General features: G+C 34.2%; 1 protein-coding gene, 2 long non-coding RNA genes and 1 pseudogene across 5 annotated transcripts; 2 read left to right on the top strand and 2 right to left on the bottom strand.

Annotated features, from left to right (window-relative positions):
• The first annotated feature begins 15,127 nt into the window (after positions 1-15,127).
• On the top strand, positions 15,128-17,182 carry LOC140603559 (large ribosomal subunit protein eL13 pseudogene; annotated as a pseudogene).
• Positions 17,183-27,063: 9,881 nt separating this feature from the next.
• Positions 27,064-94,458, bottom strand: LOC140604141 (uncharacterized). 2 transcript variants are annotated; one of them, XR_012007170.1, is made up of 4 exons: positions 94,355-94,458; positions 43,645-43,700; positions 31,694-32,016; positions 27,064-29,641 (listed from the first exon to the last, which is right to left on the bottom strand). It is a non-coding gene; the product is annotated as an uncharacterized lncRNA (long non-coding RNA). The 2 variants fall into 2 exon arrangements; XR_012007169.1 differs by lacking the exon at positions 27,064-29,641 and having other exon boundaries at positions 30,225-32,016.
• Positions 46,647-48,636, bottom strand: LOC140604142 (uncharacterized). Its single transcript, XR_012007171.1, has 2 exons — positions 47,365-48,636; positions 46,647-47,152 (listed from the first exon to the last, which is right to left on the bottom strand). It is a non-coding gene; the product is annotated as an uncharacterized lncRNA (long non-coding RNA).
• Positions 94,459-112,603: 18,145 nt separating the features above from the next.
• Positions 112,604-227,904, top strand: TECRL (trans-2,3-enoyl-CoA reductase like). 2 transcript variants are annotated; one of them, XM_072775216.1, is made up of 12 exons: positions 112,604-113,106; positions 135,777-135,828; positions 170,656-170,700; positions 172,533-172,636; positions 180,275-180,390; positions 185,684-185,789; positions 187,399-187,471; positions 191,070-191,113; positions 201,583-201,640; positions 208,449-208,534; positions 209,050-209,095; positions 226,909-227,904. In XM_072775216.1, the coding sequence occupies exons 1-12, from the start codon at positions 112,873-112,875 to the stop codon at positions 226,974-226,976; spliced, it is 1,032 nt and encodes a 343-aa protein (XP_072631317.1). In that variant the 5' UTR covers positions 112,604-112,872; the 3' UTR covers positions 226,977-227,904. The 2 variants fall into 2 exon arrangements, with proteins under 2 accessions (XP_072631317.1, XP_072631316.1); XM_072775215.1 differs by lacking the exon at positions 226,909-227,904 and adding an exon at positions 209,962-211,126.
• The last annotated feature ends 60,454 nt before the right edge of the window (positions 227,905-288,358 follow it).

The raw sequence follows: 288,358 nt of genomic DNA, 5'->3' as shown, positions 1-288,358 counted from the left end.
AGATCATGCCTAGTGGTCTTTTTTTTTTTTTTTTTTTTTGCCTAGTGGTCTTATAACAGTAAAAAGGTATGGTTAAATGGAACTTGTGTGTCTATTATCTTCATTCATATATTCTCAGGGTCTAAGATAGGAAATAAAAAGAAATACTTCTTATTTGTTTAAGTACATACTGTGTGTTAAGAAATATGCCAGATGTCTGGTGACTATATCCTTTCTACAAATTGACATTGACTAGGGAAAATGTTTACATGTGTGGGTATCTTATTTGGTGGTACTTCTAAAGGATAAAGTGAAATCCAGAGTTCACCTAAAGATAAGGTTGTTGGTGATGATTTAATATTGTCCAATTTTATTTATGCTACTTTAAGTATTTGTCCCTAGTGTAATTTGTGATGAGACCCTAGAGAAAAAGTAATGGGTCTCTTTGTTTTCACATGGCTGGATTATAGAAATGTATAATGTATATAATATACAATCAAACTCATACATTAAATTAAAGTAGAAATCATACTATAAGAATAACAATAATAATTAAAAGCTCAGATGGCTGTAGTAGGCACTGTTCTAAGTTGTTTATGTATTAGCTGATTTAATTTTTACAATAATCTTTTAAAAAGATTTTATTTATTGATTCATAAGAGACACAGAAAGAGAGGCAGAGACACAGACAGAGGGAGAAGCATGCTCCCTGCAAGGAGCCTGATGTGGGACTTGATCCCAGGACCCCGAGATCACAGCCTGACTCAAAGGCAGATGCTCAACCACTGAGCCACCCAGGCATCCCTAAAATAATCTTCTAAAGTGAATAACATTTCCAACATTTTTGAGATCAGAAAACTGAATTATAGGAAGGTTAAGTAATTTGCCCAGGGTCATACAGCAAGAAGCTGGTAGAACCATGATTTTAGCATAAGCCAGCTGGAAGCAAATCCTCTACTCTCAATTTACTTGCTGTACTACCAGAGGGATGGGTGGGAGGAATAAAGGGATAATGCCCATCTAGTCTTTTACCAGGGATAGTGCAGGATTATGGTACTTTATACTCATGATGTGCTCTATAGAAACATCAGCGAATTGCCTGAGGATAACCTCCTATGGGATTATAGACTAACCACAGGAAAAAAATTAGCCATTCAGTTTTCAATTTCAAATGAAGAAAATTCAGACTAATGAGTATTTCCAGAAGAAAAATAACCAATACAGAGGATTTTCAAACTATACACAAGGAATATCCACTGTTAGGTTTCAAGTATTATCTGCTATTATTATGTGGTATCTATGAGATTTACTATGGGTCACCTGGAGACTAAAAAGGAGTGATTGCTTAGCTTTGCAATACGTATAAATGAGATGAAGATTTTAGCTGTATGGATTGAAACATTTTAACTCTTTAAGCAATAATTATTTATTCTATTTCTCCATTTGAGCCCTTGAAGAAATACTCAAAATAAGGATAATTTAAGAACCAGAGGGGTAACATAAATGTATGCCAATAATTCATACCTGGGACACAAACATCTTTTTGTTGTTGTTGTTGTTGTTGCATCTAAGGTCAAGATGACAAATGTGAATAATGAGACAATACAATATTTTGATTTTTTTTCTGTGTTTTCTACTTATTAGCTCAAACTTTATTCATTTTACAAATAAATATTCATTAAGTATTTTAAGTGTAAAGTATTTTGTGGGAAATTGCTACTAAATTGGATCTTGCTATATAGATTAAAATTCATATGTTGAAGTTCTAATCCCCAATATGATGTTTTTAGAGGTTTGGCTTTTAGAAGGTAATCAAATAATGAGAGTGAAGCCATCATGAATGGGGTTGGTGAATTTATAAGAAGAGAGGCAAGTGAGATGATCTCTTCCACTTGGCCATGTAAGGATATAGCAAGAAGGCCACCACCTGCAATCCAGCAAGAGGGCTCTTACCAGACACTCTGGAGTGCTGACACTTGATCATGGACCAGCCAAGCTCCAGAACTGTGGGAAATAAATGTCTGTTGTTTTAAGTAGAGATTCCTTTACTAACTTATTTTAATTTAGTAATTTCAGAGATGCTTAAAAGAGCTAATAATTGAAGTTGTACTTCAGCATAGGGTTCATTAACTCAAACAAGAAGTGATAAAGGCAAATGTACTTCCTGTATCTGTTTTTTATCACTAAAACAGTTCAATCTGATTCTTAATTTTTGGAGGTAATGCTTAATGCAGTACATTATTTCTGATAAAAGTTCATTGATTTTTATGATGAAATCATAGCAATTAGACATATCGGATGAGGATCTGCAAGACTGGATAAGACGAAGGCAAATTAAGAAAAGGACACAAAGAGAAAGAAGAATGATTCTAAAAAGAGCAAAACAAGTTTAAAGCATTATAGAAAATTACAAAATGGAACAAAGAAACAAAAGTAAATGTGAACAAGGAAGAAAAAGAAAATTGAATAGAAGCAACGACAAAAGAGACAAGGAAATTAGCTTGTGGAATTTTTTCTTTCAACTCTCAAGATTCAGGTTTTTAAAAAGTAAGCTCTAATTACCTATCTTTAACAATTTCAGAACCTTCACTCTTCATTTTACCTAGGATTAAACACACACAACACACAGACAGTAGAACAGAATGCTATGTAGCACAGAGGATTCATTAGGATTTTTATTTATGGGCAGAAATACTTAAGATACCTCATTCATGTAGCAAAATTAATTTTTAGACAAAATAATGAACATCTAATTTTATTTACTTTTGACCTTGAATACTCCATTAATGTGGGATTTAAATACCAAATATTTTAAATTCTCTCTCTTTCTAGAGAATTTCTCTTGAGTATGAATTAATTTTATGGCAAATGAATTACAATTATTTGTTCTTGTCAATCTTTAAATATATAAATTTTTACATTCATCCAAGAATTGCTTCCACTGTAAAATAAGGGTGAAAAATGATATGCACAAAGAAAATGCTAAAACCTGCACAATACTTTATTATTATTTAGCATAAATATGCATTCATTTTTAAAGCAGGATATCTGATATTTCCAAAGGAATAGAAAAGACAATATTTAGAGCTCAACAAGCCAAGAGCAGTTCCTTTTTTGATCAGCAAGTATGAAAAACCTCATAATTTATGATTCATAGGACATTTAGTAGAATTCCCAGAAGTATTCTGATTCTGTATTGGGGAAATTCTAATCCCAGATTAACCACTTCTCTGTATTCTAATAACAAAAGTTAAAGAAAATATCCAAAAGAATTTTAAATGGGTCTGCAAATGAAGCTTACTAATATTTTTTTAGAATACAAAAATGTCCAGTGCCCATTAGGGAGTAATTGAAAATAGCTGGTATCCTAGTAAAAATTTTCAGTTATACAAAAAAAGCAGAAAAATTTGACCCACTATTAACCAATTGAAACCAACCCAGAAATAATAGGGGTCATAGAAATAGTGATAGAAGCATTAAAAGGATTATTACAACTGTATTTCATATGCTTAAGAAACTAAATAATAGTAAGTAGAGAAATGGAAGATATAAAAAGAATCTGAATAGAAGTATTTCAAATTAAAACTGTAATGTCTGAATATACATGGGATTGAGTTAATAGCAAATTAGAAATTGCTAAAGAATAGTTGAGTAAATTTGTGAATACGAGCCTGAAACATACATTAACAAGAGAAACTTGCAAAATAAACAGACAAAAGGATGGGGGGAAATGAGTAGAGCATTCATGAGCTCTGGGAAAGTTTCAAGTGTCCTAATGTATTTGTAGTTGGAGAATTAAAAAGAAGGAAGAAAAGAAGCAATAGAAAGCATACTTGAGGGGCACCTGGGTGGTTCAGTGGTTGAGCATCTGCCTTTGGCTCAGGTTGTCATCTTGGCGTCCTGGGATCGAGTCCCACATCGGGCTCCCTGCAGGGAGCCTGCTTCTCCCTCTTCCTATGTCTCTGCTTCTGTCTCTCTGTGCTTCTCATGAATAAATAAATAAAATCTTAAAAAAAAAAAGAAATGGCTATTAATGTAAAGTTCTGATATTTGAAAAATGTTTCCCTGATAATTCTGAAGTAATTTTTTTTTTCAGATAGTAGCGACAATTGTAAGTCCTAGTGCTGATTTATAAAAATGCAAATGGATTAGCAAAGCAAGCGACTTTAAATCCATTTATTCACTCCTTCAATTATTACTATTTGGCAATTATATGTCTCTTGCTTATGTGATTAATGTAGTGAAGAATAGGGAAATAAAGTTCTATTTTTATAAAAATTGTATTCCAATGAATGAGATAGAGAATAGAAAGAAAATAAATGATGATGATAGATAGATGATACATAGCAATAGATAGGTAGGTGTGTACGATAGAGTGAGTGCAGGCATGGTTAGGGAAGGGGAAGCTAATATTTCAGGTAGCGCTGTCAAGCAAAAACCTCTTTAAGAACATGAATTATTAAAAAGTCATGGAGCAAGTCACTGAGAAATTCCCTCCTCCTTTTGAGAACATTCATACTATAGTATGGATCTTTACCTAAAATCTTGAGACTATATGTGTTCTTGAATTCAGAATTTTTAAAAACATTTCTTTTTTGGAAATAACAGGTTCAGTGTTGCTATAAGCAGTACTTAAGCTATAGCAGTACCTCATGCTAGTGAATTAAGTGAAACCTCTAAATAGCTTTATGTCAGCTCAGGTCAGATTTTAATGCCGTGTAATTTGGGTCAGGACAGGCTTTTCACCAAAAATCATAGAAAAACTTGTAGCTGTATGAGCTTACTGAATATAGCTTGGAAACACCAGCCTTTCTATCTTTCTCAGCTAGTTGCTGATGCAGATATAATGTAGCATTGCCACTTTGGGACTGAAAAGAAAAGGATGTGTGTAAGTGATAGAGGAAAATAAAATATACAGTCAATTGATTCTACCTAGACCATAAAATAAGTGTGATAGTTAACTGTTAAGGGTCTGAAACAAGAAACACTATGTTTTAAATTGGCTTCAACATTAATCAGTCATAAGACCTTGAACAATTGATCTAAATTATCTATAATTCAGTTTAAGTACTTGAAAATGGGCATAATAATACCATTAAGAAAGGCTGTCAAAACTTGGAAACAGATGAGGAACCTGGGTGGCTCAGTGGGTTAAACTGCTGCCTTTGGCTCAGGTCACAATCCCAGGGTCCTGGGAAGGAGTCCCACATCAGGCTCCCTACTCAGTGAGGAGTCTGTTTCTCCCACTTCTCCCCCTTTGCCCACTTGAGTGCTCTCTTTCTCAAACAAATAAAGAAAATCTTAAAAAAAAAACAAAAACAAAACAAAAAAACAAAACAAAACAAACAAACAAAACAACTTGGAAATAAAACTAAAAGGTAAGTGTCCGGACGCCTGGGTGGCTCAGCAGTTGAGTGTCTTCCTTCATCTCACGGCTGATCCCAGGGTCCCAGGCTCGAGTCCGATATCAGGCTCCTTGCAGGGAGCTTGTTTGTCCTGTCTCAGCCTCTCTCTCTGCCTTTCTCTATGTCTGTCATGAATAAGTAAACAAAAACTTAAAAAAAAAAAAAAAAAAACGATTAAAAAATAAATAAAAGGTAAGAGGTTATGTAGGACCACAGGCCTAAGGACTAATTATTTAGGAAATGTACTTTGTTCATTCCCTGCTCACTATTATTAAAAGTCCCAGAACTAGCGAAATTACATGTCACTTGTAGACTTTTACCTAGTAGATAGGAATGTTGTGCCCAAGATTATGTATCCGAGAAACCACCGATGAGCCGACACCGATGCATACACATGAAGGTTTATTTACAAGCTCGAGCTTGGGTCCAAATGTACCCCACACAGCAGAGCAGGGACTTGGGCCCTGAGGTGGGTTCCAGCTTAGTTTCATGGGCTGGTCTAGGGGACCTCCAGAAGGGGGGTTGGAATTTCTCAAGTTCTGTTTACATTCTGATATGGGGCTTTCAAGGGCTTTGAGCTCTGTTCTCATTCTGATATGGGGCTTCCTACCACTAGCTTGGGCTCTGTTCTCATTCTAATAGGGGCTTTCTAGGGTGTTAAGCTGTAAGCTGTTTTTTTTTTTTTTTTTTTCCTGTAACTGAAATAATGTAAATTTCAGCTCTTAGTCACAGGGGCCTGGGATGGCTGTACTTGTGCTAGCGTTGAACTTAAAGTGGAATGGCCTTAATTTTCTCATCCTCCACATGTGAATTATTTCTGTCCAGTAAAAAAATATAACCTCAAAATTTATGGATCATTATCTTAATAAAATAATAATCACCATAATCAGTTTTATATCTAGTCTATCAATCTTATTCTAATATTTTGTTAAAATGACTGTAAATGCCTAGATCTTCAAATGTATCTTGAACTTGCCTTGCCATATTATCCCAGTATAAATTCTAGGATGATTACAGTATGAATGAGTTGATTGAAATATTTTATACATAGAAAACTTTATTTGTATAAGGGTTCTATTTTTAACATTTTGAAAATTACAGTATTAGCAGTATTAACATTGTAAGGCTGGTTCAAGAATTAAATGATATAATCTAGGCAAATGATAAGTACTCTGTAACTTTATGTTAGTTTCTTTCATTATCTTTATTGTTTTATTTTCTTTAGAAATGCTCTCATGCATTTGGTGTACAAAAATGTAATTGCTGCCCAGATGCATCTGTGAAGTATGTTATTGAAGGATATTACCATTCATAAAACCTCTATATCTCAGCACAAATGCTCCAAGTGCTCTATTTAGCCTTTGGGGTGGGGAGGAGTCATAGAAAAGGGTTGAGAAGAAAGGAATTTTCTTCAAAGAAAGGAACTCAGAAACTATGTCTAATTTTGGCCATTTAGAAATCTCATAGCTTCCACCGTGAAGAATGCTGTCAAATTTCATTAATTTCTAGGAAACATTTTGTAATCCTTTTTATATCCAGACAACTCAACTCTTAGAACAGGAAGCAGAAAAAAAACATTGATGTTTTACCATAACCCCTTTCATCCATATAGCAACTCTCTATGAAAGTTAATATGGTCTCCATTTTAGGGGTGAAGATACTGAGGCTCAAAGAGTTTTAATTATTTTCTCAATATCATAAAACCCATTTGTTAAAGAACCTGAATGTTAATTATTTGCCAGTCTCCAAAGCATTTTTTCTTTCATTGATATTTTACAACCTTTAAGAATGCAGAGAAACACTCAAAGACTTTCTTTATTTCTTTGGCTGTAATTGCTGCTTTTGAAAATTAGAGAATTATACTTTACTTGTACTGGTATGAAAATTTTCTTGCATCAAGGCAGTAGTTTTTTTTTTCTCCTTTGATATAGTATCATTTTTTTTTCCCCATCAGATCAGCATTTCACACCTCATGCACATAAGTGCTAACTACAATATGCATGATCTATTTCATCTCCATACACAACGCATTCTTTTTCTTTTTACTGATTTTGACTACGTTTAACTTAAAAATCCAGAAAATGCCTGTAGATTGTTACATGGATAGTTTTGTGGCTTTCCTAGTTATCCTACTAAATATTAGGATTTCAGATTACATATATATAATCCATAAATATTCCCACAGGAACTAATATTTGTTCTGAAATTGTTACTCTGGGAATTATGATTGTTATGTACTTGGAATGTTCTCATTAATTGAATGCATAAAACACCATAAACATTCAGGAATGCAAAATAACTAACAATTAAGTTAAAAACATTTTTTTGAGCTCTTATTGAACTTGTATTCAAGTAAAATAGAAACTTTTAAGGCTTCAAGGCCCATGTCCCATTTACACTGCTATCTCATTTCAGTCACTTTTGGTCATCTTGTGGATGTCTTTTTTAGGGCATCAAAGCAGCTCAAGGGTTGAAAAGTATCTAGCTTTGACAAAGAAGGTAGCCCTCAGAGGGAGACAGAGTCCTGTCTTATGTATATTGCTTACCAGCTATCTGACCTTAGTTTTGTCATTGTTTGTTAAATTTTCTTATTTTACAAGTCAAAATTCCTTTTTCCAGAAAACAGAGATAACAGTCCAGTGAGTAGTTGTGAGCATTAAAGTAAATTCTGCATATATGACACTTTAAGAACGCTCAAAACTGAATGAAAATTAATTCAATTAATAGCCATTTCATACACATTCAGTGATCTTTTTCTGATTCCTGTTAGTACTCATGGATAATATGAGCTGGGGCTGCTGGTTGTCAGATTAAAGCACATTTTCATTCCCGTCAGGTTTGTACTCAGAGAACACGTTTATGAATTGCGTAATTCAAACCCCAAATGGTAAATCATTTGATTTATAGAATGGCCGTACTTCATACAGCAACATCTCTATCTTTTCTTTTCTAGACAAGAGCACATGCAAGACACCTCCAGAGTACCACTCAATTCTTTTGTTTTCTAAGCCACTGTGTGACTGAAGACCTGAGTCAGCGGCTTTGTTATCATGAGATAATCCTGCAGTTGCATTTGAATTACCGCACACTATTGTAGTTAGTAATTGCCACTATGTAAATACAGATAATGCTTAGCTGCTTTTAAAGATAGCCTTGTATTTAAGCCTACCAGAGCTCTGCAAATGAGCAATTCTCAAATGGGGGCCATAATCATAAACTCATAGTTTGCACATGCAATTTTAGAAAGCTTATTTTAAATTATCACTGCTTTGTTTTTGTTGTAGACTGCCAAATGAGTGAATGTTTTGGTTTTAGTCCTATTATTTAATTTTTAATTTCAAATAATGCTAGCGTGGGAAATAAAACTTCCATGGGTTTATGATAAACCATAGCGCATAATACCTAAAAGTCTGAGTTCACAGTTGGACTATTTGGCTCAAATCTCATATTTTCTTCATATTGGCTCTATGACCTTGGGCAAACTAACTAAACTTTTAGAGAGCCTCAACCTATAAAATGGGAATAATAAAACTAGCTACTTCATAAGTTAGGTTTTGTGAGTTAAAACATTGTAATTATATTGAACAATGCCTTAAAAGAATAAGTGCATAATAAATATTATTTTATTAATCAAAAGAGGTTACAGATTTTTTAAAAAATGAGATATACTGTAAAAGCCTAATAACAGAAGCTGATAATCTAGATTCTAGTCTTGACCTTGATTTTGTATAAGATACTCAGGTTTTTTAAACCTCTCTATACTTGTTGACTTTATTTTTTTCCTTTGTAGAGTGTAGTGTATTCTAAATAATAACCCCTAATCTAGTCCAGTTTTACTAATTATCTTTTATTAATATTATTATTTTAATTTGAGTATAGTTAACACAAAATGCTACATTAGTTTCAGGTATGCAACAGAATAGAGAACTCAGAAATAAATCCACAATTATATAGTCAATTAACCTATGGCAAAGAAATTAAGAACATACAATGGGAAAAAAAGCAGTCTCTTCAATAAATGTTGCTGGAAAAGCTGGACAGCTACATATACAAAATAAAACTGGACCACTTTCTAATACCATACATAAAAATAAACTCAAAATGGATTAAAGACCTAAATGTGAGATCTGACACCATAAAAATCCTAGAAGAGTACACAGAAGTCATTTCTTTGATATTGGCTGTAGTATTATTTTTCTCGATATGTCTCCTAAGGCAAGGGAAACAAAAGTGAGGATGGACTATTGGTACTACATCAAAATAAATAGCTTTTTTCACAGTGAAAGGAACCATCAACAAAACAAACAGCAATCTACTGAATGGGAGAAGATATTTGGAAATGATGTATCCAATAAGGAGTTAATATTCAAAAGATATGAGGAACTTACACAATTCAACACCAAAAAACCCCAAATAAATCCAATTAAAAAATAGGCAGAGGGCCTGAGTAGACTTTTTTTCCAATGAAGACATATAAATGATCAACATACAAATGAAAGATGCTCAATACCACTAATTATCAGGGAAGTGCAAATCAAAACCACAATGAGATATCACCTGACACCTCTCACAATGGCTAAAATAAAAAATAAATATAAGAAATAACAAGTATTAACAAGGATGTATAGTCAAGAGAACTCTTATTAACTTGGTGAAAATGCAAATTGATATAGCCACTGTGGAAAACAGTATGGAGGTTCCTCAAAAATTAAAACAAGAATACAATACGATCCAATAATTCCACTAATGATATTTTCCCAAAGAAAATGAAAATACTAATTCAAAAAGATATACACACTCCATGTTTATTGCCAGATTAGTTATAATAATCAAGATATTAAAACAACCTAAGTGCCCATCAATAGGCAGACGGATAAGGGATGTGTAGTGTAAATACAGAATGAAATATTACACAGCCATGAAAAAGATGAAATTGTGCCATTTGAGACTATTGGAAAGTAATAAGCTGAGAGAAATAACTCAGACTGAGAAAGACCAAAAAACATAAGGCTTCACTCATAAGTGGAATTTAATAATATTTATACTCATTGACTTTAAAAGCATGTTAAGGGCAGCCCGGGTAACCTAGCAGTTCAGCGCCGCCTTCAGCCCAGGGCCTGATCCTGGAGACCCGGGATCGAGTCCCACGTCAGGTTCCCTGCATGGAGCTGCCTTCTCCCACTGCCTGTGTCTCTGCCTCTCTCTCTCTCTCTCTCTCTCTCTGTGTCTCTCATAAATAAATAAAATCTTAAAAAAAATAAAAGCATGTTAATATGTACCCTGCTTATCTCATGAGTTGGTTAAGATAGAGTGATATAACAAACATGAAACCTGTTAAAATTCTGAAAGTGTTATTATCTTCTATAATATTAAACAAGTGAAATAATGGAACTATCTTCGATGCTATATTTTAAAAATATATTTGAATGCATTTTCTAGTATAAAAAGTAAAATCATACTCAGGGAAATTTAAATAATAATGTTCTCCAACTTTAGTTGTGCATATAGTATATTCCAGACATTATACTATATACTTAACAATGTATTTTTCACATTTAATCTATAACATCAAGATACAATGTTGATGTTATAATATTGATAATGTAGAGTTTTTCTCATTTAATTTATAACATTATTGGTCTGCTATTTACATTTTACCAATGAGGAAACTGGGGCCTAGAAGATTTAAGTAATTACCAAGCTGGTAATGGATGAAATCTGAAACTCCAATTCAGTTGTGTTTTATGCCAGGGCTTAAGCTTTTACCACAGTGATGTGCTGTTTCTCCACTCCAGCTATACACTTCCTGCAGTGTTCTTCATTAAACTAGAGAAATATTCACAGAAACATAACAAACATTGTATTGTTTTTCACATCATCCCCTGAAATGACAAGAGCTGCTTTAAAGACTACTTGACAGTGGGTCAGGATGAGAATCTTTAGTCTCAAGAGGAACAAACACACCAGAAGTGTATCAGAATGGGGAAAACTAGTCTGACAAACATATGACTTGGATTTCTTAGTGGGGAGTTAAACAATAGGAGACAGAAAGCAGATGTAAATACCTGATTGAAAGCTATAGGAGCACAGTCATGTTAGGAAATACTGGTCCAAGACTCGGGAAGTGAAAGGTGCCTGACTCAAATGGGAATAGTAGAAAAAATAAATGAATGATGTGTGAGAAGACTAGTGAGTGTTTGTTATTCAACACAGAATCAGAAGCTCTGTGGATAATGAGTTTACCAAGCACGTTTCAAAGTTCCTGTAGACTTACTTTGTGATTCATCTAGTTTAAGCTCTGTGAGAGGCAAAGTAAAGCCTTGGTCCTTTTTACAATTATAATCCACTATTAACATTTTCTTATATTATTGTTAGAATTCATTTTGTTGTAAGTACAGTTCATTACCACTGTTAATACTGCAAAATGTGGAGTATTAACTCCACTCACTGTGCCAGTGATAGAGAGTAAAGGAGGGGACAGTTAATCCTTTTAAACACCTAATATCTGATAACCACTGGGAATATGGTAGTGAAGTGAATTTTCAGGGCACTTTCTTTAAGGAGGTTGTGTTTTAAGAGTAGGAATACTTAAAAATACTTAAATCGTAAATAAGTAAATGAAATAGGTTTAAGTGTTGATAAGATGATATAATAGGGAATGATTTGCTGTTTCCATTTGGGCAGAGAAATAAGGAAATAAACTTGGTGAATATTTGTGGGAAAATAGGATAATCAGATGGAATAACATATTGAAAGGCCAAATTGAGAATGAGACTGATTACTACTACAGACCGAATATTGTGCTACCTCCCCCCAAATTCTTAAATTAAATCCTAATCCCCAAAATGACGATATTAGGAAATGGGGCCTTTTGGAGGTGATTTATTCAGGAAGATAGAGCACTCTGGAATGGGATTAGTGCCCTCATGAGAAAGACTTTTTAGAGCTCCCATTCTCCTACAGCCATGTGGGGACATGGTAGGAAGACAGCCATCTCTGACCTGGGAAGCAGGCAGGCTTTTTACCAGGCACAGAATCTGCTGATGCTTTGAACTTGGACTTCCCAGCCTTCAAAACTATGGGAAATAAATTGCTGTTTAAGCTATTCATTCTATTGTTTTGTTATAGCAGTCTGAACAGACTAAGCTCATACCCAAAGGACATTGAGGAGACTGTTTGGAATGGATTGTGATGAATAAAGGAGAGTTGACAAGATACAAGTTCAAAAAAGGAGGTAGGTTAGATCATGTTGACCTTACCTGCTAGAATAAGAAATCTGGATATTATTCTAGTGAATGGCCAAATATTGATATGTGTCCTATGATTTATGCATAAGCATAGCCATGACATTTGGGTGAGTTGTTTGGACTAAAGGAAGAAAATGTGTAGGTAAAAAGAAGAGTTAGGAGTTTGGTACAGAAGTCTGGTCAAGAGCTGATGACAACTTGGAGAAAGCTTATGAAGGTGAGCTTAGAGATAAAAATAATAAAAGATTTGGTGTTGGAATGCTTGAGGAGCTTAGAAGAAAATAGAATTTTGGCCTCGGCAACAGAATGAATGATGAATCCATTTATTAAACAGATAAAGTTTGAAATTAGCATATTTTGGAAGGAAGATATGAAAAATTGAGTTTTGGAAGTACTAAGTTTGATGTACTTAATGGAATGGTGCATACTGATTGGAGACACTCAGATCTAGGCTAGAAAAAAAAAATAAAATGAGAACCATAGGTCATGATATGATGTGAAAGTGTCATAATAGATATGTGGCCAATTTATTTAACATGCCTGGCTAGTTCAAGAACGGTTTTACAAATAAAGTTACTTTGAAACAAGTTTTTCAAGGAATAAAAGTATTTAGTATATTTATAGAGCATTTATTTTTTGACAAGCCCTTTACATATAGTATTTCTGGTTCAGCAATCTAAACATTATGAGGAAATTGAGACATGATGATAATACATTATTTACCAAAAGCCATTAATAGTAAGAACTAGGGTTGGAACTTGCTTTTGTTTTGAGTTGACACCAATGCCGCTTCCCTCTCTACCATAGAAATCCTGGGTTTTGCCCAACACATAGAAAAATGCCAAGCACAGAGAAAACAATAGGACAAATGTACAGAAGGAAATGGAGCACAATTTGACTGAAGAACAGAGCTTTCTATGGGTCGAATTGTGCTATGTATAGTATTGGAGTGTTTCAGGAGGTTGGGGAGAAGTAAGGGCCAGGTGATACAAGTCCTCACATAAGGTTTGTCAAAGACCTCAACCTTAGTCCTATACAAAGAGGCCATTCAAGACTCTCAGATGGGGAGTGGAACCAACCAGCTGGGGTTTCATGAAGATCTAGTGTGTTGGTAGAATGGAGAGGTAGCAATCCATTTTTCTTTTCATTTAAATAACTATATACTATAATAAAAGAGATGGATGATATAAATAGCCAAAATTCACAATTAATTGCTGATACCAAATAACATTAGAAATTCCCCAGTAGTTTACCCTTAAAATTTCTTAGAATGTGGTTTCTTTAGTTTTTAGGTCTATTTATAACAAAACAGGTAAGATTCAAAATATTGTTATAAAATTTGTTATAAAGGTACCTGGGTGGCTCAGCATTAAGTGTCTGCCTTTGGCTCAGGTCATGATCCCAGGGTCCAGGGATGGAGTCCTGCATCAGGCTCCCCAGAGTGAGCCTGCTTCTCCCTCTGCCTATATCTCTGCCTCTCTCTGTGTGTCTCTCATGAATAAACAAATAAAATCTTTAAAACGATTTATTATATTCTATAAGAATTGTGGTGTTTTATTATCATGTCATTATAACATATAATTAAATAACATCATGAGATTATGTAGTTGACATAAGACAAATTTCCAGAAATCCGATATTTGTAAAGGAATGAAAATACGTTGTCTTTGGCAATCCTCTATACATATCACACTAATACAGATAACTTCATATAATTTATGTATGCTTAAAATGTACAGATATTGTGATATTTTACAATTTTACAAAGCCTCTAAAGAGCACTAATCTCAAACATGCATATATCAACGGTGCATACCAATAATTTGCCGAACAGCTTACTGCTTTCCAGTTCTAGGCACTGGAAATATAGAAAAAGAAACCATTTCTGTTTATACCAGAGAATCTGGCTTCACACTTGCATATTCATTTTCAAACTCTGGAAGAAACATCTTTTTTCTTCAACAAAACTGCCTTTAGAAGGAAGCTAGGGAGGTTTAATGATTAAGATGACCGAAGGGGTCTTCCATTTTCTATGTTGAACTTAACTGGTTGAGGGTCTCTTTTTTTTTTTTTTTTTTTGGTTGAGGGTCTTAAACTGATTGCACTCCTGACAGAGATAGAAAAGACCAAGAGTAAAATAAAAGTATTCTAGTCTTATATATCTATTATTTGAAATATTTGTTACCTGACAAACTGAGTTGAATCTCTACTGTCTCAATGAGTACACATAATTCTCACATCCCTACTTGTTTTGCTTGCAAATGCACACGTGCGCACACACACACACACACACACACATCGCAAAGAAGACAGGCCATCTAATACGTTAAGGTACATCAGTGATGTAACTTTTTAATTATTATCCTAATTATTTTCTCATAGATTATAGCAGCTGAGGATCTATAAAAATGGAACAGCCACACATTTGATCAGTGTTGCTGTTCTTCCACTAGGTGTCAGCATTACTCTAGCACTTTGGGATGGTCCAGCGGCAAAATGCCATCCACCTCTGTTCTACTTAACCTGCTTCACAACGGAAATTTACGGGGTAAATTGGTAAAAATAATTATAAAAATGTATGGTTATCTAATGGCAATAGAAACATTATAAATTGGAGAGAGGGTATTAAAAATAAAATTTTGCAAACTGATTTACAAAGACAATGTCTTCAAGTAATACTCTAATATTCAGTTCTATTTGTTACAATGTATTGTATAAAATTTCACATATTTTCTGCGTATGATCACCCAAAGCTTGAAAAATATCACTATTTTTAAAATGAACCATGTATCCCCATCTTTTCATGAGCAGAAGAGGGTAGCTTTAGGGATTCTCCATCTTTGTGGTCAGCAAAGTACTAAGGAAAGCCCATCAGTACAATCCAAAACATTGTCCCATTGCATTTTGCCCTTTATTGGTTTTACAGTATTCAGAACAATTATAAGCTTCTTTCAAACAAAAGTTATGGGAAGCTGTGGAGACAGCTTGCAAAGGGTTTACTATTTGTCATTAGTTACTTACTGGCTTCGAGAAAGAACTGAAATGTCTGAAGTGACATTTCAGTAATGGTGATTTTTTTTTTTTTTTTTTTTTTTGCCAGGATAGAGAGGAGCATGATGCATAACCAAAATAAGTCTGAAATATTCCAGAAAATGCTTCACGATGCTCAAGTTTATTTCGCAGTTGAAAAAGAAATACACCTAAGGGATAAGAGGAAGAGACAGAGATAGGAACAGTATGGGAGGTCAGTATGACAGCTATTTGGAATGGGGTTTACACTAATTTTGGCCAAAAGAGTAATTTTTCTACTTAGATTTTCCATTTTTTTCTAAAATGGTTTGTTCTAAGTGGTATAGATGTGAAAAAAAAAAGCACCTTTGTAACTGGAGAGTCAAACATATAGGGATTAAAAAAATTTTCTTTACAGTAGTAAAAATGCTTATAGGGCTGTCTTTTATATATTGCCTTCTTTTTGTTTCCATCATGAACAGTTTTACTCTTTTCCTAACAAAGTGTTCTTTCCTTTATTTTTAGTTTCTACCTCTTTTCCTTCTCTAATCCTCCCGCGCTCCTAGCCCCCCTTTTTTTCTTTCTTGGTTTCTCCACACATGATAAATTATTTTCATTTAATTTAGATGAATATATTTACTAATTTTGTGGTTTGTGTAATATTTTACTTATTTTTGCACGAGAGATACACACAGAGAGAGGCAGAGACACAGGCAGAGGGAGAAGCAGGCTCCCCTCAGGGAGCCGGTTGCTGGACTCCATCTCAGGACCCTGGGATCAGACCTGAGCCAAATGCAGAGGATGCTCAACCACTGAGCCACCCAGGTGATCTTATTTTTGTTTTTTAAATAAAGAGTCACTGTCCCTTGGGGCCCACCCATAGGCAGCAGCAGAGGTAGAATGGTGTGATCCTGAACCCAGTTTACAGAAGGACTGGCGGCCTTTGTGGCCACTTGGTTCAACCAGCCCCCTTGCACGTGCAGATGCAAGGACAGGCAAGCCAAGGCAAGCCACATGGCCCTGCATCCCTTGTCCAGACCCATCCAGACCCTTCCAGCTCATCGTAAGGCGCCCTATGGTGAGGTATCACACCGATGTGCCACCTGGCATGGACTTCAGCTTGGAAGAGTTACAAGTGGCTGGCATCTACAAGAAGGTGGCATGGATCATTGGGATCTCAGTGGATCCAAGACGGCAGAACAAGTCTACAGAATCCCTGGAGGCTGACGTGGAGGGGCTGAAGAAGTACCTATACAGGTTCATCCTCTTCCTCTGAAGCCCTTGGCCCCTGAAAAGGGAGACATCTCTGCTGAAGAACTCAAGTTGGCTACCCAGCTGGCAGAACAGGTCATGCCCATACAGAATGTCTATAAGAAGGAGAGAGTCAGAATCATTCCAGGGGAGAGCTTCCAGGGATTTGCCAGTCTTTGCATGGCCCATACCAACACTCAGCCTTTTGGAATCCGAGCAAAAAGGGTCATGGAAGCTGTGGAATAGGGTATTGAAAAGAAAAAAAAAAAAAGTGGCTTTGGCAACCTGTGAAAATAGATTAATTAATTAATCAATTAATTAAAGAACTATATAAGGAAGAAATACTATTTACATATATTAGACCAAAGATTGAGCATTCATTAGCTTACTTATTTGTTTTATTATTATTTTTTAATGAATAAATAATTTTCTGGGAGAAACCATGCCTTGACAAACTACCACAGATTTCAGCCTATTTAGGCAAATTCAGTGTTCCAAGCAATGATTTAGTTCAAAATACACAAAAATATTTTTGTTATAGGTAAAACTAAAATTTTGCCTTCAAGTACAAAGCATTTAAGTGTTAAGTTGACAATTGTTATCCTGCAACACCTATGTTTCTGGTCTGATGTTATTCTTTTAATTATTTCCTGCTTGCCCAGGATTCCTATAGCAGGAATTTTTGTATAATGATGCAAAATTTAATATATGTTTTACAGCATAGATTGAAATGATACAAATCTCAGAACACAATAGACAAATGAGTCTTAATTCTTTTATTGATAGTATTTTGTGCATGATATTCTACAGCAGTTAAGTGCTATATACAAACACACACACACACATTTCCCCCCTTCTGGTGTCAATCAATTGTAATCTATTGGTTTCCCATTATTGTACAGTGTTTCTCATGAGATTATTAAAAGGGCATTTCATTTCTCTAGACTTGAAAATTTCTGAAGTGTCCAAATTTCCCTGTGGCTACAAGATTTGTACTTGTTAGGGATGTTAAATTTTTTTAGAGTTTAAATAGCATTTGTTATGAAGCACTCTTAGCAAGACTAACAAGGAAGGTAACTTGGTTTACTAATTCACTTTGAATTCTGACATACTGCTTTCTCTCTCTAGGCATATATGTACAGGAGATCAATTTTTCTTTATGGATTTGGGAGTGTTAAGAGGTGGTACAGTGGGGTAGTTGCTTATAGGATAATAACAAGACATAATGACTGGAACAAGGAAAGCATCTTATCTTATAGGTCCAGAAAACCACATATGTGTGTATATTCTACAGTCAGAGTATAGTTGAATCATTTTGAGGAAAAAGGTGCATGCAAACAACAAATGAAAAAATAACAAAATTAGGCTGACCAATACCAGATATAGTCATGGAAAAAATATAATATTAGTAATGGCCTGATATGAAAAAGCTAATGGCCCTGATTCTGTGAAATTCTACAGATTATTTCTATAAATGAGAGATTATCAGTAATGCCATGTAGGAATGAGTAGATATGTAGATCCTTGAAGAATGTGCCTTATCCATGCTTGTAGACATACAGTAGGCACTCAAACTTGTTTGTATCATAAACCCACACACTTCTGTATCAGACCTTTTCTACTGGAAGTCTATAACTTTAACATACACTCCTGCAGACAGTATAAACTTGTCTTTATCCTTCCTAATGCACTTATTTTTTCTCCTACAAAATATATTTTTCTTATCTTAACTGGACAATGAATGGCAATTTTACCAATTCTGAATTCACAAACATGAAGTTTCAGTGATATTCACTCATTCATTCTCTCACTCTACTATACATTCAATAGATATTAAGGACCCTAGGTCGAGAAGAGTTCTAAGCCATCAGGGTCTAGACAGAAACAGAGAGACCTGGTTCTTGTTCTTCCCATTTCAGTGAGAGGAGGCAGACAATATATGTAGGCTAGTAAATTAAAAAAAATATATGGAAAACACCATATAAATAAGATAGAAACTCTGATAGATTTCCTATAGAGACCAAATCACAAGTAACTCTGTAATACCATACACTCCACATGAGCAGAAATTTTGCTTCACTCTCCCCCCAGAGCCTAACTAAGAGGCTTAATTTTTGGAAGGTAGAGAATATATGAAGAGCAAAGAGATAATTGAAAAGTAATTGTGAATAGTTGATGGTGCATTTGAGTGATTGCATGGAAATGAATACTAAATTAAGGATTTACTATATTCTACATACATTCTCAAAATAATTAAATCAGATGTCATATTTGGCTAGATTAAAAGATCCAGTAGGGCAACTTCCAGACAGAAATTTAAAATAAACGGACGAAATTTATTGTTCCTCTCCCTATTTGAGATTACCTAATCTCATCTTTTATCAAATGTGACTACACAATCTTTTGGTTTTAGAAAAGGTACAATATCCTCATGGATGTTTTCCCTAACCCCAGGTGAGATTAACCTTCCTAAAGTAGGTAAAGACCTATTTTGCCAGGATCCCTATCATCATACTTTTAAGTTACCCCCTTATTATTTTTCTTCCCCACAGTTTACAAGCTGTGTAACACCAAAGGCTTTATTATTTTATACATAATAGTGTGCCCAGTATTTGGAAGAATTACCGGCAGGTGATAGATATTTAATGCGTATTTCTTGGATAAATGACTGAATGATGGTTGCAAAATAGACAACACTGATTAAATCCAGTTCTTCAACTACTCCACATTGACTTCCATGCAACCTGAGTTCGCTAAAGAAAAATATAGAAAGCTGAAGATTTTTCTCAACTTAAATTAATTAATACTGACACGTGGCATTCTTTTAGTCCTTTCACTCTTCCACTGTTTTAGAACATTCTTTTTTGTCCTCCCTCTTCCAGTTCCCAACACTTTCTCCCCAGTCTCCACCGTTCACTATAAGCCTTGGTTCCTGCTTCAGAGAGAAAATTGACTATATTAGAGGCAAATTTCTAGAAACTGCTCTAGTCTGCATCTTTGGCCACACTTTCTGCCATTTTTTATTCATATTCTCTATGCTTTACTAAATTGACTTTTTACGTAAGCACCTAACTCCTCTTTTCTACTCAAGGATAAAGTTCCAATGGTTCTCCTCCTAAATCAGAGATTTTTGTTCTGAATTTGATATTTTTCTAAATTTTATCTTTCCCAAACACTGTTAATATTCCCTTCAAAAAGAAAAAAGAAAAAGAAGAAAAGGAAAACACATCTTCCCTAGAGTTTTCATCTTCCAGATACCACTTAATTTCCCTTTATAGCAAGATTCTCAATATAGAGTTGCTGCCAGAGGACTGTGGCTAGAGTTCAGGAGGTTAATCTACATGGATAAGAAAGAAAAGAAATTGATCTTTATTTTAACTGGCTAAAGCATAATGTCCTTCAATTTTTCATTTTTCATCCACCACATAGCATTTGCTCCAAAGAAATACTTTTTATCATGTTAGATTACTGTAATATCACGAGATATCTTTTATATTCATCATCACTTTGAAATTAGAACACTAGCCTCTTCCTATATATGAACTATTTAAAGAATAAGAACTTGTGCTTTAGAGTCGTACTCTGAATATTTTGTTCATGTTCACTTTTTTAAATTGCTTTCTGTCTTACCCCTTCAAACCTTTTCCAACCAGGCTTTTGCCCATACTGCTCTATAAAAATAGCTTTGTCAGAATCACTGATAACATGACTTTGGTAAATCCAGTAATCAAATCTGAGTCATCTTGAAAAAGTATTTGTCACATTTTGCTGTCTTATCTTTGAAGCACTGCCTTCTGTTCCAAGGCTACATTCCCCTGTCTTCCTCTTACCTCACTGTTCATTTAATTTTGAGTTTCCTTTGCAGGCTCATCTTCTTACACAGGACCTGTTAATGTTGGAGTACTAGAGTTATCAGTCCTCAAACTTTTTTTCTTTTTCTTTAGTTGATCCTCTCCTGTGTGATACCAGCAGGTGCATGAAATGAGATAGACTATGAATGATTCCTGAATGTAGAACTTTCTTGGCCCTCTCACCTGAACAAAAGATTGCTATTTCCAACTACCCCTTCAACATCTATCTTAAATGTCTAATAGATATCTCAACATTGAATATTGAATCTAGATCTCTCTCCTACCCCAACTCCAACCTCTAGAACCTCCTCCCACAGCCTGATTCATCTCAGTTTCAGTGACTCTGTCTTTTTAGTTGCTTGGCCAAAAATCTCACTCATTCTTCATTCTTTATCATATTTCACAACTGATGGATTAGCAAATCCTGGCAGTTCTACATTGAAAGTATATTCCGTATCTAACCACTTCTGATTTTTTCGACACCTTTCATGCTGGTCCAAGTACACTTCTGTAGCCTAAATTATTGTAAGAGCTCCTAATAATCTCTCTATTTTCACCCATGCTTCCCTTCAATATGTTCTAAAGGCAGAAGTCTAAGTAACTTTGTAAAGTAGAAAGTCAATTCATTTTAAAAAATATTTTATTTATTTATTCATGAGAGACACAGGGAGAGAGAGAGGCAGAGACATAAGCAGAGAGAGAAGGCTCCCTGTGGGGAGCCTGATGTGGGACTTGATTCTAGGACCCCAGTCACAACCTGAGCCAAAAGCAAATGCTCAACCACCGAGACACCCAAGTGTCCCAAAAGTCAATTCATTTCACTGCTCTCCTCTGAACTCTCCAATATTTTATCATGTCACTTGGGATCAAAGCACAAGACCAGTACATATGTTGGTTATCTGTTTGCATCTTTGACATCTATTAGCTTCCCCCTGCCTTACTCTACACAAGCCACCTTAAACTTCTCTCCTGAACATGAAGCTATATTCTCCTTCTCAAGGTGTTCGTACTTTCTGTCTCTTCTCCCTGGAATGCCATAATTCTATATCTAAGTGACTTGCATACTCACCTTCAATATGTAGTAAATGTCATTTCTCAGTAAGGTCTTCCTTTCTCCATTTTTTATGTTTTGACAACTGTCACCATCCCCATTTCTATTTTTATCTATTTATTTGTCTCTGTGAAAATCATTGCCATATAACATATATTTTACTGATTGTGCTTATTGTCTGCCCCTTCCCTTGCCTCCAGAATTTAAGTTCAGTGACTGAAATGACTCTCTATATCCACCCTCCCAGGGCCTAGAATGTTGTTTGGAAAGTAATAGTCATGCAACTGTTTTTTGTTGTTGTTAATGAATGAAATAATAAGTGAATGAATGAAATGAAATTTTACCAAATATTTCTTCATTTCTCTGTTTTATTTATCTACTTTCAGAGGATATAATGGCAAATTACAATAGCCCAATAAACACATGATGATGAATGAAGTAATGCTACATACTGTTTACCTCACAAATTATAGTTTTACTTTTTAAAAGATTACCATATACATTTGGACTTAGTCTCTATTCAGTGCGGGCATGGACATGTCATATCTCCCTTTATCTATAGTTTTAAAACCAATTAAGAGTGTAACTTGTAATCAGAGTGCAGAAATGAAACAAAATATTTTCTACGTATTAATCAAAACACATTTTCACATATTAAATCTTATTTCAAAACCATCCTCTCATAGCTTTTGTGAGTTGTACCTCATTAATATTGTTTGATTACCTGAAGGTACAATTAAAATTATTCATTCAAGAAAGTAAACTACAAGCCAATATCTCTGATGAACACAGATGCAAAAATCCTCAACAAAATATTAGCAAACCTAATTCATCAATACATTTTAAAAATCATTTAAAAATAAACAAATTATTCATTCCTCATTGATTTTTATTTTATTAAAGATATTATTTAATCCTACTTTGACAAATTTATTAGAATTTATAGAAACTATGTAAATAAAAATATCTTAACAACTAATCAATAAAAAAGTTCTTTTTTTTTAAAGATCTTATTTATTTATTCATAGAGATACACAGAGAGAGAGAGGGGCAGAGACACAGGCAGAGGGAGAAGCAGGCTCCATGCAGGGAGCCCAATGTGGGACTCAATTCTGGGTCTCCAGAATCACGCCCTGGGCTGAAGGTGGCGCTAAACCGCTGAGCAACCAGGGCTGCCTGAATAAAAAAGTTCTTAAAAATCCAGATGACAATGATTGATTAGTCTAGGAAACATTATACTCTATCAGACTATTGATAAATAGTATAAATAAATTAATAACTCTCCAATCTAGCATTTACCTGAGCAGGCTTTAAAACTATAATTTCAGTTTAGATGATTTTAAACTACTTTCAAGGACTATGCAAATATTTTCCTTTATCATTTATTGAGTAATTGTTTTTCCTCCTAAAATAGCCTCTTTTTGAAAGCAGATAATGTTCTGTTTCTCATTACAACACTGATGAAATGAACATATTAACCACAGACTGATTTTGACCTTTTATATCATTTTATAGTATAATTCTTTAGAAAAATATTAAACAACATCTAGCTAATTTTCTTTCTATTTAATTGGACAGATAGAAAATGTCACTATCTGTTTCCAGTAGTCAACATGAAATTATAATAATTCTATTTGGGATTTTTCTTATTATCAAGTTTGAGCTGAATCAGATAAACTTTTAAATATTTAAAATATCTTAAAATCTTTACTTTTAATAATAAGTAACACATTTTTGAAGTTTATTATATGACATTGCCCTATCCAATTGTATGGATTTGGAAACATCTCAAGGGATATACATCACATATAAACCAAAACCAGCTTCACACATAGATTAGATTTGTACAGGGAGATATGGATTGTGGCATAAAACCTAAATATTAAAATGTCCCAATTCCATTAAACCAGATTTTTAGTGATTTCCCTTCTCACCTTAAACTTTCTTTTAAATACAGATGTTCCCAAAATACTAATACAATAGGTCATGGATACTTTATTGTAAATCATATGTTAATTATTTCCTCTATTTCAAGAAAAAAAGTCAAGAAATACACTAATTATGTTAGTATAAGAAGTTGATGAAGGGGGAGATAATAAAGACACTATAAAATGCAGGCACTGGCTTGCAAAATATTGCTGAAACTTTCAACTCTGTCTAGGAAAAGCTTAAAAGTAAGTTTCATTCCCATGTTATTAAGTGGCTACTGGGGAAAAATATCTTTTCCCAAAAAATGAAGAGGAGGAAATTCATTTCACAAGGCCAACATTACCCTGATACCAAAGCCAGATAGGGAGACTACAAGAGAATTGCAGGCCAATATTCCTGATGAATATACATGCAAAAATTCTTGACGGTATTCTAGCAAATGAATTAAATAGCACATTGGAGGGATCATACACAATGATCAAGTAGGATTTATCCCTGGGTAAAGATGGGAGAACATATGCAAATCAATAACTATGATATACCACACAAAGGACAAAAATAAGATAAAAATCCTATCATAGTGATGTAGGGTCACAATTGAATGGTCAAGAAAGAACTATTGAGACATTTTTCATGCAAAAGGTGCTTTTATTATAGCAAAAGGACAGGGCCTGTGGGCAGAAAGAGCCATACTTTGGCTGTTTGAAGCCAGTGGTTATATGGTTACTGCTCATGGGAGAGGGGATGAGCAGCAGGTATTAGGACTATCAAAAAGCTCAATATTAACTATCAGTGAGATGTACAGGCAGTCACTAAGACCCTTTACAAACAAAACAACTAGATTGTATTTAATCCTTATTGAAAATATACAGGCTACAGGTCAGCCTTCTGGACTAAAGGTGAACATTTTCCAGCTGCCCCTCATCCATAGGATAAAAATTATATGATAATCTCAATTGATACAAAAAAAGCATTTGACGAAATTCAACATCATTTTATGACTAAAAAACCTTTCAGCATTCTTATAACTAAAAATGCTATAACTATAAGGTAGACTGATTTTTATGATTTCTCTTTATGTAACAGAATATTAGGGAATGTTTCTTTGAAGAAACCTTTGGGTAAGATATCCCAGTTGTGAGGGAGTCCCACATAGTCTCACTAATGTAACAACACTGAATCCAGTGCTCTTCTCAGTTGTGTGAACTTCCCATCCTGTAAGGCTTAAAATCTCCTTGGAAAAGATTATACTCACAAAAATTCGTCAACAAAATTAATTAAAACTTGAAAAAAATATACTTTTGAATGATTTTTTTATAAAAGGCAGTCATAAAAAATGATGACAAATATATAAAACATGAGAACAGGAGTATTTAGAAAGAGAGCAAATTCTGTAAGGATCACATATTCTCAGTGAGCTTTGTTAATGAGATAGAATGGGAAGATGGCCTTGAATATATACTGTGAAGTTGAAAATAGCAACAAGTGGGTTGTAGTTAACTGGTGGGAAGATGATGCAATCTGTCTACTTTTAGTCTATAGTAATATACAGAAGAAAAGTTGTAAAAGAAGAGCAACAAGTATGAACTGTCACACTGAAGGCAAATTATGATGAACCTGCTTCTCCCTCTGCCTGTCTCTGCATTTCTCTCTGTGTCTCTCTTGAATAAATTAATAAATTTATTTATTTAAATTTATTTTATTTTATTAATAAAAAAATAAAAAATATTATTTTAAAGCCAGTGTAATTAACATACAGTGCTACAACAGTTTCAGATGTACAATATAGTGATTCAACAATTCTACACCACATTACTCAGTGCTCAACAAGATAAGTGTACTCTTAATCCCCTTCACCTATTTCAGCCATCCCCACTCTCCTTCCCTCTGGTAACCCACACTTTGTTTTCTATCGTTAAGAATCTGTTTTGTGGTTGGTATCTCTTATTTTGTTCATTTGTTTCTTAAATCCACAGGTGAATGAAGTCATATGGTGTTTGTTTTTCTCTGACTTATTTTGCTTCGTGTTGTACTCTCTAGATCTATGTTGTTGCAAATAGCAAGATTTCATTCTTTGTGATGAGTAATATTCCATTGTATATATATGCCACATCTTTATCCATTCACCTATCAATGGACATTTAGGTTACTTCCATAACTGGCTATTGTAAATAATATTGCAATAAACACTGGATGTGGGGATCCTGGGTGGCTCAGTGGTTTAGCACCTGCCTTTGGCCCAGGGTATGACTCTTGAGTCCCAGAATCAAGTCCCACATCAGGCTCCCTGCATGGAGTCTGCTTCTCCCTCTGCCTGTGTCTCTGCCTCTCTCTTACTCTGTGTCTCTCATGAATAAATAATAAAATCTTAAAAGAAAACATGGGGTGTGTCTGTCTTTTTCATTAGTGTTTGTATATTCTTTGTGTAAGTACCCAGTAGTGGAATTACTGGATCATATTTATTACTGGATAATACTATATTAGTAAGGTCCATTTTCACTTATTCTGTGCAAGAAACATAAACTAGATATAATGAACACCATCATTCCTCTGGAGATCAGAGATTTGTATCACTAAATAACTAAATATTTTTAAAACCATACAGCTGGAATGGCTAAGTACTAAACTCAGAATTTTATTTCTCCAGAATTCATGCTTTCTTCATGTTATGCAATTCTAAGATTTACTTTATAAAATTAAGCATGTAGGAAAATAACAGCCACCACATTCTAACAGGAATCATGGAATGCTATTAGCATTATTATCCCATGTTGTACATACATATACCTAAACTATTTTAGGAACTGTCGACATGCCAGGAACTGTTCTCATCTCTTTATGGATGCTATTATTATCTTCATTATAAAGATCATATGCAAATAAATTAAGAAACATTAAATGGAAGCAGTTTCATCAGGGAAGCATCATTTATAGAATTCAAACACATGCAACTGAAGCCCAACCAAAAACTTCTGTCCTAAAAGAAGGGTGAGAAAATCTATCTTTTGGAGCTTCTTATTTTTAGTTCCTACAAATTTGAGATTAGAAAAAAGATATCTGAGTCTATTTTTTTAATAAAAAGGAGGTATTAGTTATTATTCAACATTTTTTTAATAATAAATTTATTTTTTAATGGTGTTCAATTTGCCAACGTACAGAATAACACCCAGTGCTCATCCCGTCAAGTGCCCCCCTCAGTGCCCGTCACCCATTCACCCCCACTCCCCCGCCCTCCTTTCCTCCCATCACCCATAGTTCGTTTCCCAGAGTTAGGAGTCTTTATGTTCTGTCTCCCTTTCTGATATTTCCTACCCATTTCCTCTCCCTTCCCTTCAATTCCCTTTCACTATTATCTATATTCCCCAAATGAATGAGAACATATAATGTTTGTCCTTCTCTGATTGACTTATTTCACTCAGCGTAATACCCTCCAGTTCCATCCACGTTGAAGCAAATGGCGGGTATTAGTCGTTTCTAATGGCTGAGGAATATTCCATTGTATACATAAACCACATCTTCTTTATCCAATGATCTTTCGATGGACACCGAGGCTCCTTCCACAGTTTGGCTATTGTGGACATTGCTGCTAGAAACATCGGGGTGCAGGTGTGCTGCCGTTTCACTTCATCTGTATCTTTGGGGTAAATCCCCAACAGTGCAATTGCTGGGTCCTAGAGCAGGTCTATTTTCAACTGGTTGAGGAACCTCCACACAGTTTTCCAGAGTGGCTGCACCAGTTCACATTCCCACCAACAGTGCAAGAGGGTTCCCTTTTCTCCGCATCCTCTCCAACATTTGTGGTTTCCTGCCTTGTTAATTTTCCCCATTCTCACTGGGGTGAGGTGGGATCTCATTGTGGTTTTGATTTGTATTTCCCTGATGGCAAGTGATGCAGAGCATTTTCTCATGTGCGTGTTGGCCATGTCCATGTCTTCCTCTGTGAGATTTCTCTTCATGTCTTTTGCCCATTTCATGATTGGATTGTTTGTTTCTTTGCTGTTGAGTTTAATAAGTTCTTTATAGATCTTGGAAACTAGCCCTTTAACTGATAGGTCATTTGCAAATATCTTCTCCCATTCTGTAGGTTGTCTGAGTTTTGTTGACTGTATCCTTTGCTGTGCAAAAGCTTCTTATCTTGATGAAGTCCCAATAGTTCATTTTTGCTTTTGTTTCTTTTGCCTTCGTGGATGTATCTTGCAAGAAGTTACTGTGGCCGAGTTCAAAAAGGGTGTTGCCTGTGTTCTCCTCTAGGATTTTGATGGAATCTTGTCTCACATTTAGATCTTTCATCCATTTTGAGTTTATCTTTGTGTGTGGTGCAAGAGAGTGGTCTAGTTTCATTCTTCTGCATGTGGCTGTCCAATTTTCCCAGCACCATGTATTGAAGAGACTGTCTTTCTTCCAATGGATAGTCTTTCCTCCTTTATCGAATATTAGTTGACCATAAAGTTGAGGGTCCACTTCTGGATTCTCTATTCTGTTCCATTGATCTATGTGTCTGTTTTTGTGCCAGTACCACATACAAAACAATTTAGAGGACTTATTGAGGTAGTACAGTGTACTTAAATGCATATATTTAAGTATGAGAAAATCCAACTAAAAACAGTCGTCATGACTCATATTAGGAGCAATACATGTTTACTATATGCAATGCATTGTGGTAGCTACTTATATACATTTACTTACACATTTTTTAAAGAAAATCCCTTGAAACTTTTTTTTTTTCATATTCCCTATGAGAAAATTTTGTCTCAGGGAAGTTCACTACTTTGCTCAAGATGGCAGAGCTAGAAATTGGCAGATTGTGGATTTGAACACAGGAGTTTTGGGTTGTAAATTCAAAATCAATATTTTTGGAAGTCAGTGATATAAAAATAGTGCTTATGTCACATTGAAATAAAATTATATTTTAATTTTGTACTTACACTTTCATATGTAATTGCTACCATTGTATATATAGTGAAAGACACTAAAGTGTAAAGCCATGTTTAGCATGTTTATATCAGTGTCTGTTTATGGGCATTTCCATAAACATAAATTTTATGAATTATTAGTAACATCTTAGTTAAAAATGAACAAAAATATTCTTCATGATCAGAAAATAGGACATAATCATGGCGTATAGAGTAAACTTTCTCTCTTTTTAGATGAAGATCCTTCATTTAAATTTTGGAGTGGAAAATTAATTCTGAACAAAAGATTTAAAACTTTTGTACGCATTTCATTGCAACTGTGTGTCACTGCTTCCTCTAGTTTCCAGTTCCTGCAGCAGCCTGAATTCTACTCTATCTTACAGCTTCAGGGTCTGTAAACCAAGTGCTACCACTGCGGTATTGACACATACATTTGTTGCAGTTGTTTAATGTTGGTCTGATTTACAAGTCCGCTCTAGTAGTTGTAGTTTTATAAAGAGTTCATTTAAAGTTTACTTTTGTATAAATACCTTTAATGCACTTTTTATGTGCCTAACATTTTTCTTCCAAGACCGTTTTTCTTAGAAACAGGTTGTACTTTGTGGGTGAAATCAATTTCAGGACATTCATACATTTTCCAAGTGCAAATTGTCTTTCATATATTACTGAAACTTTATTTCTCTTAATGACATAGATTTATCCCAACCACAGCACAGAACTTTTTACATTTGATTCAGATTTCTGTAAAGCATCTCAAATATAGGCTTTTAAAAATAAATTCAGAAGGTAATTGTTCTTAGACCCCATTCTGATTCCAGGTAATTAAATAGCAAGAAACAGAGGGCATGAGTCACTAGCTTTTCTATTTAAGGAGTAGCAGTTAGCTGGGTGGTTAAAGAAACAGGCTGAGTGTCCATCCTTAGCGTCAATGCTTGCTTCTACACATGAATGATGCTATATGTTTTTTTACAAAGTCACTTAAGCTCTCTGCCTCTGGGTCACCCATCTGTAAAAGAAAATACAGTTATCTTCCACTTTTCAAAAAAGCTGTAGAGTGCAGTTAATTAGTATAGTCCACCAGATTTAGAAACTTCAAATGAAGTGTAGGTCTGAAAAATATTGTTGCCTTTGCCTAATTTCTTTAGGTATCTTGAACACTACAGAAGCAAAATAGTTTTTTCTAAGTGAATTAAATCATCTCACACTTTAAGAGATACATGAAATTTAACAATATTTACTATCTAATAATAAAAATGACTAATACTTGCAAGGAAGGGTTCTAAGTTGGTCCATTTTTCCTTCCTTCCTTCCTTCCTTCCTTCCTTCCTTCCTTCCTTCCTTCCTTCCTTCCTTCTTTTTCTTTCTCTTTCTTTCTTTCTTTTTTCTTTTTTCTTTCTTCTTTCTTTCTTTCTTTCTTTCTTTCTTTCTTTCTTTCTTTCTTTCTTCTTTCTCTTTCTTTCTTTCTTTCTTTCTTTTCTTTCTTTCTTTCTTTCTTTCTCTCTTTCTCTCTCTCTTTCTTTCTTTCTTTCTTTCTTTTTCTTTCTTTCTTCTTTCTTTTTCTTGTATCTCTTCTTTCCTTCCCTCCTTCCTTCTCCCCTTCCTTCTTTCCTTCCTTCCTTCCTTCCTTCCTTCCTTCCTTCCTTCCTTCCTTCCTTTCTCCCTTCTTTCTCTTGTTTTGCAATCTATGCTCCTGAAGCACTCAACTTCTATGAGTTTTCTTCATATTGCCAGTAGCCAGCACTTTGGGTACTGCATATTTGTTATTCTAATTGCTCTAGTAACAGTATAGCAGCTCTAGTAATGACCTATGTATCAGAAACTCCAGTTTCTCTTTTTTTGCAGAAACTATCTTTACCCTATTTTATTACTTTTGTCAAGTGGGAGCTGAGATCTTCCTATATGATTCATTTTCTCCACATCCTATAATGTGGTATAATTTGTAGGAACATGATCCAAGGAAATCCAATCTTGATATTGCAATCATTTGCCATCCAGATTGGTCTAAGGGCTGCAAACAAGCTGGGTGAATTAAAATCCTATTTCAGGATTGTTTTGAAGTAGAGCTGAGAGAAATAACTTCTTCAGTTTTAATAATTAAATAGTGGGATTGTAGTAGTTAAATTTCCCATAGCTATATGTGCTCCTCTCACCCTTGTTACATTTTCATCTCATTTTTCCTTATGATCATAGATCAAACTATAATAGAAGTGAATAGAACCAATGTATAGAAAGAAACAAGGTCAGAAGATAGAATCCTGATGGTATTCAAGTTTTTGAATATCAGGCAACTGCCTTTCCTGCAATTTATTTAGGTGAACCACTAAGCCCCAGTCACACAGTCTAGCCTCAAACACACAGATTATATATTTTTTTTTGGCTTAAGGTATTTACTGCCTAGCTTCCATGGCTTAGGATAAAAAAGTACTGGCCAATAAACTATACTTCTGGGGATCAAACTTGTAAAATAAACTGGACATAAAAACATGTATGAAGGAAAACAGAACTAACTTTCTATTTTCCTATTTTTTCATCTTTTTTTTTTTAAATACTTGAATAACTGTTTTTGAACAAGTGGCCTGATAACAATTCAGTTCAACTCTGGTCAACCCAGAAATAAGACCTGGGATGTCTATAGTATTCATAATGGGTAAAAGTATCTGAGGAAGAATAAAGAACTATCATGATATATCAAGCAGATTGCTTAATGGCAATTTAGGTAAATTCAGTCATTTAATCAAACCACATGGGTAGGGTAGGATTAGAATACGATGCCAGAATACTTGAACCAAATCTCATGTATAATTCCCCTCTTTTATTCTGAATATTCCATACTCTATTTATGATCCACCTGTTTCAGGATTAGATCTAAATATTATATTTAATCAACTCCCCCCCCCCCATTCAGACTATGGGGATTTGCTCTACTTCTCACAGATTTGATAGGAAAATAATAAACAATCTTGAGGAACCTAACTAATTTTAATAAAAGGATACTTGTTAAAATGGTCACACTTTCTACACATCAGCAAACGCATGCTCCAGTTTAGGGCAGATTTACCAGATGCAGTACAAATGTTGCACAACCTGCTTCCTATCATTAAATGACGTTTTAAGTATTTGTCACCAGGAATATATCCAAGAAAAAAGAGTTCAGTGGCTGGTGTGATGATAAAGTAGTCAAGGTTCCAGAGTTCTTTTTTCCAGTGATTGCAGCAATCATTGTAGAATATTTCTGACACTTTGACATGATAAAATTTCTCTTCTAGTCACGAGCAAGCAAGGAGAATGATGAAAATCAAGTAAACGTAGGTTCTCCTGAGGTTAGCTACTTCAGGACATCTGGGACAATCTGAACTTGGTTGTTGATATTTGTTAGATTAGCTGTTGTCAAAGAAAAGAAGGGTTAAGGGACATCAGTACATCCTTGTCCTTAGTCTTTCATTGTGCTATTTCTCCAGTAGTAGTCTTGATAGAAAACCAGTCAAGGTACCTTAACATCTAGTGATTACAGAAATAGAATCTACACATCAACCTGGCTGCTGACTAATTCTTAATTATTATTTATGCAAGCATTTACACAGTCTTGCTGAATATCTCATGTTCTAAGGTAAAATCATCTTTACTTTCTTGGGTAAACTATAGTTGGTTGGAGGCATAAAAGAACAGCAAAGTCAAAATTTCTCCAAGATTCCAGACTAGAATCTGTGTTTTTGAGATTTTATATATTTATTTGACAGAGAGAGAGGGAAAGAAAGCGGTGAGCAAGGGGAGGGGCAGAGACAGAGGAAGAAACAAACGCCCCTCTGAGCAGGGTGCCTGATGTGGGGCTGGATCCCAGAACCCTGGGATCATGACCTGAGCTGAAGGCAGACCTGTAACTGACTGAGCCACCCAGTGCCCAGCCTAGAATATTTTTACCTAGACTGTATATCCCTAGGCTTCCAATTGGAATTCCTGTTGGGCTTTTTATTGAAAGATTGTGTCAAAAAAATGTTTCATAGAAGAAAATCACTTTCCTTACTATTTATCAACAATAATGATCTTTCTTTTCCTGATTAAGTAAATAGCACGAGTAGGGATTCACCCAGATTAAAAAATATATTTTTTATAAAGATAGAAGTTTTATAAGCCATAAAAATTGAAATCAACTAGAAAGAATTCTGCCATTTTCTTCACTATTCTCATAATCTCCTCATCAGCCAGTCCAACAATGCCATTAGCTCTATTTCCAAAATAGCTTCCAAATCTGTCCACACTGTTACATCACAGTGATCACCACCAGAGTTCAAGGCAACATCTTCTCTCCTGACTGCTATATAATCTCCTACACAACCTCTATGCTTCTACTTTTGTCTTCCCATTACCATTTACCACATACATGATCTTATTACAAAGAAAATTAAATCTTTTGCTCTCCTGTTTAAAATCTTTTAATAGTTTCTCATGACATTTAGAAGAAAATCTAAATTTCTAACCATAGCACACAAGGTGCTATGTGGTCTTCTACCACCATTTTTTAAAACTTCTTTTTAAAAGATTTTATTTATCTATTCATGAGAGACACAGAAAGATAGGTAGAGACACAGGTAGAGGGAGAAGCGGACTCCGTGAGGGAACCTGAAGAATGATTCAATACCAGGACCCCGGGATCATGTCCTGAGCCAAAGACACATGCCCAGACACTGAGCCACCCAGACATCCCTAACTTCTTTACTTCCCGCTAAACTCCAGCTACATTGGCCTTCTTATTTTTCTTCCCAAACTCGCAACCATTTTGTTGTCCTGATGTCTTTTCTTACTGTTGCCATTGCCTACAATCATCTCTGTTGGCTCCTTTGAAGGCTGCTATTTTAAGGTCCTAGGCCTGTGCCATTTCATCAGAAAAAGTTTCCCTGCTCACTCAGATATTCCTTTTCATGACAACTTTTTTGTTTGTTTATTTCTAGGTGCTTATCAGTAACAGATGAGATACCAATAATTGATTTCCTTATTTGTCTACAGTATAAGATCTGCAAGGCAAATTACAACTGTCAGCTGAGTGCCTATATCAATATCTCGGAACTAGAAGGTAGTCCATAAATGTTGAAAAAATTAATTCCTATCCACATTTATTTGTCAAATATGTAGTAGTTACTTTACTTTTTCTTCACAGATGATTTCTTACTTCACTTCCATTATTAGTACCAAACTTGTTCCTCCCAACACCAATTAAAATTGTTAGTGAGGAGGATACTACAAATCAACAATTAAAACACAGATAACCCAATTTAAAAATGAGCAAATGTTTTCAATAGACATTTTCTCCAAAGGAGATATATGAAAGATCAATAAGCACATGAAAAGATGTTCAGCTTCATTACTTATTAGATGAATGCAAATGAAAACCACAATGAGATACCATTTTATATACACTTGGAAAGCTGTAACCAAAAAGACATATAGTAATAAATGTTGGCAAGAATGTTGAGAAATTGGAATCCTTGTAAACTGCTGCTGGTAAAGTAAGCTGTAGCCACAGTGGAAAACTATCCTTCCTCACAATGTTAAACATAGTTAACATGAGACTCAGCAATTCCACTCTTAGGTATAGATCAAAGAGAAGTGAAAACATAGGTCAACACTTGTACATGAATATTCAGAGCAGCACTAGTCATAGTGTCCAAAAATAAGACAAAACAAATGACTATGGAATGATGAATGGGTAAACAATAAATAAACAAAGAAAAGTCATGCAAAAGAATATTATTGAGCAATAAAAAAGAATGAGGTACTGATGCATGTTATAATATTGGATGAGCTTTTAAGCCATTGTGCTAAGTGAAAGAAGCTAGTCATGAAAGACCACATTTTATGATTCCACTTATGTGACAAGTCCAGAATATGCAAAACCATAAAAACAGAAAGTAGACTAGTGGTTTCCAGGGGTGAAGGGAGAGTAAAATGGGCAGTGACTACTAACTGGTATGAAGTTTCTTTTTGTGATGATAATAATCTTTAAAAATTAGATATTAGTGATATTTACACAACTGTGAATATACTAAAATCTGAGTTGTACTTTAAAAGAGTAGATTATATGTCAATAATGCCATAAATAATAAAGTATTTTTTAAAAGTAAAAGGGTGTAAAATCTATTTTGTTGTTTCGTTTTAAGCATAGCTAAAGCAATTTCATAATTCAAACAAAACTAAAAATTAACTTGTAAGACAAAATAAGCTAAGATTTTGACTTAATTATATAGTGATAGAAAAGTTAAAATAAGGAAAATGTGAAAATTTTGCAAACATTCCATTTATAAAGATTTTGATACTATCGTAACTAACCTGATTTTAAGGTCTATGGCATTCCCTTTTTAATCTCATGAATTAACCTTATGGTAGATCCAAAAGTCTGCTACAACTTCATTTGGATCCCTTAGGTCATTGGATCTAGATAAATTTTTCTTCACTCCCCAGAAACACTTATCTTCTGAACACTTTGGCTCTTCTAGGACAATCAAAAACAAAGCAAAACAAGACAATTCTAATTCTTCCAAGGATCCTCCTACAAATTTCTCTTTCTTATCTAAGAGAATAAAGGCAAATTTGTGATTTATAAACAGTACTGTGTAGGCAAATGAAGATCTCACCATAAAGACAAATTCTAGGGCAACCCCGGTGGCCCAGCAGTTTGGTGCCGCCTTCAGCCCAGAGTGTGATCCTGGAGACCAGGGATCGAGTCCCACGTCGGGCTCCCTGCATGGAGCCTGCTTCTCTCTCTCTGCCTATCTCTCTGCCTGTGTCTCTGCCTCTCTCTCTCTCTCTCTCTATCTCTCCCTGTGTGTGTGTCTGTCATAAATAAATCAATCAATAAATAAAATCTTAAAAAAAAGACAAATTTTACTCTGTAATTATGATAAATAGTTAACAATATACCACAGTATCTGCTGCATGCTTATTTTGAACTTTGGAATAGTTTTAAGAGTCTACTTATATTATTTCAGTTAATCTTCAAAAGAACTCATTGAATTAGGCATTGCTGTAATCTCTATCTTAGAAATTGAGTAGCAGGCATGAAAAAGATAAATTATCCATTTGGGGAATATAAAAAATAGTGAAAGGGAATAAAAGGGAAAGGAGAAAAAATAAGTGGGAAATATCAGAAAGGGAGACAGAACATAAAGACTCCTAACTCTGGGAAACGAACTAGGGGTTGTGGAAGGGGAGGAGGGCGGGGGGGGAGGGTGACTGGGTGGTGGGCACTGAAGTGGGCACTTGACGAGATGAGCACTGGGTGTTATTCTGTATTTTGACAAATTGAACACCAATAAAAAATAAATTTATTAAAAAAAAGAACTCAGTGAATTAGGCATTGCTGTAATCTCTATTTTAGAAATTGAGTAGCAGGCACGAAAAAGATAAATTATCCAAGACTACACAACTACTAATGGCGGAGCAAGAGCGTTAACTCAAGACATCTGACTGCCTTATGCTGTAATCCTTCCCTTGTACATACAAGCAATAATTTTCCATGGAATAAATGTTAACAGTCATTCAGTGAGAATTATACACAAATACACATTGATTAGATGTGGGATATGGTCTTCAGTGGTCTGATAGGCCTGGATGTTTCACTTTTGTTGACCAAAATGTGTTTTTTGTTTTACTGACTTCAATGTCTCTACAAGACTAGGAGAACTAAAAATGGGCATTAGGTTTAGAGTAATTATTTTTTAAATAGTATGCTTTTTTGTAAGTCATTCTTCACATAGAATGACCCAGACTCTTGCCAAAAGGTTACCAAAAGTAGATCAGCATGAATGACCAAAAAACACAGAAAGGTGCTTCCATGGACATAACCTTTGTATAACTACTATAAATGATATTGGTGATAAATGAAAAACCTGAGTACAACACTTATGAATTTTTGAGGGAGGGTTTGCAATTGGGGAAAAAAAGGCCATCATGCTTGATTAATTTTTTAAATGTTTTTTTCAATTTCCATTTCTTGAAGGACACTATTTTTTACACTAATTGAGAGTCCAACTTGCTTGCTTAAAGTATTGCTTTACTTTAGTACTAGTACAAAAAAGTTGTACTTTACTGTTTTACCAGCTCCAATAACTGTAGCTTTTCCATTCTGACACCCCTCCCTTTCTGATATCTAGTAGAGGATAGAAATCTCTTTTGCTTTTTGTAGTGCCCAACATGGGACTTGAACTCATGACCCTGAGATCAAGACCTGAGCTGAGATCAAGATTTGCATGCTCAGTTGACTGAGACATCCAGGCAACCCTCCCCGCCCCCCAATCTATAAATTTTATATGGGAAATACAATAGCCCTTGTAGAGATCAGAGGATTAAGTATTGTTTCTTGGTTTTAAGGATGTATGTAAATTAACTCATAAATCATATTCTGGAACTGGGATGACTTTAAAAATCACACTATCAGGAGCACCTGGGTGGCTCAATAGTTGAGCTTCTGCCTTTGGTTCAAGTTGCAATCCTGGTGGTCCTGGGATCAAGTCCCACACGGGCTGCTTCTCCCTCTACCTATGTCTCTGCCGCTCTCTGTGTGTCTCTCATGAGTAAATAAACAAAATCTTTAAAAAAATAATCATTCTATCAATATAATCTGATAAGTTAGAGCACAAATTTAATTTCTAATAAACTACTTTTGAGTGTTTCATTAATGGTTGTATTTATCACATTAAATCATAAAATATATAGTTCCTCTTTTATATCAGATAAAAAGCTCAATTTATGACTTATGATAAAACTAAAATGGGCTAAACTTGATGACATTTTATATAAACCTTAATTTGTTATTCAATGGATTAGAGAAAAAATTAACTTTATGGTTTTAATCAGTAAATTAGATATCCTTATAAAAATTCCTGAAAAATAAATATAATTTAGGGTGGTTTATGATAGGAATCAAAATTAAAACTAAAAAATAAAGTAGGCAACATATTATAGAGTTGATTGAGCCATTTAGTGAACTTCCATTTTGTATAATAAATTATTTAACAATAAATTTTTTGTTCTTTATATCAGAGAAATTTATTTCAAAGACAAATCCAGACTCACTAGAATTCACTTTCTTTTTTCTTTTTTTTTTAAAGTAATGTCTACACTCAATATGGGGCTTGAACTAATGACCCCAAGATCAAGTCACATGATCTGCCAACCAAGCCAGCCAGGCATCCCTACAATTTACTTTCTTACTATCTTTCTGACTGTTAAAGAAAGGCTCTTATAGTGTGTGCTCAGTTATTTTCAAGCATTTGACTCCTTCTCAATTATAAAGGGAAATACTTTTTATGGAATACTAGCACTATGATCTGAGAGTATTTTCTCCTCTTCAGAGTTTCTTGTGTACTGTTCTTTTACTAACACTTTGTGGCAGGTTTTTATCTGCTAAATAAACTCCTCGATGTGGAAAGAAAACATAAGGAATCTGTTGAGAGACACCTTGTCTCAATGTCAGTGTAGTGCACACCATTAATTTGATAGGGAAGGTGTTTTGCCCTATTTTACTCTGATAAGTTTCAGAGTGTCAGTGACATACATCATGGTTTTCCATTAGGGAGATCAAAAGAAGGAAAGGCTACAGATTAGAAGTTTAGAGTTTAAAAAAAAAAAAAAAAAAAAAAAAGAGGTTTAGAGTTTTATCCCATAGATTGTCAAAAGTGCTTGAAAGTCCTTAAAATGAATGTCTTCATTTAAGAGAAGCTGAATTAGAATTAACAAAGGAATTTATAACCTTCGTTATAAGCTGAGAAAGTAGCAGCAAATCAATAACAACAATAAGAATGCAGGACAATTTTAATGAAAACATTAATTATTTTACAATGATTAACACTGTTTCACAAAAATATGTTATGTAATGTTTAATAACAGAATATTATATTACAAAAGTTATAAGTAAGCAAATGCATTACCTATACCATTACCTGTTTTAAGTATTCATTGCAATAAAAAAAACAGTTACATATGTATTTAATTTTTTCCACCAAATTGAGTAATCTTTATGAACTGCAACTCTTTCTCATTTTCAGCTTAGGCCTCAGCTGATTAGTCTATGTTTCACTAGAGTGCAGTTCTTTCAAAAGTCAATCAATGGACATATAATTGTTGACCACTTTTGTAGATTCCACCTTCTTTATCTCTTTTTCCTACTCATAAATCTTGGAGTTTCCTAGGGTCCTTGCTTTATATCTGGTAAGCTTTACTGCTTGAATTGTCTTTGAAAAAAAAAAATCTCTTTACTCTTAGTTTCTATTGCATGAAAAATGTCAGAAAAAAAATTAAAGTTACCCCAAAGTACTCAGCAATCGAATAACTCCATTTGACTTTATCAGATGCCTTTATTTTGTTACATATTTCACTGTTGTTAATTTAGAAGACATAAACTGGGCAGCCCGGGTTGCTCAGTGGTTAAGCACCTGCCTTCAGTCCAGGGCGTGATCCTGGAGTCCCGGGATCAAGTCCCACATGGAGCTCCCTGCATGGAGCCTGCTTCTCCCTCTGCCTGTGTCTCTGCCTCTCTCTGTGTGTCTCTCATGAATAAATAAATAAAATCTTAAAAAAATAAGCTTTAAATAATAGAAGACATAAATTAAAAAAAATCAAACCCATGTATAATCATCTCATAGTGAAAACCAACGTTAAGAATAATCTGATGTATAATCATCCAGTGTTAATGCAATAATAATGCCTTTCTAGGTTTATTTATCATATTGGATTTTAATTTTTAAACAATTGTTATTGTAATAGTAGAGATGAGATTCTACATGTTGGGGATTCGGTTTCTTGTATTTTTTAATCTTTTGTATCATGTATCATACCTGGAACTCAACGCTAAGTATATATTTGATGAATAAATAAATGAAAAAAGAGTAAGTAGATTTCATCCATTTTTCAGGCTTTCACTAATATATAAATAAAAAATATTATATATATGGCCATGGCAAACTACTCACCTTGTCTTCAAAGTGAGAAATCTGAAAATGTATTTCTAATTCCATCATTTTTCATTCAGTCTTCTAAGATAATAATTATCCTTCGATGATATTTCTGATACCTGGTATTTACTCTCCATATTTCAACTTTATTTCTTTTTTTATCTAGATATGTATAATGGCACAAACAGATGTCATTTCTAGTTTCTTCCATCTTAAATCTCTCCTTTGCAATGCTCTCCTGTTTAAAATACTCAGATTTTAAAGTATATTTTCCCTTACTTTTATGTAACAGAAACCTATGATACCTATTCACCAAGCGGTTTTTCCTTTTCTCTTGGAAATACCTAAACACTATATTCCCCACACTCTTGCTAAATATTTTTATGTGAAGAATTCTATTCAATGAGATATTAAAGGAAATGGTGTGCTCCAATCCTTAAGCTAGACTCTGAAAGACTCCATATAATCTATTTCTTCTCTCTCTATCTTATTCATAATTCTGGAAGAGAAGAAATGCAAGATCACAGAAAGACCATAATGAGGTACTCAGATCTGCTTGTCATCAATTTCAGAAGGGATGTTTGAAGTGGGAGTGGAGAGCAAATGACTGTTATTTGGACAGTGCCATGAGTGAGTAATAAACTTTAGTAGCCAACACACAGTACTTAAAATTTCTATTTTCTAACTCTTCTCTTAGAGCTGTCAGGCAAGCAAGCACATTTTTCTGTCTCTGAAATTATTGTAGATGACAGTTTCAGCAAATGTTTTGCCATTGTATAACACGGATCATAAAGTTTCTAGCCTCTGGTATTTATTTCTTAGGCACCCACTGCCGAAATGCTAAACTAATGCTAAGTGTTTTAGGCTTTAGTAAAAACAGCACCCTTAGCCTGATAGCTATTTCTGTATTAGCCAGGATACTCCTGGATATGTTGACATAATAGATAAACTCACAATTCTTAACGACTTAACTCAATAAAATTTATTATTCACTCATGACACTGCATGTCATTGCAAATGGCATGATTTCATTGATTTCATTCTCTGTTTCTTTCTCTGTCTCTCTGTCTCTCTCTCTGTCTCTATATGTAGAAAGAGACAGACAGAGAGAGAGAAACTCAGCCGTATATACATATATCTTCTTCATCCATTCATCAGTTAATGGATACTTAGGATCTTTCCATAATTTGGCTATTGTCGATAATGCTGCTATAAACATTCAGATGTATGTAACTCCTCAAATCAGGATTTATGTTTCCTTCGGGTAAACACCTATCAGTACAATTGTTGGATCATAAGATAGTTCTATTTTTAAGTTTTTGAGGAAACTCCATACTGCTTTCCAGAGTGGCTGCGCCAGTTTGCATTCCCACCAACACTGCAAGAGGGTTCCCTTTTCCCCCACATACTCATGAATATCTGTTATTTGCTGTGTTGTTAATTTCAGCCATTCTGATAGGTGTGAGGTGGTATCTCATTGTAGTTTTAAAATTAGATTAATTTGAAATAATTTTAATTTCTAAGTAGCATTCTCCAATAAATAGAATCATGATTCCTAGAGAAAGTGGTAATTCCAGGGCTATGGCAGAAAAAGTCCATACATACATTTAGATTTTCTTTTTATGGCCAAAAGTCAGGATGCACTAAAAAAAATATATAAGAATGTGTCAAAAATTCAAGGAAGCTAGCTTAAATGGGTTTACATCTACTAACAGAATAATTTGGGAATGAACCCAAATAATTTGGAAATCAACATTATTGTAATGGATTACGATCCATCAAATATTCCTTGAGTCCTCCATACCAAATTAAAAAAAAAAACATAGGAATGAAGGGAAATATCTTCCCTACAGTAAAATATTAACAAAGGTAAAGGGAATAATCATCACTATGCAACACCCAAAACAATGAATTATGGAAGAATGGATGTTAAAACTAAAGGATGAGATTTTGATGCTGAACAAGATATTCACTTTGTCTTAAAGTAGAACTTCATTCCTATTTCTTACTTGTTACACAATTAACAATAGAGTGATCTGAAGGTTACTACTTAAACAAATGATCAAATTTTACATCACTAATATGGGACAAACTGATATCTGCCTCTTGATATGTTGCACTAAAGAAGGAGAACTTAGATAATATCATTGTCCAAAATGCATGTTCTAAACTAAATGATAAAGACTAAAGGACATTAAGCAAATAAATGGCCTATGGTCTTCAAAATATCAAAGTTTTGAAAGACAAAAACTTACAGATGAATTAGCCCAGATTAAAGCAAACAAAAGAGACATGAAAAGAAAATGAGATGTGTGATCTTGGACCAGAAAAATTCTAAGAGGAAACTCTTGGGGAGATTTGGCAAAATATGAGTAAAGTTGTAGGTTGGATAATAGCATTGCAGCAATGTCAAATTTCCTGTTTTTATCATAGGATATATATTGACATATTTAAACAAAAAGTGTCCTGATGTTTGCAAGTTATTATCAAGTGGTTCTGAAAATAATGGTAAAATTTACATATGTATCTATACGTACACATATGTGCATGGGCACATAATATGGGAGAAGAGAAAGAGCGATAGATTGAGAATAATTCACAGCAAAGTATTTACAAGTAAATCTTGAAAAGTATTCAGGAATTCTTTGTCCTATGCTTGCTACTACTTTTCTCTAAGTTAAAACTAATTTAAAATTATTTTGAAAGTTAAAAACTTCAGGGCACCTGGATGGCTCAGTAGTTGAGCATCTGACTTTAGCATGGGTCCTGATCCCAGTGTCCTGGGTTTGAGTCCCACATCAGGTTCCCCACACGGAGCCTGCTTTTCCCTCTGCCTATGTCTCTGCCTCTGTCTGTGTCTCAAATAAATAAATAAATAAATAAATAAATAAAATCTTTTAAAGAAGTTAAAAACCTCATTAATTATTTCTCTCTTTAGTTCCAAGGTGTTATAATTTTGAGACTCAATTAGTGCAGTTTGATAATGACAGAAGAAATGCAAGGAATTTATGAGTTCAACAACAATAATAAAAACAGCAACTACAAAAGAGGAATAACACTTTAAGCAAACAACTGGTAGAATAATTTAAGATAAATACTATTGATTGTTAAGCCACATTTATTACTGGAATGTTTTACTCATTTCTGATGTCTATGAAGAGTGAAAAGGAATTAAAAAATAACAATAAGGTTTCATATAGTACAGAAGTGGAATTCAGTGAGATGAAGGATGTGTCTTTCAGGATTCCCAAAACCCTTTTACTGTTGTGCAGCTTGCCTAGAGGAAATTGCATCACACTAAAATTCATTAGGATGTCATTAATGAGGTCTGTGCACATTTCAGTCCAAATGAACTTTGACATCTGTCTACAGGCCCCAAAACTGGTTCTCTGATACTTTCATTAGAGGGGAACACTGTCTCCATGCACATGAAAATGAAACAAGCGAATTGCAAATATTAAGACTGTAGGAAAGAAAGAAATATAAAGACTGTTACAATTAAATAACAATTTCTAATATTATTTCAAAACCTCCCAGACTTCTAGTGTAAAAATAGATTTGATTAATTTAACAGTCTCTAAAACTAACTATAATTCAACCACAAATACCCATGTTTTGAATGTGCACTAGCAATTCCTAGGAATTGGAAATTAGTGTTATCATAGTCTTACTAATTATAAAAATATTAATTTCTCTGTCATAGTTACATACATTTGTCAATCATCTAATCTGCACACTTAAGTGGTAGTCTCTTTAGACTTGTAAACAATAATATTTACATACTAAGTATAGATGTATTGATTGCAAGTGCTTTTAAATAACGAAAAGATTTATAATTAATGTCAAGTAGTAGTGTATTAAATATTGACTAAAATGTGAATAAAGTTCAGTTACAAAATGAATGCTTTTTTTTTTCCACTGAAATGTTACATACTACCTTTTTTCCATATGTGATTCAAATTATATCACCACATCTGGCATAAAAAAGGTTCTATTTTTTCTAAGTTTTGACAATATATGACAATCCATGACAGCTTCTTATCTATCTATAAAAAACTCAACTTACAAGGCCGTCAATTGTTTTTATCTTTTTTTGTGCTTGAAAACTGCATTAAGGGTAACCTGCAGAAAGAAAAGAAAAAAAACATAATACACCGCATTTTTTTTGTTTTAAATTTACTTTATAAACAACATTCGTATCTGTTATAGATCTGATTTCATTCTATTCTAGGTAAAAATACCTAACAGTCCTTAAAATATTTTTTTTCCTAAAATATTCTCTGCATTCTGACATCTGTTAGAAATAAAGGAAGAAAATTAATCAGTGAATATAATATTAAAACTCAAGGAAAGTGTAAAAAAATGATTATCAATTTTAGTAAAAATGGTATTACATATCAACAACTCTCTTTTTTATACATGTTTTCATTTTCATGATTCAGAAATTAGTGTTCATAGAGTCATCATTGCCACATAAAGTAACAAACTGTGGTGAAAAATTGACAATCATCATGCTAATTAAATCAATTAAATTGGATATCTCAATATTATATCCTCATTCATATTAAATAGTGGCTGAATTATTCGATTGGTTGTCAACATTAGTCAAGTCATTGAAGAAAGCTTGATTCTGACAATCTAACTCAAAGTATCCCATCTGTGATGTGGACATACACTATTTTATTCCATGAAAACACCCTCTTCTATTTTCTGATACAGTGTTAGATACAGAACCTGATCAGCATGTGCTTGAGCATTGCAAAGTTAAGCTCACAATATTTTTTGTCATATGAATGATGGATAATGCCTAACACCAGCTGTCTTTTCAGCTGTGACTTGCCATCTAGCCTGTCAAATAGCTCAATCAAAAAATCAGTATGATATGCTACTCCTTTTACTGAGAGAAATGCCTCAAGTCATAAAGTTTCACAATACCCTTTGGTGATTTACATAAAACTGTTTTCTTTTTTTTTCTTTTTCTTTTTTTTTAAATTTTATTTATTTATGATAGGCACACAGTGAGAGAGAGAGAGAGAGAGAGAGAGGCAGAGACACAGGCAGAGGGAGAAGCAGGCTCCATGCACCGGGAGCCCGATGTGGGATTCGATCCCGGGTCTCCAGGATCACGCCCTGGGCCAAAGGCAGGCGCTAAACTGCTGCGCCACCCAGGGATCCCTAAAACTGTTTTCATTCCAAATTTCCTCTTCTCTTACTGATATTAGATAATGGGAGATTTATATAAGGCTAATTTTGATCATAATTAGATGCTTTTCACATTTTTCTTTTACCTATTTATTAGTAGACCCATTATACTATCTTATGGAAGGCACTAAATTATCAAAGAGCCCTAATGACTATTGAGTTTAGATTTTTTGACAGATCTGTTTAGCTTTTGTATTCAAGTCTAAGAGATATGCAAAACAAATCAAAGCACTTTGTTTTCTTATTAATTCCAACTCCTGAGACAACTCTGTAAATATAAATGTAGAAGTCTCAAAATGGGGGTAATGAGATCCTTAACTCTCTGTGTAGTTAAGATGACCATTCTATAGTCATTTACTGTGTAAATAACTTACTTTCCAGGAACTTCATAAACAGGAATGATCTTCCTCTGGCACTTATTTTTTTTACTTCATCTTTTTTAGGCAGTCCATTGGTACTGTGAGAAAAAATTAATGAGTGCCATACTTTATTGATGTACATGCTAAATTTTATGGACTATGAAGTATAGTTTTACTTCTGTTCCTTTAACATAAACAGAGACATCATGGGACATCTGGGTGGCACAGTTGGTTGACTGTCCAACTTCTGATCTCAGGGTGGTAAGATTGAGCCCCACCTCAGTCTGGCTCTATGCTCAGCATGGAATCTGCTTGGGATTCTCACTCCCTCTGTCCTCCTGCTGGTGCTCTCTCTCTCTCTCTCTCTCTCTGTATCTCTCTCTCTCTCTCTAAATGGGTAAATAAATCTTAAAAAAAAATAGGGACATTGAGAAGTAGAATTGGACTAAAAGTCAGCATTTTTGAAAGTGTTACCTCATAAGTTATACATGTGATCAATTGATCACATTTTTAAGAAATATTACTGATTCAGTTCACTCTTGAAATTTTTCAATTTTTTCTTATGACACATGATCATAATGGAAATTTGATAACTTGAAATTTGAAAACCACTTGCACTTAGGTTCTCCTATAAAAATATTAGAGATCTCAGTTGAAGTATCAGGTCAGATCTCTTTATTCACTTAACTCAATAAAATTCAATAAAATTCAAAATGTTCACTTTTGTTTTAGTTTCAGTTTTTCAAATGAGTCCAATGCTCTCTTAATGCTTTTTTTCAGACCATATTTCAGTTTATATTTTTAAAGACTATTCTTGTTTTAGAGCAGTTTTAGGTTTTCATCAAAATCGAGAGGAAGGTACAGAGATTTCCCAAATATCCCGTACCTTATACATGCATGACCTACCCCATTATCAGCTAGAATGGTAAGTGTTTTTTTGCGATGAATGAACCTACACCGACATACTAAAGTCACCTGAAGTCCATAGTTTACCTTAGAGTTCACTTTCGATGTTGTACATTCTAAGGGTTTGGACAAATGCAAAATGGCATTCTGATATTATACAGAGTATTTTCATTGCCTTAAAAATCCAATGGGCTCTGTCTATTCATCACTCCTTATCATTTCAGCCCTGGTAGTCAGTGACCTTTTTGTTGTCTGCATAGTTTTGCCTTTTCCAGATAAAACGTAGTTGAAATCATGTAGTATGTAGTTTTTTTCAAATTGGCTTTTTTTTACTCAGTCATATACATTAAAGATTTCTATATGTTTTTTCATGGCTTGATAGCTCATCTCTTTTCAGTACTGAGTAATATTCTATGGTCTGGAGGTACCACAGTTTATCCATCCAACTGCTGAAGAACAACGAGGATGCTTCCAACTTTGGACAATTGTGAACAAAACTACTGTAAACATCTATGTGCAAGGTTTTGGGTGGTCATCTCACCTCCTTTGGCTTAAAACCAATAAATGTGATTATCAGATCATATGGCAAGAGTATATTTAGTTTTTTTTTTTTTTTTACTTTTAGATTTTATTTATTTATTTATGAGAGACACAGAGAGAGAGGCAGAGACACAGGCAGAGGGAGAAGCAGGCTCCATGCAGGGAGTCCGACATGGGATTTGATCCTGAGTCTCCAGGACCATGCCCTGGGCTGAAGGCAGCGCTAAACCACTGAGCTACCTGGGCTGCCCTATATTTAGGTTTATAAGAAACTGCCAAACTATGACTGTAATATTTTGCATTTCCACCAGCAGTGAATTCTTGTTGCTCCACATCCTGGCTAGAATTCAAAGCTGTCAGTTTATAGATTCTGGCCAATCTAATAAGTGTATAGCGATACCTCATTGTTGTTTTGTTTGTTTTATTTTGTATTTCCTTAATAACATACAATATGAAGTGTCTTTTCGTGTTTATTTGCCTCCTATATTTCTTCTTTGGTGAGGTGTCTGTAGGAAGGTCTTTGGTCCATTTTTTAATCGGTTGTTTGATTTTTATTATTGGGGATCCCTGGGTGGCGCAGCGGTTGGGCGCCTGCCTTTGGCCCAGGGCGCGATCCTGGAGACTCGGGATCGAATCCCACGTCGGGCTCCCGGTGCATGGAGCCTGCTTCTCCCTCTGCCTGTGTCTCTGCCTCTCTCTCTCTCTCTCTCTGTGTGACTATCATAAATAAAAAAAAAAAAGAAAAAAAAAGAAACCCATATGATTTTTATTATTGATACTTAAGAGTTCTTTGTATATTCTGCAAACAGCCTCCATCTGATGTGTCTTTTGCAAATATTTTCTCCCAGCCTGTGGCGTACCTTTCATTCTCTTGATACTGTCTTTGGCAGAGCAAAAGTTTTTAATTTTAATAAAGTCTGCTTATCAATTATTTCTTTCATGTGTTGTATCTTTGATGTTTCATCTAAAAAGATATCATCAATTTCTTAACTTTTTAATGTTCCTATCAATGTAAGTAGAATGCAGGTTAAAATATATCCCTTTCTTAATATGTGCAGTCATTAAATCATGCACTGACTTTCCTCATTCAATCAACATTCAACATGCTGTTTAAAGCACTAGGTATTGATAAATCTTGCTATTATCTATGTGGATAGAATAAGAAATAGAAAAATTCACACGTCAAAGTTTCTTTGGTTTAGGCTTTAGATTTAGAAGTGAATTAAGGGGCTCTCTCAAATTTGTTCTAAAATACCATACCAGTTAAGATCTAATGGTCTAGAGCAATTAGACATTTTTGCATTTTTAAAGAAAGATTTTACTTATTTATTTGAGTGTGAGAGACAGCATGAGCAGGGGGATATGCAGAGGGAGAAGCAGACTCCCCACTGAGCAGGGAGCTGAACATAGGGCTCCCTAGATCTCAGGACCCTGGGATCCTACCCTGAGCTGAAGGCAGCCACTTAGCCAATTGAGCCACCCAGGCCCACCGTTTTTGCACTTTATTTAAAACCAATGATTTAGTGGAATGGCCTAAACAAAGTGTCTTTTTTTTTTCCTTTTTAGTTGTTCTCATTTCATTCTTACTGAATGACAGACATTTTAGTGGCTTGAAGGAGAAAATCGAATTCCCTCAGTCTTCTGTATTTCCACTAGCAAATTTGCTCTTCTACAGTTAGGAAAATATTGACCAGATTTATTATAATTATCCTGGAAAAAATTAAACTTTTTAAGAGTCCTAAAGAAAAGTAGCAAAGGTAGTCGGGAATTAAATATTGGTCTTAGCCAATTTGTAGAGTTTTTAGAATAGACTGGAATGAGCCAGAAATGATTGCTCTCTGAATATACGTAGAGAGAATTCCACATGCTATGTGGCATTTCCTACCTCGGATCATTTGTTTTTCGACATCTGATAAAAGTGTACCAGAGAGAAAGGAAATTTTTGATGAACAGTTCTCCTACATTAGTCCATCTGGTCCTCTTAGTTTCTATCTTTCGGTTACATCAGATCACCGTAAAGCCACATGCTTGAATAGTATTATATGGTTTCCAAAGTATAGGACTTAACCAAACTCTTTTATTGTATATAGCCATCATTTTAATAAGTAATGAGTACACAGAATTTCTCAGTTTCTTTTTCCTCTACCTGCCCAGTACAAGAATATAAACACTTTGAGCTGTTCTTCTGCTTTCCCAGGGTAATTGACTAGTTCAGTGATTACCATTGAGGCGGCTGAGCTGATGCTGCCCTACATTTATTTAAGGCACTACTAAAGCTTCATTTTATTCCCAAGGGACATCCAATTTTGGGACACCAATATGAATGTTTGTTTTATACTAAAGATTCTGTAGGGAGGTAAGGAGATACATTCGTTCATTTGCCAATACTTACTGAAACTCCTTCAGGTGTTAGGATAGAAGAGTTGACAAAACAGGCTATATGCTTTCATGGAGATGACAGACATTTTTATGGGGGAAGAAAGAGTAACAATAAACAAACAAATGAACAAATAAATATTATATTGCAAAAAGTGATAATAAGTATGAAAAAGTAAAGTGAGAGAGAGCACAGAGGGTGGTGAAATTTCATATAGGACTATCAACGTGGTTTACAGTGTGGTTAAGAGCAATATAAACCATTGCAGAGGATGGTGGGAGATGAGATCAGAAAGAAAGTTAGGGATAAAGGAGAGACAGAACAGGGACTGGACACGGGTCCCCACAATCCTGACTGTGAAAGCTAGCATTCCTTGATAGCTGAAACACCACACCTCCTGAGTAGCATGCCCTGCAAGAATGGAAGCAGGATGCTTACCAAAGGAGGGACTGATGAAGATTGTCATGAGCATGCTGTGAAGGCCCATGAACCCGTTGTGCCTTTCCACAATGTCAGCTCTATTCAATCATAAAGCGAAGTTGTAAAGCAGGTTCAGGATTCCAAACTCAATGACAATTCACCATGTGATTAAACTTGGTTTCTTATACAGCACACAAAGCAGGACAGAAGACAAGCCACCCAACATACAGGATTACAGGAAGGTGCAGGAAGTCAGTCTGTGGTCCCACAGTTGAGATAAGGCCTTGGTCTGAAGTCCTGGTCAGCTCTCAGCACATACTGTTTCTTATGTTCAAGCAGTGAAGGATCTCAGTTCTGTTCCAGGATCATTCTGGCAGGGCTTTTAGTGATAGTTGCCTTTTTTAGGTGGTCTGACATAAAGAAGTCAGGTCTGAGGAGTCTGACAGTTTGCTTCCAAACTCCTTCCCTTTTTAAAGGGATACTTGTCCACAGTGCCTGTGAACCCAACTTTCTGTGTCTCTCCCCACACTACATGCTTAGATGTCACTCCTTTCCTGCCTTAGCCTCTTTAAAAGTTTTCCTTGACTTTTGTTCACAGAGTCAGCCTGAAGGATAATCTCCTTTGTTGCTGCCTCTCTGTGCTTGAGCATAAACGCCAATAAAATTCTTGCCTAGAATATTTCCTTGGCCCCAGTGTATTTCCATTGCTTGGAAGGCCCAGGAATCCAAGTTGGTAACAAAGTCATTTACAGAAGTCTGCCCCCCTTACCTGTGGTTTTACTTTCCAAAGTTTCAGTGCCCTGCTGTCATCCTTCACCCAGAAGCAGATGATCCTCCTTCTGACAATTGCCAGAAGGTCATTAGTAGCCTAACGCTGTGCTCCATCCTGTCACAATGCATACCTCATCCACTTCATTTCATCCCATCGTGGAGCATTTTATCTTCTCAAGTCACCACAAGATGAAGAGTGATATAGTACAGTAAGATATTTTGAGAGTGAGAAACCATATTCATATAACTTTTATTGCAATATACTGTTATAATCGTTCTATTTATTATTAGTTATTACTGTTAATCCCTGTGATTTATAGGAAACATATATTTGGTCATTCAGATGACCAAATATATATTTCTCATATGTATTTGGTCTTTTGTCTACCATTTCTGACTCACAGCTCTCAAAATCTATGGAATTTCCTAAGTGTTGGGCAATAAAGGTGTTTTCGTTATGTCAATGAAGGTTACTCTGACCACTGGGGAGGGGTTGGAGGTTGAAGCGGACAATGACCAATGACTGTGTTAATCATGACTGTACAATGAAGTCTCTGTAAAAACACAAAAGGACAGGATTTAGAATTTCCAGGTTGGTGAACACATCAACCCTGGGGAGATTGGAAGAGTGGTATGCGTGGAGAGGGCCTCCCCCCAACTCCTCAATGGAAACTCCATGCCCTTCCCCTCAGTTTGTCCTATGTGTAGCTCTTCATCTGGCTATTGATTTGCCGCTTTTATCATATCTCTTACGAAATTAGTAATCGAACATAGTGTTTCCCTGAGTTCTGTGAGTTCCATGAGCCACTCTAGCAAATTAAAACAACCTAAGGATGAGGCCTTGTAAACCTATAATCTCTAGCTGCTTGGTAGAAGTAAATAGCCTGGGACTGGCCTTTGAAGTAGAAATAGAGGGGTGATCTTCCAGATCTGAATCCTTAACCTATGGAATCTCATGCTCTCTCCAAATAGATAGTATCAGAATGGAGTTGAATTCTCAGACACTGTGCTGGTGTCCAAGAATTACTTGTTGTTTATGGGGGACCCCTATGTTGGAATTGGGTCCAGGAACCTTAAAAGAATCACTTACTGTGGCTAATTTACAAGTTAAACTTTATCATAAGTATGCAAATACAGGAAAAATATAATATATATATATATATTATATATTTATATACATAATATGGCTCAGTACTAGCCAAACTACTAGTTTTTAGGCACCTACTGGGGAACTCAGAACTTATTCCCAACAGATAAGGGAGGTTATTGTATTAGCTTTTAGGATTTTAAGTATCTCAAATATCATTCAGTGTAAGAGGGATAACTATTTGAGATTTTAGTTTGAGTAGTGTAATAAAATTCCCTATAAGAGAGCTCTCATTTTTTCATTACATATATATACATATATGTATATATATATATATACATATATATATTATTCTCAATGTTCTCCATTTTTTCTCTAGATCTTATTTCATTGAACAAATCCTCCCTACAAATCCTCTCTACTGTCCAAAACATTCTATGCTGTTTTAGCTAAAATTTCCCATAAGCACAATGAAAGATTAAAACTAAGATCATAGAAATTATATGGTTTTTCAAGATTAGCTTTTGATTGTTTCCCTAAATCTCCTTTGTATTTCCAAATATTGCATCATGTCATTTACTTTCCAAAACTGAGATATAAAACAAAACAAACAAATCAGTTAAAACTGGTATGTTTCTGTGAGGGGAGAGCATTTTTTGGTGCACAGAATAAGATTTTTTTCTGTATTCTTATGCTCCTCCTCTCTGCCCCACTTTCTTAGAAAACTTAACTTTCTGGTAATTTAATGTCTTTACAGGGCTTATGTGTTTTTGTTCTTAGCCATTTGATAACTTTGGGGGAAGCAAATGAAATGATTACTAGCTTGCAGTTCTTAACATTTTAGTTTGGTGACTGACAAAAATATTAAATGGTCAAAGTTTTAATTAAGCTTTACTGATTCCATTGATCTTAATCTACATCAAACACAGATAGAATTGACCCGTGAAAGCACTCCGTCACTTCTATGTCGTATTTTCTAGGTCTAAATTACATAGTAGAAGTGAATGGATGTATATTTTTGTTTACCTTCTAAAATATCATCACCTGTCAAAATATTTGTTTAATAATAAAATGCTAGAATAACATTCTTTGAAATTTTGAAAGACAAGGTTTCATGAATAAATAGCAGCTAGTGTATTTACCTTGTCTGGAAGAGAAGTAACAGAAGCGCTTTGTGTCAATCAATATGAAAATGTAATTTAATCCAATGAGACAAAAATCAATTTTTCCTTTTCAAAGTTTCAAAGTAGTTAAATATCACCTCTTCTGCTTAATTAGTTTTTGATATTTGTACAAACTCACCTTTAAACTTCATAACAATACAGCTTTTGTTTGAGCTTCAGATTTCTTTTCTCTCTCCTAATTGCATTCTGTTTTAGCTGGTTATAGAGAGGAAGAGAAAACCTTTTTTTGCAGAGAAAGCATGTTGTTTTCATGGTGGTGCATAGGCCTTTCAGGCTCCAATGATCAGAACAGCCTACTGCTGCAATCTCAACTGCTGTAGTTAGTAAATGAAGCTTTGCTTGAAAATCACAATTTACCACAAACCCACCATGCATTTTCAAAAAGGTTAAGAGGATATTTGGAGGTTGGATTGTTGCTAGAGTTTATGAAAGCAGAGGGGAAAGAGGAACTTCTACAACCAGCTATTGCCATATTTGAGTAATTCAAGAAACAAGATCTGATTTGAAATGGCCGGACCAAATGCCTAATATATAATTAATTAAGTAGGGAAAGGAGACATAGGTTTGAGTGGATATACCCAAATGTGTACCACATTGTATGATCTGGTACTTCTAGGTCACAATCAACTCCAACTTAGGAAGAAGAACGCTAAGGCCCACTGTTATTGTCAAAGTTAGTTTGTATGACTCAGTAGAGAAATAGATGTGTGGATATGGAGAAGTACAACTCCAATTCCTCTTGAAGGAAGAATGTATTATCTAAGCTTCCCACAACCTTCAGCTATCAGAACTTTCAGGATGGTCTCAACTGCAGAGGGCAACCTTGTTTAAGGTCATGTTCTTTCTGGAGTGACCAGAGTAATGATTGGTAGAAATTGAGGACACAGGAGTGAGAGGAAGAAGGATGTCCGAGCTTCATAATTCTCCGTTCAATTCAGGACAGCTTAGATAGACCATTGAACTCTAGAGTTTCTCAGAAGTTGGCTGAGGTCATTGGACCTGCCCTATCTGGCTTTGCTTGTTTTCTTTTTTCTTTTTTCCATAGGTGTTGACCGCAAGGATTTTGTTTCTGAGAAACATCCTGACCCTAAATTCTGATTCACATTTGGCTTCTCTCAGAATATGACCTATCACAGCACTGTTGTCATAGACCACAGAAAATCACTGATTCTTAACATATATATGCATCACTTATAGTGATTTTTTGTGTTGTCAGTCAAAAGTTTTATATTTGGTCACAGAACATAGTAAAACAAAGTGACAATAATAGGTAGACTCCATGAAGATGTATTGCCATCTCTCTGGGACTATACTTTTTTTGCCTTTAAATTAATAAAAACCTATCTTAGAGAGACTTGGTTAGGGTTACAGAATTAAATAAAACTATATGGACACTAATTAAATAAGTAGATACTTTTAGAGAGAGAAAGAAAACAAAAGCATAGTTGCTAAGAAAATGGAATTTTGTGTTAGTCTGATTCTGTTTAAGAAACACCTGGCCCCTTGATGATAATGGGTCCTTGACAATTTGTTAACCTCAATTACCTCTTCCACAAAATTAGGATAATACGAAACCAAAAATATCAATGATTTGTGGAAATGAGTAAAACTGAATAATGTATATGAACTTTTCATATGATATTTGAGTCATAGTATGTACTTAATACAGTAGTAGGTATTTTTTTTAAATAAAAAAGAAGGGAATGCGATGTATAAGCCTTTTTAATATATTAACCCTACATGCTTAAAATGTGGAGTTTGTGACATATAAAAACCATGTTGATCAACAATTAGATAGCAGAAGTCTAAGGAATATGAAAGAGCATTTCTTTTCCATGACGAAAAATACATGTGTTGGAGAGAGGAATTCACCTCATTCTACAGGCTGATGTTTGTTGCTCCTGTCCCTTCCAAATTACCATCAAAGTGACTTCATCAAAAATACAAAATTTGGGAGAGAAATCTGTAGATAGACCAGAAACCAGCAAGGGTGCTCTACTAGTTATTCTCCATTTGGCCTGTGCGCTCATTCTCTGACTTTCTTTGCCTTGCTCTGCATGTAAGAGATTATATCCCAAGGACAGCATGAAAAGGATTTCCTGACCAGTTCAGGCAGTGGGGAGTTACTTACAGGTTATAGAAGACACAGAGGAGAGAGGTTTTTATTAATTTTTTTCTCTCTTCCCATTTCTTTATAGCACCTCCAGCAATAGCTGTGTCATTCCCATACTGCAGCCCTTCCTCCACAGAGCTCGTTCTCAATGATCTCCAGTGATCCGAGGTCTGCCCTGGGTCCATTCAGCCATTTGCTGCTGCTGCTGCTGCTGCTTATTGTTTACCTTACAATCTGCTGCTTGCTTCTTTAAGCCCGCCTCTACCTATAAGAGGGATCCCTCTTGTAATCCTTTTGTTTGCACTATCTGGGGTGAATTCTGGTTCAGATCAAACCATTTCCTGTTTATTTATATATGAATATTTGTTGCCATTTTGGGGTTGTACTATAGCACTTCAGATATGGTAATTAAACTAACATTGTTTTTCCTATCATTCTTTGAACCTACAATGACATTTATACATAACATTCAATAAATGACTATATCCTGATAGATATATTCTCTCTTATTACATGTTAGTGTAATATCTTTTTCATATAAGAATAGTACAAAAAGGTACACTGTGAGTTTTTAGCTCTCTACTATATGTCTATAGTCTTTGATTCTCTCAAACTGAATCTCGTCTCTAAGAAAATTATATTTAGGTTTCATTTAAGTTAAAACATTTCATACAACAACAAATTGATTTCCAAAAATAATAATCAAATATTCCATCAACTCAAAGCTAAAAAATAACAGAATTTATCCCTTCTTTCAAAGTGTTCTTTTATTTGACTGAGAAATCTTGAGTGATAGTAGTTTTAATATTTTGGATATAAATGGAATTGGCTAGTTACCATAATCCTTATTTTTTCATTAAAGAATTCTAACCTGCTTCAATTTCTCAAATCTAAACAAATTGTAAAATTGGGCCTCCACACTTTTAAAATGATAAAAGAGTGGTTAATGACTTGTTCATCATTCTTACAGAAAATGTTTATAACATTATTACTAAGTAAAGATTCAAGAAAAAAAATTACTATGGTGACTCATGCTGGAAAGCAAAGATTCTAGATGCTAAAAATATATAATTTATTACAGCATTTAAAATTAAAAGTACACCAAAGAAAACCATTTGCAGAGTCTCACATTCTTAGTGGGTTCAATATTGTTTTCCAGCTTGAGTTCACTATTGGAAGGCCTTAAAATCCAACTCAGTGAAAGACAGTCACAAAATTAGATATTTACTGACTAGAAATCATGTAGTACCTCATTCATAATAAATAGAATCCTAAGAGTATTTATTTATTTATCTATCACATTTTCTGTTTAAATAATATTTTAAACAATGAGAACATTTAAAAACATGAATGAGTACAACTTCTAGGCAGTTTTCATATTAGAGGTCACACATAATAACAAAATAATGTCACAAATTCATAGCTCTGACTGTAAAATGATGCCAAATTGTTCTTTTAATAAATTTATTTATACAAAGAATACAAAATAATTGATTATTGATTAAATAATTGATATTGATTAAAATATATTATATTACATTTCCTAGATAGTTTATCTGTATAAATTCATGAATTCTATGAAAGCCTCATGAGTCTCTGTAACTAATTATGACTGATCATGAAAGATTGCTTGGTCTTTCGGTTTCATAAAGATTAGAAGTATCAATTTGAGTTTGTCTCTAATTGAGAACAGGAGAGGACATCTTTACCTTGAGGGAGCAAGAGATCAGAGAAGTGAGCTGAGGGTGAGTGTTGACAGGTATCTTGGGATAGCAGAGGCCATGGAAGAGGTGAAATGGCAAAAATAGAAGCAATTGAGGCCAGAGATTACTCCAGTCAGAAACCAAGTTTGCTTTCTGAGGTCATCGTAAACTGTCTCTGGGGATTCCCAGTTATACATTGGGGAATTCTCCATGGAGGTTAATGTTGAAGCTCAGATATCATTTGATGTTAAGTTTACCCACACAATGATGAGAAATTTGGTTATTTTCAATATTGATATATTTCATTAAATCTCATTATTATCTTGTTGCCTAGAATACAAAAATTACAATATGGGCTTTTGTATCTTTTTTTGATAAAGTCAAAAATTTTCTTTAAGTACGGTAGAGAAATTTTGTGAATGTCAGTCTTGATGGAACTTTGTAAGACATGTAGAGACACAAGATGGGGTCCTATTTTTTTTTTTTAATGAAATGGGCTCCTATTTCATTAGTAACTTTCTATGACGTATATTAGGTATTTCACATAAAGTAAGTACTCAGTTAATAATAGATATTTCCTTCTTGTAATAGAAACTCTCCTCTCACTTTTAAATGTATGATAGTCACTTCATCATTTGCAAATAAAAATAACTACAGTAAATGTTATAGGTAACATACAAAATAAAGGGTAAGTAGCTATGACCTATATGACTTAGAGAAAATTATGAATTTAGGAAATTATACAATTTTAGAATTTCTTTTACAGATCATTTAAAATATGCATAATAAAGCTTCTGCTACTTTATGCATAACTTTTCAGTCTTTTTTAAATTTCAATTTGGTCTTTGTACCAGAAAAAAAAAAAAAAGATAGTTTTCTTTACCTTCTCCCTCCAATCAATGAAAACTGTGGTTTCATTTCTTCTCATGCTTATCTAAACATTATAGAAATCATCTTTACCTAATAAATATTAGTAAAGTTCTATTCAATGATAATCTCAGTTAAAAATGGTCATCCTTACGTACTGCCTAGAGTAATGGCAACAAAATATGTTACTGCATACATCTCCTATTGGAAACAAAATAGAAACTTATGAGCACTAATGACAGTAGATGATTTGGGGATTAAAATTCAGGGACTGAAAAGTAGAATCAGAGATTTTATTGACCGTGGTGGCTTTATAATGTCTCACTTTCATTGTGTTGAGCAGCATTTCCCAAATTTCCTCTCTGAATGTTTCCACTTAAGACTGGCCACATAAGAGGCCTCTGTGCAAGATCTGGAGGGCTGAGATGGAGCAGCAGTTAATGTTATAGTATACACATGTGGTCACCAATCTACAGACTCATCTCCTTATCATGAGGCTACAGATAGGACTGCAGTTGGTCTACCATTCTTGGATTATTCTTCAGCTTTTTCAGCTTTTGGGCCACTTAGCTCCCTGGAGAAGGTACCAGGTTCTTCTGCAGGATACTTATACCAATAGCATCAGAAGTGGCAAAAACTGGCATGCATTTCAGTGCATCCTGACAGGGTCCTGCTTGACTTACTTATCCTGCATTATACATATGCATCCTCTTCCCTAACTAACTTGCCTTGTAGACTCCAGGCTCCAGTACCATACATGGACACAGTAACCTTACAGAGAATGCCTGAATAGCTCCCACAGTTGTGTAAGATCAAAACCCTTAACAAATCCCATATTATATCCATAAATACCTTCTAATGGTTTAGCTCCTCTTATAGAACCCTGATATACTAGCTCTTAATATAAGCCCCTAAAGTGTTTATATGCCCTAAAGGTGCAGTGATAAAACATTTGTTATCTCTGAATAATTTCAATTATTTGAAATGGTTTAATTTCAATTAAATATACTAAAATACATTTACTCGACAATGCTTTAGAATATATAGTTGAGTTAATGTTAAAATCCACTATAAATCTGTGTCATTTGTAAAACTGCATGGAAATAGCTTTCCCTTTAGGTTACCTTGCTTCTGGGCCTGTTCACAATATCCAATTTTAACATGAAATGTGTAATTTGTTTTTGCATTATGTGGAGATAAGCTATAAAATTATATTTTCTTTATTTAAAGGGCTTTTTAAAGTCCTTTGAATTACAAATACATTTTCTTCATTGAGAGCTTTGAGAACATAATTAGACTCAGCTAAAGCACAGAAGACACATGGATTTGTTTTAAAGAATACGTATTGTACAAATTAGCGCAATAGGCATAGTCACTCATATGAATAACATTGGTAAAGTCTTATTTTGATTTCCTTATAAAGTATTAAATCTACAGAAATTTCATGCAGTTGTCAAAGGAAACCTAAAGCAAATCAGATAGCTCTTTTTCACATGGTTTAAAGATTGTAGATTATCTATAACAGTAGGTGGATCTGAAAATCCATCAGCCTGGTAGGAACACTTAAGAGAACAAAATAGTTAAAGAAACAATTATCATAAACTAAAAGGTTCATTTATCTTTTTGCTCTAGTTGAAACTTCAGGTTTTAAATGATAATTACAAATGTGGGAGGAAAATGTTCTTGTTATAGGTTATGATAAATTGGAATTTCAGAGAAGTGAAATAATTTTGCTTGTATTTGGAATATGTGTTAAAATCATAGACTAGCAACACAATTGTACTGCAAAATCAGAAGAAAAATTGGGACTAAATTCAGTAATATCAATATAAATACAGCATCTGTAACCTGAATGTCTTTCCTTGGTATGTTTGGACAGACCTAGCTTCAATTTTCCTTCAATGTGGTTAACTTTGAAATCTACCCATTTATCTGGCTCTCAGACAACTTGTTATATTATCCATCCCTTATGAAAAAGTATAAAGAATATTCCATTAGTCACCTTCTTTGATTTATCCATTATTTCAACTCTCTTCTTTCCCTTGCTAAGACTGAGGGCACAGACACAGTTTTATGTGATGAATTAAAAAAGATCAAAATCACACCAAATCAATACATTACTAATCATACTTTTGTTAACAAATTCTTGTCCTTAGTGAATTGTCAGTAAAAGACTTTTCAATTTGTGAAAGGCTTTTTCAGACACTGAAGGGGTCCTGCTTAGAGCCTCTGAAGTTCTGATCCATACACACAAAACCATCTGCATACTGGAATTTTGTGGAAAGAACATGCATATGAGTAATAGCTTTGAAAAGTAAGTTAAACAAAATGACATAAAGGGAAGGAATTGGATTATTGCAAAGAGAATATTTTGACATAAAATATAAACTTACATACTTATTTAAATGAAATACACAAGAAGAAAAGCCTGTTAAATGTTTAAACATCATAGAGAAGCAATCTATTTTAAGTAACTCATCCATCTTTAGTTTGGGGCAATATTTACAGTCTGAAAATGATAAGAAGGCCTAACACACTGCCAATGCCTACCTTAACATTAAATCATTCCATTTTATATTCTTTTTCATCACCTGGTGACGACTTTGTCATGGTACAGCAACTCAGAGAGTTATCTCCTGGCACTTAGAACAAAATGTATTATTAGTGCTTAACTAATTTTATTATATCCTCAATCTTGTTTTGTTATGGACTGTAATTTGTTTCTATCCCACTCTGTGTCCAGTGAGTGACTAGATTACTCTGAGAAACGTATATTATCTCAAGAAGTATTTCAAAATTTAATCAAATATTATTGAACGGAAAGACAAATGTTAGTAGGATTTAATGTAGCCAGAGTTTTGGCAGATTTGTTTTAAGTACACACATGTAACAGCAAGAGTGACATTTCCATATAGATGTAGATTTGCTTCAGTGAATCATAACAACCACCTCTTTAATCCCTGCATGCTGTTTTAAGATTAATTACAATAAATACAACCACTAAAAGATCTTATCCACAGATGCATCTGAAAGCATGTCCTCATTTAATGTAGTGCTATTCATTTTTCTGTTTTATGTATCTTCTTTAAACTCTTTGAGAAAAGATACGAACCTCCAGGTGATCCCCATTTCTGTCTTAAGAGACAGGACATAATTGCTTTTCACGTTTCCCTTCTATCACCTCTTATTTTAGCATTTAATCCTTCACTCATTAAAATAACTGCTTGAAGATGGCATTTCTTGTTGGAAAGTTGTAGACATGCTAAGTGGAGTGTGACAAATGAATTCTATAATTTGAAAACCTACTAGCTATCAGGTAGTAAGCAATGACTCTTGCCAGTTTTATTGACTATTAAAGAGACATGATATAGCACATGCTGTTATAGATACTCTATTTCCAAGTTAAAGCTTGTTATGCTAAATTCTATATTGGGCCCTTTGATACTGTCATTCTGAAGCCAAGTCTTACATAGGGGGATAAAAGTCCTACTCTGAGAATTTTAGAAATGCCAATCTTTGTAGAATTTTTTTAAACTAGAGAACATAAACATAAATATCTGGTAAAGCTTATTTTCACAACTTGGTAAGATTTTATTTTTATTTATTCTGTAAGCAATGATGTACTCTCCCTCCAATTTATCTGATGATTTTCTCTTTAAAGCAGTTCTCATATTGCAATACAGTCCTTTACATGGAAATATGTGGAGCCTTTTATCAGGTCTTAACAAATGCCATAACTGGAGGGTATGTAGTATATGATAGAGAGGTTGGGATTGGGACTATAAGACTTTTTTGTTTACTAATTTTATATCCATTCCTCTGAAAGTCTCATGTTTCTCACAAGTATGTTGTACAGTTATGGTGAAGGTCACCTTACATAAAATACATCACATACATTTCTGTAGTGTTTTTTGTTGTTGTTGTTGTTGTTGTTGTTGTTGTTGTTATTGTTTTAGAGAGAAAGAGATAGAAAGAGTAGAGGGAAGGGCAGAGGGAGAAGGGGAGAGAGAATCTTAAGCAGTCTCCATGCTCAAGCCAGGAACTCAAGGTGGGGCTCGATCTTACGACCCTGAAATCATGGCTTGAGCCAAAATCAAGAGTCTGAGGCTTAACCCACTGAGCCATCCAGGCATCCTGAAATACATCATGTATTTTGAATGGTGGTTGACAAATAATAGTCCCTTAATAAATTTAAATCACTCTTCACAAGTACTTCTATATCCAGATCTCAACCATGCTTATAAATGTTTCATGAAAGAAATAAGTATATATTTTTAATTCAAATCTCTCCCTCTTATAATCATTCCAGATCTGTGCTTGCTCACAACATTTACACAAAATTATAAGCTGGCTGATTTAAATAGAATAAATCCTAAAATTATTTTTAAAGAATTATTGGTAAATGATTCCTTTATAGAAGACACTACTAGCATTAGTGTGAAATTTAATTATGTTCATCCGTTCTCAAGATTACAAACACAAACTATTTTTCCCTTTTCCAATTAAAATATGACACTTATTTTCAGGTTATTATCTTTTTATTGCAATTAAGGTGAATTGCAGCTCCAATTACATGACATTCTTTTTTGAGGCATAAATAATCAATATTTTGAAAATCATATTTGCAATTTCTGGATAAAATTATAGTCACTATAATAAAGTCAAGTGGATTCAACTATATTTATATTTAAAACAAAAGTCTGTCAACGGCATTAATGTATGCTAATTTTATAAAGTTTACGGTAATGATCAACAATCATTTCATTAGAGACTTTTGCCATGTAGACTCTTCTAAGAAAATGAATTATTTAAAAGTTTATTGTCAGCAAATGGAATTTTCTCTAAAACCCATGAAACTCCTATGAGCACAATCAGTAAATGTGGTAAAAAGGGAATGTGGGAGTAAGAGAGAAAATGTGATGTGAATATAAAAGTAAAAAGACTATTTTTATCACTTTAAAAAACTAGGTTGAAAAAGTAACATTTCCGTAAAAGTATTTCCTTTTAAAAAAATTTTATAGCATGGTAAGAATTTTTTTTTTTTAATATTTTTTTTAAATTGTTATTTATTTATGATAGTCACAGAGAGAGAGAGAGGCGCGCAGAGACACAGGCAGAGGGAGAAGCAGGCTCCATGCACCGGGAGCCCGACGTGGGATTCGATCCCGGGTCTCCAGGATCGCGCCCTGGGCCAAAGGCAGGCGCCAAACCGCTGCGCCACCCAGGGATCCCTAGCATGGTAAGAATTAGGCAGAATTATGTTATTTCAAAGTGATCTTAGTTTAATCTATCTTTATTTTTTAAAAAAATATTCAAACATTGTAAATTCATTAATAACCTATGGGAAAAGGCTTTTTTTACATTAAAAAAAGGCCAACTATAAAATGACATTAACATTTTTTGCAGATTTTTTTTTGTTTTCCACTTCATAGCATATACACAATCATTTCAAATATATATATCTATGAAGTTATTGTTCTTTTCAATGAATTTTGTTTATTCTAGGCCTCAAAAATTAAACTCCATTGCTTAAAATAATTTGTTAAATATACACTTAACTATGTTAAATAGCAATTTTAGAATCTACAAATATTTTAGTTATATTTTAAAAGTATAATTTTATTAAACTACTTGGTTCCTTGAAAAGAAATATACTTCCAGTGAGACTTTCTTTCTTTAGTGAAATAGGTGAAGCTCATAATGACTTAATTGTAATTAATATACTCATTTTCATGTCATTTTGACAATTACTTCCAGCTGAATTACAAAGACACTGAATTTTTCCTTTTAGACATGCAATCAATTCTTTTAAACCAATTCAAGTAAAATAATGCAAAATAAGAGGCTGTTTATGAAATATAATATGTATAAAATACTTTCAGCCACTCTGAAAAAGTTCCAACCCTTGGCTTGGAAGTTGCCTTTAAATTTCCGTAATATGGGATCCCTGGGTGGCGCAGCGGTTGGGCGCCTGCCTTTGGCCCAGGGCGCGATCCTGGAGACCCGGGATCGAATCCCACGTCGGGCTCCCGGTGCATGGAGCCTGCTTCTCCCTCTGCCTGTGTCTCTGCCTCTCTCTCTCTCTCTCTGTGACTATCATAAATAAATAAAAATTAAAAAATAAAAAATAAAAAAATAAATTTCCGTAATAATATCTGTTGAAGCACTACCAAATTTCTAAGGTCTTTACATGTGTCAGATGTCAAATACATCCAAACTGCTTTCTAGAAATATAAAAGTTGATGATAAAAGCTGTAACAAAAATATTCCATGGAGTCAGAGAATTAATTGTGAAGCATTATACACAGATATAACATGTTTCAAATAAGTCATCTCAGAAAGAATATATAACCATATATTTACTATCATCCCATATTATTTCAGCTTTATTGGTACATATAGCTTAAATCTTTTATTTTGTTCAGAAACTTGCTACACTAAATTTAAGTACTGAGATTAAAATAAAAGTAAAATAAATAAGTTTATAAACACAACATTAGGAATTGACTCCAAAAGAAGCATCCCTAACACTTTTTTAAAGATTTTATTCATTTATTTGAGGGAGAGAGAATGAGAACACCAGCAAGGGAGAGGATTTTGAGCTGGCGAGAAGACCATGAGAGGGTGAGAGGGACAGAGGGAGAAGCAAGGCTCTCTGCTGAGCAGGGTGCCCACTGAGGGCTTCCATCCCAGGACTCTGGGATCATGACCTAAGACAAAGACAGACACTTAACTGATTGAGCCACCCAGGGGCCCCCTTAACTTTTAATTTTAAAGGGTCATCTATGTGGGAATGACATCCCTTATCTACTTTCCATATTTTAATATTTTTACATTTTTGTTAAATTTTTCCAAACAGCATTTTTATTCTTATTTTTCCCCTAATTTGCTCAATTTACATTAATATTACTAGGAATCAAGATTTACAATTATATATACATTTATAACCCATATTGATAATAGTGACAATGATATTTTATACTTACTGAGACAATACTATGGTCTGGGCACCATGCACCATTTATAACTTTGCGTGCATTTGTATTTTAATCCCCACTGCTCTTATTGTCTAGATTCTGTTATTACTTCGAATTTATAGATTAAGTAACAACTGTGGGGATTTTAATAACTCAGCCAGGTCAGATATTTACTAATCCTAACCATTTGACACCTACGTCCAAGTTCTTAAAGTCATTTTGGTATATTTTATTAAACAAGTTTATTATTCTCTGCTATTTAGCAAGATTGTATGACTTTAATTTTTAAACTTTATAAACTATTTTAAGTATACAAAAGTATACATGGAATAAATAATGAACACTCACATACCTATCAATAAGACTAAATCCTTATGGTAAAAATAAAAGTCACTGCTTCTACTACCCATGATATCACCCCTTTCCTCCTCATTCAAGAAGTATTTATTTATATGTACATATTCCTAAAAAAATACATACAATTTTGTTTTGAGTATTAAAACAACAGATCTCATAAGGGAAAGACAGACTCTGAAGGAAAGACAGTATCTCGAAGATATGGTCTATCAATATATATTAGACATTTAAGAAATGTCTTACCCTATTGCCTCTCTTTATTCCTAAAGGGCAAATATTTTTCAGTTCTTTATATGACTTTTAATTATAAATTTGTAAAATATCTGTGATATTTTCTCCAGAAATTTCAGAGAAGGAAGGAAATAAGTATGTGTTCAAATTGTCATCCTGACCAGATTTTTCAATTATGGGAAGAAATAAATGTCATCATTTTTTTCTTTACTTCCAGCCTAGAGTTAAGTGTTGGTGTTGTCACTCTGCAACTGAATGAAATCTATCTAATGTCTAATTAGAAGGTCTTATATTTAGAATCTCAGGACAGTGGTCCTTCTTGACACACTGCTATTCCAGCATGGCAGGTGGCAAGTGCTTCCTTTTGGCAGCGTCTGCTTACATATTGGTGTTATCCAGGTCTTTTTTGAGCATGCTGTGGCAACTGTCTGTTACTACTTCTGTCTCCTAGAGCTAGCATTCTTCTCACAGTGCTATCACGCAGAGATTAATGCAAGAATGTAATTAGTCTACTCCATTTTATCAGTAGGAAATGAAAATAAAAAAGTGAGACAGCCTCCATGAAAGCAAATTCACTTATTTATTTATTTTTTTTTTGCTAAGTAAGTTGAGCTCTTGAAACATTTTCCATTTGTGTTTCTATAAACTGGAAAGTGGTCATGATAAAATAAAACATAATGTGTAATTACGGGGCGATTGAGAGAAGCCCTAAGATCTGTTTCTTCCCTCGATGGCAAGGTTCTCCTTGAGAATGAGTTTGCACATGACTTGTGCTTATGCTGTCATTGGTAATGTCATTGCTGATGCAGGTAGCATTGCCCCATCTGTTATTAATCACAAATTCAAAAAGCAATATAAAAATTACTTCATAATATTTCTAAATGACTCAAGGGAGAAAAGATAAACTCAAAACTCTAACAGATCATGCAGAAACTTGCTGGGAATTTCAGAGGCTGATTTACCCTCTAAACCAAACTATGAAAAAATAAATAAATACATTATGTATCTTAGGGACTATCAGCTGGATTGATGGAAAACAGAAAAATTTCCATGTGGTTCAACCATTCTGAGTACCTTAAATCATTCTAATTGGTTGAGAACTATGCTGAGACCTGTGTCTTTCTGGTTTTGTGGTGTGATTTTGGTTTTTCCGTGGTATTAGCATCTCTCAGCAGGTCTGGCATTTCTATGCCCAGGGTAACCACAGGGATGGGCCTATAGCCTGCTATTGTGTCAAGTGTCAAAAATCCATAAATAGCAAAATTAAGACCACAAGATAGATAAAATAGTATGTAGTAAGAGTATTCAGTATATTGTGTGTATATTGATATTTCATAAATTGGAAGCTCAAGCCAACGGTGGAATGAGGCTCAGAGGTGCATTGTTATAGGACAGCTTACACGGTGAAAAGGCAGAGGCCATTTTTCATTACAGTAATTAGTTATAGCACAAGAATTTTCCAAGCCATGCTGCTATGGGAAAAAAGTGGTCACCTCATGCCAATTTGGGCTTAAGTTTTATTCATGATTTTCAGAGAAAAAGCAACTACCTAGGTTCAGTTTCACGTATGTTCATGAAATAAGATAGATTTAGTTTTGCTTACATGATTTATAGGGTTTTGTCCACTTAGGAAATTTACAAGTTTGGTCTTCATTTTGTGTTTAATTTTAGCAATGCAGTATGCTTGTCTCACTTATTTTTAAAGATTTTATTTATTTATTCATGAGAGACACGGAGAGAGAGGCAGAGAGGAGACATAGGCAGAGGGAGAAGCAGGCTCCCTGAGGGTAGCCTGATGTGGGACTCGATCCCAGGACCCCAGGATCATGACCTGAGCCAAAGGCAGATGCTCAACCACTGAGCCACCCAGACTTCCTGATTGTCTCACTTTTCTGATTTATGTTTTACTTTTCTTTGGTAACAGAACCTTACTGTGAAACTTTGCTTTCTTTCTTTGATCCTGGAAGCTTGCCTGGCTTCTTGATTTCCTTTCCCTTATGCCTTATTGTCCCAAACTACTTTAATTTTAGGTGGGGTCATAATCATAAATGTATTTTTCAGGCCACCACTACTAGGTGTATTGCTACCTGTCTTATTTTTAGTATTGCCTCCCAGACAAACATGTTATTCTCTACTGTATTAAACCTATTGGGTATAAGTCAAACAGACACACACACACACATGCATGAACATACACACACACATAAAATCAAAAAAGTACAAAATCAAAAGGTGACAAAATGGAATTAAGGTTTTTACAGCTTCAAGGCCTGACTAGGAACTGGTACAGTTCCTAAAAATCTCAATTCTTGCTATTTCTGAATGAGAATCCCAGAATGCTTCTTAGGCAAGTAATGGGTTAGATCTCTTTTTGGTTATACTTATATTTAAGAATTTTAATTCCAGAGTCCCTACCCACAGTCCTAATATTCCCTTCAAAGTTTGTCCAATATGTGACACAACATTTTCACATTATTTATTTTTATATTTTTACATAGCCTACCTGGATGAGAATATATTTATGGTAAATCTGTTGCATATATCAACTTCAAAGTGTTAATTTCTTTTTCTTTTTCTTTTTTTTTTTTTTTTTTATTGGTGTTCAATTTACTAACATACAGAATAACACCCAGTGCCCGTCACCCATTCACTCCCACCCCCCGCCCTCCTCCCCTTCTACCACCCCTAGTTCGTTTCCCAGAGTTAGCAGTCTTTATGTTCTGTCTCCCTTTCTGATATTTCCCACACATTTCTTCTCCCTTCCCTTATTTTCCCTTTCACTATTATTTATATTCCCCAAATGAATGAGAACATATAATGTTTGTCCTTCTCCGACTGACTTACTTCACTCAGCATAATACCCTCCAGTTCCATCCACGTTGAAGCAAATGGTGGGTATTTGTCATTTCTAATAGCTGAGTAATATTCCATTGTATACATAAACCACATCTTCTTTATCCATTCATCTTTCGTTGGACACCGAGGCTCCTTCCACAGTTTGGCTATCGTGGCCATTGCTGCTAGAAACATCGGGGTGCAGGTGTCCCAGCGTTTCATTGCATTTGTATCTTTGGGGTAAATCCCCAACAGTGCAATTGCTGGGTCGTAGGGCAGGTATATTTTTAACTGTTTGAGGAACCTCCACACAGTTTTCCACAGTGGCTGCACCAGTTCACATTCCCACCAACAGTGTAAGAGGGTTCCCTTTTCTCCACATCCTCTCCAACATTTGTTGTTTCCTGCCTTGTTAATTTTTCCCATTCTCACTGGTGTGAGGTGGTATCTCATTGTGGTTTTGATTTGTATTTCCCTGATGGCAAGTGATGCAGAGCATTTTCTCATGTGCATGTTGGCCATGTCTATGTCTTCTTCTGTGAGATTTCTGTTCATGTCTTTTGCCCATTTCATGATTGGATTGTTTGTTTCTTTGGTGTTGAGTTTAAAAAGTTCTTTATAGATCTTGGAAACTAGCCCTTTATCTGATATGTCATTTGCAAATATCTTCTCCCATTCTGTAGGTTGTCTTTGAGTTTTGTTGACTGTATCCTTTGCTGTGCAAAAGCTTCTTATCTTGATGAAGTCCCAATAGTTCATTTTTGCTTTTGTTTCTTTTGCCTTCGTGGATGTATCTTGCAAGAAGTTACTATGGCCGAGTTCAAAAAGGGTGTTGCCTGTGTTCTTCTCTAGGATTTTGATGGAATCTTGTCTCACATTTAGATCTTTCATCCATTTTGAGTTTATCTTTGTGTATGGTGAAAGAGAGTGGTCTAGTTTCATTCTTCTGCATGTGGATGTCCAATTTTCCCAGCACCATTTATTGAAGAGACTGTCTTTCTTCCAATGGATAGTCTTTCCTCCTTTATCGAATATTAGTTGCCCATAAAGTTCAGGGTCCACTTCTGGATTCTCTATTCTGTTCCACTGATCTATGTGTCTGTTTTTGTGCCAGTACCACACTGTCTTGATGACCACAGCTTTGTAATACAACCTGAAATCTGGCATTGTGATGCCCCCAGATATGGTTTTCTTTTTTAAAATTCCCCTGGCTATTCGGGGTCTTTTCTGATTCCACACAAATCTTAAAATAATTTGTTCTAACTCTCTGAAGAAAGTCCATGGTATTTTGATAGGGATTGCATTAAACGTGTATATTGCCCTGGGTAACATTGACATTTTCACAATATTAATTCTGCCAATCCATGAGCATGGAATATTTTTCCATCTCTTTGTGTCTTCCTCAATTTCTTTCAGAAGTGTTCTATAGTTTTGAGGGTATAGATCCTTTACATCTTTGGTGAGGTTTATTCCTAGGTATCTTATGCTTTTGGGTGCAATTGTAAATGGGATTGACTCCTTAATTTCTCTTTCTTCAGTCTCATTGTTAGTGTATAGAAATGCCACTGACTTCTGGGCATTGATTTTGTATCCTGCCACGCTACCGAATTGCTGTATGAGTTCTAGCAATCTTGGGGTGGAGACTTTTGGGTTTTCTATGTAGAGTATCATGTCATCGGCGAAGAGGGAGAGTTTGACTTCTTCTTTGCCAATTTGAATGCCTTTAATGTCTTTTTGTTGTCTGATTGCTGAGGCTAGGACTTCCAGTACTATGTTGAATAGCAGTGGTGAGAGTGGACATCCCTGTCTTGTTCCTGATCTTAGGGGAAAGGCTCCCAGTGCTTCCCCATTGAGAATGATATTTGCTGTGGGCTTTTCATAGATGGCTTTTAAGATGTCGAGGAATGTTCCCTCTATCCCTACACTCTGAAGAGTTTTGATCAGGAATGGATGCTGTATTTTGTCAAATGCTTTCTCTGCATCCAATGAGAGGATCATATGGTTCTTGGTTTTTCTCTTGCTGATATGATGAATCACATTGATTGTTTTACGGGTGTTGAACCAGCCTTGTGTCCCAGGGATAAATCCTACTTGGTCATGGTGAATAATTTTCTTAATGTACTGTTGGATCCTATTGGCCAGTATCTTGTTGAGAATTTTTGCATCCATGTTCATCAGGGATATTGGTCTGTAATTCTCCTTTTTGGCGGGGTCTTTGTCTGGCTTTGGAATTAAGGTGATGCTGGCTTCATAGAACGAATTTGGAAGTACTCCATCTCTTTCTATCTTTCCAAACAGCTTTAGGAGAATAGGTATGATTTCTTCTTTAAACGTTTGATAAAATTCTCCTGGGAAGCCATCTGGCCCTGGACTCTTGTGTCTTGGGAGGTTTTTGATGACTGCTTCAATTTCCTCCCTGGTTATTGGCCTGTTCAGGTTTTCTATTTCTTCCTGTTCCAGTTTTGGTAGTTTGTGGCTTTCCAGGAATGCGTCCATTTCTTCTAGATTGCCTAATTTATTGGCGTATAGCTGTTCATAATATGTTTTTAAAATCGTTTGTATTTCCTTGGTGTTGGTAGTGATCTCTCCTTTCTCATTCATGATTTTATTAATTTGAGTCTTCTCTCTCTTCTTTTTAATAAGGCTGGCTAATGGTTTATCTATCTTATTAATTCTTTCAAAGAACCAACTCCTGGTTCTGTTGATCTGTTCCACAGTTCTTCTGGTCTCGATTTCGTTGAGTTCTGCTCGAATCTTTATTAGCTCCCTTCTTCTCTTGGGTGTAGGATCTATTTGCTGTTTTTTCTCTAGCTCCTTTATGTGTAAGGTTAGCTTTTGTATTTGAGTTCTTTCCAGTTTTTGAATGGATGCTTGTATTGCGATGTATTTCCCCCTTAGGACTGCTTTTGCTGCATCCCAAAGATTTTGAACGGTTGTATCTTCATTCTCATTAGTTTCCATGAATCTTTTTAATTCTTCCTTAATTTCCTGGTTGACCCTTTTATCTTTTAGCAGGATGGTCCTTAACCTCCATGTGTTTGAGGTCCTTCCAAACTTCTTGTTGTGATTTAGTTCTAATTTCAAGGCATTATGGTCCGAGAATATGCAGGGGACAATCCCAATCTTTTGGTATCGGTTCAGACCCGATTTGTGACCCAATATGTGGTCTATTCTGGAGAAAGTTCCATGTGCGCTTGAGAAGAATGTGTATTCAGTTGAGTTTGGATGTAAAGTTCTGTAGATATCTGTGAAATCCATCTGGTCCAGTGTATCATTTAAAGCTCTCGTTTCTTTGGAGATGTTTTGCTTAGAAGACCTATCAAGTATAGAAAGAGCTAGATTGAAGTCACCAAGTATAAGTGTATTATTATCTAAGTATTTCTTCACTTTGGTTAATAATTGATTTATATATTTGGCAGCTCCCACATTCGGAGCATATATATTGAGGATTGTTAAGTCCTCTTGTTGAATAGATCCTTTAAGTATGATATAGTGTCCCTCTTCATCTCTCACTACAGTCTTTGGGGTAAATTTTAGTTTATCTGATATAAGGATGGCTACCCCTGCTTTCTTTTGAGGACCATTCGAATGGTAAATGGTTCTCCAACCTTTTATTTTCAGGCTGTAGGTGTCCTTCTGTCTAAAATGAGTCTCTTGTAGACAGCAAATAGATGGGTCCTGCTTTTTTATCCAGTCTGAAACCCTGCGCCTTTTGATGGGGTCATTAAGCCCGTTCACATTCAGAGTTACTATTGAGAGATATGAGTTTAGTGTCATCATGATATCTATTCAGTCTTTGTTTTTGTGGACTGTTCCACTGAACTTCTTCTTAAAGGGGAATTTTAAGAGGCCCCCTTAAAATTTCTTGCAGAGCTGGTTTGGAGGTCACATATTCTTTTAGTTGCTGCCTGTCTTGGAAGCTCTTTATCTCTCCTTCCATTTTGAATGAGAGCCTTGCTGGATAAAGGATTCTTGGTTGCATGTTCTTTTCATTTAGGACCCTGAATATATCCTGCCAGCCCTTTCTGGCCTGCCAGGTCTCTGTGGAGAGGTCTGCTGTTACCCTAATACTCCTCCCCATAAAAGTCAGGGATTTCTTGTCTCTTGCTGCTTTAAGGATCTTCTCCTTATCTTTGGAATTTGCAAGCTTCACAATTAAATGTCGAGGTGTTGAACGGTTTTTATTGATTTTAGGGGGGGATCTCTCTATTTCCTGGATCTGAATGCCTGTTTCCCTTCCCAGATTAGGAAAGTTTTCAGCTAGAATTTGTTCAAATACATATTCTGGCCCTCTGTCCCTTTCGGCGCCCTCGGGAACCCCAATTAAACGTAGGTTTTTCTTCCTCAGGCTGTCGTTTATTTCCCTTAATCTATCTTCATGGTCTTTTAATTGTTTGTCTCTTTTTTCCTCAGTTTCCCTCTTTGCTGTCAACTTGTCTTCTAGGTCACTCACTCGTTCTTCCACCTCGTTAACCCTCGTCGTTAGGACTTCTAGTTTGGATTGCATCTCATTCAATTGGTTTTTAATTTCTGCCTGATTAGCTCTAAATTCTGCAGTCATGAAGTCTCTTGAGTCCTTTATACTTTTTTCTAGAGCCACCAGTAGCTGTATAATAGTGCTTCTGAATTGGCTTTCTGACATTGAATTGTAATCCAGATTTTGTAACTCTGTGGGAGAGAGGACTGTTTCTGATTCTTTCTTTTGAGGTGAGGTTTTCCTTCTAGTCATTTTGCTCAGTGCAGAGTGGCCAAAAGCAAGTTGTATTGGGAAAAAGAGAAAAAGAGAGGAGAGAAAGAAGGAAAGAAAAGAGAAAGAGAAAAAAAAAGGGAAGAAAAAGAAAAAAAAACGAAAAAAAAAAAAAAAAAAGAAGAAAAAGAGAAAGAAAAAGAAAGGAGAAAAAAAGGGGGTGGGGGAAGGAAACAAATCAAAAAGCAAAACAAAACAAAAACAAAAACAAAAACAAGAACAAAAACAAACAAATAAAAAAAGAACCACCGGGGAGTATCTTCTGATTCTGTGTACTTTAAGTCCCTTGGCTTCTCCTGGAAGTTGTCAGTCTAGCTGGTCTTCTAGGGGAAGGGCCTGCTGTGCTGATTTTCAGGTGTTAGCAGTTGGGGGAGCTGCTGTGCCCCTGCCTGGTGCAGGGCTCGGTGGGGGTTGTTTACCCCGTGAGGCCGCAGGAGGAACAGCCCCAGTGGCGGGGCAGCTCTGGAAACCTGGATTCAGCTCCGGCAGGAACTCCGTCTGCAGGGCATGGAGGCTCCGGGGCGGGGCCGCTGATCTGCTCAGCTGGGGCAGGAGCGTCCTTGCGGTCCTGGGCCCTCCCAGCCTCTGCCTGTCCCCGGGGAGGCCGGATCCTGGGCTGTGTCCCGGCGCCCTGTGCTCCGGAGCCTGCGCTGGTGGATTCGCGCTCCCGGGCCGCGCAACCCCCTCCGCGGAGCTGCCGCCCGAGCCCCTCCGAGCTGCTCCTGGAACCGCGCAGCCCCCTCCGCACGGAGCCTCTTCTTCTGCCCGAGCCCCTCCGAGCTGCTCCCGGGGCCCCGCAGCCCCCTCCGCGGAGCCGCCGCCCGAGCCCCTTCAGCTGCTCCGTGTCCCGCCGGGTCCCGCCGTGCGCGCTGCAGCCCTTAGGGAGCTCGGCGCACTCTCCTGGGCGCGCAGTTGCTGTTACTGTCCCCGGGAGCCCGAGGGCATCCCCGCCCTCCTGGGTCCTGCTCCAACTCCCCGCGAGCCCCTTTCCGCCCGGGAAGGTCGGTGCAGCTCCTGCTCCTCCGGGACGGGGCTCTCCTGTCCTGGGGACACTCGCCCCGGCCTCAGCCCGGCTCCTCGCGGGGCCCCTCCCCCTTGGAGGCCTTTGTTCCTTTATTTCTTTTTCCCCGTCTTCCTACCTTGATAGATGCGCGAACTCTTCTCACTGTAGCATTCCAGCTGGTCTCTCTTTGAATCTCAGGCCGAATTCATAGATTTTCAGGATAATTTGAAGGTTTTCTAGGTAGTTTGGTGGAGACAGGTGATTTGGAGACCCTACTCCTCCGCCATCTTGCTCCTCCCCCCCTTCTTTTTCTTTTTAACGAATAATTCACACTTTGTTTTAATGAATAAGGCAAATGGTTTGTAGATAGAATCTAATCTCCAACATTTATAAATGTATCCTATATATATTCTATTTGGTCTCAACTATTAACAGAAGAAAAGAGGGTAGGAATAAAATGCAATGATTTTGAAATTTTATTTTACATTGAGAGATGAGAAAAATAAGTTTGTAAGCTGTCATTTATTCATTTATGCATGCTTTTGAAATATTTATTTAGGATCTATTATTTGTAAATCAGAAGTAAAATAAATCCAGAGGCCCAGCTTTCCAATTTTTAATCTAGCACTCTGATCAGAAAAGATCAGCTACTGTATTTACAGCCATTATTGGTTCTGATCTATTGGCAAAGGATTGTATTATGAATAGTTTTGGTTGCTAATAAGTATTCATCGTTCTGCAGCTTCATCTTTCTAAATTTGGCCCAAACTTGCTTTATAATTTCTACACACATCACTGTGTAAATATCATATAACCTGGAAAATATTAAAAATAAAAAACATATTTGATTTATTCTCAAAAATATCAACCATTATCAGTTTTTGTTTCATCTGTTGGGCACATTTAACTAACAGAAATATTTATTATAAATATATTTTAACTGTTAATAATTCAAAAACAGAAAAAGTTCTTAAAGTTTCCATTTAAAGGCTAACCTTAGCTTTGGCAGGTGATTTTAAACTCTGTCTAACCAATTAACCCTAGATACTGATAATTCAGTATAACATGGGATATATATCTATGACTTATAGATATTATTTTTCTATATTTTTAATGTGAAAAAGCAACAATAGTATTTACAATGAAACATGTGAATGAATAGGCTCGATATATTTTAATGGAAAATGATTGAATTAACTATTAGAAATGACTAGATTGTAGCTAATTACCTTTTTAAATTTTTTTTTTTTTTTTTTTTTAGAGAGAGAAAGAGAGAAACAAAGAGAGATAAAGAATGTGAAAGCAGGGGAGGGTTAGAGGGAGTTAGAGAGAGAAAATCCTCAAGCTGACCCCAGACTCTCCCTGCTGGGTGCCGAGCCCCGGAGCTCAATCCTAGAACCCTTAGATCATGACCTGAGCCCGAATCTGAATCCAGAGTCAGAAACTCAACTGATTGATTCACCCAGGCACGTCTAATTAATTTTCTATCAAACCTCAACAAGTATTTTTAGGAAGTGTCCTCTTTTAATTGTATCAGTATATATATATATATTGTATATTGTAACAGCAACTTTCTAAAAACATCTCATCAAAAAAGTTTTCAGGAAAATATTTTAGATTAAAATTCTCTATTAGTCTATTCAATGAAAGATAATAGAACATTTCTGTGTTATAGCATTTCTAAATTAACCTAAGTAAGCAAATTTTATTGTTCTATTCTTAGGTCTTTGTATGACAATGAGGAATATATAATATCACCTTTATTTTCTCTAAATTGTTAAGTTAAAGTGTTTCTCATGCACACCAGAAACTCTAAATCTCTTTTGTTATAAAATCTGTTTTATAGTAGCATGAGGGAGGCTACTTTCATTTACACCTTAATTGAAAAACAATAGCGAAAAAACGTTAGCAAGATGATAAAAAGAAGCCTATTTATTTCACCTAAACTTAGGTGTCACTTGTTCATTCCTGAAAGATAGGAAAATAACAAGACTATCCAATTAATTACTCACGTAGATTGAAATTTTGCAGCCATCTCCTGGCAAAAATGAAAAATCTATTAATCAATGAAAATGAAATGAATCATAAGCTCCCCTGCCCCCATACACAATTTTTAATTTTTGTCTGCTGTGGACTGGGATGTTTGCATAGATTTGAAGATGAATATGCTCATTTATTTAGTCAGATTTCATTCATTAAGTTGTTCCTTGTGTCTATGCTGTTATGATATCAAACTACTTGAAATAAAATCTTATTCAATGCTTAAGACAGGAGGCTTATTATCCCTAAAAGATGGCCTGAGTGTTGGAAGCCAATATATGATGTGTTTATAATTCCTTTCTTTTCAGTATAATTGAGAAACTACTATTTATAATGCAGAGGGATTGTACTACTGCATATTCTTAATCATGTTGAAAAATTTCTGGTGAAATTATAGAGATGTTTCCCATCAAATAAACTTTGTATGTGTGGGTAAAATAGTCTAGCTGCTTTGCTAAATAAAACTACCTATTAATTTCCTTCTAGTAGGAAAATATAATATTTGTCAGGCCACACTTATTGTAGATTGTCTTCTAAACTCCTGAATACTTTTTTTTTTCTTTATCTTTGGGATAACCTGATCAAGTGTCTTTTATTCAGATCTGTAGAGAATTTTGTGCCTTAGTGTTACCATAACTTCAATATTGTGTTTAAAATAACTATAGCTATATAATTCTAAATTCATTATGGAAATCATTGCGATTTAGGATGGAGAAAAACAGGAAAATAGCAGATCCTTCAATAGTATTGAGGTAATATTATTGACCTAAGCAAACTGTATCAAAAGCCAAGTTGAGAAGATCATGGATAAATATTAGTTTTCATGAGATAAAAATTAACTAGGAGTATTAAATTGCTACTCTGTGATTTTATAAAATCTGTTAACATTGAGTAAATCCACAAGTGTATTTTGGAGGTTTCCATCATATAAATCAGAAACTTTCCTTTCAGTCAAGCCTCTTAACAAAATGTGAAATTTAACAATAAGAAATGAAAATATGTAAAGCCAGTTGCTAGCCATTTCACTATATATCCTGGATAAATTGTTTTTATTGTGATAAACACAAAGGGCAAGGTGTTCAGCTCTACTTAATACTATCAACAACTGAAGAGAGGCTCTGAGCAAGTCATCATCTCTTATGTCCTCCACTACTTCACCTCCATTATGTGCCCAGGCAGATCTCAGTGGGATTCCTCTTATCATCATTCTTCTGATCACTTCATGTCCACCAACTCTCTTTGATATTCCCATCTTATCCTTATGGTTAAAACAATTTTTCTTCTGTTCCAGCATTGGTAAGACTGCAAGGCTAGGATCAATCTTCAGAAATTCAGAGTAAGCCCCTTTTTACCTAGAATATTGCTTTATCCTTATAGCTGTTTCTTATAATTGAAATGATATCCTCTGTTTCAAATTGCACAAGTGTTTCTAAAAGTTTTAGTTACTCTTTGGTGTTTTGTCTGTGGAGTATATAAATATTTCTGTCTATGATATCACAATATAACTCTTGTCTACCCCTCCATCCATCCATGTATTCATCCATCTATTCACCGATCCATTGATCTACTATTTTAAAAATATTTATTGGATATCTACCAAGTGGAAAGCAATGTTCTTGGTACAGGGACTACATAATCACACAAAGCAGATAAATCATAGTCTCACATTCAAGTGGCATAAGTAATAAACAAATTAACTATGCAAGAAACAAGTGTTGGTGAGGATCTGAAGAGAAAGGAACCTTATTGCTGTTAATGGGAATGCAAACTGGTGCAGCCACTATGGAATACAATATGGAAGTTCCTCAAAAATTTAAAAAGAGAACTACCCTACTATCCAGCAATTGAACTACTAGGTATTTACCCAAAGAATATAAAAACTCTAATACAAAGGGATGTATGTGCCCCTATGTTTATGGCAGCATTATTTACATTAGCTAAATTAAGAAGGCAGCCCAAGTGTCCATCAAGAGTAGAATGGATAAAGAAGATTATTCAGTCATAAAAAAAGAAAGAAATCCTGCCATTTGCAATGACATGGATAGAGCTAGAAAATATAATACTAAATGAAATCAGCCTGCCAGAGAAAAACGAATATCATATGATTTCACTCAAATGCTGAATTTAAGAAGCAAAACAAATGAGCATATGGAAAAAAAGAAAGGAAAAGGCAAACAAACAAACAAAAAAACCAGAATCTTAACTATAGAGAACAAACTGGTGTTTACCAGAGGGGAGGTGGATGGGAAGATGGGTGAAATGGGTTATGGGATTAAGGAGTACACTTGTGATGAGCAATGGGCGATATATGGAATTTTTGGATCACTATATTGTACACCTGAAACTAATATAACATTGTATGTCAGCTATCCTGGAATTAAAATTTACAAAAAAATTAAAAACCCAAATAAATTATATGTGCCATATAGTTATGTGATGCCTGTTGATAAGGCTAAGGGACCTTAGGTGTGCCTGACTATTTCATAGAAGGTAACTAGCAAGAATCTCTATGACAAGGTCACATTGGAGCAAGTTAATAAAAAGAAATACAGACGTGAACATCTGTGGTGGCATCAGGAGGGTTTCTGGGAGACAAAAGAGGGAGGGCAGAGGCCTTGAAATAAGAACCTTCTTGGTGTTTTCCATGCCCAGAAAATAATCAAATATTACTGGAAGAGAATAAGCCACGGGGAAAAAAAAATTGACAGTGAAGTCAGAGAACTGGATATGTGGTAGGGGGAAGACTACACATAGCTTTGCAGAGCATTATAAAGACTTGGATTTATAATCTGAATGAAATGGGAAGCAATTGTACTTTTCACAGACTGTTAATATGATTTTATTTTGTCTTTAAAAGATCTTTGACTGCTGTGTGGAGACGCATGTTATAAAGAGAAAGAAAGTTAATATTGAAATAATCCAGGCAACAGATTACTCTAGTTTGCACCAGAATAAAAAGAGTGATTAGACTGTGTGTTTACCTCTGTGTATATGTGTTTGAAAATTTTGAGAAGGGAGGATGTTTTTGGATAGTAAGATGATTTGAATGTAGGGTAAAAGAGAAGGGAATCCAGGATAGTTTCAATTATTTTGAGTATATTTGTGTGTGTGTGTTTATGTGTATGAATGTGTGTGCCACAGTAACAAGTTAAAGCAGTACCCGTCAACTGAAGTAAAAGATTGTGATAGAATAGTTTTACAGAAAGGATATCTTCTCTCCTGGATTTATTAAGTTTGAGATAACTTCTAAAGGCAGAGTTCATGTTTGCAGGTTGACACACAGATTTGAATTTAAAGGTAGAGTCTAGTTTGAAGATGCAGAGTTTGAAATCTTAACATGTTAATGGTATTTGCAGACATAAACTCAAAAACAGTGTTGAGTACAAATAAAAAAAAGAATGGGCCCTCTAAGATGTAGAAGCCTACATCTTTGAAGTTGGTTAAGAATCTACAGAAGAAACTGAGTAGAAATCACACTTTCTACAAGAAAAGAACCAAAATGAATAGTGTTTCAGAATTCACATGAAAATTTCTCAAGAAGGAGGATGTGATGAACTTTTCAAACACTCCTCATAGTTCCAGTAAGATAAAAGCTAAAGGTTTTGCATTGGATTTGGCATATAGAAGCCGCTTGTGACCTTGACAAGAAGTTTCCTTAAACTAGCAGGCAGGATGGCCTGACTAGAATAAATTTGAGTAATAATTGGAGGTGAAAAAATGGGAATAATGACTGTGATGATGTTTATTTAAGTGTTCGGGTTTCAAGGAGAAATGAAAATGAGGTAGTTGCTTAGGGAGAAAGCAAAATCAAGAAGATACTTTTTTTTAAATCTTTTGAAGATTTTATAATGTCCTTTACTATTATACCTATAGCATCAGAATGATAATCAAGAAGAAGAATATAGTTCCTAGTTCCTCATCTAGAAATATTCTCTCTAACCTAGACAGAGGTGATGTCCTGGGACCCCATATCACTGGCACTTGAACGCTCTGATGCACCACATTTTCCAAGTGGTATATAGCAGTTCATAAGTTCACAGTGGAAAGAAACATCATGACTTCATGGCAGATGGCAAAGATGCTTCTAGACTTGATTTTACAAGATTGTTGAAGGCTCTCTGACACAGACTCCAGATCACAACAGTGGGAACAGTTCTTTGGTGTGCAAGAAGGGATGAAATTTAATTTACAAAGGAGGTTGTCATATAAGAGTTTACCCATCTTAACAATACTTAAAGAAATTTATGTGGAAGCAAATTCATTTATGTGTAAAAGGAATGTGTGAAATGTCTTTTTTAAATTGCTCCTATTTCCACTGATAAATAGGTAGCATATTTATCAATAGAGTTTAAGGGTAGGAGAAGAATTTCTGGAAGCTTGAAGAGATGAGAAAATTTGTGAAAAAGGCATCTTGGAAAGTGACAGAGCAGAGTAGAAAAACATGGTAGACAAATTGGAAAATACTCAGAAATTGGATATTTTTGGTCCCGAATATAAAGTGAGTGCAATCAGTGTGGGTTTCTGAGATTTTCAAATATATACACCCATCTAGAATTAGGTAAAATTAGGTAATATTTTGGAGTTAGCCAGAGTAGGAATTAAGGTAGGCAAAAGAATGGCAAAATTGATACTCATGACTTGTAATTGACCATTGTATAGGCTCAACTGAATGGAATTTTATACACTTTTATATTAAAAATGAATATAACATTATTTTTACTGGAGAAAATAGAATCTTTTTCCCTATGTTTAAATCCATAATAGCTGAGAAAAAGAGAGGAGAGAGAGAGAGAGAGGCAGAGGGATTCCTCTTTCCTTTGTTACCATTCTTATGTTGTAATATTTTCAGATCTAATTGAAGCAAAATCTTTTTTCCCCTAATTGCATTTAAGAGTAATTTGCCTAATTTCATTGATGCAATTGAAGGTTAATCCCATTGCTTTTCTTTTTACTTTAGAGTAAAATTCTCCAGTCTCTTTAGTTTAAAATAAATTCATTTTATTGATTAAAATATCTACCTATTTGTAATGATTAATTTTGTCAACTTTGCTAGGCCAAGATACTCAGGTCTTTGGTCAAACACCAAACACAACACTGTATGGTAACTATGTTGGAATTTAAAATACAAAACAAAATGACAACCAAATGTCTAGATGTTTCCATTAAGGTATTTTTTAGATAAGATTAACATTTGAATCAATAGACTTTGATTAAATCAATCAAAGGATATTGGTCAATATCCTTCCAATGTTGGAGAAGTGGCCAGGCCAGTCTTAGTTGACTAGCACAGCAATGATCTGTCACTGACATTCTCTAAGTTCTAGGTAATCACACTCTGTCTTTCCTGGAAAGCTTTGTAGGCTTTTCAAACTGTCTTCTGCTGGGGACCCCTCATCTGTGTTTCACTTATGAGAACTTGTATTTCCACCAGATGGCCACTTAAAATTCTTCCCCTAACTCTCTTGATATGGTCCATGCCTCCTCATGCAGGCAACTGAGAAAGATGTAAAAATAACTGCCCTCCAGCTTTTTTTCTTACTCCTGAGAGATAATTCTAAGCATTCCTTCCTTGCTCCAACACACTCTAGAAGCTGTCCTTAGGAAGATGCCTCTCCAGATTCTGTCCTCAATTAAGTCCTCTTGGAACTAACCCTCTAGCTCTGTAAGCAGACATGAGCAGACAAACATCAAATTCTGTTTGCTCTTTTCATAAAGCTGTTTTGACTACACTAATTGTGAGACTGAAAATAATTCTCTCCCTTTCTCCATTGTGAGAGAAGAGGATCTATTACAGGGTTGTGAGAGTCACCAAGGAAATTCTACTATCCAATCTATTGAAGTTTTAATTTAAATCATTTTTTTTTTTACATGCACCACCTGCATGGGCCACCAAGAGTTACAAAACATAATTGTTAAGCCTAAGTGAAGCAAATGTTTTCTTTTTATAATTTGTTTTCTTTTGTGTACCTTTAGAATTATAAATTCTAAATCTAATGCAATAATATATAATTCTAAATATAAATATGCATCTGATTCTTTATTTTCCAAGTAAAAATACTAATTATAAGATATTGTTGTTTGTGTTGTTTTGTTTTGTTTATCTTTACTTTTATTTTTTTTCCATTCAAGAGAACATTAAGTCGTTCATTGATTACACATGATAATGGATGATACACAAGCTTTAATCCCATCTATAATTTTATCTGATACCATAATTCATTTTTAAAAGATTTATGTATTTATTTATTTATGATAGACATAGAGAGAGAGAGAGAGAGAGGCAGAGACACAGGAGGAGGGAGAAGCAGGCTCCATGCCAGGAGCCCGATGTGGGACTCGATCCCGGGACTCCAGGATCGCGCCCTGGGCCAAAGGCAGGCGTTAAACCGCTGAGCCACCCAAGGATCCCCTGATACCATAATTCAATTTATATATATTGCATAGGATGTGCCAACAATCATAATAACCAAATAAGCTCCAAGCTGACCCTTTTAATGGTGAACTCCAGCAACACATTAGCTGTCAGTTCAACCACACCAAGGTATGTGGAGACAATGGCTTCTGTGCCCAAGCAGGTTGCAAATAAATTTCGAATGGAACCTGGCATCACCCTGAAGGAATTCTAACTTCACATTGTTGGGGTAGTTTACTAAGATGGCTTCAGAGTAGACTAACTTTACACAGCACATTTAAAAAAAGAACCATTTATTCAGTGTCATGATCAGACTATTACATTTAGCAATCAAGATCATGGGTGCAAAAAAAAAAATCTACATTAAAACCCTTTGTTGGAATGCTTTACACTTTCCACAGAACATAAACTAAAATAACCTGTTATACAATTTGTCACAAATACAGTCCTTGAGTTTTTTGCCCATACACATGAGTATTGTCTAAAATATGTCTTTGTAGCAGCTAGGCCCTGCCACCACTGTGCTTGGTTGAGTTCACAGATCTGTTGTAACCTGTAGCTTCCCTGTCACTTCTCTGGCTCTCCTCTCCTGTTAAGCTTTGTTTCCTGGCAGTAATTAAAACCTTCTGCCACTGCCATAGCTGCTGTTGCTGCTGCCGGAATGGCCATAGCCACCTTGATTTTGTGGTTTGGCAAAGTATTTTCCTCCACCACCATAGGGGCCAGAGCTTCTGCCTCCAAAATTTCCTCTTTTCATGGATCCAAAATTTGAGGATTGATTGTTGTAATTGCCAAAATCGTTACAGCTTCCGCCACCTCCAAAGTTGCTTCCTAGCACATCATTACCAAATCATTATAGCCATCCCCACGGCCACCATATCCACCACCACTCCGGCTGCCACCGAAGCCACCTCTACCACTGAAGTTCCCTCCATGACCAAAGTCGTCATTCCCACCAAAACCACCTCCACGACCACCACCAAAGTCTCCAGAACCACTTCGGCCTCTTTGGCTGGATGAAGCACTAGCCATGTCTTGCTACCATAGGGCTTTCCTTACTTCACAGTTGTGGCCATTTACAGCATGGGATTTTTGAATGACAATCTTGTCTACAGAGTCATTGTCATCAAAAGTCACAAAAGCAAAACCTCTCTTTTTGCCACTGCCTCCGTCAGTTATGATCTCAATCACTTCAGTTTTCCCATACTATTCAAAATAATCTCTTAGATGTTGTTCTTCAGTGTCTTTTTAATGCCACCAACAAAAATATTTTTCACAGTTAAGTGGGCACCAGGTCTTTGAGAATCTTCTCATGAGACAGTCCTCTTTGGTTCCACAACTCTTCCATCCACCTTGTGCGGCCTTGGATTCATGGCTGCATCCACCTCCTCCACAGTGGAGGTGACAAACCCAAAGCCTCTGGAGGGCTTGGTGTTGGGGTCTCTCATTACCACACAGTCTGTAAGTGTCCCCCATTGCTCAAAATGGCTCCTCAGACTCTCATCAGTTGTTTAGAAGCTCAAACCTCCAATGAAGAGCTTCCGCAGCTGCTCAGGCTCTTTGGAAGACTCTGACTTAGACATGATGGCTGTGGGAGGGGAGATTTTAATGTTGCTTACTCGGCGGTGCCCAGGAGCAGAAAGGAGTAATATAACGAATGTATCTTATCTCTACTTTTAAATTTGATCATTTCTGGTATAGGGCTCCTCTCCTTTACCCCTGTAGGATTTAATTCTGTATTTTCATTAACCACTTGGAACACAAGTACATAAATACATAATGAACAAGCACACAATTTAACAAATGTGTGAGGATCCTGATAGTTTATGCTGAAGGCCTGAAGCAGGGATGAACCCACAGAAGTGACTTCGTAGCCTATTCACCCTGGGAGAATAAAATTGGGACTTGCGTATGAGAAAGTTTGCATGCAAACTGAATTTCTACCCATTAACAGGAAATATAAATTGAATTTCTGTTAGAACCTGAGATGTGTGTTTCTCTTTTTGAGTGTTAGAATATATTTTTTCCCTTTTTTGGAAGCTTTCCTAAGAATTTTGAAAAGACTTGTAAGAAGGGATTTTGGTACCTACATTCACTGAAAACTATTTTTCTTATTTCTGTGCTAAGAATTTTATAGAAAATAATTCTCAGTTGGAAAAAAATCACTAAAATATGTATTGTGAACATGATCATTCTTTAAAATCAGTTAGTGCCTCTCATAGCCTGTGTTTTTATGAGAACGTAGCCAGATGACTTATCATGTGAGTTTCCCCAGAAACTAGCCTGTTTGTCAAAAAGTACCAGGAGGGCAGGAATTAAATTTTTATTAGTGCTATTGTACAAGTTTATATGAGAAACATATACAAAATACATGTGTATTGATTTATTTGGCTTAAATTTAAAGCAAAATGTAAAAATGTTAAGGGAGATGCAGAATTTTAGTTTAGTGTTATAGTTCTCTTATTTGAATTTGTAATTGTATATTACAGAACTAGACATTTAAAATTAAAGAAATGATGGCATTTTATTCTACTAATACTATTTAGATAAAATGGAGTTTTGATGGAAAAATATTAATATTTGAGATGTGTTTTGATAGTTAAAAGCTTTAGCTAAGCTTATGACTAATTTCAGGCTATTTAAAGGGTTCTATAATTCAAGTGTGTATTTGTGATAATGATTTAGCATGCACATTTAGTATTATCAATTATACATATATTATTAAAACTGCAAAACAGATAAAATGACTCAACTTGGAGGAATTAAAGACAACAATGTATTTTTAGTTAAACTGTTAAACACATGATTTTTTTTTCTGGATAATTTCATCTGACACCATTATTTTACTTGATGCCTATCTCTATTTCCATTTTCTGTGCTGTTTTCTTTGATCCAACAAATTTATGGAACACTCCTGCTTCAAATGGGATAAGTTAAGTCTACAGGGTAATCTTACAGAGTCCAAGAACAGAGAAGTTGAGTTCTAGAGAAAATATAAGGATAAGCAAAACTGTGTGAGAGATGAAACTCTCTAGTGGTGCTCAAATAAAGCAGATGTACAATCAGCTGAACCTTGAATAAACTCTAAGCAGTTTATATTCAGTGTTATTGAAATTAAATCTTAGATTATTGATTCTTACTGAAACATTCAATATTTTATACATTTTTATTGAGAGTTTTCTCTGTGCTAGACACTGCATTATGCATTTGTAGGATTCAAAAACTAAAGCATACATTATTTCATAAAATTTTGTTAGTGATTAATCTAGTGGAGAATCCACACTAGGGTACTACCTAGGACACATCACATGATGTGGTTAGAGACACTATGAGTTAATAGTGATTGCGTTGTAGTAATTACTGGATTACAGAGTTATAGATAATTTCTGAATCCAAAAGATATTAAAATATATTTTAATAACTCATGTTTTTTTTTTTTTTTTTTTTTTTAGTGATTAGCAGAAAGTGTCCCTTCTTTAGGATTTTTGAACTTGGGTACCAAGGTTAGTTGTTTTTATGTGTTTCCCATAGTGGCTAAAACTCTAAATAGATACTGGTCACCTGATTTTCCATAACATACATAAAGTTCATGTGTAGAAAGAAAGGAAAATGAAATGGAGCTACAGAAAAATATAGAGATCACAAATAGATAGAAAACCCCTAAACCGGGATCCCTGGGTGGCGCAGCGGTTTGGCGCCTGCCTTTGGCCCAGGGCGCGATCCTGGAGACCCGGGATCGAATCCCACATCAGGCTCCCGGTGCATGGAGCCTGCTTCTCCCTCTGCCTGTGTCTCTGCCTCTCTCTCTCTCTCTGTGACTATCATAAATAAATAAAAAATAAAAAAAAAAAAAAGAAAACCCCTAAACCCAACAAATTCTGTAGCCCTAATTATAATTATCAAATTCCCAGTAAGTTTGCTCAACCAGACACTTTTTGCTCAACTCTCTTTTGCATTTCATGAAGTACCCTCATGTCCCAACCATAAATCTCCCTTACTCCTACTTCCCCCCATTTTTTTGTTTTGCATTAAGATTGATTTCAGTCATTTGCGATCAAAGTAGTACTTATCAATAGAGGACATAATTTTTTTTATACTAAAAAGAAATATTTTCTAAAAACAGAATGCCAAAGTTTTATCCAGAGGAATCCTATCACTCAATTCCAATTTCTGCTCAGTGTTTGTATACATGTGCCATTTTTCTCAAAATAAAGATTCAAATAAATACATTGTAACTGAAAAGATAGTGGAATGCATTCAAATAATTTAAACAAAATAGCCTCCTAAAAGAAAAGGCTTGATTCTTGCATGCTTCATTTATTTTTGTGATAGAAAAAAGTATAAGTGACAAAGACAAAAATTTTGAGAATTATCCTTTAAATATGTTGTAGTTTTTTTAATTTCTCTTAGGGTGACTTGTGTATTTATTAATAATATAGTTATAATACTACTATGAATAATTATTTTGAGTCATTTTATTTTTACATTGTTATAATAGACTCCAACTCCCATTTTCTTCAAGTTTTCGATTTTGATGGCAATATTAATATTTTACTTATTATTTTGTTTTGCTCTTTTTTCAGATTTATTTATTTATTTGATAGAGAGTAAAAGGGACTTCACATGAGCAGGGGGAGCTGTAGGGGGAGAGGGAGACAAGCAGACTCTGCATCAAGCCGGGGGTGGGGGAGTGCACACAGGGCTTAATCTTACAACCGGGAGATCATGATCTGAGCCAAAATTATGAGTCAGAGGCTTAACTGACTGAGCCACCCAGGTGCCTTTTTTTTTCTTTTAATAAGAAAAAATCAAATTGTCCAGCCTAGAATCTTATGCCATCTCACAGGATGCAATCACTTTCTCTGTCTCTTTCTCAGGAATAACCCAGTTCTCTTTTTGTGTGATGATAAATCATCTTCTGAAGATCTCATTGTCAGTTTCAAATGGCTTAACAAAATATTTCTTCCCAGTATATGCAATGCTCTCATCAAGAGAAATTCTAATGAATAAAAAATATCCTTGCCCCATTAAAATATTTATCAGATGATAATATGCAAGAACCACTTTGAGTCTTGTGGGGTATTGCAGTCAATACCACTCAGGGTTACTGGTTACATGCTATAGAATTCAACTCTAGCTGAAAGAAACAATTAGAATTATTTTAAAGGTATGAGAATATGGATGAGTCACTAATAGGCTGGAGAAATCAGTTTTAAGTAGGGCTTCCTGTAGCACAAACTGTGGAAGTTAATAAATTAAGGAGTCAGTTAATGCATTTCACCCACTCCTGTGTATCAGCACTGCCAATGGGTGTAGCTGTCCTTGCTAAATACCTTTGAGTACTACACTTTACTCACTCTTTCCAAATGAGTCACTCAATCAGGAACCTAAGTTGTTGGCAGGAGAGGCTAGACTAACTATCAATGTCTTGTCTGACAAAAAAAAAAAAAAAAAAAAGGAATAATATCCAAAGGGAATAGTAGAAAATTCCCAAAACTTGTGAGAATATTAAAATGCCCTATGGGCAAGAAGTGACAAATTTTGGACCCATATTTACTCCACAAATAAAAGACATGGATAGCTAGTGATAATAGAGAATAAAATATGAAGCAGGCAGAATCTTATGGTATTTTTGCTCAAGTATTTTTAATTAAGTTTGTTTAAAACCCATCTGATTTGTTCCAATTAAAGAGCACATTAAATCAATTTGAGATGCACTTTTATTCACAAAATGTACAGCAATTATAAATAGCAGTATTAGTATTCAGGAGTATGAAAGAAAATAGTTACATTGCACTGTTCAGGAATGTATAAACTATGAAACTACCTATTTTGATAATAGGAAAATATATAAAATGTACGTATCTTTTGTACTAATAAATGTGAACTCTTGATTGTCTTTTCTAATGCTTTCCTACCATGGCCACTCCTCACACTCTCCTGCAATCTTAAGTTATTCAGAACCAGCCTGCCAGCAATTCATATTTCCTCATGCTCCAGAATTTGAACACAATGCATGATTCCCACTGCGGCCTCCCCAGTAGAAGTCCATCATTTTTAGCCTTGAGCATTGAAGCAACCTCCTAACTAATCTCATTGCTTCTCTGTTTGTCCAGGTATTACTCTATCCTTAACTAGATAGCCAAAATAACACTAGTTATTTAGATCATGCTACTAGTTTGTATTTTTAAGAAATCCCCCAATGCATTATTATTTCTTTCCCAATAAAAGGTAATTGCTAACTATGACCCCTAACATTCAGCATGACCTGACCCTCTGCTACCTCCTGATGTCACCCTCAAATGGTTTTTCACGTCTATTTCAATGTAGCACTTTGGCTTCATCCTCATGGTATGCTGCCACTTTGGGACTTTGTACTTGCTGTTCTCTCTTTCTGGAATGCTCTGCCAGATATTCATGTGACTGGTTTCTGATTCATGTCTTCATCAAAATACTGTCTCAGAGAAACTTTTCCTGATCACTCTATTATTTCACACAGCAAACCCTGATAATCTGTATCTGCCTTTCTCAGTATTTAGCACAATACAAAATACTACATCTATACTATTCTGTTATTTGTGTTGGTTTTCACCAAGATTGCAAGTTCTATAAGGGTAAAGATTTTTGTTTGTTTTTATCACTATTATATCCTAATAACAAAGCATAGGAATAGAAAATTGGAAACAAATCTCTAAAAGATAGATAACTGATTAAATTGGTTTTGATATATAAATCATGAAGTCACTAACATTCTTTTGGAAAGTGGTTTACTAAATAATTTTGTGTTACATTGGTTACGACATTCTTTATAAAATGTTATTAAAGCATAAATAGTTTCATATACTGAACTGTTAGCAGTGATTATTTTTTGGATATTGATTGATAAAGATTTTATTTATTTATTCATGAGAGACATAGATAGGCAGAGACATAGGCAGAGGAAGAAGCAGGCTCCATGCAGGGAGCACAACGTGGGACTCCACCCTGGACTCTGGAATCATGCCTTGAGCTAAAGGCAGACTCTCAACCACTGAGCCACCCAGGTGTCCCTGGAGTCATATTTAAAGGCATTTTTTGGACTTTCCATTTACTAAAAATGTACTACAATGAACCTGAATCTTAACTGAATCTAAAAAACAAACAAACATGATTTTCAAAGAAAGTTAATTTAAGGTTAATATTTGATGAGAAAATGACCAAGATTTATACAAAATGGAATGAACCAATTCTCTCAATCTGTTAGCCTAGTTGACTTCCAAGAATGGTCAATAAGAAGACATTCACATCTGACTAATATTCGATAAAGGAGGAAAGACTATCCACTTATCCACTGGAAGAAAGATAGTCTCTTCAATGAATGGTGCTGGGAAAATTGGACATCCACATGCAGAAGAATGGAACTAGACCACTCTCTTTCACCATACACAAAGATAAACTCAAAATGGATGAAAGATCTAAATGTGAGACAAGAATCCATCAAAATCTTAGAGGAGAACACAGGCAACACCCTTTTTGAACTCGGCCACAGTAACTTCTTGCAAGATACATCCACGAAGGCAAAAGAAACAAAAGCAAAAATGAACTATTGGGACTTCATCCAGATAAGAAGCTTTTGCACAGCAAAGGATACAGTCAACAAAACTCAAAGACAACCTACAGAATGGGAGAAGATACTTGCAAATGACGTATCAGATAAAGGGCTAGTTTCCAAGATCTACAAAGAATTTATTAAACTCAACAGCAAAGAAACAAACAATCCAATCATGAAATGGGCAAAAGACATGAGCAGAAATCTCACAGAGGAAGACATGGACATGGCCAACATGCACATGAGAAAATGCTCTGCATCACTTGCCACAATGAGATACCACCTCACACCAGTGAGAATGAGGAAAATGAACAAGGCAGGAAACCACAAATGTTGGAGAGGATGTGGAGAAAGGGGAACCCTCTTGCACTGTTGCTGGGAATGTGAACTGGTGCAGCCACTCTGGAAAACTGTGTGGAGGTTCCTCAAAGAGTAAAAATAGACCTGCCCTACGACCCAGCAATTGCACTGTTGGGGATTTACCCCAAAGATACAGATGCAGTGAAATGGCAGGACACCTGCACCCCGATGTTTATAGCAGCAATGGCCACAATAGCCAAGCTTTGGAAGGAGCCTCGGTGTCCATCAAAAGATGAGTGGATAAAGAAGATGTGGTCTATGTATACAATGGAATATTCTTCAGCCATTGGAAACGACAAATACCCACCATTTGCTTCAATGTGGATGGAACTGGAGGGTATTATGCTGAGTGAAATGAGTCAATCAGAGAAGGACAAACATTGCATGGTCTCATTCATTTGGGGAATATAAATAATAGTGAAAGGGAATAGAAGGGAAGGGAGAAGAAATGGGTGGGAAATATCAGAAAGGGAGACAGAACATGAAGACTCCTAACTCTGGGAAACGAACTAGGGGTGGTGGAAGGGGAGGAGGGTGGGCGGTGGGGGTGAATGGGTGATGGGCACTGAGGCGGGCAGTTGACAGGATGAGCACTGGGTGTTATTCTGTATGTTGGCAAATTGAACACCAATAAAAAATAAATTTATTATTATTAAAAAAAAAAAAAAAAAAAGGATCCCTGGGTGGCGCAGCAGTTTGGCTCCTGTCTTTGGCCCAGAGCGCAATCCTGGAGACGTGGGATGGAATCCCACGTTGGGCTCCCGGTGCATGGGGCCTGTTTCTCCCTCTGCCTGTGTCTCTGCCTCTCTCTCTGTGACTATCATAAAAAAAAAAATAAAAAAATAAATAAATAAATAAAAAAGAAGACATCTACATCCGGATATATTTAAGGGACCAAAGATAAAGAAAGGATCTTTAGTTTTACATTTCCCTGATTACTAGTGATGTTGAGCATCTTTTCATATGTCTGTTGGCCATTTGTCTTTCTTTTTTTGGAAAAAAAAATGTCTACTCAAATTGCTGCCCACTTTTTAATTGGATTGTTTGGGTCTTTTAGTTTTGAATTGTATAAGTTATTTATATATTTCCAATATTTACTCCTTATTGGATATATCATTTACAAATATTTTCTCCCATTCAGTTGATTGACTTTTTTTTATGATGGTTTCTTTTACTTATGAAAAAGCTTTTTATTTAGATGGAATCCCAATAGTTTATTTTTGCTTTTGTTTCCCTTGCCTGAGGAGACATATTTAAGAAAATATTGCTATTATTGATGTCAGAGAAATTATTATCTGTATTTTCTTTTAGGATTTTTATGGCTTCAGATCTCACACTTAGGTCTTTAATCCATTTCGAGTTTATTTTTGTGTGCGGTGTTAGGAAGTGGTCCAGTTTCATTCTTTTCCATGTGGCTGTCCAATTTTCCCAGTGCCATTTATTGAAGCAACTGTTTCTCTATTGTATATTCTTGTCTCTGTGGTGTAGCTTAATTGACCATATGAGCATGGATTTCTTTCCAGGCTCTGTGTTCTGTTCCATTGATCTATGTCTATTTTTTTGTGCCACCACCATCCTGTTTTGATTAATAAGGCTTTGTAGTATATCTTGAAATATGGAATTATGATGCCTCCAGCTTTTTTTATCTCTCAAAATTGCTTTGGCTTTGGGGTCTTTTGAGGTTCTTTACAAATGTTGGGGTTATTTCTTCTAGTTCTGTGAAGGTTGTTTTTATATTTTGATAGGGGTTGCATTGAATGTGAAGATTGCAATCTCTGGATCTAATCTGAATTTTGATACGGATTAACAAACTGTTAGCAAAAAAGATGGTCATGGGGAATTTGGGGGAAATTTTATACCCTGACTACTTTTCTGATGTTAGTAAGGAATTATTGTGGAATTAAGGAGTGTTATTAAAGAATTACTGTGATTTTTAAAAAGATTTTATTTATTTATTAATGAGAGACACAGAGAAAGAGGTAGAGACACAGGAGGAGAAGAAGGCTCCATGCAGGGAGCCCATTGTCGACTCTATCCTGGGGCTCCAGGATCACTCCCTGACCAAAGGCAGATGCTCAACTGCGGAGCCACTCTGGTGTCCCTATTGTGAAATTTTTAGATGGCAAAGGTATTTTTAAAATATTTCTGAAGATTATTTAGCTTTTGACATGGATATAAAATATTTATGTGAAAATATTTGAGATTAACTGAAAAATAATCAGAAGATGAAAAGGACATGGATGAGGATAGCAGATGGGAAGTGGATAGAGATGACACAAGATGGCTAAATCAATAAACAGCAAATCCAAGTGATAAGTGCATGTAGATGTTGCTTTTCTATACATTTTAAACTTTTTCTAATAAAATGGTTTCTTAAAAAATATTTTCTAGACAGGAGGGTCTTTAGAGCATCCTGGAAAAAAGGAAAAAAAAAGAAAAGAGGGGGTAATAGATTACTTAGAGAAAAAAGAAAGTAGACTGTTAATACCTTAACAGTAACAATGGAAGCATAAACAACAAAATAACATATTCAATAATGAATAGATTGCACAGTTAATTAAAAAAGGGAAAATATTTCCAGATGTACAGTAGCTTACTACTTTTGTTCCAGCAAAGTATCTCTGTAGGAAATTGAAAAATGAATTTAAGAAGAAGAGAAAATTCATCCATGAAATCTGAGAGAAAAATCATGATCAAAGGAAACAGAAAGTGTTTGAAAAATCTAAACAATTAAAAAAAAATCTAAACAATTTAAAGGACCACTGACTAGTACTAATAATTGTGGCATGAATAAATCAATGTAAAATAAACATTAGAGAACAAAGTATGAATGTTAAGAAATTACTCAGACAAAATAATCTGAAGTTCATTATATTGCTTCGGACTGAGAACACCTATCAAATAGCATCCACATTTTAAGTTTAATATGAGTGTTAAATTTTTAATTTACTAATGAATATAAGTAAGTGTGAAATTCCCAAAGAAAAAGGAATAAGGAGAAAGAAAATAGTGTAACAAAAAACAGAGGATGCAATACAAACCAATTCAAGAAAGTGGTTAAACACAGAATAAGAGAGAAAATCATAAAAGTAATGGAAATTAATCCATATTAATCATTTTAATATATGAGAAATATGTGATAAATGTAAATGTTCTAAATTATCCAGTTCTAGAAAAATATTATCAGAGTTGAGTTTTTAAAATTCAGATTTGAGACTTCTTCAAAATAAGATAGTATAATCAGTGACAGGCTAATTATTACACTGAGAATAATCAGGAAAATAATTTAAAATATAAAAACCATTCATTTTTAAGGCATAAGATATTTGCAAAAGGAATAGGAGGAAGAGAAGGCATACATTTTCAATGATTGTAGAAACTCTTGGAGTTTAAATGGTGGTATTTATTTATTTATTTATTTATTTTTCATGGAGGTTTGTCTGATTCTTACCTTGGCCAAGAATTTAAAACGTTGATTTAGGTCCAGGCAGAGGACTACTGCCAATAGGAAAAATAACCTAACAGAACTTTGGTTGGTCTCATGGAACTGCAGGGACAAATATGGATTCTTGAGAGTATTTGGACTCTAAATCCTGAACAACTAATGGGTCAAAGAAGATATCAAAAGAGAAATTCAAAATATATATTGAGACAAATAGTAAAACACATCACAACTAATGGAAAACAGCAAAAGCAGTTCTGAGTATCTATAACAGTAAATGTCTATAGAACAAAACAATACAAAACCCCAAAGATCTCCAATAGACAACCTACCTTTATATATCAAGGAACTGAAAAATGAGAGCAGACTAAAACCAAAGTTAAAGCAGAAACCAATGAAATAGAGACTAAAAAGATAATAGATCAACAAAAACTAAGAGTTGGTTTTTGAAAAGATAAACAAAATTGACAAGTCTTTAGCTAGACTAAGAAAAAAAGAGAAAATTCAAATAAAATCAGAAACGAAAGAGGAAACTTTTCAACTTATACTACAGAAATCTCTTTAGAAGACGAGGAGAGGTTATTATGAACCATCATACACCAACAAATTGAATAACCTAGAAGAAAGGGGCAAATTTTAGAAACATACAACCTACCAACACTGGACCATGAAGAAATAGAAAATGTGTATAGATCAAAAACAAATCAAGAGAATAAAGCAGTACTAAAAAGTTTCCCAACAAAGAAAATCCAGGACCAGATGGCGAATTCTACTAAATTTTCTATTTTCTAATAAAAAAAAAAGATTCTATTTATTTATTCATGAGAGACACAGAAAGAGACAGAGACAAAGGCAGAGGGAGAAGCAAGCTCCATGTAGGAAGCCCGATGTGGGACTCGATCCTGAGACTCTGGGATCACTCCTTGGAACCAGAGGCAGATGCTCAACTGCTGAGCCACCCAGGTGTCCCTCTACTAAATATTTTAAGAAGGAGCTAATGCTAATTCTCTTCAAACTCTTCCAAAGAATTGAGTAGGAAGGAACATTTCCAAACTTACTATACAAAGCCAGCATTATTCTGACACCAAAGCCAGGTAAAGATATTACAAGAAAAGAAAACTGCAGGCCAATATCCCTGATGAATATAGATGCAAAATCCCTCAATCTGGTATGGGATTCTGTTGCTTCTAGAACCTTTGTTCTTTTCCAAATCCTAACCTTTGTTCTTAGTGGTCCCCAGGAGACCGTGGCTTACCAAGTGCAGTCAGTGCCCCGAAGAGGGAAATTCCTGCAAGCTCATTAGACCTCCAGGGGACAACTAATTGCCTGCCCGGTCAGCTCCTAGATAGGAGCTAATTGGAAGCGTTTCTGGCAGCAGTTGTGAGATGTCAGATACACAGCCTACTTCCTTTCAGGGAGAAACCAGGAGCTGGGTGTTTTTCCTACTGGCCCTGTGCTGAGCCAGGGGGAATACCCACTTGTGCATTCATATAAAATCACCTTTTTGTGCAGTGTGTTCTGTGGGACCCAAAAATAAAGAGCTCCATCAGCTTCCAGAAGCTATTGATGTTGAGAGCTCTCCCCTGGGCGACAGTCTCCTTCTAACGAGAAGCTGGTGACTCTTTTATTATTGGAGTGAGCTGGAAGGAGAAGATGGCAGACTAAGTAACTATAAACCCATTCAGGCTCCTAGAGGATCCCAGTCAGCTCCCAGGTGCAGACTTATTAGGAGCCTGACTCTCAGACAGCCTCTGGGAGAGCATAGAGTCAAACCCCATCCAAGGCAGACACTGGGAGCCTTGACGTTTTGCTTGCTTCTTCTGCCCCGGTGCTGCTGGAAGATTCTGTTTAACACTGTCTCTGTTTACCATTATCTGCAGGAGACTTGCAAACACAAAGCCTGATCAGCTCCCAGAGCCAGGTGAACTGGTAACCAGTCCCTTGACTGGCAGCCATGAAAGGTAGGGTGCTAACTGTGCAGTCCAAATGCTTTGCTCTGCAAGAAGAACTTGGGGGTTGAGGTTTCCCTCTCAATTTATAAGGCTCTGTACCCAAGGATGGGGTTTAAGGTAGAAGTGTGTCTCAGCTTTTCCAACCCATTTGAATGTGAGCACTTTTCCAGTCACGCCTTGTGTAGGAAACACTCAACTAGTTTTTGGATTTCTCTCAGATGGAATTGATTCATGTGTAGCTGTTTACTCAGGGTGTCCGTGAGAAGAGGGGAAGTCAGGAGCTTCCTACTCTTCCTGCTGATGTCTTCCTCATCATTTCTTTTTAAAAAGGAGTTACAGGGGTGCCTGGGTGGCTCAGTGGGTTAGGCCTCTAACTCTTGATTTCAGCTCAGGTCATGATAACAGGATTGTGGGATCAATCCCTGTGTCAGGCTCTGTGCTCAGAGCAGGGTCTGCTTGTTCCCCTCCCTCTATACGTAGGTTTTAATCATTTTATCTTTGAAATATGTTATAAATTCAAAATACTTCATATGACATACTTTAAAGTTCAAAATGTATCAATAAAGCAAAAAACTCAAGTTTCATGATGTGGCACTAAAAAATAATATTTAGTTTTCTTTGTGATCTCAAAAGCATCTTGCTTTCTCCTTCAAATTCCCCTGCATTTTGGATTATTTACCTCTAAATAATATATTCTGTTGGGTTTCAGAGACCACTTTTCAATTGCTTTTCTTTGTTTTTTTAAGATTTATTGATTTGTTTGAGATAGAGAGAGAATGAGTGGGGATGGGAGGCAGAGGAAGAAAGAAATCCAAGCCGACTCTACATTGAACACAGAGCCAGAGCCAAATGCCAGGCTCCATCTCACTAGCCTGAGATCACCACCTGAGCCAAAATCAAGAGCTGTCCCCTTAACCATCTGTATCACCCAGGTGCCTCTGTTTGTGATTTGACACTGAATATTTGTATTACATACTTGTCATAGCTTGGGGATTTTGTTTTCAATTATTTTCTTTGACAATTTTGCAAAACAATTTTGCAACAAAAATCCATGTACATCACAATTGGTACACACAGGAAAATATCTCAGTATGTGTTTAACACCCAGAAGTACAATACTGTGCCATAAATGCAGGCACGCTCAGTTGTGCTGAAAAATGAAAATCGTTTTCCAAAGTTATTGCATAGATTTAAACATACAGCAGAAGTCTCTGAAATTTCCATTGTTCCACAACCTTTTCTGCTTTTGATATCGTCAAATCAATTGGGTGTGGTTTCTACCTAGTATCTGAATTTTCATTCCCAATCGTTTTCATGAGATTGAGGATGTTTTCATATATTTTTTGATGATATGCTTTTCCTTTTTTGTCAAAATCACCTCAAGATTCTTGTTTATGTTTTATATTGAACTGTTTATTCCTATAAGTGATTTGCAGAGATTCTTCAAAGTTTTGGTATTTAAATCTTGTATTGATTATGTATATTGTTAATATATTGACCAGACTTTTTCCTTGTCAAATCTCATTCTTAGTTTCTTAATTTTGCAGTTGCCTAATTTATCAGTTTTTTCTTTGCCTAATTGCTTTTGGACCTTTAAAGCTTTTCATTTGCTGAACTAATAAATCTTGTCTTCTATATTTTATTCATAAGTTTTCAAATTTTGCCTTCTAAATATATCATTGTAATTCAATAAGAATTGATTATTATGTTATAATGAGTGTCCTATTTTTCCCCACGTGTAATAAATGGATCCAACACCATATACTTAATAATCCACTATTGCCCTGATAATCTGCAGTGCCAGCTGTATATGTACAAATTTTTCATATAAGTAAGTACTGATCTGATTCTGTGGATAGGTAAGTTGTCCATTCCTGCACCATTGTAATAGTATTTGTTTTACTATAATGTTATAAGTAGCTATGATATAAACTGGACAATCCTCTCATTTGGTTGTTCTGCTGGAGTATCTTGTTCTTTCTATTTTATATTAATTTTTGAATTATGCTTTAAGTTCCTTGAGAAGCTTGATTGTGATTAAAATTTGGAGAAAATAACATTTGTATTCATTTTAATAATTTCCTATCCCACCATACCTACAGAAACATGCATAAACTCAAATTGGAGCCTACTAGGGTTCAATCCTTAACATTCAGCTTCCATTACACATAAACACTTTCATTTTGCTTATACATATTTTCATTTTTTGTCTTCTACCTAACAAAATTTTTGGTTGAATTACAGGTGGTCATTACATTTTCCTCAAAAGACCTGGGGTCAAGCCCAGTTGTGCCCTCTAGAACCCTTGTCAAATTGCCTAACTAACCTGTTTCATAGCATCAAATTCTATTTAATGAAGATAAAACTTATGACACATGACTGTTTTTGAGTAACAAGATTATTGGTAAGTATATGAAATGGCATTATAAAAAATGGGTAATTTTACTTGCTGTTTGTTTTCCAACATCAGGGTACTTCAGAACATGTATACATATGTATATGCATTTTGAATTTGTGTTGACATAATTTGAAACAAGAAAATAGCTATTTCCTTCCTTCTATATTAAAAGCAAGCATTATCTCATAGCATATGACTTAGTCATTTGCTAAATTAATGATGACACAATCAAAATAACGCAATGTGCTGGAAGGTTTTCCACACAATGGAACTTTCAAAGTGCAATGTGACCTACCACAGACCGTTAATGATAGCCCAAGCATTTATTAAAAACATCAATTTATTTGTTGCAGTTTGGTATTAGATATTCAACTAATGTATGTAATTATCAAGTATTTAATTATTTTTAAAGTGTATAATTATTAAGAAAATTATAAAAAACCTATGCATTTATTTTAAAAAATATATACAGTAGAATATACAATGCACATTTGAAGATACAGTTGAATATGAGGATTAAACAGTATTTTTCAAGTAAACCTAGTTTTTTTTTTTCTTTTTTTCTTTTCTTTTTTTTTCTTTTTTATTTATTCATGATAGACAGGGAGAGAGAGAGAGAGGAAGAGACACAGGCAGAGGGAGAAGCAGGCTCCATGCAGGGAGCCTGACGTGGGACTTGATCCCGGGACTCCAGAATAGCGCCTTGGGCCAAAGGCAGGCGCTAAACCACTGAGCCACCCAGGGATCCCCCTAGTTTTTTTTCTTAATCAAATTTTAGCCAGCAGAACAACATCATAAGATATGGATATAGCCTTCCTGAATTCCCTTCAAACATAGAATTTGTGAAGCTAGGAAAAGCAATATAAATGGATATTATCTGCTCTACTAATCTAAATAGAATATCTTTTAAAAATTAGCCAGACTTTATAAAGTTGAAATAAGTAGTGTAGAATGAAGATCTGTTTCTGAACAGCCTGTGTATGTGATTAATATGTTGTTTTACTGATGTAAAACTTTGACACTTTATGTAAAATGCTAGTATATACCATAAAACAGAGGTCAGCATTTAAGGGAAAGTAATTTTAGAAAGAAAATTCCAGATCTCAGCCTTCTGTACTAAGTTTTAACCCTCAAAATATATTGTCACCCTGCAGAATGTAAAAAAACTTTATTTTAGTGCTAGGGGAATAGTTTCATGAGCCATGTGTTTCTTACCGTATCAGATAGAATATTTATTTTCAATTCTGTTTCAAATCTATATTTTTCATGTCAACATTCTATTTAACATTATTCTTTACTGGAGTAACTGGATTAGTAGATCATGTAGTTTTGCCAATTCAATAAGCATCAACACAGAGAATATGAAATACTAAGAAATAACAGAAGTTGATTTTCATAAATGAAAAATGAATGCTTAGAAATTTGATGAAAGTACTGTGATATAATTATGAAGTGGTTAGGGGGGAAAAAAAGCTGCCAGTATAGTGCATTAAGTAAAATACACATAATTTAGTTAAAAGAACTATTTCATAATTACTTAAAAACTTTTTTTAAAGAATTGTGACATTTAAGCATTTTTTTTAAAAATTTAAGTTGTTGCTGAATGTATCAGGTAGTCAGTATTTGTCTCTGTTCTCAAAACTGAGATGGTTTGCATCCATGCTTTTTTTTTACTTTTTTTTATGGAAACTCAAGATACCTCTTTAGACTGACAGCCAAGGAATATTAGTTCTTCTCTATTATTCTCTTGCATAATATAGTCTGCTTGAGAAAACAAGAAAAAAAAAATCCTAGAAACTTATTTTTCTTCTTTTGAGACCAAGAGAAAGAGAGAATGCATGTACCTGTGCATGAAGGTGAGGGCATAGGGAGAGAGAGAAAAATCTTAAGCAGTTTCCAGCATGGAGCCCCACGGGAGGCTCGATTATCATCTTGAGATCAAGCCAAAATCAAGAGTTGGTTGCCTAACCTACTGAACTACCAGACACTCCTCCTAGAAACTTTTGAGAAGAGTCAGAGGTATGAAGGAAATAATTTCTGGTCTATGTTTTTATCTCTATATCAAGAAACACACACACACACACACACACACACATATATATATGTATATATAAGCAAATATATAAACAAATGTATATACATATAAACATATATATGTACATACATAGATTCCGATAGCTATCAAACAACTATATCTTAAGACTACTTTAAACTACAATAATCTATAGCACATTTAAATTGCTTGCCACACATTTAATTTGTTCAATATACATTCAATAAATATTTCTCATAAACTTTCTACTATGTTGCTGACAATTATTCTTGGTGTCAAAGATACAATGTTAAAGAAAATAAATGAATTCCTACTCTACAGAGCTTATATTCTAATGGATATAAAAGAAGGATAAAAATACAAAGAATTGCATACTTAATGGGTCAAATGGTGATGTGTGCTCAGAAAAAATAAAGGTGGGTAAGGACCCAGACTTGTGGCCAATAGAGATGGAGTGATTAGGAATGTCCTCTTTGAAATGGTGATATTTAAGTAGAGACCCGGAAAAAAAAAAAAAAAAAAAAGCTTTTAAGTACTCTTACAAATATCTCCTACAATTAGGAGAAAAACAATGCTTATTTTTATGGCATTTTTTCCATAGTTCCTGGTATCTGGTATAAGGTAGTTGGTGCTATGTGAATTTATAGTAATTTTATGGTAATTACACATTTCTATAATTTATTGAGTGTTCTTTATGTGTGGACTGCACTAAAATGTAAATGATGTAATGTCATAACAGTGAAAGGCATTGCAATGAAGACTAGCCAAAGAAGCAAACTACTAACACATTTGCCAGGAGGTTAAGGATTTCAACATGTCACGGATTTCTGGACAATTCCACATTGGTATTATCTTTTTGTATCAAATCTCATTGCAAATGAGCAATACATTTTAAATTAAACGTTGGTACCCTAATATGCTTATCTTTCATCTCTTTTGAGATGATATATATTTATCATAACCTCTTCATTTGTAACAAAAATACTTATTTTTAAATAGCTACAAGCTTAAAAATTAGTAACAATAACAATAGAAAGAACATCTATAACCCAGATTACATTTCGTTTTTTTTTTTTTAATTTGTAGGTACATAGTATATTTTCCTAAACTATTTGAAAGTTAATCTCAGATGTAACGGTGTTTTCCTCTAAATAATTCAACATTACACTCCTTTTATAGCTGTGATAAAATGATCTAACTTAGCACATTAAACCTTTACCCAGTAATATTATTTAATATATAACTCATTATTTCTTCAATTATCTCAAATTCATCCTTTTTCTTTGAAGTATCATTGACATAATATCTTGTTAGTTTCAGGGATGCATCATAGTGATTCCATATTTTTATACATTATGAAATGACTCCCATGATCATTCTAGTTGACCTCTGTCACCATACAAAGTTGTCACGATATTATTGACTAATTCCCTATGTTTTTGTGGATACATTACATCTCCATGACTTACTTATTGTAGAGCTGAAGCTTTTGCCTGATCCTGCCCCTATTTGAGAATAAAATATTAATTATTGATCATGTTTCTTGAGTCTTTCCTTCATTTGGAGGAGTTATTTACTCATTGCCTTATGTTGTAACTTTTGAAGAATGTAGCCCAGATGTCTTACTTATTGTTATCTGATGTTTTCTTATGATTAGAGGAAGCAATTGTGTTTGGGAGGATATTACAGAACCAATATGTTCTTCTTAGGACTTTGCATCAGGGGATACAAGATAACAATTTATTGCATTTTTGTTTGTGTTGCAATAGATCACTTTTGGCAATGACTACCAAGTTTCTTCAATGAAACATTGCACTTTCCCTCCATACTTAGTTGTGACTTTATGGGGAGACATTCAAAACTATGTGACTATCCTGTTTCACTGTCCATTGAAACTGTTTGCCTGAAAAATTATGATGGTACAAAAGTGGTATCTTTGTGATTCTATTATTCTTTATTGGTTGGTATTCACCTGCAATGAATTGCCATTGTTCACTATTTATGTGATTATGTAGACCACCAGAAGATACACAAGCCTGGATTTTGTGTCTTCCTGGTAAGTGATTTCTCTTAATTCATCCAGTGTCACTCCATTCCACCAGTGGAGACAGACAGCAGAGTTTACATATGTCTGCTTTTGTCTGGATCTTTCTTTCTGAACATAAGCAAAGGAAGATTCTGGCCCAGGTACATCCTAGCCCAGTAATGATATTGACTGTACTTATAAACATAAAGCTATGTTTTATTCATCTTTTTAATACTGTCTTAAGCATACTTTCATTTCTATTTATTAATGTATTCATTAAAATGGTTTGAATGTCTGTCATTTTTACACACTAGGTACTAGGTTTATTATTTCAAAAATAGATTAAGTTCTGAAACTTTAAAATAATGCAATTCTTTCATAAAAATGCATAATATACCAAATCAGAAGACAAAACAAAATGACTACTCAGCACAGTGCAGTTTCATTCTCTTATATAGCAAACATAATGACCCCTTACTGATCTACTTCAGTCCTTAAGAAATTTGTGTAACTCTAGGTATCATTATGGCTCAAGTAAATCCCAGAATAGCTGTGATGTAAGAATGGCAGGAAAAGTGACTCATGGGGTAAACTTAGAGTGAATAAAAGCCAGAGGAGTGTGAGCCTATGTATTTGTCAGGGGACATTATGTTTGTTATTTCATTAAGGGTAAACTCCCCAAAGAACACCACCAATTGCTCTAAGCCATCATACATACACACACACATGCATTTGTATGGACAAACATACTCACACATAGATGCTATTGTTATGTGAAAGATCCATAGGTATTGAAAGTGTGTCATTGAAAAATGTGTGTGTGTGTGTCTACCATTTTGCAGTCACAATTATATTTTAAGCATTAAATGTGAAGATAATAAGCCTTTTCATACATACATGCTCAGCTCTGTGTATGTATGTGTGTGGTCATGAAAAGTGAGGCTGGGAAGTGATCAGGAACTTAACTGCTTTGTGACCACTTTTTTGACTATGGTTTGGTCAAGTTACTTAAATTCTATGTGTCTCAGTTTCTGCATCTGGAATACATGCCACCGTATACAGTTGCTATATGCATAAGCGTGGCGTACACTGCCTGGACCATAATAAGCCTGACCTGAGCATGGGCTGTTATCCTGTTAATGTCAAACACTCTAGCATAGACATATCTCTTCTTTTTCTAAGTAGGTTTAAACTATGTAAATCTTGTGGTATAAGATATATCAAAATGAAAATAATATGACAATGCCAGAGAATCGTAAAACAAGATACTTCAAATATTGATAGTCAATCACTCTGCTTCCAGCTGAAAATGCACTTCAAATACCTCAGGTCATATTACTTACATTTATTTAAATGTGCATTGAAAACACCTGAATAAAAATATCACTGAATTTTAAATTATGAGGATGAATAATACCCTCCTTCCATTTTTACTGCTTCATTATTAGTTCTCTGACGTATCTTAAGTTTCCTTGAAGATCTATGAAACCAAAGCAATTCACCTGCTTCGATCCTCTCACTGGAATGAAAAAATCAGGTACATGTAATAAAAAATCAAGAAACGGAGTTCTTGATTCTCAGACTAAACCTTAAATTTTTGTTTGACCATGATTTCCCCAAACTTACCAAAATGGCGGGGGGGACACCTGCATAAGAAGTGTTCAATTTTGTTTCTTTCTTTTTTTTTTTTTTTTGTTCAGGCTCTTTTTTGAACTTTGTTAAGGAAGCTCTATAGTCCACACCAATCCTGACAACAAATCCCTGAAAGAAGGATGAGAAATAGGCTTGGCCTAAGCTCCCAAAATAAAGGTTAGTTTGTGCCAACACACATCAGCGAACAACTGCAATCTTAAGACAGGCTCTGGGGAAGGGCGGCCTGAATGATCTGGAAATTCTCCAGGAATGATTCAAAGAACGCAAGAGAGGGCATAGCCAACTGCCCTAATAAAAGCGTAGTATGCAATTAAGGGAAATGAAGCAGGCACTGAATTAGAGACTGAGATTGTTTGTGATGAGTTTATAATCCGTAAAAATGATTCAAAGGAAACATTTTAGTAAATATTCAAATCAAAATGAAAAGAACAAACACAATCAAGAGAAACAGAAATTCATGGTCAGCTTGAAACTGTGATTTAAGTTCTGTCCTTTCCTTTTCCTTTTCCACTTCCATGGAAATTTTAATTAAAAAAAAAAAAACAACAACTTGGTTAGACACATAAAATGAGATTATATTTTACTCAATTTTCTTTAAAAAAAGATTAAATCTCAGTCCAATGGGTATGCCTTTCAATAAACCATTAAATTCATTGTAGTCTTGGTGAAGAACAGATATTTAAAATCCAGTCTGATTTATTAATAATAATGTCACAGATTTTAGAGTACATTTTTACAAACATTACTTAAATTCCAATGTCCTTGTGAATGAAGGACTATTATGCAGATTTTATTTCTCCTTCTTTGTTATGGTTGATTTATTTTATTTTATTATTATTATTATTATTATTATTATTGTGTTATAGCTGATTTTAAAGAGGAAACAAACTTTTAAATACTTGGATACAATGTAGTATTAGTTTCAAGTGTAAAATTTAGTGATTCATCACTTATATATTGGAATTTAAATAAAAAGCTTTAAAAGAGATGAATAAATAAAATATTACTTGGAAATCGCAGTTACAGGGGTCATTTGAGATCATGTTGAGACTGTACTCATTTCATGAATGTTATAACTGCTATTCAGAGAGGTTACCTAGTTTATCCAATATCACACAGCACATGGTGGCAGAATTAGAATAGTCTAAGAATCTGTATTTCTTTCTTTAATACCTGAGCTCTTTCCTCTAAGTTTCAGCTACTGTCTTTTGAATAGAGCAACTATGATTTATCTGTAATTTGAACTGATGCATTTGCCATTATTTTTTTAATTGATAATTGGTTCAGATCAATTATCCTAATCTGTTAATCAAAAATGTAAAATGGAAACTTCTTCATAATAAGAACATCTGTTTTCTCTTCTCTTTACTTCTATTAAGAGTGATTTATTTTATGTGACCATAATAGTTTTTCAGTTACTATGTATATGTTTTTCAACTATTACGTATTAGTTGAAATGTTAACATCAGTGATTTTAATCACTTAATAGTTTCAGGACTTTCAGAAGCTTGTATAATAGATTAGGATATAAAATATTATTTTGGGAAAATTCATATCCTCTGAGGACTCAGAAAATAATTTATTTTTTATATTACTAAGGTCCTTCCTATCTGCTTTAGCCTGCTGATTCAGAGCCCATTTCATAGTTCATTGGTATCACTAACATTGGGAAAAATGGAGAAAAAAAAAGGACCATATAAACTTCACAGGGGAAGAGGATAATTCACTTGTGGATATTTTGGGGAGTCAACAGAACTAAGTTAGAACACTACTTGTAACTGTGGTTATTATGAATAAGTTTCACTTTCCTGTAAACTAGTATTATAACTATTCAGGTTTAGAAAGGTAGAGAACAGAAATAATTTGAATGCTTGTGTAGGGTGATGGAGTGAAGGAAGGCATAGATCTGATTTGGAGAGACATAAATCTGACTTTGGAGACCAACAATGAGAAAGTTACAAGTATAAATTGGGAGTGCCTGGCTGGCTCAGTCAGTAGAGTTTGAGACTCTTGTAAGTACATGTTGAATGGCTTCTAATTTTCAGAAACTTCTCTATGTACTCCATATACATTGTCCTATTCAGTTTTATAAAAATTTCATGAAATTTATAATATGATCAAAGTGTGAAGAGGATGGAAAGGTTGAGATCTCACAGCTAATTAATTACAAGTAACGTCTTGAACTCATACTATTTCCACTAAACAATGTTATTTTCTAGACACATGTTGCTTGCTTATGTATTTGCCTAGGTCCAAGAATAGCATATCTTGATGTATATTTTGATATTCTGCTCATGTTAACTTCTTAAACTCCAATTCTTTGTAACTAATATATAAGATTTTCCCATAAGCTTTGACAAAAAAAAAAAAAATCCAGGACAAGTGGTTTGTCTTTTGCTTCTTATATTTTTCTTTTTTACCCACCTAATCTCAGATTTAGTGTCTTCCAGAAGTTACTCAAATGACATACAGCACTGAATAAAAGCATAGTTTATCATGAAGGCCTTCCTACCAACAAAGATGTTCATAAACTCCAGTCACTACTTACTTTATTGTTATATTAGTCATTAATATCCCAGTTTAGAGGGAAAAATTCAATTATATGATGATTTGCTTATTCAACAAACGTCAAGTACTTACTATATGCCATGAATTATACTATGCCTTATCGGTAGAGTGATGGACAAAACCACATCTGATCCCTGCTTCATGAATCTTAGGCGGGTGACACTGTTCTTGGTAAATGTCACAAATCTGGGACACCTGAGTGGTTAACTGTCTGCCTTCACCTATAGTCCTGGGATTGAGTCCCTCATCGGGCACCCCAAAAAACCTGCCTCTCTTTCTGCCTATGTCTCTGCCTCTCTCTCTGTGTCTCTCATGAAGAAATAAATAAAATCTTCAAAAAATTGTCACGAATATGTATAGATGACTATAATTTCCATTGTCTGACTAGTCTATTGACAACAAATGTTAAATATAGAGAATTGAACTACTCTCTAGAGGAAGGGCCAACAATTATTTATCCACTGATGGGCATAAGATCCCTTCCTTTTTTGCATTTTTATCAGTGATTCAGAGCAAAGGTATATTAGTTTTGCAAATATCCAATCCTATGACCTTATGAGAAAAATTCATTGTTAACATGCAAATATTCAAATTTGACAGAGTGTGATTTAGAAAATATACAATGCAATTTTGGAAACAAATGGAGTATTCATGATAAAAACTGAACCAAGACACAGAAAAGCTCTCACAATACTGAAGAAGAAACTTGGATGACTGACACTACTCAATATCAAGACTTACTATAAAACTACGCGAATAAAAGACAAATGTGATGTTGGCAAAAGAATAGATAGATCAGTGGGACAGAATAGAGAACTCAGAAATAGATCTACACAATACAAATAGATCTACACAATACAAATAGATCTACACAATAACCTACCAATCATAGGCAATTCAATGGAGAAGAAGTAGTCTATCCAGCATTTGCTACTAGTACAACTATGCACTCACGGCTAAGCAAAAATAAAATGAATCTATACACAGACTTTAAATCTTTCACATAATTATGCTAAGTGACAGAAGTCAGAGAAAGACAAATAGCATATGCTTTCACTCATATGTAGGATTTAAGAAACAAAACAGATGAACATAGGGGAAGGGGAAGAAAAAGGGAAGCAAACTGTAAGAGACTCTTAACTACAGAACAAACTGATGGTTGATGGAGGGAGGTGAGAGGGAGATGGGATACATGGGTGATGGGTATTAAGCAGGTTACTTGTAACGAGCACTGGGTATTTCGCGTAAGTGATGAATCACTAAATTCTACTCTTGAAACCAGTATTATACTGTATGTTAGCTAAAATTGTAAAAAAATTGAATAAGAAGTTAACAGTTAAAATAAATTAAGTTTACTGTCAAAGGAAATTTCTTTTCACATAAATTAACACAAAATAAATCATAGACCTAATTGAAAAGTGCAAAAACTATACAATTTCTGGGATAATATGGGAGAAAATCTAGATTATCTTTGATTTGGTGATGCCTTTTTCAATAATACCAAAAGCATGATCCATGAACAACAACAAAAAAAGATAAATTGGGCTTCACTGAAACTAAAATCTTTTGCTCTGCAAAAGATAATATTAAGAGAACGAGAAGACAAGCCACATACTGGAAAAAGATATTTGGAAAAACATATCTGCTAATGGAATTCTATCTAAATTCTACAAAGAACTCTTAAAACTCAGCAATAAGAAAAAAATACAAAATGGACAAAAGATGAATAGATACCTCATCTGGGAAGACATGCAAATAAGCGTAAGAAAAGATGCTCCTAAAAATGTTTCACATCATTTTCCACTAGAGAATTGCATCTTAAACCGATGAGATACCATGTCACACCTAGCAGGATGGCCACAAATCCAGAACACTGAGAACACCAAATTCTGATAGGGATGCGGAGCAAGAGGAACTCCCATTTATTGCTGGTGGGAATGCAAAATGGTACAACCACTTTGGAAGACAGTCTGGGGCAGCCCCGGTGGCGCAGCAGTTTGGCGCTGCCTACAGCCTGGGGTGTGATCCTGGAGACCTGGGATCGAGTCCCACATTGGGCTCCCTGCATGAGCCTGCTTCTCCCTCTGCCTGTGTCTCTGCCTCTCTCTGTCTATGAGTAAATAAATAAAATCTTAAAAAAAAAAGAAGACAGTCTGATAGTTTCTTAAATAGGCTTACCATCCAATCCAGCAATCACACTCCTAGTTATTTACCCCAATAATTTGAAAACTATATTCACACAAAAACCTGAACATGAATGTTTGTAATAGCAACCAAGATACTCTTCGATGAATGAATGAATATACAAACTGTGGTATATCTTTACACTAAGGTATTATTTACACACACAATATGCATGACAGAGAGAGAAATCTCAAATTATGAAAAAGCATGGAGGAAACTTAAAAGCATACTGCTAAATGAAAGGCACCCTCTGAAAGTACTATATATTATATGATTTCAACTAATAATACAGTAGAAAAAGTGAAACTTTGAAGACAGAAAAAAGATCATTCATTGCCAGGAGTTTGGATTAGGGGAACAGTGGGGAAGTTGTAACACAGGACATTTTCAGGTCAGTGAAACTATTCTGTGTGATACCATCAAGATGGGTACATGACTTTATACATTTGTCAAAACTCAAAGAACTGTAAAACACAAAGACTAAAGTCTAAAACAAACTATGAACTTTAATTAATAAATATCTGTCAATATTAGTTCAGTTTTAACAAAAATTCCACATTAACGCAAGATATTAATTGAAGGTTTGGATCATAGGGGAGGAAGGGAGTATAAGGGAATGCTGTATATTCAATCATGTATTTTTTTTTTCTGTAAACTAGAATTGCTTTTAAAAATAAATCTGTTAATTATTTAAAATAACCTCAGAAGAAATGGAAAATGAACTGAAATGGATAACTTCTGTCAAAAATAAATGAAAATTTTGAGAGTAAAGAACAATAATATCTTGGGGTGCCTGGGTGGCTCATTTGGTTAAGTGTCTGCCTTAGGCTCAGGTGATGATCCAGGGTCCTGGGATCCAGCCCTGCATCAGGATTCCTGTTCAGCTAGGAATCTGTTTCTCCTTCTTCCTTTGATCATCTCCACTGCCTTGTGCTTACTCTCTCTCTTTCTCAAATCAATAAATAAAAAATCTTAAAAAAAGAATAATATCTTAACCACTCTCCTTCACACTTTATTATAAATAAATGCAATTAGGAACAAGATTCCTATTTGACATTCCATCTTTTTGTAAACTTTTTGTATTTAAAATATATTTTGAATTGCAATCTATTTTACCAAGGCATATCCCAGGTCTACTATTAAACAAATATTAATTAAGGGTGTTATTTTCATTACGATCCATTTAGCAATAATCTTATAAGAACACCTTAGCAGGGACACCTGGATGGTTCAATAATTGAGTGCCTGCCTTTGGCTCAGGCTATGATCCTAGGCTACTGGGATCAAGTTTTGCACCAGGCACCCCATAGGGACCCTGCTTCTCCCTCTGCCTATGTCTCTGCCTCCCTCTCTGTGTCTCTCATGAAAAAATAAATAAAATATATTTTTAAAGGGCACCTTAGCAAATATAAAACATATTATTTTATTTTTTAAATTATTTATTTATTTATTTATGATAGAGATAGAGAGAGAGAGGCAGAGACACAAGAGGAGGGAGAAGCAGGCTCCATACAGGGAGCCCGATGTGGGACTCGATGCCGGGAACTCCAGGATCTCGCCCTGGGCCAAAGGCAGGCGCTAAACCACTGAGCCACCCAGGGATCCCCAAACATTTTATTTTTTTAAAACTACTTCAAAAATACAAAATGCAGTATGGAATAATATAATGTCTTAGGCGATTTTTATTCTCTTCCCAATTTTTAACTTGAGTGATTGGCACAGATGAAAACCTGAGTTTCTTTCCTCTTTAAACTGTCTTTCATATCCATTTTTTCCTCTTTCTCCATTCCTTATTTTATGTGTTGGTATGAGTGTGCGTTTATTTTATGCTTTGCATTTTGGAAGAGTTCTACAAAAACAACGAAAAGGAGATCCAGAGGGGTTTTTTGGTATACTTTTTACCTGGCTTCTCCCAATTTTAACATCATGTATAACCATGGTATGTTTATCAAAATTCAGAAATTAGCACTGGCACAATACTATTAATTGAACTACAAATATTTTTCTCTTATCACTGTTTTTCCACTAACTCCTTTTTCTGTTCCAGGAAACAATCTAGACACCATTGCCTTTTTTAGTCATGTTATTATATAATCTCTTTTCATCTGTCACAGTTTCTTAGTTTTTCCTTATTTTCAAATTTTGACAGTTTTGAAGAGTATTAAGTATGTCTCTCAATTTATATTTTCTCATGGTTAGACTGAAGAAGTGAATTTTGGAAAAATACCGCAGAGGTAAAGTGTCTTCATTTCATGATACAGTGGGTACAAAATAGCAACATGAGTTTTCAGGGTGATATTCAACTTGGCCTCTTGGTTTAAATGCTGTCTTCCTGCCAGTTTAGTCCTCCATAAATTGTCCATCTTCTTTTCCATTCATTATTTTTTGTAAGGGTGTCATTATGTGAAAACCACACTCAGGAAGAGAGTATACTTATATACTATTTGGAATTCCTGTGTAAAGAAAATTCATTCCTTATCCCATTTATTTATTATTTATAAAATCATTTATTCTTAACAGTATGGACTCATGGATATTTATATTGTTCTTCGAGTTAGAATCCATTTCTATCAGTATTTATTTTCTTATTTAAAATATTCCAGCTTTGGCAATGGGAGCTCTTTCAGTTTGGCTCCTGTGCCCTTTAAACTATTCCTTTTTTTTTTTTTTTTTAAGATTTTATTTATTTACTCATGAGAGACACACAGAAAGAGAGAGGCAGAGACACAGGCAGAGTGAGCCAGACATGGGACTCGATCTGGGGTCTCCAGGATCACATCCTGGGCTGAAGGCAGCGCTAAACCACTGAGCCACCTGGGCTGCCTGAGACTATTCCTTTTTTAAAACAGAAACTATATTTGAAGAGACATATAGCGTTATATGTCATTTTAGTGTAAGACAACAGTTTACCTGAGCATTCTATTAGCATCACACCATTCTGCCTACACCTTCAAGATACATTTACTGATTATTTATTTATAATAATAAATATATATATTCACTCCATATAATATATAAATTATATATAAATAATATAATATGTAAGTTATATATATATATTCACTCTAGAGAGTTTAAGGAATGAGATCAGAGATATAACAAGGTGCTGATTATACAGACTTTGCAGACCTTTGCAAAGAACTTTAGCTTTTTTATTCCATAAAATGGGAAGCCTCTGCAGTGTGCTGAGCAGATTATTAGATTATTCACTTTAGCATAGACTCTGATCACTCTAGCTGAGGTATTAAAATACCAGATTGGCCAGTGTTGGCACAGGGAGACTAGTTTAGAAAAGCAATACAGTTCAGATTGATGCTTTGAAGGTAGCATAGGATGGTGACAAGATTGTGTTCTTGATTTGTGATGGATTAGAACTGAAGTGTGGGAGAAAGGGAGAAGTTATGATGATTCCAAGTTTGGAGTCCTGTACAACTAAGGTGATGAAATTGCACAACACGTGTGTGTGTGTGTGTGTTTATAAATACATGCACATGCAAATGCACACACAGACATATATATCCTTGTCTTCTATATTTTCAAAATATTAAGTACAATGGTTGTCTAGAGTACGAAAATGATAACTGAACAATGTGTAAGTGGATCTCTTTTGCATAATGTTTGGTCAAAATTAAAAACCAATACATTATTTTATTATAAAAATAAATTTAGCCTCATAGAGATACATAGATTCATCTCTTTATGATTATTATTATTATTTTCAGGGAGCCCCACACCCAGTGGGGTTTGAACTCATGATCCTGTGATCAAGATCTGAGCCACGCACTCAAGAGTCTGTCGCTTAATGGACTGAGCCACTCAGGTGTCCCACATGCCTCTATAATTTTAATCATTTTCCTTTTCATGTCATCATTAAAACCAACGTCTCAGAATATTTTCCTGTGATATCCCTTTATATCAGTGGCAATATGTTTTGGATATTTTTCAGTTGTTTCTTTACCAGATATACCAGTTATTCGAGTACTTGGGATTCTTTTCCACAAACCTCCTTCCTCAGGTTAACATTTTCCTTCTTCTTGATATTATTTCAATCTGCCATAGTTTAGTGTTGTGGTAAATGTGGTGTTTAGCACTGACTTTCTAAATAAATTCAAAGGTTTTCCAGCAGTTTATGATATACAGAAATGTTGAAAGGAGATTTGCTTCTTTATCCTCCAGTTATAAAAATGCTTTCTACATATTCTAATCTCATAGATGATTTGCCATCTTTCTATTCCCTGTACAAAGTGAAGAATTCATCCATTTGTATCATATATATAGCACATTTGTATATATAGTATACAATATTTGTATTGGATTATAATATGTACCATGTTTAATATTTATATTTATTTACATTTATTATATATTATTTAATAATATTTACATTGATTTATATCTATATTTGAAATATGCACAAGTCTTTATCTTGACAGCATTTATAAAAATTTTCTTATGTAATAATGCCCTAGGTGTTTTTAAATTTATCTCTAGGATAGCCCTAAACTGATTTTAAACACATTTAAATGGGAACCTGTGAATAATATGTGTGTTTGGAGATTAGTGTATACAGAATTCAGAGATAATAAAAATTCTTTCTACCCTTTCTCTCTCTCTCTCTCTTTTTTTTTTTTTTTTGCTTTGGAATTTCAGATACTTGTATACTTGTGGCCATATTAAGAAGCAGAGATAAAAGGAGAAAGCAAGAAATAATCGGAAGGCTGGTAAAGTAATCCTCTACGCTGCCACAATTTACAATAGCGTGTTATATATAGAAATAGATCAGTCATTGTTTTCAAGCCTGCTAAATAAAACTGAACTCTTGGAATGGCATGGCACTTGACCTTTCCCGGTTTCACCAGCAGTATTTAAACTGGTGCAAAGGCAATGCTCTTGCAAGTGTCTTCTGTTGACATGACAGATTCTCTTGCTGGTTCACACCATGTTCAGGAGGCACAAGTCCCTGGCTTCGGATCGCAGGAGAGAAGTATTTTCTCGAGGGGCTGCACGGTCCATGTTGAAGAATGACTTGAGAAACTTTCAGTGTTTGTCTCAACTTGTGCTCTCAGCGGGCCCTCTGAAAGCAATTCCAGTAGTTAAACATTCAAAAACTGTGCACTTTGAGATTGAAATACTTGATGCTCACACCAGAAAGCAGATATGCATTGTGGATAAGGTAAGTTCTATTTGCTCATTAAATTTTTCTTATCTGTCCCAAAGATTTTTTACTGTTCGATTTAATGATGACAAGTCTGTATCAAAATATATTCCATGCTTTTAATGTTAGGTTTATGAATGGTAGGATAGATAGTATGTATATGATTTCAGTGGAAGATACTGCACCTTTCATAGTTTAAATGGTAGCTAATAATTATTAGGTTCTGTTTTTCTTGCTAACAGTCACCATTGTCCAGGGGTAAAATTTCCTTTGCTCAACTTCTTAAGCCTACATCACAAAATTTCTCTAGGTTTTTCTCTCCATGCACTTCATTACTTATTCAAATTAACATAGTTTTATAGTGTTCCTAGAAAATAGCAAGCAAAAGGCATTAAATTTACTGAAGTAAATGCTATTTAGCATATATGGTAAAGTCTAATCATTTAAAGGTTATTTAGAGTTAATTATCTGAAAAAGGAACATTTCACTCTTTACAAAAACTTTACTTATTTCAAATTTACAGTATTTAAGTTCCTAAAAAAAAGTCTTGCTTAATACATTACACTTTTATTTTCATATCACAGACATTTCTCTCAGGCATGATAGGCACTTCCTGGGTTAGAAAATAAATAAATAAATAAATAAATAAATAAATAAATAAATAAATAACACATTGTGGATATACATATGTGAATACAGTATTTCAAACATTTTCAGTTTTTAAGTTTGAACAGTCACTAGTAATTTAATTTTTTGAGAAAGATTGATATTTTAAAGATGATGTATTTTCACTTATTTTGCTACAAAGACATTATAAAAAAGTTTTTGCTATTGTTCTTAAAATAAAATTCAACCACTGCTTTCCTTTAACTATACTTTAGCTATGTTTCCAGATAAAAGGGACAGAGACAAAATGTTTACTCTTCTAATTGTAGATGATACATAATTTCTTACTTAATAATTCTAACACTGTACCAACCTATTAGTTGAGTAATATTAACTATTATTTACAGATAGAAATAAAAGATAAAGAACTTTTACAAGTTCACACAGGTCATAAGTGGAATGCAAGAGATTTAGAACTATTTCTATGCAATTCTAAATCATTCTTTTTCTGTTTCCACTAGTCATATATAAATGAGAAATATATATTACTAATAATAGAATTTTAACTTATTAATTTCATGCATGTTATAACTTACTTCTATTTCATATCTTAATAGAGTTTTTGTATTTTTTAAATATCATACAGGAATAAGACAAAAAAAATCATCCAGAATTTGCTGACATTTGCATTATCTCACTCTTAAAAATTCAAAACTTATAAGAAAAATACAATTAAATTAAAGGAAATAAGGTACTGAATGGAGTGGATATTAAGCTGATCAAGGATTTCCATACACCAAGATTCTAGACTGCGACTGGTTTTTGCATCCTTTCTGATTTGATGCGAGATACAACTTAAAGTAACGAGAAATTGCTAATGGGCTGCTAATTATTTTCCTCCTACATTCAAATTTTTATATTGAAATTATCCTTGAAAGTAAAACATGGAGGTTTACATTTCCAGTTACTACTTAAATTGCAAAAAAAAAAAAAAAAAATTAAGCATGCAGAAAGCCAGCATTCTTTAGAGATAAGGATTTGGCTTAGGAATTTTGATTTAGAAATTTTGCTTACATTTGAATAGTCCTGGTTTAAAAAAAAAAAAAAAAAAAAGAATCCTGGTAATTGGATTCCCAGTGGCAAACCTTTGGGAAAACTCTGCTAGGCCAAGTAGGGGATTACTTCTGGATTCCACACTGGCCTTTATTGCACAATGAACACCATATGATGTACAACTTGCAACATAGAGGTGTTTGACTTGTCAGAAATGGATTTTGCAAAAAAAAAAAAAAAAATGGATTTTGCTTTGCCTCATTTTAGTTTTGTCATTTGATTAATTATCTCAACAATGAAAGACATTTAAAAGAAAAAAAAAACTGAATTAATTTACATTTTTTTGCTCCATGACTCCTACAAGTTCGAATTTGTAAACATGAGAAAGATTGATTTTGTTTGTTGTTTGAGATACTGGTTTTCTTAGACAAAGTAACAGCTATATTGACAGTAAGGTCATGTGAAATGTCTTTCATTGTACTTGGCTCTACTCAGTATACTAAATAAGTGTTGCTTATGACTTAGTCCCTGTCTTTCAGTTAGTATTGTGTTATGAAGCAGTAAAAGTTAAAGGTCATGTACTTTGGAACTAAGTATATCTGGACCAAATCCCAGCTGCATCAATCATATTTATCAAGGCTCAGGCAAGTGAATGAATTGCTGATCGACAGGACCTTTATTTAGAAAATAGGTTAATAAAATCTATTTTGTAAGCTTAGAGTGAAAAGTAGGAACACTATGTGTACCCTGCTTAGCATAGTGCCTTGAACACAACAGGGACAAGGTATATATTTTTAGTTTTAATAATCATTTGGAGTAATAAAATTAATGTGCATAAATATTCAAGAGAAAATTAAGTGAGGAGTTTTGTAATACCGGCACAGAGTTTAAATTTTATTTCTTGATAATTGTCCATTGACATGATTCTCATAATGCTTTGGTCATATATAAATACTCAAATACCTTGAGTGGAATGTAAGTATTTTAGTAATAGTAGAGATTTAGTTTGCATGCAGATCCTATAACTTAAATTTCAAATGGACAAGATATCTACTGAAGATAGTCATGAAACAGAAACATTCATAGAATTCCTGGGGTTAAAGAAGATATACTGAATCATGTTCTTTTATTTAGTATTACACACACACACACACACACACACACACACACACACACACCACAAAGAAACAAACCCAAACCTCTTGCCTTCACTACCTTCAGCTTCTGTCCCATTTCTCTAATAACTTTCATCCTGTTCATATTCCCTATCCACATTTCTCTCTTCTCATTCTAGCCTAAACCTACTCCATTCAGGCATTTTCCTTTGTAAACTGTCAAGAGTTTGAACTGGCCAAGATCACCAGTGAGGCAATGTTAGATTTCCTTGCTGAACCCAAAGGTCAATACTTTAGTGTATCAGCAACATTTGCCACTGATAAGCATGCCCTCCTCTTTAAAACACTTTTTGTTATGTGAGTTTCGGAACAATAGATGCGTATTTTAAAAACTTACTTCATTGCTTCTCCCTTTCCTTTTGCTGCTGCTTCATCGTCTGACTTAACTGGGTGTGGACTGTCACTAACTCAGTTATCAGAACTTCTCCCCATTTTTATTCATTCACCTTATTGAGTCTGATAGCTTTAAATATTATCTATTGATAGCTTTAAATATTATCTATTGATGACTTATAAATATGTAACTACAGCTTCTCCTTTTCTCCTGAGCTGCAAATGCACTTGTCTAAATATGTAAACATCTATGTATTTACTTACCTATGTGTCTATCTATGTATCTATTTATATACTACCTATCCATCTATCTTGATGTTTACTAGGCATCTCAAGCCTACTATATCTAAAACTGAGCACTTGGTCTTACCCTCAAATTTTATCACAGAGTTTCCCAAGTCAATAAGTGGCAACTACATCCTTCAAATACCTCAAGCCAAACACTTAGAGGCATCGTAACTCATATCTTAATCTCACACCGCACATACAATCCATCTTCTCAGTGATATTTTCAAATATATCCAAACTGACATATTTTCACCACCTCTACTGCTTAGCACTCTTAAATCTTTCCTCTACTTCTGTTCTTAGCATCCTCAGTATATTCCTTATGCAGCCACCAGGACTAGCCTGCTAAACCGTGTCAGAGGATATCATTTCCTACATAAAGTTATTCGGTGTCTTCTTTAGTTCTGCTTAATTGTCACTTTTTCTTTGGGGGCTTTTGCTAACTACTTTTTTAAGACTGTAAAATCGACCAATATTCTCTGTTACCCTTTCCTGTTCTATTGCTTTACTACTACTAATTACCATCTAACTTACTGTTTATTTTCCCTTTTACCTTTTGTTTATAATTTGGCCTATCCCTGGTGTGCCAGCTTCAATCTGGGTTCTAGCGTTTTTTTTTTTTTTTTTCATTCCTATCTCTCCAACGTCCAGAACAGTAGTTGACACAATGAAAATGTTTAACAACAGCAACACCACCAAAAAAAGTGTTCCACCAATATGTACTGAATAAATGATACCTGTTCAAGAAATGTGGGATTTAACAATGCACTCATGGTTAGCAGTGATAGTTTTGAGATGAAGGAGGAGGATTTGAAAGTACTTTTTACTATTCTCTAAATCACATTATTATTGAAATAAATAGAAATATATTCACAGAACAAGACATTTGATCAAATGGTTTCACTAAATGCCGGAATTCTTCCTAGGTTGCTCCCAGCCGAGATGTGTAGGATTTAACTCTGTATTAGTGTATAATTTACTGACAGTCATGTTCTGATTATAAAAAGTGAAAAATTTTTCGTAAGACAGACAATGCAGAGGGGGGTATTTATTTAACTAATTTAGCTATATCCCATATGTGATTAAAATAATATGACTAATCAAGGGTGATAAGATGAAGAGCTGATTTAAAATGTAAATATCATTCTTGTTTTGATTGGAACATAAAACATGTATGGAAAGCAATTTTTAAAACTTTAACAATGAGTTATTTTCAGTTGCTCACTATCTTTGTCTCACTTCTATTTTGTAAAATGTCAGAAGCTTATCTAGTGATATATTGATGATTCAAGAGCACAGCAAGAACTCGAAAAGCTAGGATTGATAAATGTTTCCAATATCTTCCCATTCTTTTTTCTTTAATCTTTTCTCCAAGGAACTTGACCTTAAGAGCCCTCTCTCTCCTATTATTTTATTTGCTCTATGTCAAAACTCTAAAAAGCATTTTAAAGACTACTTAGAGGAATGCACTTGTGATGAGCACTGGGTGATGCATGGAATTGTTGAATCACTATATTGTATACCTGAAACTAATCAAGCACTGTGTGTTAAAAAAAAAAAAGGCTACTTATAAATAAAAGAAACCACTCAGTAATTCTCCAATCCTTCTAATGGTAAAATATCAGTTTTTAAAATAGGAGAGAGAATTATAAGCTAGTCAGACTGAATTAAAAATGTGCTTTTAATACTTGAGTTAAAAATTTTGAGAATTCTTAATTTCTAATATTGTCACTTTTAATATTTTACCTTGGGTGGCATGCAACTAAGCATATATATGCCTCAATTTGTTCATTTGTAAAATGAGAATGGCATCTGCCTTAAAATATCCTCATGGAAGTTTTCAGTATTTCATGTGTATACAATGACAGTATCTCATTTTTCTTCCATTCCTCTCCTTCCCCCTCCTTCTCCTCTTTTTTTTTCTTCTTCCCCTTCTCCTTCTCTATCATTCACCTTTTTCTCCCATCCCTGTCCACTTTCTCCTTCCTTCTACTTCCGTCCTCTTCCTCCTATTTCTCATTGTGAGCATGATATAATTGAAGCTTATGAGCTTTGAATTCACATAGAAAGAATTTTAATATGAATCTGCTTGCTTTTAGTTTCTCTTTAGATGTAATCCAGTATCTCTGCACTTTATTATCATTTTCTGTAAAAAAAAAAGATTAGAGTATTATTACTCATTCATTTATAAAGGAAGAACAGTGGCACAGAGACTTAAAATGAAGGACTTATTGTATATTAGAATCAAGCTTTGAACTGATCAATATATGTCCTGGTCTTTGCTCTTAACTACTATACACTACCACTTGACACATACTAATAGCTTCCATTAGTTCAAATTCTCACGTTCTCTTTAATTTCATAATTGGGACAAGGCATCCAACTTCTGATACAAACAATGTGTTTCAGAACAGAGATGCTATTTCCTTTTTTCTTGCATCTTCCATCACCATCTTCTTTTCTTTTTTTTTTTTTCAACATTTCAAGCTTTTATTTAAATTTATTTAGTTAACACATAGTGTAATATTAGTTTCAGGAGTAGAATTTGTGATTCATCACTTACATATAACACCCAGAGCTCATTACAAGTGCCTTCCTTAATATCCATCACCCATTTTGCCCATCCCTCATCAATCTCCTCTCCAGCAATCCTCAGTTTGTTCTCTACAGTTAAGAGTCTCATTTATGGTTTGCCCCCCTCTTTTTTTTTATTTTTTCTTTCCCCTATCTTCATCTGTTTTATTAAAGGGGCTATTTTTTAAGGATATCTACCTCCCTTTCATTTGATATAAAAAAAGTTCCAAAACATTTTTTCTATTTTTTATATACAGACATAAGATAGCATATTCAAACCTAGAAATTAAAAATATCTTTGAAGTATTTTTAATAATAAATTAAGCAACAAATTTGTTCAAAATGTTTATATCATTAAAAATTATAAAATTGAGATGAGCAATTCCTCCCCCAAAGCGGTAATTAATATAATCATTTTTATGAGCCTAGAGGAGCCTCAATGCCCACTCCTTTTTTTGGATATACTTGGGAATTCCATAATACAGCATGCAATTCTAATTTCAAAAGAATCAGTGTACTTTGGTCTTAATATATTTTAGTATCATCTGCCCTGACTTAGATTTCCCTCAGCAAATTGGACTTGCTATATTTAACAAATAGATAATGCCATGGGAGGCAATGTGATGCAGTAGTTTATGCATAGAAGTCAGGCATTTGTGTCTGCATTTGAGTTTTGCAAATTATTAATGATTTATCATCTTAACATGTTACTTAACTACTCAGATTTTTGCTTTTCCAGGTAGGGTAAATATCAAATCAAAGTGCACTAAATATCTATCTTTCAGGAGTAGAGTTTTTATGTTAGTGTAAATGTGAAAAATATAGCACCTTGTCCACCACATGATTGGTTTTCTGTAAATGAATGCTGTATTTTAGATAGTGGCAGTATATCAGTAATATTATTATTCCACTGATGTGGAAAAATAATTAATACTTTTCTAACTGTCAGATTTTAGTCATTTTTTATGACAGTCCTTATGGTTCCTTTCTGAAAAGGTTAAGAAGCTTTAGAATTTGAAAGTATGGTCACAGAGACCATCTTTGTATTATCAGTTTCTGGCATCCTATATCCAACTCATACTCCAGGTGATATGCACTGGGTACTTATCCATGATATACCATGAATGATACCAATGGATATAAAAGCATTGCACATCAACATATAGTAGAGGAAAATGAGTATACTCTAGAAAACTATTCATGAATAACATTTACAAAACAAGTATAAACTATTATGTGTATTCTATTAAATTATGTCCGGAGTCACCTGAACAAATACCATCTTCTAGTAGAGATTTCCATGAGGAAATGTCTATGGCCCATTGCCTTGAATTAAATAGAATGTTGCTAACAAATTCAAATCTACAAACGTAATAATAATATAAAAATGTTCACATCATTTAAATATAATTTAATTTATTAAATTTAAATATATTAAATATATATATATAATTTATTAAATTTAAATATATTAAATATATTAAAAACATAAAATGAAGGAAGGTTTAACAAAGTTTTCACACTGTATTAAAAGTATTGAAGTTAATTTTTTCTTCTTTCTGTTTGTGTGTATTACCCATATTTGGGGAGTAAGTAAAAATAAAAACAGTTTAAATCAAATATAAATCATTGGGCACATCTTTAGGACACACTTGAACCTTAAAGTAATAAGCACATACCCATATATTTCTAACAATCTTTATTGGACAACACAGTTTCTGTAACAAAACAAAATAATTATGTAATAAATATACTGTAGTTTCTATCAAATGTGGTTACAATCTACATGGGTTAGACAAGATGTATATAACTGAGTACAACAAAATATAATGTGGTATTATAGGTCAAAGGAATATGATATTCCATTACCATTTTATTTCAGTTAGGTTTAATTTAACAGGGATTTTGCTGTTTGAACTTGTGATGAATCAAGGCAATCTTCTTTTCATAAACCTATTATGAATCTGTCAAATGAACACATGTTAAGTGAAACACAGGGTGCCAGATGGTGAGCCAAGGTTCTACAACAGACCACAAGAGAAATGAAGATAGAGAAGTTTATTAATAATTCACAGGTTCTGGAGGAAGTATCCAGCAGGCTTCAGAGAGCTCCAGTGGGAGGTGAGAGAAGACGGGGTACAGATATAGATAGACAGGACCTGGGGCACATGCCTTTATTAGGGTTTGTGATTGGAGCACTAGGGGTTCCTGCATTAAGGCTCAGTTAGTCAATCCAAACCAAAAGAGGAGGTTTTGGTAAGCCCCAAGGAAGTCTTATCCTAGGGGCACATAAAGAAAAGTTGTCGGGAAACAGGGGAGATTGTTGGTCCCAAGGGCTGTTGAAAAAGTCATATCGGAATGTACATTTACTTGTGACTCTGAGGGCTGCTATCTTGGGCATGTTCTTGTCAGAGGTCTCGTGTCAGGTGGAGGTCACTGCAGGCTGCTTGGTCAAACAAAACAGATGCCAAAGCAGCAATAGCTTAGTCCAGCTAAACTCTTGACAAAATCTGATGAGCAGAGTGTAGAAGTTATCAGGAAGTTCATGATGGAGGAATTCTTAGTTCTTTCATGATCTAACAGTTCAAACAAAAAAGGATTAAAGCCTGCACTTACATACATATTTCAGGGACATAGTTTTGTTTTGGTATTTTTATGTTTTCTTTGATTCTTGTTTTTAAAGAAATTAAAAAAATTATATTTTAGGCGTGTAGCTTGTCCAGATTAACATTATACTGCTACTTTTGGGTAGCCTGATAAAGAACTATCAAAATCATTACTGAACATGTTGCTGTGATCCTAACATTACTTAAATGCAACATACTTTTTTTTAATTGTTCCTTTTATAGACCTTTAGTGCTCGAAATGTTCTAGTAACAACTTTCTTTCCTGTACTATAACTCATAACATTAGTATTTAACCAATAAGGAGTAATTTAAGGCAATATTAAGAAATAAACATTCCATTTTTTTTTTTTATCTCAAGACTTCAGGGCAAGAGGTCTGAAGGTACAAGATCGCAGAAAGTGGAAACTAATGTTGATATCATTTAAACCTTTTAATATCCTCACATTACATGTCTGTGCTTCTTAACAACATAGACTATAGCAGTGAAAAAATTTATATTTTTGTTAGAATTTGTGTAATGATAGAATCTAAGTTCCATGTGGTCCCAAATCATACATAAATGTGAGTGATCTTAGATTTATGTATGCTTACGTTGCATTTTACCATTTGCTGTGAAAACTGTGGTATTTGCATGGCTACATGATAAGATCTCCAAGGTTTGGGGCCAATCATTGTTTAAAGGTGATAGTATCCTTAAAAGTGTGTTCAATTGATCAAGTTCCTATAAGAGTATCTCACAAGAGCAGAACCCTAGAACATCACCTTTCTCTTCCCTTCCTCCCTCCTTCCTTATTTCCTTCCTTCTTGTTTTTCTTTCTTTTTTTCACATACATTGGAGAATACCCATCTTCCACTGTAACAGACCCTGGGAACACCAGCATGAAAATCAAACCAAACCCCCCAAAATATGTTCTGTCCTCTTCAGACATTCTCTGTATTTTGATGGATAATCACACGTAAATAGTCCAACAGAAGATAATGTGCCATGAGTCAAAATAGAGGCATGAGCAAGATGCTGAGTCCAAGTGGATGATTTTCCTTTTTACTGCAGAAATTGAGAGAGGCTTTAGAAACTTCCTCCAGTTATAAACAGTCCCAGCACACTGACGGATCATCCAGAGGATTTCTCTTAACAGTAAAGGGCAATATCCTAAAGTAGAAATTATCTCCTCTAAATGCTTTATATCCTCAGCTTTTCAGGCTTTAACTGAAGGCAGAGATACCTCTGGAGAATTTAGGAAGCAAGGCCAAGATGAATTCTCTACCCACTTAAGAGTTTCAAATGTGCAAACTTTTTGGGCTCTGTAACATTAGTATGTTATATTTTATTAGTGGATTTTTAAACTGACAGTCATCAAATAATTTTCAATCCCTATTGATCTACTGGGATTCAACTAAGTAACCCGAGCCCACCAGTCTGTCACCACATGAAGCCTATGAATGTCACACTCATTTATTTTCCTATGAGAAGTTAGTTCTCTTTTTAGAGAGATGTATTGTGAACTGCCTACTACCTCAACAAATTGGATATTTTATTTGAGAATTGATCTTACTCTTAAGAATGCTGTACCTCTGCCTTCTTATAAACTCATCATTTTAATATCATTTTGTGAAAAGTGTGTATTAATTATCACTTGTCTTTTTTTCTTATTGCAGTTTAAATTTCCTTATTACACATTTTCACTGCCTCCAAAATAAACGTTTAATATTACTTCATATTTAGGCATTTCTGACTTTTCAATTATTGGTTATTTGATTTCTTAAAAATAAAAATGTAATATAATTGTGATTTATTTTAGCAAAACATTTGTTGAATGGCTACATAACTGAGTCCTTCATTTGTCAATACTGGTCTGTGTGCCATTGAATATGTATTTATTATCTATTTCTCATTACCTTCATTTAATAAGATCCATTCATAATCTGAATTTAATTTAATAAGGACTTTAATAGAGAATCTTGAGACATTCAGAAGATATGCTACTTCTCCTCACAGGAAAATTTCAAAGAGCTTTCGCACTAAAATTCCTGAGTAACTACTTTTGCCGTAAGAGATATTTTGTGTGGAATCCTTTTAACTCAACGTTATAAGAAGAACATAAACAGCAAGAACAACCACAAACCCTGAGCTGTTGATTGCTAAAATAAAATCTGCTTCATTTCAAATGGGAAGGAAAAAAATTCAATGTTCTATAACTATAAAAAAATAGATTCAGAAATGTACTGATTTGCTTTTACTTTTAATCAGCATTTCTGGCATTCCATACCTATAATGTCTCCTTTTTTAAAAGAATTTTTTTAAAAATTCAGTTTAGTTAACATATACTGTATTAGTTTCAGGGGAACATAATGTCTTCTTAGACTAACTTTGTTAATAATAGAATTCTTCTAACTTAAATTAATGGTCCATATATGTCATGATTTAAATATGTAAGTACAATTTCAATAAAATACTTAATTTTCAAGCTATTTCTTCTTGGGGATCTACTGTCATATAAGAGAAAAAAATCTGGATTTTCAGCTTAGCTTTACTTCTGTACACAATAACACCATATCCCCTCTGCCAGATTATATCTCTTCTCAATACTCATGTCATCCAACACCACATCCATCCTAAAAGAAGGGACCAACCTCTGGAGTACTATAATACATAATGCATGTGTGATGGAATGAGCTTTTTTTGTTTTTGTTTTTGTTTTTTTTTTTTTTTTTTTTTTGTCAGATAGGCCCCTGTTCTTGGCTCATGATTATTCATTTGGGAGGTTGAAGACACCAACATTCAGCAAGTGATTACAAGATAATCAACATATCTCCATCAGTGGAGAATCCATGGAGCTAATTCTTTAATGAGCTGAAAACTTAGTTTATCAATCTGCTTTAACGCTCTAGAATTTCTCCCTGTCTGTACTACATTCAACCAGCAAATCCTTTTATTCTATACACAATATATCTCCTCACTGAACTTTACCATCCTATTTCAAATCCTTATCACTTCTAATGTAAAGCTTGGTCTACGTGGGTCTTCACTAACCACCCACTGTGTATGTAGCAAAATAGTAAATATACTATACTTCAGATCAGCTGTATTTATAGCCCATACATGTTCCACAGTATCACCAAGTATCAATAGAAATTGGAATTTGTTATTATAGTTGAAATCATTTATTATTGCACTATCATTTTAATTGTTACTGAGAGACTGTTTATCTTACAGGAGCCAGATTGATTCTTTTAAAACTTGAGTTATATCATGTCACTGCTCTGATGATAACCCTCCAACAGGTACATATACAACTCAGAAGAAAATCCAAATTACTCTCCCATATTCTAGAAGGTTACTCATTACATACCACCCTTGTCTCTTTGGTCATGTCTTTGACCATGCTGTGGTTACTCACTCTGCTCCAGTCATATGGGCCTGTTTGCTATTTTTCAAGTACTCTGGATGTGATGATCCGTCAGGGTCTCTGTCCTTGATTTACCTCTATCTGGAAGAATCTTCTTCAAGCAGATACATATCTGGCTTTCTATCTAGGCTTTTGCTTATATATCTTTTACTTTCAGAATCCTATTTCTTCTTCCCATCATTCTGATCTCTTATCTCCTTTATGTTTTCTTCTTAGAACTTATCATACTCAGATATATTACATATGCATTTCTTTATTCTCTGTCTCGTTTCTTAAATATTAGATATAATTGAATATTAGTTCAATGTGTGCCATTGTGTCATAGTTAGAAAGTGCTTTCAGGTATAGGACTGAAAGTATATATAACCCAGTTTGCTTCTTACTGGCTATGTGACAGCACACAGATCTCAAAATCTAAGTGCATCAGTATCTGCTCTGTTAACTGGGGAAAATAGTACCTAACTCTTGATTGTTACAAGTTCACATGATTAACTGTTTAGAAAAGTACCTGGTACACATAAGACACTATGTAAGTGCTGATTGTTGTTTTAAAATAGAATGAGAGAGAGAGAGAGATAGAGTTTTTCCACTTTGATATAGAAAAGTTACTTGAGCATAGTTGGTGCTCAATATTATTTTTTTATTTTAAATATTTTATTTATTTATTCATGAGAGACACAGATTGAGAGAGAGAGAGAGAGAGAGAGAGAGAGGCAGAGACACAGGCAGAGGGAGAAGCAGGCTCCATGCAGGGAACCCAAGGTGGGACTCAATCCTGGGTCCCCAGGATCAAGCCCTGGGCAGAAGGTGGTGCTAAACTGCTGAGCCACCCAGGCTGCCCTCAGTTAATATTCTTGAATGAAGCAAAACAAACCCCACACATACATGTACCATATCATATTTGTTGTTAGTTTGAATCCTTTATTGCATTTTGTATTTTATCTTAATGAAAGATAAATTTGTATATTCGATAATGATTGATTTTTTAATTAACAATAATAAATATCTAAAATATAATTCTTGGAATAAATATTAATGAATAGTAAGACACGACATTGAACAGTTTCTCAAGTGTGTGTGTGTGTGTGTTTAACCATATTAGTCAATTTACTGGTTGTGTAACTTCAGGAAGACATTCATATTTCATGACCATAATTTCTTCATCTTTTAACAAGTCTCACTGTCATTTACCTCATAAGGTTGCTTATGATGATCAAGTGCCTATCTGGATAGGCCATAAAGCAGTACTTACAATGATAAATAGTCAATATATTTTCCTCCATCCTCTACCTTCACCTTTTCCACCCTCTCCACTATATGGTGCACCATGGTGAAGAATAAGTTTTGAACCTGGCTATTCGCATTCAAAGTCCATTCTTGTTGCTCATTAGCTGTGTCATCCAGATAAATTACTTAATCACTCTGAGGCAGTTTCCTTGTATGTAAAATGAAGATAATAATGTTATATCTAAAGTCATAAAGATGGTGTGTGAATTAAATTACTTAATAAAGGGAAAGGTCTTGGAATTGTGCCAGACTCATCAAGCATTCAGTGATGTACTTATGAGTGCTAGCAGTATTCTTAATGGTTTTCAATGCTATTTCTCCATTATATATTAATTTAAAACAAAAATGAGATAAGTAATTTAATTACAACATAATACTAGATAGCAAACACTTCAGTGATGAAACCTGGTAATCTATATCAAAATAATGGATGATAGAAGAGCAAATAGTATATATCAAGCATTTGAAAGTGATCAAAGTTCTAGGTTTCAATAACATTCAGTTTCTTTAAGGTCCATAGTAGCTGTTTAGGACAGTTAATGTACAGAAGGGAAGTGATAGAACTCCTTACCTGGACATGCTTTTTATCTCAGTTTCCTGGTGCATATAATGGTAACATTTTGTTTATACTTAAAATTGTCTTCATTGGAATTATAAAGTACATAGTTGCCTTTTCTACAGTTAAGCCTGTGAGAAAAGTGCACTCTAGAAGCCTATGTCCTGCTAAACTACTTTTGTAAGAAATTGATAAAAGTTATTGTTAAAGAAATTCTAGCTGTACAACAATGGGGAAAATGATGCTGTTATGCCTCATAGTTGCCACTTTTGTACCATGAGGAACAGTGGCTAAGAGCCTGCCATATTCAGTGAAAAAGAAATTTTGATTATTTGCAGTCATGATTTTAGGGACACTATACCCAGCATGACATGTTTATGATAGAGGCAATTTTATAATTGATGTAAAAAAAATAGTAGATCTTTATGGAATTACCAAATCACTATATTGAAGCTAATGTAGCACTGTATGTTAATATAGTTAATATAGCACTGTAAGTTGACTACCTGGAATTAGAATAAAAAACAACAAGAAGGAAATAATAAAAAATAAACTGGAGAAAGCAAATAGTTGATTTTATATTTATTTAACATTTGATGATCTGACTATTCTTATTTCTGTCATATGCCTAAGAAACTAATGTTTTGGTCAAGGATAGAAATCATACACCTTATGTGAAGGAGGGAAACTGAATTATTTTTCATATCCTATCCCCTCCCCACACACGCTAACAGAACCAGTATTTTCCAAAAATAATGTTTGAAATACATAATATATAACCTATCTATATATCTATATCTATCCATCAAGAGGATAGATACATAAATGGGGACATGGTGTGTGTATTTTGAAGTGTAAGGTATAGAAAACCAAATATTTGATGATCAGAAGGATAAACTCTGGCAAACATTAGTGCTGTTTATTAACAATTTTTGGTGGATTCTCACACAGAAAACTGGTAAAATTGAACTTGCCTACTTCTTCGAAGTAACTTGTTTTGTGCTGTGAAATGAGGATGAGAAGCATGCATTTATTTCCTGAGGGAAGCTTTCAGAACCTAATCTAATTTCACCTCCTTTTCTTTTTTAACTTCTGCCTTGGAAATAAGCAGTGTTCCATATGATTTCTGTTTCATCAGTGTAGATCCTAGAGTGAGGAAAATGCACAGTAGATCCATCAGCTAGTCTGTGATATACATGTAGTATGTGTGAAAAATAAGCATGTGTTTTTTTGAATCATTTTTTGTGGTGCAACCTATTTTGAGAAGTACACTCAATGAAACATGAATTAAAATGATTAAATCATTTTAGAGAGATAATTTGAATATAAAAATCATTTCATGATTTTATCAGTTCATTATTAAAGATCCTTCTATCATTAGAAAAACTTACAACAAAGAGAAAGCGAGAGAGAAGTTTTATATATAATTGTCATTTTTATTTTCTTCCACTTAAAGCTGTAATTCAGGACTACATCAAACTTAAAAAAAAATCTGCTTAGCAAAGGAAATCATCCACAAATGAAAAAACAACTTATAGAATGGGAGAAAATATATGCAAACCAGATATCTAATAAGTTTATTTAAAGAATATAAAAGGAACTCATACCACTCGAAGCAAAAGAACAAATAACTCAATTTAAAAATGAGCAAAGGACTTAAAACAGTATTTTTTTCAAAGAAAACATACACGTGGTCAATGGACATGAAAAAATGCTCATTGTCACTAATTATCAGGAAAATGCAAATTAAAACCACAATGAAATATTACCTTGGAACTGTTATGATTGCTATTTTTAAAAAGACAACAGATATCAGGTGTTGGCAGGATGTGGAGTAAAAAGAACCTTGTACACTGTTGGTCAGAGTGTAAATCAGTACAGCCATTGTGAAGACAGTATGGAGGTTCCTCAAGGAATTAAAAATAGAATTATCATAGGGTAGCCCTGATGGCCCAGCAGTTTGGTGCCGCCTTCAGTCTGGGGTATGATCCTGGGGACCCGGGTTCGAGTCCCACGTCGGGCTCCTTGCATGGAGCCTGCTTCTCCCTCTGCCTTTGTCTCTGCCCCTCTCTCTCTCAGTCTCTCTCTCTCTCTCTCTGTGTCTGTCATGAATAAATAAATAAAATTATTAAAAGAATAGAATTATCATAAAAACAATAGGGATGTCTGGGTGGCTCCATCAGTTAAGCGCCTTACTCTTGATTTCAGCTCAGGTCATGATCTCAGGGTTCTGAGACTGAGCCCCACCTCAGACTAGGTGGGTGAAGACTGCTTAAGATCCTCTCTCTCTCCCTCTTTGTCTGTCCCTCCCCACCTACTGTTGTGCTCTCTCTCTCAAAAAATTTAAATAAATAAATAAATAATAAATAAATAAATAAATAAAGAACTATCATATATGATCATTCATCCAGTTTTGAGATATATATCCAAAAGAAGTAAACTCATTATCTCAAAGAGATATCTGCACTGCCATGTTTATTGCAGCATTGTTTACGGAAGCCAAAGTATGGAAACTGTCTAAGTGTCTATCAACAGTTAAATAAAGGTGTTGGGTGTATGTTTGCATAACGTGAAATACTAATCAGCAGCCAGGAAAAAAAGATTTTGTGATTTACAGTAACGTATAAAGCTGGAGGGCATTATGCTAAATTAAATAACTCAGAGTGGGAAAGACAAATACTACATGATATCACTTATATATGGAATTAAAAAAAAATTAACTCCTAGAAACAGAGAGTAGAAAAGTGGTTGTCAGGGGCTAGTGGGTGGGGGAAATAAGGAGAGGTTGGTAAAATGATACAAAATTTCAGTTAAAAGATGAATAAAATCAGAGAATCTACTGTATAACCTGATGACTTTAGCTAATAACACTATTGTATGATTGGAATTCGCTAGGAGAGTAGAACTTCAATGTCCTCACCATAAACAAATGAACGAAAAAGTGAGATGATAGATGGGTTAACTAACTCAATGGGGAGAAATGCTTTAACCTTGTAAATCTATTTATATCAAATACTCACATGGCACATTTTAAGTATCTTACCATTTAATTTGTCAATTATACCTCAGTAAAGCTGAAAATTATATAATAAAAATATTTTAGTGATGGTCTGAAGATTTCTTATTAGTAAAATAATATTTCATTACTCAAAGAACTTTTTATCTATTCTGAGTAAAATATATGCAGTATATGCAAGTCCATATTCTATTTGGTAATGTAAAACCTCCTAATGGAAATTCTTAAAGGAATATATATATTTTTTATTTTCCTGAATTAATCAATCTTAAAATATGATTGTCCAGGCTACTACTCTTCCTTGGGTCTCAAAAACCAGGAACAAAAAGCTCATGCCAGTTAACAAAACTGCACTAGATGTTTTGTATATGTGTGTGTATTTTTGCGCCTCTCTATCTATTCATTTCTATTCAATTCATCTTTTATTCTGTTTTCTCTGTGTCTTTACTGTTGGACACATTTCTTTTCTAACCAAAGTTTACTGACAATTTTTTGGTTTGTGCATTGCAATTACTGTCAAATGAATTTCAAAGAGTTTGTTGTTTTTCCTTATCCCTTAATTTTCATTTCTTTAAGCAGGATAAGCAGTATTCTGTAGACATCTGTTCATTTCAAGGAGTTTCTGAGAAAGTAGCTAAAAATTTAGTTCTAAAAAGTAGCAATAGTACAAAGAGTTCTTTTGTGGAATTTTGCAGTATCTTCATAGGGGACAAATTCAAGCAAATCCTAGATTTCACTTGAATGTGAAAAGCTTTTTCTAAGTCTATTGATTTAAATCGTTGGATACAGTAATAATGACCCCAAACTGAATGATGATCAGTTGAAATTAGGAGTACATTTTTGATTCAACTAACAAACACCATTTACCTTTTCTATTTAACATTTTAAGATTAATTTCCTCTAATGAGAAAGAAACATTAATGAAGCGAATTTCAAGATTTCAGATGTTAGAATACTTATGTCTCCCATCTGCACAATTAATTGTGATTTATAAAAGTGAATACATTATTGTGATGATAGTTTGTCCTTTTTAAGAGGTATTAAAACTGGCTAAAAAGTAGACATTATTATGAATAAACTTCCTGATGAAGCTACAGAGACATCTATTTTAGTAATCAGAAAGTCTTACATACTCTGTTAATTATCATCTTTTCCTCTCTTTGTGCTCTAAGTACAACTGAGGAACTGGAGGAGTTGATCAAGCATAGTCTTGTGACTAATTGAGCAATGCCATCTGAATCATTTAAGAGTTAATTATTTTTTTTTCTTCTGTATTTAACAAAAATTGCTCCAGATAGGGCAGTTCTCAAAGATTTATTCAAAATCAGCACTTTCCTAATGTGTGAAAGTCAAATTTAATTTTTAAAAGGTAAATTAAAAACTTTGTTAAGAGCTTGGCAATGACAATCCATTTCCAATGTAGGTTTCTTTCAGGATAATATAATTTTAGTTCTGAAAGTTTGTAAATTCAGAGAAAAAATGCATATATCAAATTAGAAGATTTTCATTAAAAATATCCTAGTAAAGCACATACCTTTTCCACAGAAATCTACTTGGGAAAGACTTTTCATGCCAGATTTTAAAACTTGTTTTCACATGACTTTGCAGTCACAGATCTATTTTTTATTTCAGCAGAAGTGACTTTAAACATTATGACATGCTATTTGGTACACTAGATGTTGAAGTGCAGACTACAATGACGCCAGGTCGTTGTCCTCAAGGACTTTATAGACAGTTGGTACAGCCACTATGTAAACACAAGATAATGCATTCATCAAGTGATAGCTAAGCAACAGCAAACTCTGAGGAGTTATTGATTATGAAAATTATGTTTTCCCAAATTAGATGGCCCTTGAATGAGTGGTAAATAGTTGATACTCTAGAAAATTGTATGTGGATTTTAGGCGTCCTTATCAGAGGAAGCAACATATAAAATTGTTTTGTGACACAGTAACATTAAGATAAAACAATAAACAATGTTAAAACAAAGCACCATGCTTTAAAAAAATGCAATTCAAATATAAAAGTTAGTTTCATTCTTCTGCATGTGGATGTCCAATTTTCCCAGCACCATTTATTGAAGAGACTGTCTTTCTTCCAATGGATAGTCTTTCCTCCTTTATCGAATATTAGTTGACCATAAAGTTCAGGGTCCACTTCTGGATTCTCTATTCTGTTCCACTGATCTATGTGTCTGTTTTTGTGCCAGTACCACACTGTCTTGATGACCACAGCTTTGTAGTACAACCTGAAATCTGGCATCGTGATGCCCCCAGCTATGGTTTTCTTTTTTAAAATTCCCCTGGCTATTCGGGGTCTTTTCTGATTCCACACAAATCTTAAAATAATTTGTTCTAACTCTCTGAAGAAAGTCCATGGTATTTTGATAGGGATTGCATTAAACGTGTATATTGCCCTGGGTAACATTGACATTTTCACAATATTAATTCTGCCAATCCATGAGCATGGAATATTTTTCCATCTCTTTGTGTCTTCCTCAATTTCTTTCAGAAGTGTTCTATAGTTTTGAGGGTATAGATCCTTTACCTCTTTGGTTAGGTTTATTCCTAGGTATCTTATGCTTTTGGGTGCAATTGTAAATGGGATTGACTCCTTAATTTCTCTTTCTTCAGTCTCATTGTTAGTGTATAGAAATGCCACTGACTTCTGGGCATTGATTTTGTATCCTGCCACGCTACCGAATTGCTGTATGAGTTCTAGCAATCTTGGGGTGGAGACTTTTGGGTTTTCTATGTAGAGTATCATGTCATCGGCGAAGAGGGAGAGTTTGACTTCTTCTTTGCCAATTTGAATGCCTTTAATGTCCTTTTGTTGTCTGATTGCTGAGGCTAGGACTTCCAGTACTATGTTGAACAGCAGTGGTGAGAGTGGACATCCCTGTCTTGTTCCTGATCTTAGGGGAAAGGCTCCCAGTGCTTCCCCATTGAGAATGATATTTGCTGTGGGCTTTTCATAGATGGCTTTTAAGATGTAGAGGAATGTTCCCTCTATCCCTACATTCTGAAGAGTTTTGATCAGGAATGGATGCTGTATTTTGTCAAATGCTTTCTCTGCATCCAATGAGAGGATCATATGGTTCTTGGTTTTTCTCTTGCTGATATGATGAATCACATTGATTGTTTTACGGGTGTTGAACCAGCCTTGTGTCCCAGGGATAAATCCTACTTGGTCATGGTGAATAATTTTCTTAATGTACTGTTGGATCCTAGACCACTCTCTTTCACCATACACAAAGATAAACTCAAAATGGATGAAAGATCTAAATGTGAGACAAGATTCCATCAAAATCCTAGAGAAGAACACAGGCAACACCCTTTTTGAACTCGGCCATAGTAACTTCTTGCAAGATACATCCACGAAGGCAAAAGAAACAAAAGCAAAAATGAACTATTGGGACTTCATCAAGATAAGAAGCTTTTGCACAGCAAAGGATACAGTCAACAAAACTCAAAGACAACCTACAGAATGGGAGAAGATATTTGCAAATGACGTATCAGATAAAGGGCTAGTTTCCAAGATCTATAAAGAACTTATTAAACTCAACACCAAAGAAACAAACAATCCAATCATGAAATGGGCAAAAGACATGAACAGAAATCTCACAGAGGAAGACATAGACATGGCCAACACGCACATGAGAAAATGCTCCGCATCACTTGCCATCAGGGAAATACAAATCAAAACCACAATGAGATACCACCTTACACCAGTGAGAATGGGGAAAATTAACAAGGCAGGAAACAACAAATGTTGGAGAGGATGCGGAGAAAAGGGAACCCTCATACACTGTTGGTGGGAATGTGAACTGGTGCAGCCACTCTGGAAAATTGTGTGTAGATTCCTCAAACAGTTAAAAATATACCTGCCCTACGACCCAGCAATTGCACTGTTGGGGATTTACCCCAAAGATACAGACGCAATGAAACGCCGGGACACCTGCACCCCGATGTTTATAGCAGCAATGGCCACGATAGCCAAACTGTGGAAGGAGCCTCGGTGTCCAACGAAAGATGAGTGGATAAAGAAGATGTGGTTTATGTATACAATGGAATATTCCTCAGCTATTAGAAATGACAAATACCCACCATTTGCTTCAACGTGGATGGAACTGGAGGGTATTATGCTGAGTGTAGTAAGTCAGTCGGAGAAGGACAAACATTATATGTTCTCATTCATTTGGGGAATATAAATAATAGTGAAAGGGAATATAAGGGAAGGGAGAAGAAATGTGTGGGAAATATCAGAAAGGGAGACAGAACGTAAAGACTGCTAACTCTGGGAAACGAACTAGGGGTGGTGGAAGGGGAGGAGGGCGGGGGGTGGGAGTGAATGGGTGACGGGCACTGGGGGTTATTCTGTATGTTAGTAAATTGAACACCAATAAACAATAGATTCCTTGCAAAAAAATAAATAAATAAATAAATAAAATATAAAAGTTAAATTATCAATACTAAAATGAAATATACGTTCAAGTATTTAAATATATATTGCCTTCTCTAAAAACTGTTTTACAAATGTTTTCTAACATCTTCCAAACAAGAGCAATGTTATAAATATTTGAAATTTTCATACCAATTCTTTAAGCTCCTTTTGTTATTTACTGCACTACTCACATGGGAATTGACATCATCATTCAGTGCTTAAGTCTTAGAACTTTCTTACTTAGTAAACTATATCCATAGAAGAAATCAGAAAAAAAATTATGAATACTGTAGCATATCCTATTATAGATCTACTAATCAGAGTAAAATATGGTAAAATAAATGCATTCATTGTTATACTTTTAATATATAATTAAATATTTAATATAATAATGTTAATATGAACTGCTTGGGGTATTATTAGGTGCTGTCCATGGCACACTTTTATTTTTCACTTCACTCTCCCAAAATAGCTATAAGATTTTAGTGTATCAACACAATAAATCATGAACATAATATTCTATATGTGTTTAGAGAAAATAAATATATTTGTATGGGAATGAATATGTCCTTTTCTATAGACTTTGAAGTATTGTCGGTTTTTTCATAAGCCAATGAAAGGCAACACAGTGGGGAAAAATTTCAGTTTGCAAGTTTGATATGATCAAAGGCAGAAGGTTAAAAAAAATGTGATGGTTTGAAGTATTTAAATAAAACTCTTATCCTCATACGTTTTGCAATTCTGATGAAACCATGTATCTAACATGAATAAATAGTAATAATAAAATATCCAATTATTTATTTAATACATCTAACTTGAATTTTGATTGACCTATAGCATTTTGGATGACATTTTTAATAACATAATTAAGGAGAAGTTGGATAGGCTATTTTTTTTCTGATGATATTTTGAAGTAAACATTAACCTCTTTTGCCCATGTAAATCAGTTTCATATACTGAAGCTCCTCTACTATAAACTCTTTTACCTTCTGTCTATCTTGTATATTTGGTCATATTTTAATTGATAGTCTCATCATTGAATATAATGGGAAAATAACATCCAAAAATATATTTTAGAGATGAACATTTAGATAAACTCATATAACACCATTACTGCTACAAACAAAAATAAAATTTTAAAGAAAAGATATTGAGGCAATACTTCAAGGTTGTCAAAGCAGTAATGATTAAATAGTCAAACAGAACACAGTGGCTAAATCATAATAATTTTATACTTTTTAAAACTATATTTTCTTTTTAGATATATAGCAAACAAATACTTTTTAAAATAATTCTCTCTATATGTTTTCTTTTCTTTCTTAGGTGGTGCAAACATCTACTATTCATGATGTTAAACAAAAATTCCATAAAGCATGTAAGTTTTATGTATAATTTAGAATTTATGTTATGATTCAATTTTTTCTGTAAGAATAAGTTCAATATAATGAGGGAAAGAGTGTATGGAAACGGTATTTTTACAAGAAACTCAGAAATAATATGGTATACCCCTCTTGACTGTGAATATTTTCATATCTAACTCTCTCATCCAAAATAATCTTAGTGCTTTCACAAAATTATTTTCTCCTTCATTTTTGGACATTTTTATTATAACAGGAAACGTTTTATTTATGAGGAATTAATTGGTACAAAGTATTCCTATGTAAGCAAAATACTAAGCAAAAGTTTTACTCCATGTATTTATACTAGTCAAATTTCTTTCACATAGGAATTCTTTACATAGTAAATTAAAACTGTACTATTTAATTTTATTAATAGCTACATTTATCTCATTAAGAGGTCTCATTATTACTAACTTACAAATATTTATATGAGGTCTGTTTAAATTAGATTTTTATTTTTACAACTTTCCAATAAAATTTATTCATAACTTAAACATGATGAAAATGTTTATAATTACTAGGAAACATTTTTTTTGTAGACTTTAATTTTAAAGCAGTTTTACATTCATAGGAAAACTAAGCAGAAAGTACACAGAGTTTTTACATTCTGCCCTCACACATGCACAGAATCTTTCACCAACATTTCACATCATAGTACACTTGTTACAGTCCATGAACCTATATTGACGAATCATTATTTTTCAGGATCCCTAGTTTACTTTAGAGTTCATTGTTGGTGTTGTTATAATGTATGGTTTTTGCTAGTGAGTGTTTTCAATCTCTTGTATTTAGTTGAACAATATTTTTTCTGAAAAATCTTCTCACAATTTCATGCATCAAACTGTTTAAAAATACCTTAAAATAGGTAGAGTTTTTAATGGTATATACAATACGGGGTAGAATTATTTAAAATATGCTTAACCTGTTAAACATTCTTCAAAAGGTAAGTTCTAATATTTCCCACAAAGACATGTAGGTTTGGATATGCAGAAATGAATCAGAAAGGGATTATGGAAGGAAAAGAGAACAAAACAGGCATAGAGATCTGTCATGAAATTTGTTCTCTAACTTCTGGCATGAAAATAAAATTCCCTGTGTATTTATGCCAGTCTTTCTAAGTTACGGAAAATTTTTTCAGGCTCAAAATTTGTGCCTCATCACATTACCTATGTGATAACCATGTTATCCTGATTATTTACATAAGTATTTCCAGTTTATTTGCATACTAATGCATTTGTTTTGAGTTATTCCTATCTTTGCATAAAATATGGATCTCAAACTAATAATTGAGTTGTCATCTTTGGAAAGGCTTGGTTTAAACTTATGTAATGAGGTGGTTTCAGAAAGTGTAGATTGTAGTAATAAGTGAGAAGACATATGAAAATACTATTTTAACTAGAGAGTAGAAAGTTGAAAGAAAATGATTGTCTTTAATAATGACAACATAATAAATATATGATTTTTATTATTGTCTGGAGATGAAGAAAAGAATCAAAGGCCAATGCATGTATAGAAAAAATGTGTAATTATTAAAAATGTGTAAGTCTATGACTGCTTTTATGATGGTTTGTAATATATAGAGACATACATAACAAGAAATCTTAAAATTTTTTGAGCCAGAAGTTCTGTATTTATGTAGTCTAGAGCCTATTCTTGTAATAAGTGAAATTAAGAAGCTTACAGAAAATATTAGAAATGCCCAGTTTCTGAACTGGATAATTAAAAATACAACTGGGACACCTGGGTGGCTCAGTTGGTTGAACATTGGACTGTTGGTTTCTGCTCAGGTCATGATCTCAGGGTTGTAGAATTCAGCCCCAATTTGGGCTCCGTGCTTAGTGTGGATCTTACTTGAGTTTCTCTCTCTCCCTCTCCTTCTGCCCCTTATGCTCTATAGACAAACAAACAAATAAATAAAATCCTTTAAAAATGTTTTACAATAATATGATTAGTTTTAAAAGCTATATCAAGACTTAAGGATTTCTTTTTTTTTAGACCTAATAATTTCTTGATGACTATCATTGTATTCGTTTTCCTGAGCACAGTTCTAATCTTTAACAACTTTATGTAAGTTATGACCTTTGCACTTTTTAAAAATTAGTGCTAATATCCCATTACTTACAAAATAATATTCAGGTATTTCTGGAATTATCATACCACTTTTTATGTGCCTAACACAAAATAATGCTCAACATCATTAATTATGAAGGAAATGAAAATCAATACAATAAGAAATCACCTCACATGTTTCAGAATGGTTATTCTCAAAAAGACAAGAAACAAAAAGTGCTGATGAGGATGTGGGGAAAAGGGAATACTTGTGCACTGTTGGTAGGAACGTAAATTGGTTCAGCCACTGTGGAAAACAGCATGGAAGATCTGTAAAATATAAAAATAGAACTACTATATGATCCAACAATTCCTCTTGTGGGTAATTAATCAAATGAAATAAAAACACTAATTCAGAAAGATAAATGCACCCCTATGTTCATCAGAGCATTTTTAAAAAATTTTATTGGAGTTCAATTTGCCAACATCTAGCATAACGCCCAGTGCTCATCCCGTCAAGTGCCCCCCTCAGTTCCTGTCACCCAGTCACCCCATCCCACCACCCAACTCCCCTTCCCCTATCCCTTGTTCATTTCCCAGAGTTAGGTGTTTCTCATGTTCTGTCACCTTCACTGATATTTCCCACTAATTTCTCTCTCTTTTCTGCTTTATTCCCTTTCACTAATTTTATATTCCCAAAGGAATGAGACCATATAATGTTTGTGCTTCTCTGATTGATTTATTTCACTCAGCATAATACCCTCCAGTTCCTTCCACGTTGAAGCAAAAGGTGCATATTTGTCATTTCTAATGGCTGAGTAATATTCCATTGTATACATAGACCACAGCTTCTTTATCCATTCATCTTTCGATGGACACCGAGGCTCCTTCCACTGTTTGGCTATTGTGGACATTGCTGCTAGAAACATCGGGGTGCAGGTATCCTGCCATTTCACTGCATCTGTATTTTGGGGGTAAATCCCCAGCAGTGCAATTGCTGGGTCTAGGGCAGCTCTATTTTTAACTCTTGGAGGAACCTCCACACAGTTTTCCAGAGTGGCTGCACCAGTTCACATTCCCACCAACAGTGCAAGAGGGTTCCCCTTTCTCCACATCCTCTCCAACATGTGTTGTTTCCTGCCTTGTTAATTTTCCCCATTCTCACTGGTGTGAGGTGGTATCTCATTGTGGTTTTGATTTGTATTTCGCTGATGGCAAGTGATGGGGAAGATTTTCTCATGTGCTTGTTGGCCATGTCTGTGTCTTCCTCTGTGAAATTTCTGTTCATGTCTTTTGCCCATTTCATGATTGGATTGTTTGTTTCTTTGGTGTTGAGTTTAATAAGTTCTTTATAGATCTTGGAAACTAGCCCTTTATCTGATATGTCATTTGCAAATATCTTCTCCCATTCTGTAGGTCGTCTTTTAGTTCTGTTGACTGTTTCTTTTGCTGTGCGGAAGCTTTTATCTTGATTAAGTCCCAGTAATTCATTTTTGCTTTTGTTTCCCTTGCCTTCGTGGATGTATCTTGCAAGAAGTTGTTGTGGCCAAGTTCATAAAGGGTATTGCCTGTGTTCTTCTCTAGGATTTTGATGGATTCTTGTCTCACATTTAGGTCTTTCATCCATTTTGAGTTTATCTTTGTCTATGGTGTAAGAGAATGGTCTAGTTTCATTCTTCTGCACATGGCTGTCCAATTTTTCCAGCACCATTTACTGAAGAGACTGTCCTTTTGCCAGGGGATAGTCTTTCCTGCTTCGCTGAATATTAGTTGACCATAGAGTTGAGGTGCCATTTCTGGGTTCTCTATTTTGTTCCATTCATCTATGTGTCTGTTTTTGTGCCAGTACCATATTGTCTTGATGATCACAGCTGTGTAGGACAGCTGATTTCTGAGCATTAATTTTGTATCCTGCCACACTGCTAAATTGCTGTATGAGTTCTAGCAATCTTGGGGTGGAGTCTTTTGGGTTTTCTACATACAGTATCATGTCATCTGCAAAGACGGAGAGTTTGACTTCTTCTTTGCCAATTTGGATGCCTTTTATTTCTTCTTGTTGCCTGATTGCTGAGGCTAGGGATTCTAGTACTCTATTTAAAGCAGTGGTGAGAGAGAACCTCCCTGTCGTGTTCCTGATCTTAGGGGATAGGCTCCCAGTGTTTCCCCATTGAGAATGATACTTGTTGTGGGCTTTTTGTAGATGGCTTTTAAGATGCTGAGGAATGTTCCCTCTATCCCTACACTCTGAAGAGTTGTGATCAGGAATGGATGCTGCATTTTGTCAAATGTGTTCTTTGCATCTATTGAGAGGATCATAAGGTTCTGTTTTTTTCTCTTGTTGATATGATCTATCACATTGATTGCTTTACAAGTGTTGAACCAGCCTTGCATCCTGGGGATAAATCCTACTTGGTTATGGTGAATAATCTACTTAATGTACTGTTGGATCCTTTGGCTAGTATCTTCTTGAGAATTTTTGCATCTGTGTTCATCAGAGATATTGGTCTATAATTCTCCTTTTTGGTGGGGTCTTTGTCTAGTTTTGGAATTAAGGTGATGCTGGCCTCATAGAACAAGTTTGGAAGTACTCCATCCCTTTCTATCTTTCGGAACAGCTTTAGTAGAATAGGTATTGTTTTTCCTTTAAACGTTTGATAGAATTCCCCTGAGAAGCCATCTGGCCCTGGACTTTTGTGTCTTGGGAGGTTTTGGATGACTGCTTCAATTTCCTCCTTGGTTATTGGCCTGTTCAAGTTTTCGACTTCTTTCTGTTCCAATTTTGGTAGTTTGTGGTTTTCCAGAAATGTGTCCATTTCTTCTAGTTGCTTAATTTATTGGCATATAGCTGCTCATATTATGTTTTTAAAATTGTTTGTATTTCCTTGGTATTGGTTGTGATCTCTCCTTTTTCATTCGTGATTTTATTAATTTGAGTCTTTTCTCTTTTGTTTTTACTAAGGCTGGCTAATGGTTTATCTATCTTATTCTTTCAAATATCCAAATCCTGTTTGTTTGTTTGTTTGTTTGTTTGTTTAATATGTTCTACAGTTCTTCTGGTCTCTATTTCATTAGTTCTGCTCGAATCTTCATTAACTCTCTTCTGCTGGTGTAGGTTGTATTTGCTGTTCTTTCTCCAGTTCCTTTAGATGCAAGGTTAGCTTGTGTATATGAGTTTTTTTTTTTCCAATTTTTGAGGGATGCTTGTATTGTGATGTATTTCCCTCTCAGGACTGCTTATGCTGTATCCCAAAGATTTTGAACACTTGTATCTTCATCTTCATTAGTTTCCATGTTTTTTTTAAATTCTTCTCTAATTTCCTGGTTGACCCTTTCATATTTCAGCAGGATGCTCTTTAACCTCCACATGTTTGAGTTTCTTCCAAATTTCTTCCTCTGATTGAGTTCTACTTTCAAAGCATTGTGGTCTGAAAATATGCAGGGGACAATCCCAATCTTTTGGTATCAGTTGAAACCTGATTGTAACCCAGTATGTGGTCTATTCTGGAGAAAGTTCCATGTGGCCTTGAGAAGAATGTATATTCAGGTGCATTAGGATGGAAAGTTCTGTATATATCTTTGAAATCCATCTGGTCCAGTGTATCATTTAAGGCCCTTGTTTCTCTGGAGATGTTGTGCTTAGAAATCTGTCATTCACAGAAAGTGCCATGTTGAAGTCTCCCTGTATTAGTGTATTATTATCTAAGTATGTCTTTACTTTGGTTATTAATTGATATACTTGGCAGCTCCCATAGTAGGGGCATAAATATTGATGATTGTTAGGTCTTCTTGTTGGATAGATCTTTTAAGTGTGATACAGTCTCCCTCTTCATCTCTTACACAGTCTTTGGGATAAACTATAATTTATCTGATATGAGGATTGCTACTCCAGCTTTCTTTTAAGGACCGTTTGATTGCCAGAGGGTGGGGGGGAGTAGGGAGATGAAGAAAATAGGGGAAAGAGATTAAGCGTAGGCCTCCGTTTATGAAATAAACACATGGGGATATGGTGTATAGCATAGGAAATACAGTCAATGATATAAAAATGTTGTATGGTGACACATGGTAAATTTACATATAGTGGTGATCATTTCATAATATATATAGGTACTGAATCACTATGTTGGACACCTGAAAATAATATATTATGTGTCAATTATACTTCAATAAAAAAGAAGTATAATATCAAGGCAATTCAAATTCATTATACATTATTTCAAAAACTTACTGATCTTCAAGCTTTTCAAAGCACAAAAACATTTTTTGCTGTATCAAGTTACAGTTAATTACCAGTAAGTCAATTAAATTGGAGATTATGTTGAATGTATCTATCACATAATAAAGGCAAGCAAAGAATTATTGGTAACACTAATAATTTTACAATGTTAAAATGAAACAAAACAAAGTTATGTGTTGATTACCTTAAAATTTATATTTAGCATATTTAAAACCCAATAATATTGAATTCTTTATTGATTTTCATAAATATACTCAAATAATAATAATCTTATATATATAACTATACTTGTTAGATTTTTATAAATTTACTTCTTTATTTTCTGAAACAGAATAAATTTTTTATTAGGACACTTCTGACACTGTTTATTTTCAGGCCCTGCAGTTATAATAAGAATTGTTAATCCTGTAAAGAAAGAAACAAAGTCATCAGAGGACTGGATTTACTGGGGGAGAGTTCTCTTTATGTCTTTTATCTCTATTCTTTGTTCTCTTAGGTATTGTGATTGATCTTGATTTCTGGTCTCCCTATTTTCCTGACTTTGTGTCAGCTTTGCATTTTTCGTAGTTCCATTTTAAAGCTTTATTTACTGTGATTTTTCTTGCCCTGTAAAATAGTTTTCTTATCCTTTTCCAGGGTTTATAATTTTTTAGTTCTGCTCTGTTATGAATCATCTTTTAGATTGTGCTGGTGATACCATGACACTCAGACTGGTGAAGAAATAGAATGGAAAGGAAATCACAATTAAAATATTAGCTGTTAAGAGGGAAAGAACAATGGTTTCATGAAAAAGATTCTAATAAAACTTTATATATATATGCACACACATATACTTTCATCTCTTTTTCTTCTCATTTAATGGACCAAGATTTTCTGAAATGCCTCAGCTGCAATACTCCCCTGATCTTTCCAGACCTCCACACACATCTTTATTCACACTTGTGATGACCGCTCCTATTTGTATCCTAAAGCCTCTCTTAGAGAGTCTCAGTGACCATCCTGCTCACATCCCTATAGGTCATGCTCTATTTACTCCCATTTTCTCACAAAGGTTGTGCAAAAGAAGGAAATCTTGCTATTAGAGCTGAGCCAAAAAATTAAGACTCATATGAGTCCAGGTGACACTCTGACTAAAACTATGTGAATGAGTTCTAAGAGTTCAAGGAACTAAAAAGAAAAAAAAAACAAAACCCTCCATGTTCAACAACAACAACTCTTATATATTTAAGCTGAGTAGCATTATTTCACACTACTCAATTCAACAACTATTTCATGATTTATTTAAAATTTAATTTATTTCCATCTTTGGGTACTATATGACTTTATTAGAATAGTTCCTAATAGTTTTAGAACATAATAGAACTTATAAAAAGCCACAGCCAACTGTATATATTAATTTAAATTTGTAATGTTCTATTCCATTTTGTGGATTTAATCATTCAACAATCAAAATGTTTGCCAGAATAACAAGTAAATTACAGTGGAAAAATTTTGCCTGAATGTTATGTTATTTTGTTATGCTTTATCATACTCAAATATATTTAAGTTCCTATAGTCTAGATCTCCTTAGAAGCTGGATAAAATAGAAGATATATTTATAAAATATAGTCTAGATCTCCTTAGAAGCTGGATAAAATAGAAGATATATTTATAAAAAGAATTGAAAGATTTTTTAAAGGAAAGCTCAGTGGATATATTCTTTCAAAACTGTGCTATTAGGAAAGAAGTCAGGGAATCTAAAGCTGAGATTAGACAATACTATTGCTCTTTAAAGTTGTATAAAGGTAGGATTTCATCTAAATAGTTTAAAAAAAAACCAGTTTCTTCAAATCCTTAAAAAATATTACTGGTTTTGTAGCTAAAGGTGATTTGCAACAACAACAAGATAAGGTACTCTGAATGCTATTAAAATGTCATGTGTAATCTCGAAAAATAAATGAGCCATCAACCCCTTATTGTGAATGATAACTTCTGTGATTATTTGGTGGAGGTAAAGACCATAATTATAATTAAAATGGTTGAGAGAAAAACTCTCTGAAGATCTGATATACAAGGGGGAAACCATTTTAGATTTCTTTCCAAGTTAACAGGAGTGTATATAAACTTCATTTAAACCAAAAGGCTGATTAATGGCCTACCAAGCGTACATTGTAAATGAGTAGCCTAAAGGAAACCATCTTGCCCTTAAGATATCAATGCTCCCACTCCCTGCATTCCATGCCACTAAAATATGTGATTCCTGCCTATATGCTAATCTATAAGCTTTTAAGCTTTTACAAAAAGTACAAAGTATATAAAACTGCAAATACTCTTCATTCTCCAGAGCATTTTCTTCCATATGAAAACCATATTTCCAGGCAGCTATCTTAACTAAGGCTCATATAAAACTGTCTTTTTAAAAAAAATTTTTTTTGAGTTATTTATAATATGTATATATATATATTTATCTTTTTAAAAATTTTACTTGTATTCTAATTAGTGATCATATTATGCAATATTGACTTCAGGAGTGGAATTCAGTGATTCATCACCTACATACTAAATCCAGTGCTCATCAAAAGTGCCCTCCTTAAGGGTTCCTGGGTTGCTCAGAGAGTTAAGCGTCTGTCTTTGGCTCAGTCTATGATCCCAGGGTCCTGGGGTCCCACATTGGGCTCCCTGCTCAGGGGGAAGTTTGCTTCTCCCTCTCTTTCTCCATCTCCCTCTGCACCTCCCTCCTCCCCCTTGCTCATGCTCTCTCTCTCTCTCTGTCTCTCTTGCTTTCACTCACTCTCTCAAATAAATTTTTTAAAAAAGTTCTCTCCTTAATACTCATCACTCATCTAGCCCATCCATTAATCTTCAGTTTGTTCTGTATCATTTAGTCTCTTAGGGTTTGTTTCTCCTCTCTCTATTCTTCTATTTTGCTTCTTAAATTCCACATATGAGTGAAATAATATGGTATTTGTCTTTTTCTGACTGACTTAGTTCACTTGGCATATTACACCCTAGCTCTATCCATATTATTGCAAATGGAAACATTTCATTCTTTTTTTAGGGCTGAGTAATATTCCTTTGTGGGTACTGTGTGTATGTGTGTGCATCACATCTTCTCTAGCCCACTCTGTGGATATTCGGGCTCTTTCCATAGTTTGGCTATTGTCGATAATGATGCTATAAACATCAGTGTGCATGTACGTCTACAAATCGGTATTTTGTATCCATTGAGTAATTACCTAGAAGTGCAATAGCTGGGTCAAAGGGTAGTTCTTTTTTTAGTTTTTTGAGGAAACTCCATACTGTTTTCCAGAGTGTCTACACCAGTTTGCATTCCCACCTACAGTGTACGAGCATTCACATTTCTCCAAATCCTCACCAACACCTGTTGTTTCTTGTGTTAATTTTAGTCATTCTGACAGGTGTGAGATGGTATCTCATCATGGTTTTGATTTGTATTTCCCTGATGATTAGTGATGTTGAGCATCTTTTCATGTGTCTGTTAGGCATCTGGATGTCTTCTTTGGAAAAATGTCTATTCATATCTTCTGCCCATTTCCTAACTGGATTATTATTTTTTGGGGTGTTGAGTTTGGTGAACTATAGATTTTGGATACTAATCCTTTATCAGATTATCATAGGCAAATATCTTCTCCCATTCCATATGTTGCCTTTTAGTTCTGTTGATTGTTTTGTCTGTTGTGCAGAGCTTTTAATTTTGATGAAGTGGTTCACTTTTGCTCTCATTTGTCTTTCCTCCAGAGATGTATCTAGTAAGAAGTTGCTCCAGCCGAGGTCATAGGGGCTGCTGCCTGTGTTTTCCTCTAGGATTTTGTTGGTTTCCTTTCTCACATTTAGGTCTTTAGTCAGTTTTTAATTTATTTTTGTGTATGTTACAAGAAAGTGGTCCGGTTTCAGTCTTCTACATGTGGCTGTCCAGCTTTCCCAAGACCATTTGTTAAAGAGACTGGTTTTTTTTCCCATTGGGTATTCTTTCCTGATTTGTTGAAGATAGTTGAACCATATAGGTGGGTTATTTCTGGGTTCTCTATTCTGTTCCATTGACTATGTGTCTGTGTTTGTGCCAGTACCACATTGTCTTGATGATCACAGCTTCGTTTTTTAAGATTTTATTTATTTATTCATGAGAAACACAGAGAAAGAGAGAGAGGCAGAGACACAGGCAGAGGGAGAAGTAGGCTCCATTGAGGGAGCCTGATGTGGGACTTGATCCTGGGACTCCAGGATCACACCCTGGGCCAAAAACAGATGCTAAACTATGGAGCCACCCAAAGATCCCCTATGATGATCACAGCTTTGTAATATAACTTGAAGTCCAGAACTGTGATGCCTCCAGCTTTGCTTTGCTTTTTCAGGATTGCTTTGACTATTCAGGGTCTTTTGTGGTTCCATACAAATTTTAGGATTGTTTGTTCCAGCTCTGTGAAAATTACCGTTGTTATTTTGAAAGGGATTCCTTTAATGTGTAGATTGCTTTGGGTAGTATAGGCATTTTAACAATATTTGTTTTTCCAATCCATGAGCATGGAATGTTTTTCCATTTCTTTTTGTCCTCTTCAATTACTTTCGTAAGTATTCTTTAGTTTCCAGAGTAGAGATCTTTTGCCCTTTTGTTAGGTTTATTCATAAGTATCTTATGGACTTTGGTTCAATTCAAAATGGAATCAATTCCTTCCTTCATTTCTTTCTTTCTTTCTTTCTTTCTTTCTTTCTTTCTTTCTTTCTTTCTTCTTTCTTTCCTTTCTTTCTCTCTTTCTTTCTTTCTTTCTTTCTTTCTTTCTTTCTTTCTTTCTTCTTTTCTTTCTTCTTTCTTTCTTTCTTTCTCTTTCTTTCTTTCTTTCTTTCTTTCTTTCTTTCTTTCTTCCTTCCTTCCTTCCTTCCTTCCTTCCTTCCTTCCTTCCTTCCTTCCTTTCTTTCTTTCTTTCTTTCTTTCTTTCTTTCTTTCTTTCTTTCTTTCTTTCTTTCTTTCTTTCTTTCTTTCTTTCTTTTCTTTTTTCTTCATTACTAGTGTGTAGAAATGCAAAAGATTTCTGTACATTGATTTTATATCCTGTGACTTTGCTGAATTCATGTGTTAGTTCTAGCAGTTTTTTGGTGGAGTCTTTCAGGTGTTCTATATAGAATATCATGTCCTCTACAAATAGTAAAAGTTTGACTTCTTCCTTGCTGATTCGGATGCTTCTTTCTTTTTGTTGTCTGAATGGTGAAGCTAAGACTTCTAGTACTGTGGTAAGTATAATGGTGAGAGTAGACAGCCCTGTCTTGTTCCTGACAAGGGGAAAATTTCTCAGTTTTGAGGATGATATTAGCTGTGGGTCTTTCATATATGCCCTTCATGATATTTCCATATGTTCCAACTCTCTCTACTTTGTTGAGGGTCTTTACCAAGAATGGATGCTGTATTTTGTCAAATGCTTTGGATCATATGGTTCTTAGCCTTTCTTTTATTAATGTAGTGTATCATGTTGATTGATTTGCAATTATGGAACCACCACTGCAGCCCAGGAATAAGCCCCGCTTAATTATGGTGAATAATTATTTTAATGTACTGTTGAATTTGATTTGTTAATATCTTATTGAGAATTTTTGCATCCATGTTCATCAGGGTTATTGGCCTATAATTCTCCTTCTTAGCGTGGTCTTTGTCTGGTTTTGGAATCAAGGAAATGCTGGCCTCATAGAAGGAGTTTGGATATTTTCCTTCCAATTCTATTTTTTAGAACAGTGTAAGAAGAATAGATATAGTCCCTTCTGTAAATGTCTTGTAGAATTTTCCCTGGGAACCCATCTAGCCCAGGACTTTTGTTTGTTGAGAGATTTTTAATTATTTATTCCATTTCTTTTTTGGTTATGAGTCTCTTCAAATTTTCTATTTCTTCCTGTTATAGTTTTAGTAGTTTGTATGTTTCTAGTAATTTGTCTGTCTCTTTCAGATTGCCCAGTTTATTGGCATATAAATTTCATAATATTCTCATAATTGTTTGTGTTTCTGTGGTGTTGGTTATGCTCTTTCTTCTTCCATTTGTGACTTATTTATTTGAGTCCTTTCTCTTTTCTTTTTGATAAGCCAGGCTAGTGGTTTGTCAGCTTTATTAATTCTTTTGAAGAATCAGCTCTTATTTTGTTGATCTGTTCTACTAATATGTTTGTTTCTATATCATTTATTTCTACTGTATTTTTTTTAACCCTCTATGTTTAGAGACCCTAAAAGGTTTGTTCATTTTGCATTGACAAGACCACATTTTGAAGTTGGATGAGAGATAAAATCCAATGGATATTTGAAGAATATTGAATGCAATTCAATATTTAAAAATATTGTATTTATTTATTCATGAGTGACACAGAGAGGGAGAGACATAAGCAGAGGAAGAAGTTTGCTCCCTAAGTGGGAGCCCCATTAGGAACTTGGTCCCAGGAACCCAGGATCACACCCCCAGCCAGATCCTCACATTGCTGAGCCACCCAGGCATCTCAAATTCAATCTTTATGTAGTAACAAATCACATAACATTTACTAAATATTTTTAAGCTTATATCAAAACTTATATTTCCAAAGCTTATATCAAAGCTTGTACTTAACTGACAAGATTAATCACATGAGATTTTGATTAATATGAACATTTGTACTATACACTTGAATAGTTTCTTTCTAGAAAGTTCATCATAAATATTTTGGATCCTTATTTGAGACTAATGTTAAAAAAATTTTAGAAAATTTTAAGTAGTAAATGCTTTTGATTGTTTCTAGATCATATTTATTTTTAAATTATCAAAATAAATTTGTATGCTGCAATGTTTTGATTTATAATAAGAAATATGCATTTGGTTTTCATCCATTTCTGGCACAAAGCTCCTAAAACCCTGAGAATATCTTAAGTAATGAAAACAATAAAGGTGTTTTATGTAATGTTCATGAGGTAAATTGCAGACTACACCTAGGAATAGGGGTTGTTGCCAGGAGGTTTGGAACTTCTGATCTCACCTCCAGGCCTATGGGGAGGGGAATGGATCTAAAGTTTGAATCAATTGTCAACAGCCAAGAGGACTGGATTCCAAGAGGTTCTGGAGGACATGTGCAGAATCAGGGAATGCAGTTTCCTGGGAGAAATCATTGAAGCTCTGAGGCATTTCCCCATCCCCTCTGTATGCATCTCTTCCCTGACTATTCCTCAGTTATCCTTTCATAATAAACTGGATATCTTCTAAGTGAAATATTTTTCTAAATTCTGTTAGCAGCTCCAGCAAATTAATGATACCCGAGGAAAGGTTTGTGGAAAACTTTGTTTTATGACAGTCAGAAGCAGAGGTGACAACCTGAATTTGCAACTGGTTTCTGAAGGAATGAAAAGGCAGTCTTATAGGACTGAACTCTTAACCTGTGGTATCTGTTGGTACCTCCAGGTAGATAGTGTCAGAATTTAGTTAAATTGTAGGACACCATAGTGGTATCCCAAGCCCAGGTTATTGGTGGAGGGGACACACTCCTTCCCTCCAGCACAAGTTGGAATTGGGTCCAAAACTCAACATAGAATCTTACAGCCAAAAAAAAAAAAAAAAAAAATCAGAAATATTATCACCATGAAATTAGAATGGTATTCCAAGGAACTTTTCTACTCATCAATTTTGTATGGACTAGTAACATATATGTCAAAATTGATAACCAATTATGTTTAAGAACACTGGAGGAGGGGTACCTGGATGAGTCACTTGGTTAAGCATCTGTCTTCTGCTTAAGTCATGATCCCAGAGTCCTGGGATCGAGCCCTACATCAGGCTCCCTGATCAGCGAGGAGTCTGCTTCTCCCTCTCCTTCTGCCCATCTCCCTCTGCTAGTGCTCTGTCTCTTGCTTTTTCTCTCTCAAATAAATAAATAAAATCTTAAAAAAAGAATAAAAATAAAAAGGAAAATTAGAGGAAACCCTGAGGGCAAGGAATATGATGAGAAGCTCTTTCCTTGTGACATTTATCTTGTTGTTCTCTCTTCTTTCCTCAAATCTAGGTGTCTCTAATTATTAGTATCCTTGTGCTTTTCAAACATTCCTCAAAAACATAACTCTCTTAGCTTTCATTAGTGTCTGTAGGCTGCAGAAATCTATTTTTATTGGAAAATCCATTTCCAAAATCTATAAGATTTTTCTCCCCGTAACTGACTCTTGATATTTATAACCCCTATTCCCCTATTTCTCCTTCAAATGAATTTCTTTTTTTAATTTTAATTTTCTGCTAATGATTATAACATCACTTTTTACTCATTTCTTGGATATTTGAATCACTTTAAAAAATTGTTTATTAAGTTTAAATTGGCTCTTAGGCAGAGTATCACTGTTCCTTCCCTCTATGTTTGCTCATGTCTTTTGTATTACGTGTAAAAATCTATCTTTAAAAATTTACTAAATTATCAAGACATAAATGCCTTTTTGTTCTCTATGAGAATCTCTGATTTTTCTTAATTATATTCTGATTTTTTAAATAGAAAGATTATAGCTGACATCAAAGTTGGGTAGTTACTATCAAATATTGTGCCTTACAAAAATATCTTTTCATGTCCTACTCTAGTTACCTTACATTAACATTCATAATAAGGAAAATAAATATAGCTAACTTTTATTAAAGTTACTCTTTGTTATGAATATCCTAAGAATTTTCTGTGCATAAAATATTTAAAAAATAACTTTATGATCATCTAGTAGTATTTTAATTTCCATTTTTATGGATAAAATTATTTGAAAAAGATTAGATAACTTTCCCAGAGTCACATAGCTAATAAGGGGCAGAGTTGGAATTTAAACTCAGGGAAAATGACTCTGTAATCTGTACTTGAACCACTAACCTCCATTGTCTCTATATTACTGAGTCATATTTTTAATTATTTTTAAGGCAGAAATTCACATAATACTTGTGTATTTTACTTCAGAAATGCTGTCAGTAGTCCTCATTTGCAAATAGAGAACCAACTTGAAAGTTAGCTTTAGAAATTATGTAATGAATAATATTGTTATAAGTCTAAGCATAGTTCACAATTAGTTATAAAAATTAAAATCCCTATCTAATATCACATGGCACCATGTAAGATTGACTGTTAAATTAAAAACAACAGTTAATATGAATAAGAGGAATTAACACAAATATGGTTTGAGATTGCCAATGGAATTTTCTCCTGTGAGACTGATCTAAGAATTAATAATATATGAACCGAAGTAAAAAGTGAAGGATAATCAATTGAAGTATAATTTGTGCAGTTATTCTGTCATAAAAGAAGTTTCTGAAAGAAGAAACAAGTAATTTTACTCATGATCTATGTGTTATTTATTAGTTAGCAACACCATACAAACTTTCAGTGGAATGTTCATAATCTATTGGACTACTTGTCTTCAAGTTTCCAGAAAGAGCCTGGGGTAGGCGGAGGGTGAGAAGAGAGGGAGAGAGAGGAACAATGAAATTAGCAGACCAATTGCAGTTTCAGCCACATGAAGGGATACATAATTTATTGTGACAGTTGAAATGTATATAATTCTTTGCCAAAAGGCCAGGGGGATATAAACAATGCTAAACTTTGAAAGGTTCAAGGAGAATAATTCAAAACAAAGATATCACAGTAGAAGGATTTATGACATATAGTGTAGAATAATGAGTATTCTCTAGGCAATCTGAAAAGAGCCTCTTGGACAAGGCTGTAGAATTCCCTGATTTCCATGAAAGTGCTAGAATAATGATAAATGTAACCAAGGGAAGAAGTGGCAGGATGTTTTTCTTAAAAAAGCTCTCCAACCCTAACTCTAGATGTAAACATTTTTTCTTTAATAGTTTCTTCAGCAACAAAAATTATGAGCCTTATAAGTAATTTAGATAAAGATATGGAATTATTTGGTAGGTTATTCAGCCTTGGGTCAATAGCTGAGTTTACGTTTTGTGAAATCTATGGGAATTGACTCTTTCCCTTCTAGAAATCTCATCACGATGGTCCAGCAAGACCCTTCACTAGTAGGCAGAAATCTCACCAAATTTTTCATATTACATGTAGATTTCAAGATTGAGATAAGTTAATAAATCCTGTTAATATTGATGTTCTGGTCATCGAAGAAATTTTAATGAATGTACCAATTGACACATTAAAAAATAGATTTTATGGGTCTCTCTGAGCTAGAAGTAACAAAAGAGATTTATTATTTAACAGCAACCTTGATGAGCCTTATGCAAATTAATTCAAGAAAAGAATGAATTTTTATGAATCATATTTATCCCACTTAAAATTTAACAGGATTTTCAAAATATCTGTGTATTTAACATATTGTATACATTAATTTTTATTTTTACTTTTTTAAGATTCTATTTATTTAATCATGAGAGACAGAGAATGAGAGGCAGAGACATAGGCAGAGGGAGAAGCAGGCTCCCTTTGGGGAGCACAATGAGGGACTCAATCCCAGGACCCCATGATCACGACCTGAGCCAAAAGCAGATGTTAACCACAAAGCCACCCAGGTATCCCTCTATACAACATTTTAACAATTTTTTCCACATATTGTTATTTTTTCTTCAGTAAAGAAAGAATCATTACAATTTGGAGCCAAACAATATTTGGTAATTAAAAGAAATTGTTTCACAGAATATGTGTCCACATGATTATCTTGAAAAATAATACTTTAATACTTTTGTATTTTCAATCTTTTTAAGAAAAAAATTTTTTGCTACTTGAGTAGCAAAACTTATTTAATTCAACTTAATTCAACAAATACTGATGAATTAAATTATCAGGTATTAGGCTGTACTAAAGATGCATATTCATAGTCTAACCATCAAGAGTTTTTAGCATACAGGGATCCCTGGGTGGTGCAGCGGTTTGGCGCCCGCCTTTGGCCCAGGGCGCGATCCTGGAGACCCGGGATCGAATCCCACGTCGGGCTCCCGGTGCATGGAGCCTGCTTCTCCCTCTGCCTGTGTCTCTGCCTCTCTCTCTCTGTGTGACTGTCATTAAAAAAAAAAAAAAAAAAAAAGAGTTTTTAGCATACAAACACACATGTGCATACACACAACCATCATGCATACACACAAATTGAATGACCTTCCATAACAGCTTAATTAGTTAAAAATAATTAATTTTTTTACATTAATATTAGTAAATGTCACTCTGTATGGCCACAGATGCTCTCTTGATTCTTAAAAGGAATTGAATTTTCTTTTTCTTGAGTATATTTCAAAATAGTCAACATCTTATATATGTCAATGAAAATAAATGTCAAATCTAAAAAGGAAAAAAATAATGCTGAAAAACAATTGCTTCTCTAATCTTGAAATTTTAGAGGGATTGATGATTAATTTGCTCTTAAGGTGGCAAGTTGAGACTTTTGAAAAAAAAAGAGAACTAAAGAATGTATCATCCACACATGATATTAAAAGCTGCATTTTGTAATAATAATATTTTGAAAAGAAACTACATATCAAATGTATTCTATAATACTATGCATGCATGATGTAATCACAAAGTATAATGATATATTATTGTTCAAAACATGGTTTCTTACGGTACCTCATTAATGTTTTCTATTATGAAATTCAGCTAATGATATATAGAATAATATGATTTTGTTTTCTCTGTGTTCTTAACTGACTAAAAGGCCCTTGCTATAAGGATCTCTCTTAACTTTCTTATTTAAGCCAATATTTTCTTTGTGGCTTCAGTTCAAATCATAGTATAAAATAGTGGGGTATATTAATGTACCAGGTATTGCAAATAGATCACTTCTCACTGTGTATACTTTAAAATACTGGTCAAATTTACATTACTGTATACTTAATATCATCAGAAATTCATATAGAAGTCTTAAAAATTCCATTTACCTATGTGATGTATTATTGTTTGCAGAATCTAAGAAGACCAAATTGTTTGGAAGGGATGTCCATTTTTCCAGGCTTCATGTAGTACAACTGTCATAACTAGAACAATTCTTAAAGTGCATGTGTATCATCCTGTCTGTAAATTGTTTTGTCTTTCATTATGGCACGTTTAAGCCTGTGTGTCGCTGTGGAAAGTCAGAAGTCAGAGCTGTTTTTATTTATCCTTAATGACATGCTGATATTCCCAAAGCCAGATATTATGAAATAATTGTATTTTATAATTTCCAAACATCAAAATAGTTGGGATAGCAATATTTGAACATGAACATTATATATTCACCAAATATTAGAAGAGATAGTCTATCTTTTGCAGATGATTGATTTCCAATTTATATTTGAATATGTGTCTGTGTGAGGAAATTTGTTTATTTTTTTAAAGATTTTATTCATTTATTCATGAAAGACAGAGAGAGAGACAGAGACAGAGACACAGGCAAAGAGAGAAGCTGGGTCCATGCAGGGAGCCCAAAGCGGGACTTGATCCTGTGACTCCAGGATCATGCCCTGGGCAGAAGGCAGATGTTCAACCCCTGAACCATCCAGACATCCTTGTGTGAGGAACTTTAAATTCCAAACGAATCAGATACCTTGGCAGTGAAATATCGGAACTGGTTATTATACTGTATAAACGAATGTTCTCAAATATACAAAACCAGAAACACAGGGCACTAAAGCCACTGGTATGAAGTCAAAGGTCATCTTGCAAACTTTAATGAACAAGCAAATGTTCTTTTAGTTTTTTTTTTCTTTTCTTTTCTTTGTTTTTAATTTTGTTTTGCTGCTGTTTTTGGTTAAATTTCACTCATTAGCAGGATTATGGATATAATGTTTGATGGGTAATATAAAAAAGCAAAGAATCTATTAAGACATAGTAGTAGCAGCAGTAGTCCTCTCTTTTTGAGATTTTATTCCTTAAGGAAATTTTCAGAAAGTCACGGAATGTATCACAATGAAATTCTATGTAAACAATCCAAAATCAAGCACATAAGCTTTTAAAATGCTTTATTAATTGTATCTCATTATTGCAAGAAAATGTCTAAAATAGATTATTCTTTATATTTTGCCATCTATCCAGTTAGGTAAAATTATCTTTCATTTGTCATATTCCAAAAAATAGATCATATTTGAAGTTAATTGGATTGAATTACAAATCTTTTGAAAATATAATTTCATTGTTAAATTCAGATGTGCTAAAGTGTATCACAATATTTTTTGTAATCCCAGAAGATATTAGTGTGTAAATGTCTCCTTTTCTTTTTTTCTTAGATTTTATTTATTTGAGTGAATATGTGTGTGTGAGAGAGAGAGAGAATGAATGGCGTGAGAGGAAGAAGGAGAGGCAGGCTCCTCATGATTCCCTGGGATCATAATCTGAGCAGAAGATAGATGCTTACCTGACTTGGCCACCCAGGCACCCCACAAATATCTCATTTTCATATATGATTTTTTTGTTTGATATGCATGTACTTTGTTGGCAGAGCATCAGATTCAATAAATGAGATTATTTTGCAAGATAACAATAGCTTTGCCCTATAATAAAATAATAAATAGACATATAGATATATTATTGTGTAAATATATTTTAATCTACATCACTAGAGATATATTATACTTTTGCTTGGATGGGTGATACATATTTTCTGGATACACATTCTGATTATTCTATAATAAAGGAATATGCTTATCTACTCAACAATATTTGTTGAATGCTGAAAATATTTATTGAACATTTAACATGTACCATGCCTCAAAATATTGACCAGAATAATTCATGCTTGTGAACTTCCTTAGGTGTATTTGTAAAAATAATAACAGAAAAAAGTGCTATTATAAAAAATAAGCTCATTTGAAATCCTAATGTATATTGCCAAATTTTCTCTCCTAGTTTACAGACTTAAAGAGTACTTCAGAATCTTTCTTCCCTTTCCTCAACGGCACTGGATATTAATAAGTTCATAAGCTTTGATAATTGATGTATGAGAAAAAAATCATTTATTGAATCACTGGTGAATTAATTTTTTTCTTGTTTGATATGAAATTATCTGTTCATGGTCTTCACCCATATCTTTGTTTACTTGGATGTTTTTGGTGTCTTAATAAAATAGGAGATCTTTATCAATTAGCATATAGGACATAAACACTTTTCCCCATTTTTGCTAGAAAAAATCATTTTTACAGATTCAAATTCATTATTTTATTTTTCCTTTTTGAATAGCTTATTCAGAAATATTATTTTCATCCTCTAATCTTTAGAGATATCGATTACTCTCACACTTGTAAGTTATAGTTTTATTATTCACATAACTTTTTAAAAAGGATCCATAATTTGGGCAGCCCCAGTAGCTCAGTGGTTTAGCACCGCCTTCAGTCCAAGGCGTGATCCTGGAGACCTGGGATGGCCCTGTTCCTCCCTCTGCCTGTGTCTCTGCCTCTCTGTGTGTGTTTCTCATGAATAAATAAATAAAATTAAAAAAAAAAACTATTCATAATTTATCCTGGAATAAGGGATGGAGTGCTGAATTCTCACCATTTTAATTATATTTTATTGTTATGATTTTAAATTCTAATCATATTATTATTCATGAATTTATATAACTATTTTATGTCTTTCAGATTTATTTTTATTATGTGCTTCAGTTTTTAACAAAACAGTATCTAAATGCTAGGGTATTATTTCTACATTATTTATTTGGTATTATTATTTCTCCATTATTTCATTGATAATTTTGATTAGATAACTTCTTGATACCTCTTTCATATATTGTTTAGGGTCTATAAGCTTGAATTACATTGTCAGGGATGCGATATTTTTGCGTGTATTATAATCTAAACATTTCTATAATACTGTTATATTTCATTTTCCAGTAATTACCAGATATGATCCTGCATAGCACTCTCATCTTTCCACCAGTTACTTTAGTGCATACTAATTCTTTCTTAAAATGAGTTAGAGTAAAATATTCTTAGACTAAATCTACATTGACAAAGCTTTTAGTTACAGTATCATCTAAATGATAATAGGGTGGTAGTACGTGCTAATGCACTATGTGCATTTTAGTATGGAGACCTCAGGTGTGTGTGTGTGTGTGTGTGTGTGTATGTGTGTGTGATTATATGCCAAGGAATTGTCATAAACTATATTTAGTTAAAATATTTACTGTTTCTACTATAGAGCTGAGAAAGCACAGAGATGATCTAAAGTTTGTTTTTAAAAAATTATCAAATGCATCTATATGAAGAAAGCAGTCTTTCTGGCTAACATTCTTCACTATAGAAAAACATTTTCAGAAACTCCAAACAATTTTTTGAAATTTTTTATTTTTATTAACATATATATATTGAAATATATTTTATATAATAAAAATAAAAAATAATAATTTTTTATTTTTATTAACATATCAAAACTCATTATAGATTTATGTTCTTGACAATAGATTATCTAAATTCCCTTTTATAGCATCTTATGAGTCTAAAATCTTAATGTCAATAATTTTCAAGATGTACCTAAATAATGTGAAAAAAAAAACACAAAGATTTACTGTAGGAAGAATATTTTAGATATTTTTATAGTATCATTTTGAGGTTGACCAAATGTTTAGCAAGTGAAATCTATATATTTTGTTACAATCCACAGTACATGTTTTATCTACTTTACTTTCAAATTTAAGTCATAAAGTTTTCTCTCACATAAAATCTCTACCTACTACAAGATTCATGTCATTCTAGTATATTACTATGTATTCTTTGTTTTGTACTTACCTACTCAAACTCTTTCTACTACCCAAACTTTATTTTCTTTGAGGGATCTAACAAATTCTGCCTATTAGATTTCCCTTTCATTTTAAGCCCTGGCATTACTTTGAAAATTACATTTAAAATAATAAGAGTCTAATATGCTAATGTCAAAACTATTTGCTTTTCCTGGAATTTTCACTTCCACTCTGCTTTAGCTACTTACCACTTATCCACAGCAGGTGATTTAACATTAATTATAATTGAATTTTAATATTTGAAACCAAACAAACAACTTGTCCATCTACCATTCTAAACATCTCACTCTTTTGTCCTGGGGCTCCTAGTTTTTGGAACTCAGAGAGATATAGTCTGTAGAACACTACTTTTCTTCTATCATCTAGCTTAAATTTTATTTTATACTTTATCTAAACTGAGCTCCTATTGGTTGATTCATGTCAATCTCTAGCTTAAAACTATTTTGTACATTATCTAAACTGCTCTCTTATAAATTCATTCATATCAGACTTTTAGCTCTACTGGTCAATTCTCTCTCCAAATCCTTAGAAGATTTACTCCGTTAAGTCTTATTTTTTTTCTATATCTTGAAAAGCTTCCTAAAAAATATTTCATCAAAAATTTCCCAGTTTACAAACTACTTAGAACAATACTGTCACTCTTCCTTTCTCCATCACTCAGCACTCACTTCAAAACACTTTCCTTTGCCAGCATGCCAAAGACCTTTATCTTTTTCTTTTTTTTAAGAGATTGATTGATTGATTGATTGATTGATTCATTCATTCATTCATTCATGAAAGACACACAGAGAGAGACAGAGACACAGGCAGAGGGAGAAGCAGGATCCATGCAGGGAACCCATGTGGGACTCGATTCCAGGACCCCAGGATCATGACCTGAGCCAAAGACAGACGTTCAACCACTGAGCTTCCCAAGCATCCCTCCAAATACCTTTCTAGGGTCACTGGCCATTTCCCTTTTGTTAGGAAAATGGATCATTTTTGGTCATGTGTAACCTGAACTCTCAATTGCATTTGACTTGGTATACCACTCTGACTCCTTTTGTTCGTTTGACTCTTATTCTGTCCACTTGATTCTAAGAATTTCTTTGTCGTCTCTCTGACCATTCATTCTCAGACTTTTTGAGGACTTCTCATCATTCTTTCATTTCTTTCTTAAAGATTTTTATTTATTTATTCATGAGAATGAATAATTCTCACAGACACAGACAGAGGAAGAAGCAGGCACCAAGCAGGGAGCCTGACGTGGGATTCGATCCTGGGTCTCCGGGATGGGCCCTGGGCTGAAGGTGGCACTAAACCGCTGAGCCACGTGGGCTGCCCCATTCTTTCATTTCCTAAAAGCTAGTATTTCCAAGGTTCTATCTTCAACATTCTTCCATTTAATTCTACATTTTCTCCTTTTTTTGTACTCTAAACAGTTCCCATGGTTTAGAAATTAACACTAATGAATGAATGAAATTAAAACTGTCTCTTTCCCAGAACTTTCAGCTGCATAAACCACCAAAATAGCATATCAGTATATTGTACCTTTTTCAGACTTAAGCAGATTCATTAGAGTTTTGACACACAAAGCTGAGAGAATAGATTCAGTCTGGAAACATTCAAGGTTTTTTCTCATATTCCAAGAACTGGTGAAAACTAAAATAAAGTAGTTCTTCGGACAATATATAATGAATGCAGTTCATACTGAATTAGTTTGCAGTGTAAAATTGCCATAAAAATACCCAGGGTTTATTACACAAAAGATTTTAAATTTGTCAATTGTTTATCTGCCTCTGCTGAAAACTGTTTTTGAATTTTTCAGCATTTGTCACAATCTAATAATGAGAAACCATATGCATCCTAGGCATTCTGTTTATATTTGAAGCTACTGGGTTTGGGAAATGGCAACTTAATGTAAACTTGCCGAGCCCTGAAATAAATGAAATATCTCAATGATAAGAGCAACTAAGTGTGCATGTGCTTAAGTGTGTGTGACTGTGTAGAAATCCTTGGATTGGGTGTTGAAATATGGTTTTCTGAAAAGCGTCTCTAATTATTAAATAATTGACTGCTAAGGATAAATGCCAATTCTGTACCATTGGCATATCTGAAATCTGCACATTATCTACTCATAGCCACAGTTCATGTAGATACTAATTTTTCATGTAGATATTAATAATAGTCTTTTGGATACACTGTCTCACACATTGGTTGGCTCTAGTATCTTATCTGTACTTATCCTTCCAACATCAAGTTCAAGCTCCTCATGGTATATAAGGCCATCATAATTTTTTCATATTTTATATGTATTTGTGTGTTCCTTGGTAGCAGCAAAGAAAAATCTATTTAATAGATAATATGAAAGGTAGGGTGGGGAACGTTCTCTTGGTATTGTTCCTAGATAACAACTGTATTTTGACTATGACTATGACATTATTCTTACTTGATTATTTAATTGCTATGTTTATTTCTATGACAATAATCAGTTCATATATGACTGATAAATAGGAGGATAATATTAGCCTAATGTGGAATTTTGAATTGCTCATATGCATTTTTTTTCTAAGCATAGTATCATTTTGAGGGACCAAGGAACGATAGTTAAATGCAGAGTACGTAACATGAACACATCACTTTGCAGATGAATAGATACTATATCACAATATCTATTTCTTACCAGGCTCAACTGCCCATGTGCTGTCTTAGAAGTGTGGATTGTCTATTTTTTCCTTATCATTGTTCTTCTGCTGTTACAAATATTACTTACACACAATTCCATCAACTTCTCTTTGCTTTATTAAAAAAAGGTAAAGCCTCATATTTTCTGCTATGTATTTATATTTATTTTTCATTTAAACACCTTTTCAATTGTTTTGGTATTTTTATTATAAATTATTTCTGGTTTCTCTTAGTGGTCACAATACAGGGTTGTACAGATTTTAAATATTATGCCCTTAACTACTTTTCATAACCCATTATTTTCACAGTATGATTTTGTAGAAGACATGTTTCAAGAATGTATGTATCATTTGTTAGAAAATCTTGTATCTACACAAATGATTTTCTGTGCTTTGTTTTAAAAATTAAAGTTAATCACACATTTAAATTAGTTCTTAGTAGTTTTGCGTACTTTGCAAATATTATCTCACTTAATACTCACAACATCCCTAATAGTTAGATACCTTTGTTATATTTTTTTTTTCTTAACAGATGAGAAAAATAAGATTCATAGAGGTAACTTGCCTAAAATAAGACAGTTAGTAGTAGTAACTGGGAAGCAATACTGGGGTCAGATAGCATCAGGGAGATTCTCTCTGTATAGGAATCATCTAGGAACTCAGATATAGATACAGAGAACTAAACAGTTGAGTAAAACTGCTTAGTGTTTGCCAAGTAGTGAGACAGAAGGAAACTAGTTAAAAGTAGTTAATCATTGATTAAGGAGTGTCATTGCAGCTATAGACTTTGGAATTGAGCCTAGAGACAATGAACATGTGGGAAAAATAATGATAATATTATGATAATTGTTGGAAAATACTTGAAGAATCAATGAATATTTTAGTTAGAAATAGCAGTTAAGTAGGAAGGAGAGATGGCTATGATGAGAAAACAAGATGTTTGAAATTTATGTTTAGGAGTAGTGAGCATAAGACTCTGGGAAATAATGAGAGAGTAAATAGAAAATCTTTGGATTTGAGTAGATCGAGAAACTAAAAGGCAGGAAATTAATGTTTTTTTTTTTTAAGATTTTATTTGAGAGAGAGAGAGTCAGAGAGCACAAGAAGGGGGAATGGCAGAGGGAGAGGGAAAAACAAGCTTCCTTTTGAGCAGAGAGCCCCTCTTGGGGCCTCAATCTCAGGACCCTGGGATCATGACTTAAGCTGAAGGCAGAAGCTTAACCGACTGAGCCACCCAGGAGCCCCAGAAATTAATGTTATATTAAAATCACTAACAATGATAAAGGAGTAGTGATGGAGAGTATGTTCTATGTTAAAGGTTTTAAGTGGAAGGACCAGTCCACCAAAGATGGCAACAAGAAGAAATAAAATTAGATAGTAAAATTTGATGATATGAAATCCACAAGGAAAATGGAAGAAAGTGTTTTGGAAGCAGCATTTAATAGCAAGGATTCCTAACACATTTTCTTGCCCACCATTGGAAGGGTTTAGTGTGAAGAATAACTATTTAGTTGAAATAATGCAGAGAAGTTTTCTATTGAGGGAAGATCATTCTATTGAGGGGAAATTGATCATTTAGAAGTTTTTGCTGTTGATAGACTATGAGTGTCCTCAAGTGCATTTGGGGAGTATTAGAAGGCATAGAGAGGTGTGTGATCAGGTCTGAATAGTGATTGTGCAAAGCAAATTTGGGAGAAATGTCATTGTGCTGATAGATACTGTGGGAGACTTGACAGCTAATGGTGTCCAATATAAATGGGAATATGGGAGTGATGATCAATCCAGGTAATTTCTTAGAAGTATGGTGGATAATTTGGTGAACAAACTAGTTATAAATTTAAGCCAGTGAAGGATAAAGTCTGCTTATACTCTGTGTGCTCTTCTCTCACATTTTTCTTACTTTATACTTTGTATTTACTGTGAAATTGGCTTGTTACTTTATGCCTCTTGCTTTCATGCTCCTTCATAATTCTGAATAGTTTTTATGCAGCTTTAAAATTTTCCATTTTTAGAACCATGTCTGCTTTCCTGCAGAAGCCTTGCTTTGTGATTGCTGATTATACAGTGTGATAGCACTCTGTCTTTCTTATTTGAGCACTTCATAATGGCAAATTCTTTAGCAGATGCATTTTCTTTTCAAGGTCAGCAAAATTATATACACGGTTGTTGCTGGTTTTAGTGTTAATCTTGTTGTTGTTGGGATGAGATAGGAAATGGTTCTTTTATTTTTCAGATACATAAACACTATCATACAGATCATATCTTACTGGGTTCCTTGATTCTATTTTAGCTTGATCACTTAATTATGTAGGTGGCATTTATAAGACTGCAAATAAATGGTTTACAAGGAAGAGAATGGTCCATTTAGTTCTAGTGAAGTACTGTTCTGAATGAATCGTCTGTAATAGGAAAACTGATTTGACAATATTAAATCAGTGGCCAGTATTTTAGTACATAAGGAGTTTTGCGTAATATATTTGATATTTATTTCTTTTAAAAAGGGAAGCAATTCATTTGTCTGCCCTTTTGTTCGGGCTTGCTTACAGGATTCTAGTGTTTGGAAAGACTATAGCAGTACTAATTAATAAAACAATATAACCAAAATGATAAAGCAAAGTGCATAGAACATTCTGTCCTGACATCATGTTTCCAATTCAGCATTCCATTACTTGGTTGATATCTCCTCTACTTTGATTTTATTTTGTACATATGAGAACTTTGCAATCAGAGCACATCTTTTGTCTGAGAGGAAAAGGGAGAGTTGTATACTTTGGATATATATGTGGAAGATATTTAGAAAAAGTTTGACTTAATAGAAATATGAAATTTTACTAATAAACCATTCAAAATTTTATAAAAATAAATCTTTTGAGGTGGATGGGTATCTCAACTGGCTAAGCATCTGACTCTTGATTTTGGCTCAGGCCATGATCTTAGGGTCATGAGATTGGGTCCCACATCAGGTTCTGCATTGGGTGTGGAGGCTTCTTAAGTTCCTATTTCTCCTTCTGCCTCTCCCTCTCCTTTGCTAAAAAATAAATAAATAAGAAAAATATTTTCATCAAAATCTGAGATTGATCAATGTTTTTTCATTCTTCTTAAATAATCCAAGGTATTTAGAATGTTTTAAGTCCAAATAGTGCTTTCCATTTTTGGGGGTGCTTTCCATTTATATGTTATTGTTATCCAATATTTTGTTTCATATATGCATATATATTACTGTTACCTATATTATTTTATATAAATGAGTTATATATATATATATATATACTCTGCTATTTTACATAGAGATATCCACATATATGCCAGTTCCTTTGCTCAATATTATTTAATTAACCTTATCTCTTAGTCTTAGAATTAGTTTATCTTTCTAAAAGCCAATTATTTAGATGTTCATCTACTAACAGACAGAAAGGGTCTACTGAATGTGAGATTTCTCACTCTAGTAATGTCTTTATGTTTTCTTTAAAGATATTCCATTTAGAAGTTATTTGACCAATATCTTTTATTGCTGCCATTTAAAAATATACTTTCAGTTTAATTGCCATCCATGAAAATTTGAAAAATATGAAAACATTTAAAGATAATCAAAGACTCTAAATGAAGTTTTCTGTCTCCAGAGATTACTTACTTTTGCTTCTTTGGGCAGGAGAGCTGAACTGTGGAGATTACAGATCACTTGAATCCAAACAGGGATTGAGATGATTCAAAATTCAGCTTCATTTCCTGTCAGAACAGGCTTATTTCTGATTTGCCCTTATTTTATAATATCAATTAAGATATTGGGCTTTTACAAGGGCTTATACTTCTCAACTAGGCATAAAACCTGTTTTTCTGTTCCCAAAAGCTTGTGAAACTGTGAAAAGACCTGCTCAGCTCTTTCTTCCAATACAAGAAAATATCCCTAGGTGATTGTGGCTCCTGTTGGTGGACTCAGCTTTCTGGGCTTCCCCTCCTGCCAGAGCTTGGATTAATAATTCTTCCATTTTTTAAATTACTCTGTGGAGATTTTGAGAAAATATTTTGCCATACTTTTCTAGTTGTCCTCAATTGGATGTATGGGGAAGAATATATAGTTTACCATTGCAATTAATACATATTTTTGGTTATGTTTGGATATGCCTAATGTATTGTTCAGTTTTTGCCCCTATTTTTCTTTTTAATCCACTTTTCATATTAATCCTTTCATGTTTCTACTTTCTTAGTGATATCCTCTGGTCCATCTTCCAACTGACTAATTCTCTCTTTTGCCTGGTCTAATTGTCTACACTATCATTCCATAATTTTTTTTTTTATTACTAAAGATGAGTTGCTTATCAATTTGATTTCTATAAATTTTATGTGGTATTTCATCAGATAAGCCTCTTTGTATATAAACCAAGATAAATTATACAAATATAAATATATGATGTTATATATTATATACTGTAATACTTACATACACATATAATTTACTTTTTCTTTCAAGTGGGTTATCAGAAATAACAGTTGATATGCTTTATTTTATAATACTATGTTTTCTTAGAGTACTGGCTGACTTGGTTGGTATAGCATGTGACTGTTGATCTCAGGGTTGTGAATTCAAGCCCCACATTGAGCACAGAGATTACCTAAAAAAAATGCTACCTTTTTTTGAGGCTTATTATCTAAGGGTTTTTTTTTTTTTTCTTTTTTTTGACAGGTATCATTGTTAATTTTCAGAACATTTAGGATCAATTTCCTATCTTGTATTTATCGGTCATTTAGAAAATAAGGCTTCATTGCTTCTAACTCTCTGGAACTGTCATCTCCAAGATTAGCCTTGATTGCTACATTTGCGTTTAGTGACAAGCCACAGTGAACAGGCCAGACAAATTTGCTAATTTTCTTCTACATCCATTTCTGGAACCTTGAGGAATAAAACTGAGCCATGTGGAAGCTTATAGAATTTCATTTTTCTTCCACTAAACACTTAAACAGAGCCAGCTCTATATAGCATACTTCTTGGGACTATATTGTTTCCATTTATTTTTATATTATCTCACAACACCAGCCACAAAGAACCCAGGATGTAAACAACAAAAACTGATCACTTTATTTATTCACAGAAGTCTTTATGGTTCACTATGGAGGTTCCATCATATTATTAACTTTCTTTAATCCTTAACTTCTCTCAGAACTTATTCTTTCCAGTGGGATTGGTGAAATCAAGAAAAGGTAGGAGTAAGGAGCAAGTGTTACCTATAGTCATAGTGAGGGCATAAGTGTTCTAGGTCATGAAGGATACTTACTATTTCTGAAATATTCCTCCAGTAGTTTTTTTCTTTTTTCTAAATTTCTCTTCTTTCAGCAATAATATGAACATAGGTTTCAATTAAATATTTAATATCATCTGTAATCAAGAGCTATCAATAATCATTTTTAACATCTTACAAACTATGTCATGCTCTATATTTTCACCTACACAAAGATAGAGTGGATGCCACTAGAAGATCAAGAATACATTTCACATATCTATAACCAATTTTTAGATTGTAACTCTGGAAATATAAGTAGTTTATTTTTATAATGTTGACCAAAATTCAATAGGAGGAATTTTGATCATAATAAAATGGCAACTAATGTTTTCTTATATTAAAAAAAAGCAGGGCAGGCATCTGACACATGTATTTGACTGAATATGGCTGATGATATATTTTAGCTGATTTATTATTTTTTAAAGATTTTATTTATTTATTCATGAGAGACACAGAGAGACGGAGGCAGAGGTGTAGGCAGATGGAGAAGCAGGCTCCACGAAGGGAGCTTAGTGTGGGACTCAATCCCAGGACCACGGGATCACATCTGGAGCCAAAGGCAGATGCTCAACTGCTGAGCCACCCAGGCATCCTTATTTTAGATGATTTATATACAATATAACTTTTATTATTGTTTTTCTTCCTTAATAATGCAAATTAAAAAAATATTTTTGAAGTAGTAAAATAATCATATCCTTTGAATCTGTTTAGTCTTATGGGATTTAATTCAATCACTAGTTCCATTTTTATCTGAAAGCTCTACACAAATAGAAATTAAAGAAAATGAAATATACATCTTTTAGATTCGTGATTTCAAAACATTTTGACTGTGATTCAGAGTAAGAAATGGTTATTTCTTAATGGTTTTATAAATATACACTATATTTATGCAACTTAAACTATTGAATGAAGTTCTAGAAACAGTACTTACTCTATCTAGAATTTACTCCAATGTATTACAGTGTCATGATGATCCATCTCTACTTATTCCACTTTATTCTATTGTATTTCTTTATGTAATGCTATGAATAAAACACTAATTCTATTTTTCAATTTACTAATGGGTCACAGCCAATAGTTTGGAAAATACTACCTTATTAAAATAAATATATTTGAATTACATACTGAACTACATAGTTATTGAACAATGTATATTACTCATTTAGAATGTTATCCCTTAGTGATATAAACACTTGTAATTAGCCTGGAAAGAACTGTAAGTCATGCTTAGAATATGAAAAAAGTTACACAAGTCAAGTTCAGCGTTTTGATAATTTTGGAGTCTGGCAGATATACTAGATCTCCTATGTAGTCATATTTCATCCATAAGACACTTGTCTAACTTCAGTGTACTCCACAATATAAATAATCTTTTACACTATTTATTCATGCTAACAAAGTCTTTATAAAGCATATATTCTTTATCTTTTTTCTGCCGTTTTTTGAACCTATTCTAACTCTCCACAACAAGCACAGAACATTTCAGAAAATCTATTCTTTGCTCTTTGAGAAGGTGACTGAAAGTAATTTTAAGGCTTTATATAGGAACTTAATAACTGTTTTTCAATAGGACACAGCGTTAAAGGGTCACAACCTATAAATGTCAAGTTTATTTCATAAGTAGATTCATAGTTTATCCATGTTGAGAGAATTGGAAGGACATAGATTGCCCAAAAAGTAAAAGCTTCTAATTTCTCTGATGTATCATTGTAGATTCAGTCTGTATTCAATCACTAGTTTATGGACAGCTCTATGGGCTTAGAATGATAGTTTTTCATTTCCCTCAAAGGAGGCCTCAAAAAGTGCTTTTGCAAACAGTATCTCATATGGGTATTATTAAAATTGACAGAGATTGGCATCATAGGTGCTCAATGACTATCTATTCAATATGAATGGATTCTCATTATGTTTGTGTTTTCTCCAATACCCATATCTGAAATGCCTGGGTGGCTTAGTCTGGTAAGTGTCTCCCTGGGTGGCTCAGTTGGTTAATCATTTGCCTTCAGCTCAGATCATGATCCCAGGGTCCTGGGATCAGCCCCACTTTGGTCTCCCTGCTGGGGGTGAGGGGAAGGCGTCTGCTTCTCCCTCTCCTCCCTATTCTTATTCTTTGTCTCTATCTCTGTCTCTCTCTCAAATAAATAAATAAATAAAAGTTTTAAAAGAAATTAGAAACATATAGAAACCTCTATTGTATGTATTTGCATAATATTCCTCTTTGGCAGTGGATTTTCACTATGAGTAATAAAAGTAATTATTTTAAAATATCTTTCAGCAATTATTGTTAATATACATTCCAGAACCACCAATGGCTATATAAATAATAATAATTTTATTAGTAAATACAAAGACAAAACAAAAAAGTGTCTTTACCTGCATATTTTCTTTTTTTTTCTTTTTTCTTTTAAATTTCTATTTATTTATGATAGTCACAGAGAGAGAGAGAGAGAGGCAGAGACATAGGCAGAAGGAGAAGCAGGCTCCATGCACCGGGAGCCCAATATGGGATTTGATCCCGGGTCTCCAGGATCGCGCCCTGGGCCAAAGGCAGGTGCCAAACCGCTGCACCACACAGGGATCCCTACCTGCATATTTTATAATTTAAAAACATCAAATGTCAAAGTTAATTTTGTGCCTGCACATTTGTCATGTTATTACTGAATTTTGTTTAAATATAATCCTAAATAGTTTTAAACTTATGATTATAGTTTTTGACTTATGAGCTATTTATCCATGATCATGTTCATGTATAAGTTATCTTTTTGCAATAAATTTAGGGAGAATTTATTACAGTAGTCTAGTTATGCCATATTATTATCATTATTATTAACACTTTAAAAAGTAATGTTTTGAAAACTTAAGAGCAATGCAGAATGTTCCTTTGACAATGCTCTTCTTTTAATTTATTATAAATCAAGTTAATTGGCTTAGTGTTGGATATCAAGGTTAAGAATTAAGTTTTCAGTAGAAACTTTAAAATAATAACATAGATTTCATTTTAAGAGAAAATAATTATATTCTGGTAATTTTGAGCCAATTATTTTTATGGCTGTGTATGATAAATGTATTTTGATTTCCTCATCCAGGTAGAATTCTTTAGTAAACTATGTATTTATTCCTAATGGTAGCATAAGAAGATACTAAAGTGGTAGTCTGCTATGATCAATATGCTCATTATTATTAAAAGTCAGTAACTCATATTATTCTAATAGCGTGCTTTACTTGGGATAAAGAAAATAACCCACTTCCATTGCTAATATTTAAAAAATGAGATCAAAGTTCTTCAGTTTTAAATGAAAGTGTTTAAGCATTGTATTGAAGAATAACTTACAGAAAGTGCACAAGTCCAAGTCCTATATCATATACCTTGGTACTTGTCTACAGATTGAACACATCGATGTAGTCAGTTCTCAGACTGAAAAACAGAAAATTGCCACCCCTAAAGCTCTCATCATAACTATCCATTACTGCTCATCAGCACACTGCCAAGAGTAACCACTATCTCCATTTATGACACTAGATAACTACTTTATGAACTTCCTATGATTGAATTTGTCTTCCGATAGAAAGTATTAGTTTTCTTATGGGAGGGGAGGTGGATATCTATTAATATCTTCTGCCTATTTTTAATTGGGTTATTCATTTTTTTTAAAATTTTATATAAATTCCATTTAGTTAACATATATTGCAATATTAGTTTCTGGTGTACAGGTGAGTGATTCAGTGTTTATATACAACACCTGGTGTTCATGACAAGTGCATTCCTTAATCCCCATCACCTATTTAACCCATCCATCCATTCACCACCCCTGTGATAACCATCAGTTTGTTCTCTGTAGTTAAGAGTCCGTTTCTTGGTTTACCTTTCTCTGTTTACCCCTATGGTCATTTGTTTTGTTTCTTAAACTCCACACAGGAGTGAAATGATACGGTATTTGTCTTTCTCTGATTAATTATTTCACTTAATGTGATACTCTCTGCCTCCATCCACACCATTGCAAATGGCAAAGTTTCATTCTTTTTTATGGCTGAATAATATTCCATTATACATATATACTACTTCTTTATTTATTCATCAGTTAATGGACACTTGAGCTGTCTCCATAATTTAGCTGTTGTAGATAATGCTGCTATAAACATTGGAGTGCATGTATCCCTTTGAATTAGTATTTTTGTATTATCTGGGTAAATACCTAGTAGTGCAATTGCTGGATCATATGGTAAAAGACCTAAATGTGAGATCTGAAACCTTAAAAATCTTAGAAGAGAACACAGGCAGTAACCTCCTTGACATTAGCTATAGTAACTTATTAGATATCCCTCCTGAGGCAAGAGAAATAAAAACAAAAATGAACTATTGGGACTACATCAAGATAGGAAGCTTCTGCACAGCAAGGGAAACTAAAAGGCAGGCTTTAGAATGGAAGAAGATATTTGCAAATGATAATTTCTGATAAAGGGTTAGTATCCAAAAGATATAAGGAACTTACACCACTAACACCCCAAAAGTTAAAAATTCATTTAAGAAATAGGCAGAAGACATGAAAGATATTTTTTCCAAAGAAGACATCCAGATGTCCCACTAACATAAAAAGATACTCAATATCACTCACCATCAAGGAAATACAAATCAAAACTATAATGATATCACCCTGCACCAGTCAGAATGGCTAAAATTAACAAGACAAGAAACAACAGATGTTAGAGAGGATGTGGAGAAAGGGGGAACCCTCTTGCACTGTTGGGAGTGCAAACTGCTGCAGCCACTCTGGAAAATAGTATGGAGGCACCTCAAAAGTTTTAAATTAGAATTACCCTGTCAACTGCACTACAAGATAGCTACTGAAAGAAACTAGTAAACTTTAAAAGGTGTATTACACTTGTGTTGTATTTAAATGCTATTATTTTTCATGGAATAGGTCCAAACTGGTATCCTTCCCGAGTTGGCCTGCAGCTAGAACAAGGTAAGAATCAAATTTCACTGATCTATTTATATAATTTGGAATCCCTTTTCTGTCATCACTTTATCTATTTATCACTTACTAAATAACAGGCATTGCAATAAGTGTTCTAAATCAATTATGTCAATGGATTCTCCCTATAAGCTAGTTCTTCACTTTTATGCATGAGGAATTTTAGTCTCAAGGAGTTAAGTTTCACACATCCACTGTCATGTGCATTGGAGGCAGGATCTGAACTAACATTTTTCTGTTTCTAAAAGGTTTATTGCTTTATTCTGGCATTCCACTACCTTCTAATATGTTCTCAGGGATACTTCTCAGCAATTTCTTTCTTTTCTTTTTTCTTTCTTTCTTCTTCCTTCCTTCCTTCCTTGGTCCTGCTTGCTTGCTTTTTCTTTTTCTTTTTTTTTCTTTTCAGTTTAAAGCAGAATAAATGAGCTAAATAGGAGCAGAAATGAATGTATTTTAGGGAGAATATTATATCCAATATTAAGCCTTAAGTTTCTCAAGCTGTCAAATCCTATTCTCCATTCAGAAAATGTATAAATAACCTCATCAAGCAGCATGGCTTTAAGTATTAATGACTTTCAGATATCTACAGACACAGCTACCCAACTGCCTATTTGACAGCTTCTACTTCAATGTCTAATAAATATCAAAAAACTTAAATCTTAATTCCCACCCCCAAATCCTGCTTCTTTCCCAGTCTTCTCTGCCAGTTAATGAATTACAATGCACGCAAGTGCCCAGGCCAAAAATCTAGAAGCTGTCTTTATTTCGCTGAAATATTCTCTTCTCAAGTTGAACCAACTCTATGTTCAAAACATATTTGACGGGCATCTGGGTGGCTCAGTCAGTTAAGTGTCTGCCTTCGGCTTAGGTCATGATCCCAGCATCCTGGGATCCAGCCTGATGTTGGGTTCCCTGCTCAGCAAGGAGTCTCTTTCTCATTCTTTCTCTTCCTCTGCCCTTCTCCCCCCATTCATATCTCTCTCTCTGTCTCAGATAAATAAAATAAAATAAATATTTGAAACTGATATATTTTTAACATTTCTACTAGTGCCACCTCAATCTAAATAATCCCTTGCTTGATTAATTTTGAGTTCTTCCTAAGTAATCTTGCTTCCCTTCCTCTCAGTTTCCACACAGTATCATAAATACCTTTTTATTTATTTATTTTTCATAAAGATCTTTTTAAATGTAGATCATGTCACTCTGCGGGTGCTTGCAAATTTATTCACCCTAAATAATTTATCATATAATAAAAGAATTTAGAGAGGGTTGACATCAATGTCTACTAATACCCCAAATTATACTTTAAAAATACCTTGTATCATATTTGATTATGATATTATCTAATATTACATTTTATTAGAACACTACAGGATAGTAGCTAGTGGTAGTCTGCACTTTGTTTAGGTAGAGGTCGGAAATCACTGTACATTTGAAAAATTGCTAGATATTTTATAAAATGGGTTTGTTAACATTTCATTTCACTTTAAATATTTATTATACATTGCAATTTCTATGTATTTATCCTTAGCATTCATAATTTTTCATATTAAAAATTGTTTGTTAAAAATCACTCTGTCTTGGGACGCCTAGGTGGCTCAGCAGTTAAGTGTCTGCCTTTGGCCCAGGGTGTGATCCCGAGGTTTCAGGAATGAGTCCTACATTGGGCTTCCTGCATGAAGCCTGCTTCTCCCTCTGCCTATGTCTCTGCCTCTCTCTCTCTCTATGTCTTAAATCAATCAATCAATCAATCAATCAATCAATCTTTAAAAAAATTCACTATGTCTTGAAATTGTATTCAAATACTTTTCCTTATTATTTAGGTGGGCCTTTTTTGAAGGACTACATAACCGTTCAAAGCATTGCAGCTTCCTCCATTGTCACTCTCTATTTTACAGACCTGGGTCGACAAGTCAGTTGGATTACAGTAAGTATCAATTTAAAGTGCAATATACATGTCCCACATTTTTATAGGAATAGTTTGTTGACAGGACAATTTTTATCAAGTAAATTTATAATGAAACAAAATATACTGAATGGCATTTTAAATTTTCCATTCTGTCTAGGGAGAACAGTGGCCAAAACTTCACACAAGTATTAGAGCAATGGAAATATACAAATGGAAGAATGAGGATAAATCCTTTTTTTTTTAAATGTCAATCTAAAAATCTTATTTCTGCTTAACCTATGCTTTGTTAGTTAAATGGTATTTCTTCAGCTTTTCCTTCTAGGAACCTGGGAATATGAAGGCTCTTGAAATTGGAAAAAAAAGGAGATAGAATATTTAATAAAAATATTCTAAGGCAAAGGGAGAGGATTTTGGAAAATCAGAATGAAGTACTGAGACTTCTTTGCATTAGGTGGTTGTGGCATACTTTTGGCTCTTGAAGAAGGAGCTTTCAAAGTGATGGCAACTGAATCCAATGGCATTAGAAGTAGGAAGACTACATTAAAAGACGTGGAGGACTAACAAGACTAACAAGGACTAACAAGGACACTAGTTCACAAGCATTAAACTATTATAAACTATAAGTAATGGAATAGATAGATGGTTTAGCTTTAGAAGTAAGAGGAAAAACTAGGTGATATTTAGTGACAGGCAGTGAAAGTGTTAATTTGATAAATAATTTTGAGACTGATATACAAAGAATAGTGCAATCATTCTACTGTTCAATTATTTTATTTATATTTTTTAGAATTTTAAAGTTTTTCTGATAACATTCTAGTTCATATCTGTGATGTGATTGCACTTTTAATATTTTCTATGTTAAGATAGGTGTTTTCCTTTTTGTCATCATTAACAATCAGCATTATCATCCACAGTGTTTTAAGTTTTCCCTGTAAGCATTCAATTTTTAAAATCATTGCAGACACAGGACAATTTATTGATTATTATGTAATTTTCAAATAACAGCAATTAAAGTTTGCATTTATTAAAATATTGTCAAATCTTTTAATTTTCTGATGATTTCTTCTTTAATATACATTACCTTCTTGTATTTAGATTATTATTTATATTTTAGTGTTATTGGTTAAATCATTGCTTTGGGTTTCAAAGTTCCTTGGTTGAGATTTTGAGTACTAATTTGTTACACAAAAAAACTGAGTTCAGAATATTCTGAATCCTTGTGAAATATAATATTTATAAAACAACCTATTAATGCATGCATTATGTAAGGAAAAGGCTTAATACTTACATATGATATCAACAGACCTTTACTACCAAAGATTTTAGACAAGCAGATTCTGATCTTCAAAGGTTAAAATATTCACAGGCTTTGTCCACATTTATGATGAAAGGGGAATTCTGTCTATAGAAGTTTTGTCAGGATGAGTGGCATTAATGGTGAATTCATTAGAAATTCCAGCTGCATCACTTGGATAAGCACTGAGCAGAGAAAGTGCTAAGGTGGAATTCTAGGACAATTGTAGAGAAAATTATAGCTTATTTGAAAGGAAAGTCATTTAGGTGACAAAGAGAACTCTGGAAATAGGATGAATATTTTTAAGTCAACCCTATGTTTCACACAATCTTTTGCTCCAAATGAGTCAGTCCTATTAACTCCTAAAAATACACACATTACATTGCAATGGCACCCACTTTATATCTACTAAATTATACAATAAAAGCAATATTGACCACACATTCTTGTACATTTATAAAATATTAAAATGTGCTTCTAAATGTGCTAAAATGTGCTTGATAATAAAAGCATATCACAAGGTTGGGTTTTTTATTTTTGTTTTTTGGTTTTTTTAGAGACAAACACTTCAGCAAGGTCTAAATTAAGATTTTAATAATATTTTTCATCAAATAAGATTGTGCTGTCAAAGAATATTGAGAAAATCTTTGCCTCCTTGAATAGAATAGAGGGTTAGTTATTTAGATCCTATTAACTAAAGATCCAATTCACTTTTCACCATTTTTATGTTCACTCCTGTGTATGCCTATAGTTTTATGCAATTTATCCCTTGTAAAGATTCAAGTATATACCACTACAATCAGATAGAGAATGTTCCATTCCCACAAAGGAACTGTCTCATATTATCCTTCTATATTTGCACACTCTTTTCTCTATTCTGGGGCAACCACCAATCTGTTCTTCATTTCTATATTTTGTTATGTGGCAAATGCTGTAAATAGAATTTGACAGGTTTTTTGTTTTTTGTTTTGTTTAGTTTTTTGAGATTGATGTTTAATTTTCTAAGTACAGTGCCTTTAGGATTCATCCTGGTTGTTGCATGTATCAATAGCCAGTTCCTTGTATTGGTGAGTAGTATTTGGTTGTACAATCGTAGCAGTTTATCCATTCACCCACTGACAGACATTTGGGTTGCTTTCAGTATTTTACTATTACAAATAAAGCTGTTATCGATCTGTGTGTAGGTATTTGTACAAACATAGTTTTTATCTATTTTGTACACACTGTTGAGTTTTAAGAGTAACTTTTATACTCTAGATAAAGTCTTTTGTATGATAAGTTCTTTGCAAATATTTCCTCTCAGTTTTTACTTGTCTTTTCATTCTCTTAATGAGATGGGTTTGTTTGTTTCTTGCAAAAAGTTTTCAATTTCAATGCAGTATAAGTTGCCAATGTTTAAGGATTTTGTCTTTGCTATCTTATGTAAGAACCTTTTCCTTGCTCTAGATCTGGGAGTTTTCTCTTATGTTTTCTTCTAATAGTTTAATTTTTTTTTTATGTTTTACATTTTAATCATAGTCTATTTTTAATGTAAAGAAGTATCTAATTTTATCCCTAAGCTTAATATTTTCTTTCAATTGGTTTCCCGTGTCCAACAATCCTTTTGTTCTGTTTTATTTTCCTTGCTCCATTTGGAATTAATTGCCATATTTTCTTTTCTTTTTTTTCATATTTTATTTTCTATTAGCCTCTTGGTTATTTTAGCTTTATCTTCTTTCTTACCAACTCTACTGATTGATCAATAGATTATAATGTGCATCTTTAAAATATCAAACACTAATAGAAATTGTTTAATTTAGGTTTACTGAGGTGAAGATACTTCATAGATAATTGAATGATTTTATGATATTTAATCTCTTCCTAATCTTCTGTTGTGGTATATTTTAATTTTCTAGGTACTTTTAGGTAAAAATCTGCTACTATTATTTTATATGGCCAATATTTATTTAGATTTATCATTTTCACTACAATTTAATTATTCCTTCTAATCCTGAGCTTATATCTGTGATTATTATCATTCTTCCTAGAGAACATATCTTCACTGATTTATTCTAGTTCTGCCATTGATTGATTTTCTCAACTCAGTTCATCCTAAAATGTACTTATTTAACCATTTTTGGAGAATTTTTTGTAGAAAAAATTCCATATTGGCAGTTATATTTGTCTTCACTTCACAGAACTTCATTATTTGATTTTTGACTCCCATGTTTCTGTTGAAAAGTCCACTACAATGTGTCTTTTCTCTGGCTCATATTAAATTTGTCTTTTGTTTGGTTATCACTGTCTGACTATGATGCACACAGTTACAATTATGTTTCTATTTATCCTGCTTTTGGTTTATAGTGTTATCTGAGTCTACTGTTCAGCGTAAATATTTAATTTGAAAAATTATCATAATCTTTTTCACATTTTGTTTTCCATTATTTTCTTTGCATTCTCCTCCTGGGATCCATATTACATTTCCATATTTTTCTAGTCTGATGTTTCACATATCTGCTGAAATTCTCAACCTTGTTTTTTTATTTCTTTGAATATATAAAAGATTATTTTTTAAATGTATGTGTCTGATAATTCTGACATGTGGTTCTTCAGTTTATCTGTTTTGAATGTCTGCTGTTTCCTTTGGATTTGATTACAATGTCTTTACTCCTTTATACCTTTATACCTTTATATTTCTGACCTAGTGCAGGAAAATATATATAAACAACTTGTAAGGATAACTTGAAGCTTAAGATGATGTTACTCTCTTTTCAAACTGATTTATCATCCTGCAGATGGACTAATGGCATTATTTGGTCCAGATCATCTTAATCCAGTTGATGACAAATGCTTTCAGGCTGACTTTTATTACCTATACAGGCAGATCTACTTGTGCTTTATCAGGGCTCTTAGAGGGTAACTCTCCTACGTCTTAACCCAAGTTCTGGAGATTTTAGAAGGATATCTCTGTCTTTGAAAGATGATAACCAACAATTTTTGTCCCTCCATTCTCAGGTGCCCTCAAAAGATTTAGTCTTCCCAGGTTGCTATCGGACTTCAAATCCTAGATTCGATCACTGTTCTAGAGTCCTGTTTAAAAACTCCTGATCTTCTAACTCTCAATGACTCAGTAGCTCTTTGAACCCTGAAAAACATTTTGATCAATTTTTCTTGCTGATCTCATTACAATGGTTTGAATAACCTAAATGTAATTCTCCATTATGCATTATTTATATAAAGGTTAACTTATAAAACGAAACCTTTTTTAGTATTATATTGACTTTAACATTTCTTATTCAGTACAAAGTAATATTACTGTTGGGAAATGCTTTCATAATTTTTAGCTTACCTATCATTAGAAGATTAAGGATGACACTACTTTATTTTGTCAGTAATTTTCAACAACTGTGAATATGCAATTTATTTTGTTTTCAACTGTTAATTGCAATTTCAAAAAAGAAATAAAATCAAACACCATCCTAATAATAATAGGACTGAAAAAAAGTTTTCTTTTTTTCAAGAGAGGTTGAAATGCATTAAGCACAATGTAAGTATAAAGATTCTAAACAGTTCAAAATTGCAGCTGTGTATTTCAGTTTATATTTCTAAAACATCTTATTGTCTTCTTCCTTTTTTGATTTAGACATGTTCCAAGTTGAACACTCCACAGAAGTTCCAAAAAAAAATTGCAATTATCTAGGATACCTAGTATCAGTGAATTTTACAATTATAGCAGCACATTAGTACAGTGAAAATTCTATAAAGGAAAAGCATGAAAATAATTTCATATTGAACATAAGTTGAAATTTAAAAGTAGTGTGTATGTCTTCAAAATTAGAAGAAAGTATATTGGCTTATTTTGAATATATAATTTCTTCTAAAATTTGGTTTAAAATGGACTTCCTAGTCTTTGTAAAATCATTTGATTTGCCAGGGCTTAAAACTAGAATATTTGTTTATTTGGCTTTGTTTTTGGATTTGTTCTTTTTAGAAGGAGAAGAAAAATTCCTTTCTTAGAAGTGTGTTTTATTAATATTTGTCTATCTGGCCCTCATTTTTATTTATTCTAAAACTATTTTCTGATTACTTCCTATATTTAATAAAACATCTTTTTTCTTTTTTTCTATTTGTACCCAAATAGACTTTTTTTTTGAAAGATGCATTATGTAAAATTTATTTCTTATAATTCTCTACTGCTTTAAGGTCAAGATATAGCCTTCATACCCTGGGACTGTTTAAACCCCATGTTTCAGCATGAACAATATTTGATAAAATATTGGGCTTCCTTGAACATATTACTGTAAGCCAGTATGTTCTCCTGATTTATTTTTAGTGTATGATGGAGATAAGACTGTAGTTTAATTTCCTGATTCAAAGAAACTTCATATTTATGATAGCATTTTTATTAACTTAATAAAGAGTGACATGTGGTCAAGGTTAACTATTGTTCATAACATTTTTCATTACTGATATATTACTAGAGGATTTGCTCAAAATTACTTGCTTAGATCAGATGGCATTGAAATAAATATTTTAAACTTTCTGTTGTAATAAAAATTATTCTAATTATTCTCAAGTATTAACTAAACTCTATTATCAGACATTCAAAAGTGGTAAACATTTTTTTTCTTTAAATCTGAATAATCAGGCATGCTGTATGCCATCACTTAATATAATTTATCACTAGAAAGGTTGCTTTATACTGACTTTATCATATGTTGCATATCTTTCTTGGCTAATGGGATGATCAATACTGTTAAATGGGAAAAATATACTCTAAGAAACCTATGTATGTAAATTTTTATGCTGTGCATATATACACACATATATAGTTATATAAAACATGCACATATATCATATATTCTAATTATGTAGTCATACAAAGTTCTCACGAGAAATAAGTACATAATTCCTTTTTTTTTAAAGATTTTTTAAAAATTTATTTGAGAGAGAGCATGAGCAGGGGAGCAGGACAGAGAGAGAGAGGGAGAAGCAGTCTCCCCATTGAGCAGGGAACTGGACTTTGTGCTGCTCCCAGGATACTGAGATCATGACCTGAGCTGAAGGAAGATGCTTAACCAACGAAGCCACCAGGGACCCCGAGAAATAAAAACATAATTTCTAATCAATGTGCACACCTGCATATTTGAGTAAAACATGTGCAGCGTTGAGTTTTCCTTCTTAGAAAATGATGAAAATTGGCAAAGACAAAACAAAGCAGAATGGCAGTTGAATTTATCATTGTCATGTCTGTATCTTTTCTCTTTGAGCACTCAGAGGTAAATTATTTTTCCTTTCTCTGTGTGAATTCCAGAGTGACTTTAACCTGGTTTTAGCATCAAAACAAAACTAAATAATGGACAGTCATAAGATTTAGAAAAGTATCAGAAAGCTAGTCAGCCAGTGAATTTTTATACAATCAAACAGCCTATTTTCCAATTATATTTCCAAATCTTATGATTATCTCTCTATAGATCAGATATCTCTCTCCATGTATATGGTTGACTCTCAGCTCCAAAATTCAGAAGGCAATCCTTTTAAGTACCTACTCAGACTCAGAATTAAAGTCTAAAGTTTGCAGAATAGAGAACTAAATTATTTCAACTTGAATCAGTGTCAAATCAATCAAATTCATGCTAAGGAAAAAAAAAAAGTCACTGCAGCCAATTCCATTCAATGATAGGGACAGTTCACATAGAAGATGGAGTGTGTATGGGGCTGGGCAGACACAAAGAAATGAGTCAATCGGAGAAGGACAAACATTATATGTTCTCATTCATTTGGGGAATATAAATAATAGTGAAAGGGAATAGAAGGGAAGGGAGAAGAAATGAGTGGGAAATATCAGAAAGGGAGACAGAACATGAAGACTCCTAACTCTGGGAAACGAACTAGGGGTGGTGGAAGGGAAGGAGGGTGGGGGGTGGGGGTGACTGGGTGACGGGCACTGAGGGGGGCACTTGACGGGATGAGCACTGGGTGTTATTCTGTATGTTGGCAAATTGAACACCAATAAAAAATAAATTTATTATTAAAAAATAATCATAAGAAAGAAATATGTTTATCACAGTTTGGTTAGTTAAATAAAAACTCCTATGTACTATTTATGAAGAAATCGTTACATTAAATTCAATATTTATTTTTATATATACCATTTACAATGATCCTTTCCTTAGGTCTAGGCTAGTTCTTCCAAAGAAGACTTCTTATGAATTATATTAGCACCCAGTATAATGCATTTTAAAGAATAGTTAAAGCTACATGTCCATTTTGCCAGTTCGTGCAGTAGGCAAAGTCTGTAGACGTGCTTATTACTTCTACATATAAATCTTAAAAATATCAATAAAAATGCATTTTTTAACTTAAATGCTTCTTATTTTCAGATATTTTTGGCTGAATATACAGGACCTCTGCTGATTTATCTCCTCTTTTATTTGAGGATCCCATACATATATGACATGAAAGAGAGTTCTAGAAGATTACGCCACCCAGTGGTACAGTAAGTAATATATATAGTACCTATAGATTAAGGAGGAGATAAACTAGTACACAGATATTATTTTAAAGTTTGTTTATAAACCCAATTAAGATATATTACATTTAATAAAATACATTTTAAGTAACTTTAAATAATGTATACACACCAACTTGCAAATTTAGATACCAGGAAGTATTGAGTATATCTTAAAGTTGAAACAATAGAAGTTCATAATGATCACAGTAAAAGAAATCTGGAAATTCAGAAATGTCAGAAGAAGCTTAAAATTAAAAAATAAAGTTTAGAGGTCATATATAGGGCTCAAAATATAATACTAAATAAAATATAATAAAATATATACTTCTCGAAAAATGTGGGCATCATTTATAGGGATGCCCTATAGGGATGCCATTTATAGGGAATTATAATTCCCTTTAGCAAGTCGAAATCCAAAAGAAATTTTACTTTAAAGTAGAAAGTAAAAGTACAGAAAAAGATGAGGGAAATTATCAAAGCAGAATATATAGCATACTGTGAAAATAATCTCTCTCTCTGTTTCTCTCTCTCAGTTTACCAAATTGAACAGAAAGAGAGGGGCACCTGAGTGGCTCAGTTCAGTGTCTGCCTTCAGGCTCAGGGCATGATCCCAGGGTCCTGAGATTGAGCCCTGCTTCCCGCTCCCTGCTCAGCTGGGAGCCTGCTTCTACCTCTGCCCCTCCCCCTGTTTGTGCTCTTTCTTGATATTTCTCTCTCATGCTCTCTCTCTCTTTCTCTCTCTCAAATAAATGAAATCTTTTTAAAAATAAAGAGAAAGAGAATAACTATTACTCAGGATGCTACACTGAGATGTAGTGCTAGAGATTTGTTAAAAAACAAAAAAGAGAGGGAACGTGATTTAATGACTAAACTCTAAGTGAATTAAGAATCAAAATTTAGGTCATAGGGATACTAGAAGATAGAGAATGATTTGATTCCTGACTTTCTCATCTCAAATCGAGCTTTCCTTATCCTTCATTGCTGTACCACAACCACACTGACCTTCCTTTTCCCTGAGACCTACCAGGTTCCCTTTAACACGAAGGCATTTAAACCTGCTATCCTTCTTCCTCCATCCCAAATACCACTTTCTTGCCTCTTATTTTAATTTCAAATAGAATCTCAGTATTTCTTACTCAGGGTAACCATTCCTATTCCTTCAAATACAAATATGCCACTGAAATTTCTTGCTTTATACAGTTTATTACTTTAAAAATACAGGTTCACATCATCACTTGTTCGTATCTTTCCCTCTATAAAGTTCTATGCACTTTGATCTCCAGTTTATCTTCACTGCTTAACATTACCTGATTTACTGGAAATACTCAATAAATATGTTTTCAATGATTAGATAGATGAACCAATTACAAATGTGTTTATTTTACATTCAGCACTTTCAGAGTATAAGAGAGGAACCCAACCAGGATGGGAGTTCTGACATGGCTTTTCAAAGAAAGTGGCATTTGACCTATTTCTTTGTTTGCTGGAGGGATCAATCAGATTTCAGCTAGCAAATTTAAAGAATCTTCATTTGGAAATTATTTGTGGTACAAAGAAATGTGGTGGTTTGCAGGAGCAAAAAGAAACTAGTAGGGCGGAAGAAGCACAGAGAGGCAAGGGGGAAATTGTCTCTTAAGGATAATGGGCAAGTTGGTCAGAGCCTATTAGAACATTGCCATCATTTTTCTCTCTAGGAAGGGAATAAAGGGCTGATCAGTTTTTTAATAAAGGCTGGAGTTGGAGGGTTCATAAAGGCAGTGTAATTGTATTCATATTTTAGATCAACATATAACATATCCGAGATATATAACACAGCATGAAAAAAGAGCACTTTTTTTTTCCCTAGTGGCATGCTAAGGGAATTGACTAACAGCTGGTTACTATTCTTAAATACAAACATAAGCATGTTTTATAACATCTCAGTGATAAAAGTTTGTACCACGTTGTTCCAAAATAGCAAGAATGTTAAGTCTGTATGAAATCATTTCAGAGCAGATATACACAAACACACAAACACACAAACTACTTGTGAAATTTAAGTGTCTAGCAGAGACCTATAAAATAATCACACAGCTTCTAAGGCAACTCAATTTTAGGATGGATGATTACCATTTCCCAAGGTTAAGAAGATCAAGTGCCCAATGCCATGTCCAGTTGCCACATAATCTAATGTTAATTATCCAAAATGACTTTGAATCATCTCACAGAATCAAAAGTATTTTTCTGCTCGGCTCAGATTTATATGTGACTCAACTACCACAAAATTATTTGACTGTCTTAGAAACCTGCGCACAGGAGAACTAAGGCAGTATTTCCTACAGTACTTCCATCCCTGTCAAGTAGTGAAAAGAGGGTCCACAGCTTGGTGAAACCAGATGTTCTTTATTCAATCAACAATAGTTAAATTAGAAGATATGTACTTGAAAGTGTCAAGGTCTCTCCCACCATGGGGTCAAGTGAACTCCTTACACTGAGGTTGATGCCACACCTCCATAAGAAATTCTGACTGCTAAAAAAAAAAACAAAAAAAAGAAAGAAATTCTGACTGCCATCATGAGGAGTGGAAAAGCAGTGTTTGAAACCTTTCCTATACACAGCATGGACAGTTTGACTGTCTTCCATGAATGCAAGAAGATACATTGGTTTGCATGCTCATATTCTGGTTTAGATCCCTCATATCATTAACCCCATACTTTCAAGCCATCCCTCTTCTCTCATACTCTAGCTCAATAAACACCACAGTCCGTGTTGCTTTCACTGAGTTCTTCCCAATTCCTGGAATTTTTGCATGGGCTTTCTGCAATTTGAAGTCCATTATTAGCAAAATCTCTTATATCTTCAACATTTTACTTGAATATTGTCTTCATATTCTTCCACAATAGAAACCTGGCATATCTCTATAAAATTGAGGCTGTTTTCTTTTTTTTTTTTAAGATGTTATTTATTTGTGTGTGTGTGTGTGTGTGTGAGAGAGAGAGAGAGAGAGAAAGAGAGAGAGGGAGAGAGAGAATATGAGCTGGAGAGATGAGGGACAATGGGAGAGGGAGAAGCAGACTCTGTGCTGAGCAGGGAGGCCATGAGGCTCAATCCCAGGACTCTGAGACCATGACCTGAGCTGAAGGCAAATGCTTAACTGATTGAACCAACCAGGTACCTCAAGACTATGTTTTCTTTCACAGTCCCCCTGTCCTGAAACTTAGGTAATAAGTGATATTTTTGAATATTATGATTGGAAAAAAGAATTGGCCCAAACCTATTTATGGATGTTCAATCAGTTTAGCACTGCACAGAGGAAGAGTTGATATTTGAAAAGAAGTCAACCATAATTAAATAGAAATATTGTGGAATGGAATCAGACATGGAAAGTATGTGCAGAGTGACATATATCCAAATAGTGAGTACAGCTGTATGTGCTATGCTGGTAAAATAAAACATTAGAATAATAAGCTAACTAATTTAATCACAGCATGAAATAAAATTTTTCATTTAGAGTTCTAGTATGTAGCTGGGTATAACCTCACTTTATACTTTCTTACAAAGTGGAAAATTTTACACTCAAATATTTTTGTAAATACTCCTAAAAAGAACCAACAAGGTAGGAGAGATATTCATTTCCCTTATTGATCTTTTAAGCCTACAAGGCTTAAACCTTTTCCTAAATCAGAACCTTTCCCTTTGCTTGTCTTATGGTCTAGAAAGCTCTGTCTCTCGAGATATTCACACTTGGTCCTCTCATTTCTCATAGAATTTGCCTATTGTGTATTGATATACACACATAGAACATGTCTCTCCCCTAAAATGTGCACAGTTATATTTTTATGAATTAATGGATAATAATAAATTCCCTAATGACATAGGCAGGTTATCATTTGTTTTCCCTAAAGTCACTGTTATTATTAACCAGAAATCATTAATTCATTCTGTTAAAATAAACTCCCCGTAGAGACTCAATGTTTGATTTTACATAGAGTAAATGATGCACTGATTTTTAAGTTCAAACTCTATTGATTTAAGTGTGCAATTTTTTATCCACATTGATTTTCTTGCATAACAACCACATTTTTTGAAATTTTATATTTTTAACAAAATCAGTACAGATTTTAATGGAAATATATTTCACGTATAAGCAAGAAAATGTATTCCTGTAAATCACATCTGACATTTGCTTTTAAAACAATAGTTTTATAAAAAGCAACAAGAGGTGGTAATTAGAAAAACAGCAACAAAAACAAACATGCAAAGAGACAAAAAAAAAATTACAATTCATTTGGTAGGTAAAAACCAAACATAAAACAAACTAAACAAAACAAAAGCTGCATTGACTCCATGAAAAATGAAATTCAAACTTTTTAAATGTATGGTTCTTGCTAAAGGGCAACCAGACAATGAAAACGTTATTCTGAATACTATAAAATGTCAGATGAATTCTAAATAGATTTGGGGTATTTTTAAAACTTGTAAATTTTCCCCTCTGGCAACTATCAGTTTTCTGTATTTATAGGTCTGATTCTGCTTTTTGGTGTGTTTATTCAGCTGTGTTTTTTTTTTTTTAGATTCCACATGAGTGAAATCATATGGTATTTGTCTTTCTCAATCTGACTTATTTCACTTAGCATAATACCTTCTAGGTCCATCCACATTGTCGCCAATGGCAGAGGGGAGAGGAGTGGGGAAGTCAGGCAAAGTGGGGGTAAGGGATTAGGAGACACAGGTTTCCAGCTATGGTATAAATACATCAAAAGAGTAAAAGGCACAGCATAAAGAATATAGTCATGATATTTTAATAACATTGTGTGATGATAGATGACAGGTGCACTTAGAGAGCATAGCATAATGTAAAACTTGTTAAATCACCATGTTGTACACATGAAATTGACATAACATTGTATATCAGCTATACTAAAAAAAAAGCAAAATAAAAAGAAAGTTTGTACATTTTCTGCTTTATTCTTGAGACATTTTGCTATGACTAAAATTATAATTATTATATATTCCTGGGGTAGATGTGAGCATATAGATTATGACTGGTATTATACACTATTCTGAGTATCATCAGAAGTAGATTTATAGAGATTGTTGTTGTGACCATACTGTTATTGTGAAATAAATTTAGAAAATTTCTAGGGTAAAAATATTAAAAGAAACATTAGTGTTTTGATTATTGGAAACATTTCCTAATAAATTATAATGTAGTAAACTAACAAAAATGTCTTATGCATAAGGCAAGCCAGACCTATGGAAGAGAACTTAATATGTTTATGTTTTATTTTCTTTCTAGCTTGGCTTGCTTCTGTCATTGTATACACTATATCCGATATCTTTTGGAAACCTTATTTGTTCATAAAGTTTCTGCAGGACATACACCTTTGAAAAATTTGATAAAGGTGGGGATTGGTATGTTTTGTAATTTTAATTATCACTAAGAAATTTTGTGTATTGGGTCATCCATAAAATGATACAATCATGTTTATTTCCCTCATGCTTAGATTTTTCTGTTCAACCATGTCAGTATATCTTAAACATCCGTTTCTGAAATGCCATGTCCTGAGTGACCTATTTCACTGGAGCTGCTCTGAACCAATAATCCTACATAAAAGACTTGCCGTGTCCTTTTGTTAGAGCAGCATATGTTCAGGCGCCTTTAATTTTGGAAATATTTAGCATTGAATTCAGATTCTTTAAGTGCCTCTTGAGGAAGAGGGATGTCATATATGAACCCTCCTGTAAAAATACATCTGTGTGATTACAATGATGAAACTATACCCTGCACTTATGACAGTTGTCAGTTTGATGACAGTGTCTTTGCTCTTCCAAAAATGGTGAATGCAGGGAGTTAATAACCATCTCATCAAATAGCTGTCAAGAAAATGGGAAGTTTAATGAAATACTGAAATGGAAATGCACATCGGATAACATGCTGCAATTCAATTTTCCAATTCTAACTCCAGTTACTTTTAATTTCCAATTTAAAATTTACTTTCAATATGAAATATTTCCTTTTTTTAAAAAAGTCCTTTTTTGGCAAATATCTGTTTTGTAAAAAATTCAACAAGCCTTTATATTGTTGTCATTGTAATAAAACAATAAACTCCCAAACCTCAAAAATCACTTAGACTAGCTTCTATTCTGGCAGAAGGTATTAAAATTTATCATTTCAGTACAAGATTAGTATTATAGCCTAGGACTTTAGAAACTAGGACGTTCCCCTTTATAATCTATCAAGATATGTTTTACTAATGATTAAATAATTCATTATTTTATTCATTTACGGTTGAAAAATTAATATTAAGATATTTTATGTAATGCATTATTATTTTATTACTTCATTCATATTGATTACTGAATAGACAACCACTCTTGAAAAAGGACAAACATTATATGTTCTCATTCATTTGGGGAATATAAATAATAGTGAAAGGGAAAATAAGGGAAGGGAGAAGAAATGTGTGGGAAATATCAGAAAGGGAGACAGAATGTAAAGACTGCTAACTCTGGGAAACGAACTGGGGGTGGTGGAAGGGGAGGAGGGCGGGGGGTGGGAGTGAATGGGTGACGGGCACTGGGTGTTATTCTGTATGTTAGTAAATTGAACACCAATAAAAAAAAAATAAAGAAAAAAAAAAAAATAAAATAAAATAAAAGGATTATACACCAAAAAAAAAAAAAAAAAAAAAAAAAAAAAAAAAAAAAAAAAAAAAAAAAAAGAAAAATATTTCTAAAATATATTGCTACATTTGCCTTATACTCTAAGTATCCATTTATATTAATAAGGGTTGAGCAAAGTAATGCCTTTCCTTAGTGATATCAAATGGGTACTTGTAAAATGGTACTTTATTGGGTGAGGAAGCATTTCATTTATCTTGCTTAAAACATAGCATTTTTCATGCAAAAAAAAAAAAAACCCTGCAGTGTGACATAAGTATATGGGAAGATTTCAAATGATATGATGGATTTTATATATATTCCCTAACTTTTATTATGCTTTATTTGTAGGGCTGTGCCTTTTATTGGGGATTTACTTCTTGGATTGCATACTATATTAATCATCCACGGTATACACCACCATGTATGTAGAATTTCTTTCTAATTAAACACATCCTAAATTGCCAGCATCTAAGCCGTTTTCTAAACTACACAGAAGGGGCACCTGGGTGGCTCAGTGGTTGAGCATCTGCCTTGGGCTCAGGTCTTGATCCCACGGTCCTGGGATAGAGCCTGCATAGGGCTCTGGTGCTACAAGGGTTGAGGTTTCACATTTAATTGACAGTTATTTTTTGTGATCTAATTCTGGTGCTTATAAAGTTTGAAATAATTAGAAATAAATGGAGTAGTCAAGCTTTATTTTATTTTTATTTTATTTTTTTAAGATTGTATTTGTTTATCAATAAGAGACACACACACACACAGAGAGGCAGAGACATAAGGCAGAGGGAAAAGCAGGCTCCCTGCAGGAAGCCTGATGTGGGCCTTGACCCCAGGACCCCAGGACCATACCCTGAGCTGAAGGCAGAGGCCGAACCACTGAGCCACCCAGGCATTCCAAGCTTTATTTCAGATTTTATAAAATAAGTTAAACCATCTTAACATCTTTGCTTGAAGTACCAACAACAGAATCTTTGGTAAAATCAGCAAATCTAGTTGAGCACACTATAAGTAAATCATTCCAATGTTCAAAACTTGAATTCTTCTAAATACTAACAATTGACTATGAATATTGAAGAGGAAAATTTTCTAAATCATATAACTCTCATTTTTAAAAAAAAATATTTTATCAGAAGATGTACCTACTAATTTTCAAACATTAGCCAATAAATATTTTTGCCCCAAAGTATGTTTAAGAGCCTCTGAAAGATGTTACATTCTAGGTATCTGATACAAAATAATAGAAGCTGATTGTTATTAAGATATGCAAAATATTTATTGAAAACTTAATGTTTGTCAATAATTGTAAATTTCCTATTTCTTTTGTAATGAGAAACATTATTATATAAATGCTAATATTCCTGATTATAGATTAGGAAAATGAGCCCCTGAAAGTCTAATTTTACTGTACTCAAGACTCTTAAATGCATAAATTATAAGTAGGACTCAAATTCTGTGAAAACATATATCGCATTACAATACTGATTCCAACTGGAAAGTGAATAAATATCATGTATAGTCCTATTCTCAACAGATTTGGCTGCATAAAATTAATGGCATCTGTACATTTACACACATTGACTTAAATAAAAAAACAACATATTATGTATTTCCACCACATATACCATTAAGGAGGTAATTTTTAATACTTCTTGAAAATATTTAAAAGTAAATAGGAAAACATTATCATAATTGAAAACTACCCAATGGTAGGAATATTCCATTAACTGCAAAATGGAATGCATATGTTCAGAAAACTCAATATATAAATGTTGGTATCAACATCAATCAAGGAAAAATAACCCATTTGGTTTTTTTTTCTGCCAAATGTGAAATACTATAAAAATTATAAAAAATTATAAAAAGTTTTAATGATGGCTGAAATTTTTTCTAGAAAGTTTTTTCTATCTGTAACTTTGCATTTTGGAAATAAATATTAAAAATATTTAAAAATTATATTCTTTGTCCCTTTACCTGTTTTTATCACATCATATTTATTCTCATTTAAAAAATGAAAATGAAGTATATCTTCACTGCCCTCCTATATGAAATGTTTTGGACCCCTCTCTTGTCTGTGTTAATATCTATTCATTTTCTAAATTAGACTTCCACAATGTTCTTAGAGAGTCCTCTATGATATCCCTGATTAAATCTTTCATTTTAGCTCTTACATTAAATACTATATAGATCTTTCTTTGTAACACTTATCAGGGTTGCAACTTCCATTTGTTATTTTGTGATTGTTATTTGTTTTCTTGCCAGACAATAATTTGCATTAAGATAAGAGTTGCTTTGGGCTTAGTTTATAATTGATTTACCACAAGCACACAGTATAGTGCCTCTCATATAAAGTCCTAACAACTATTGTTGAATGAACTAAGTTTTGTCTAGAAGTAGACACAAATAAAAAAATATTTCGATTTAGCTAGAGAACAATGTTTAATTATAGGAAAGTGTGCTTAGTTATATGGCAAATGTAATATTAAGGAATAAGTGATTATAAAATTGTTCTATCAGATATTATAAAGAGTGTATAACAAATATGTATCCTTCTAAGGGAAAATCTGAATTTTAAATGATTTACCACAGATAATGGGATTTTAATGCATTTTCCTTTACATCTTTATCTATTTCACAAATTTTCTCCATTAATGTATTTTATTTCATAATTAAATATATGCACTTTATAAAAACAAAACTTCCAACAATTCCACATATTTTATATACAGAAATATATATGTATGTATATATATCCATGCATAGATACTTATATAACTTTTGAATAAATTATACTTTTAAATTGCTAGCCAATGGAAATGGAACTTCCATAAAAGACAGGAAGAAAGATGTTTGAGGTAGTATTATTTACACATAAACATAAAGTACCGCTAATTTTGCAGTAATTAGATAATATTTAGAGCTAGATAATTTTTAGAGCTAGCCACATTAAACATTATAGTGCAGATGCTGCTGTATCCTTTATAATGAGCTTTTGATAATATTAGAAAAACCTTTAAATATACTTATAAAATATGCAAAATTTAAGATGAGGTGTTATGTTTTCTTGCAAATATGTTTACTACATAAATATAATTTATATGTATACACATAAACAGAAAAAAGAAATGCAACTATTAATATAGATGATGAGCTTATCAGAAATTTTTATGTGTGGTCCTTTGGTATATTCCACTTCTCTACCATGAGAAAGGTGACTTTAGGACACCTTCATTACTCTATATGATGTGGGAACTTATATAACCTATATTCTTCTTTATTTCAAGATGAGGACATTAATACTTGCCTCATATATTTGTTTTTATTTTTTTTTTATTTTTTATTTTTTTTAATTTTTATTTATTTATGATAGTCACACAGAGAGAGAGAGAGGGGGGCAGAGACACAGGCAGAGGGAGAAGCAGGCCCCATGCCAGGAGCCTGACGTGGGATTCGATCCCAGGTCTCCAGGATCACGCCCTGGGCCAAAGGCAGGCGCCAAACCGCTGCGCCACCCAGGGATCCCTGTTTTTAGATAAAAAATATAAAACACTTATAATATAAAATACATTCAAATGATAATGCTTAAAATATAAATATAAAATATTTATAAAAATAATACATAATGCAAAATATAAAAATTGTTATTAGCATGTTTATTTTTGCTGTTAAACATTAAAAAGCAAGCATATTATTGGGTGCCATCATATATTTTGATATGTGTTTTTACAGTGACAAATGAGAGATAAAATCATCCTTCAAAGAATTTAATGATACAAATTAAAAGTAGATTTCTTTTGTATTCTAAATATAATTATGTGATTAGAAAAAAAGTACTTGTTGAAAGCAAAAATATTTTCACCCCTTTAGATTGCAAAGCGTGTTATTCCAAAAGGCCAATTACATACACCACAGACTCTGGATTAGAGGATAGCAATATCCAATAAACGTTGCCTGAACTATGTTTATAGTGTGGTTTTCCAAAATATGAATGTCTTCATGACATCTTCTTTCCTACTTTCTAGCATTTGGTAACCGCCAAGTCACAGTATCTGCTATCAATTTTTTGGTATGTATTATTTATATTATTTGTTATTCATGCTCTCATTGTAGTGCTATTAAGAATGCAAAACAAATTATATTTGAGGATTTCACATGTAGAAAATATCATCTATTTTTATATTATATAGTTAATGGTATTAAGTGCAGTAAGTCAAGCAATTACCTCGAATTAAGGCATTAGCTCTCTAAATTTTTCTTTTTAGCTCTCCAGATCTTTTTTTTTTTTTTTAAAGATTTTATTTATTTATGAGAGACACAGAGAGAGAGAGACAGGCAGAAGGAGAAGCAGGCTCCCTGCAGAGAGACTGATGTGGGACTCGATCCCCGGACTCTGGGATCACACCCAGAGCTAAAGGCAGACCTCAACCGCTGAGCCACCCAGGCATCCCAACTCTCCAGATCTTTTAGTAAAAATGTTCTAATCATCTATAAAGGATGATTAGAATAATTTGAAATATAGTAGAATTTGAAAAAATCATACTTAGTAATACTTCTATTGTCTATATACTTGCAGAAGCCTAAAAGCGAGTTTCAGGAGTCTAACAGATAAGCATCAAATCACTTTGGCATAATTGTTAATTTAACTAATTCTGAATGAAAACAAAATCTACTTTTTAGAATAAAGCACAGGGATTTTCTAAGTGTTCACAATCCAGCTATTTAGATTATTCTATTTAACTTTACATATACATTGTTTGAATTAGGTACACATCAATCTGATTACAACAGCTTATTATTTCTGAAATGCATTATTTCATTCAACACATTTTGCTTTATACACCATATTCTTCCACCAAATAACCCATGCTTTTATTCTTTGTTCATGTTCTTCTTCATTCCTATCCTTGATAGATTAATCCCATAATTCCTGTTCCTGATGTATTGATTAAATTTCCTTGATTCATATATAAGTCTATGCCATTTGTGAAATTGGTATTGAATAAATTATATCCCACCATTTCATACTAGGCACAAATCACACTCACTTTGTTAAAAGCTCTCATGAGAACCAATGTGTGTATTTTAGTTAATAATTTCGTTAAAAACATCCTCTACTTGTTGGCTGTGGTTTTGTAGAAACTATCACCACCTTTTAATTTTCCACATGTGTATATTATTCATAGATAGCAAGACTTCAGTTTATTTGTTTTGATGCCTTTATTGCTAACCTACATTGTACCAAGTGTAATGATCTCTGAATATTAACTACTCAGTAAATTTGAGCAACTGGAAGAATTAATTAGTGATAAAATAATAGCCATGTACTTGGTCTTCATTTTGACACATTTTTAGATGTTCATATCTGTTATTTCGTTTTTCTCCTCCTTAAAATGTTAGCCACTATACATTTTTGCAACTTGTTTTCTGCTAGTTTTGTGTAGTATTTACACATCTCCCATTTTATATAGCATTCTTGATTCCTTTTCTTTTCTCAAATGTGGTATAGCAATGAATCTATTAAAGAAAAAGAAAAGAGAAAGAAAAAGAAAAGAAAAAAATTAGGGAAAGTTATAGGTTTTTATTTTTTTTAAGATAGGTTTATTTATTTATTTGAGAGAGAGAAAGAGAGAAGAGTCCAGGAAGCAGAGAGAAAGGGAGAAAGAGTCTTAAGCAGACTCTGCCCTGAGCACAGAACCTGACATGGATCGCGATCTTACACTCCCCCAGATCACAACCTGAGCTGAAACCCAGAGTTGAACACTTAACTGTGCCACCCAGCCACTCCAGGAAAAGTTATAGCTTTTTAAAACATTTGTCATAGCAGTCATAATATTTTCAAGTGAAAAATAAAGAGGCATAATTGGAAATGGGCAAAATTCTAATAATTTGTAATATACATTTTTCCCCAAAGACTTTTAAAAGACATTGCCTCCTAAATAAGCTATTCATGCTTATTCTTCACAAATTATTTTATTAATGTATGCTTTTATATATATTTCACATGGGAAAAAATAAGAAGTAGGAGAAATAGTCAAGTCATAAAATTTAATCACAGTTGTTGTCTTATAAGGGCCAAGGTGTCAGAATAAACAAATAGTGATAAACGGTAGCATTGACTACATCCAATACAGACAGTAGGTAAGTGTGATAACTTTAATTCCACACTTCTAAGCACATAACAAACTTTGACTCATTCAATCATAGATTTAAATTAAGATAAAAGGAACAACCTGTGATTTTATTTATAGATAGTATTGAGGATATGAAGAAAAACTATGTAAAAGTCAAAATTTTGGATGTAATTGTATTCTTTTGCAAATAGAAATTCAGAAAAGAGATAAAAGGGCCACTACGAGTCTCTTAAAATTATAAATAATGATGACAAATTAAAAACTCCCGCTAGCCCTGAATTTCTTGATAATGTTCAATGTAGGCAAAACACGTTTAATTTTCATAAACAAAGTTTGATATTAACATATAAGTTTTAAGAAATTGATTCCAATACAGGATATAACAACAGATGAGTTGTTTGAATTTGCACATATATCACCTATTGAAGATGCCTACTATATTATTGTGAGCATACATTATATATTTCAAAGGTTTTTTTTTTTTTCATTCATAATAACTTGAATATCTAAAGGTGTCCCTTTCACATTTATCACAAAAAATGTGTATGCAAATGGTTTGGAAAGAACAGCACCTATTTTTAAGTCAAGTGCATTTAAAATTACTTTATATTAAGATTATCAGCATATAATATAATCAATTATTATGTAGAAGGAACAGAGGGGAAATTCATAGCTCAAACTTGTATGATATAAAGTATAACCAGAAAATGCCTATCTTAATTTTATTTTTCTACTAATGTTTGCAAAACTTCCTGTTCTTCATTTCTTGATATATATACACCCTTAACATAGAAAAATGCATTATTCATTTCAAAGTTGATTTTGCTTTTCTGCTATTGTGTAGACCCAGAATATCACCTTGTTAGGAGATAATATATTAGAATTTGTGAAATACAGTCATAGTTAATTCTTAATTACTCATGTGTGAATCATCCATTTTGTGGAGTAACCATTTACAAATTATAAGTTTCTCTTCTGCTCCCTCTTCTTCTTTTTTTTTTCTATTGCTATTCTGAGTCTTCTAACATACTAAGCAAAATCTATTTTAAGCAAAACAATGCACTTTAAAATGCATACTTAATGTATTCCAAAGTGAAGTATAATTTCTTGTGGAAAATCTTTGATTTTGGTGAATTTTGTCATGTTTATATTATATTCTGAGAAGTTATTTCATCACGTCTTCTTTTCTTACTTTCAACAAGACTTTGTTTCCTCAAATATGTTCTGATATCACAAAATCTACAAGAGGAAAAAAATCAAGCAAGGAGAATCAAGTATAGGCGAATTTTTAAAAACATCAGAATACCTTTCCCCACAACTTTTAGATCTTTGGTTGTTTTTTTTTTTTTTTTCTCCTAGAAATTGTGGAGATACACTATAATCCAATCTCTGTATATTTCTATGATCTCTATTCTCTGAAACCAAATCCACCCACAAAGGAACAAAAGCACTACTGCAAAACAAAATAGAATCTATGATTTTAAATATTTTGCTATTGTATAAATAACAATCTATTTTCTTTATCCATTTTTTCCTCTCAGTTTATGTTTTACTCTCCAGAAGCAGTTTATGGCTTGTCAGTTCTTTGTACATTGAGCACTTCACCATAAAATGAATTTTTCCCTGATTTTTTACTGTCTTCAACAATGTAGGAAATAAATAATAATGTAGAAGACATGGTTTGTAAAGTACTGAAAATCACTCCTCTCCCTGGTTTTGCCTCTGTGTCTTCAGTCTCACTATTAGTTACACTCATTTATATTTTTTTTATTAAAATGCAAATATTCTTGGAGAAGTAATAAATTACTCTCTTATCAAAAAGTCACACCTTCTCCTGTAACACTGAACAGGGAAGAACCTTGGGCACAGAACAGTAATTTTTGATTAGAGGAGAGGATGCTGGGAACAATATATCACAGCTTTTAACAAGGGTGGAGGAGAGTGAGGCCATACTATAGAAACTGCAGTAAGGCCAGGAAACTGCTCAAATGTTGGGTATTTATGGAAGGAGATAAATGAGGAAAGAAAAGTGTGCCAAAGGTAAGTGCTTTCATTGTCAGGCAGCATGCTCAGGTTTAGTTGTGACACTTTTTTCTGATCTTTTGCCTACTGTTGATAGAAGCCAATAAAATTACTGACAGTACTTTTTACTGAAGATTTAAAACACAATTCAGGACTCCACATTTTCTCATCATTCTCCAATGTGATTTCCTCTCAAATCCCTTCAAGTATCTAAGGTAAATAATAACATAAGTAGGAATCAACTTCTATACAAAACTTTGGTTGGAGTATTGCTTCTTCAATATTTTGTTTAGAAAACTCATTTTAATATTAATAATGTAAAATTAATGCAAGTTCATTTTATTATAATTTTTATAACTATTTATTTTTCATCTAAAACTGACTCGTAAAAATAGTAATAATATAAATTAAAATCAGCAGCTACTATAATGATAAAAAATATTGCTAAAATATAAAGTATTAAAGATAATATAAAAATAATTTCTGAAAAAAATCATAGTGTGTGTTATTTTTTATTTGTTATTATTATTATTATTTGTTGTTGTTGTTGTTGTTTTTAATAGGCACACCAAGCTGGCTTGTTTTATCATAAGTATGTTTTTAGCAATAATTTACTTCAGAGTCAGTATTTATGAAGTATTTTTATTTTTAAAGTTTTACTGTATGGTGTTATTTTTAGACTATATCCTGGTACTAAATGTGCACATTCTTGTGTTATATGATATTTCATGAAAGCTCAATGGATTAAAAATAAATAAATAAAATATCCCTAGAATTTGGTAATGAGATGGGCTACAGAAATAAATAGTTTTTAAACATTAAATCAATTTCAAGATCAAATACTTTGAGTTAATTTATCGAGTGAAAATATCTTCTCCTATAGCAAGTATAGCAGGTTTTATACAATAAAATTTTAATTTCATGCCACACAAAAATTCATAAAATAACTATTAAAACTTATTTTTCATATCCTACAATCATATAAATGCAATAGCTGAACTTTTATTTAGAACCCTACAGTTATTCATTTTCAAAAATGACCAGTATTGTTTAGAGCAAAGATAATACAATAGAATAAATTAGTCATAATAAATGGTGCTGGAGCAACTAGATATCTACATACAAAAAGAAAAAAATGAATCTAGACACAGAACTTCTACACTTCACAAAAATTAACTCAAAATGGATCACAGACCTAAGTGCAAAGTGCAAAAGTGTAAAACTCTTAGATGATGACATAAAAGAAAATCTAGATGACTTTAGGTACCACAATAAAACAATAAGGAATGATCCATGGAGGATGCAATTGATAAGCTCATTAAAAACACACTAAAGACTTCTGCTCCACAAAGAACAATGTCAAGAGAATGAGAAGAAAACAAAGACTAGGAAAAATATTTGCAAAAAACACATCTAATAAAAGATCATTATCAGAAATATACAATGTCCTTAAAATGCAAGAATAAGAAAACAAACAACTCAATTCAAAAATACAAAAAAGATTTTAACTGATACCTTATCAAATAAGATACACAAATATCAAATAAGCCTATGAAAAGATGATCCAAATCATATGCTATCATGGAAATGCAAATTAAAAGACATAGCACTACAAACTTATTAAAACGGCCTAGAATGCAGAACACTGACAACACCAAATGAAGATAAGGATGTGGAACAAGAGCAAGAACTCTCATTCGTTGCTGTGGGGATCCAAAATGATCCAGTCATTTTGGGAAACAGTTTGGCAATTTCTTACAAACTTAAATATACTTCAACTATCCAGCAATTGTGCTCCTGGATATTTACCCAAAGGAATTAGAAACTTATGTCTACACAGAACCTTACAAAGGATGTTTGCAACAGTTTTATTCATAATTGCCGAAACTGGGCAGCCCCGATGGCCCAGCGGTTTGATGCCGCCTTCAGCCCAGGGCCTGATCCTGGAGACCCGGGATCGAGTCTCACGTCAGGCTCCCTGCATGGGGCCTGCTTCTCCCTCTGCCTGTGTCTCTGCCTCTGTCTGTCTCTCTCTGTGCCTCTCATGAATAAATAAAATCTTTAAAAAAATAAAAAATAAAAAATAATTGCCAAAACTTGGAAGCAATTAAGATGTCTCAAAGTAGCTGAATGGATAAACTGATCCATCCAGATAATGGAATACTATTCCATGCTAAAGGGTAATGAGTTATCAAGCCATGAGAAGACACCAGGAAAACTGAAAAGAATACTATTCAGTAAAAGAAGCCCTTTCAGACTGAATACTGTTTGATTCCAAATAGATGAATTTCTGAGAAATGCAAAACTGGAAACAGTAATGAGACTGGTGGTTGGCAAGGGTTGGGGAGAGAGGAAGAAGAGGATGGTGGAAATACTCTGTATGCTACTATAATGATGGATATGTGCCGTTATACATTTGTCCAAGCTCAGAATGCACAATGCCAAGAGTGAACTGTAATGTAGATTGTGGACTTTGGGTGTTTATAATGTGTCAATGTAGGTTTAGCAGTTGTGACTAACATACCATGCTGGTGGGGGACATGGATAATGGGAGAAGTTATGCATGTGCAGGAGCACGGGGGTATATAAAAAAATCCCTGTACCTTCCCCTTGATTTTGCTGTCAACTTTAAACTGCTTAAAAAATAAAGTCTTATGAATAAAAGTATTGGTTACTATATTTTTTTCTGATGAACCTATAATGAATATATTGGACATATATATTCTGGAACATAATGCATGTTATCTTTTTATTGAAATGTCTATAAATGGGTTTCCTAATTTTAAAAAAACAAGATTGGGAATTAGAATAAATTTTTATAATGTTATCATAGTGATATGTTATCATAAGTCCAATATAAAACTTATGATGCTGAAAGAGTGTAATATCGGCCTATATTATTAAATAGCAGGTCTATGCAAATATGTTTTATCCTTTAGAGACTAACTTCTCAAGATTATAATAGTTGATACAGATCACGATGAAATTTTCCATAATTATATAGTGATTGAAGATTTTTCTTATTCTTGATATATTACATAAAATAAATAAGACATGACATGATAATAATTATCATTAGAAATAGAGAAAATTAAAATAGCTGAAATTCAAAACAAATCTGATTATTAGTGTTAGAAACATTCTAGCAGATTCAATTTTTAATTATATTAATAAAATGACCATTACATTGCTCAAATTATAAACTTATGTCAAATTATAAATAATGATTAATGATAACATGTATAAAACTTTAGGGAAAATAGATATATACAGAAATAATATAGATAATTTTCATTCCTATAAAACACTATCAGATTACAAAATAAAGATTACTTATCTTTACTGTGGAAACCAAAAGAATTTTACTAAGACAAAATGAGAGCCTTTTGGATGTCTACAAATTCTGTATTTGAGTGTTTAGATTTTATTCCATAGACACATTGTCTTCACTTATATAAGTAGAGAACATTTGCTTGCTGAATCTTACAAGAAAGACCCATACAGAAATTATATAAAAATGGATCTTTACAAGTTGGGCATCTGCTACACATCTGCATGTTTACTATATAAGATGATTTAACATGTAAGTAATGTAAAAATCAAACCTTAATGATAACTTTCTCAAACTTTATTTATGAAGTTGTTGTGTTAACATGTGATATGCTAAATGAAGATTTCTAATTTAAAGAAGAATCAACCCAATAGAAATGTGTAAGTCATGCTGGGAAATGTTCCAGGGTTTCACACTGAATGTGCTTCTGAAATTTTATTCAACGAGAGAACCATATATTGAGTTTTACGGCACTGACTGAATTTTCTAATCTTACTCAGCTCTGACAGAAGAGGAAATTATATCAACCACTTTTATCTAGGTCAATTAACCTATACTGGACACATTCATTCTTCAGAGTTTTAGAGCCAGTGCTTAATGTGAGCATTGAAAATAGATCCTTAAAATCCATTACAGATTTGCTAAGTTGATGATAAACTAAGTATTTCTAAGGATATAGTATAGATATAGCTGATTTTTTCTCTCCACTCCTACAATGCATATAGATAGGCATTTCAACTGTAGGTGGATAGATGGAAAAGTTGGATTATTTCCCACCTTTTTTATCCCCTTCTCTCATATTTCTTATTTCAGTACATTATGTGGTTTATTTGGGGGTTGGAGGGAAGGGGCACCTAATGATAAATTATGGGATATAGCTAGTGGTCTTAATAAAGCTTAAATGCTCTTTTTCATGGCCTATATATAGTTGTGTTGTGAAAAGTAGTTGTTCAGATATAGTTGTATTGTGGAAAGTAGGAAGGAGAAAATATTTTGATGTTTGAATGAATTTAAAATCCTGATAATCATGAAGTGATTATGTTTTACCAGAAGAAAACCCATAGTTTCTAACATCTAATTTGTTCACAAAGATTTTGTAAGTTAATTTGCTTATTAATAAGTATTTTTATCATATATCCCATTTGGTGTTTGGCACTGTGAGTGATGAAAAATAAGTATGACATGCCATTTGCCTGAAAGATGAGCAATATATGTGAAGACCAAACAAATATAACAAATTATTAATTTAGTAATTATGTGTTTTGTAGTGCTACCATTGTGTGAGATAGAAATTTAGAGAAGTGAGATTAATCAGTGTAGGAAAATTCTCTGAAGAAGTTTTTAATTAATGACATTGGTAACTAAAATTATCATAGTTTTATTGGGTAATTCATATGTCAGACACTTGATTTCATTTAATCATCCTAAAATAACCATCATAAGACAGGAAGTAATATTAGCATTTAGGGGAAGAAATGGACTTTCATATGTCTTAGTCATGTAATCTCTAGAAAGTAAGTTAAAAGATGAGGCATTTGAACATAGATTCATCCAACAATGGCTCATAGTCTTAACCACATTCACCTAGAAATAAGTTCAACTATAAAATTATTATCTGAAAATGTAAAATTCAGCTTTTATTCCTAGTGACAACTTGAGAAACTAGGAACCTCTTCTACAGTTACAAAACTATTATATCTGAAGAAATCCATAGAGAAATTTTTGAAAAGAACAAAATCAGGTATATTTGAAGAGATTATTAGCATTAAAGATACTGAGTTAAAAACATGCTCAATTTATGGGATATATTATAGTGAAAATTTGGATGACTTTAAACCAAATGGTTTTGGATAACAATCTGTTATTAACAAAATAGTATTTAAATGTTGAATACATACTTCGTGTTAATCAGATAAAACATATAATGGGGTGCCTGCGTGGGTCAGTCAGTTAAGCCTCTGCCTTTAACTCAGGTCATGATCCTGGAATCCTGGGATGGAGCCCCACTGTGGGCTCCCTGCTCAGCTGAGCATCTGCTTCTCCCTCTCCATCCATCTCTCCCCTCTCTCACCCTGCTCATGTTCTCTCTCTCTCTCTTTTTCTAATAAATAAATAAAATCTCTTTAAGAAATCAGGTAAAGCATATAGGTAACAAAGGAAGGGGTACTAACTTGTGAGGATCCATGTTGCAATTTGGGAACAATTTTAACCTCATTCCCAGAGATGTTAGACTAGAGTTTCTTAGGGGGTCACAGTGACCTATTCACTAGGATGGCTAGGGCAGTGTACATGATCAAGGGGTCAGATGACAGACAATCAGCAAGTGTCTTTGCAGGACAGTACTGACTACAATAAGTTTTCTAAACTGAGTTGAAACTGGGGCGGGGGGTTGGGGGGAATCATGCTATCATCCTTGTAGTGGTAGGGTTGCTCCTGTGCTAATAAATTTAGGATGTGTAAACCTATGCCAAGCTTATCTCCTCTGACATGACTTGTCTCTTCATGGCATGGAAACTTACCTACTAACCAAGTACAAAGCATATAATCAGCACAACCTGATTTTTAACAAGGGAATTTGAACTTAGTTATCAAAACGGATCAATAGGGGCACCTGGGTGTCTCAGTCAGTCAAGTATGTGCCTTCAGCTCAGGTCACATCTCAGGGTTTTGGGATCCAGCCCAGCATTGAGCTCCTGCTCAGCGGGGGTCTGCTTCTCCCTCTCCCTTTGTCCCTTCCCTCATCTCCTACTCTCTCTCTTGCTTTGCTATCTCTCCCACAAATACATAAAGTCTTCAAAAAAAAAAAAAAAAGGATCGATAATACCTTCAAAGTTTCTAACTCAGAGTGATCCATTAGGTTAATTCAATATGTCTACAACAGCTTCTTCATTGTTATGATACAAGCTTCCTTCTCCTTACAATTAGAGTGATAATAAATATATCTCTTGGAACTTGAGATTAATATCTTACATGAATGTTGGTAAATCTATAGAATATAATTTTTAAAGAGGAATATGTTGATCACACTGAAAAGTTTAAAATGTTTTACAGATTTGTGAAGCTGGAAATCATTTCATCAATGTGATCTTGGCTCATCCCAATCATACAGGTTAGTCTCTTTTTTTCTTCTCTAAACAATGTTAATTATTTTTATTATTTATTTATTATTTTTTAATGTTAGTTATTTTTAAAAAAGACTTTAGCAAACATTTTTAAAGCAATAGTTGGAAACTTTTAAGACAATATGCCCCAATTCTAGCCCCTGTATGACTAAGTTTTTAAAATATTTGAACTAAATCATATTTTCTAATAATGGTTTCTCTAAAATAAAATGCACATGCCCCCTAAATCAAATGACAATCTCACTTAAATATGTGAAAAACAGATGATTAAGAAGTAAGGGAGTATAAAATCCAGTGTTTAATGTCAATTTCTTAGCTTGACTCCCAATCTTAATCTAATTTGCATAATAATTTATGTAATCCCACTATATTTCAAGTGACTGAAACTTTTTCTAATAAAAGCGATCTTTGGCAAATTCAAAGCTTAGAAACAGTAATGCCTAGGAGGACACTTAGAATTTAGCTGTTAGCTAAATTGATGACTATATAAAGATGATAGAGAGAGAGAGAGAGAGAGAGAGATAGCTAGATAGATGATAGATAGATGATAGATAGATAACATGATTTGAAAATATTTGTACCTTCTCTTGCTGAAAAATATTAAGAGAATAATGACAGTACTATTGTGGCTTATTGTCTGCTTTTACATTAGTGTAGAGTGGCTGAGGGGTGCCTGGGTTGTTCAGTCAAGGGTCTGCATTCAGCTCAGTTCATGACCCCAGGGCCCTGGGATGGAGCCCCATGTTGGGCTCCCAGCTCCTGTGGAGTTTACTTCTCCCTCTCTTCCCTTCTCATGCTCTGTCTTGCTAGTTCTTTCTCTCTCTCTCATATAAATAAATAAATAATAAATAAATAAATAAATAAATAAATAATAAATAAATAAATAAAATCTTTATTAAAAAATAGAGAGGTTGGATGCCATTTTTATGTGATCCAAATTAATAGATTTACTGAGTTCTCTTTGGCTGTATTTGAAACCCAACTGTAAAACTTTTAGTGTGGAAACACAATACAACTCTGTAAAAATACTAATATTGCCAAAGTTATGAATATCACTAATTTTAGTTTTGACTATGAACCTCTGTGTCATCTTGCTCAAGTTTCTTCATGTACTTGGATTATGGTATCATGATTTGAAAATGAAAATTTTAAATCATGTTTCTGAAGTCAAACAGGCCTTTGGATTGTTCATGAGAAAAAGACTTTTTTTCTTTAGTGTTTATTCTATCCTTTATCTTGCTTATATGTTGCTCTTGAGAAACCGGATGCCAATCTAATCTTCTCTTCTTTATTAATTGACTTGGTCTTTTAATCTTGAGACTCAAAGACTTTTTCTTTATCACTAAGTCTATTAATTCTGTGGGGTATGTCTTAGACTTCATAATTTCAGGTCAATTTTCCAGAAACATGATGCAATCTTCCAGTAGGTTGATTCATGTCTTTTTTTTTTTTTTTAACTTCCATAAAGTTTTCTTATGGTTTAAAATTTGTTTTCTTGCATTGTTGACTGTATCAAGGGGTTAAATTATACATATTTATATATATATAATATTTTTATGTCTTATATATCTATTACTTTCTATTTTTAGCTTTTTATTTGTTTTTGGCTGTTTTTCTTCATCTTAATATCCCCTATTCTATTAAACATTCCATAGGCAAATTGAAATGTCTATATTACTGAGATGACTTTTCTCCTTTTACTACAATTTTTTTCTTGAGTATAATCACTTTTCATCAATTTTTTCTTCCTGTTTTGGCCAAATCTATTTTGAGTTTTGGAATTCTTAATGGCTATGTTCTCTGTATCTGTAAATGCTTCTGTGTAGGCAGATTCTGTTAAAATTTTTCAATTATCTTTTAGGGGGTATTTTTATCAGCATGGGAAAAATAGCTTTCTATTTTTCTTACATAGAAGGCTTATATGAATGCCAATCGACTTATGTTCATTTTTAAGTGTATGGGTTGTCCTAAAAGAGAAATAATAAATATTTTTACGGATGGTGTGCTTGAAGTGGAGTCTCTAAAGTGTGTTCTGGAAGGAAGGAGGGTTGTTTTATTGTGTCTTTTGATTCTTTAAACACTCTTTTTTTCTAAATGCCACAATTCCAAAGAAATGTTTCCTTCTTTTCCTTCTCCCCTAAGCCCCCAGTCAATGTATTCCTCATGAGCTGCTCTCCGATACTTTCATGGAAGTAGTGCTTCCTAAGATGAAAACCTTCTAGTCTCACTACTTACAAATCATTTCATCTCATTTCAGTTCTTCATATTCAGTGTTCTGATCTGTCAGGTATCAGACCTTTTCTTAGTAGATCTACTTTTCCTTATCATGAATTTTAGATTTCTATACATACAGTGCATTCTTTTTTCCTTACATAAACTCCTTTTTAAACTATCAGTTCCTTTGTTGGCTTTTAAAAAGTTTCTACTGTTCCTGGTTTTTTACTCCCCAATATGTGTTAATTGATCCTTGTAGCAACATCTGTTTCTTAGATGTGCTTTAGTCATAAATTATGTATAGGGGACCATTTAATATTTATTATTTAAATAAGGTGTTGCAAAACATGTTCCCCAGGAGACACAGTTTGATATAGAATAAGTTTAAAAGAAGTTTATTACAAAATACAGAAAAGAAGGAGGGAAGGAGAATTTTGCTAAGTAGGAAATTAGACTGTGATGTTGTCTCACGAGTGACCTTGGTTAATTCTACAGGGGTATCTGAAGCTAGGATAACTTACCTGAGTTGTCTTGTGTTGGAATGACTAGAAATAAGGTTACTTGAGTGTAGATCTCTCTGGGAAATGTGAATGACCGAGTATAAAACAGCTGTTTTTAGTCAAGGCCATCCTCTTGGAGGGTCTGGAGTTGAAAACTTCCTGCTACCAGTAGTCCCATCAGTTATGGATGAAGTCCATCATACTTGATGGGGATCTTGACATCATATCTCAGCACGCATCAGTCTCTTCCTTAGGTTTCACAGATCCACTTCTTTGTAAACTTTCTGGTAATAACTCCGTCAGGTTGCCAGAGTGCCTCTCTTTCTGGGGGAAATGTAAAAGAGACATGCTAGTGGGAGAGTACGTACACAGCCTTTAACACTGTACATGGTCTCAGTATAACAACGGATGTGCACTAATTTTCTCCTCCACAAACTGTTAGATTCCTTTTACCCTCAACATGCACATTTAATGTCTCAGGGATTACCTATTGTCATAACCTATATTCTTATTTTTTTTTAAGAAAGGGAATGTGGAGGGGCAGAGGGAGAGGGAGAGTGAATCTTAAGCAGGAGCCCAGTGTGGGGCTTGGTCTCACAACACTGAGATCATGACCTAGGCTGAAATCAAGAGATGCTTCAGAAATTGAGCCAGCTACCCAAGATCCCCTACCTGGATCCTCATCTTGGGGGTAAAATTTTCCTGGATACTTGTCTTGGCATTGCAGAGTCTTCCTTCCTGAGGTCCCAGTTTGTTCTTCCATCAATGAGTTTAGTGTCTTACAGCTGGTTAAAATCCAAAAACTGGGAAAGGAATGTTATATTGTCAGCTGCCCCAAATCTCTGGACTGCCATCTCTTAATTTATTTCTAAATTCATAAATAACACTGTTGGGTAAACATAAGCTAGCTTTTTGGAACATCGTGTTACTTTTAACTAGCCGTAACTTTTTGTAGATCGAGCCTCTTCTGATTTTACTACTCATTCTGGCTTATGACAACTAAGTGCTATAGCTAGAAATGCCTTTGATTTGGGAGAAGGGGAAGGAAGGATACTTAAATCCCAATCACTACTAGTCCATCCTAGTTCTAAAATGACAGCCCTTATATTCAGCCTGGAACTGCAGAAAGACAAAACTAATCTTAGTGCTGGTGGTGCCCCTTTCACTAATACATCCTTATAGCTTTGGAAAATGGTATATCCTGTAAATTATGTGGAACATGGGAAAGAACATGGGGATATGGAACATGAGAAAAACTTTTCTTCCATGGAAAAGAGCCTTCCCTTTTCAGCCTTATTTAGACTATCTAATCTAGGATCCCCACTTTTCTAAGCCATTTGACATATTTCCCCCCTGCCTGCCATGGGGATTCTAAAATTTCTTCCTCATTTACTGTGCTCATGCTTCTAGGTGCATGTTAGTTGTCTGTACCATTTTAGCAGAACATTAACTCCTATATCCCAGAAGACAGCTCCAGCATAAACCTATCCTTGTCCAATTTTATATTTTTCCTTTCTTATCAAGCATTCTCTGAATCCAATCACATGTATATTCTCATATGATTTGCTAGCTGGGTTCCATAGGTCCATTGGGGAATAATCCTTTTTCTCCCTTACCAGATCCAGAACAACCTCAGGTAGATTATATTGTTCTGTAAGCCTACCCTATAGCATAGAAGTTAAGAGAAGACATAGAGAAGATCCTAGAACAGAATTTCTTGCAACATAGTGGCATATGTATTGCCTTTAAGCAAGAGGTTATGCTGGCTTTTAATAAAATGACCCCTTCATCAGGCTCTTGGTTCATGGGAATCTATACCAAGATTTTGTGAATACCAACCTTGACTTAGCAGACCTAGTTTGATTGGAGTTTTGTTTTGTTTTGTTTTGTTTTGTTTTGAGCATGACTACTATTGCAAGTAAGTCTTTGGACTGGTGTTCAGCTTTTTCTGTGTTTCTCCCATTCCAAGAGATTAGAGCTTCTGTGATGAGGCCCTCTGTTGCAGTTGGATTTTAATTGCCAATTGTCAATTTCAGTTTTTAGCTACCTTGCGTACTGATAGCAGTCACCACTTAATTCCATTGGACCAAATAAAGCATTCCTTTCCACCAGTATAGAATATCAGCACACCACTGGTAAAAAGGCTTTATATTTGCACAGCTACTCTTGTACCAGCAGGTATCTGTTTGGGATCTACCGTCAATGATGGGAGCACTCATTGCAGGCTTTTCAGTTGGTCATTCAACTTTAAAATGCCATTCCATTATCTGCTTTTTGGGCCATTCCTGGTGGCAGCTACTGTCAGTTCAGTTTTCTAGGATGCAGATGCTAAGGTGGATATTAGCATTCAGGAGGTCTGTTAGAGAGTGATTTTATGAATGGGGAAAAACTAAGTCATGTTTGGAGAGAAAATTGAGAGTCATATAGTTTCAAGGGCAGTCTCAGGTGAACCTATGGGGCATTCTAAAGCTGGGATGATCAATCAATGTTATTTTGAGTTGAGTCATCAATTTACCATATTGATCAAATATTTGATTAAAGCTACACCAAAGAATGAATGTGACCTTGGGCACAAGGTTGCTCCCTTCTGCCAGACAATCTTCTTAGGGATGCTGAGAATTGAAAGTTTTCTGCCAGCAGCTATCCCTGAAGCTGTAGAATAAACTCTTCTACCTAAAGAAGAATCTGGGTGGTGCACTATTGCAATGTAAAAAATCTTCTGACTTTTATGTAATAGAAGCTCTATTATATATAGTAACTATAGATTGAGAAAGCATTTCATAGCAATATAAGTATTAAATTAGTAACATCCAGGCTTACATCTTAAAATTAACAGAAAATAGATACACAAGACAATATCTATATACATTTTCAGGGTCCCGAGACATATTGGTTATTAAATCTATAAACTACATCTGGAAGAAGTGTGCATTTGTGGATCCTTGAACATTCCACTAACACTAGAGGCTGAACAGTCATAAACTAGATTTAACCCAGATTATCTTGCGTGCATCTTCCACCTCTGAAATTCAGATTCTATAACATGGATAGTAGGTTCCTCAATCACTTTTCTTTTGATGAATATATGGATATTACACAAAGGCATTTGCATGTATGTTATCAAGACAATCTGAAATATTAAATGGCATATGTATTTACCCTTATCTTGAAATGAACAGTACATGAAATCTGCACAGTACCTAATATATTTTTTTACTTTGATATTTTAGCAATAGTTACAGTTCTGAAAGCAGCATACTGACATTTCATTATGACTGTAGAATTATAACTAAAAGAGATTAGCTGATGTGTTATCTGATTAAACTTGCTATGGAGAATAAACAGTGATTTTATAATTCATATTTACTTTTACAAATGTCACTGCTCAAAGTTCAACTTGAAATCATTATAAATTTGTTATCTAAAATATTTCTTGAAAGAAATTGAAAGGCAAAAAATCACAAAAATCAAGTGACAATATGCTAAGTATAATGAAAACTGTAAATAACAATCATGCTTGCTGAGCAGAAATAATTTATGTGGTATTTCTGAATATTAACTATGCTGATACTCACTGCAATCCTCTTATGAGAGATTTTCACACTTTCTTAATATAAATGACATCCTTGTAAAATTCCCTTTGGATTTTCGCTAATTAAATAGAAAGGGAGGTTTGAAGTATTTAATAATCTCAACCAAAAACATCTTATTTGAAACTAAAAGAGAAAAGGCATGCAATTGTTAAGGCACATTTACTGATTTGAGTATGCAATTCAACTGCAAATATTATGCAAAATAATATTTACATATTAAATTTTAAAGAACTGATTATCATGGTATATTCTGTAATTTTATAGCAATATAGCTGTAGACATAAAAAATGACAGGTATTCTGAGTCAAAAGGTCATAATATTTGAAACTGGGATTTTTCTAAGTAATTTGGGAAATACGTTTCTATAAATACATTATGACATTTTATGTAGTATAAGTTGTTCTAGAGAATTTAGAATTATATTTATACATATATGATTAAATTTGCAATATGTAGCATCACTGATACTTTACTCTTCTTTCTAAAAGGAATTAATGCCTGTTTTCCAAGTCCAAATTATAACCCCTTCACATGGATGTTTTTCCTGGTTTCATGTCCTAACTACACCTATGAGGTATGCTATTTTTGCCTATAAATAATTACACTCTATATATATGATATACTAAATGCATGTTTATGTATTTACATATATTATAGTTTAATATATATAATTATATACATGTTTTATCTGTAGATTTGGCACAGAGTTATAAATTATGATATATATTTCAATTCAAGTTATAGGCATAGGAAATTGGAACATTCAACCACAATTTTCCCTGCAAAAATGAATATTTTTACATATATTTATTTTTAAAGAAAACTTTACAATCTCCATATCAAATATCTTGAGATGTTTCAGAATTCTGTTTTTTTTTTTATCATTACAGTTTTTGGAACAATATGCTCCATTTTGTTTTATGAATATGATGCTGTTTGTGGGATTGTTTATGACTATCATATTTAAAAACAAAATTATTATTGGGAGAAATTTATTTCTACCTATAGTTTTCTTACTGTCTTTTAAGCTTTCATATTACCTTGTAATATCACAAATGGTATTTATTAATTTATTCTTTAACCTAACAGATTGGATCATGGATTAGTTTCACAGTCATGACACAAACACTGCCAGGTAAGACCTAGGTTATTTCATATTTAGGTAAATGCACCTTTAGGAAAAGCGGTTTCTGAGAACAAGTTTTTATAGCGGTAAAGTCTGGCATTTTTGCAAAAGGATTTTATGCTTCTATTTTTATTTTTTATTTTGGATATTTTTAGCAGTTTTAAAATATAATGAAACAAAAATCTCTAGGTAATCATGGCTTAATCCAACCTAGAAAAAGTAGCCCAAACATATTAAACAGCAAGAATTTATTAATAAAAAGTAATGGTAATAATGCACTTCACTTGAAACTCTGTTATGCATAAATGCAGACGTGTATTGCTGTGTCCTTCAAGTGCTCATAATGTCTCTGAAGGGAAGACTAGGAGCATAAGTGTGTAATCTTAAATGCTGGGCATTTTAACACACATAAGAGAGTTAAATTGCAATCAGCTGCATGTATTGGAAAAGATATGTGTTACAACCATTACAATCATCTCATCCATTATTTGTTCCACTGTATAAAATTTTAAAATCATAATTAATGTGGTTTGCCATATGTCTGTGTAGATGTATATTATATACATACAGAAAACTATTACTGAAAAATTCAAAGAGATAAAAATTCTTTATTTGGAAATACTTTGTAGCAGTGGGATATAAAAAAATGTGAATTTATTTGGATCTCTGCTATGTACTTTCTATGTTTATTCAACCATGCAATGAAAGTGGTTGAATATATATTATGCTAGGCAATGAATATAAGTAAAGAAAATTGATTCAGAAGTATGCAACAATTGAGAAATATTTTAAGAGCTAAATATGATAGTTTTTTAAATGTAACTTTCTATGCATCATAGAAATAAGAAAGGATACTTATTTCTTTTTTCTTCTAGTTGGGGTTTTTACACTTCTGATGAGTATCCAGATGTCTCTGTGGGCACAAAAGAAACATAAGGTTTATTTGAAGAAATTCAATTCTTATATGCATAGGAAGTCAGCAATGATTCCATTCATACTGTAGGAAAAATGCGTAGAAAAACAGTCTATAAACCCACTAAGTAAGACTTAGTCAATGGTTGACTATAATGTAACAGAATTTCAAAAATAACAGTACTTTTTACTGAGTAAAAATTTATATTAGAATTTAGATAAATTTAGAATAATAAACCTAAGGCAAATAAAAAGTAGAAACTATAGGTATAATTAATAAAAAATATAATCCAATATATTTTTAAAAGATTGGTACTTGAACAAGATTTTCTTACTTTATTAAATATTTCATAATACTATTTGCTTAAGACAAGTAAAATACCTGAATTCCTAAGTAAAAAATTGTGACATTTAAGTCACTTAAATTGCATACATTTTAATAGTAATTTATTACTTACTTTATTGTTCAACTTTGAGAAGTATATTTCAATTTCTTGTGAAAATTCTACCTATATTAAAAGTGAAACATGTAATTTCTTGTGTCATATTTATTTATTCATATGTACATTGTATGTTGCAATTACAAAATTAAAAGAATTAAAAATATTTTCTAGACATTATTCATAATTTGAATATATACTGCATATTAACATATATTTATATTTACATATAAATCATGTATTTATATAAATATATATTGAAATATGTATTTTCAAATTGATAACATGTGATGATAGAATATATTGGAGATATTTGGGGATTAAGAGTGGAAATATTTTTTGCTTTATTTTACATATTTTAATTCCTTTGTCCTCTTAAAGCTTGTCTGCATATGTGTGTGTATGTGAAAACGCATATATATTTTGACAAAGAGATATCATGAAAGTCAAGAACACATTAGTTAAACATTTAAAAGAAATTCTGGAGATGCCTGGAATGGCTCCGCGGCTGAATGTCTGTGGTCCTGGAATCCCAGGATCGAGGTCCACATCAGGCTCCCCGCATGGGGCCTGCTTCTCCCTCTGCCTGTGTCTCTGCCCCTCTCTCTCAATCTCTCTCTCTCTCTCTCTCTCTCTCTCTGTCTGTCTCTCATGAATAAATAAATAAAATCTTAAGAAAAGAAAGAAATTCCGGGGTGCCTGAGTGACTCAGTCCGTTAAATGTCTGCCTTTGGCTCAGGTCATGATCCCAGAGTCCTGAGATAGAGCCCTGCATCAGGCTCTGAGCTTCATCAGGAGCCTACTTCTCCCCGCTTCTGCCTCCTTCTCTCTCTCTCTCTCTCTCTCTGTCGCTCATGAATAAATAAATAAAATCTTAAAAAAATAAATTCTGAATTTCTTAATTTTAAAATTGGGATTCTTTAGATTGGTTTATTTCTAGAGTCTTTCCAATTTCTACAAATAGATCAAAATATCCTCATTAAAGCTGTTAGATTATATACATATATGATAGAATATCCTTGGTAAATGTAGGCATGTATACATTCTGTGGATATTTATCATAATATATGTGGCAAATTATTCAAGAAATAACAAAAGCAATTTTTAAAAAACGTTTCTGTCATTCCCAAATGTACAAGCATTACATTATCTCAGAGGAAGACGACCAACTTTCACCCCCTAATATCTATTCAGCAAAATATCATAGAATCATGCAAAAGTCTTCAAAGGAGGTACTAATGCATTAAACCACATACACCTAATAGATCTATGTTAATTAACCACCTGTGATAATTATTATTGTTGAAAAACAAAGAATAGTTTATGTTTTCTTGATTAGATCCTAACTGGGGCCAATCCGGGAAGTTTGCACATTCTTACAGGACTAGAAACTCTTTGATGGAACAAGGATGGGATACATATAGAACAAACACTTTTATTCCCATGGTGCTGTCTTCCCTCATACTTGTCTCATACCAATAATTTCTTTACAGTTGGGAGTTACACCTTGGTTAATGGGTTATGAACTGCTTCTTGAAAATAATTTCTTTCTCATTTTTATTTCCTGGAGGAATTATTACCTCAAAAGATAAGACCTGATACACTTACACCATTTTGTTATCAACATTAATGCTGCAAGTATAACCAATAATCACACTATCAGATGTTTACCCAAAGAATGCAAGAACACTAATTCAAAGCGATATGTGCATCCCTATGTTCACAGCAACATTATTAAAAATAGCCAAGATTTGGAAGCAGCCCAAGTGTCCATCAATTGATGAATGGAGAAAATGAATAAAGAATATAGGTATAGGTACACACACACACACACACACACACACTCAAGGGCATACTATTCAGCCATAAATAAGAATGCAAATTGCCATTTGCTATGAGATGGAAAGAGCTGAAGAGTATAATGCTAAGTGAAAAGAGTCAGAGAAAGACAAATACCATAGTATTTCATTCCTATTTGGAATTTAAGAAACAAGGCAAACAAGCAAAGGTAAAGACAACAATCTGATGATTACAGGGGCCGGGATGGGTTAAACATGTGATGGGGATAAGGAGTGCACTTGTCATGGTGAGTATATGGAACTGTTGAATTACTGTATAGTACTCCTGAAACTAATATAGCACTCTATGTTAACTGGAATTAAATAAAAATTTAAATAAAATGAAACAAAACAAAATATTTGGGCTTCTCTTTTTATTATCCTAGGATTTCAAAACAGGCCATAGAATTTGTCCTTAACGGACAAGAATAATAATTATTCTATGTAAATCAGTACTCAGCAGTCACATTGTTGTTCCTAAAGTCTTTTCAAAGGTAAGTGGATATGATGCCTCAGCAAACAAGATACTCTACAAATAAGATATTTAAACAGATAAGTTTACTTGAAGAAAAACTGAAAAGAAAAAACGTTCTGTAGGGACACAATGACTGTGTCTTTTATTACTATATTTGGCAAATGGAAACATGTAAAATCAGTATTTCTTCTCCATTAACTGACATAGCAATATAGTACTGCCTACCAGCCCTTCATGATTAATAAAAACAACATAAAAATAGAATGCTGTTATATTTTCATGAACTTTCCAAAGTAATACATAAGTTCTCCAAATGTTTTCTACTTTCTGATTTAAAACATCTAAAGACATTATTAAGGTTTCTTTATGTTTTTATTTTTTTTTTATTCACTTGACTATACGGATAAAGCTAAAAAGGAATGAACATTATCTTAAACTGTAAATACCTGTTCAAAAATTATGGAACTGAGAATCTGATTCACATGATCAATCTTCTCTCAGGCCATTTCTCTATTGTAATATCTTCTAATGCATTTGCTCTTCATTTCTATCACTTTTGTAGAACATACCATTTATGAAAACAAAACAGAAACCCCTAAAGTCTAAAACCAAACATATACCATTAACTGTTATAGATCTTTTTTTTTCTGAGAAATATATAGATCTATAAATTCATGTCCAATGGTATCTTCATAGATTGAGTTATTTATTGACTTGATGTTTTATAAATCCTTTCCACACATCTAGACATGAATCAGTTTAAGAGGTCTTTAGAAGGCTGAAACCATGCAAAGTAAAAAGACTAGGTTGGGAAATGAATCTCACATATGTCCCTTCATCAACTGTGTCTTCACTGTGTCTTTACTAGTAAAGTCCCCAGGCCCAACAAAGGCTAGAAATAAACTTAGGTAGGAGTGCAAAAAATATAATCACAGATTTCAGCCTCTATCCAAATTGTTTAATTCAACAAATATTATGATCCCTGCAAAGCTATAGTTTTTTTTTTTTTTTTAAGCTAGCTATAGTTTTTTAAAACTTCCATTTGAAGTCTTTAAGAATGGTAGCCAATAAAATTTCAATTTAATGAATGCAATTAATCATATGAGAGTAAATAAATTAACATCAGAATCTTCTGGGTTTGTATTACATGTAATATTAAAAATACAGTTCATTTATTCTGATAATTATTCTAATAACTACTTTTAAAATAATTTTCTGGAATAATACATTCTCTAATCCCAAATAAAATTTGCAAACTGTATTTTTAAAATACCACATCTTCATCTTTCACACATTCCTTATAAAAAGTAGCTAGTGAAGGAAAATAATCAAAAGAAAAACAACAAAAGTTAAGTCAGCTGCTATGCCACCCCAAATTATCACAGCATACTGCCTCTGCTCTCCACCCCTTCATCATGTCTACCTCAAGCTGCTATTTTATAGGTGTTTTTGGTTTGTTTGCATGTGTTTTGTTTTTTTAAAAATGTTTTGGCTAATTTTGAATAAAAATAGACCTATAGTACATTTTGTCTTTTAGTAAGGTTTGTGGAAACAAAAGTTATTCTCTGACTCACACAGACACAGACAGGCACACGCACAGAGCCATTTTAAGCACTGTCATTTCTTAAAAGAAAAAATATATTGTCTCAATTTTTTGTCTATATTAATTTTTAAATAAATGAAGCATATTCTAATTTTTTAATGTGCTTGTTTGATCTTCTCTGTAGAAATGTTATGTCTAGAATAATCAAATCATAAAATTCAACATTATAGTTGAATATTTTGTATATTGACCTTTAATCTTCAGTAATTAAACATATTTTCAAGATATTTTTAGTTCAATTTTAAGTAACTGGCATTCAGTCCATGTTAAGTTTCAACAGTTGATCTATTTCATTATTTTTTAGCTGATCTATTTCAATTACATTTGCTCTCATAAGATAAAATAAAATGACCTGTGAATCCATAATAAGGGTTCTTTCTACTTTAATTTTAATAAAAAAGAAAAGAAAACCTTTATGTTGCTCTTGGATATTAAAGGTGATTATAGCAAATGTTACTTTATAAGCACAATTAAAGGCATTTATGCAGCTTTTGCATAATGATAATAATTAAAAACCGTTTATTTTAAAGGCTGCTTAAAAGTTAATTTTCACCCAGGTGCATATTGAAGCCTATAATTAGCCTTCCTTCAGAGGAGGTTCGGTTGAGGAAATGCATAAAAGCATTTCCAGAGGCAGAAGTTTCCTGCTAAAATGAGATTTTGGATTTTAACTTTAGCTTGATGATGGTGCTTAAAAGATGTGAGAAAAAAATCCTCAGAAATATTTTAAAAAATGAATCTATAATCATCCCAGGTTGATTTCATTGAGAAGATATATAGAAGACATATTTACATACAATTTGTTTGAGAAATGATGTCCTATAAGATTGGTGCCTAGAAAATTTTATTATTTACAACAAATATAAGAAATGTTCAAAGCAATCACGAAACATAATTTCCTATGTATCTTGTCATTCTACTGCCTTGGAAATCAATGTTATTTCTATGATAAATTCTTACCTACAATTCATTCTTGCTCTAATGATTTCCTACTTACTGACCATTCACTGGATGGTTTATTTTCCAAAATCTCTCTCATACTTTCTGACAGAACCTCCAAGTAGAGGCAATCATTACACTTTATCTATTGGCTAATTCCAAAGAGAATACAATCGGATACATAATGCCATTAAGGATTTTTTTAAAATCCAAGTACTATTACTTTAAGAAGTTTATAGAAATAAAAAATAAGTCACTTAGGAATTATTGTGAAATATCAGACACTGGCTGAAGTTTGTTTACTTGTTTAGACATGAGGTTTCCTATCTATAAAATGAGATGTTTGCAGTAAGTAACCTTTAATATCCTTTCCTAATATTCTTGTAGAAAATTGTTGTCCATTCAAATCATTGTCAATCCTTATTGCTCTCAAAAATCATGTATCATAAAATCCCGTTTGAATTAAATGACCGATGTTTACTTTTTATATAACATAATTTCTACTAATTGGTTAAATTTATTTATTAGTATATGCTATCCAAAAACCAGGTCTGAGCTTTCCTGAACAAGTTAAATAAGATTTCTTCTTTCTTGGAGCATTCTATTTGAGGTACAATATTAGAATATAACAATTCAGTGAGTGACAAACCAATTTTAGACTGTGATCGATATTACAAGGAAATGAATTATGTACTATGAGAAAGTAAAATAATATGAGGGGTAAGATGAAGCAGATGGGGTGAACAAGAATTTACTTTGTAAGGGGATGGATGACCTTTTATCAGACATTCAGAGTACTTAGCAAGGTGAAGGATTGCAGAGAGAATATATTAGACGACTGAAATTGACATACATAAGGCACTGAGACAGGAAATACTTGGAATGCTTGAAGATCAGTAAGCCATCCAGTATAAATGGAATGTATTTAGTAAAAGACTGAATTATGCACACAGTGTTTGGAGAAATACTGAAGACATGTGTTGCATGGCCCATAGAGCAGTCTAAATGTTAAATTACTTGTTGTATGATTCTAAAAAATTCAATTCTGCTATAGAATATAAGAATACGTGTAAGAAGAGACACAAAAAGAAATTGCATCAAGGTAATTTCCAAGAGAATAATATTTAGATTTTTTAAAAAGATTTTATTTATTTGAGAGAGAGAGAAGGGGTAAGAGTCTGAGCAGGGAGAGGAAAAAGAGGGAGGGAGAAGGTGGGGAAAGAATATCGAGCAGACTCTGCACTGAGCATGTAGCCTGACACAGGGCTCCATCTCATGATCCTGAGATCATGACTTGAACCAAAACCAAGAGTGAGAAGTTTAACCAACTGAGCAACCCAAGTATCCCAATATTTAGATTTTATTCTAATTGAAAGGAAAAAAATCCAGGGCAATAAATAATATAAGGTAATGTTATGGGCTGGTACCTACATTTTTTTCTCTAGTGTCATTTCCAAATATATTTCCTCATATTTTATATGTTCAAATAATCCCTAATCTACTTAACATCTATTGAACTCTTCAGGTGATTTTATATGTCTAAGTTTCTACATATATAATTTATTTTATAATATGAACTCTTTTAAATTAAATATTTTTTAACTTTCTGTTGGAATATATATATATATATATATATATATATATATATATATACACACACACATATATATATGCCAAATAGTATACATTATTCTAAGCGTAAATAAATTTTTCAAACTAAGTATACTTAGAGTGTTGCAGAAACATAACATTACCAGCAGCCTGGAAGACCCCTACCCACTGCCCACTTCATGCTACCTTGTTTCTAAATATTATCTTCCTTAAAAGTAAAACTTGTGGCTTCTGAGAGCACAAGTTAAGTTTGCAGGTTTTGTGACCTGCAAAAAACTCTTGTGTATTTTTTTTATTCAAATCCTACAAGGATAATAAATGTTGTTGTATGTATTTTTGCCTATTTTTCTTCTAATTATGTGTGTGATACCTTATCTCTTTTGATATTTTTTTTCATCAGTTTTAATTTTCATGGGCATTTGGGCAAATTCAAGCTTTAGGTTATCACAAATAGTGCAGCTGTGAACATATTTGTACTTTTTTGAGTAAACATATATACACAGGCCTATTGAGAATATATCTAACAGCTGAATTGCTATGAAATGGGTATGCTTATTTTCCAGCTTTAATAAAGACTATCATGCAGTCAGTTCTTCCAACACTTGGTATTTTCCATTTTGCATTTGGTTGGGGATGTATTGATATATCACTGTGTATTTAATTTGCATTTTTCTGATGTCTAGTGAAGTTAAGACCTTTTCGCATGCTTAGTAGTCATTTGGGTGTCCTCTCTTGGGAACCATTTATCTTTTACTCAAAAGGCTATTGAGTTTTCTATTCTATTGATATGTAGAAAAATCTTCAGTATTTAAGCGGTGAGTTCCTTGTTTTATATCCATCTACTTACTCTCTATTGTCTCTTTCATTTATTTCTTTATGGATCTATGAACCTAACAAATATGTTCTCTTGTTCTGTGAGTTGCTTTTCTAGTCCCTCAAAGCATATTTTAATAGTAATGTTAACATTAATATGTAATATAATATAGTTAACATTAATATAGTATTAATATAGTCATTTTTTTTTGTAGTTCTTGCTCTTTGTGTCTTTTTCAAAGGCTTTTTGCCTCCTCCAAGGTCACAAACATGCTCAACTATGTTTTCTGCTAAAAATCTTAATATTTTATCTTCCACAGTTGATCTCCAATATATTTGGAACTGATGTTTTTTGTGTTCAGAGTAAGATGGAGGCCAGAATTTTTATTATGTAGATAGGTAATGTCCTAATACTATTCATAAAGAAAATAATTGTCCATTGCCTTATACCTTTCTAAATTAAGTGACTCTATATGTTAAGTCTATTTTAGAGGTTCACAATTTTATGTCATTGGTCAGACTTATGCTATTTTTGTTTGGCTTTGGGTTTAACCTTGCACTAATCTTACCTTGTCTTCATTTAATCTTCTTTCCCAGTGATGTTTGTCCTAACTCTTCACCTCTTCACTTTCCTCCTCCTCCTCCTCCTTCTCCTCCTCCTCCTCCTCCTCCTCCTCCTCCTCCTCCTCCTCCTCCTCCTCCTTCTTCTTCTTCTTCTTCTTCTTCTTCTTCTTCTTCTTCTTCTTCTTCTTCTTTTTCTTCTTCTTCTTTCTTCTTCTTCTTCTAGATTTAATTTATTCATGAGAGACACAGGGGAGGTGGGGAGAAAGGCAGAGAGGCAGAGACACAGGCAGAGGGAGAAGCAGGCTCCATGCAGGAAGCCCGTTGTGGGACTCCATCCTGGGACTCAATCCTGGGACTCAATCCTGAGATTCCAGGATCTCAGCCTGGGCTGAAGGCAGGTGCTAAAACCGCTGAGCCACCCAGGGATCCCCTACCTTTCTTCTTCTTAAAGACTATTTTGGTCATTTGTGGGCCATTACATTTTTAATTGAATTTTAGAATCACTTTGTAAATTAAAAAATCTTTTGAGATTTAAATGGGAATTTTGTTGAATCTATAGATTAATTCAAGGAAAATTGATCTTTGCAATACTGGGTTTTATAATTCACAATTTCTCAATTTATTTAGATGGTCTTTATGCTCTATCAATAAAATTGTTTCCATGTAGAGATCTTTACATTTTTCATTCGATTTACCTTAGCAGGGTTCCCTGGGTGGCTCAGAGTTTGGCCCCTGTCTTCAGCCCAGGGCCTGATCCTGGAGACCCAGGATCGAGTCCGTGTTGGGCTCCCTGCATGGAGCCTGCTTCTCCCTCTGCTTGTGTCTCTGCCTCTCTCTCTCTCTCTCTCTCTCTCTCATAAATAAATAGATCTTAAAAAAAAAAAAAGATTTATCTTAAATATTTTTATCAGTATTGTAAATTCTATCTTATCTTTTTAATCTTCCACTTATTTTTTTAAATACTACCTTTCAGAATTTGCTGCATCATCATTATTATTATTAATCTGCATTATTTCTTATGGTTTTCTGGAGATACTTTGGATTGTCAAGGCATATAACATGCAAATGTTTACATTATTTTTTTCTAATAATTATATACACACAAATATGTATACATGCATATTCTCAGTACAATATTGTATAAAATGATAGATAATTTTCATTTTTACTTCAGAGAAACATTTCCAATGTTTTATCAGTGATTAAAAAGTTTCTATAAGTATTCCTTATCAGATTATAGAATATTTTTTATATCTAGTTTGTTAAATGTTTATGATTATTGAGGGGGAAGAATTTCTTCTACTATTCAATGTCATTCTAGCTGGATGAAGAATCAAACTGACATGAGACAGATTAACAGGAGAAAATCAAATTTAATAGCATACAAATGGGGAATCCACACAGACATGGAAATCCAAAGACAGGCAACATGATACTTATATACACCCAGGAGAAGGGTAGGGGACCAGAGGATACAAAGGGGAGAAAGATCATTGTCAAGAAGGTGAAAGGAGTTGTTTGGAAAACAAAGGTTGCCCTATTATGTAGATAAGCTTCTAAGTAAAGAGGGATCTCTGTTAATAGCTGTCTTCCCAGGTGGCTCAGTGGTTTAGCGCCCCTTCAGCCCAGGGCCTGATCTTGGAGCCCCCAGATCAAGTCCCAAGTCGGCCTCCCTGCATGGAGCTTGCCTCTCCCTCTGCTTGTGTCTCTGCCTCTCTCTGTGTGTCTCTCATGAATAAATAAATAAAATTTAAAAAGAATAGCTGTCTTCCTGGCAATTAAGGGGGAGGTAAACATCTGCTGGGGTTTGGTTGCTTTAAAATCAAATAATGTTCATGTCAAAGTGGCCCATCTTGGGGTTACCTGCACTTGGCCCCTAAGCGATGGGAGTATTAAGTTTTCTCAAAGGATTTCTTCATCTATTGTAATGATCACATTATTTTTCTTCTATTTTCTTTAGTTTTTTTTTTTTTTTTTTAGCTTCCTCAGAATGGAGTTCAAATAATTTTCAACATTTTAAATTTTATAATAAATGTTCCACTAACCACAGCTTTTGATGTGTCATTGAAGCTTTGATATGTCATGCATTTATTGATGAGGAAACTGGAGGCTAACTGAGGACAAAGCACAAATTCACACCCTGCAACCCCCATCCCCACTCCTGGATGGGATATATGTAACATCCCTCCAGGAAGTTCCCAACTGTCTTTTTTTTTTTTTTTTTTTTTTACTTAAATTCAATTTTCCAACGTAGAGTATAACACCCATTGCTCATCCCATCAAGTGTCCTCCTTGGTGCCCATCACCTAGTTACCCCATCCCCCCATCCACCCTTCTTCCATCCTTTGATTCCCAGAGTTGGAGTCTCTCACAATTTGTCTTCCTAATTTTTCCCATTCAGTTCCCCTCCTTTCCCTTATAATCTCTTTCACTATTTCTTATATTCCACGCATGAGTGAAATTGTATGATGATTGTGCTTCTCCAATTGACGTACTTCACTCAGCATAATACCTTCCAGTTCCATCCGTGTTGAAGCAAATGGTGGGTATTCAGTCTTTCTGATTGCTGAGTAATATTCCATTGTATATATAGACCACATCTTCTTTATCTATTCCTCTATCAAAGGACTTCATGGCTCCTTCCACGGTTTGGCTATTGTGGACATTGCTGCTACAAACATTGGGGTGCTTTCATTACATCAGTATATCTGTGTAAATCCCCAGTAGTGCAATTAGTGGGTCATAGGGCAGTTCTATTTTTAACTTCTTGAGGAACTTCCACACTTTTCCAGAGTGGCTGCACCAGTTCACATTCCCACCAACAGTGTAAGAGGGTTCCCCTTTCTCCACATCCCCTCCAACATTCGTTGTTTCCTTTTTGTTAATTTTAGTCATTCTCAATGGTATGAGGTGGTAATTCATTGTGGTTTTGATTTGTATTTCCCTGATGTCAAGTGATGTGGAGCATTTTTTCATGTGCTTGTTGGCCATGTGTATAAGGTCTTCTTTGGTAAATTTTCTGTTCATATCTTCTTAATGTTAATGCTTGCTAGAGGGAAAAACAGCTTGTCCATGGCAAGACCTCCAGTGTCCTGTGAGTCTTCTTTAACCTATTGATATGGGAGAGCTTTGTTCTCATCTCATGGAGTAAAAGAATGAATATTGTGGACAGCAGAAAGTGAGTAAAGCAATAGAAGTTTATTAAGCAAAGATATAGAGAAAGCTCTCAGAAGTGAGAGGGGTCCCAACAGGGTTGCCACTTAAGATTTGTGGGGTTGGTGTTTTATTTGAAGTCAACCAAGGAACCTAAATCTTTTAACATTATCTATTGATATCATCATTGAGTAAGAACTAGTGATAATATGTTTAATGCCTTACTTCTTCTTTAGGGTCTGGTTATTCTTTTTTGGTCACAGATGCCTGTCATAAAAAAGACATCCTCCCTGCCCACACCTAAGGCAGGGTGGTTTGGCTTTTTCCCTTATTTCTGGTTTCCTTATACCTCAGCATTTTTTGGGACTTTTGTGAGCCTGCTTCCGTGGCTCCCTACCTAGCCCTGAGTAGCCCCATTTGTCCCTAATTCACCATGAAAAGACTTTTGAAACCTCCCTTTTATTTACCTCACCCAACTTCCAAGTGTATAATCACCCACCCCTCACAACCCTAGGGAGCAACTCTTCTTGCCCATGGATCTTGCCCCTATACATTAATAAAACCAACATTTTGCACCAAAGAGTCTCCAGAATTATTTCTTGGTCATGGACTCTGGACCTCATCCCACCAAACCACACCTATATTCCAAAATTACATCATTTATTATTTTACATTTTAGTAAAAATACATTCTTATTTATGTTTTTCTTATTTGACTCATGAATTATTTGAAAGTAAGCTTTTAGTCTCTAAGAATCTGGGGTTCTTTTCCAGATGTTTTGTTTAATCTAGCTTAATTCCATGTGATCAGAAAATATACTCTAAATGATTCTTTTACACTTTTCATTTTTGAAATTTTTTGAGACTTTGTTATACACACAGCATATGGTCTAATTTGGTAAATTCTTGTAAACTTGAAAAAATGTGAATATTGCAGTTTATGAACATTTTATATAAACTACTAGACTTTTATGAATTTTAGTTCTATGCATATTTAAAACTCCATAATATATTATTAATATATATTATAAGCAATTAACATTGGCTTATTTGCATGTGTGAAAATTTGTATGTATTACTGAAAAAAATTCTAATTTATTAGGAAATGCTATTGCTCTTATGATGCATTCAAACATTTGCAAAGCCATCTTCTACAAGTTCAAAATTTAAGCATTTTAAAACATGGGTCTATTTTGGTAAATATTTATGAGGCTCACTTTACCTATTCAATATCACAGTAATTTATGCTTTACACAATGATGGAGGTAAAATAGGAAAACATGTCTTAATTTTTTGGTATCTAGATAAAATTATAATCCTAATCTCTATTGGTTTTCCCAATAAAAATGAGAGAGAACACAAAGGCCATTTCTTTTTTTTAAAGATTCTATTTGTTTATTCGTGAGAAACAGAAAGAGAGAGAGAGAGGCAGAGACACAGGCAGAGGGAGAAGCAGGCTCCATGCAGGGAGCCCAATGTGGGATTTGATCCCAGGACTCCAGGATCACACCCCAATGTGGAACTTGATCCCAGGACTCCAGGATTGTGCCCTGGGCTGAAGGCAGGATCTAAACCGCTGAGCCAACCAGGGATCCCCCACAGAACCCATTTTACCTTCTTTAGAGTATGATGAAAAGTTACACAGTGTGGTGAGACCATTCAGTTAGAACAAAATAATTGATGAAGTAGAGGAATTTCTGAAGTATACATAGAATTAAAAAATGATTTTTAGAAAAGAAAATTTACTAAGAATTGCATTAAATATTCCAAATGATAAAACAGTAGAACAAAAGGCTTTTCCTAAATAACAACATGAACTTCAAAGTAAAGAATCAAATCAACATGAGTAAAGGGATAAAATTTGACCAAATAAAACTGACAAGATTGTTTTTCTCTTCATCGACAACAAAGTGGGTTTATGATTGAGTTTGTTACTTATATGTGTGAAGTGCTTGATCTTGTGTTTAGTTTTTTTTTTTTTCTTTTAAGGAGAGAATTGATAAATTTGTAATTCTTACAGGAAAGAGGATTAAAAATCCTAATCCATCCCTAAAGTCTCTGAAAGATTGCAGCTCAAAACTATGAAGGAGCATGAACCTATTTAATATTAATTCATATAAATAATTTGATTATTAAAATTAAAAATATATGTATGTATTTTAGTTTGCTATTGTTTTATTCCAATGAGTCTAGGACATAAGTCACAAAACATGCTAAATTCTACAAGATAGTTTGCAACTGAAAATTAAAAATTAGCTTTTAATATCATTTTTGAGCTCAATTGGGAATTCAAGCATTCAGTGATCTTTAGGCCACAGAGCCTATATGCAGTGGCTGCTAATTAATTACATAACATTCTACTGAGCCAGGGACTTCCTAAAACATTCTCCATATTCTGCAAAGATCAATTTGTCTACTATGTGGACTCATTAATTAAAAAAATACCCAACATTTTAGCATATAAAAATAAGTTGATATATGTGTATGTGTACTCATGTGTGTAATAGGTCCATGTTTTGTTCATGTTTGTAACTGATTTAGGGCTCCAAACTCAGAAAGAATTGGTATTTTACTCTAAGAAACAATGAATTTCTTTATCTCTAAAGTTTCTTATTTTTTTAATTTTGAATTAGCATCTTTGAAAAAATATTATAACTACACATATATAATACTTAGAATTCATAAATATTATATAGATATAATCAACAATGAGTTTTATTAATAAAACATTCATGCTATAAAATTGAGACTATCTAAAATATTAAGTGTAAATTAGGTATATAAAACAAGAAATTTTCAAAGCACGCCTAATTTTAATAATTTTTATCCAGGCTGAATGTTGTAAACTGAATATACCCCCTCAAAATTCCTATGTAGAAATTCTAGCTCCCAATGTGGTATTATGATGTGAAAGCAATAATGTGGAGTTTTACTTGCATCAAGTAGAGAACTAGATAACCCTCTATCTTCTTAACATCTTTTGATCCCTCTTACTTCTCTGATTATTTGTTCAATTATGGTTATAAAAAGTACCCTTACATTTATGATTTATTTACATTAATTATATGAATGGAAATTCATGTAATTTCTTCTTTGTATTTTAAGAGAATCCATTCAATGGTTTCAAATTGTATAGGAAATATTACTGTTTCCTCTTGGAGCTTTGTTTTCTACATTATCTCAAAATATGGAGTTGTACTTACCGACCTTAGTTTATCATGTCTTCTGCATCTTCCATATCCCCAAAGAATCTAACATAATCACAACTTCCTTTGTCCCTAATTTCTTTTTTTGACAAGTAGAGAGAAATATAATTAATTAATCATTAATATAATTAATGAAGTAACACTTTGTGAAATATATATACACAATTTACACATATTTCACGAAGAAAACAAACCACCTCTATATATTAACATACATTATAAAGAAAACATAATATAAATATTAGCATTAAATGACAATCAGGAACTACATATTTTAATTTAATATTCCCAACCATCTATTTTTGTATAAGATCTCCATATTATTGCTGAAGACATTTAGTTTAGAGGGAGTAGAAAGCAGTGGCTTATAACCAGAATCGACTTAGTTCTCCAGGAAATATTCTGCAATATTCGGGAACATTTTTGGTAGTCACAACTAGAAGGTTACTACATTTAGACAGTGGAAGCCAGAAATAACACTGAACACCCTATGGTATGCAGGATACACTCTTCCAACTACCCCTCCCCTCATACATACATACACATACACACACTGAAAATTACCCACTTAAAAATATGAAAAAAAAATAAAAAATAAAAAAATAAAAAAATAAAAAAAATATGAATAGTGCTGACAATGAGACTCTATGATATATAGGATAATTTGTTCACAATCACACTGTCAAAAATTAGTAGGGTTGGAATCAATGTTTTCATAGAAGGTATATATTATTGGCTTAAAATGTATATTTAAACTTATTTCTTAAATACATGATATAAATTGTTGTTATCTCCGTATTTTGTGGTTGTTAATGTTCATGTTCTGTGACATTATTAAGACCACTCCTAGTCAATATACACTTTTCCAACAAAATGGATAAAGTGACATATATCACATGTTTATTTGGATATGTCTCTCCCTTATTGAAATCCATTAAGTGAATCTCTCTCAATATGAGAATTAAGACCAAGCTGGTCAGTTTTGTTTTGGTTTGATTTTGATTTTTGGATTATGTTTCCCAAACATTATTGGGATATTGACATATAACATTGTGTAAGTTTTCAGTATACAGTATGGTGATTGAATATACATATATGTTGCAAAATGATTATCAGAATAAGATTAATCATTTGTCATCTCCCATAATAAGTTTGTGGGTGTGTAAGGTGAGAACATTTAAGATCTACTTTTAGCAACTTTCAAATATATATGCAAGCTAGTTACTTCGGTATATAGATTTCTCCATAATCAGGTCATAGGTATTTCAAGTTGCCACTCAGCTACAACAATCACTTATACTTCCTTGATCATAATATAATATTTCTAAGTATCTGCTTATAAAGTTTCATCCCAACTCTTTGCAATACCCAAGACCTAACCCAAAGTTTATCATCTCTACAAATTCCTTTCCAAAACTTCCCTCTTCCAGTAAGTTTTATATTTTCCTTCTCTATTCCCCTATATCATGTATATATACCGCTTTATTTGTTTTTGTAAAGTCACAGAAATAGAGTTAGTCAGACAAGGCTTCAAATTATGGTCTTATATTTATTAAATGTATGATATTTAATAATGATACAGGAGAGCTCGGTTCTTGTCTCACAGAGTTGAAGAATGAATCTCATGGACAACAGAGTGAGCAAAACAATAGAAGTTTATTAAGCAGAGATACAGAGAAAGCTCTCAGAAGTCAGAGGAGTCCCAGGAGGGTTGCCGCTGAGAGCTTTAACAGGCAGTCATTTATTGAGAACCTCGCCAGGGAGCCTATGGCCTTAGGATTCTTGTGCAGTCTTGGTTTGAGCAGGGACTATTGATAACACCTTAATTACATATTTCTTTGTGGTCTGGTAAGTTTCTACAATTACTTCTACAAGGGGGATACTCCCTAAAGTTTTGGAGCTAGGGAGCCAGGTTTATTTTTTTACCTATTTTTTCTGTCTTATCTTTGTTTTATTGGGATGGGTAGGAGCTTGACTCTGGGGCCATTTGGTGTTCATGGGGCTCATTGGAGCCCACAGATTTCTGGGAGCCTGATTTTGGCCCTTTCCTTGATCTTTCCCTGCCTAGCCCCATCTGCCCCTAACTCGTTCCTATATCAATAAGACTAGGATTTTTAGGTTTTGGTATAATGAGGAGAACAATGCTTAAATCATAGCAAAGTAATGAGTTTACCCCAATTTCTGGTCCATTATAAATAAATGTTGGCTTTACTAGTTTATTATTATGATTGCAAAATATATATTAATCTTATCAAAATATTTCTTTCAGGTACTAGAGAATATCTTTCAGAACAGGGACTGTCTGATTTTCACCTCGCTCTAAACTCTAAACTCTAGCACAACGTATGGAGTGGTTACTCAAGAAATGTTTGACTAATAGGCTTTGTTCTCCATGTTCTCAAATGTGAATTTCAACCTTCTGTTCCTTTGTTTGTCAATATCAGAAGTAAATAACCTCTAAAACTTACCTGCAGTAAGTCTGGCTCTAGCTATTTACAAATATTGATTCTTTAAACAATTCTGTGAGAAGAGATAAAAAGGCACAGACTTTAAAAGAAAGTAATAAAAATGACTATTTAAAGACAAAATTAAATTAGCTAAGTAAAGGTAGATTTCTCATATATAACAAAAAAATAATAATGCCTCTTCAACTGGAATAATATGATATAGAAGAATGTAGCTTTTAGTTATTGTTTCAGTATGCTTGCTTCATGTGATTTGCTGATATATTTCAAGTCACTTGTTAAAGGTTGTTAATAACAATTCAATTTTAACTCAGGATGACTTTTTACACCCCTACTGATATTCTTATGATGCAGCATTATGTATCTAGTACCATCATTGAATTATTATCTTTTTAAAAATATTATTTGAAATTTGGTAGATTCAAAATAATTAAATACTTAGGTAAATCACAAATAAGCAAACATAAATATATAATTTTTAACATTATTTTCTTACTGCTTAAAGCCTAAAACCAATTGTAGGCTCTAGTTTCCTTTGTATACACATCAAAGGTAATTGCCATAGGATGCAAAACATGTAATAACAGAATAAATAATTCTGACAAAGAACTATTCAAATAAAGTCCAAATTAAAGAACATAAGTCAGTGATATAAACAATTTACTGGAATCAAGATAATATCTACTGTTTTCATTCAATATCTGTCAAAATGTAGATTAACCTGCCTGTGTATAACTTAGTTTCATCTTCTATGAAACATACCCATGCTAATTTACTCCAATAAATATATCTTATAATTATCTTGTAGTCCTCATAAGGGTGTCATTTGACTATAAAGCTACTGTAAAATATTACATCCTTTAGGTACTGCTATTTAGAAACATACATAAATACTAAATCTAACACATATTAAATTCATATTCAAATTAGCATTAAATATTAAATTAGCTTTTTATTTTTTTAAAGATTTTATCTATTCATGAGAGACAGAAAATGAGAGAGAGAGAGCGAGAAGCAGAGACACAGGCAGAGGTAGAAGCAGGCTCTCCACAAGGAGCCCCACGAGGGACTAGATCCCGGACCATGGGATCACTCCCTGAGCCGAAGGCAGATGCTCAACCATTGAGCCAATGTATTTGCCAATTCAACATTTAGCTTCAAAAAGTAGTGATACAGAATTGAGAAATTATATGAAAATGTGGATATTTATATATTTTCAGTATTAACATATTTCATTTTTAGAACTTTAGTTGAGTTGTGTTTTTTCCCTGATTCTTTCTGACTCTTCCATTACATGAAAGTGTTGGTTGATTATTTTTTCCTAAGGGATGATGATGGAAATGTAAAGATAGAATTGACAAATAGCTTTGTTGGCAAAATGAGCGCATTAGAACTAATTAGTTCTCCCTCTAGCTCACTGAATTATGTGGCTTCTCTGAAGGACAGAAACACTTTTATTTATTTACTTTTATTTTTTTTTATTTATTTATGATAGTCACAGAGAGAGAGAGAGAGAGAGAGAGAGAGAGAGAGGCAGAGACACAGGCAGAGGGAGAAGCAGGCTCCATGCACTGGGAGCCCGACGTGGGATTCGATCCCGGGTCTCCAGGATCGCGCCCTGGGTCAAAGGCAGGCACTAAACCGCTGCGCCACCCAGGGATCCCCAGAAATACTTTTAAAAATCAAGAGAATATTTTTAAGAAATAAATGAAAATGTATTTAGTCTTACAAATTAACAAAGAAGTGCATTTGAATAGGAGTGCCATTTAATGTCAACTTAATTTAAAAATATGATAAAAAATCTGAATGTGAACATCCAAGAAGCTCAATGAATTCCATGTGGGATAACTTCAAAGAGACTTATACCAAGACACATTATAATCAAGATGTAGAAAGACAAGGAGAGAATCTTTAAAGCAGCACAAGAGAAGTGTCTCATTGTATACAAAAGATGATGCTTTAGGGGCACCTGGGTGGCTCAATTGGTTAAGCATCTGACTTAGCTCAGGTTATGATCCCAGGGTCTTGGTATCTAGCCACATTGGGCTTCCTAGTTCTTCCTTGCCTCTCCTCCTGTTTATGTTTTCTCTCTTTCTTTCTCAAATAAAATAAAATAAAATAAATAAAATAAAATAATAAAATATAAAATAAAATAAAATAATACAATAAAATAAAATAAAAATAAAAATAAAAATAAAAATCTGTGATATTATCGGTAGATCTCATCAGCAACTAGGTAAACCAGAGGCAGTGGGTAATATATTCAAAGGACTACAAGAAAAAAAATATCAAAAATCATATATCTGGCAAAAGTGTCCTTCAAAAATGATGGAGAGGTGAAGGCATTCCTAGGTAAAGAAAAGTTGAAAGTGTTTGTTATCACTACACTTGCCCTGAAAGAAATTATAAAAGTTTTTCTGCAGATTGTGATGAAAGGACACTGGACAGTAACTAAAAGCGATATAAAGAAATTAAAATCTCAGTAAAAATAAATACATGAGCAATTATAAAAGCTAGCACTATTATAACAATAGCCTATAACTCCATTTTTTTCTGTTTTATACATGATTTAAGAGACTAATACATTTCAAAATTATTAGTGTAAAAACTAGTATTTTTTAACTTTTCTTTGTTTCGACTGCTCATTTTATGTTCTAAATAATTTAAGAGATTAATGCATTAAAGCATAACTTTATGATTTCAGACACACAATGTGCAAAGATACAATTTTGTGACATCAATAACCAAAAGAAAGTGGGAAAAGAGCTTTAAATGAGCAGTTTTTATATTATTGCAATTAAGTTGGTATAAGTAATTCTCATAGCAACTGAGATGGAAATAGTTATAGAATATTCACAAAAAAGAAATAAGAGGAAATTTAAAACGTTTCACTATAAAATATCAGCTTAACACGAAAGAGAGAAATGCAGGAAATTAGGGACAATATAAGCTATAAGGCATATAGAAAATAGAAAAATGACAAGAATGAACTCCTTCTTATCAGTAAATCAGTTTTATTATAACAGGATTTAACTTTCTAATCAAAAGACCAATTGGCAGAATAGATAAAAAAAACCTGAGCCAACTACATGCTGCCTACTAGTGATGCACTTTAGATCTTAAGAGGCAAATAGGTTGAAAGTAAAGGTTGGAAAAGATATTCCATGCAATAGTCACCAAAAGGGAACAGGCATGGCTACACTAATATAATACAAATATACTTTAAATTAAAAAAGATTATACAAGGGAAAAAACAAGCATTAATAAAAAGTTAAATACATTAAAAAGCTATAATAATCATAGACATTTATGTCTCAGGTAACAAAATATAAGTAGCAAAAATTTACAGGTTTGAAGAAAGAAATCGACATTTTCACAATAGTTAGAGACTGCATCATCCCATTTTTAAGTAAGTAAAGAAATTAAGAAATTGAAGAACTCAATAAAGTAAATAGATCTAACACATATATAGGACACTCTATGTGTTGAGCAGGAAGATCCAGCTACCAATCCCAAGTGAGTATTCCTATTATATGGAGAATACAAAAATCATAGCAATATCAACCATCAGAAGCTGAAGCTCACAGTCATTGGTTCACTGCATATCCTACAGGTTTAGAGTCACCGAAGAGGCAACATGCAAATCGCTAGTTATCTGTGGCCAAGCAGCTGATTGTCACTCTGCTTTCATTTTGGGGAATGTTCCAGATTCAGGGCACTGATTCTTCCACACTAGCCAACTGTAACAGAATACACATTATTTTCAAGGGCAGATGGGATATTCACCAGGTTATACCATATATTAGGTTATATATTATGTCTCTAAAGATTTTAACAGCTAATATCTTTTTATCTTTTCTGATCCCGTAGAATGAAGTAGGAAACCAATGGCAGAAGGAAAAATGGAAATTTTAAAAATCTGTGGAAATTAAACAATGCACTCCTAAACAATCAGTGGGTCAAGGAGATCACTAGATAAATTAGAAAATTCTAGGTAAATTATAACAAAAACACAATACAACAAACTTATGGGATACAGCAAAATTGGGAAGTTTATAGTTGTAAACACCAAGAAGGATCTCATATCAACAAACTAACTTTTACGACTTAAGGAAGAAGAAAAAGAAAAACTTAAACCTGAAACTATTAGAAATAAATGGGAAAATAAAAAAATACAAAAATCAAGGAAATTAAACTTTGATTCTTCAAAGAGATTAGCAAAATTAACAAGAATTTTCATTAGATTGACTAAAAAATAAAGAGGAGAGGCGACTCAACTTACTAAAATCAGAAATATAAGTAGGGAAATTACTACCAATTCTATAGAAATAAAGGGCTTTTATGAAAGTAAGAATATAGTGAAAAATTGTATGCCAGAAAATGGAATAATCTGGATGAAATGGACATATTCCTATAAACACAAGTTTTTTTAAGACTGAATCATGAATAAATATAAGTTCTAAATAGACCTATAACCAGCAACGAGAGTGAGTCAGTAATTAAAAATCACCCAACAAGGAAAAACCCAAGACATGATGGCTTCACTGATGAATTATACCAAACATTTGAAGTACCAAACATAAAGAACTAATAATCCTTAAAATCTCCCCCCTCCCAAAAGAAAGAAAGTTAAAGGAAAAAAAATCAAAGAATACTTTCTAACTCATTTTACCCTGATATCAAAACTGAACAAAAACCCTATGAAAAAAATACAGACCAATATACCTTGTGAATTTTGATGCAAAAATTCTAAAAAAAAAAAAAAATGAGGGAAGAAAGAAAGAAAAAAGAAAGAAAAGAAAGAAGAAAGAAAGAACAAATTTAGTGTTATATTAAAAGGAATATATGCCATAATTTCATTCCTGGAAATGTAAGAATGGTTTAAGAACAAAAATTTACCAATGTAGGGATCCCTGGGTGGCGCAGCGGTTTGGCGCCTGCCTTTGGCCCAGGGCGCGATCCTGGAGACCCGGGATCGAATCCCACGTCAGGCTGCCGGTGCATGGAGCCTGCTTCTCCCTCTGCCTGTGTCTCTGCCTCTCTCTCTCTCTCTCTCTGTGACTATCATGCATAAATAAATAAAATCTTTAAAAAAAAAAAAAATTTACCAATGTAATATACCACATTAACAGGAAAAATAAAAACATGATCATTTCAACTGATGCAGAAAAAAACATTTGGGCAGCCCCTGTGGCTTAGTGGTTTAGTGCCTGCCTTGGGCCCAGAGTGTGACCCTGAAGTCCGGGGATCGAGTCCCACATCAGGCTCCCTGCATGGAGCCTGCTTTTCCCTCTGCCTGTCTCTCTCTCTCTTTCTCTCTCCCCGCGCCGTGTCTCTAATAAATAAATCTTAAAAAAAAAAAAAAAAGAAAGAAAAGAAAAAAAATTTGACAAAATCCGGCACCCTTTACGATAAAAATACTCAACAAGTTATGTAAAACAAAGAAACTATCTCAACATAGTATAAATTATATATATTTAAAAAAATCTACAGAGAATATTATACTCAGTGTTGAAAGACTGAAAGTTTTCATCTAAGATCAGGAACAAAGCAAGTACAACAACTTTGCTGCTTCTATTAAACATAGCACTGGAAGAGCAATTAGGCAAGAAAAGGAAATAGTAGGCATTGAAATTGGAAAGAAAAAGCAAAATTATCTTTGTTCATAGATGATATGATTTTATATGCAGAAATTCCTAAATATCCCACAAAAAAGTGTTAGATCTAATAAATTCAGCGAATTAACAGGTTACTGTTTCATTGCTAAAAAATCAGTTCCACTCTACTTACAATGAATAATCTGAAAAGGATTGTAAGAAAACAATTCCATTTACAAAAGCACCAAAAAAATAAAATACTTGGGAATTAAATTGACCAAGCAGGTTAAAAACATATATGATGAAAACTACAAAACATTCCAAAAATAAATAAATAAATAAATGGAAACACATCCCATTTATAGATTAGAAAACTTAATATTTTTAAGATGTTATTACCACCCCCCAAAGTTATTTACAGATTTAATGCAATCTCTATCAAAATCCCGATGATTTCTTTTTTGTTGAAACAGAAAAATCCATTCTAAAATCAATATAAAATCTCCAGATATCCCAAATAGCCATAATAATCATAAAAAAAAAGAAGAAAGTTGGAAGACAAACATTTCCTGATTTTAAAATTTTCTACACTACAAAAATCCAAAAAAATGGACACAGGACTTGAATAGATTTTTTTTCCCCAAAAAAGTAGCAGATAAACAAACCCAGGAAAAGGTGTTCAATATTGCTAATCTTTAGAGAAATGCAGATCAAATCTATAATAGATATCATCTCACACCCATTAGGATAACTACTACCAAAATAAAACAAAATAGAAAATAAATGCTAGCAAGAATGTGAAGAAACTGAAACTCTTGTGAACCATTGTGAGAATGTAAAATGGTACAGCTGGTGTGAGAAACAATAAATAAAAAAGATTCCTCAAAAAACAAATTGCACTTCTAGGTATACACAAAAGCATTGCAGACAAGGTTTCAAAGAGATCTTTGTACACCCACGTTCATAGTAGCATTATTCACAATAGCTAAAATGTGGAAGCAACCCTAATGTCTCTGGACAGATGAATGGGTGAGCAAAATAGCATATATATATTTATTCAGCACTAAAAAGGAAGGGAATTGTCACACATGCTGCAATGCAGATTATTTGAGGACATTATATGAAGTGGAATAAGGCAGTCTCAAAAATGCAAATACTATGTAATTCCACTTCTATGAAGTGCCTAGAGTAGTTCAAATCATAGAAAGTAGAATGATGGTTTCCAGGGTCTGGATGAAGAAGAGGAAGAGGAGTTATTGTTTAGTGGGCATAAAGTTTTAGTTTTTCAATATTAAACAAGTTCTGGTAATTTATACAATAATATGAATGTTCTAATACTATAGCTGTATACTTCAAATGATTAAGATGGCAAATTTTATGTTATGTGTATTTTATCTTAATAAAAACGGGAAAATTGAATGTAACAATGTCAAATTTGGATGAGGGAAAATAATATAATTATTAATCATGTGACATGTCAAAATTCAATTTAATCTCTTAAGAAGGTAAACAGACATTATATTTTTAAGAAGCTGTAAACATTAAGGAATATATTTAAGAAAGTTTTCCAAAATATGGAGAATGGGGAATTGACATGAATATATATGTTATTTGCAGAGCTATAACCTTGAAATATTAAAAGATAGCTAAGTATTGTCAATAAGGTAAAGTTCAGTAAATTACAATGTAATAAATAAATTAACTAAACAAATTTTTCATGAAAATTATATAATGAAAAATACTTTAGTTGTACAACTTGTTTTAAATTTCTATTCCAACAATTTATTTATTTATTTATTTTTAAAGATTTTATTTATTTATTCATGAGAGACAGAGAGAGAGGCAGAGACACAGGCAGAAGGTGAAGCAGGCTCCATGCAGGGAGCCCAATGCTGGACTCATCCCAGGTCTCCAGGATCACACCCTGGGCTGAAGGCAGAGCTAAACCGCTGAGCCACCCGGGCTGCCCAAATTCATTCTCTTTAATGAACAGTTCTATGAGTTTTGACAAATACATAGAGTCATGTAACATACGCTATCATAATCAATATACACAATAGTTCCATCACACCAAAAAATTCTGTTATCCTTCTCCTTGATTCAACTACTCCACTCATCCCCAAACCATGGAAAGCAGGCATCTGTTCTCTGTCACTATAATTTTGACTTTCACAGAACATCAAATGAATAAAATCATATAATATGCAATTTTCAAATTTGACTTCTTTCACTTGTAATGAATTTAAATTCATCTATGTTGTTTTATGCGGGCACCAGGGTGGCTCAGTGGTTAAGCAACTGCCTTTGGTTCAGGTTGTGATCCTGGGGTCCTGGGATCCAGTCCCACATCTGGCTCCCTGCAGGGGGGCTGCTTCTCCCTCTGCTACGTCTTTATCTCTTTCTGTGTGTCTCTCATGAATAAATAAAACATTAAAAAAAGATTTATATTGTTTTGTGTATCAAAAGTTCATTCCTCATTATTGGTCAGTAGTATTACATATACTACTTCATGTATCTACTGTAACAGTAGGTTATTCATTCAGTAGTTGAAGGACATTTCAGCTTCCAGTTTTGATGTTATGATTCTCTTATATGAAAAGAATCCAGGTAATTTAGTCAGGATTTGAAGATGTCATACTTTAGATTATAATACTTTCTATTTCCTATACAATCATCAGATCCTCAGACAAAGGTAATTATGAAATTAGGGAAAAACACTAAAATAGAAAAGCAAATTTTAAAAATTTAATTAAGGTCACCTTTCAATAAGAGTTATTTTTGAATCTATTTTCTCATAAATAAAACAGTCTTAAGAGCTAAATCCATTTTTATTTTATCTTTTTATAAGATTTTATTTATTTATTCATGTGATACAGAGAGAGAGAAAGAGAGAGAGGCAGAGACACAGGCAGAGAGAGAAAACAGGCTCCTTGGAGGGAGCCTGATGTGGGATTCGATCCCAGGACTCTAGGATCATGCCCTGAGCCAAAGGCAGATGCTTAACTGCTGAGCCACCCAGGTGTCCTGCTAAATCCATTTTTAAATATTAAGTTTCCTCCTCCAAATAAAATCATATGTTACTTTTAGTAATTTGGAAACAAACAAACAAAAATAAAACTGTAATCATAGGGATAATGTTTCTTGGTTTTCTATTAAAAAGTAAATCAGATATCTAAAAAGTATTATAAAATAATTATTCTCCAGTTCCCCTGAATAGGCTCAAAAGAGAGAACTGCCCTTCATATTGGGAAAGCACCTAAATATCCTCTTTATGCATTTATTTTTTCAAATGCTCATCTATAATGGTAGCTCCTTCTCACACAGAGTCACTTCCATCTCTTTCTCCCATATTTTAGATCTGCCTTTTCTCTTCCATAAGCAGATATGTTCTTTAATGTAAATAAGTTTAGATATTCAACTTACATATTCATTAATATGATCAATGCTCATGCCTTCTACTTTGCAAAAGTAAACCATGATGCTCAAAGTTCTTAAATGAAAGACTAGTATTAAGATAGAAAAAAAAAAAAAACTTAAATCTTAGATACAGTTATTCCAGTAAAGGCGATCTGAAAGCACATTCTAACTGACCATAACTGATGGCAAAGAGAAGAGATATGATAATGACTTCTCTTTCTTAACATTTATAATTTGTATACATGGTGTTTTGTATTATATTTGTATTTATTGATCTTAATTGCTTATGCTTACTTTTAAATACATTTTGATGCAGGAATCTTTCTCATTAGCATCTTTAATCTTACTTTAAAAGTGTTGACAAAAATAAAAAAATAAAAAATAAAAAAAATAATAAAAAAAAAAGTGTTGACAATTGGAGGTACCTGGGTGGCTCAGTTGGTTGAGTGTCCAACTCTTGACTTCCACTCAGGTTATGATCTTAGGGTTGTGAGATTGGGCCCCACATGGGGCTCTGAGCTCAGCAGGGAATATGCTTGGGATTTTTCTCTCTCCCTCTCCCCTGTCCGCCCCCCTACTTGCATATGCTATCTCTCCCTTTCTCTCTCTCTCTCTCTCTCTCTCTCTCTCTCTCAAATAAATAAATTAAAAATATTTAAGAAGTGTTGACAATTGTAGTTGAATACATTTTTAAATATAAGCAATAATTTGTGCTATTTCACTGAAAAAAAGGGGTCAATTTTTCTGGTATGAAACATAAAATGTATGAACTTCCATTTAAAACTTCTACACATTTCAGTAGTGAGTATGTAGCCAAATGTTTCCATAGAGTTAAAAATTAAGAAAAGTTATGTTGTTCTTTTTCAGCAGCCCATCTTAGTTTGGAAGCACTCACATACTTATTTCACTTCAGAAAATTCCTATCTCTGATACATCTCTACTTGCAGTCCTTATTTTTTTCTCTTGCTTTATAGCATGGAAGAGTAACTCTTCCCACCAATTATTAAATTTAGCAAGTACTGTTCTTAGGCCAATCCAATAAGCCTGAAGGAAAAGATCGGTTGTCTGCTTCATTAGCATGAGGCATTGTTCCTCTGTGTTCATTGTATATTATTGATTCAAGTATGTAGGTCCTGATTCTGCTCAAATAAATTTACCTGGTAGCTGAAGTGAAAATATCTGAATAGCTGATGGCTGAAATTGACCTTAGATGCTTAATAGCTTGATTCCTCTAAGAGGGTCACTGATACTCATTACATCCTATTCAGACCATTATCCTGATCAATGCAGTATTGTTTTTATGATTCATTTGCTATATTTTCTTGAAACTAAAGTCATAGCATTTTCAAGCTAGAAGAGATTTTACAAATGATAAAACTAAAGGTACAGGAAGGTTAACCATCTTTTCTTCTATTCAGTCTTCTGAAACTGGATTCTATTTTATTTCTAATTTGAATGTGATATAAGAATAATTAGAAATACATCCTATTAGCTCTCTTCTGGCCTAACCCAGACCTATTTGCTAGATGAACAGGCTCCAAAGGCTTGATTTTATGGTTTAAAAATACTTTGAAAGAGAAAGCCATCTAAACAACAAAATCAATCAAGCAGACAACAAAAACTTGTTGGGGCTTTTACAAATGGCATATAATAAAAATCAGTTGGTCTTCTGACACAGACTTTTGAAAAGCTTGATTACATCATGATCCTGAAAGGTGTTCTTGTAGCTGTCCTATATCACAGGGTCATATGTCATTTTTAGAAACATAATGAACATTTCTGTCTTACAAATACATTCATTTGTCACATAATGTTATAGATTTCAGCAAATTACATGGGTCTACCATCATTTCTTTTAAATCTTTTTCAGTATCTTTCTGAATGATGTGAAAATTATCTTTAAATATTAACTTAAAAAGGTTTTAAATCCAGCAACGGAAAACATTTTAGAGCCTAAGTTACCAAAATCAAGTTGAAACATAAAGAAAAATGAAAAGTTATATTTTCAGTCCTAAAGTCATAGCAATCATTTTTCTATCAGTGATCATTTTGGCTCATTATTCCATTTTTTTTGATCTACTGATATCTATCTACAGATTTTTTCCCACTAGAAAAAAAAAATGGCATGCACAATTGTACATACAAATTCAGAAGATTTAAGGATGCTAAAATGCATCCACGTAGCTCAGTGAAGTTCAGATTAAAAATATCTGCATGAATTAAGTTGAAAGATGAAAATATCATTTTTTACTTGGGAAGAAGGATGACATTCACTTCAAATGCCCAAAATTTAAGCTCCGTATAATTGAACAATCAATAGCTAGAGTTGACTGATAGGGCTTTAAAAGGTTAAATAATGTCATGTCACATAGGGGGAAAGAAACCAAATCCTCTTCACCAGTCACTATTCCAAGTTGAAGCATAGTAATAGTATAAATATTCAATAGTATTTTAAGTCTCATGTATAATTAGGAATGGATTTTATAACTTGAAATGTAATTCTCTCAGGGAAGTATGTCCTATTAGTCAAAATTCACATTAGGAATATTTGCAGATTAATATTTTTGTGGTTTGAGTGGCAAAAACAATGTGTGTGGATTTAAGCCAAGTAATGATCTACGCTAAAGCAGTTCGGTTATGGTATAAGAAAGGAACAGCTGGTTGTCAACAGTGTTTACTGTGATTTTAACAGACAACAGCAGCTACAGAATGCAGTCCTAATGAAGGAGAAGCTCTAAAGCTGCCTGTGGATAGAATTACAAATGTGGTGGGAATGTCACAGTAATTTGTTTTCTTCTAAGGGTAACCAAATAAATCTGAGATTTCATTGCCTAAAAGAGGTGAGGTCCACAAGATGTGAATGTTAACAAATTCTTCAGGCTCTTTGAACACTAGTTTCATTTATTCTTTCTATTTTTCACTCCGTAAGTGCTGTATTATTAGCATGGAGCAAAGGGAATAAATCCTCACAATTGTTTGACAAGCTAAAGTTCAGTGCTGTGGGGCTGCATCAATTTGAATTTCATGTACCACTATTTCCCTTGACATTTTACCATAGGGGGATCCCACACATTTACCGGTCCTCTGTAATAAGTTTGGGAGGATATTTGGAGCATATAATGAGTGGATACACAAGAGATCGTGAGAACTTAAGTCAATGTAATTTGTCAATTGATATGTGGAATTAGACTTTAATTGGAAATGAGCTGAGTATTTCAAAAGCAGAAGTGTAGTATCTAAGTTATTTAGTGTCAGAAGGAAGATGCATGTGTGACAGAAATTAGGAGGTAATGAATGATTAAGGCAGGAAAGTGTAATAAAATATGCTTTAGCACATAGCAGTTTTGTGAGTTGAAATAGAGTAGAATCCAAAGAAAAACAGATTCTCATATTCTTTCCTTGTAGTTGTTTCAACACGATTCTGTACACCACAATTTGCCAACACCACAGCAAACTGTAGTCCGTAGACTAATTCTGGCCTATAACAGTTTTCTTGTTGTTGTTGTTGTTTAAATTCAATTAGATCACAGTGACAATCACTTATTCATGTATTGTCTATAGCTGATTTGACTATTGAGTATTGCACCTGCCAAGCCGAGTAATTGAAACAGAAACTTACAGTCTTACAGGCCTCCAAACTCCAAAATATTCACTGTCTGACCCTTTACCAAAAAAAGTTTGCCAGCCTGACTCTAGATGTATGAAAATCATTGAAGGTTTGGGACGCTGGATGGCTCAGCCAGTTAAGCATCTGACTTGATTTTGGCTCAGATCATGATCTCGGAGTCCCGGGATCAAGGCCTTCATTGGGGTCCCTGCTCAGTGGGGAGTCTGCTTCCCTTCTCTCTCTCCCTCTGCCCCTCCCCCTGGCTTGTGCATTCTCCCCTTATCTAAAATAAATAAATAAGATCTTAAAAACAAGAAAATCATTGTAAGTTTATTTTATGTTATTTGATTTGTAGATTTCTTCAAGGGCTCTTATTCAATGATGTAGCCTCTAATATAAGGAACAGAGTTAAAAATAAGTTTATATTTGCCATAGATATTTTAATACAGTAAGTGATAAATTCATAATTAAATTAGAGTTTAATTAGCACAATAAAACTACCAAAAAAAATGTTATTGAGCTAAAGAGATAAGTATATAAATCAGAACTTAACAAGAATGTGAAAGGGACTGGTTAAGTGAAAGTCAGCAAGGTAAGACTTGAAAGATAAGGTGCAATCACTGTCACCGAAGGTGCCTGAGTCACTGAAGTGGTCGCACAGAGTTGAGTTTTAGGAAAAATCCTAAAAGTAATGAATATTTGGCTGTCAAAGTGAAACCATGAAGGTAAAACTGGTAGAGATCTGTGGAATTTGCTGTTTTTGAAGCAACTTCTATGAAGGGCTTGGCAGTTGAGTTGGATCCACTCTGGTGCCTGGATTCTGGAGTCTGCTGAAAACCTCTGTTACTCTCCCAACCTGATCTGCCCCTGAGACTTGGAAAGTAATGATTTCTTCTTTATTTCTCTCCATTCTTATCAAATCTAGTTTGGAAATATATATGAAAAAGGGACATGGGAAATATAGTCTCCAGTTTTAGCTAACAATTATTGATCATTCTCAGAGATTGTAAATGAGAAATTTGAACAGAACAGAAGGATTGGTCTATGCTCCAGTTGTCATCTTCTGTTAAAGTTTAAAGGCCAAGAGGTGGAATAACCTGAAAACATATTTACTGACAAGTCTAAATCTGGTGGTAGCAATGGGGAAACTCAAAGAGCTAAGGATCAGGGCTGCTGAAGCTCCTTGGGCATCTTCATTTTACAATATTTGGAGCTTTTACATGTTACTTCGGTGTCCACTGTATTTTTCATAAAAGTGAGGAGTCAGATGGAAGCTTTATGATTTTTTTAAAGGTTTTTATGTATTCATTCATGAGAGATACAGAGAAAGAGAGAGGCAGAGACACAGGCAGAGGGAGAAGCAGGCTCCACACAGGGAGCCTGATGCGGGACTTGATCCTGGGTCTCCAGGATCATGCCCAGGGCCGAAGGCAGGTGCTAAACTGCTGAGCCACCTTGGCTGCCCTGTTTTATGATTTTATAACCATTCTTCTGAATTGACTTACCATTGTTCTGCCATCTTCTACTAAAACGAAGACCTGAAGACCACACCTCCTACAGGGAGGAGACTTAACCATGTTCTCAGAGGAGCACATATTCCTTCAGCTCACTTTGGAAAGCAAAATCTGTAACATTAAAAAAAAAAAATTGTCATTCTTTCTGTAACTTCCTAACAAGTACATTTAAATCTACTTTTTGGATTTTCTGATATCAACACTAAGACTAAATGGTCCTCATGGAACAGCTCAAGTTATTTTAAAATTTGATTGTCTTTTGTTTTAATCATGAGATATTTACAAATATATATATCCAGAACTTAAAGATCCCTCAGAGCACACTTTTCCAAATTTTACAATTTGATATTCTGTAATTCTGTGTAATTCGCAGTTATAAGTTTCCAAAAGTACAATGATATTTTAAGTTTATCTTTCTTCATTATTATCTGCCCAAATTTTGGCAGATAATTGTCGTGGTCATAGCATGTGATTTACTAATATCATATAAGATTATGAATCTTTTAAAATGATCTAGCTTGTTTTCAATTTATATAAATATCATTTGTATGCTTAAAGAATATGTATTCTTCAGTTGTTGATTTTATTTTTTTGAGACAGAGACACATTGACCAACTATGTTAATTATGTTGTTTAAAGTAAGTCATTAAAATATAATTGGTACATTTTATATCCTGAGAATTGGTGTTTATGTTTGGAAATGTGAATGAAGAAAAAATCCTAGCTCCCTTGGGGTGCCTGGATGGCTCTGTTGGTTAAGGGTCTGACTTGATTTCAGCTCAAGTCATGATCTCAGGGTTGTGAGATTGAGCTTTACATTGGGCTCTGGGCACAATGTAGAGTCTACTTGTCCCTCTCCCTCTGCTTCTCTCCTTGCTCTCTCTCTTAAATAAATAAACAAAATCCATTAAAAAAATATCCCTAGCTCCCAATGAGTTTGTATTCTATAAATACAAGGAGCAATCAATCTAACAACTAACTAAATAAGTGTAAATCAGAGATAAATAAATCACATGAGAGAAAAAAAAATGAGGTAATGGGTATCGTTAACATCTGCTGTGTGGTGATGTTGAAGGATTGCAACACTATATAAAATGATTAAGATTAGCCTCATTGAAAGCAACTTTTGTGCACAGATGTCATAGTTGTGAGGGAGTGAGCCACATATCTTTTTTCCAGTCAGAGGAAAGAGCCAATACAATTCTCTTATTGGGAATATCCCTGGCCATTTTGAGAAATAGAAGCTGGAGAAAGATAACCAAACCTGAACCTAAGGGGGCAAGACGGTGGAGGAGTAGGGCCCCCAAGGCACCTGTCCCCACCAACTTACCTAGATAACTTTCAAATCATCCTGAAAACCTATGAATTTGGCCTGAGATTTAAAGAGAGAACAGCTGGAACACTACAGTGAGGAGAGTTTGTGCTTCTATCAAGGTAGGAAGAAGGGGGGAAAATAAAGAAATAAAAAGCACCCAGTGGGGCTTCAGGAGAAGCCAGATGGTGGGGAGGGGGCTGCACCTGCTGCCTTGGGGACCACTGCCAGGGAGCGCGATGCCCGGGGCGCAGACCCCGACCCTAGGGCGCCGGGGACACAGCCGGGCTCCTGCTCCCCCCAGGACAGGCGGAGGCGGGGAGGGCCCAGGACAGCGAGGACGCTCTTGCCCCGGGGCCCCCAGCTGACCGGGAGACTGCGGTGGTTCCTGGGGAGCTGACTCCAGGGCTGGGGAACGGGCCGCCGCCAGTGGTGGTGTCCCTCCTGGGGTCACCCTGTGCCTGGGACTGAGCAGGGGCCTCACAGGATAAACAGCTCCCACTGAGCCGTGCACCTGGCAGGGGGCTGAGCAGCTCCCCCAGGTGCTCACACCTGAGAATCAGCACAGCAGGCTCCTCCCCCAGAAGACCACCTAGACGGACAGGGGAAAAGCAAGTTATTGACCAAGCAGCATTGGAAAGTTCCAGGGGAAGTTGAGGGATTTACAGTATATAGAATCAGAGAATACCTCCCCTTTTTTTGTTTTTGTTTTCTGTTTGCTTCCTCCCCCCTCCTTTTTTTCATTTCCTTTTTTTTTTTTTTCCCCTCTTCTCTCTTTTTCTCCTTTTCCCAGTACAACTTGTTTTTGGCCACTCTGCACTGAGCAAAATGATTCACCTCAAAAGAAGGAATCAGAAACAGTCCTCTCCCACAGAATTACAAAATTTGGATTACAATTCAATGTCAAAAGGCCAATTCAGAAGCACAGTTATAAAGCTACTGGTGGCTCTAGAAAAAAACATAAAGGATTCAAGAGACTTCATGATTTCAGAATTTAGATCTAATCAGGCAGAAATTAAAGATCAATTAAATGAGATGCAATCCAAATGAGAGGTCCTATAAACGAGGGTTAACGAGGTAGAAGAACGAGTGAGTGACATAGAAGACAAGTTGATGGCAAGGAGGGAAACTGAGGAAAAAAGAGAAAAACAATTAAAAGATCATGAGCATAGGTTAGGGGAAATAAATGACAGCCTCAGAAAGAAAAATCTATGTTTAATTGGGGTTCCTGAGGGCGCCAAAAGGGACAGAGGACCAGAATATGTATTTGAACAAATCATAGCTGAGAACTTTCCTAATCTGGGAAGGGAAACAGGCATTCAGATCCAGGAAATAGAGAGATCCCCCCCCCAAAAAAAATCAATAAAAACCACTCAACACCTCAACATTTAATAGTGAAACTTGCAAATTCCAAAAATAAAGAGAAGATCCTTAAAGCAGCAAGAGACAATAAGTCTCTAACTTTTATGGGGAGAAATATTATATTAACAGCAGACCTCTCTACAGAGACCTGGCAGGCCAGAAAGGGCTGGCAGGATATATTCAGGGTCCTAAATGAGAAGAACATGCAGCCAAGAATACTTTATCCAGCAAGGCTCTCATAAAAAATAGAAGGAGAGATAAAGAGCTTCCAAGATAGGCAGGAACTGGAAGAATATGTGACCACCAACCAGCTCTGCAAGAAATACTAAGGGGGATGCTGTAATACAAAGAGGAAGTCCAAAGGAACAATCCACAAAAACAGGGACTGAATAGGTATCATGATGACGCTAAACTCATATCTTTCAATAGTAACTCTGAATATGAACGGGCTTAATGACCCCATCAAAAGGCGCAGGGTTTCAGACTGGATAAAAAAGCAGGACCCATCTATTTGCTGCCTACAAGAGACTCATTTTAGACATAAGGACACCTACAGCCTGAAAATTAAAGGTTAGAGAACCATGTACCATTCAAATGGTCCTCAAAAGAAACCAGGGGTAGCCATCCTTGTATCAGATAAACTAAAGTTTATCCCAAAGACTGTAGTGAGAGATGAAGAGGGACACTATATCATACTTAAAGGATCTATCCAACAAGAAGACCCAACAATGATCAATATTTATGCCCCAAATGTGGGAGCTGCCAAGTATATCAATCAATTAGTAACCAAAGTTAAGACATACGTAGATAATAATACACTTATACTTGGTGACTTCAATCTAGTGCTTTCTACACTCCATAGGTCTTCTAAACACAACATCTCCAAAGAAACGAGAGCTTTAAATGATACACTGGACCAGATGGATTTCACAGATATCTACAGAACTTTACATCACATTACAAACACTACTGAATACACATTCTTCTCAAGTGCACATGGAACTTTCTCCAGAATAGTCCACATACTGGGTCACAAATCAGGTCTTATCTGATACCAAAAGATTGGGGTCGTCCTCTGCATATTTTCAGACCATAATGCTTTGAAATTAGAACTAAATCACAAGAAGAAGTTTGGAAGGATTTCTTTTCTTTTCTTTTTTTTTTTTTTTTTTTTTGGAAGGATTTCAAGCACGTGGAGGTTAAGGACCATCCTGCTAAGATGAAAGGGTCAACCAGGAAATTAGAGAAGAATTAAAAAAGATTCATGGAAACTAATGAGAATGAAGATACAAGCATTTAAAATCTTTGGGATGCAGCAAAAGCAGTCCTGAGTGGGAAATACATCGCAATACAAGCATCCATCTAAAAACTGGAAAGAACTCAAATACAAAAGCTAACCTTGCACCTAAAGGAGCTGGAGAAAAAACAGTAAATAGATCCCAGCAGAAGAAGGGACTTAAAAAAGATTCGAGTAGAACTCAATGATATAGAGACCAGAAGAATTGTGGAACAGATTAACAAAACCAGGAGTTGGTTCTTTGAAAGAATAATAAGAAACATGAACCATTAGCCAGCCTTATTAAAAAGAAGAGAGAAAAGACTCAAATTAATAAAATCATGAATGAGAAAGGAGAGATCATCACCAACACCAAGGAAATACAAACGATTTTAAAGACATTATGAGCAGCTATACACCAATAAATTAGGCAATCTAGAAGGAATGGATGCATTCCTGGAAAGCCACAAACTACAAAAACTGGAACAGGAAGAAATAGAAAACCTGAACAGGCCGATAACCAGGGAGGAAATTGAAGCAGTCATCAGAAACCTCCCAAGACACAAAAGTCCAGGGCCAGATGGCTTCCCAGGAGAATTCTGTCAAACGTTTAAATAAGAAACCATACCTATGCTACTAAAGCTGTTCGGAAAGATAGAAAGGGATGGAGTACTTCCAAACTCGTTCTATGAGGCCAGCATCACCTTAATTCCAAAACCAGCCAAAGACCCCACCAAAAAGGAGAATTACAGACCAATATCTCTGATGAACATGGATGCAAAAATGCTCAACAAGATACTAGCCAATAGGATCCAACAATACATTCACCATGTATTCACCATGACCAAGTGGGATTTATCCCCAGGATGCAAGACTGGTTCAACACTCGTAAAGCAATCAATGTGATTGATCATATCAGCAAAGAAAAAACAAGAACCATATGATCCTCTCAATAGATGCAGAGAAAGCATTTGACAAAATACAGCATCCGTTTCTGATCACAACTCTTCAGAGCATAGGGATAGAGGGAACATTCCTCAACATCTTAAAAGCCATCTACGAAAAGCCCACAGCAAATATCATTCTCAATGGGGAAGCACTGGGAGCCTTTCCCCTAAGATCAGGAACACGACAGGGATGTCCACTCTCACCACTGCTATTCAACATAGTACTGGAAGTCCTAGCCTCAGCAATCAGCAACAAAAAGACATTAAAGGCATTCAAATTGGCAAAGAAGAAGTCAAACTCTCCCTCTTTGCAGATGACATGATACTGTACATAGAAACCCCAAAAGACTCCACTCCATGATTGCTAGAACTCATACAACAATTTGGCAGTGTGGCAGGATACAAAATCAATGCCCAGAAATCAGTGGTATTTCTATACACTAAAAATGAGACTGAAGAAAGAGAAATTGAGGAGTCAATCCCATTTACAATTGCACCCCAAAACATAAGATACCTAGGAATAAATCTAACCAAAGAGGTAAAGGATCTATACCCTAAAATCTCCAGAACATTTCTAAAAGAAATTGAGGAAGACACAAAGAGATGGAAAAATATTCCATGCTCATGGATTGGAAGAATTAATATTGTGAAAATGTCAATACTACCCAGGGCATTTACACATTTAATGCAATCCCTATTAAAATACCATGGACTTTATTCAGATACTTTTTTCTTCAGTGTTGGAACAAATCATCTTAAGATTTCTGTGGAATCAGAAAAGACCCCAAATAGCCAGGGGAATATTGAAAAAGAAAACCAGATCTAGGAGCATCACAATGCCAGATTTCAGGTTGTACTACAAAGCTGTGGTCATCAAGACAGTGTGGTACTGGCACAAAAACAGACACATAGATCAATGGAACAGAATAGAGAATCCAGAAGTGGACCCTCTACTTTATGGTCAACCGATATTCGACAAAGCAGGAAAGACTATCCACTGGAAAAAAAGACAGTCTCTTCAATACATGGTGCTGGGAAAATTGGACATCCACATGCAGAAGAATGAAACTAGACCACTCTCTTTCACCATACACAAAGATAAACTCAAAATGGATGAAAGATCTAAATGTGAGACAAGATTCCATCAAAATCCTAGAGGAGAACACAGGCAACACCCTTTTTGAACTTGGCCACAGCAACTTCTTGCAAGATACATCCATGAAGACAAAAGAAACAAAATCAAAAATTAACTATTGGGACTTCATCAAGATAAGAAGCTTCCGCACAGCAAAAGAAACAGTCAACAAAACTAAAAGACAACCTACAGAATGGGAGAAGATATTTGCAAATGACGTATCAGATAAAGGACTAGTTTCCAAGATCTATAAAGAAATTATTAAACTCAACAGCAAATAAACAAACAATCCAATGTTGAAATGGGCAAAAGACATGAACAGAAATTTCATAGAAGACAGACATGACCAACAAGCACATGAGGAAATGCTCCGCATCACTTGCCATCAGGGAAATACAAATCAAAACCACAATGAGATCCCACCTCACCCCAGTGAGAATGGGGAAAATTAACAAGGCAGGAAACAACACATGTTGGAGAGGATGTGGAGAAAGGGGAACCCTCTTGCACTGTTGGTGGGAATTTGAACTGGTGCAGCCACTCTGGAAAACTGTTGTGGAGGTTCCTCAAAGAGTTAAAAATAGAGCTTACCCTAGGACCCAGTAATTGCACTGCTGGGGATTTACCCCAAAGATACAGATGCAGTGAAACGCCGGGACACCTGCACCCCAATGTTTATAGCAGCAATGTCCACAATAGCCAAACTGTGGAAGGAGTCTCAGTGTCCATCAAAAGAGGAATGGATAAAGAAGATGTGGTCTATGTATACAATGGGATATTCCTCAGCCATTAGAAATGACAAATACCCACCATTTTTTTTCCACATGGATGGAACCAGAGGGTATTATGCTGAGTGAAATAAGTCAATCGGAGAAGGGCAAACATTATATGGTCTCATTCATTTGGGGAATATAAAAAATAGTGAAAGGTAATATAGGGGAAAGGAGAGAAAATGAGTGGGAAATATCAGAGAGGGAGACAGAACATGAGAGACTCCTAACTCTGGGAAACAAACAAGGGGTGGTGGAAATGGAGGTGGGCAGGGGGTGGGGGTGACTGGATGAGAGGGCACTGAGGAGGGCACTTGGCAGGATGAGCACTGGGTGTTATGCTAAATGCTAGCAAATTGAACTTCAATAACAAAATTTTTAAAAATTACTAACATGTGACAATTAAAAAAAAAAAAAAGATAACCAAACCTGAGTGAGAATAATGACAGATGGAGTCAGAGAAGACACAGGAAGCTAGACATTTTGTAAGCTTTTGGCTTTTACTCACTTGAGATAGTGAATTATGACATGATCTCCTGTTTTCACTGTATTACTCCACTCTGTTGAGAATGGTGCAAGGAGGCAATTATGTGGCAAGCACAGAGTCCAGGAAGAAATGACAGTGAGTAAAACCAGGATCCTGGAAATGGAGATACAGATGAGTGGCTACGTTCTGAGTATATTTTGAATATAGTTAGAGGACTACTCTGAAATGGGACTGGGTTTGAGAAAAAAAGAAAACAATAAAGTAGGACTCTAAAAATCTTGCCCTGGTCAGCTGGAAGGACGGTATTGTAAAAAACAAGGGAGGGCAGGACTGTAGATATAGAATGCTTCAGAAAACATCAGTAGATCAATAAGAGATATTAAGTGTTCGATGACAGTTAGATTTCCAGATACTAATAGAGATACAAAGTAGGAAAAATGGAGTTTAAAAGAGAGATATGGTCAAGAGATAACACCTATGAATTGAAAATATGTAGACAGTATTTTATGGCAAGAGGCCAAATGAGTTACCAACATAATATTTGTAAACAGACAAGAGAAGATGACCTCTTAATTCTAGCACACCCCAGTGATTGTCAAAAACATGAAATGAGGGATGCCTGGGTGGCTCAGCGTCTACCTTCCACTCAGTGCATGATCCTGGAATCCTTGGATCAAGCCCCACATCTGGCTCCCCGCAGGGAGTCTCTTCTCCCTCTGCCTATGTCTCTCCTATCTGTGTCTCTCATGAATAAATACATAAAATCTTTTTTTAATGAAATGATTAAGCAAAGAAAATTAAGTAGCTCTCAGTAAAATAAGACACCCCCCCCCAAAAAAAGAGCATGTGATTTCTTAAGAGCCAAGTTAAGAGAGTATCATCTTAGAGTACCTGTCAATGTTAAATGCTGCTGCTTATGGGTAAAAAGAATCAATGATGAGAACTAAAAAATAAAATAAAATAAAATAAGATAAAATAAAATAAAATAAGATATAAAATAAAATAAAATAAAATAAAATAAAATAAAATAAAATAAAATAAAATAAAAAAATAAAATCCTGCTTACCTGCTTAGCAATCCCTGTGTAACATATAGATATAGAAACTCTATTTCTTGTAGTGAACTTATTTCTTTTTCTATCAATTTGTAAGATTTTTATTATGAAAATAGTCAAGCATTACTAGAGTTGAAAGAATTTTATAGTGAACACATGTAAACTCAACTCCTAGATTTGTCATAAACTTTTAGCTATATACATTTGTTACATATGTATCCATTTGAAGAACTCCATATAAAAGGAAACATACAATATTTGTTCTATGCAAGACACTCATCTCAGAATAAGATTTTTGGAGGCATTCAGGTAGTGTGTGTTTTTCCACTTAAACATACTTCCAATTTCCTACTGATGGATACCAAAGTTATTTACAATATTTGGCTGTTAAGAGAAAGCTTCTGCACAAATCTGTGTAATACATTTTCCATTTTCTTGGGTAACTACCAATTAGTGGAACCGCTAGATCAGAGTGTAGATTTTATAAGAAATGTTTAAATGGGGGATCCCTGTGTGGCACAGCAGTTTGGTGCCTGCCTTTGGCCCAGGGCGCGATCCTGGAGACCCGGGATCGAATCCCACATCGGGCTCCCGGTGCATGGAGCCTGCTTCTCCCTCTGCCTATGTCTCTGCCTCTCTTTCTCTCTCTGTGACTATCATAAATAAATAAAAAAAAAATGTAAAAAAAAAGAAACTTCCTCTTGTGGGTTTCTTATAAAAAAAAAAAGACATGTTTAAATGTTTATGTTCAATTTTATAAGAAACGGTTATAACTTCCCCTAAAGATGTGGCCATTTTTTGCACATGCACCAAGCTATGTAATATCCAGTTGCTCTTTATCTTTACCATGTTAGTAATTCTGGCAGATATGAGGTGGCATTTCATTAGGGTCTTAAATTGCATTTCTTAATGTCTAATTATGTTGAGTAATTCTGCATGTATTTACTGGACATTGTATATTTTTTGACAAAGTGCTAAAATTTACACTTATTTTATTGGGTTGTTTGTATTGATATTATCAACTCGTAAGTATTCTAAGTTGTAAATCAGTATAGCCATATGTTATAAATCCTTGTCAGATAGATACTCTACAGATAATTTTATCCTAGTGTGTGACTTGTTTTTTTTTTTTCAAATTTCTTAAATGGTATAATTTGATGAACCAGGAGAGTTTAATTCTGATAAAGTCTAATTATCATTTGCAATATATGTCTATATAATCTTTATATAGATGTGATATTCTTATATAAATTATATATAATCTATCATATACATATAGATTATATATAATCATTATATATAGAAATAATCGTGTGTGTATAAATATATCCTTCTATGATTGCTCTAGGTAAACTTCCAAATCACAAAGATCATGTCATGTTTTTCTTAAAGCATTGTGGCTAATTTATAGTTAATCTCATTATTTTTGTGTAAAGTTTAAAGTAAAGTTAAATTTGAATTTTATTTACTTTTTTGCTTTTTCTCTGTGGGCATCCCATTATGCCAGCAGAGTTGTTGAAAAGGTGTTCCTTTCTCTATCAGATTGATTTGATGTCTTTGTTAAAAATCAAATGATTGTAAAAGTGGGGATCTATTTCTGCGCTCTCTACTCTAGCTTACTGATCTATTTATTAATCTTTATGCCAATACTACTTTGTCTCAATTAATACAGTTTTATAATAAGATTTTAGGTCAGGTACTATACTCTTCCTTTTATCATTGTAAACATTGTTCCCCTTTATCTCAGAAGCTACTTTTTGTTTTGGAAGTTTATTTTATCTGATATTAACGTAGCCACTCCATCTTTCTTATTCTTTTGGTTTGTATGGTATAGAATTTTCCCTCAAGTTATTTTCAAATGATCTGTCTCTTTATATTTAAAAGGCATTTCTGACGCATAGTACATAATTAGAACTTCCTGTATTGTCCATTTTTCTTTTTTTAAAGATTTTATTTATTTATTATGAGAGACACAGAGAGAGAGAGAGGGAGGGAGAGAGAGAGAGAGAGAGAGAGAGAGAGAGGCAGAGACACAGGCAGAGGGAGAAGCAGGCTCCATGCAGGGAGCCCAACATGGGACTCGATCTTGGGTCTCCAGGATCACACCCTGAGCTGAAGGCGGCGCTAAACCGCTGAGCCACCCAGGCTGCCCAGATTTTTATTTCTTTAATATTAAATGTAATTATTACTATGGCTATATTTATACTTACTGTTTTTTAAATTTCCTTTGTTTATTCCCTCTAGTTTTTCTTTCTGTTCCTCCTCCTTTTTTTAATTATTAATTATTTTAGAGTTCCTTGTTAGTTTTTTATAGCTATGCCTACTTGGTGAATATTACGATTAGTTATCCTGAGTATTACAATATTCCTCCTTAACTTTTCATAATACACTTTGGTAAATTATTCTACTTTATATGAAATACAGGTACCTTGCCACTGCTTAGATCCATATTCCAATCTCACTGCCCTTTATGCCACCCAGGTCATATGCATCAGGTCCATATATCCATACTATCCGATTTGCTTTGAAAGGACTTATGAATATTATTGGAACTAAGAGGAAAAATCTTTTATATCTACTACAATACATGCTGTTTCTGATGCTGTTCATTTATTTCTGGAGATTCAATTTTCCGTCTGATATGATTTCCCTTCATCTTAAGAACATTCTCAGTGTTTCTTATACTGCATATCTGCTGGTGAGGACTTCTCTTGATTTCCTTTCATCTGAAAATGTCTTTTGCTTTAATATTTGGTTGACATTTTGACTCCAATCTCATTTTTGTATGTGTTTGTTTTCTGTTATTCCCCCCCTCCTTCACTAGGCTGGTGGTAGTGTGCTCAGAGCTTGCATGTTTCAAGGGTCACTTAGAAACTTGGGCACAGTTTATAAAGCAGGTTGTGGGCTCGACATCGATGGCTTTCCTTTCCAAAATACACTCACTTTCCAAGGACCATCATTACCTAAACTCTTTGTTTTGTCCTTAAGCCAAAAAGACTGAAATATCAGAATTTTATCTTTCCCCAACAGTACTGTAGCTGATACCTAACTTCATGCTATTAAAAAAAAAAAAAAAAAAAAAAAAAGGAAAATAGAGACTCACCCCATACTGATTCTGTCTTGGAATTTTATTTTTACATATGCATAACAGCTTACTGATATATAATTCGTAAACCAGAATGTATGTCCACCCTACTAAGTACATAATTCAGTGGTTTCTATATTGATAGAATTATGCAATCAGCACCTCCATCTAAATTTAGAATATTTTCATCATCCCGTAAGTAACCTCCTTGTAGCCATTAGCAGTCATTATTCATCCATCCTTCTTTGCCTTCCAGAAATTTCCAGCTTTGGTTCACATCCCAAAACTTCAAGGTAGCTCTACTTGTTTTTGTATTTAATCCAGATCTTTTTTTTTTTTCAAATTTTTATTCAAATTCCAATTAGTTAACATACAGTGTAATATTAGTGTCAGGAGTAAAATTCAGTGATTCATCACTTACATACAACACCCAGTGCTCATCACAAGTGCCCTCCTTAATACCCATCACCCATTTAACCCATCCCCTCACCCTCCAGACTTTGAGGTACTCTTTGAGAGATGACAGATTGATTAGGTATTTATTTACACATATCAGATGATGAATTGTTCTCTACATCAATTTTTTTCCTAATACTTAAGGTAATTATCTTAAGGACATACAAACTTATACTGCACTTCTTGTTGAATTATTTTTCTTTTATCTAGTGACTTTATTATTAGTACATTGTCTATAGAAGCAAATATTGATATTAAATAGCCATATAAGCCTTGTTTTTAAATTAATATTTGTCTAGAATATTCTTAAATTTTTAAAATTTCTACTTTTCATGATTTTTACCTTTAGATGTGTATATGTGTAATAGCCAGAATGTAGCTTTGTTTTTTTCTCCAATAAGCAACCACTGTCTTTGCTTTTATACATTTCCAGCATTTAGCCCACTTACAATTACAGTAGTTTTGGATACATTTGTATTGGTTTCCATCATTTTAACTTTTCTATTTCCAATGTTGTGCACTTTCTATTTTCCTATTTCCTTTTTGTAAGGGGTTATAGTTTGGGTTTGAAAGTTTATTTCTTTATTATTTAAATTTTTCATTTTATCATTTGAAATTGACACTCTACACTTTTGTTTTTTGTAATGTTGAAACTTGAAATTTTGCCAGGAATTTTAACAATAACAAATATAAAGAGACATGATATATTGATTCTTCTCATAAATAATAGCGACCTTAGAACACATTATTTTTTATCATTTTCTCTTACTTGCATGCTTCGTTCTTTGAGACCTTGTTTTTCCTTTTAAATCTACAAATTAGAAAAACTTACTATTATTTTAGACAGTGTGTTATTTAAATAAATATATATGCATGCTATTTATTTTTTTCATTCATTCCTACATCTTAAGTTATAATTGGAAACATGTTCCTTCCCTTTGAAATGCATCTTTAGACACTGCTTTAGGGGGAGGCGGGGCAAGCTCTTGGGAGAGCGGGGTCCCCAAGTCACCTGGTCCCACCGACCCACCCGGATAACTTTCAGACCATCCTGAACACCTACGAATCCCACCTGAGAGTTAAAGAGAAGAGCGGGAACGCTACCGAGAGAAGGGTTTGACCTTCTAACAGGGTAGGAAGACGATAAAAAATAGAAAAGAACCAGTGGGGGAGGCCCCGCGGGGGCTGGGCTGAGGCCCCGGGAGAGCCCCCGGGACAGGGGAGCCCCGCCCGGAGCAGCGGGAACCTCACCGACCCCCGATTCCTCCGCGGAGAAGGAGAAGCGCTCGCAGGGACCTCGGGCAGGACCGGGAGGGGCCGCGGGGCCTCCAGGCTCCCAGGGTCACTCACGGAGGAGGGGGCCCGGGGAGAGGCTGCACCCCGCGGCCGAGTGGGAGAGGGCGGGGGCTGGGGGGCCTCGGGGAGAAGCCGGGGGTCGGGGGGGGCCTCGGGGAGAAGCCGGGGGTCGGGGGGGGGCTGGGGGGGCCTCGGGGAGAAGCCGGGGGTCGGGCGGGGACTGGGGGGCCTCGGGGAGAAGCCGGGGGTCGGGCGGGGGCTGGGGGGGCCTCGGGGAGAAGCCGGGAGTCGGGCGGGGGCTGGGGGGGCCTCGGGGAGAAGCCGGGGGTCGGGAGGGGCTGGGGGGGCCTCGGGGAGAAGCCGGGGGTCGGGGGGGCTGGGGGGGCCTCGGGGAGAAGCCGGGGGTCGGGGGGGATGGGGGGGCCTCGGGGAGAAGCCGGGGGTCGGGGGGGATGGAGGGGCCTCGGGGAGAAGCCGGGGGTCGGGCAGGGGATGGGGGGGCCTCGGGGAGAAGCCGGGGGTCGGGGGGGCCTCGGGGGGAAGCCGGGGGTCGGGGGGGATGGGGGGGCCTCGGGGAGAAGCCGGGGGTCGGGGGGGATGGAGGGGCCTCGGGGAGAAGCCGGGGGTCGGGCAGGGGATGGGGGGGCCTCGGGGAGAAGCCGGGGGTCGGGGGGGCCTCGGGGAGAAGCCGGGGGTCGGGGGGGATGGGGGGGCCTCGGGGAGAAGCCGGGGGTCGGGGGGGATGGAGGGGCCTCGGGGAGAAGCCGGGGGTCGGGCAGGGGATGGGGGGGCCTCGGGGAGAAGCCGGGGGTCGGGGGGGCCTCGGGGGGAAGCCGGGGGTCGGGGGGGATGGGGGAACCTCAGGGTGAAGCCAGGGGTCGGGCGGAGACTGGGGGGGCCTCGGGGAGAAGCCAGGGTCGGGGGGGGCTGGGGGGGCCTCGGGGAGATGCTGGGGGTCGGGGGGGGATGGAGGGGCCTCGGGGAGAAGCCGGGGGTCGGGGGGGCCTCGGGGAGAAGCCGGGAGTCGGGGGGGGGTCGGGGGGGCCTCGGGGAGAAGCCAGGGTCGGGGGGGCTGGGGGGGCCTCGGGGAGATGCTGGGGGTCGGGGGGGGATGGAGGGGCCTCGGGGAGAAGCCGGGGGTCGGGGGGGCCTCGGGGAGAAGCCGGGAGTCGGGGGGGGGTCGGGGGGGCGGGGGGGCTGCACCTGCTGCCTTCGGGAGCCCCACCCCGGGAGCTCGATGTCCGTGGCGCAGGCCCCGATCCCAGGGCACCGGGGACACCGAGCTCCTGCTCCCCCCGGGACAGGCGGAGGCGGGGAGGGCCCAGGACGGCGAGGACGCTCCTGCCCCGGGGCCCCCAGCTGTGCAGGGCAGCGCCCCCCGCCCCGGGAGCACCCAGGCCCCTGCGGACCGGGAGACTGCGGTGGTTCCTGGGGAGCTGACTCCAGGGCTGGGACCTGGCCGCCGCTGGTGGTGGTGTCCCTTCTGGGGTCATCCTGTGCCTGGGGGGGCGGGGCCTCCAGGGAACAGGGGCCTCACGAGGTGAACAGCTCCCACTGGGACGTGCACCTGGCGGGGGCGGGGGCGGGGGCGGGCAGCTCCCCCAGGTGCACACACCTGAGAACCAGCACAGCAGGCCCTGCCCCAGAAGACCAGCTGGAAGGACAGGGGAAGAGCAAGTTCTGGACTGGGCAGTGCTGGGAAGCTCCAGGGGAAGTCGAGGGATTTACAGTACATAGAACCAGAGGGTACCTCTCTTATTTTTTTTTCTCTTCCTTTTTCCAGTACAACTCGTTTTTATATCAGACTGTAAGATTCCATTTTTTTCTCTTTTCCCATTTTAACTACAATATTTTACCACCTCTTCATTTTTATGATTCTTTTTACTTTCATATTTCTTTTTTTTTTTTTTTAAGATTTTATTTGTTTATTTTGAGAGACACAGATAGAGACAGGCAGAGACACAGGCAGAGGGAGAAGCAGGCTCCATGCAGGGAGCCCGTCATGGGACTCGATCCCGGGTCTCCAGGATCACACCCTGGGCGGAAGGTTGCGCTAAACCGCTGAGCCACCCGGGGTTCCCTACTTTCATATTTCTACAATTAGAGGTCCTAGATATATTTTACACTTCTAGAGTCCCTTCAACATACTCAACTTAATTTTGGGAGATAGACAAGATAGTTTTTTTTTTTTTTTCTTGTCTTGTTTTTTTTTGTTTTGTTTTGTTTTGTTTTGTTTTCTCTGACTCATTTTGTTGTACAATGGCAGGAGTTAATACCTTCTAAAACATGACCAGTATGCACCCGGAACCAAGTGGTATACCGTGCTGGTTCATTCTGTGAAATTCCTCATTCCTATTCTGCCTCCCTCTTTTATCTCATTTATGTTTTGTTGGTCAATGCTAGGGCCTTCTACAAGTATTTCTGGTTTATATAAATTTGGGACAGAGGAGCTTCCAATATACAGAACTTATACTCAGGACCAAGAGGATTACCCTCTAGGACCTCTCATGGAGACTACATTCTCCCTCCACTACAATGTCATCACCACCACCATCTCCCAGTCCTCCCCCCTCCTTTTTTTCTTCTCTCTCTTTTTTTTTTTCTTTTTCTTTTTTTTTTTAATTTTTAATTTTTTTTCTCTTCTTCTTTAGGATTCTGGCTCTTTATTTTTTACTACTTTGTTTTAAAGTTTGTTTTTCTCTTTAGTGGTCCTTTTGTTTTATTTCATTCTGATCTTTGTTTTCAGTTTCTGGTCTCTGACTTCGGCAGAATCGTCTAGGGTGAAATTTACTTAGGTTGTGGTTTATATTCTTGACTCAGCCTGCTCATACAGCCACTCTGCACTGAGAAAAATGACTAGAAAGAAGAAATCACCACAAAAGAGAGAATCAGGAACAGTACTCTCTGCCACAGAGTTATATAATTTGGATTATAATTCTATGTCAGAAAGCCAATTCAGAAGCACAATTATGAAGCTACTGGTGGCTCTGGAAAATAACATAAGGATTCAAGAGACTTCATGACTGCAGAATTTAGATCTAATCAGGCCAAAATTAAAAATAAATTAAATGAGATGCAATCCAAACTGGAGGTCCTAATAACAAGGGTTAACGAGGTAGAAGAATGAGTGACATAGCAGACAAGTTGATGGCAAGGAAGGAAGCTGAAGAAAAAAAAGTAAAACAATTAAAATATCATAGGGAAAGGTTAAGGGAAATAAATGATAGCCTCAGAAGGAAAAATCTACATATAAGTGGGGTTCCAGAGGGTGCTGAGATGGACAGAGGGCCAGAAATCATATTTGAACAAATGAATAAAGATTCAAGCAGAACTAATAAAATAGAGACCAGAAGAACTGTAGAAGAGATAAATAAAACCAGGAGTTGGTTCTTTGAAAGAATGAATAAGATAGACTAACCATAGCCAGCCTTATTAAAAGAAAAGATAAAAACTCAAATTAATAAAATCACAGATGAAAAAGAGATCACAACCAACACCAAGGAAATACAAACTATTTTTAAAATGTATTTTGAGCAGCTATACGCCAATAAATTAGGCAATCTAGAAGAAATGGATGCATTTCTGGAAAGCCACAAATTACTAAAACTGGAACAGGAAGAAATAGAAAAATTGGACAGGCCAATGACGAGGGAGGATATTGAAGTAGTCATCAAAAACCTCCCAAGACACAAAAGTCCAGGGCCAGATGGCTTCCCAGGGGAATTCTGTCAAATGTTTAAAGAAGAAATAATACCTATCCTAATAAAGATGTTCCAAAAGATAGAAAGGGATGGAATACTTCCAAACTCATTTTATGAGGCCAGCATCACCTTAATTCCAAAACCAAAGACCCCACCAAAAAGGAGAAATGTAGACCAATATCCCTGATGAACACAGATGCAAAAATTCTTGACAAGATACTAGCCAATAGGATCCAACAGTAAATTAAGAAGATTATTCACCATGACCAGCGGCATTTATCCCCAGGATGCAAGGCTGGTTCAACACTTGTAAAGCAATCAATATGATTGATCATATCAGCAAAAAAAAGCCATATGATCCTCTCAATAGATGCAGAGAAAGCATTTGACAAAATACAGCATCCGTTTCTGATCACAACTCTTCAGAGTGTAGGGATAGCGGGAACACTCCTCAGCATCTTAAAAGCCATCTACAAAAAGCACACAGCAAATATCATTCTCAATGAGGAAACACTGGGAGCCTTTCTCCTAAGATTAGGAATAGGACAAGGATGTGCACTCTGACCTCTGCTATTCAACATAGTACTGGAAGTCCTAGCCTCAGCAATCAGGCAACAAAAAGACATAAAAGGCATTCAAATTGGCAAAGAAGAAGTCAAATACTCCCTCTTCACAGATGACATGATACTGTACATAGAAAACCCAAAAGACTCCACCCCAAGATTGCTAGAACTCATACAACAATTTGGCAGTGTGGCAGGATACAAAATCAATGCCCAGAAATCAGTGGCCATTTCTATACACTAACAATGAGACTGAAGAAAGAGAAATTAAGGAGTCAATCCCATTTACAATTGCACCCAAAACCCTACCATATCTAAAAATAAACCTAACCAAAGAGGTAAAGGATCTATACCCTAAAAACTCCAGAACACTTCTGAAAGAAATTGAGGAAGACACAAAGAGATGGAAAATATTTCATGCTCATGTATTGGAAGAATTAATATTGTAAAAAAAACAACAACAATGCTACCTAGGGCAATTTACACATTTAATTGCAATCCCTATCAAAATACCATGGACTTCCTTCAGAGTGTTGGAACAAATCATCTTAAGATTTGTGTGGAATCAGAAAAGACCCCAGATAGTCCGGGGAATATTGAAAAAGAAAACCAGAACTGGGGCCATCACAATGCCAGATTTCACGTTGTACTGCAAAGCTGTGATCATCAAGACAGTGTGGTCGTGGCACAAAAACAGGCACATAGATCAATGCAACAGAACAGAGAAGCCAGAAATGGGCCCTCACCTCTATGGTCAACTAATATTCAACAAAGCAGGAAAGAGTATCCACGGGAAAAAGGATAGTTCTTCAATAAATGGTGCTGGGAAAATTGGACAGTGACGTGCAGAAGAATGAAACTAGACCATTTTTTTTTACACCACTCACAAAGATAAGCTCAACATGGATGAAAGATCTAAATGTGAGACAAGAATCCATCAAAATCCTAGAGGAGAACACAAGCAAGGCTCCTTTTGAACTTGGCCACAGCAACTTTTTGCAAGAGACATCTATGAAGGCAAAGGAAACAAAAGCAAGAATGAGCTAATGGGACTTAATCAAGATACAAAGCTTCTTCATAGCAAAAGAAACAGTCAACAAAACTAAAAGACAACCTACAGAATGGGAGAAGATATTGGCAAATGACCTATCAGATGAAGGGCTAGTATCCAAGATCTATAAAGAACTTATTAAACTCAACATCATGAAATGGGCAAAAGACATGAAGAGAAATCTCACAGAGGAAGACATAGACATGGCCAACAAGCACATGAGGAAATGCTCCGCATCACTTGCCATCAGGGAAATACAAATCAAAACCACAATGAGATACCACCTCACACCAGTGAGAATGGGGAAAATTAACAAGACAGCAAACAACACATGTTGGAGAGGATGTGGAGAAGGGAACCCTCTTGCACTGTTGGTGGGAATGTGAACTGGTGCAGCCACTCTGGAAAACTGTGTGGAGGTTCCTCAAAGAGTTAAACATAGACCTGCCCTATGACCCAGCAATTGCACTGCTGGGGATTTACCTCAAAGATACAGATGCAGTGAAACAGCAGGACACCTGCACCCCGATGTTTCTAGCAGCAATGTCCACAATAGTCAAATTGTGGAAGGAGCCTCTGTGTCCATCAAAAGATGAATGGATAAAGATGTGGTCTATACATACAATGGGATATTACTCAGCCATTAGAAATGACAAATACCTACCATTTTCTTCGACGTGGATGGAACTGAAGGGTATAAGTGAAATAAGTCAATCAGAGAAGGACAAACATTATATGGTTTTATATTTACTGAGAATATAAAAAATAGTGAAAGGGAATAAAGGGGAAAGGAGAGAAAATGAGTGGGAAATATCAGAGAGGGAGACAGAACATGGGAGACTCCTAACTCTTGGAAACGAACAAGGAGTAATGGAAGGGGAAGTGGGCAGGGGGTTGGTGTGACTGGGTAACGGGCACTGAGGGGGGCACTTGATGGGATGAACACGTGGTGTTATGCTATATGTTGGCAAATGGAACTCCAATAAAAAAAAAATACAAGAAAAAAAGGAAAAAAAAACTGTTTAGGAATGGCTTATTTGTGCTATATCCTCTCAATTAACATAAAATGTTTATTTTTTTCAGCACCATAAATATCTCATTCTTACATGTTTATGATTACTTTAAGCATAACTTCATATATTCAGCGTGTTTTCTTTTGTGTAAACTTTTCACTTCCTTAATTTTTTTCCACATTGTTGTCTTTAAGTCACTTGACTACTTCATTCATACATTTAGACATTGATCTCTTGTCATTTTCAAATGTTATAATTCAATTCAAAATCTGTCATATGTTCATAAAATCTATCACTGTATCCTTTGGTGAACAAAAATCATTGTTATAATTAAATACTTCATTTTTATTCCATCTTTTACCCTCATAAAGAATTATTTATGAGGCCCCTTTGCACATCTATGTCACAAAATATTCTCCTACTCCTTTATCGATTTTCATATTTCGGAACTACCTTTAATTCATATTTTCATGTAGCATTCTGTAAAATTTACTCTGTTTTTATTTTTTTGTTTGTTTTAGTTTTCCTCCTTTTTAGCCATTCTTCGTAGTATCATATGCTCTTTATTACCTTATTAAAAGATAGTTCAAATTGTATCATATATTTATGACCCATTTTTTTCTTATTAGGCAATGCCAAGGTTATGTTGATATTACTAATCTTTCCAAAGATTCTAACTTTGGTTTTATTATATTTCTTCACTTTTTTTCTCTCCTCTGTTTCATTCTTGATTTTTGTTTTGGTTTTTAAAATTTTTTATTCAGATTCCATTTATTCAACATACAGTATAATATTAGTTTAAGGTATACAGTATAGTGATTCAACATTCCACACAACAACACCCAGTGCTCATCACAACAAGTGTCTTCCTTAGTTTTCATGATATATCACCTCACTCACCCCCCTCCAGTAACCATCAGTTTATTCTCTATTGTTAAGTCTGTTTTTTGCTTTGCCTCTCTTTTTTCCCTTTGCTCATTTATTTTGTTTCTTAAATTCCAAATATGAGTGAAATCATATGGCATTTGTCTTTTTCTGACTGATTTACTTCATAATACTCTCTAGCTCCATACATGTCATTGGAAATGTCACGAATTCATTCTTTCTTTTATGGCTGAGTAATATCCTATTGTGTATATTCACCACATCGTCAATATCCATTCATCACTTGATGGCCATTTCTGTTATTTGGCTGTTATTGATAATGCCGCTATAAACACAGGTGTATATATCTCTTTGAATTATTATTTTTGTATTCTTTGGGCAAATATCTAGCCATGCAATTTCTGGATCATAGGGTTAAAGACTTAAATATAAGACCGGAAACCATAAAAATCCTAGAGAACACAGGCGGTAACCTCTTTGACATGGGCCATAGTATCTTATTTCTCAATATGTCTCCTGAGGCTAGGGATACAAAAATAAAAATAAACTAGTGGGATGTCATCAAAAGAAAGAAAGAAGAAGAAAGAAAGAAAGAAAGAAAGAAAGAAAGAAAGAAAGAAAGAAAGAGAAAGAAGAAAGAAAGAAAGAAAGAAAGAAAGAAAGAAAGAAAGAAAGAAAGAAAGAAAAGAAAAGAAAGAAAGAAAGAAAAATACCTCTGCACGGTGAAGGAAATAATCAACAAAACTGAAATGGAACCTATGGAATGGGAGAAGATATTTGCAAATGACATATCTGATAAAGGGTTCACATTCAAAATATAAAAAGAACTTATAAAACTCAACACCGCAAAAATGAATAATCCAATTAAAACATGGGCTGAACTTATGAATAGCCATTTTTCTGGAGAAGACACCCAGGTAGCCAACAGACACAAGAAGTGATCGTGATCACTGACCATAAGGGACATCTGAATCAAAACTACAATGATCTATCCCCTCACACCTGTCAAAATGGCTCAAATCAACAAGACCAGAAACAACAGGTATTGGCAGGGATGTGGAGAAAGGGTCACCCTGTTAAACTGTTGGTGGAAATGCAGAGTGGCACACACGTTGTGGAAAACAGTATGGAGCTTCCTCAAAAAGTTAAATATAGAATTACCCTATTATTCTGCCTTTTCTTTAATGTCATTTTTCTCCTTATTTTGGGTTTCCTGAGATGCTCTTTTTACCCCCACTTCTCTACACTGATGGCTCAATTTATCAATTTGTAAACTTACTTGATTCCTGTTAAATTTATATAAAGTAATTTTATCTAAATTCTGATTTAGTTTTATCTTATGAATTTATTTTTTTAAGATTTGTATTTATTTATTTATTTATTTATTTATTTATTTATTTATTTGAGAGAGTGAGAGAGAGAAAGAGAATGAGCAGAAGTAGAAGCACAGGGGGAGGGAGAAGCAGACTCTCCACTGAGCAAGGAGGCCAATATAGGGCTCAATCCTGGGACCCTGGGATCATAAGCTGAGTTGAAGGTAGATACTCAACCCATTCAGCCATCCAGGAGCCCCACATGAATTCATTAAGCAAACTATTGAAGCATAACATATCTACAGAAAACTACATGAATCATTAGTATACATTCAATGAAGTTTTCCAGTGTGAAAATACTCTAGTAACCAATCTATAGCTCAAGATATAAAATATCATTTGCACTTCAGAAGCCTGGATCATGTCATTTCCTGTCCCCAAATTGTTCAAGTTTCTGTCACTATTTATTAGATCTGTCAGTTTTTGAACTTGTTATAAAGGACAAATCACACTGAATATGATTTTGTGTCTGAATTCATTTGCTCATTTTTCTGAGAGATATAAACATATTATTTATTGTTGCAGTAGTTTGGTCATTTTTATTTGCATAATATTTCAGTGCAGAAATTTAAAAATGTATCTATTCTATTATTAGTGGCCATGGGATATTTTAGCACTGTGGGTCACAAAGTCTGTTCTATTTTCCTAATTAGAGTCAATCATTGTCCAAAGTGATTATAGCACCTGACACTCTATTTTAGTGTATATAAGCACAATTACTTTGCCTCCTTTCTAAATCCTGATTGAGTTTTTAATTAAAATTTGTGTCATAGTTCTTTTAAATGATGAATGCCATATTTCATTTAATTTGTATTTTTATGACTATTAATTTTGAGTATATATATATATTATTGGCCATTTTATAACTTATTTTGTGAGATGCTTCTAAAATATTCTGTTAATGATGGATTGATGGTGAGAGCATTCAATTGTATTCTTTTGGATTTGTAGAAGTTCACAACATTTCCCAATTAAATGGTTTTTTTCTTGTTCCATGGCATATAGGAGGAACACATGTTACAAATGTTAAAAAGTTGAATTTATCAATCTTCAATAGTTATTGCTTTTTATAATAGAAAATAGATTTCCCCCACTCAAGTTAAGATATACTTCTATTTTATCTTAAGTCTTTCACTATTGCATCTGTCTCACTTAGAGCTGCAATCATCTGTAGAGACTAAGCAGAGATAAGGTTCACTGATTAACTCCATAAGGGTGTTCAATGGGCCTGGCACTATTTAATAAAAATAACATTATTCTTTCATTGCCATAAAGTGCACTCTTTCTTGTAAATCAAGTGATCAAACATATGTGTGCATGTACATGCATGCATGTGTATCTATGTCTTTCTACCTCTGCACTCACTGTTTTGTAACATTGGTCTGTTAGTTTGTGCTTGCCTCAATATCAGACCGTCACATAAGGAAATCACTGGAATAGATGGAAGAAACGGGGTTAAGAATCTTATAGTAGTAATTGAAGAGGATTGTTTCTGAGTCTTTCTTTGCTTCCTCCTTACTTTTGGAACTTTGTGGATGGTTCCCATCCATGACAAATCTCTTCCCATAAAAACAAAGTCAAGCAGGATGGAGGCAAAAACCTAGAATGCTATAGAAATAAATCAACCAAACAATATTTCAAACAAATAACAAAACTACTCTAAAAAGGGATTTCAACAAAGTTTAAAGCATGGTAACTCCTGGAACACGGTATGAACCAATTGATCAATTGGAAAACAGTATTCAAAGTACTCTATAATTGAATATGTATGTAGTAGATGTAGTGTATAATGGGAGCCAGGTCCTTCACTATCAGAGAAGGAAGTTACAACACATATGCTTGCAATAGACTGAATGTTTGTGTCTTCCTAAAATTCATGTTTTGAAACCTAAGCCCTGATGTGATGATATTAAGGAGGACATCACCTGGCAGGCAGGCACCTGGTCATGGCACCTGGTCATGTGGTTAGAACTCACATGAATGGGATTACTAACCTTATAAAAGACAGCACGGAGAACTCCCTTGGCCCTTCTGCCATGACAGAACATAGCAAAAGGACTCTATAAACCAGAAGGAAGGCCCTCACCAGAATTCAACCATTCTAAAACCCTGATGTTGGACTTCCTGGTCTCTAGGTTATGAGAACTAGATTTCTGTTGTCTATGAGCCATTCAAGCTATGGTGTTCTGTTATAGCAACTAGAGCAAACTCAGAAATGTAAGTCTGACCTCTGTCCACTTACTAGGCCTAGAGGTAATGACATCCCAATACAATAAATGCAACTAGCATCCATATCTTTGTTTCAAAAAGAAACCAGGGATACTTAGATAAATGGCTTGTGCCAAGGCTCAGGCTTAGAATGTAAAAGATGAGGGGCACTTGGGTAGTTGGTTAAACATCTGCCTTCAGCTCAGGTCATTATCCTGGTTCCTGGGATTAAGCACCACATCAGGATTCTGACTCTCTGATCAGATGGGAGCCTGCTTTTCCCTCTCCCTCTGCTCCTTCCCTCTGCTTGCATTCTCTCTCTCTCTCTCTTTCTCATGCTCTCTCTCAAATAAATCAATTCAATATTTTTTTTTAAAAGAGAGAGAATGTAAGAGATGAACCTGAAATACCTTATGTTAGAAAGAAGTGCCAAAAGGATAATGGAGGCATGTCAAAATGACATGATATTTAGCTGGCCAAATCTTGGATAAAGTGAGCATTAACATTAATAATAATAAATTATAAACTATCAAATAAGTAAGAATCCATTATACCATATTGATGGAAGGAAGCGAGGTAGGAAAGAAGGAAAGATGGAAAATTTCTTTCCAGAGAAAAAATAGTGTTGAAGAGTAATGGAATTAGACAATCATCATTTTGGCCACCAACATTGTAATAATTGAGACAAAAATCATCAGTTCCCTGCAATGCATAAGTATTTAATATTTTTCTTGAATGACTTTACACATGAAAAAATAACTGTCTTAATTTTTATTTTGACAAGAAAATGTGTTCCTTTTAATCAAAATACATTTGTTATTGAAATAATATATTTGAGATCAAAATGGGAATCTTCCTGTAATCCATAGACTGTTGGCATCTAAACTTGTGCTTTGGCTTTCTTTTTTATAAGCTTCTGTTCCTCAAAAAGATGAGGGGAAATATAGAAAAGTCAGAAAGGAAAAAAAAATCAGAAAGGAAATGTAGCTAATGCTCTCATGCTGAGAATCCTAGGAACTCATTTATTTTATATTTGGATCAACTTACGGTTTCCAATAATTAAGATTTCTAATACAAGTTGTTCATACAAATGGTTTTCATCTGGCAACAACTGACTAAATCTCCTAATGACAACAACAACAAGTGTGTGTGTGTGTGTGTGTGTGTGTGTGTGTGTGTGTAAAGTTTCTTTGAAAGCATTGGAGTATTACCCCAGTAATGAAAAATTAGAAGTCCAAGATAGAGGAAAATAGAAATACCCAGACAGGTGAAACTCGCAGGCCACATATCCTCAGAAATACCCAATAAGAAAGCATGGAATAGAGGCTGAGAAGCTGACCAGCTTTTGAAAGACACAAGATTCTGAGGGAACAAAAATTATAGTTCAGTCCTTAATGAAGAGTAAGGATCCTAGCAAAACCATAGGGATTAGGTTAGTAACCTATAAGACAACTTCCTAACAGTAGGGGTAAATGGAAATAAACTGAATTCCAATGATGAATCATCTCAACATATGATTTGATAAAGCTAATCTGATATTTCTAGTATTTCTTGAATAATCACTAGACATAAGCAAAGATACTGTTTATAAGATATTGCTCATAAGGGGCACTTGGGTGGCACTGATAGTTAAGTATCTGCCTTTGACTCAGGTTGCAATCCTAGGGTCCTGAGATGGAGCCCTGCTTTGGGGCCCCTACTCGGTGAGGAGTCTGCTTCTCCCTTTCCCGGTGCAGTTTCCCTCCACTTGTGCTCTCCCTTGCTCTCTCTCTCTCTCAAATAAATAAATATAAAAAAATACATTTTTATAAGATACCTATATCCCAATGTTTAATCATATCATGATCAGAAATTTACAATAAGTTAGCTATGATTCATCTTTATAAAGAAATAAAACCAGATTTATATAAAAAGTAAAAATTGTTTTACATTTTTTAAAGACGTTGAAGTAAAAGAAGCCAGTTAAATAAAAAAAAAAATATGGTAAATAACTTAGTGGATCAGCTTCCTAGCAGAAGTTAAACAACAACAAAAGGTTGATATATTCATATCATACTAAACAACCAAGCATTAGGCTATAAATATTCTCTCTAAAACAATCTTACACAAAACTAATTATATGAAGAAATAAAATATTTCATATAGCATGATATGTATAAGTAAGAAAATTCATTTAGATTATATTTTGTAGAAGCTGATAGACTATATGAAACTATATGCAACTGTTCTTTTTTTTTAAGATTTTAAAATTTATTTATTCATGAGAGACACAGAGAGAGAGGCAGAGACACAGGAAGAGAGAGAAGCAGGCTCCATGCAGGGAGCCCAATGTGGGACTCGATCCCAAGTCCCCAGGATCACGTCCCAGACCAAAGGTGGAGCTAAACCGCTGAGCCACCTGGGCTGCCTGCAACTGTTCTTCTGATCAATATTACAATATGAACAAAATTACAACATGAAGTCAAAGTCTTATTTCTCATTGTAGAGTTAACATAATTCTTTAATTAAAATTAATTAAATACTAGGTTTCCGAATAACTTTAATGAAGTGACTCTAAATTATACGGCCTTGGATTAATTAAATTTTTACATTTAGCCTATGCCATTGCTTTGTCATACCATTTTAATTTCTCCCTCTTTCTACCAATATAACAAAGCATAGGATGGGACAAATAAAAAAAGATAATAAGGGAGTAGCTTTGGACCTAACCATGCCAATGATCATATCACATATTAAAGGAAATCGCAATTAATGTGTACAATGTACCAGATTAGATTAAAAAGGAAAACCTAATTATAGGGGGCCTAGAAGAGACCCATGTTAAATATAAAAGTATATTAAAGGAGGACTTCGGTTTCACAGCTTAGAAGCTGATACTATGTTCTAATAAGTAAAAAGCCTAACAGTCAGAAATCAACAACTCTCTTGGATCTCTAAAATAAGTGAGGACAAAGGGCAAACCACTATCCCCAATATTGGCCACACAGGTGAATACAGAGTCATGGTTTGCTGGAGCGGAGACCCACAAGTAGAAACCACCACAGAAGCCAAGGTAATGGTAGGAAATCCTGAAATATAATTGACTAACTATTGGAGGTTCATAGTGGATAAGTCTGAGAGTTAAATACACCAAAGGTACCCATTCATGGGGGACCCCGAGAATATTGAGAGATTTATCACCGGGAGTTTACAAGGACCTGAAAGTATGTATCTGAGAAAAATTCCCTCTTGATTTTTACAGGGAGATGGGAAAAGGATTGTTATAAAATGTGCTAGAATACATGTTTTTTTTTTTTTAAACAAGGCCTGCCTTCAGGAGAAACTTGTTAAACAGAATCTAACCTGCTGGCATATAATCAGAACCTAACTGATCTGGGGAAGTGAAATACTCAAGTCAGTTCTAGCATAACTTGGGAGACTGAAAATAACCAATTCCAGCCTACTCTAGCCATCTGGGGTGGGGAGGGGAAGACTGAAAAACACTTAGGAAGTTCACAGTCTAGAGGAATATTCACTAAAAGACTGAGAACCTAGGCATAGGACTACAGGATGTATTCTCTACCCCTCACACTTGATCACATATTACTGAAGTCCTACCATAGCAATTCCTTTTACCTGGTACATTCTGTTTCCCTATTAAAAAAAAAAAAAAAAAAAAAGTTCGGGCAGCCTGGGTGATAGCCATTTAGCGCAGCCCTCCTCCCAGGGCATGATCTTCGAGATGGAAGGGTCGAGTCCCACATCCAGCTCCCTGCATGGAGCCTGCTTCTCCCTCTCCCTCTGCCTTCTCTATCTCTCTGTCTCTCTGTTCCTCATGAATAAATAAATAAATTCTTTAAAACAAAACAAAACAAAATTCCTGTTCATAATAAAAGGCAAAAGAGCCCCTTTGAATACAGACAGGGATCACAAAAGACATGACAGGAATATTGGAATTATCAAACCAAGAATTTAAAATAAGTATGATTAATATGCTAAGGGTCTAATGGATAGACAACATGAAAAAACAGATGGGCATTTTAATCAGGGCATGAAAATCATAAGAAGAAAAAAAAAAGAAATGCTACAAAGATCATATAACAGAAACGAAAAATGCTTTTGATAGGCTTATTAGTTGAGTGGACACAGTTGAGGAAAGAATGTCTGAGACTGAGGACATCTCAATAGAATCCTCCCAAACTACAAAAACAAAGAAAACAAAGATTGAAAACACAGAACATAATTCTAAGGACTGTGAGACAATTATAAAAGGTGTGTGTGTGTGTGTGTATATATATATACATATATACATATATATACATATATATATATATAGAGAGAGAGAGAGTATCAGAGACAACTCTAAAAAGTGTTATAAATATAGAATATCAGAGGGAGAAGAGTGAAAGAAATGGAAGAAATATTTAAATGCTGATGACTGAGACTTTCCCCCAGCTTCATGTCAGACACCACACCATATATTCAGGAAGCTCAGAGAACACTCAGCAAGTTAGACATCAAAAAAATGACACCCAGCCATATTATTTTCAAACTACAGAAATTATCAACATTTATTATCAACATTTTTATGTTTTCTGTTAAAAACAAAACTGCATTTTATTTTTCGAGCTTGGAACATACTTCCAAAGGCAAGGGAAACAAAAGCAAAAATAAACAAATGTGAATACATTAAACTAAAAAACTTCTGCACAGCAAAGTTGTTGGTTTGCAACCCTTTCCAGAGCCTTGAGGGAGTGATCTGAAATGGAACCCCATAGGAGGAAGGCAGAGAGAGAATTAAGAAAGAAACAGGCCACTCCAGATCGGTAGTTGGCAGTTTTAGCAAGCAAAGAGAACTAACATATGAGGTTTGTCTCGAGCAGCAGCGAAGGAAATGGATCCCTGCACATGCCTACCAAATCTTAAAAAGCTTATATAGAGGCTTTAACTGGTTCAGTCTGATATAACAAGCAACACTTATGTCATTGGAGCAGACTCCGAGCAAGAAAGGCAAGCAGTACCCACATTCCAAGGAAAAGGGAGGGGTGAAGAGCCTCCATCACCCAGGGTCAGTCATGTCGTTTCAATTTCTCCTTCAGCAGAAAGAAACCACCATCAAAATGAAAAAGCAAGCTACTAAATGGGAGAAGACATTACTAATCATATATCTGACAAGCCGTTAATATCCAAAATAATAAAGAACTCATACAACTCAATGGACAACAATCAGATTTAAAAATGGGCAGAGAATCTGAGTAGACATTTTCCCAAAGAAGACATACAGATGGCCACAGGCACATTGAGAAAATGCTCAACCTCACTCATCATCAGGGAAATGCAAGTCAGAACCACAGTGAGATAGTACTTATATTTGTCAGAATGGCTATTATCAAAAAGACAATACATATCAATTGGATTTCATCCAAACTAACACCTTAGCCATATGGGTAAATTTTATAAGAATTAATGACTTAAAAAAAAAGAATTAGTAACAATTAGTAACTTTTTTCTTTTTCTTCTCTTCGTTTTATTTTATTTATTATATTTATTTTTTTAAGAAAAATACACTCTTTAAAAGCATAACGTTGGTCAGAATGTTAATGAGAATGTCCTCATTTTTGTATTGTAAGCCAGGAAAAAAAATCCTGCATTTTATTTTTAGAGCTTGGAACATACTGATCACTTTAAGTCTGTTGGAGGAGAGAAGTGTAGTAAGAGGAAAGAAGGAAGGTCAGGATGAACAGCAAATGAGGCTGTCATTGCTAAGTTGCATCAGTGGGGAAAATGCCACGGGACATTATTCAACTAATCAGGGATAACATGAATGTCCTCATTCTGTCAGAAAATATGTACACAAATGACCTCTTCTTTTATCAGGAACAGTAGGATACAACAGCTTGGCCATTATTTATGTGTAGATAAGGAGGATTTTTGTTGTTCTCTTTCTTTCTTTCTCAGTGATGCATCCATACAGCTATTTCTAATCATCTAGTATTCTTCATGCCTGAAACATTTTGAATAAAATAGTAATAAAAATAAGAGCATCCCTCTTATTATATATTCTTTTTTTTCACTAATAGGTTTTGATATTAGCTATTAAATTACAAAATACTCTGTTCTCGAGAATAGGCTTTTAAAAGTTTGTCCTATTGTTAAATAAGATTTTTTAAACTTAAAAACAAAGTCTGTGGTTTTTGAAGATATTTCTTTTTTTTTTAAATCAGCCAACCTATAGATGTAGTCCAGTTACTCATCAGCTGCATGTAACACCCAGTGTTCATCACGTCATGTGCTCTTCTTAATGCCCATCATCCAACTACCCCATCTCCTCACCCACATCCCCTCCAGCAACCTTCAGTTTGTTTCCTAGAGTTAAGAGTCTCTCATAGTTTGTCTCCCTCTCTGATTTCCTCCCATATAGTTTTCCTTCCCTACCCCTACGGTCCTTTGTGCTATTTCTTATATTCAACATAAGAGTTAAATCATATGGTAATTGTCTCTCTGATTGGCTTATTTTGCTCAGTATAATACCCCCTAGTTTCATCCATGTTGAGGTAAATGTTAAGATTTCATCTTTTGATAGCTGAGTAATATTTCATTAGGGGTGTGTGTGTGTGTGTGTGTGTGTGTGTGTGTACAATCACAACTTTGTTATCCATTCCACTGTCAAAGGACATCTGGGCCCTTTCCACAGTTTGGCTATTGTGGACATTGCTGCTGTGAACATTGGGATGCAGTTACCCCTTTGAATCATTGAATCTTCGGGGTAAATACCTGGTGGTGCAATTGTTGGGTCATAGGGTAGCTCTATTTTTAACTTCTTGAGGCTATACCAGCTTGCATTCCCACCAACAGGGTAGGAGGGTTCTTCTTTCTCCACATCCTTGCCAACATTTGTTTCCTGACTTATTAATTTTAGCCATTCTAACCAGTGTAAGGAGATATTTCATTGTGGTTTTGATTTATATTTCCCTGATGCTGAGTGATGTTGAACATTTTTTTCATGTGACTGTTGGCCACTTGTATGTCTTCTTTGAAGAAATGTCTGTTCATGTCTTCTGCCCATTTCTTGAATGGATTATTTGTTTTTTTGGTGTTGAATTTGATAAGTTCTTTATAGATCTTGGACACGAGCCCTCTTTCTGACATGTCGTTTGCAAATATCTTCTCCCATCCTGTAGGTTGTCTTTTAGTTAGTTTCTTTTTTTTTTTTTTTTTTTTGACTGTTTCCTTTGCTGTGCAAAAGCTTTTTAACTTGATGAAGTCCCAATAGTTTATTTTTGCCTTTGTTTCCCTTGCCTTTGGGAGACATGTCTAGCAAGAAGTTGCTGTGTCCGATGTCACAGAGGTTGCTGCCTGTGTTTTCCTCTAGGGTTTTGACAGAGGTCTCACATTTAGGTCTTTCAACCACTTTGAGTCTATTTTTCTGCATGGTGTAAGAAAATGGTCCAGTTTCATTCTTCTGCATGTGGCTCTTGGAAGGAATTTCTTAAAATTTTGTGTTATTTTTTAATGATGAAGGATAAAAAAAATATAAAGTAGGTGTCATGCTCTGCATGAAAATTTCCATACAAACATAGTTATGATATTTTTCTTTGCAAATATTAACTATGTTTCATTTCCTTAAAATCCATGTTTAGATATTAAGTGGTCATCAGGATCTGGTAAAGAAATATATTATTTTTGTTTACTTGTACTAAATTATTTTTCAAGTAGTAAAAAATAATAAACATGTCCCTATTTTCCCCTGGGTCTTAAGAAGGAAAAAAGTACATGAGAGATAAATTATTCTTCTAATTGTAACAGCCTTAGCCTAAAGCCTTTGGAGAAAATTAATATTCAAAGTAGAATTACTTCTTGTAGAAAAACAAAAAGGAGAATCTCCAGTTTGGGGCTGCTACATTGCAAACTTTGTATTTAAATGTTTTGTGACTAAATCTTACACCACTAAGTAACATAAGTATTTAAACGATGGAGGCCTATCACTGCTGTGTTGTTTTAAGGGAAGGCATTAACTGTATATTTATGCATAATCTTGAAAAAGTTTGTAAAGATTATAGCAATATTTGATATTAATGCCTTCATAGGGAAGAGACATTGAAAACTGACACCACTGCCATCTTTGCTTTCCCTTAGCCATCAGTTGTCTAAATCTTACAAACTCTTTTTGTAACTGGATAAAGGAAATAGATGTCACCTAACTTAACATATATGCAGCATTATAGTTGATGTGATATATGGTCTCCCTCAGTGTTCAGATAATGATTATTAGAGTATAGATAGAATTTGTTTTTTAGTTATTTCCCATTTAGTGTCAAAAAATTTTAATTACAAAACGAAATCATGGGATCCCTGGGTGGCGCAGCGGTTTGGCGCCTGCCTTTGGCCCAGGGCGCGATCCTGGAGACCCGGGATCGAATCCCACGTCGGGCTCCCGGTGCATGGAGCCTGCTTCTCCCTCTGCCTGTGTCTCTGCCTCTCTCTCTCTTTCTCTCTCTGTGTGACTATCATGAATAAATAAAAAAATAAAAAAAAAAGAAACAAAATGAAATCATAATGAAGTGGAAGGAATTCTTATTTATTTAATGAAGAATGAGAATAAAATTTTATTTGTGTAATATAAATAAATGCACAAAAGTCATAATGATAATATTAGGATGGAAGAGTTCTATGAGTAAGAATCACTTTTCTATTTTGCTAAGTATTATATCTTCAGTATCGGCATCTAGAATAGTGTCTATAAGGAGAATATCAATAAAAATGAGTTTCAATGGAAATTGTTGTTGAATAAAAGAATTTTCACATGAAACACAAGAAACAAACAAAAATTTGTTGGATATAATGTAAATAAGAAACAAGGGATGCCTGGGTGGATCAGCAGTTGGCTGTCTGCCTTCAGCCCAGAGCGTGGTCCTGGAATCCTGGGATCAAGTCCCACATTGGGATTCCTGCATGGAGCCTGCTTCTCTCTCTGCCTGTCTCTGCCTCTCTCTGTGCGTCTCTCATTAATAAATAAATAAAATCTTAAAAACAAAAAAACAAAAATCATGTATGTGCCCAATATGGCCATCAATTTTTTTTTCTTAATTTCTATTACTTTTGTCCTATTTTAATATTGTTCTTGATGGTGATAACATTAGCTATATTATATATTAATCACTATATTCATTTTAAAATGGCTATACTTTAATACACTAATCAGTATCTTGTGTATAATATTGCCCAAAATATTAATATTAATATTAATATCAATACAAGTTAGAAAAGTCTTTAAAAGCAAAATGGAAAGCCACAATTGGAAAATAAGTGATTTATCTGAATAATTATGGAATATAAGCCTATCAACTCCACATACAAGGTTTCCCTTATTGGCATTTACCATCTAAAATAAATGACAGTACATATTTTTTCCTGTAATTTATATCACTTAGTGCATTATCTGAATATCAATTTAACATGATTCTTTTTTTTTAATTTTTATTTATTTATGATAGTCACAGAGAGAGAGAAAGAAAGAGAGAGGCAGAGGGAGAAGCAGGCTCCATGCACCGGGAGCCCGACGTGGGATTCGATCCCGGGTCTCCAGGATCGCGCCCTGGGCCAAAGGCAGGCGCCAAACTGCTGCGCCACCCAGGGATCCCTCTGAATATCAATTTAATTAAAATCATTGAAGGGTGCCTGGCTGGCTCAGTTGGTAGAACATTGAATATTTGATCTTGGGGTTTCAAGTTCAAACCCCATGTTGAGCATAGAGATTACTTTAAAAGAATTAGAATTTTAAAATAAAGAAATCCTTTAAAAATATGTTAACAGGGTATTTATAATTTCACATTGGTGTCTTCAACTTTTCTTGCATAACTTTCTAACTAATTTTCTAACTTTAATATAATTTTGCTTGTTTATCTTCTGTTTTGCATCTGTTGGCAACAGTAGTATTAAAATACACTGTATTTGACACTGTCACACAGAAATTCACTTGTCTTTAATGTTTAGCCAATATCTCACTGGAAATTTCTAATGCAATTTATTATCAGATGCTCTCCTAAATATGATCATCTCTTCCTAGCCATTTTCCAAACTTCCAGGTTCTTCAGATTTCCAAACTATCAAACAGATAACATATATATTTTTTTTTTTTTCCTGAGCCATGGTATGGGAGTATTTAGTGTTCCTACACTGGATAAAACAGACGAGCATGCAAGCCTTGGCTTCTATGTTATTGATGCTTCATCAAATACATAAAATATATAAACCTCTGATTTCTGGTCTACAAGATACACTGATTACCCCTGCTTCATAAGAGCTTATAACAAATTAAATAATATGATACATAAGGTAGTTGATAAACTATTTGACACAAGAATTAATTTCTTGGTAGTTATAGTTGTCAGAACATTATTTTTAAATATTTTATTTATTTATTTGAGAGACTGAGAGAGAGTATAAGCAGAGGAAGGGATAGAGGGAGAGGGAGAAGCAGGCTCCAACAGGGAGCACGGCACAGCGGCTCGGTCCTAGGACCCTGGGATCATGACCTGAGCCTAAGACAGACACAACTGACTGAGACACCAGGCACCCCTGTTCTCAGAATATTTCTATAGGACTGCAGTTTCTTTGGCTCTCAAGTATTAATCTAAAATCAAATTCTAAGGGCTTCCAACATTTAAATCAAACCTATATATTTACATTTTAAATAATAATAATTTTGTTCAAGCACCTGTATGCTAGAAAAATTAAACCATGTGTCATTTTTAGAATAGAACTCAAGCACTGGTGCTTTGGTGCATCCATCATTTAAAATGATTAAAATCTTAGCTTATCTTCATAAAATTAAAAATAAAATGTTTGGCTTTAAGCTTCAGTGACAATGTCAATCAAATTAATCATTTCATCTCTGTTCTACAATCTTTGTTCTATATCTCTTATATTTAGAAAATCTGTATTATGTAACATGCCGTTGGAGAGAGATTTTTTTTTCTTTCACATGTATGTTTATATTATTGCATCAGATCTTCTGGATTTAGGAGAGATAGTTACAGAGAAAGGAGCTACAAAATGTCAACCTACTCAGGTCAGTTGAATTAATTGTTCAATGTGGCAACATAGACCTAAATCCATCATATTTGACATCAAACCATTTAATATACTTGTCACCTAATATATTATGTTTCATTAGAAGTGCCACTACTTGAATGTCTTATCTCTGATAAGCTGTTTAAGAGCAGACATTTTCTTATTTTACACATTTTATATTTGTCTCCCAGACAAGAGTCTTTAAAAATATTTGTTCATTAAAGAGTAAATAAGAAAAATCAATTTCTTGATGGTTCAAATTAGGACCGCCTAGGTGGCTCAGTCAGTTAAGCATCTGCCTTAGCTCAGGTCATGGTCTCCAGGGGGCAGGTTTTGGGATGGAGGTGCCCTTAAACTTTCTGCTTCTCCTTCTCCTGCTTCCTCTCCCCCAACTCATGCACAATCTCTCAAATAAATAAATAAAATCTTATTTATTTTTATTTTTTTAAGATTTTATTTATTCATAAGAGGTACACACACACACAAACACACAGAGGCAGAGACACAGGCAGAGGTAGAAGCAGGCTCCATGCTGGGAGCCTGATGTGGGACTCGATCTGGGATCCCAGGATCAGGCCGTGGGCTGAAGGCGGCTCGTTGAGCCACCGAGGCTGCCCATAAAATATTTTTTAAATAAGTGGTTCAAATTAAACATAAATAAGAGAAAAGTCTTATTTAGCATAACAATAAAATGATAAACTCTTTATACATTAAATTTAACATTATTTTTTTTATAATATACACAAGAAAACCTCCAGAGATACACAAAATAGACTTCAGTAAAATTTAAAAAGTACCAGATTTTTGGATAGAAAGACTCAGTTATCACAAAAATGTCAATTCCCCCCAAAATGTATGTATTTATAACCTGTTTTATATTCTCTCTGAAGAAAGATTACCACACCGTACCCATTGCCAGGAGACTTGCAATGCCTCACTTAGGGAAAGGTTTAATTCCACACCCAAATGAGAGAAGCATGATTATTTCAGTCACTTGCTTTAGCCAAAAAGAGTAAGGAAAATTGGGTTGTTCTATTTTGCAACAGAAACTTAAAGAGCCTTCTCTTGGTTTCACCATACAATTTTCCCTCTGTTTCACAAATGACATAGAAATTCTATTTCCCTAAAGTAGTTCTAGAATAAGTAACACATAGAACATACCCAAAGCACACATTGATGTATGGGTTTCATTTGGGGACTGTTATGGACTAAATGTTTGTGATCCCCAAGTTTTATATGTCCAAATCTAATTCCCAGTATGATATTATTTAAGGGGGATATTTGGGAGATCATTATGTTATGGGAGTAGAGCCCTCATAAGTGAAATTAATGCCCATATAAGAAGAGGCCAGATATCTAGCCTCTCTGTGAGGCTAGAAAGAATTTTCAATTTGCAAGCAGAAAGTAGTCTCTCACCAGACACCAGACCTGCCGGCACTTTGTACTTCCCAGCCGTCAGAATTGTGAGAAATAAACATTTGTTGTTTAAGACAGTTTATGGTAATTTGCTCTAGCAGTCTAATCTAAGACAGAAAGTGGTACTGAGAAGTGGGGTGCTGCTGCAACAAATACCCCAAAATCTTAGAACTGGATAATGGGTCCAGGCTAGGTGTGTTGAACTATATGCTAGAAAAAGCCAATATTGCCATGAACAGAATTTGAATGGTGATTTTGGCTAGGATGGAGAAAGATAAGCAGAGAGCTCTAGAAAATTCCTTCATCTTCCTAGAGAGGACAAAATCATGAACAGAATGTTGATAGCAATATGGATGTTAAGGGAGATTCTATTAAGAAAATGAGGAACATGCTATTAAAACTAGAAGATGGGGCACCTGAATGCCTCAGTCAGTTAAGCATCTGACTCATGATTTCAGTTCAGGTCATGATCTGAACTGGTCATGGGCTCCCCACTCAGCAGGGAGTCACCTTGAAATTATCTCTCTTTGCCATTCCCCCACTTACATGCATATGTTCACTCTCTCTCTCCCTCTCTCTCGCGCTCAAATAAATAAAGAAATCTCTAAAAAAAAATCTAGAAGGAACACAATGCTTGTTAGAAAGTGGCAAATAACTTGAATGAATTTTGTCTATGTTCTGGTGCTTTGTAAAAGGTAGAACTCGTGAGCAATTAAACTAGATATTCAACTGAAAAAAAAAATTCTAAGCAAAGTATTGATGGAACAGCTCATTTCCTCCTGTCTGCTTACAGTAAAATGTGAGAAAAGATAAACTGAAGCAGACTTATTAAGCAAAAAGGAACTAACACTTAAATTTGGAGTCTCAGCCTATCTATATGGCAAAAAATGAGAAAGCATGTTCAGAAGCAAACATTAGGAGTCTGGCCCAACAACAATTTGATACGGAGATTAGTGTGGGTGTGAACCAGGAACATAATCACAACCCCAGCAAGAAAACTGCCAGTTTGAACTGAATAGAAAAGAGATCAGAAAGAATGAAGGAAGGTTGTCAAACCATTTGGATTTTACAGGACAGGACAATAATATTGTTCAGTTATAAATGTGCTCTATTTTTCTAGAAAAGGTAAGAATGAAATCAGTGTATGAATCAATTCTCCTGAAAGGTAATTCAGACATCATCAAGGCTGCCTGCTTGGTTTCAAAAGAAGGAGCCATTGCCTTGTTTCTAGTAAGCTACATGTCCTATGCCCAAAGCCAGTTGGGCCTCTACTGCTGTCCTGCAGAAGCCTGTGGGCCAGGTGGGGGTGGGGCTAGAGGGCAGAGTATGAGGATCCCAAAGAGGATTTTTCAATAGTTCCAAGCCACACAAATACAATCTCATTTAATCCCTAAAATTCTGTCAATTGTATATAATTTTCTCTATTTTCTAAAGACTCATATTCCTATATGGAGTGGGATATATACTTAAAAACAGTAATCCCTTTCCATTTTTATTTGGATAAAAATGAATACTATTATTCAAGAACTATCCAGATATGCAAATGGATTTATTGATTATTTTCCTCTCTCTCTTAAAGTAGTGTACAAAAAAATAATAAAGTAGTGTACAATCCTGTCATTTTTCTTCAAAAAAATCACCTTATTTTATTTTTAAAAATGTTTCAAAATAAAAATGAGAACAGATAACAACTGTAAAGTGTTTTTTCTTAATCATCATTAAACATGTTCTTTGATAATGCATTGTACCAAGAACACATTTGCTTCAAAATGAAAAACAAAGCTTTACAGAGACAAGCTTACTTCAGAGTCAACATTTTCCATAACTAGTTTTCATGTATATTTCAAACAAAATGTATGTTACCAGATTAATTGTTCAATAGATTAAATTTACTCTCTGCAACTAGAACTGAAAAGAAAAAAAAAAAAAAAGCAGGTGTTGCTGCTTAATGGAACTATGAGCCTATTTCTGTAATGAGCTTCACAGGTACATAAATTTTACATGATTTTTCAATTCACACTTTGCATTTTATCAACATTGCATGCTACTAAAACCTTCAAGAGAACTACAAATTTTAAATTGGTTTTTAATTTGAGAATCTTTTAAAAAAATCAGTTTTAAAACCTCTGACATTTTGGTTGAAGCATCAGGGTCATTCAAATATTTCTATTACCAACAGAAAAAAAGAACTCTTACTATCTTACATACTGATTTTTTTCTGATTATTTTTAATAACAATTCTTTATGGCATTGAAGGATCCAAATAGTATGTGTGAAAATTTCTCATTCAGCAGACATAGACGTTGCAAAGAATTTTCATAGATAGTCTTAAAATTCTTTATTTTTAAGTTTAAATTTATGTTTAAGGATTCTTGCTAAGGACAAATTAGTATTGGTAATAGTTAAATGATTCTACCACTAGTTTTATACAATATTAACAGACGTACAATTATTCATTTTTTGTGTGTGTTACATTAACATTTTAAATCTAGACAACTGTAACATTAGCTTTTTTTTTTATCTCTGATAAGTGTTGTGAAAATAGTGAGGAGTAAAGAGGGATAGAGGTTGGTGGTTAGGGGGAAAAGAGCCAACATTTGGTAGTGCCAAAGGGGAAGCAGTGCTCTCATCAGAGAGGCAAAAGGAGAAAAGGGTAAAGGCAAAATGTAGAGAAGTTTAGGAAATGAAGAAATGCTTGGATAAATTTGAGTGACAAAGTACTCATGCTTAGTAGGGATAAGGGTTGGTTTGGAATATCTGTGAGAAGGAATTGGATAAGGACACTGAAAGAAATTCTGGGGCCTCATAATCTCATATTTTGTAGGCTAACTTAATGCATTACCAATGGAAGTGCCACTTAGCTGAGAGATGTTAGTAGTATTGGACATCTCAGAACTGGTGGGCCTCCCTTAAATCCTGAGGAAAATTATTATTATTATTATTATTATTATTATTATGTAATTTATATTTATAAAGTTCAGTGTTTTCAATTCTGGAAATTGGTTTCCTTAATAGGAGTGTTTTATAGAATTTTTTTGTCTTACTTATGTATGCATTACTCCATAGCCTTCCATATTCTGTTCTTTCATGGCAGAATGAGTTAGAGAGGACTAGTGACTATATCTTAACATACATAGAGGAGTGGTTAAAAGTGTTATCCAACAAAACAGTGAAAGTTAAAAAAAAAACTGGTATATATTGCACATTCATAGAGCAAGCATCATAAGCTATGCTGGGTTATCTATGAGTAGGGATGTCTATTATGTCTCCCCATAGGGTGAATTTTCCAATACATAAAACAAGGCAGGAATCTTCAAAGAAATGGGCATACCAGGTATAAGATATGAGGCAACAGGAAGAGTAGAAAGTGAGCAGGGTCTTTATGTGTGAACAGTTGGGATGAGAATAAAATCATGCAGGATAAATTGAATATTGTTATAGGGGAAAAGTAGAGAAAAATTAAAACTATAAATGTATATAGATTTTTATATCCTCTTTATAATTTTAGTTAAAAGATTGATAATGATAAGGAAAGTTTTTAAAAATTCAATTATATAATGAATCATAAAAATGATTAGATGTCAATGTTCTTAGAGGAAATAGGTAAATATATCCAAGAATTTGTAAAAAAAGAATAATTTTTTTTGGTGTTCTGAAATTCTAAAAAAATCAGATGTTAGATATTTAAAAAAATATTTCCTTAGCATTCAGAAATATATCTAGAAGTATCTTATCTATATTCAACCTATATATAATCTCTTTGGAGCCATGTATTTGTAAAACAGATGTGACAGCAGATGGTAGTAAACAATGCATTTTTTTTTATAACTGATTAACAACTTTTGCCAAATGCCAGTGGTGATAAAGAAATCCACTTTTTCTTGGACTCCAAGGACTTAAATATTCAGTGATAATAAAGGCAACTATTTTGGTTTACCTGTATATAATTCATCTCTGAGTAGTGTTAAATAGTAGCAACTTAGTCTAAACTTAGCTCTGCTTTTACATTGCCTTTTTTTTTAACTAAGCAAGGCAGTTATTGTATTTGATGAAGGCGAGATAAATCTTTAATCAATTTTGTCATGTCTTGATTATTTGCAAAACAGGATGACAGAGAGAAAAGAAATAAAATCTGTCCAGCATAAGGTGAAATTTATTGCTGTAATTTTACAGTAGAGTCCCTTTGATGTCATAAACTGCAAGAAAAAAAGCATGAGTAGTTTATTAAAAAAACATAAGAATAGTGAGATGAGATTGCAGCCTTTATTGCATTCCACACTTTATATTGGATAATTCATTCTTATCCCACTGCAGAAAATAGTGAATTGATTTTGATTTTATATGTAGCTGTCCCATTAATTTTCAAAGCATAACCTTATGAAGATCAAACTGGGCCAGTTTGCTGACATCAGCTTTACAAGAGGGAGCTTATCACTCCCTAAAGTGAAAATGCAGTGTTATCAAGAAACACATCAGCAAGTCTAGCTATTGTCAAAGAATCATGACATATAAATTATCTACGTGGCACTGTTGATGTATCCATTTCACCTAAACTGTTAACAAAAATAGTTTTTAAAACTCAGGAAATAAGAGTCATGCCTTTAATGATATTATCAGCTTTATGGCTTTTTCTTTTTTTTAATTGAAGGAAGGTTTTATTTTTTCCATCATAACATTAGCACATTTTTACTAGTTCTGTGCCAGAAATGTCTTTTATGACAAAACCTAATTTGGAGGGATTAGTTGACATTCAAATGATTAATTGGGTCATAGTATAATAAAATAATTTTCTTTTTAGTTTAGATGCTTTTGTTTGGGTCAGGAAATGTGCCTTATATCTATGACATCTAATATTATCCAAGATATTTTTTCCTTAAACTAGATCAATATATAAAGCTAAATAATAGCATTCACTGAATTTATTAATCTGTAGAAGGGGGCATGTGCCCTTACTCTATATAGGGGAGGTTAAGTGTCAATTTTATCTCTCCCCTTTAGCTTTCCTACATATAACATTATACTTGAGGGAGGGTAGAATGATCTAACATTTCAATCATTTAACATTATTATCTCACATAAAATCAAAAAAGAATATGCAGGGTCTCTAAGGTGCTTTAAAATAATTTTGTAACCCATTTAAATTTTTTATTTATCTTTATAAGTTTCAAACATTGAAACCATGTATGCAAATTTGGATGGGAAAGCGATTTTATTTACTTATCTACTTATTTTTAAGGTTTTATTTATTTATTTATGAGAGAGAGAGAGAGAGGCAGAGACATAGCCAGAGGGAGAAGCAGGCTCCCCATGAGGAGCATGATGTAGGACTCAATTCCAGGACCCTGAGATCACGATCTGAGCCAAAGGCAGGCGCTCAACCACTGAACCACCCAGGTACCCCAGGGAAAGCAATTTTAAAATGTGCTAATCATCTCAATGAGGGAAAATTGAATATGTCAATTTTGAATGATTTGACTATGTGTTCATGACAGAAGTAAATCTATTTTAAACATACTATAAAACTGAATTGGCCAAGTACATTAATATGTTCTCTGCCTTAACTTGCCTAATGTTAAGGCAATCGTTTGAATTTTTTTTAAATAATTTTTCAAAATTCATCAAACCTCACTTAAAACATAATTGCCTTTATTATTCATTCAGTCACCAAAATCTGTATGTAAGTAACCCTTAACTCCTCGATACTGTACCTTTATACCCAAATCAATAGCTAGTGACTTTTACTCTAATTCCTAAATATTTCTGGAAGATGTCTGCCATTTTCCATCCTTATTAGCATTTCCTAGGAGGAACCACCAACATCTGGTCCATGGATTATTACAATAGCCTTTTGACTTGGTCTCTTCTCCGTTTGTGCTCTAATTCATTCTCCCTGCTATACTTGAAAAAAATTAATATAAAATTTTCAGAACATTTTTATATTTTAGAAAGTTCTGAAGGTAGTACAGAGTATCCATATATCCCTCACCCTATTTTCCTAGCATTATTATGATCTAATTAACTTTTAATACATTATTATTAGCTAAATTCTATAATTTATTCTAATTTTCTTATTTGTTGCTTATTGTCCTTTTTCTTTTTTTTGGGGATCCCATCCAGGATGCCAAAATATTTTTACTCATCATTTCTTCTTGGGCAACTCTTGGTTGTGACAATTTTTGGATTTCCTGTTTTTGATGGCCTCATTAGTTTTGAGAAGTATTGGTCAGATTATTTTGTAGCAAATCTCTCAACTGGGATTTGTTTATGATTTTTCTCATGATTAGATTGGGGAATGCATTTTTAATGGGAAACAAGAGAGAAAATGCTGTTCTCATCACAACATAACAAGGGTGCATATTTATTATCAACTGGCTCCTTCTATTAAAGAATGCATTAGAAACCAAGATCTGGATGATGGGCCTGCTCCTTGCTACTGGGTGTTGGTGCTTCTAGGCTCCCTCAGCTGAGAGAGAAAGAAAATATATGTGCTACCAACCTGTGTATATCTACATGTCTATAAATATTTCTATATGTAATCATTTGTGTCTGTATTATGCTAAACATACATTCATGCTGAGATCTCCAGCTCTATTAATTCATTACCAGCTCTATTAATTCTATTCATTCATTAATTCATTACATGGATAATCCTAGCCTACTCTTCTTGCATATCTATAAACTCCCACTCCAGGAATGAGAAATCTGGCTTCTACCATCTGCCATCTTTTTACTTACTTGATTAATTGCAGTATGTGTGTCTAACACAATCAGAATTGTTAACCTGTACCCAGGAGATGGAAGTTTATTAACTATAGTGAAATGTTTATTTTCACTTCCCTTTGAGTTTAGTCTTTTTAGATTCTACTCATTTCCAAAGTTTCTTAGATACATACCTTTCTCCACCTCCTTCAGGGAGATTATTTTACCTGTTTATAATACAGTTAGATTTTTTTGGACATATGCTGCCTTTCATATGGCATTCCCCAATGAAATTTAAGAGACTTTTTTTAAAGCAGTTTTAGATTCACAGAAAAAAATTAAGGAAATTACAGAGTTTGCATATACCTACTACTTGCACACATGCACATCTACCCTCACTGTCAACCTTCAGTGGGTGTACTTACACCATCCATTATCACCCAAAGTCCATAGTTTACTTTAGGGTTCTTGTACATCTTATGTATTTGGCAAATGGATGATGGCATATATCCACCATTATAGTGTCATATAGAACAGTTTCACTACCCTAAAGATCCTATGTGGATACATATTTGTCATCTTCCCCACCAAATCTTGGCAACCACAGATCTTTGTACTGTCTTCATATTTTCGCTCATTCCACGATATCAGAGTTGGAATCACATCATATGTGCCCTTTTCAGATTGGCTTCATTCACTTAGGAATATGCATTTAATGCTCTTCCATATATTTTCAGTTTGATAGTTCATTTCTGTGATACTGAATAATATTCCATTGTGTGGATATGACACTTTGCTCATGTATTCACTTGTGGAGGGATATCTTGGCTGCTTTCAAGTTTTGACAACATGAATAAAGCTAGTATAATTCAGATTTTTGTATGGGCATAGGTTCAATTCATAAGTTTGAATAAATATCAGGAAGTGCAATTGCTGGATCTTATGGTAAGAGTATGACTAGTTTTATAAGAAACTTCTAAGCTGTCTTTGCAAAGTGGCTGTACCATCTTGAATTTCTCAGTGATTCTTGTAATTTATATTTATGTATTCTATTTTTAAGATTTTATTTATTTATTCATGAGAGACAGAGAGAGAGAGAGAGACAGACAGACAGACAGAGACAAGACAGAGACAGAGGCAGGCTCCGTACAAGGAGCACGATGTAGGATTTGATCCCGGGACTCCAGGATCACCCCCTGGGCTGAAGGCAGGCGCTAAACTGCTGGGCCACCCAGGGACCTCCATCTAATTTGTATTTATTAAGTTCCACTTTTTGTGTTGTGGAGTGCTATGAGTTTTACCACAGTAAAGTGTCATGTATCCACCATTAAAGAATCGTACAAAATAATATAGAATACTTTCAATGCCATAAAGATTCCTGGTGCTTTATTTATTCAAATCCCCTTTCTCCAACTCCTAGCAAGCACTGATTGACATTTTCAATAGTTTTGGCTCTTCCAGAATATCATATAAATAGAATCATAAATAATGTCTTATCAGACTAGCATCTTTTATTTACCAATATACATCAAATTCTCAATGTAGTTGTTTGCTTGATAGTATTTTCCATTTAATTGCTGAATGGTATCTCATTGTATAAATGTGCTACTGTTTCTATACTCATCCACATATTAAAGGAGATCTTGGTTGCCTCCAGTTTGGGGTGATTCTGAATAAAGCTGCTATAATTTAGTATAATATACAGCTGCTATGAAGTCGTATATTTATATTTTCTGTAATTTTTTGTGTTGATATAGTTTTCCAATTAGCTGGGTAAGTACTTGTGAGCATGAATGTTAGATCTTATGATAAACCTATGCTTAATGTTAGAACAAAGTTTGAAAATCTCTGTTTTCAGAGATTTGAAAGTGGGTGCAAAAGAGATTAAAAAGTGGTTGCACTATTTTGCATTCTCTCTAGCAATGAGTTATCTATATCCTCATCATCAGTACTGTAATTTTTTAAAAATTTTATTTTAATGATTCAAATAAGGTTTAGTGGCATCTCATTTTGTGTAATATGCAACTGCAAATGAAAATTTTTGAATTTTTTTGCCAGTGGTATGTCTATTTTGAGGTAGTGTTTAGATATTTTGCCCATTTTTAAAAACATGTATTTTCTTTTTTTTTAAATTTTTATTTATTTATGATAGTCACAGAGAGAGAGAGGCAGAGACATAGGCAGAGGGAGAAGCAGGCTCCATGCACCGGGAGCCCGACGTGGGATTCGATCCCGGGTCTCCAGGATCGGGCCCTGGGCCAAAGGCAGGCGCCAAACCGCTGCGCCACCCAGGGATCCCAAAAACATGTATTTTCTAGCTGCTCAATTATAAATAAATATTGGATTATTTTAGATATGTCTTTTACTAGACATGTGCTTTAAAAATATTTAAGGATGAGATCTTGCCATTTGTGATACGGTGAATGGACCTAAAGGACCTTACAAGTAAAATTAGACAGAAAAAGACAAATGTCGAATAATTTCACTTAAATGAAATCTAAAAAAATGAAACAATTGAATAAGCAACAACAACAAAAAACAGAATCAGACCTATAAATACAGAAAACAAAATGATGATTGCCAGAGGGTGAGTACTGGGCACAATGTGTGAAATGAGTTGGAGATACAGGCTTCCAGTTATGGAATAAATAAGTCACGAAAATAATAGGCACAGCATAAAAAATATAGCCAATGGTACTGTAGTAGTGTTGTACTGTAACAGATGGTAGCTAAATTTATGGTAAGCATGGCATAGCATAGCATAATATATAGACATGCTAAATTACTGTTTTATACCTAAAAAGAATAAATAAAATTAAAAAGGAAATTAAATAAAAATATGATAAACAAGGAATATTTTTACCTACTCTGATTTTTCTGCTTTTACTCAATCCCATAAATTGTAATAAGTTGTATTGTATTTTCAATTTCATTTAGTTCGAGATATTTATTTATTTATTTATTTATATCTATTTATTTATTTATTTATAGAGCATGCATGCAAGCAGGGAAGGGAGGAAAGAGATAATATTTTTTGTATATTTTTTTATTGGAGTTCGATTTGCTAACAAATATAACACCCAGTGCTCATCCCATCAGTGCCCCCCTCAGTGCCCGTCACCCAGTCACCCCATCCCCCCCACCTCCCTTTCCACTACCCCTAGTTCGTTTCTCAGGGTTAGGAGTCTCTCAGGTTCTGACATCCTCTCTGATATTTCCCACTCATTTTCGGAGAGAGACAATCTTAAACAGACTCCATGCTTAGCATAGAGCCCCATGCTGGGCTCAGTTTCACACCCTTGATAGGACAACCTGAGCAGAAATCCAGAGTTCAGTGCTTAACTGACTGAGTCACCCAGGTGCCCCATGTTTAAGATATTTTCAAATTTATCTTAAGACTTCTTTTACCCAGGTACTATTTAATTGAAATATATGGAGATTTTCCAGCTCTATTTTTTAATCAAATTCTATTAAAGCCTGAAGACATAATTTACATGATTTCTCTTTGAAATTCGTTAAGGAGTAATTTATGGCTCTGAATGTATTCTATCTTAGTGAATATTCCATGTGTACTGGGATGAATGTGCTCTGTTGTTGGATGGAACAGTCTACAAATGTCAATTAATAAAGTTTATTGATAGTGCTGTTCAGGGTAAGTATATCCTTACTGATTTTTCTGCCTGCTTGATCTATCAATACTGAAAGAAGAGTCTTAACTCTAAAACTAACAGTGGATTTCTTTATTCCTATTCTTAGTTCTGACATTTGTTGTTTTGTGTATGTTGATTGTTGTTAGGTAGTTATAGGTTTAGGATTTTTATGTCTTCTTGAAGAATTGACCCCTATATCATTATAAAATGCTACTCTTCTCTAGTCTCCCTTATTCTGAGGTTGGCTTTGTCTGAAATTAATTTGGACATAGTGTTATGATGGTAAACATTTTTCCTTCTTTATTTTTAACTTATCTGAGTCCTTAAA

The sequence above is a fragment of the Canis lupus genome, chromosome 14 (assembly GCF_048164855.1).
Source record: "Canis lupus baileyi chromosome 14, mCanLup2.hap1, whole genome shotgun sequence".
NCBI classification, from domain to species: domain Eukaryota; kingdom Metazoa; phylum Chordata; class Mammalia; order Carnivora; family Canidae; genus Canis; species Canis lupus.
This window is presented reverse-complemented; position numbering and strand designations above follow the sequence as displayed.

Excerpts from the sequence above, each read along its gene's own strand:
- TECRL (XM_072775215.1), top strand. The coding sequence starts at position 112,873 with ATGTTCAGGAGGCACAAGTCCCTGGCTTCGGATCGCAGGAGAGAAGTA. Across the intron at positions 185,790-187,398 it reads CTTTGAAAAATTTGATAAAG|GGCTGTGCCTTTTATTGGGG; the intron begins GTGGGGATTGGT and ends CTTTATTTGTAG. Across the intron at positions 208,535-209,049 it reads GTCCTAACTACACCTATGAG|ATTGGATCATGGATTAGTTT; the intron begins GTATGCTATTTT and ends TTAACCTAACAG.